General features: G+C 37.1%; 6 protein-coding genes and 1 long non-coding RNA gene across 69 annotated transcripts; 4 read left to right on the top strand and 3 right to left on the bottom strand.

Moving 5' to 3' along the window:
- Nucleotides 1-2,170: 2,170 nt before the first annotated feature.
- Nucleotides 2,171-38,840, bottom strand: USP33 (ubiquitin specific peptidase 33). 13 transcript variants are annotated; one of them, XM_040566044.1, is made up of 25 exons: nucleotides 38,306-38,587; nucleotides 37,844-38,063; nucleotides 33,341-33,478; nucleotides 32,270-32,323; nucleotides 30,111-30,173; nucleotides 26,836-26,988; nucleotides 25,463-25,562; nucleotides 24,105-24,174; nucleotides 22,902-23,015; nucleotides 22,078-22,156; nucleotides 19,766-20,186; nucleotides 19,203-19,343; nucleotides 17,440-17,552; nucleotides 15,771-15,943; nucleotides 15,566-15,669; nucleotides 14,951-14,984; nucleotides 14,063-14,108; nucleotides 13,128-13,308; nucleotides 11,712-11,838; nucleotides 9,584-9,753; nucleotides 8,131-8,212; nucleotides 6,994-7,102; nucleotides 6,083-6,185; nucleotides 5,225-5,293; nucleotides 2,171-3,352 (listed from the first exon to the last, which is right to left on the bottom strand). In XM_040566044.1, exons 2-25 carry the CDS (start codon nucleotides 37,871-37,873, stop codon nucleotides 3,195-3,197), a joined length of 2,832 nt encoding a protein of 943 aa, XP_040421978.1. In that variant the 5' UTR covers nucleotides 37,874-38,063; nucleotides 38,306-38,587; the 3' UTR covers nucleotides 2,171-3,194. The 13 variants fall into 13 exon arrangements, with proteins under 13 accessions (XP_040421978.1, XP_040421980.1, XP_040421984.1 ...); XM_040566046.1 differs by having other exon boundaries at nucleotides 15,566-15,660; XM_040566050.1 differs by having other exon boundaries at nucleotides 15,566-15,636.
- Nucleotides 38,758-80,153, top strand: MIGA1 (mitoguardin 1). 3 transcript variants are annotated; one of them, XM_040566096.1, is made up of 17 exons: nucleotides 38,758-38,887; nucleotides 39,418-39,591; nucleotides 41,891-42,068; nucleotides 42,620-42,756; nucleotides 44,153-44,279; nucleotides 44,743-44,879; nucleotides 45,556-45,679; nucleotides 65,065-65,165; nucleotides 73,219-73,337; nucleotides 73,519-73,591; nucleotides 73,934-74,020; nucleotides 74,144-74,242; nucleotides 74,601-74,735; nucleotides 75,567-75,620; nucleotides 76,372-76,488; nucleotides 76,863-77,024; nucleotides 77,156-80,153. In XM_040566096.1, the coding sequence occupies exons 2-17, from the start codon at nucleotides 39,493-39,495 to the stop codon at nucleotides 77,207-77,209; spliced, it is 1,803 nt and encodes a 600-aa protein (XP_040422030.1). In that variant the 5' UTR covers nucleotides 38,758-38,887; nucleotides 39,418-39,492; the 3' UTR covers nucleotides 77,210-80,153. The 3 variants fall into 3 exon arrangements, with proteins under 3 accessions (XP_040422030.1, XP_040422028.1, XP_040422029.1); XM_040566094.1 differs by having other exon boundaries at nucleotides 76,863-80,153; XM_040566095.1 differs by lacking the exon at nucleotides 38,758-38,887 and adding an exon at nucleotides 39,145-39,323 and having other exon boundaries at nucleotides 76,863-80,153.
- LOC121074256 lies at nucleotides 53,668-61,624 on the bottom strand. Its single transcript, XR_005822232.1, has 3 exons — nucleotides 60,057-61,624; nucleotides 56,665-56,785; nucleotides 53,668-53,865 (listed from the first exon to the last, which is right to left on the bottom strand). It is a non-coding gene; the product is annotated as an uncharacterized LOC121074256 (long non-coding RNA).
- A 1,181-nt stretch (nucleotides 80,154-81,334) lies between the features above and the next one.
- Nucleotides 81,335-108,220, top strand: NEXN (nexilin F-actin binding protein). Of its 21 annotated transcripts, XM_040566092.1 has the most exons (14): nucleotides 81,384-81,472; nucleotides 82,667-82,844; nucleotides 91,409-91,486; nucleotides 92,701-92,892; nucleotides 93,032-93,113; nucleotides 93,200-93,348; nucleotides 94,671-94,712; nucleotides 95,824-96,018; nucleotides 96,097-96,270; nucleotides 98,048-98,233; nucleotides 102,324-102,521; nucleotides 103,613-103,834; nucleotides 105,943-106,128; nucleotides 106,602-108,220. In XM_040566092.1, exons 3-14 carry the CDS (start codon nucleotides 91,460-91,462, stop codon nucleotides 106,971-106,973), a joined length of 2,025 nt encoding a protein of 674 aa, XP_040422026.1. In that variant the 5' UTR covers nucleotides 81,384-81,472; nucleotides 82,667-82,844; nucleotides 91,409-91,459; the 3' UTR covers nucleotides 106,974-108,220. The 21 variants fall into 21 exon arrangements, with proteins under 21 accessions (XP_040422024.1, XP_040422023.1, XP_040422008.1 ...); XM_040566073.1 differs by lacking the exon at nucleotides 92,701-92,892 and having other exon boundaries at nucleotides 81,387-81,472; nucleotides 102,321-102,521; XM_040566079.1 differs by lacking the exon at nucleotides 92,701-92,892 and having other exon boundaries at nucleotides 81,390-81,472.
- Nucleotides 96,745-133,703, bottom strand: FUBP1 (far upstream element binding protein 1). 22 transcript variants are annotated; one of them, XR_005822223.1, is made up of 24 exons: nucleotides 133,451-133,703; nucleotides 132,473-132,563; nucleotides 131,435-131,497; nucleotides 130,577-130,615; nucleotides 130,197-130,236; nucleotides 129,204-129,253; nucleotides 129,041-129,112; nucleotides 128,704-128,761; nucleotides 126,461-126,623; nucleotides 126,282-126,380; nucleotides 126,097-126,198; nucleotides 125,319-125,421; nucleotides 125,135-125,235; nucleotides 124,342-124,483; nucleotides 123,066-123,226; nucleotides 122,074-122,228; nucleotides 121,909-121,988; nucleotides 118,716-118,844; nucleotides 117,986-118,060; nucleotides 113,495-113,640; nucleotides 111,846-111,943; nucleotides 110,939-110,986; nucleotides 109,911-110,050; nucleotides 108,416-108,626 (listed from the first exon to the last, which is right to left on the bottom strand). XR_005822223.1 is itself a non-coding variant. In XM_040566059.1 (22 exons), exons 1-22 carry the CDS (start codon nucleotides 133,562-133,564, stop codon nucleotides 97,500-97,502), a joined length of 2,049 nt encoding a protein of 682 aa, XP_040421993.1. In that variant the 5' UTR covers nucleotides 133,565-133,703; the 3' UTR covers nucleotides 96,745-97,499. The 22 variants fall into 22 exon arrangements, 10 of the variants coding, with proteins under 10 accessions (XP_040421993.1, XP_040421996.1, XP_040421995.1 ...); XR_005822226.1 differs by having other exon boundaries at nucleotides 111,846-111,938; XR_005822225.1 differs by lacking the exons at nucleotides 108,416-108,626; nucleotides 109,911-110,050 and adding an exon at nucleotides 96,745-97,517.
- Nucleotides 133,704-133,902: 199 nt separating this feature from the next.
- On the top strand, nucleotides 133,903-160,277 carry DNAJB4 (DnaJ heat shock protein family (Hsp40) member B4). 6 transcript variants are annotated; one of them, XM_040566109.1, is made up of 4 exons: nucleotides 133,903-134,001; nucleotides 151,325-151,610; nucleotides 154,248-154,822; nucleotides 156,443-160,277. In XM_040566109.1, exons 2-4 carry the CDS (start codon nucleotides 151,400-151,402, stop codon nucleotides 156,674-156,676), a joined length of 1,020 nt encoding a protein of 339 aa, XP_040422043.1. In that variant the 5' UTR covers nucleotides 133,903-134,001; nucleotides 151,325-151,399; the 3' UTR covers nucleotides 156,677-160,277. The 6 variants fall into 6 exon arrangements, with proteins under 6 accessions (XP_040422043.1, XP_040422041.1, XP_040422045.1 ...); XM_040566107.1 differs by having other exon boundaries at nucleotides 133,951-134,415; XM_040566111.1 differs by lacking the exon at nucleotides 133,903-134,001 and adding an exon at nucleotides 143,510-143,642.
- GIPC2 (GIPC PDZ domain containing family member 2) lies at nucleotides 133,926-191,908 on the top strand. 3 transcript variants are annotated; one of them, XM_040566116.1, is made up of 6 exons: nucleotides 133,926-134,001; nucleotides 173,805-173,990; nucleotides 177,426-177,606; nucleotides 180,722-180,828; nucleotides 181,569-181,650; nucleotides 189,396-191,908. In XM_040566116.1, exons 2-6 carry the CDS (start codon nucleotides 173,808-173,810, stop codon nucleotides 189,548-189,550), a joined length of 708 nt encoding a protein of 235 aa, XP_040422050.1. In that variant the 5' UTR covers nucleotides 133,926-134,001; nucleotides 173,805-173,807; the 3' UTR covers nucleotides 189,551-191,908. The 3 variants fall into 3 exon arrangements, with proteins under 3 accessions (XP_040422050.1, XP_040422049.1, XP_040422048.1); XM_040566115.1 differs by lacking the exon at nucleotides 133,926-134,001 and adding an exon at nucleotides 166,759-167,063; XM_040566114.1 differs by lacking the exon at nucleotides 133,926-134,001 and adding an exon at nucleotides 166,759-167,063 and having other exon boundaries at nucleotides 180,719-180,828.
- Nucleotides 191,909-210,834: the final 18,926 nt, after the last annotated feature.

Raw genomic sequence — 210,834 nt, 5'->3', positions numbered from 1 at the left:
TGGACTAACAAAAAAATGAATTTGCAACACAATCATCTCCAGAACTTCCTCTGTTTCCTAAAATTCTATTGACATGAAAGGAAAAGATTGGCTTTTAAGTCAATAAGACATCCCAATGACAGGGGATAATTTTACAGCTAACTTGTTTCATTAAAAAGGCAGACTACTTAGCTTTGACCTCTGAAGTATACTGTAAAAGTGCCTTATTTTGCTACTAAGTCAATAGCTTTTTGGTTAACCTTTCTCTGTCCAATTACGCTGTTTACTTATATTACACAATATCTAAAGCATTCTTCTGGATGCTGGGGGTACAAACGAACAATTAGCTGTACTACTTGCAAAAAAAACTTGAAAAAAATTAGAAAAATTAAACTTAGAGCTGGTAAGCTGTACCCTACCTCCCATGCTGTTTTCTCCAGAAGAGAGGGTTAAAGTTCCCAGACTGAACAGCAGGCTTTTAACAGATCAAATATAGATTCCCAGGCTTCAAACAAGGCCTCCACTGAATTTTCCCCTTCTTGAAATGACAGCTTCCCTGGCACCCAAACACATTGCCATGTTTTCTCAACTGGAAACAAATGGACAAAGAATCTAAAAAGTCTGGTGAAAGGCTTATGGAAAAAAATCATTTCCATAGCCCCTTCCCGAGATGCATTCTTTCTCTGCTGTGAATTGGACCTCTCTTCACAGTAAAGGTTTCTCCTTTAAACACTGCAGTGCTGCCTGCCTGCCAGTATACACAAGCGATCCATCTGGAGTTCTCCCACACTGTCTTATTTTAAAAGGCTACTTCCATTTCGGTGACATAAAATCCCTTCTAAAGTTCTGAAAGAGCTAAAAACAAACAAGTCATCTCTTTGGAACTGTCTCAAACACAAACATTTCATCTAGCAAACTGGGGGATTTCCTTTTTTTTTTTTTTTTTTGCTAGCATGACAGTTGTAGTGTGAAGATGCCTGTCACAGAGGTGACAGAGGCATTTCACAGCTCTGCTAGTTTGAAGTACTCGTTATTGGTTTACGCACATCACAATTTAAGATTATGTTTGACCACAGATTCCCAGGCATCCAGTGGAAAAAACTTCTATCGAACTGCTAGAAGAATGATTTCTAGGTTCCAATGGGCTACCTAAACCCAGCACAAGTCACCATTGCTGAAGCTGAAGCAAATATTCCTATACGTCTAGGAAAAAACGTTCACTACCATCTAGCAATATTTTCACACTGAAAGTCTTGCATCTTCCATCAGCATTCTTTTAAGTGAAAGCACTTTTCGGTATTCTGAGTCTTGTTGCTCTTCTCTGAAATAATCTCTCCTCAACTTTCATTTAGTACCCAATAACATCCAAAATTGGGATATACAGACAATCTCACCATCAAACACAGGACCAAGTAGAGCAGAATAATTACCTCCTGTGCCTCACATTTGATGCTTTTGTTACTATTACCCAGAATATACTTTAGTTTGGTATCACTGGATTTTAACTCTTTGCCTGATCTGCTGTAATAGCCAGAATACGTTGCACAGAACTGCTTCGCTCCTCTGACAAGCCCATGTCCCCAACATTCAATCCTTTATTCTCTTGCAAGTTCTACTAAAGCAGTCTGTTCCACTATCCTGATTACTAAAGAAAAAATTGGCTGGCCAATTGATACCTGTGATACAGTTCAAGTTTGAAAAATGTTTTCCTCATGTACTAGCCATGCTAGGCTTTGCATTGCTGTTCATTTACCCTCCCCAAACAGAACACGCCCCTCAGCTGGGATCTGTTTTTAGTTCTAGCTCTTCTCAGGTAGGCTGAGGAAACTACTGGGATTTACAGCTGTTCAGACAGAACTGTTAACTCCTACACAGCATATTAGTAACATGGTCAAGTACTTTAGGTTATAGGACATTGTCTAGGACTCTTATAGGTGGCTTTTTCACTACAATGGCTTTAAGTACAAGTTTGATTTTATACTAGATATGACATTATCCAGAAGAATGTTACATCAGTATTTCTCACTTTGGAGCTACAAGCATCAACATCATTGCCTAAACAGAAAGTAGTCAGGAAATATATGGGTGTAGGAGCAGTATCACAGCATTACTCAAAAAGTTTCTGTATTGATAGAATAAATGAAAAACATGACAAAAGCTTCCCCCACACACTCCTTCCAGAGTTTCAGGTTTCATTTTTTTCTTCCTTTTTTTTTTTTATTGATCCAGCCTTGAATAATGCTGCTTATTTGGTAACAATATCAGGCAAAAAAGAGCAAGTGCCATTCTGCATTCCAATCTGACTCATTTAGTAAAGTTTTGCAATATATACATTTTATCCAGCTTCTGACATTATAGGTCATCATGCCAATGAAAAATTACCAATACAATAAAATCCTTCAAAAGCAACTGTGAATGTAATTCAAGAGACTAGACAATTTAATTTCTGAAATTTATATCACTCATGTCCATAATCATTTTACATTTCACACTTCATGCTCTCAAACATTACCCTGGAGAAGACTAAATCTTTTTGTCACAGACACTATTAATTCTAGCCAGGTTTATAGAGTTACAGAAGCCTAACGATGCAAAATTAAGCAGGTAATAAGTTATGACATTTGCTGACTAAAACAATATTTGATCTATGCTAATGTTTGATCCATTCAAATACGGTAAGTATTTGGATGTTATATACTACTCATTTGATATACTTACAGTGCAAAATAAGTGAGAATTTTTTTCCTGAGCATTTAGGAAATTAAAATCCTTTATCACTGATTGCAATCCATTTAAAATATACTCCCTTTATACTTAGGCTTGTCAAGACTGTACAATTAAGACAGGCAGAAGTTTGTAGGTATCAGAAGCCCAATCAGGAATCAGTAGGGTTATGTAACATCTCTAAAATTTTGTTCCCATTTTTCAAGTCTAAAGACATAACATGATTTTGACTTCAACTTAAGAGTCCAGAAATAACAGTGTTTTCCATTTACCAAACAGTCCAATATGTACAAACTACATGCCTTCCAAAACAGAGAAACAGTCTTCATTTAAACAAATTGTAATACATTTCAACTTACTATTCTGTAGTTAATGTAATGCCCAGTGAGCTGTGCCTCCAACAGACATAAGAGAATAAAACTTTTAGGAATGTATATGGGGCATTTTGTAAGGAAGTTGGATTCCTTATGAATTCATCTTTTCCTCAGTAGCTACAGACCATGAGTTTCTAATTCAATCTTCTCCTCTGTCTGCAAGATATCAGGTTCTACCGGAGGAACAGGTGGTCTGAGAATAATTTCTGGACCTCCACCATAGATTGACTGAAGAAAATTCCATGTTTCTTCAGATATCTGTCCAGAATCTGCACCTGGAAACATTTTTAAAAAAATTAATTACTACTTATAACAGTTTTTTTCACAATGCTTTGAAGCCCATAACAGATACAAGAAGAAAGAAGAATACAATTCAAATTTAACACCCTAATCTAATTTGCATTTTTTCCTTGCGCCAGCTACCAAACCCAATGACATGTTCTGTGTTAACTTTATACCTCTTCATTACTAAAACTACCTGCTCTCAAAACTATCCAGTACTTAACACATCAAGTATGAAATACAAAGTTTCTCTAATAAATATCTTATATTTATCCACCAAGCTAACAACTGGTAGGTCTTGGGAGTTGTGAGGCTGCTTCCTGGTATGGAAGGATTCATGTTAATAGCAGGACATGCACTTTCATCAATTACAGTGTAAAGTTCAAAGACTCAAGATTCTTGTGTGAAATAAATTAGTATTGATAGTAAAGAATGAAAGTTTGCAAGCCACAGTGAAATTCTCAGAGCCACAGACAGAAACCACTGTTAGGGCACTCACAGCCCTGCTAATGCTCCATGTATGTGGCAGCATGATGAGTCAGCCTGATTTCTTTTTTGTTTATTGTCTGAAGTCTTTGCTTTTTTTCCCCATTCCTCTGTCTAGAGGTCTCTCTTCTGTCTCAGCTCAGCATCCAATCATTTCTCATTCTCCATAACCTTTTAGAGCAGCAAGGGGCAAGGGAACATAAACATATCGCCCATCCAGGTTTTAACAGAGGGATCCTGTCCAATACAGTTGAAGTGCATTCTTTGCACTAACCTAGCCGCAACTAACTCTTAATTTCTACCCAAGTTCTGATTTGAATCAATACAGCTGAAGTTAGAAGGTATCAACTGCCTATTTTACTATCAGTTATTGACTCTAAACTGATTTTTTTGTAGTTGTTGCTAAATGTCACTCAGATGATTAAAGCCTTGCATTTTATTTCTGTGTTAAGAGCTTAAATCATTAAAATGTACTGCAAAACTCACGGGAGCAAGATTTCATTGCTTTTTAAATATGCTCTTGACATTTTACAATTGGTGAGATTCATGCTGGGTCTAGAGGCCTCCAGTGAAATGCCATTGGTAGGTCCACTGTATGCTGAGGCATTAAGTTAAACTGACTTTTTTTTAGCTTGATTTTTTGCTCAATCTTGACTCTGCAATTTTTAGATTTTCTTTTTTAAGCTGAGCTAAAATGCATATCAATATTCATATTATGCTTTCATAGGAAGTCTAAAGTCTTCATATTAGATTTTTTTTGTCTCTGTACCTACAAGTTTCAAATAGATGGCATTAACCATCTGACTTAAAAACAATAAAAAAACTGTCTTCATATACTAGAGAAATTTTTGCAATACTCAGTGGTAAATAACTCTCAGAAAAATGAGCAACAGCATTTATTTACTGTGATTTATTCCTTCTATCAGAAGTGGCTCTCAATTCAAATTAGATTTCAGGATTCAAGTAACTGCATACAGATATGTGACAGTCTAAAAGCCAAGCACCAAGCACCTCCAATTCACATTGAGAAGAGAACCCAAACAAAACCAAGTGATACAAAACCAAAGCACACTTTAGCCATTTTAAAGTTACTCTGTATCTCCTTCTACACTTAGATCTCCTGCACTTAGATTAGCCTATTATAGGTATTATTTAAGAACAAACTGGTCTCCCAAAAAAATGGGCCTTTGAATAACTGTCACTTCCTCAACTGCAACCCAAATTTACTTTAAGATTTTTATAAAATAGAGCAGAACACAGATTCATTAGGTATTGCCATTTTACCGTAACAGTTAGAAATAAGAATTCATAATACATTTACTGAACTTCAACAAATACATCATAAGGATCCCAAAACTGCAGCAGTATCAGACACCTACCTTGTTTTAGCACAGCATTTCCACATTTTGTTATTGCAATCTTAGCATTATCAATAGGACCAGGGGGATCTAGTGTGATAGAAAGAATGATTAAAATTGGGAGAGCTGAAACAAAAGGAAGGTTGGAGTTTCCATTTTCAAATGGAAGGAGAAACAGCTAGTTTGTCTACTGCTTGTTCTTTCTTCTCTGCTTAACGGTGTAAGTTGTTAAAAGTTAATCAGAATTGTAATTAAGAGGAAATTTTTCAAAGCATTTCTGATTACAGTAAGTCTTCAAGCAACATAAAACATAAGTTAACTCTAATTTTTACCCCCCACCAAAACTATCCTAAAGCAGACTCCGATAAGGTTGTAGAATATTTTATCAGTGTTTCCACTTCTAATCTTTAGAGGCACTTACAGAATGTTAAAGTCATATTATTACAGTTTTTACTCAGTTGTCTATGAGTTTATGCTGTGACAGCGAGATCAGCTTTCTGCAGAGGCTGCAGCATTATCTTTCAGTTTGTACTGCAAAAATCTAGGTATCCTCCCTTGTACCTACGTATAATTTCCCCTCTGCTGCCAACAGCAAGCACCCCTGCCACCCCTCGCAGAAAACATAGTGCTTTTTCCACACCCATCCCATTACCCGTTCCTGCAAATTACTAAGAAGGTTTGACTATGTATTTTGTAATTTGATTCCTAGATATATTTACAAGCTATCAAACATATTTATAGGCTTTTGTTGCATTCTTTAGCTGTTCTTCCTGCATGCTTCTACTGAAGTAGAAACAGTTTACTTAAATATTACCACTATGTGGCAAAAAAAAAAAAGAAGAAAAGAAAACCCGTATTTTGAAATAAAGCACAACTTACCACTGTCTTTCCCTTTTACAAATCCTTCCCATTCTCTGAACCATTGCATACTGATGCAGTAAAAAGTTGATGGAGATTCTTCTTCTTGGAATGCTCTATAAAGCTAGAAAGAAGAAGAATCCTTGTTTTTCTGGCCTTTTTTTTTTTTCTTTTCTTTAAACTACTACATTCTTTTAGCCACTCTATTAATAACATAGTATTACGCTACTACAGAACATTTAGAACTACTGGCCATCGTAACAGTAAATCCTTGGTGAATTCCTGAGGTGAGGTTTTGAGGTAGTGGTAGCATTCATATTAAAAGATTATTTATTCTTTACTCGAGAATGTTTTTTCTCCTGGAAACAGCAATAAGACTTAGAATAGACTGGTTTTTCTTAAGTACAAATGCTTACCCATCAAATCTCACTGGATAATTACTCTAATGGCTGAACTTTCAAGTGGTAGAAGAAACATGAAAACTTATTTGTATTGAACTAGACCTATTTATATCATTGGGAAAAAAAAGTATTTTTTATAAATAAAAATTCTCTCTTCAGATACCTAATTCAAATTTTAGGAAATATAGTATTTTGTTCTTTTTCAGAGACTAAGGATCTTCTGCTTGCACAGAACAGATCACTGGAAGCGTATTAAGAACAGCTGCTTCTGTGGCTGCATTCAGTTTCCATGCAATTAAGAAATACATGAAATATCTTCTCAAAGTACATTTCTATACAAAGAATTACATGGGATATCACAAGAACATAGTTGTTGTCAGCAAAAAAGGGATTCTGTATAGATATACACTTGCTTAATATAGTCACTTTGTTACAGAAATCACCTATGCAATTTTGCTAACCCCTTGTGTTGAGTCATGAACACCAGGGTATGTTGAAAAGCAGAATGAATAAGAATTGTTTACTTTTTACCCGTATAAACATCTCCAATTCATTTTTCCTTCTTTTTTCAAGTCTTTCAGACTCTATCTGGCAGGTATGACATACATATAGATGGTTAACAGCTGGTCCTCCTCCATACCTGTGGTGACAGCAAAAATAAACAAACAAATCAAATAAACACAACATTAACCTTGTGGAAAAGGCTATTTAAAAAGGATCACACACCTGTAGACATTAGAAGTGTCAGCTTCTTATAATATCTATTTGAAGTCTGATACATGCCAGTCACACTGATCTATAAATGCCATCATTCATTTTCCTAGTACTATTTTGTACTTTATCTTAAGATAAAGAAGTTCTGACTAACTAAAGTGGAAATATGCTGGAAATAGTATTGTTCCTATTTCTCCTACTTGTGGCTGTTGAAACTTAAACAAACCTTTACGTTTAGCGCTTAGATGGCCAGAAATTAACACCTAAAAATGCTTAATGCAGGTGTGATACACAGTCCTTAAGCAAAGCTTTTCTGCAGCTTTTTGTTACACATGTTTTAAGAATTCCTTGTTTGTAAGCAAGCACTTACATGTGACCTACATGGAAAACGTGGAGTAGTAATACGGAACATTTATATCTAAGTTATTTTGAAGCAATACTGGCAGCTGAGTCTATGGATTCAAAGCCAACATAAAAGAAAAGCTGTCTCCAGCCAACAGAGAACAGGAAGCTGATACAGAGAGCTCTTTCAAAGTAACTCTTGCAGAGTACTTTTTCTGACCTACTTTGTATTATTTTGCACATACCATACATGTTTATTAGTTTAATACTCAATCATTATCCCAGTGTCACACTACTCTATGTAGGCTTCTAGAATTACTTTGCACAAGCAAATTAAACAATTTGGCAGTTTGCCATCCCTTCACTTAGCTTTGAGCCTAGACTACATGTATTTTAATGAGCCACTAATTCTAGAAGCCTGATTTTGGTGCTTGGAACATATCTGCTCTCAAACTTATTTTGCAGCACTGAAGATGACACTTTGAATTTAAACTACAACAAGTACACAAGTTTTTATGAGCCACTAACTGAAGAACCCTTATCTTGCTGCTTGGCGTGTATTTGCCCTCAAACTGTATCACCGGATATTTTCAGTTACAACATAAAACGTACCTGCTATACAGATTATCCCATATATTTTGGGGTAGCATGACAACTAGGTCCTCTATGAAGTTAGCTTTGTGTGGAGGAACACCTGCAGAAGCAACAAAAGGAACAGACTTTTGTGTTTTGTTTTTTTTTTTAATTTTTTTTGAAACTCTGTTTTAAGAAATTTTGGGATAGACTGTGTTACAGGTTTCTAAATCAACCCCCCGTTCAAAGAATTCAAAGTCATGTGAAGCAAGCTTTATCATATTGAAATACATTATGGTATTCAAAGAGAACACTCTAAAATCAGTCTTTTATGAGGCTGAAAAGTTTATAAAAGAAGCAGAAGCAAACTATAAGAGATTAAATAGCTAGAATCCTTTTAAAATACTGATTGCAAAATGCTTCTTAAGATACACAATTAAAAATGGTAAAGAGTGGTGAGATAAACAAATGCTCATAAATTACAAAACTGTCTACTCAAAATCTGTTTTATTTGCTGTAGACCTTTTTTAATTACTTTGAACAGCATAAATGGTAGAAAGTAGTGAAAATTCAAGGGAAGAAGAAATAGAGGCGCTTGCTGAATTAGAAGTGTTGAGTTGAAGTGTATGGTAAGCAGCTATGTGTTACGCAGGGATTCTTTTCAATAGGGAAAGATTTAGTAGACTGCAACACTTGTACAACAAGAGTCATCTGCCGTAGCCATGCAGAAGGAAAAACACAACCAGAAGTGCTCCCATGTACACATTCTACAAATGGCTACAGGGGCACAGTATTCCTACATTCCATGTTTGGTTCAGCAGCAGGTGCAACACCTAAGTGCTAACCTAATACAGATGCATTTTATATTAGTAATCAGGTATAAGAATACCACAATGATTCGTTGGAATGTTGCCATACGGATATGAGCATTCTACAAAACAGATTTTACTTTAATATTCTTTTTAGCTTTATTAGCACTTAGCACAAAGGAAAAACTTTTATGCTTTTATGCAAAATATACAGAATGACTACTCTATTTATCACACTGATATGTTCTGGACACTCTCCAACAGACCAATTTCTTGTTCCACATCTTCCAAACCTTCTTGTTGCTCCTAGCACGTATCTGAGAAAAATATTGGCAAACCTAAGTATTAAGGATGATGATGATAAAACAAAAGGATTTTAAAAAATGGGAATATAACTGTTTAACAAACAAGCAGATAAAGCAAACTGTTCCTCTTTAAGGAATCAATAAAGCTTACACATAAAAGTGCACTGAAAAAAAATTAGGAGGACTTCATATGGTATAATTTCCAACTAGTTGGCCACTAAAATAATGGAAATAAAAGTTACCTAGACATTAAGGATAAGTAGCTATAATATTAAATTACTAAGCTACTTAATTTACTTAATTAAAACAAGTATAAAACCCTGTATAACTACAGGTTGACAAGCAAATTCTTTCTAAATGATGCTGTTGCAGTCTCACCTCCATGCATACAAAGGAAGTCATTATTTGAAATTGGTCCTGGCTCCGCAAAAGTCTTGAATTTATTTAACCACTGTCTTGAAACATAGAATTGGAGAAGACTTGGTTCCATCATATTCAGTAGGCCTGATATTCTCCGTCTCTCCCTCTGAGCTTCTTCACTACTCTTTCTATTAGAGAAATAATAAACAAAGATATATCCTTGTGTACAATGCAGATAACTCACTTTGCAAAAGAGAACTAGATTTTCAAGTAAAACGGGCCCACACTAGTTAACTTACCATGTGAAATGCCTCACACTTTTCATGAACAGCTAGAGCCACCATCTAAACACGTGGCAAAGAACCTGCTGTGTCACCTCACAGAATTATGTGCCACAACAGTCAGTAGTTAGTACAGAGCATGAAGGGCTCCAGACTTCCTGCCAAGTCTATTCTTGTCCTTTTTCTTTTCTGACAAAGCCACAGCACAGGTGTAATCACACTTCGAAGAAAACACTTGCCTGCTTAGTTCAACAACTAAAAGAGCCTAACAGTTCCCATTCAACTTGCCAGCCTGAGAAAACAAATAGTTGGACTACAACAGAGAAAGTACACTACAATACAGGGGAATATCCTAATATAGGAGAAGGAGATAAGGCTCTAGCCATCTGCCCATTTTCTCTATGCATTTTTTGAGCTAAAGCTTCCCAAGCTGTCCTCCTGTGACAGATGTTCCTTACGCAGCTTCAGAATTAAGGTTGAACAATAGATTCTGTAATTCCCCTATTTTTCTTGTTGAAACTGTTGCTGTTGTCGAAATGGAAGTCCCTCTGCTCTCTTTATTGATACTGGATAGAATCTCTCTTCTCCAAAGGCAGGTTTGAACCATTTGTCCATTCATTCCATCCTCCAAACCCCTGACATGAAACTTGACTCAGCATCGCACAACAGCTGGGCTACCTCAGTTAATATATGGAGTCAACATTGACTCAAATACCTGGTAGAAAACCTTTAGGTAAACCTAATGGCTATAGCAACAAAGACTACTTACAATATAGCAAAACAATAAAAGAGAAGGAAAACCAAATGCTATGAACCAGTTTAAAATAAGTTACATTTTAAAATTCAGATCAAAATTATTTAACAAAAAGGTAAAATTCTGAAAATGAAATTCACGCAGGTAAATTCATTTTCCAGCTGTAATTCAAAAATGCATATGTATCTCCACCGAGCTTTTTAGAAAAGTGTTGAAAGAACATTAGAGTGTTTGGTAGTATTTTGTGGGTTTATTCTTTTTAAAATCAAACTTAAGGAACGCTGTTCTTTCATTATGTATTTTGTTTTTAATACATTTGCCCACAATCAGGTACAGTGTTCTTACACTACAGCATGACTTCCATATTCCTTTTAAAAGATCTACCGAGTCAGACTCACAGGCTTAGCTCAGGTGGTGACAAGTATAAGTGGTCCTAATGAAAGCTAGAACATTATCAGAACACATCCTATTTCTTGTGCAACCCTGACACGAGCTATTTTGAAGTCAACTTTTAGTGGAAATTTGATGTTGATACCAGAAACTTAGAATTTGAAAATTGAGTGAAGTTGCTTTTATTAACTCAAGTACAAAAATTTCTTGGACTGAAGATGATAATAACATGACTTCTTGACTTTCATTTTGACTTTCAGGAAAATACCAGCCTATAAATTCCCTGAAATTAAATTACAACACAGTAAAACTCCTCTTGTTCCACATCCCATCTGCTAAAGAGTTTCCACAATTCCCTTCAGAGCTTTAACAATCAGAGTCTGTATCCATAATCTCCCCTTGTGCAGAATTCTTTTCCTCTAATTGAAAACTACACAACTGTTAGAACTGGCAATGCATTACCTCAAGTTCTGTTTTTAGTCATCTTACTGTTTTTTATTTATGCAGGTTTAGTTTTTATTTCAAGTTCTATATACGTTTTAGCAGTGACAAAGCAAGTGTTAAGAACATAACTGAAGAACTAAGTCTCTCTCTCTAAGATAGGCTTTTGTGGTTGGTCAAATTCTTCCCCCAGAGCAGCTAATTTCTGAAAGCTGAATGAAACTGCCCAATTGCTTAAAAGGTGACTAATATTCATATCATTATACTTGTAATTTCTTACCTGTAGAACAGAACGTAGGCTTCTGCATTTTGTACTGTGGATTCTGATACTTCTGTGACACTCTGGTCATCAAATTCATACCACAAATTATTTAAATTGTTTCGACAGTAAGCTATATAATGTCCACCTGGAGTGTTAGAACAAAGGGTTATTTAAAAGCATGCAAAAGCTGCTCGTTTTACTACTTTTTCATGTATGGCAGAGTAAATCCAAAAAGCAAATATTTTAAATGGGAGAAATGTTAATTTGTTAGCAAGACAGGACATGGATATTAACTTCTCTCAAATTCAGGATCAGCCTTTTTTTTTTCTGCATTTCTAACAGACAGTGGAAAGTCAGACACCATTTTCAGCATATTCAAGCAACTCTCAAACTCTTGAATTCTTCAAGCCACTTCTGTAACACATTCCTGAACCACAAAATTCAAATCAGAAATGGGCCATCTGAACAATTTGCACAAATCAGTTTCCTTGATGAACTCAAATTTCAATTTTTTTTTTTGGTAGAAATTAGCACAAATATTTAACAGCTACAAGATATCAAGACCATACTCTGTTTTGAATACTATTCATAATACATTTTAAATTACTACTATTTTTAAATACATATCCAACTGACAATAATTAAATAATCAAATAACAACTAAATTCATTAACAGAAGTATCATTCACCAAGCACAAAATGGAAAATGAAACAGCATCCAGGAAAAAATGGTGGCAAAGCAACTTTATCTAAACAATGGCTACCTCAAGTCTGGGGAACAGGAGCAGTTATGTAACCTAGAAAAGTTTGAAGCAAGAAGCCTGAAACTTCGTAGTTTATTTTTTTTTCCTCCTAGTTTCTAAATCTTATAAATGCTGAAAACATTGGGGCAGAAATGAACCCAACAGATAGCACTAAGAAGTTTATTCAGCTAGTCATCACTATCCATTCCCTATTGTGGGATTAACTGGCAGTGATCATTCCAGCAAATGCCTTCAGAAAAAGATTACTGACATCTTCATGGTGCTTTGTGAATTCTTTCCAAGAAAAACATATACAAAGCATCGAAACTCTAGACAAACAACAGTTATGCATAAGAGCTGACCAGCTAACTAGTCACATGTTGAGATGTAACATTATTTGTACATTTACACAGCTCATTTTCAGTAGTGCATATAGTACGTACTTACTATTCCAGAATCTTTTTTTCCCTCCACATTCAATTTTATTTAGGAGCACCATACAATTTCAAAGATGTGTAATTGCTAAGAGCAAGCCATCTTATTGTTTATAAAGTAAAAATCACAGAATTTAACTTCCACATTAAAATTAACCACTCATCTATTTACTCTTCAGTATATCAATATTATTTTTAAACAGAAGTGCTGATGTGAATATTAACTGCAAATGCAAAGCAATTTGCCTCATACTTACTGCTGGCAGTTCCATGATGGCAGATGACAGATAGGAGATCATAAGTCACTATTTGAGCTGGACTGTCCTTTGCAAGGAAAGGCTGAAGATCAAGGCCTTCCAATGGAAAGGACACATGGGTCCCAATTTTTGTGGAAAACATAAGTTCGTGTCTAAATCTTTTGAGATGAATGCACAGTATCTGTAAGAAGGATCAACATATTGACTCAAGAAGAAATATATATGCTATTATTTGATATTTAATAACTATACTGTACTATGCCATCTTCTATCACCTCAAAAGGATCACTTTTCTCTGAGGAAAACTGATCACAAGCTCTGTGTTGCACAATTATTTTTTTTTTTAAATCAATTGAGGCTCAAGGAGTTCCAAACGAACTTATGATTTTGTGATTATTATTATTTATTTTTTTTTTATGATCAAAGACTTACTTTACTGACAATATAAAAGGACAGTCCTGAACTGTTACTAACATTGATGCAGCAATGACAGACATACCTTTTCGCTTTCTTAATGTGCATAGTGCACTGTCTTGTCACAGGGGACATTAATTCTTCCTGGTTATTGCAGCCATCAACTCATGTTTTGAAGTATAAAATGGGATTATTTTTAAACTGTAAAGTTACAAGCATGACTTATTGAAAAGATTTCCAGTCTGGCTGTGTTATTTAGTTTTGATTTACAGCATAAGTACGTTCTGCAGGCTGACAATAACAAAAGGAAAAAAAAAATTCTTCTACCTTTGCGTTTTATGCACCAGGTTCACTTTCTACAAGGTGAATAATCAAATATTGCTTGCATTCTTAAAACAAATACCAATATAGGCTTTCAAAATGTAACATTATAAACACAACTTACTACATGCAACTCTTAAGCCTTACCACATTCCTAATCATGCAGAAAAAGTGCTTTTAAGTGCATGTAGTAACAGTACCTCAGGAAATTTTTGCACTTTGCAGAATTTCACTCCATTTCTTAACCTAAGCAAAGCAAAGAATAATCCACGATTAGTTCTGAAAAGGTTTCAATTTATTGTGCTATGAAAGTCTATGCTGAATAAAAGTCTAAGTTGAACTTAAGTAAACCCAAAATAAGTGAAGATACTAAGTGAACATTAGTAAACCCAAAATATAGACTAGACGTGGAACAGCCAAAATGATACACAATGATGTTTCAAAAGAAAACAAATCTGTACTGCGGAAAAATTCAGAGCAGCAATTACAGATAACCAAGTTCCAGCTAACTGTTTCTCTTCGCATAAAGGAAAGACCTTTAAACTGATTATTCAGCAAAAGGAAAAGAAACCAGTTACGTTTATTTTTAAGAAGTTATACACAGCAGATGCCAGTAATATATCAAAGAAAAATGCTCCTTTTCCATACAGGGCTTTGAGCAGTCAGTCTTCAGATGACTTTTGTTTCTTGGTTCTTTAGTATTTAACACATGTGCATGCATGTGTGTGTAAACCTATATAGATATATTTTTCCACACACTGAAGTCACCTACTACATCTCAATGCTAGGCTGCCAGTAATAGACAGATAAAAGCTTTTATTTTATCATTCAATCAAAAAAAAAAAGTCTAGAATTGTAAGGAACATGAAAAAGTATGTATCACATTTGTTTTGCAATATGGTACAGTGAATTGGTGCTTCCTGACTCCTGCATCTTTGTAATACTAAATTTCTGGCAGCAGCAGCACAAGTTGGTATAAAAAGATTAAAAGTACTGTGACGTATCCAAAGGAAATAAATGTCTCTTGACTAACAGAAACATTAAAGGACTCAAAACAAGATAAAACAAACAGATAAAGGCTAGCTTACTTTTTACACCTTCCACAGCTGTACATGTTATCACCTGCAAATATTGAGAGAAGAAAAACAGCCATTATTCTCTAAACCCAAATGATTATCCTTCAGGCTGAAACATTGGATACATAAAAGTTTCAAGAGAATTTGTCTTTGGGTTGCATTCAATGCTTATCTGCAGTAAGAGTATTGGCATAGCAATTAAATTGAGAAGTTCTTTATAATTAAAAGCATAAAACTAAGAAGCACAGAATAGTCTGAAGAGATGATGCGACAGAATTTAAAAGCAAAATAATTTACCGCATCAAAATTTAGGTTATGAGAATGGCTATTAATATAGTAGTTTTTGAAATTTTTATAAACCTTCAGGTGATACCATTTTGTTATACCAAATTCATATTCATTTGATATTTCTAAATCAGCTTTCATAGGCAATTCTGGGGAAAATATTCAGTTAAATGAGAAGCTTACCTTTTTGAAATGAATGATCCCATAAGAGCAAGGAATGACTGTATTATAGGCTAATAGGTGTCTTCCATTTAATTGCAAAGAATAAAAAGCAAAGAATATACTAATATTTTTATCATAATTGGAGAAAAAAGCAGCATGTTCATGTAATTAACCTCTTACCCTTGAGCTCATCTCTGGCGAAAAAGGCAGCAAGACAATCTTGTAAGGTTACAACTGGACCCCAAAACCAGCTAGGAACACATGAGACAACAAACCTGAAACATCATTGACAGAAAAGAAAGAAAACCAACAAATGTTCTGCCAGAAGAGCAGAAACTGGAATTTCAAAATAAATAAGTAATAAAACAAGGTAAGTATCATTTACCTTTTGAAATATTCCATAAAAAAAGCTATCCATCCCTGGGGGGCATATGCTTCTCCACATGACCCTGCCTTGACTAGAGATGTCTGATGACTTGCAGAATGGAGTTTTGCAAGATCTTCCTTACCTGGAATTGGTAAGGACAGATCCTGAAAAGTCTCCAGAGTTACAGACAACTAAAGGAGAAAACAAATGAAAGAAATAAATACAGTTAATCTAATTGCTATTTCTCTTTATTCTTATGTAAATGTTAACAGTAACTAAGTCATTGTACAGTCGCTGATCACACTAGGTAGCAAGTTAGCAGTAAATGAGAAATTCATTTAAAAAAGATGAAGAAAAATAACATTTCAGAGTGAAATTGCACATTGTTATCACTGGAACTTTTACCTTTTTTTTTTTTCCAGCAATTATTGTTCTTCCTAAAAATAAATTAAAAAAAGCCCTAAGATTTTGTCTCAGGCTCCTATTAGTCAAGCAACCTAGTTTCAGAAAGCTTCAGCTCCTTGTTTTGACTGTATTTTATTTTGACATTAACTTGACCTGGTGTAACTAAACCTGCTGCAGAAGAGACCCAGCTGTGCATTTTCTTTCCCCCATTTTGGATTTAGCGATCACACAGTCACAGAGTTAAAATATCAAGATAGCATTATATATATAAATATATATATATAGGTCTCATTGAATGTTCTCACCAGATCACCCCAGAGTCTTGGTATTATTAAAACTAAAACAAGGAAAGACGTAGGGACATTCAGCTACACCTGAGTGAGGTTTAAACCAAATGTTCATAGAATCATCAGATACCCCGAGTTAGAAGGGACCCACAATGGCAACTGAGTCTACATGAACCACCCCAAAAAAATGAAACCACATTTCTGAGAGCACTGTCCAAATGCTTCTTAAACTCCATCAGGCTTAGAGCTGTGACCACTGCCCAATGCACTGGGGAGCCTGTTCCAGTGCCCAGGAAACTTGTCCCAGTCCAAAGGTTTGAATAGCCAATATTTGGTACTGCTGCTTTGAAACTACAGTGGTCCACTATACATGTTTAGATAATTGTTGTTTTTTTTGTTTTTTTTTCTGCTCTTCCAAATAATTTTATAAGCCAATAGTACAGGAAGATCAACTGTTCTTATACATCTTGCAGTAGAAGACAACTTCAGAAAGCAGTGAGTGATTTATATCACTTGTAAATGTGTTTACTTGGATTTTGTCAGACATCAATTTTCTTAACCTCAGTCTACCAGATAAGACAGTTAAAGCAATATGATTGGACTACTGTCTTTTACTTTTCTACGTAACATTTTGTGCTTGTGAACTTATCACAATAGCAGGTATGCATTATGATATTGAGAATATTCCAGAAACTAATCATAACCTAAGTTAAGTTGCTGAAATTTCTTCCTCCATCCTTGTTGTAAACCAATTCTCCAAGTATTATTTTTAGCTCTGAGGAAGTTTCCAGCTCAGTGAAAGAATGCTAGTCTAAACACAAGGTGCTGGTAGTAGAAGCTAATAGGATTTAAGAAAACAAGTATGTAACAGCCTTACCTTGCCACAAGTCTGCCACAGTAGAATAAAATTATTAGAAAATGACTATGTCTATAAGGCTACAGCTATTTGTACTGGAAAAAAAAATTAACGTATAGAACTTCCTCTCCTTACTTACCCGATCACAAGTCAAGCACTGTACTGAGCTTATTATAGTCCCATCAAATATATCAGAGATAACACTCCTGTACTTCTTGCGCTTCCTCCTTTTTGGCGATGACACAGTTGAAACTGTAAGAGGACAGAAAGACAATGCTGAAATTAATGTAAGATACAGTGGATTCTTCTTTTCTTCAACTTTGAATAATACAATTAGAGATAATGTAGTTAGGATTAGATTATGGGCCAAGGCCTCATTTCTGTTTACTAAATATTTCTTATTAATCACACAGACAGATTACTGCTACTACCAGGCAATCCTTGTAAGTTACTTAAGCAGTAAGAATCATTGAATGGTTTGGGTTGTAAGGAACCTCAAAGACTATCTTGTTTCAACCCCCCTGCCGTGGTTGCTCAAAGCCCATTCCTACCCGGCCTTGAACACTTCCAGGAATGGGGCATCCACAACTTCTCTGGGCAACCTGCTCCGGTGCCTCACCACCTTCATAGTAAAATGGCCCCTCCATTACTCACATAGTCAGTTCTACTGCATGTGTGTCTGTTCCCTCAATACTCAATTTCCCTCAATACTCAATTCCTTTCTGCAACTTGCATCCATTTCCACTTGCTGCACAACCTCAAAAGCAGTCTGTCTCTACCTTCTCTACAACCACCCAATTAAATGTCTATGACAACAACAGCTCCAGTTTAGCCTTTCCTTCTCCGGGATGAACAAACCCAGTGCTCTTGGCCTTCTCCATCACAGACTTCAGCCACTTAGTATCACCCAGAACCTAGGGAAGCCAAAACTGGAGACAGTGCTATAGAGGCAGTCTTGTAACTGCTGAACAAATGCACCAGGGAGGTGAAGGGAATTGATTCAAGTCCACCAAATTATGATCATTCAACATTCAACATCAATGCTAAAACATTGAAAGGATAAAGAGAACACTTTCAGGATTTATCCTGGACAGTTGGTTGAATGAAAGAGGATCACACTATTAAAGTTGTTGTTTGCCAGCTTTTTAATGGTAACCTTAAAAACACGTTTCAAAACGTGAACTTTTGTTAAGATGCTCTACTGTTAGATGAATAAAGCCAAAAATTCATATATTGTGCCTTGTGTTCTAGAACTGCACTGTCTTGTATCTAAATGCGCCAAAATAAATATGCTACACTGCAGAAACAGTAGCAACTGGAAAGCAACATGTACAAGTATGTGTACACCTGGATCCTTAAGTCTTAAGAAAAATGCTGAACTAATGAAGCTTCTGAAGAACCAATGCATCATCTCTGAAAGGTATTAGGTTTTATTTCCTTCTGCGGGTATTGACGTCTCCTATATTTTGCTCTCTCCAAACCACTGCAATTGATAAACTTGTCTAGAAGCATTATTATTCCATCCTCCCAAAGCAGAGACAATTACCATTTGTGCTTCCAAATAAAGAAAAAAAAAATCAAAATTTTACAGAAGTAAAAGGAGTCTTATTACATGTCAAACTTATGTAATACTCCCTCTCTCCACTATGGAAAGGAGAAAAAAAAACACAAACCCACTACCTTTAAGAACAACAACAATGCATTGCTACGCTAGTATGAAATCAGAGTAAATCTTCCAAGTCTGAAAATCAGCTGTAAAGGTACAAGAGACAACAAAACGAAAACTGTAAAATGGACAAATGAAAACTGTAAAATGGACAAATGAAAACTGTAAAATGGACAAATGAAAACTGTAAAATGGACAAATTCAGTGCCAGAAGGAAGGAAAAAAAGAGAACAGACCTTTTTTGTGGACTGGTGTCAACGAAGCACATGATGAGCATAATTTTGGAGGACTGTTTGATAAGCGTGTGTTCATCCCTTCATTTGATGATGGGGTTTGGACTCCAGATACATCATTCATGTGGACATCATTGATGTACTCTGCAATGAAGATTTGCATTATTATTTCACAAATTCTAGCACAAAAAGTTACTGCAGAATGAACTGACACAATGGGTATGTAATTTATCAAACCATACTGTCAGGTCACGGAACGTTTAGGAATGAAACATGATTTGAATTCAAGTATTTTTAAGTTAAAAGCAAAACCAAAAAAAAATCCACTCTTTTGGGTTATCTAAAACCTTACCAAGTACGTATTTTTAGCTTTCCAGGGGGAATTCATACTGAATTCAGAGCACTTAAACTGAAAAAATAAATTAAGAAAGCGCAATGTTTACAAACAGATCTAGTCACCCTGCTTGACCTGTACCTCCCTACTATATTCTACAACTCCTTTCCACCCACACCGGTATTTCACCTAAGCATTTGAGTATGTCAATTGCACGTTAGCATTGTATTACCTGAGAATCTGCTGTGTATCTGTACTTTGACAGTTCCTTGATTGTTTAAAAATTCAGTTGTCTCTGAAGCAGTGTTTATGTCTTTTTCCAAGTCTTCCATAGAACTTGCTCGGTTAAGCTTGTTGCTTGGTATTTTTTCTTTCTGCCAGTCTTTGGATGTGATTGAGTTGTTCTCATCGTCCTGTATTAACATAGTTGTCTCTGCAGGATCCTCTAGGACAGGTTTGAAAATAGCCTCATTTTCTGTTTTATCACAGGTACCACAGGATTCACAAGACTGAAAGGCTACATCCGACTGGCTCTTGTCTACTTCCATATTCTCTTCAACGCTCATAGGCTGTGCATCTTCCAATTCTACAACTGGTTCTTTAAGTTCTTCATGAAGCAAATCCATGAGACAACGCAAAAATTCTTGTGCATCCTAGGATTTTAAACAAGTTTTACAATATTATTCCATTACATTTCGAAGATACTAAAATTGTATCAGGAAAGGATATGATAACTAGAACAAAACCGGAAGCTGGCCTAAAAAAAATTAGAGAAGAATAAAGTAAATTCCTCTGTCCCAGGTCTAATGTCCAAAAGAAATTTGATTTCCAGATCAGATATTTGTTTCCTGCATCCATTTCTTGCACATCACAAGGAATCTTATCATACAAGTTGCCTTCAAAACACTTCAATTCCCAGAAAGCTTATTTCGACAACTTTAACAAAAATATTGGATTGTGGATTGTATGTATGAATGATGAATGTAACTCAACTACCAGCAGTGTGGTCAGGCTCCAGCTTTACTGGCAATGCAACATTTTAGGACAGTTTTTAAAACCTTATGCAGCACCTTCAGTAAAACAATTAGAGCCTTCCTTTCACTGGGCACAGAAGTACTTTATTAAAATGTAAAATGTATTACGGTCTATTTAGCACCTCTTTCCAATTGCATCAAACTGTCAACAAGATTTTAATTTTAATTCTCAAGTCTGGAAAGTCAAAAACTATCAGTGTTTCCACAAGAAGCTGTCAAATATTACCAGAAGTCTAAACCACATTTGGAAATACTATTTTAAAAGCCAATCAATACAAAAATCCACACAGCGGCTTAGTGCATGGACCAGAAAACATTCTTTTCACAGATTTTTGGTATAAAGCATATTTTGTTACTTTCGTAAAAATTACAGCTATTAGATTTGATTTTGAGTAATGAAGAAAAATCTAATAGCTCTACTTCTGGTAATCCTTTTTTATTAAAAAAGGAGACTAAAGGCTTTAAACGATAGATTAAATGATATACGTTTTTCCTTCAGCAAAAGAATTCCTTTTTCCCTCCTGAAGATTGGATGTGGCTGTCCAACTTGTGAGGCTGTGAAACAGGAGAGTGCTGGTCATGTAAGACCTGCCTTGTTTTAATTGTTGCCATGAAACCTACTAAAAATAAAACTACAGCGTGATCTAGGCAGAACCTAAAAATGTCTCATTAAGTGTTACTATGCATGGAAAAAGATATTCTCCTCAGTGTTCAAAGCTGCAAGAACCAAGCTTCCACACAGATCCCTTTAAGTTATCAAGGCTGATGATTTTCTACTTTTCTGGAAATTCATGCAACTCTTAATAAATTTAAAAACATTTTAACTAAGAGATTACTCTTTAAACATTTACTTTAAAGCCACGTACAGCATTTGAACACCAGAATGCGTTCTAAACCTCTGTTCCACAAATATGAAACACACTAAAGCAAAATTCCTTTGAGTAAGAGCAGGCTCCTGAAATCTGGTGAATATTATTATCAGGCTTTTCTAATTACAGGGGTTAAATTTCTCCTCTATTAAGAACTTTTGGACTAAAGTACTGCAAATTGTATCGATGCAGCATGAAACTGCCCAGGCATCTGAAAAATGCTTTTACTATATAATAATCTGTGCCTATTTAAGACGTTACCAACATACAGTTCCCACAATGATGCTTATGAAATACACGTTTTTTAAAGCTACTAAAAGAAAATTGGTAATTTAAGTTCACCAAAACTGTGAACTTAAAAAAAAGAAAAGTAACTTGCACATTAATAATTTTTTGAACACTGAAAAAAAAAAGGATTTATTCTCAAAATTCAAAAGCCTTTCAATAATTCAATATAAACTTAAAAGCTGACTTAAATGTTGATGTTTCTGTTTCAGATTATAGATATCTGAAGCATATAAATGGAAGTTTGTTTTGAATTTGCTTTAAATAAATATAGGAAGTATGATACTTTAAGCTTTAAATTTAAAAAATATAACCTTATGGCTTTGGCAGATTTAAAACACATGAGGAAGATTTACCTGTTGAGAGTAGCCTCGAAAAGTTGGATTAACACTTTTAATTCCTTGAAATAAACCAGTTGGAACAACAGAACCTGGCCTAAAAAAAAGAAAATGTTTTAAATACATAAAACATATTAAAAAAAAGTATGCTTTTAAGTGAAATTTTCCATATTTACTGGGATCATGACTTTACCTGCAACTGAAGTACGACATGTCTAACCAATAATATTAATCTTAAGCAAACATAATACTGGTAATTCAATTACCTATCCAAAACAAAACATCATCTGACAGAAATAAAGACTATATCAGGCCTTGTACGCTATATTTCTAGTATACTATATATAATCAGATGATGAATCAGACATACTCCTGGCACTATGCACGATTACTATTTCTTTAACAGTCTATGTATGTCTTGAAGTATTTTCTTAGAGATAGAAATTCTATGGAAGGAAATAAAAGCAATTGAAAAATCACTGATGTAGATTCAAGACATAGGATAAAGTAGTGAAACATATTAGATGCATTTCTCACAGATACAAACTTACTTTTAAAAGCTCAATGCTACTTTCTACAGTGTTTATCAACTTTCTTGCCAGATCTTTGTTACTGTAAATAACATCAACTTTTTGTCTATCACTGGTAGATACTGAAAAGAACTGGCTGTAAGGAAAGTAAAAATCCTGCAAGTTAGGCTTTCTTGCTTTAGGAAAGCAATTCTGTGATCCCCCCCCTCCCCACAAAAAATAATTAGACACCAAGGACAGACTAATCCATCCTTTATGACTCCAGAACTCATTTATAGTCATATTCATTTTATCAACAAAATGATGCAATACCTGCTTTTGTGCCAGAGTTCCGTCATAAGCTTGAGGTAACTTTTACAAATTGCTGGTTTCTTATCTGTTCGGACTAAGCCCCCACAGTCAAGAAAAAAGTGTGTCAAAGGTGGACTGATTAAAAAGAAGGAAATAATATTTTTGTCATATTGTTAAAATACAAAAGTAAATCCACATTTCGTACAAGATTATTAAAAAAGTGTAATACTATTATGTAATTGAACAATTCCATTTCCTACATTCTTAAAACGTTTAGCCAAGCACTTCCTAACAGGACAACTTCAGCAGCACAGCAACATTGCTCTTCCAATGTATTCTGACATTTATTAAAAGCACCAGAATTGTCCATTGGAATTCAAATACAAAGCAACTGTTACTAGTCATAGCAGAAATACATGTATACCACTACAGCAACCATCACCATAAGCCTAGTCCACAAATAACATCTTAAATCTTTTCTTTAACATCCAGTATTGCCACGTGGTTTCTAGGTAAATATTGTAGAATCATAGAATGCTTTGGTTGAAAGGGACCTTAATTTGGTTTCAACCCCCTGCCATGAGCAGGGACCCCTCCTGCTAGACCCGTCTGCCCAAAACCCCATCTAACTTGATGTAAAACACCTCCAGGAATGGGGCATTTTAGTAGTATTGTTACCAGCCTAACCATTCCTAGTGCAAGAAACTTCAGAGTTGGATAGTGTTTTTCTCTTCAGCTTTTGCAGATTTCTTTCATCAACTGGTATCCCAATAGGATGAAAAGATTTTGTGTTCTAGCCATTCCTAGGGTGATTTAGCATTGAATGTCCCAGACATGTTGTTTGTAAGGACCAAATTGGACCTTTCGATCTTAACATAAGAATAAACCCTAATTGTAAAATGAGACGTGTGTTTCCTTTTATTTATTCTATAGAACAAAACAAATTAATAGCTTTTATTAGATTTTCTTCTAATTTCTAGAACTGCATATATTTTCATTTAGGACAGTGAGGAATTGAAATCAAATGGTAAAAACTGCCTAGCCTGTATACCATAACACTTTTTTCTATCAGTGACACAATTGCTTGTAGTGTGTAAGATTGAGAAATAACAAATACGTCGTCTTCCACAACAGTCCAGCCCATTAAAGTCTTTAGGTCAATCTTGAAAAAAAAAATACATGTACAAGCAAATATAAAATATTATTTACATCCATTTTCCTTACCAGTTGGAAAGAGCTTGTAAAGCTGCATTCATGTAACAAGTGTTACCAATATTTTTTAATCCCGTTAGACCTGAAAAATAGAATGGATATTCAGCAAGTCTGTTTTCCAGCCTGGAGTGTTGCAAATAAAGTTTTTGAAGAGACTTCTTTCCTCATCAAGATATATTCCAGTGATTGATTCAATAAAAACGTTTAAAAAGAATTTTAAATTTGAGAACAAAATTTAAATGGAGCTGAAAAGTTTTACATTTGAGAAACGTATGAACACAGTCACATCAATACTACTGGGAACTAAAACATAAATTCTACTTTTATACTACTTCCACACAATTTACTTCTCCAAAAATATTCATAGGACAATAAGAAACAAATATACATGTTAGTAGGAAAAACTACTGGGAATAAAACACATGATTTAATGGCAGATGGCAAATTAGTGTGGTGGTGATATATCCATAAAGACTGTGCCAGACAACAGAAGGGGCAAAGCAGGCTTTTTGGCCAGTGCCAGGAGACTTAGGGGTGAGAACACTAGTAGCAGATGAGTAAAGGAGAAATAAGATCCATAAATTAGAATAACTCTTACCATCACTGACAGAAAACAAAATGCCTTCACATACACATTGGCATCTCAAAAATAAAACTTTAACAGTCTGCTGGTCTAAAATTCTGAAAATGGCAGTTAGAAATAATTTTCCTCTCTCACAAATACATATATCCTTTCTGAAACAATTAATACCAGTTTGATGTTTCTAAGAGATAATCATGATGTTCTCTTAGGAAAATGAAAAACTAAAACTTCACTTTTTTGGGTTTCACCCACTCTGATTTTCATCTTTCCACTAGCTGTATATTAGGGGTGGCGTAACCTTTTATATCTGCAAGCTTGGCAGTGCATGAAATCTGTTACCGAGAAGGAGAAAAAGGAAAAACAAAAACTAACAACAAAAAAACAAACTTGTAAGCTACAGGCTCAGAAAAAGTTTAGCCAAATTGCAGAAAAGCATTCAAACCCGGTACCTTTCAGGTTAGACAGGAGAAAACATTACTACAGATTTTATAAAAAAACCTACTCTTCCCAGTGTGTCTAGAACACCAGCTACACTAAACATTATTCCAACATTCTTTCTTATTTTTGTTGCTACTTTCACAGGTATATTACATATATCACCACAGCCTCTGCTCTGAAGATAGGTAAAGAAAAATTGCTGCAATTAACATGGAACTGAAAATAAAGATCTTAGCTGGAGCAGAACAGGAAACAGTTCTAATTAGAACTAATATATAGCTGGAAAACAGACTTGGAGACAGACACATGCAATAAAGGGCAATAAAGTGCTGGATTTTGCTTTTATTACCTCTAGTCTTTAACTCATCTTCTTCCACTTCTATATCTAGATCATCAAATACAGCCGCTAATGGAGTCTTCAGTGTGGGAATACTGGGTATTTTAAAATCCTTGTAAGGAAAAAAAGAAAAAAAACAAACATGTATTTACTTTTATTTATCATTTTTCTTCTTAAGCTTAAGCATAATTTCACCAACTGGGAACTACAGATGATGCGAATGCATTTTGAAATCTCATTTAAAGTGAGAATAACCAGATTCCACAGCTACCCTGATAAAAGTTTACCCAGAAAGAACACACCCTTGTTTTCAGATTACCAGCGAAAACATTGCATGATTTTATGACAAGAGCTGAAGAATCAAAACAAAGCAAGCTATAGTATTTCCTTCCCTTGGATAATAATCAGTTAGCCAGCATTGAAATGCAAACACAGCAGTCATCACATAAAAGTTACTGTGTGTTTTTGATATGCCACCAGATGGCTCACTACATTTAACGAAGACAAATGAAACTACTGAAACGAATATACAAATAGAGAAAAAGAATATTAGGCAAACACTCTTCGACAAGCTCTTTTTGCGAGCACACAAACAAGAATTTCACACAAAACATGAAACAGGCTTTTTAAGTTCTTCTGATTTTTCTGTATGTTATACCCATTTCTTTGGAAGATTAAAACAGGTTAATTGTAATAGAATAGAAGTTCAGAAGTCTGGACCGAGCTTTACATCAAGTCAACAGAACTTCTGGTTAATAGATACTAGAAAAAATAATCCAATTGTACTATTCTAATTGAGATGCTGGTGTGTATTGAAAGACTGCCCATCTTCCTGTACAACTTCAATTTTCAAAAATAATTAAAAATTCACACAACCTGTGCATCATCTTTCCTACAGCTCTGTTCCCCAAAGAAGACATTATTAGAAATGCTGCACTGGTATTTGTATCCTTTTTAACTGAGTTACCTGTCAGTTTTATGTAAGTACATTAAACACATAAGAATTAATGCCTTTTTTTTACAGTTACATGCATTGTACTGAACATTTATGCTTTTAAAATTTTTTCAAGAGCTCACAGAATGGGTAGCACAGGTGAACCATCTCCCATTTTCTAGCCTTAAATTTAATCCTGTACATTTTCTGTACCTTACAGATTACTGCTGATTAACAATTAGACACTAGGATGAAAACAGCATTCTTAGAAAGCATGGGGTAAAGAGACTGAACATACAAGATGGACATTGTCTCTTTAGAGAAATTTTATAAAAACAGAAAAGTGAATAGAAACTATAGTCACAAGAAAAAGGAAAAGTCAGTGCCTCAATTATTAGAAGGCGAAGTTTATTACAAAGCTACAGCTGTGCTTCATTGGGTTAAAAAATACCTGTACGCTATTTTCTTGTGTTTGTTGAGACAGTCTTGCATTTGGTAGCGGAGAATGAGATCCTAATTTTCTATCCAGAAATACTTCCTTACTACAAGCATAACACCAAACACGAAGTGTAGTAAGGTTGACAGTTAGACAGTGTTTCGTCTCCTAAAGTAGGATAAAAAAACACGATTATGATTCAAAAACATAGAATAATTAAATACTGGCACATGCAAGGTAGAACAGGAGTATTAAAACGCTGGATCTTTCAACAATGAAATAAATATGTGCATTAAAATATTTAGAAATAACAATTCAGTTAGTGAAATTTTCGTGTAAACTGCACAACACATTTTTAGTATAAGTCACGCATCTAGCAACAACGTACAATCAGAATTTAAGCCGTTGTCATATCTGACATGCTTATGTGTCATAAAAATAAAAAGACATTGTCCTGGTTTCAGTTAGGATAGAGTTAATTTTCCTCCTAGTGGTATGGTGCTGTGTTCTGGATTTACGACAAGAATAACATTGATAACATGCTGGTGTTTTAATTGTTGCAGAGCTGTGCTTACACTAAGCCAAGGACTTTTCAGCTTCTCACACTGCCCTGCCAGTGAGGAGGCTGGGGGTGCGCCAGGAGCTGCGAGGGGATAGAACCAGGAGAGCTGACCCAAACTGGCCAAAGGGATGTCCCATACCATGTGATGTCATGCAGAGCAATTATATGGGGTCTTGGGGTGGCTGGCCAGGGCAGGGGGCAGACTGCTGCTCAGGGATGGGTAGGGCATCAGTCAGCAGGTATTGAGCGGTTGCGTCGTGCATCACTTGTTTTACACACACATTATTTCCCTTTTCTGTCCTATTAAACCATCTTTATCTCAACCCACAAGCTTTTACTCCCCCTGACCCGATTCTCTCCCCCTTCCAACTGGGAAGGTGGGGGATGAGCGAATGGTTGTGTTGTGCTGAGCTGCCTGCAGGGTTAAACCACAACTGACATTGTGGTGGAAAGTGTTAAAATTCACAGTAAAGCTACCTTCAATGTCTGCTGTTAGTCACAATGGCAGCCTCCTCCTATACAGGAAGGACAGTGTTTCATTCTACCAGTTTGCTGTATGAAATTCAGGTTGCTGGCCATTTAACAATCAAACAGAAGAGTAATACAAGATTCTTAGGTCTGTTATAAGAGCTGCTCATACCAAAACAAACATTCATTCTAGACTCAATTAGTTCTCTTGTTGACAGCTTCACATTATGCAGCAACATAAAAATTTGACAGATGGAGCATATTTTATGTTTCTAACCTTCACCTTTCTTTTGTTAACCTCTTTTCTTACTGTAAGATCGTGCAAACAGCTGCTATTAAACTCCAAAGATTTTCACCACCCTTTCCTGTATCTCTTCCTTATATGGTAGCACTGGACAGCTTTATAGATGAGAGATTTGCTAGAAATTAGGAAAATAATACAACAGCTGCAGGATGTCTGAGTTCCAAGTTCCCTCATTTAATAAGGTCTTGTACAAGAACAATGCTTTTAATACAAAATGTGGGCTATACTTTCATTAAGAAGCCCTCCCACCATCAAAACTTATCAGAAACATCAAAATAAGTAATTATCCTAGAATATTTTAATCATAAGACAATACTTGATTCTGCAGCTTCTGTTGCACGAACATTTAGAAGTCTCCAGGGCAACAGTTTAATAATTTTCACAAAGTGGAGACAATGAACATAATTATTTGCAGTACACGGAGCCTTGCTGATAGAAACTTGTGAGAATCGAAATGATTCCCATCAATCTTGTCTCTCTGTCATTCTAATCAGTTAAGGATTATCACATAAGAAAAAAAAGACACACAAAGATCAAATAAAGGTAACCACTAAATACTTGAGATAACGAATTAGGAAGACTGGTATCCTGAAGAGGGCTTACTATCCAAAAATTAAAATTAAATCAATGAGAAAAATCAAGACAAGGATGTCACTGACATCAAGTAAAGCCATCCATTCCCTTACTGTTTGTTACCTTGTAAGTAATTAACATTGCTAAAACAGCATGTGAAACAGGGATACGCTACAACAGAAAGCCAGAAGGTGTAAAATTATAGGCAAGAAATTCAGGGACCATCTGTTACCCAATTGCACTACAAGTGGTCCCTTTATATAACTATTGTAAAGGCTTTAGAACCATGAATAAGCTTAAATAGCTAGTTAAAAACATGCACATTTATATAGACTTATATTAGTCCAATATTGATTTACATAAATATGCACTAGGCCCTGCTTCAGGAGTGGTGGTAAAATGCAAAGTGAGTTTCTTGCAGAACCATAGTATATACTATTTGTTCATTAATGTTCACCAGCTGGGGGTGAGGATTGTTTGCTTTGGCTTTCTTTTTTTTTTTTTTTTATTTTTAAGGACCAAAAATTGCTCAGTGTGGAGTCTTTGCTGTATTTTCTATGAAATTTCTATTGGATTTTTTCTTATTCTAATTAATTATGAATTAGTGGCAAGAATTTAATTTAATCAGAAAGCCGGTGATTCTGAAAAGATTTGTTAAGAAAGAATGATGCAGCTTATTTGTGTCATTTTGGCAACTGTTCCAGTTGTACACGTGTATGCTCTGAAGAGATAGTAAGTTTAAGATCCAAACAGATGCACTCAAGCTGGCCACCCTTGCCAGAACTTGGTGTGCTGGTGAATACAGTGCATGCATGCCGTTGCTCCTACCGAGCTCGATCTAAAAATCAAGACTTGGCAGGAAAGGATACGCTTACCTTGGCTTACAGGGTTTTTATCTGCAGCCACCAGAACAGTGACCATAATGCAGAAACAAAGCACCTGTTTCTGGTAATTTATAATTTTCAATTCCTATCTTCTACTCTCTATCTTCGTTAATACAACTTTCCTCCTCTCATCCATTAGGTAGCCATAATCCCAAGTTAAACTTTTATGTTGTACTTCAGTCTAAGTACTCAAGAAGTCTTGTCTATGGATCTTGAAAATCATTTTTTATTATTATTATTTTTCTTTAATTTTCACCATGGTTCTTTAAGAAGCACTGGCGTCAGAATTACATAAATAATTATGCAACTGCACAAAGATTCTAAACTCACGTGCCCCTAAGCCAGTAAGACCTGCTTCTGTAAGAGAAAAACCAAAACAGAGAATCAAACTTCCAAATGGTTATGCTAACAGATTATTGGCTTCGCTAAACAGAATCAAAGAGTTCTGTAATTCTACTTCACTGCTTCAAACTATTGTATTACTAGCAAATATACATACCTGGGAATGGATGGTACTGTGATCCACGTGGGATTCACCGCAGCCAACATAAGTACATCTGTTCTGTTGAGCAAGATATGAAGAAACATATAGAATTAAAACGTAGTGTCAAACAGGTTTACAGAATAGGAACATACTGCCAGCCCCTTTTAAATTCACTAATATTTCAAACTTGCAGGTTCCTACACAAACCAAGAGACATGCACAGTAAGTGTTAAATATCACCTAAAGCGAAGTAAGAACGCTGCAAGATTTAACTCAACTCCTTTCACTGTTAGACAGTACACCCGGAATATAGGGGTGTTTGGGGTCTTTTTTTTGATAGTTTTGTTCAGATTCAAGTCTATATATATATATATTTTTTTTTTTTACAGCTCATGATTTGGTAGAGATTGTGTCAGAAACCATGAAGTTAGTTAAGTGTCTAAAATACCGAATTACAAAAGACCTGAAACATGACACATTTATTCAAAAATGCCTTTACGTCCCTATCTACTATGCCTCTTTATTATAGTATTACTTCACTATTCTTTTTTTTTTTTAACACCTTTAAATAAGGCTTTCCAGCACTATATGGTTAAGAACTCACTATATTTTAATTAAAAGATGCAAAGTAATTGCTGATTTTAATCGTGCTAATTACAAAACATATTTGGCTGAGTTGAGTATGCAATCTTGCAGCTGCCAATCTTCAAGCAATTTTCAGTAATTCCTCATTTGCATGAGCCAAGACAATCCTGTAAGAAGGTACAGCATGTTATCTGTGTAACACTAAGCATGTTAATTTATACAATTAAGTTGCAGCTGGACACATAGTCAATTTTCTATATTAAATAATCACAGATATTGGTTAAGTTACAGATAGTTAACATGCTGGGATCTCACCATGTGCTGGCTGTTTTTCTATGTACAAAAGGTGAAGGCAAGATGCCAATTCATCCAAGAGGAGATGTAGCACAGCATGACACTTTAAGTGTCCTACTGTAATTAGAAAACTCTCCTATGGAAATGTTGTATGAAATTAAGTTTTTCAAAAACAGTCCAAGAGTTCTAAGTGAGAAATAAAAAAAAAAAAAAAACAAGCTTTAAGCTCCACAGCACTTCCCCACCTGCCAGGTTCATGCATGCCTCAACACCTCTTCCTACTTGTCTTGTTATTCCCCAAAGAGTTTTTATATTTAATTAAACTTCAAGAAATCTCAGCAAAAGACATTAAACAACAGCTGTTTCCCCCTTATCTTTTATTGATAAAGGGATCAAAATAATCTGATCTCTTCACTGTTACAATAATGCACTTAAAAGGAAACCAACAATGTAGATTTTTGAAAGTACTCATACATACACCTACAAGTTTGCATCTCAGCCTAAAGATCCTCCTGATAGGACTTAAACAGGACTTTATTCTGCCAAGAAATGAAACCAAGCCTATAGAGCAGAATCTCAACCTCTGAAAAGAGCTCTATGTCTGAAAAACTTCAGACATTTTAAAAACTGTATCTGCTGCATACTTCCCTGTTGGTATCATAGATCAATCTGAAGTAATATTTTCAGTTTCTTTTTTTTAAATACACTTTTTCTTTGTCGACAGCAAGAAGACTAAGGCAATTTCATATTTAAGAATGAACCGTACACAGGGTAAAGACTACTAAACTCAGAAGTTTGAATAATGTTCCAAAGTTTTTTTTAGTTATTTTGCTTACAAATAAAAAAAGTCAGAGTATATACTATTATACTCTTAAAAAGTCATATTTACTGCTAGATGTTATTATTACAAATTTTAAGGCAGGTTTAGAAAGAGTAGCTTAATTAATTCAGGAATAATACATTATCTTAAAACCTACAGACCTAGGAAAAAGATTAAAAAATTCTTAGCAGCTGTAAAACAAGAACCCTTAACATGCCAGCTTATTATCCAAAAATCTCATTTTAAAATGAGATTTCTTAATATTCACAATATTCTTAAATTACAAGAGAGACGTACCCGATAGAAGGTAAAACATTTTAGAAATAAAAAAATGCATGAGAGGTTTTATCTCAAATTAATTGTAAGTTATTATTTAAAAAGAACTTCATTATAGTTGTTTCTTTCAACAACAACTAAATTACTACCAACTTTTATTTGCAGTTTAGTAGAACAGGACTTCAGCTGAGCAACTTACCTCTAAGCATGCCCAAAGGTTGGGTCCTCTAACTTTACAGTCCTGACAAGTGCCCTGTTAAATTAAATGAACAGGCAAAGGATTATTTCATTTACCTTCATCAGTAAACCACAACCTCAAGACAAAATGAGAAAACATATTGTAAAAAACAACTATCAACTGAAAAATTTAAGACAAAAATGAATCTGCTAATACTAACTCAATTTTTGTTTCATTTCACCTGATTTTAAGCTCTGTGTATTTTTTTCTAGTAAAATCTAAGATCTGAGATTCTTAAAAGAAAAAAAATCTTCTAAATAAAGCTATTTTATGTCACATTACCATCAAAAACCTCAGAACAAGTCTTGTCTATCAATCTAACAAAGAGAAATGAAAACGACAGAATTTGTAACAACTGCATGCTCCATACAATCATCACTACCTGCAAAGATTTACAAAAGATGCTACACTAGAGGAATGCTATTCCCCTCAGCAGCAAATCAACTGCTGCACTTTCAAATAAAGAAATTTAGCACCATGGACAGAAAAAGGTTGACTTCTCATCACATCCCAGCTACTAAAATGGGCTACAAAAATCTTTTGTATGATTTATTAATACTAGATGGAAACCAAGAGTTCAGATAAGGTCAGGTTCTCAACCTGTGACTCCTCCATCAGAAAGTGAATCCAACAAAAACTTAAGCATAAACTTCTTTTTTACAGCTTCCACTTGAAGTCCAGTCACAGTATATTACTTTCACGTTCTAATCAAATAACGGCCAAAATGACAGTGTCTGAAAATAAAGTTCTGCTTAGTGTTATGCTCTCTCTTTTAAGTGATATTAAAACATTTGTTTTGGAAAACACTGCTGGGAAAGGTACTCTTAAGCATTAAGTATGGCAAAAGAGTTTTTCAGCTTTAAAGCCCATAGTTCTTCCAATACTTTGTTTAAATATTTCTACTGCAGTGCAGAAAGTTTTATCCTACGTTCAACACTTCAGCACATCTTCTGCATAGCGATACATGACAAAGTATGCAGCTAAAGTAAGCGATCACAATTAGTTAGTTAGAAGGAAGGAGCTACAACTTACATGAGATTTCTGTATCAATTCCTCCTTTGTTATCTCACCCACTGATTCCAAGTGGGGGCAGTTGCTGCTGAGTGATGACATTTCAGAAGCTGTATTTTCCGAGATCCTGCAGCTGGAATTTCCAAGACCAGGAAGCTGCTTTTCAACAGAAGTAAGAATAAGTAAAATCCTATTCCTTGCAGTAGGCAGCAAAAGTACATATCCAATATGCAAAATATACATAGCCTTTACAAGGATGCGTCATTTTTAAGTAAGTTAAAATAAATACCTTATTAAGAGTAAGGGAATCCAATAGCTTAAATTAAATACAGCTGAGCTCTAAAATATATTCCTCTATTTTCTGACTTTTAGGGCATAAACCAACAGAATCCTGAATGGATCAAAGCCAGTTGGACTGAATTATTTACCTTCCTGGCCTCTGCCATGGCACCCAAAAGTAAAAAATAAAACAATTTAAAAAAAAATCGTTTTTAAACTCTACCCAGAACTGGTGGTGGCTTGGCCTGTACATTCTGGAAAGGGTCATTACGCAACACTGGTGAAACGTGCTGAAGCCACGTGATCTGCTTGCCACGGGAGAAGGAAACCTTATCTTGGTTTTATTTATTTACAAAAAATCATTCTAGATACCAGCACATTATATATCAAAAGCAAACAAACTTGTAACTCCCATGTAGTACTGACGATTCAGCAAGTTTCTCTCATTTGAGTTCTCTCTGTCCATCCAGGGTTTCTGATGTGGACACAGACTTATTAGAAACAAGGAATGCTAAATCCAATCTCTTTGTGATTATTATTTTGACAGCTGCACGGATAGAGTTGATGTTTTACAAAAGCAAAATAAGAAAACTGAACTTGGTAACGTTATTTTCACATAGCTACTCCAATTGACTCTCACTCCAGTTTTGTCGCTGAAGGATTACTACTGAGGCATCAATTTCTTAAACCCAAGAAGTCTTAAACTTTCTTTGCCCACTTACTTACCTAGCCAATCTAGCTTTCCTTTATCAAGACATGCAACTAAATTTCCAGCCTAACTCAATTATACACTTTCCCTGATCTGTTTGCAGCCTTTGGCACTGTTACCAACATCTCTTTCCACTTCTCTCATTTGCTCTAGCAGCTTTAGGCCCATTCCTTCAGCTACCCAATGGGTCACACAGCATCAGCAATCTGTGTTGAATATTAAGTAACTTGGGGCTTTGGCACAAAACCTTGCCTAGTAGGCATCTCCTACATGCTGCCTAGTAAACTTCCAGTTTTTTTTTTTTTTTTTTATCTTTGACCTGGTCTTTATTTCTATTGTCTTGCAATAAGAACCCTCTGTCAAGAGTCATTTCAGTTTCCTTTGACTATCAGAGATTTTTTTAAATGTGTGCACATGTATGCAAACGCACGTGTGTACACCTTTTTAATGTGTGCACGTGTATAAAATTGGTATTACATATTATTCCTATAAAAATAGGATATAACATTACTGTATAAAAATGTATTGTACACATGTATAAACATGCATATATGTACATATTAAATATATTTTATAGATATACAATTAATATATATGTAACATACTCAAGTATGCATGTATATCTTTCAGTCTTTTTATATGTCACGTTAAGAGCTTTACAATAAAATACTTGAGATCTCAGCTCACAGGGCTAGAAATACAACAGTAAAGTAATAACTTGGGATTTTTTCATGATGAGGTCTAAATCCTCTTTCCTGGAACAACAAAAGGACTTTTAAAAAGCATTAGTCTTGAATATAAGCTGCAGCTGGAGAAATATTTCCTCAGTTCAGTGTCTATTTGCAGTATTGCTGAAAGACTTCATATACAAAAATCAATAGTTTTTCAGGCAAAAACTCTTAAACTTTCTGTCATATTGGAAATTCTGGTTTGAACCGTAAAGTTCCTTTCCAGGCCAGAAACAAACGCGCATTTCGTCTCGCACATTTTGCGATATCTGTAAAATATTAAAACGGAAAAGTGAGTTTTGATTAAAGCCCTATCTTAAAAGATCTCAGTGTGATTAACGCTGATTTAACACTGATGCTTTAGAAAGACTGGTATAATGGCTTAGGAAAGCTTTAAGCTTAGTTACTTTATGGAAATAAATTTCTGAATGAATTATCCCAAGTAATATAAAACAATGAACGAAAGATAAACTTCACCACATACTACCAGATTTTTAAAAGCTATTTCTCACAACTGGAACTGCAAAACCAACACGAACAAACAAATTCATGAGTTCTGCTCACTCCAGATTGCTTCTTGGTGCAGTCTGCATCTGCACCCCTCTTCTAATAATAATCATCCGAAAGACCAAAGCACATTGACACACATGTCCCTATGGACACGTTTCCCATTGCTGTCCATGTGGAGAGCATCCCTAGCAGAACTCTAGTGCATGTTACAGCTTCTGTATGTGACATTATATGGGCACAGCAGAATGAATGGGCTTTCAGCTTCTGCTGTCAAACTTCTTCCACCCGCACCTGCCTTCCATGCTGTAGCAACTGCGTAAGGCACTGTAGAGAAAGAGCCTTGGTAGTTTAACATACCTAGGCTGCTGTAACCTATGTTGTAAAGTTTTCCACTGAAATCTTAAACTGTACAAGCGAATTCCAAACCACGATTCACCCTCCATCTCTCAAAGCACTAGCAATCCCTGGGCAGCCCCTCCCTCACTCGCTGCCCTCCCTCCATTTCACCACTTCTTAATTCATCCGAAGATTACCTATTTCCCTCTAACTAACGCATCTCATCACACCTGCTTTTCCACAAATTCTGCATTGCTTTGACCTCATTTGAAAGTTGCTTCTTCACATAAGAAGCAATAAACTTATCAAATACTTTCCATACATTTGGGAGGGAACTTTGACGTCTGTTCCTAGGTCTCCATCATTCCATTGAAAGGTTTGTTTCAGTCCACCTCTTCTCAGTCCATGATACAGTATCACACTGCATCATTCCATGAATTGAATCATTTAATGTTCAAAAGAATGAGGTTTTTGTTTACCACATGCAGCATGAGACATACAAAAAATATATCTTCCCCCCCTTCATACTTTGCATTCACTATGAAAAAATTGGGTCATGTGAGCCACAAGAGAAGTATGAACAATATATTAAAGCACCATGACCAGCGCACTGTTCATTATGCATCAGACTTCCACACCATCATAAGACGTGTGTGATGCCTATCACAAAAGGCCCATCATACACACAAAAATATCCCAATCGCTAAGAGTTTAAGTAACCTTGAAAGCTTTTCATAGGCTCATGCTGGGAGCTTAATATTTCCTCAAACACAGCAGATTTTAAATTCTCTCAAAAATTTTTGGCATTGAAGCTGAAGTTAATGTTTCCATCAACCTAATCATAGAAGTCAACATTTCAACAGATGTTGAAATAAACAAATATATATCTGTATTCCGCTGATGTCCCTAAATAAGGAGGCATTTTATCAGATCATTTTACAGGGTTGCTCCCACACACCTGAATACTTGCCCAATGAACAGGTCTAAATGAACTACTTAGAGATCAAAAAATAATTATAAAAAACTAAACTTATATAAAACTCCAGTTAAATACAATGCAAATTCTAACCTTTGTAAATACAAAACTAGAATTCAATTACGGACCATTGGTGGAAGATTTTAAGAATAAAGCAGCTATTCTGAAGACAACAGTTGCCTGAAGCAGTAATTGTATCTTCATTATAGGCTTTTATTATTTTGACTGTACAGCTCTGAATAACAGCATATGTAACCAGTGAGCACTAAGCTCAGCGTTCTCATTTGCATTCACAATTATTTTGCTAGTGGTGCACTGAAACAATCACATTTATTTTCTTTCTCAACAACAATAAAAAAGAATGACATAGAACTTTGTACTTGAATGTTTAATTACTTAAAATCGTAAAGAGCTTTGGAGCTTCCAGTAATTACCATAGTCATCATATAGATATCCTTCACACTTCAGAAAAAACAGCAGAGTTCACTGCAAACTACACACGTCCAGTGAAGCTATTGCTTTTGATGTATGCATTCAAATTATTACGGTACATGCTTTTCTATCTACTTTCTAAAGAAATCTTTGCCAATATCACTTCACAATAACTATGTCTGTGAATCAATTTCTTATTTACCATTACCAAACTTGAGAACAGTCCTTCTGTGCCAAGATATCCGATCAAAGGGAAGATTAACCTGAGCTTCACACACCAAGTTCCTTTATACTCTATTACCCAGTGAGTGTTTTCTACTTCGTCCTTGTATTTAGGCAACAAGAACTATCCACCCAAGCAAGAAGCAATGTTATTAAGTCACTTCCATTAGATTTTCCCCCTCTTATTAAGTACTGCTTCCTAAGCAGACCTTAGGAAAATGCTTGAGTCGAGAGCCTGTCCGCTTACAGGGTCAGACAGCTTTTATTTTACATTGCCTCTAGGGCACAGCGACTGCCTGTTCACTTCTTCCTTCCACAGCACTACGTCTGACCTTGTAACCCATCAGGTGTCCTTTACGCATCTAAGGAGACTTCCTTAGCCCAGGCCTGCAGTCAGGAAGGAGAAGCCCACGGCGACTTTCCCCTGGACGTCACACCAGGCTTCTTCTCCCTGATCCATCCCTTGGCCGCGACGATCGATCCGCGCAGACAACCTCACGGCAGTGCCAGCAATTCGCAGAGAAACCAGGGCCCCTGGGAACCTCCTCCTACCTACAGTGCCACGGCCGCCACTTCAGAAGACGTTCCCGGAGCTGGACTCGACCCTTCCCTTAGGGCCGGGCAGGTCACGGCCACAGCCCCCAACCCACACAGCCCCCAACCCACAGCCCACGGCCCCGCCCCGGCCGCACCGAGCCCCCCGGGACTTTGCGACCGGCCACCACCCTTCCGTCGTGTCCCCCTCCCCCCCCAGCCGCCTTTCTCCCCCTTCTCCTTCCCCTCCTCCTCCTCACCGGCAGGACGCGGCCGTGCTCGGAGCCCGCAGCTCAGCCGGGCCGCGCCGAGCCCTGCGGCTCACGCTGAGGGCAGAACGGAGCCCAGCCCAGGAGGACAGCACGGGGACCGCTCCCCTCCCGCCCGGGAGCCCCGGCGGAGAACGGGCGCAGCCAACCCGCGGCGCCACCCCTCCCTCTTTCTCCCCTCACCGGCCGGACGCCCACCGGCCGCGGCTGCGGCACCCCCGGCCGCGCCCCGCACAAAGATGGCCGCGCGGGGCCTCCGCGCCGCTCACGTGAGCGCCGCCCCACACCAAGATGGCGGTCGCAGAGTCTCGCCCCGCCTTGCCCGGCCGCCTGCCGCGGGGGGCTGCCCCGCGGGAAGATGGTGGCCGCGGGCTGCTGACGGAGCGGCGTGCCTCACCTCACCTCGTCTCGCCTCATCGGGCGGCAGCCGCCGCCTCCTGGCACCCCGCAGCGGCTCCTCGCTGGCCCGGAAGCGGATCCCCGCCTGTCTCCTAGCGGCAGCCGGGGCGGGGAGGGAGCCGCCCATGAGGGGCCGTGCCTGCTGCCCGCGGTGCCCGCCCCGGTGCCCGGCAGGTAACGGCGGGTGGCGGGGGCAGCTAACGGGGGGCGGCGGGGCGTGGGAGCCGGTCCCCGGGCGAGCCGAGCCGAGGCTGCCTCAGCCCCAGGGGTGCGGGAGCTCGGGCAGCCCTGGTCCTCGGTCCCCGACCCGGGGGAGAGCTCGGCACGGAGCTCCGGGAGGAGGCTGCGGCGGGGCGCGGTCCGCTGCCCTTGCGAGGCCGGGCCCCGGTTGAAGGTTTAATCTCAGAGTTGTTTTGTGTGTGATTTATCGGATATGAGAAGTGAGCTGTCAGCTAGCGAAAGCAGACCGAGTGCTCTGTAGATCCGTTAGACACACGCGGGTCTTCACACAGGGCAGTTGGGATGAGTGAGGCCTAAGCTGAGCCAGCACTTTTGCTGTCTTCTCATTAAGCGCAAATCTCATCTCTGGTCACAAACATCAATCAAACAGGTCATCTACCTGTTACGTAAGGGTTTCAAGCCTGTAGAAGAAAGCCATCTTTGCCTTGTATTACATAATTGAGTATGTATCCTTCATTTGACAGCCCATTCCAGAGGCCATATGGGACTCATGTTTTCAAGATAGTTCCACTGAATGAGGTTATGGGAGAGAAGGAGCCATGTCAGAAGAAGCTGTTACTGAGGCACGGTTTTCTCTGAAGACGGTAGCTTTTCGGGCATTTCATCTTCCCCTTTCCTGGTATTATTCTTTTATACAGGTAATATATATGTTATCTGAATATTGCAACTTGTGATATACTTTTAAAGTTTAATTGTAATGTTTTTTTGTTGTTGTTGTTGTTGTTGTTGTTGTTGTTTTTCCAGAGCTTAATATGAACTAAATTTGTAAGGAATGTCTTGATTTTTTTATTTAGAGCTGCAAGCTAAAAGTGTTTCTCTTTGTGTTGATAGTTCATTATCATATATCAACATCCTATGTTGATTTATTTTGTTGATATTATAGATTAGTTTTCACTATATAAATAGCAATGTGGATAGCAGTCAAATCTGGCTGAAGAGTATGTTATTACTTGTCAGGCTGGAAAGCTGTACGTATTGTGATGCTGACACTCCCTGTCTGCAGGGAATTGCAAGATTCTTCCCTAGAGCACTGCCATGACAAAGGCGGGGAAGAGTTGCTGTAATTGTGTTGTCTGTAACTACATGAGTGATAAGTGATTGAGCTAAATATGTCTGAATTACTTCAGAAAACACTAAGGCTGCAGTCATGTGTCTCAGATAATAAATTTCTTGAACAGTGAACCAGATTCTGTTTCAGTAATACACAGGACAGGGGGAGTTTCTACTTGGCTATACAAAACGTGGCTCAAAACTGCTTTTTTTTTTTTTTTTTCCCCCTCCCTATTCTGCATATGGCAAATTATTGACAAGGATAACAAGAAAAAAAATGTTTGCAGTTAGCAATGTTGATAAGGTTTTTTCAAAGTTATATATAAACAGTTATTAATAAAGCTTTGCTTTGAAAACTCATATCCTTTATACAACTGTATTTTATCTTTATTGAATTAGTTGTTTGTAAATGGAAGCAAATGTCTTCTTCTTCAAATTTGCATATAAAGACTTTTCAAAGTGTTAATGTGTTTGAAACCAGAATGAGATATTCTTAGGTGCATCAGTTTATTTTCACATTTTTTCTGTTTACAATACTTTAAAAGTCTCACTGCAAGATAAAGGATTTCTTTTTAATGTTGCAGCATGTTGATATGCTTGTTAAATAGTGTGTGCAACTATTAACTTTCTTCTTCTTAGAGGTTTTAATTTTTCTTTACTTATGATCATACTTGTAGGCATAGAAAAATTTCTAAAAAATCTTAGTTTTTTTTTTTGAACCTTACAGAATTTAATGCGAGAGCTAAATTTTCAATTTTAGTTATTTGATTGTTACTCTTTTCTGTTAAATCCAGTAGTCGCCTGCAAATACACGTTTGTGCTGTTTCAGGGATTTTCTTTAGCTTGCAGAATATACTGCTAGGTTCTTGGCCTCAGTCAAGATGCAGTACCTTTAAGTTCTTTATCTTAGAGTTCTCAAGTCAAAGGTATCTGACTAGTTGATAGCAAACTCAGTGAAGCTATCAAAGAAACTTTCAATGCTTCTTGAAATTGCACAACTCTACTGATAGCACTAACCAACTGCACAGCAACCATGGCCTACTCCTTTCTCGTATGAGGAGGCATTACAGAAACACTGTATTACTGTATTGGCCTCAGGGGCTGCAGATTTTTTTTTTTTCCCAGAAGTCATGCCTTCTCAAGTAGCATAGATTTCCTAAAGATTCTTTCGATGTGGGCAGTATTTTCTAGTTAAGTGGATCTTTTCTTTTATTCCTTTTAGAGTCTGGTCACTTTGAACTTTCAAAGCTTTGTTAGTGGGTTTAATTCCAGTTGCCTGAATATGTGGTTCTTATTTGCTAAATTTAAACATATAAATCTACAAATTATTTGTGTTCAAAATAATCATAAAAATAAACAAAAACCATTTTAGGCAAATTTGTTTAAGTACATGTTCTTCCCAGATTGAAACAGTGCATATGTTAGCTTTTGCATCCTCCATTCTTTCACAGTGCAAGAAAACAGTCTAGCTGTGAAGGCTGAGTTTCTTTTTTTTTCAGTCTGTTAAAGAACTAATTGAAGCCCTGCATTGTCCTGGCATTAAAAAGAAAGAAAAAAGAAGTGTGAAAGTTATTTTTTTAGAACCCCATAGTTCATGGATTTGCAATATGTCTTATAGTTCTTGGTGTTGGAGTATGACTCTCAGTGCAGCCACTGATGTTGTCCCACTAACCCCTTTGTAAGCTTTCTCACCTGGCCGTCACAAACTTTGAGAAGCTATTAGTCTAAGTCCTTAATTAGATTTGATTTATTTCTCAAGCTATGTGAGAGGTGAATCTCTTAGGTCCTTCCTTCAGACTGTGCTGAAGACGCCAAAAGGAGGATAAGTGGAAAGGTGAAAGTTAAGGAGCGTATATCTCCAATGAAGTCACGCTCTTGTATTTTCAGATTAAACTTTCCCCAGGGTTAAAGAAGTTGTTCACAGTCACAGCAGTGAGTGCAATATCTGTTATTTTTCTGGCCCACCATTTTAAAAGAAGACGTGGAAGAAAAAACAAGCAAGTGTCACAATGGGAACCAGGCCATCTACTATTAGAATGTACCAAAGCAGCTGCATCAGAAAAAGGTATGTGAAGGAACCCCAAAGTTTTTTTGGTTTGTCTGTCTTGAAGGGGAAGCAAGGGGATGTGAGGGTGTGTGTGTATTTAACAGTATACAATAGTAAAATAAATCATTTTCCTTTAATGCTGATCAGGTTTTAATTGTTAAAGTAGAAATTGTGCAAAGTAGGGAAAAGTTACAGTATTTTATAATTTAGCTGGTCTTCTTAAAGCTAATGTTTTAACTGTGCATTTGGACTAAAAATCTTTTTATCAGCAGTGTATTAACAATTGGGTTTGCAGTTCTTGTGGATGTATCACCACAAAACCGAGAAAAGCAAATTTAAACTTTATAGGATGGGAAAATAATAGTGCTTAATACGCATACTTATTGTATGGATATCGACTATTCTAATTCATAATTTCTGATGTGGAAGTGTAAATGAAAGAATAATTGTTGTTTGCTTCCAGTCTGGATTTTACTGAAAAGATTAGACACGGTTCTTGCTAGTTCTTGTTAACACAAGATATAATGTTTTCAGTTTTGTAGAATCTTTAAAATGAGTGTATCTGTTAGGTTCAAGTTGTTCCAGTAGCCGACAAAACTTGACTCTTTCTCTGAGCTCTGCCAAGGAAAAAGGATCACAGTCTTGTATCTATGCAAATGGAGGACTTTTCAGTAAATACTCTGGCTCAGTTCAGAGTCTGGTCTCGGTAAGTGATTTAAGGCTTTTCAGTGTATGTTAACTTGCCTTGGATGTGCACCTAATGGTTTCACTGACCTGAAACAACTTTCCTGAATAAGCTACACAGCCTCAGAAGGCTAGAGATACTGACTGCACAGAAGATGACCTGTATGTGGAGAAGGCTATTGTACTTTCTACATACTAAAAATATTTTTTGTTGTTCTTACCGATTCTGTGTCTACTGCCTCTGACTCTTCCTGTCTTATGTCTAACAACTTCATAAGGATGCAGATGTGTGCAGTGGAATGAGCCAAATCTATACAATTTAGTGCTGCTGAAAGCAGGATTCCCCTTGTATCCTGCACTCAGTTATGCGTTCCTGGCCTCTATATATACTGCTCTGGTGCATTTTTAGACCATTTAGTGAGTCACCTTACTGACTTGGCGGGAAAATCACTTAAAAATTGATGATTTCTTATCATCTTAGGTTAGTGAGTTGCATTCAATCTCTGAACACTAGAATTGACACAAGGGTAAAAGCAAAACCTCAGTGGAGAAGAGGTAGCAAGACCTTTCCTATCTGATCAGCTGCTCCTAGACTTGCAATCTGGAGCAACATGGCTTAATTCTGAGAGGATAGAAAGAAGAAAAGAGTTAAGCTCCACTGATCCTCTGGGCAGAGTACTGAAATAAATGAACATTCCTTCTGCTCCACTGATACATGCAGATGCTATAATGTGGGTCCTTTAGGCTGCATGTGATCTCTGTTTTGGTGATCAGCACCTCTACTTAGGAACTATTTACAGGATGAGAAGTTTAATGCAACATAATTTCTTTAATGTTTTGCCTAGGAAATGGGTTGTTTTTAAGGATTAACAATCATGTTTACACATGCTTCTCACCTAAAAGCTGAAGCCTCTTCTTTCAGTTATCCTCAACTAGGAGGAGGGAAGTGGCCATATATTGTTTTATATGTCTTGGCGGGCTTAAAACAGTCTGGACATCTTTGTATGTTTCTGTACATCTATGTCTGCTTCCCTTACTTTCAGAGAGGCACCTGCAGGTCATGTAACAGACCGTGTTTACGTCAGTCTACACAACAAGTTTCATTTTTAAAACTTTTATTATAATCTGCAGTCAAATGTTACTTGGAAAACAATATTGAAAATCACTAATTACTTTCTTATTTTAAGAAAGGAGCAATAACGACTTTCAAAATATTGGCAAACAACACCCTAGCATTAATAACAAAGGAAACAATACATTATGCTTAATCTGAAAATAATTGTGCTTTTTCTAAAGTCTTTTAAATGGTAATTTGTAGGTAAGACTAGATAGATAGCTTGGACCATAATGTACACTGGAGGAATGTAGTTTTAAGGATACTCTGTATAACAACACTTCAAAATGTATTTATTTTTTAGGTTCAGAGTGCCACCTCTTGTCACAGTTGTGCTTGTGCCAATTCTAACTCCTGGGATAAAGCAGACGAAGATGATATTAAACTTGTCAATATTCCAGTGACCACACCTGAAAATTTGTATTTGATGGGTAGGTTATGATAAGAACATTCAATATCTAATAGCAATGAAAGTAAATTTCTTGGTTTTATGGCAAAGTGACGCTTGTGCGATACTGTGGTATTTTTTCTACAGTGTCTTGTGAGCATGTGTCCAAGAACACTTCCATAAAATATTGAAAGCTTGCTTAATCTAGTGTTAGGTTTTGAAAAATATATAGTTGTGATCCCTGTATTTGTAGTAGTAAGCTATAGAATTGTTTTTAGAAATAAATAGGAAAAAATACTACTGTCCTTGTTGCTTTGTGGATTTCCTTATCTTAAAAAGGCAGATATCATCTGTTTTTGTTTTTCTTTTTAGACTGGGAATTGCTATTTTTAAAAATTACAATTCTGCTGTAATTATGCATGTTATCTACATAGTTTTCTGTGAGCCTAAAATACATATGGAAGCTGTGTGTTTGATTGAGTGAAGGTTTTTCTGATCTACCCTAGGTATGGAGCTTTTTGAAGAAGCACTACGTCGATGGGAGCAGGCGCTAACTTTCCGTAACAGACAAGTTGAAGATGAAGCAAGTTGTAGTTCCATCAAGCTGGGAGCAGGGGATGCAATTGCTGAAGAAAGTGTAGAAGTGAGTATATTTAACCTACTGATGCTGCCCTGAAAATTCACTACATTTTGTTAAAGTAATATTTTAAACTTCTACAGTGCATTTAAAGAACTTTGTTGTTGTTGTTAGTTAGTTTGGGTGTGACTTTCTGTCAATTGCAGCTGCATCAGTGTTTACATCTGGATGGTATTACTATTACAAAGCTACCAAGCATTTCTCTAACCAGTTCTCTGCACAAAATCCCTTGGGTCATGCCTTCCTTTTACAGCTGTGAGAGGATATCTGCTTAGATACAGGTCTTGGGAAAGATGATAAGTTTATGAGTATTCACAAATAATGTGCTTGAACTCTATTTGTATCCCTTTGTTCTCATGAACTAAATGATGAAATATTTTGAGATAAACATACACCTGCACAGCTTTCATTGTTTCTAGTGCAGTAAGCATCACACATAATTTTAAAGTATTTTTAAGTTTAGTTTAATAAGTTTTTATTATGTTAAATAAAATGTATATGTTTAGAAAGGTGCGTGTATTCTGGATGTTGAAGTGTTCATCTGACAGGGTCTTTGTGGTGTTTGTTGGAAATTAGTGTGGCACAATGAGCCCTTTGAAGGCTTAATAAGATTTGTTTGTAAAACTCTAAGAATATAGACTGTAAACAAATAGCAAATATTCTAATGTCATTCTTCTTGCAGGATATCATCAGTGCTGAATTCATTCATAAGCTTGAATCCCTGCTTCAGCGAGCTTATCGTCTTCAGGAGGAGTTCGAGGCCACCCTTGGGACCTCAGATCCTGCTTCTCTAGCTAATGATATTGGTGAGTACTACTATTTTACATTTTTATTACTTGTAATAGTGCCCCTTGTGGAGGGAGTTCATGGAAATGTCCACTGAGCAGTTTCATTTTTTTACATTGTTATGTGAAGTTTGATGTAGTATTTGTATTTTAACTAAGAAGGGACTGAGAGGAATTTTTTTTCTCATGTGGACTGTCAGTATGTATCAGAATTTTCAGAATTCTTCTCAACTTCCTAAAGTTTATCTTGACTCAAGTATTTAAATATTTATTTACTAAGAACATATGTCCATGCTATAAAAGGGAGTAATATTAGAGAATTTAAAAAGAAGGCTTCATATGTCTTTTCAAATTTTCAAATCTAATACTACTGCACCCTTTCATAATTCCATATTAAGCATCTGATCTCAAATAACTGTCAGACTTTAAAGGCAGAGCATGTTCTGCAATTAGTTTCTAGTCTTGTTTGTTAGGCTTCAGCTTGGCTGGCACAAGGTGGCAGTACTCTCATCTGTTAGCCCTCGTGTTGTCCTGCAACTTCTAAATACAGCTCTGAGTACGGTGGGAATTAAATTTAGGTCAAAACTAGCTTTCTGACATGTCTGTGTACACCTGCCAACTTAATTCTTAAAGTAGAAAAATGTTTGGTTGTTTTAATTTTAGTGTCTGAAACCATAAGCCCTAAATAAAGTTGCAGTGTATATCCATTATTTGTAGCTTATTTGTAGTTTCTGTCTTCAGGCAAAATTAATAAAATGGTATTCAAAGGTCTCTGTGTTTAGTTATTGATTTATTTTTATTTTTGTTTCCATGGAAGTATTTTAAATTGATATTTTATTTTTTTTAGATGTGATAATTTGATTCTTGTTTAGCAAGAATGTTCTGAAAATTGAGTTCTCTTTAAATATTACTTGTAGAAATCATTTGTGATCTGTTGAGTAGATGCTGACAGTTACTTTGTTATGAATTGTATTTGTGCTGTCCCAGGTGTGCGGGGAAAACAAATAAATAACTAGTTTAGCGAGCAGTGCTTCACTGATCAGGATTTGGGGCTTTTTCATCATCTTGAATTCATGTCTTGAACAGTAAGTAGTATATTAGGGAATGCATCACTTTTTTCAGAATATTTTGGAACATAAACAGACAACCATCATCTCAAACATGGTGGCACTGGATTTAATACAGAGGATGGTTTTGTTCAGTATTTGTTTGATACAGAAACATTTATTCACTCACAGTTTCTTAGGTAATTTATGTTCCTGTAGGATATAACTACTAGGTATAATGTGTGAATGTTTGAAGTAGGATATTTTTGAGATCACCACATTTTTCGTAACTTTTTAGAGAAGAAACAGAAAAGTATGTTTGGGAGAATCCTAGAGGCTCTATTATGGCTTTATTTTTCCTTTTCTTTGTATTTGGTAACCTAGCAAAAGAAAATGAAAGGTGCTCTCATCAGACTTTCCTGTATTACCATGAAATGTATACGTTAATATATATTAATACTCATTTTATTTCACTTATGTTTAAAGCTTTGTATTACTCTTTTAGGAAGTGTACTAATTGTTGATCGCTTTTTTCTGACTTCCTTTTTGAGTGTGTGTGTGTATGCACGTGCATGAATGTGCAAACAACAACAGGAACGGAAGGTTCAAGAGCCACCATAACAAGCAGGTCTAAGAAAATTATGAAATGCCAGTGGCCAAAAGAAAGAAAGATAGTACAGTGTTCTTTACAAAGAATATTATACTGCAGAGTGCAAATGGCAGTTCTCAACAGGAACAGAATTGAAGGTGTCTCTGCTCTGTATTTAAAATGAGGCAAGAATGCATATACATCTTTGACGCTGATAAGAATGTGTATCATTTCTGGTGTAAGAGGCAGCATGTGCTACATCAGGATTGGTAGTCCTGGACAATTCATATCTGAAAATTCTGAAAGAAGATGGGTAAAGGAGTCACCCTAATCTATCACTTAGTCTTCACTAATCTTAGAAAGTGAAAAATGTTTCAAATGATTGGGAAATTGCCAATTGAGTTACAAATTTTTTTAAAAAGAGCAAATCACGAATTAAGTGTCATGCCTGTAAAATAATGCTGTTGCTAATTCATAGTTCTGTTACCCCAGCTGATAAGCTAAAAGCCGTAATTAGTGTCAGTTGGTATGGTTTTTTTTTGGAACTAGTTTTTCTTGGACTGTCGGTTTTCTGAGAGATCTGCAATTTTGAGAATTGATATAGCATACATTAGATGATAAAACTAGCTCACTGACTTGAACGTTTATTGATGCTCTGCCCACTGTTAAGGGAAATGTTCCTAGAAAAGTGTTCTAGGGGTGATTTGCAGTCAAACACTAATTTTATCAGCTATGTAGCCAATAAAATTGTTCATAGGGCTTGAAGCTGATTAGTAATGATCATTTGGGGCATTAAAAGAATTGGATAGTGAAAAGTAAGGGTAGGTAATCTTGATTTGAATTATTTCTTTTAAATGATTGCAATTGCATTTGAATACAGGCAACTTTTTGTACATAGAGATGGGAGATTTAAATATAATAAAGAAGCATTCTTGGAATCCCTTAGGATAGTTATTCATCACAGTCAATATATGTTCTCAGTACAGTGCAGTAGAAAAAGAACCACATTGCTAATCTTTGGCTATGTGAAAAGGACAGTATCAGGATATTTCCAGAAGTATGATCTTGGTTTTTATGGTTTTAGAATACAGTGTCCAGTAATGTTGTCTCTGTTTCAGAAGATATGGAAATATTAGCTCAAAACAAGCCAGAAAAATGATCCATGCTTTGGAAGAACAAACTAATACGCAGCTTAAGTTGCATACGTCCAGCTCTTTATTGAAGAAGGTACTGAGAGGTGACTTACTTGTTCTGAATAGCTACTTACACATGGAAAAGTTATATCCTGCTGGGGAATTTTTAGACCTGGTTGTCCAAGTCATAACCAGATCCAGTTTCTGCTTGTTCAACTGAAACAAATTAAGTTCTGAAGTAAGTTTCTCCACAACACGTTTGAGAGTCTAAAACTAGAGTTTTAGATAAAGTTTTCTAGATAAAGTTTTCTATTTTTTTGTGCTGTTTTGAGGGATATTTGTATTTCCCATTGAGAAAAAGGGTTTGATGTAGGGCTAGATGGTCATTGTAGTCTTTCTGGCATTTAAGCATCTACTATTACCACTACTAATTTTCTTCTTTCACGGGCCTTTGGGTGAACAAGAAAAAGCCTTTGTTCTCCATAATAGGTAATGGTAATCAGAAAAATGCTTTGCTTTTTTTTGTTTTGTTCTCATCCTCGCCTTTCTTCCCTCCCCCCTTCCCCTGCCTAGATGTATTTTGTGGATTTTTCTTCCATTTTCTCCATCTGAAGCACTTGTGATTAACCACAGCGGGAGACAGGGCTCTGACAGTTGGATGGATGCTATCAAGCATTACCAAAAGATTTGCTACAAAATGTCTAACTAGCATTTCTCATTCTGAAACCCTCAATTCTAATGAGCTCTGAATTTGATCAGGAAGGAAACTTTCCAAGGTAAAAATTTCCATTGATTTCTCATCTTCACTTTTCTCTGTAAAATATTTTGCCAAACCTCTAAGGCTCTTGAAACCACTCCTGTCCCTTACTTGGCTGCTCATCCTACATGTTGCTCCTTCCCAACAGTTTTATATGGGATTCTTCCGAAGTCATAATTTTCTCTGTCTAATCAAAGTAAGTTCATAGTGGTGCCGTTGATTTGATATTCTTGTAAAAAATGTGATAAATGGGATTAAATTTTGTGGTCCTTGCTTTCCTAGCCGGATACTTTGGCAGTACGTGAGCTGTACCAATCTCCCAAGGCCCCGTTTCCTGTGTGGTTCTGCATAGCATCAACACATGACACTGTGGGAGATTGAGGGGGGGTGCTGCAGGCAGGGTCATACTGCTAACGCTTGGCCTACCACAAACTTGCTTTTCTCTTTGTGATCCCATTTACTAGTTGAAGTTGGTTGGCATGACGAATTTGACAACGTGCTTTGAGAAATAGTCTTCTGGAGGAAGTTATTGGTAATGTGTTACGTGGGAGAGTCAGGAATAAGTTACCTGGGATACTGTTAGAATACAATAGCTCATCACTGCAACTAGTCTCTTTCATGATGTGGCTGAAATGCTTCTTCTCTGGCTGCTGTGACAGGTAAAAGATGACTTGTCAGAGTAGGCAATCATCACTTGAAGTGGTTGCATGCTGTAGTCTAATTGCCTTTTGATTCTTTTCGTGTGAATTACTACCTCCAAATGATTCTCTTTCTAAATGTGTGTAAATTATGTATTTTTCTCTTCCCAATATTTCTAAATATTCAACTTCACACCTGTGGGTTCTGTACTGCTGCATAAATCTCTTCTTTCTGTGGGTAGAATTGTGCCTGGTGGTGGTTGTTTTTGTTGTTAATTGCAAATCATCTCTTTCAACTCTGTAATATACTCTTGAGTTATAAATGAATACATCCCTGGAAAAGGTTTACATTTAAAAAAGATAAAGTAATGGAACACAATTATGTTCACTGTGGTTGACTTCTCCACTGGACTTACAATTTCTATGAATTATCATAGGAGCCAGCACGCTAAAATACGATTTCTAAAGCAGAAGTATTTCTGGACATGAAATTAAAATGAATATATAGGGCTAAACTGCTGTTGGTTTTGTGCTGATCTTAGGGCTGTGAAACCTGGGCCTGGGAAGCCTAGAAAGAGGCTTTCCTGAGGCAGGCAGGCATAAGCTACACTGAATCAGGAAGAAGGCAATTGGCAGGAAACTGTGAAACAAAATATTCGGCTTGTTATTTCTGAGTGGTAAACGTGAAGGGGCAGACGGATAAAGGCTTCCAACACTCTCTTTAGTCTGTTCTTGAAGAAAGTCCTCACTTTTTAGATCTTTTCTAGGAGGCTGAAACGTTAGTTGAACTAACTTAGGAGGAATGCAGAGTTAGGAGAGAAACAATAGCTTTACTTACAAGCAGAACTGCAGGTCAGAGGTTAAAAATCTCATATCGTGCTGCTTGTCAGTACTGAATTCTTAATTCTTGAAATTCTTATTTAGATTTCTACTGTAAAAAGGAATGCTGACAATCAAGCTAATGGTGACTTGTATAATGTGGCCCCTAAACTTTTTGATAATATTAAAACCTATGCATTAATTACATTTTTTAAAGGAAAAAAATCTCTATACCATTTACAACAAATAAATTTCTTGAGTTACTGCAGTAAAGATCTCTCACGAAGGTCTGTGTTGTTGGATGGTAGGTACGTCTGTTTCTTTTTTTAATTTTCTCCTCACGCTCAGAGATATGCCTGGCATTTAGGAGAGAATGAGCACAGCCTTTAACCTAGTGACAAAACGCTTTGGAGAACTTATTTACATATTAGAAACCTTTTTTCCAGCTACCCTTAAAACAAACTAGCAAAAATCTTTCAATACCTTCATTGCTTATGCAAAGATCATTTTTTATAGAAGTCTGTGTTGATTAAATATATCGTATTTTGCTGCCCAGGGGTGGATATCTAGGGGCTGTATTTTTTTTTCCTTCCTATAAAGCCTTAATGGAAAAAAATGTATCGAGAGTATTATGTTTTAGTTTATGTGCAAGAAATATTTCTAATTCTCAGACAGGCACCAATTAGGAGGTGAGCAATTTGTAATAATTCATTTAGTTGTGCTGTCCAGTAGTACATACCATAAATAAAGTTCAAAGTAGTTAAACTTTTTAATCATGGTTTGAACACTTTTATTTGCTTTGTGTTCTCTGAAAATAAATTTACATTAAATGATTTCTTCATTTCTTGGAGAAAAAAACATTTTTTTGTGGTTGAAACAAAAATGGGACATGGGCATTTGAAACTGAAACAAAAGAAAACGTTAGGTTTTTCTTTGTATGGAGAAGTCTTCATCCCAAGAAATGTTCTTATAAGGGAAAGAAAACAATATTGCTAAGTCTAAGCAACAGCCCAGAAAAGTTATTCCATTTTTTTTTGTAAAGATTTTGAATATAATTTAGTAATTATAATTTGTGGAAGCTCAGTAACTGTTGAAGCTTGCTGCATTTTCCTGTGAGATCTCCTGTATTGCTGCAAGTCCTCATTTCTGTTGCACAATAGGTATTAAAATGGCAAATATTTGAATTGGATACGATGTCTTAATCTATCAATAATATTTCAGATTTACTCTGAAGACATATTTGTCTGATAGTAATAACACTTCCATTTTGAATAGCATTCAGCAAAATTCTTTGCCAGAAAGCACCTAAAGACAGGACGCTGAGATTGTAAAATGTAAGATTGGTAGTTGGAAGTTCAATTTAAAGCTGTAAACAAATATTTCTGCAAACATTACGTGTACCGAAGGATTGTAATGTTTGGCTCTCTCAGCAACACTCTGTTAATTTTAGCAATATCACGCTAAAAACACGAAATAGTTTTTCATGGACCCACAGTGAAGTTAACAGTACTAATAAAAGGTTAGAGGTTGATAATCTGTATCTTTATACTGGTATTTGACAACCTGGAGCGTATGCTTGTACTTATCTTAAAAGCTGAAGCTCAGCTGCCGTTTCATTGCATAGTAAAACAGATTAGCTGAAATCTTTTCAGCAGTGGCTCAAGATAATCTTTTTTACCATACACTGAGCCAGCACTGGAGGTCATTTCTTGTATGTTAGCCAGGGGTAACATGGCTGGAAATTTCTGAAAACGCTTCAGTAAAATCAGAAAGTGTCTGTTTCAGACCTGTGTTACCACTTGCCCCCCAGCTATGCTCTCCAGATCAGACCAGGCAGGCTAATTATACACCTTGTTGCTTTTCTGCAAATGGCATCTCTGAAGTCTGCTTTCTTTCTGTTCACACCAAAACTCCCATTGAAGCCCTCGTCTCTCTCACATCGTGACTCCTGCTGTGTTCTCGTGCCTTACCTTGTCCATTTAAAACTTGCTTCTCTCAAACAGTCTTAAAAGAGCAAAGATGATTCTTACTTAAAAAAATGAAAAAAGTAAAAAAAACATATTTTTTTTTTTGTGACCAGAGCATTCCGTTCCATTCAGGAGTTTCTCATTAAGCAAAATGCAAGCTTTTCCTCCTTTTAGCTCAAAAAGCTATTTATAACTGAGCCACAATTCACCTACCTGATTTAAATCCCCGAGCTCTGCTCTGTTAGCCAGTCCAGTGTTTCTCTTTTCAGTCCTCTGAATACAAAATCTGCCTACAATTTCTCAACTGTTTCTGCTCATTCCTTATGTGAGCAGCTGCACTCGTTTCTTTCCCAAGGTCTCGTCTTAACATGAGCTTTCTGCCTGCTTTCAGTTACTCAGGCAAACTCTAATTGCTTTTGCCCACTTTTTTTCCTTTTTGTTTCCTCTGCCCATCAACTTGAGATCCCTGATAAATGGGGTGAAATCTAATGAAGCTGTGCCAGTTCCGTACAGAAGTAAGGAACACTTGTACAATAGTTCATGCAGTTAGGGCCTTACAATACTATGCAGATAGGACTGGTTAACCCACACTGTATTATCTGTGTGTTTATCATTTACCCCGTAACAGCAAACACACGTGACTAACTCTACTTTAAAAGCCTATTTAGGGTTACAAACACTTTTTAAGTAAGTTAACTTTTGAAGGGTGTCTGAAATAATAAACTACTGGTTTACATTAAGATAATATTACACATTGAGGGATTTTTTTTGCACTTCTTGAGTATTAATTTTTAGAACTGTATCAAAAAAGGAGTGTGAACACCAAATTATTTTTTTAAGAATGTCACACAAGACAGTTTCATTTCAGTGCTTCATCATTTGTAACCTTAAATTTTCATTCAGAACTTAGTGTGAATCTGCTTGTAATAAATTACACTATGCTGCTTATTAAAGTAATCCTCAAAACAAATATTAGATTAGCTGTCCAAAATGTTTTTAAATATATTGAAACAAACTATTACTTTTAAAATTTTCTTAGATGTTATTTGGTGTTTCCCTTCATTTTGAAGGAAGAGCAGACCATACAAATCAATCATGACTGACTGGCCTTTATTCATATTAAGCAATGATCTAGTTTTCTTCACGTTAGACAGAAATGGGTTGATGTTATATACAGAAGAATATCAGAAATTAAAAGCTGGTTCAGGGCAAGGATCTTTATCCACTCATCAACGAAATTTGTATTAAAACCCCAAATCTGATGAAACAAATGAAAGAAATGTATAAATATTCCTTGATGTGAATAAATAGCATGGAACATTGTTTGTTTTTTACGACTATTTGCTGTTTGGCACTTACAAGTGCTGTTTGGCACTTGTAAGGAAAATGTTACGAAATTGTAAGGAGAAATTCAAACTAGAGCATCAAAACAGGTGAACAGGTCACATTATAGGTAGCCCAATGTTCTGTTTCCAATAGTGGTTGGCAATAGATCTGAAAGGAGTTTAAGAAGTCTCAATATATAAAAGAATCTTGTTTAGCACAACTCTTGGTGTCCAGACTACTGCTACGGACTTCCATAGCCAAATTTACATCTGACCATCTGTTTTTGAATCGGACCTCTGTATGTCCTTTTCAATCCTTTTTATGCTTTCAGCTTACATAATGTCTTGTAGGTATGACTTACCACATCTTAATCATTTAAAAATAATGAGGAAAAAAAATCCAGATAGTAAGAACCAGAGGCACTACTATGAGATGAGACATAATAAATCTTTCTTCTTGCTGTTTAAAATTTACTAAGTCTCTCAATATGCTCCTTTCCCTCTTCCCTTTTCAACCTTTTTTGCATACACAAAATCTTCCCGAGTGTCTGATTTTATTGCTTCTCGTTTTAGTTAAGCCAAAGTCCCTTACATCTCCTTGTGTGAAAACCATTGTGTACTTGTGTTTATACTGGCTAGCTCTCTGTATAGATTTCCGAGCTCACTGTATACTTTTTCTGAATACCCTGGCCAGAATTTATTATATAGAGTTCGTGTGATGCAGACAAAATAGGGGTTTGTAGTGACATAATACTTCTTATTTCCTGATAGTTTTCAGCATTCTGGTTGTATTTTCTACCAGATAACCAAAGGACAATCACTTACATGCTTCATTTTTATGATCTGTTCCTAATACAAATCCCATTGTTGCCTTCATGTAGCTAAGGTTGTTCTTGTACGTTCGTTTGCTGTTAATGAAATCACTTTTTCCCCATGTGCTAATTGATTACTTCAGAAAAGTCTTAAAAGATGCAGGGCATGATTTTCCTCCTCTCAAGTTACATTGACAATCCCCAGTATATCATAATTCGTTATATTCATCTGTTGTTTGGTACAGGAGTCATATTTGCCATCTATAGTTTGATCAACAATAGAGCTCTTATTAAAGGTTTATATTAAGCTGCATTCTTTTTTCATTAGTTTTTGTGAAAAGTTGCAAACAACAATTAGTTCATCAATTTCATACTTGATCTTGTTCAAGAACTCATTAACTGCAATGTGCTTATTTGTTGTGTGTTTCTTTTGCATTTTATTTGTTGACCATTTTAGTGTTTAGTTCTAATCAATAGTTTCTCTGTGCTTGTTTTAACCATTTTAACCATTTAACGCATATTTACCTCCTTTTTGTGTAAGGGGAAGTGATCGTTTTCCCCCATGTCAGGGTTTGATTTAGTAACTTTTAACACTTTTGAAAAGTGGTATATATTCCTTCCAAAGGCAGGAAGTTGCTTTTTCTTTAAAATAAAAAATAAAAAATCCACTGGCACATTCTTGTAGTATATCTTAACAAGTTAGAGTTTACAAATTCCTTTTCTTACTAAAAAGGATGTATATACACTTAATTTCTATGTGTTTATATACATTCTGAGTATAAATGTTCCAGAGGCATGAAGAAAACTCATACCAGACAGATGGCAAGTTGCGAGGGTGGGATAAGTGTTTGTTTTTCTGGCTGGGGTATCACAGTGTGAGGTTATATAAACTGATGATCAAGAACATGTTTTGGCCCATAGGCCTAATTCCTGTTTTAGAACTTCTACTAAAAACAATTTATTGTTACATTAAACTCTGTTTCAGACAAGCCTTTCTTAGAATATTCTTGGGCAAAATGAAAGAAGGAGAATGTAGTGGGAGAGAGAGAGACAGAATGATAGTTCAGAGTTAAAAAGATTTCATACGTTAGCTTAATCTTGAAAATGCAGGAACTAAATTTCATCTTCTTGTGATTGCTTTTGAGCACAATATCAAGATGAAATATTGACAGTCATATAAAATCAGTAAATTTAGTTTGCTGCACTATAGTTCCTTTATTAATTCAATAGCTCAACTGACAGTAAAGTAAATCAGCTTTTGTCTGCTATTTGTTTTCAAGGGGTTAGAATGAAAGCAGTGTCATGTTTGCACACATGAGAAAGCCAACTGTATTTCTTAAGTGATATGCCTACTGTGTTTAAATTGTGCTGCCATTTAAGTCAGAGGCCCCTACCCATCAGCCTGGCATAAATGGTTGTAGGGTATCCACGTAGCAGTCTTCAGTAATTGCTGTTTACTCAGTTTGATATTTGGTGCTTTCCATACACCATCGCTACAGCTATTTACTGGTGATATAGTTTGGCTTCATATAGGCTTTATCCAATTGTTTACTCTGGAAGGCACAAGTCGTTTGTGTAAGTCTTTCCTTTCCTAAAGGCCTTTTTATATCTTTCCATTTTTTTCAAGTTTTGTCTTAGCTTTCCAACTTCTCAAAGTTGAACCTATATGTGGGACTAAATGTATTTTTCTGGAAAGTTATAGCAAAAGGTGCTGTGAACAATAACAGAGTAAAATTTGTTGTTTGTGTATCGGTTTTCTCTCGTGCGTATATTTATGCAGTCAGTTACAAAAACTTATTAAAAATAAGTTGAAGTCGTTTTATTTTCTTTTTTGATGGTTCAATCTAAATTAAAAAAAAATATTGTCAGTTTTCTCATTCTTTGTGTGATATCTGGTCTGTATGCTTCGTCCCACCTTACCTAATAATCCTGTTTGTAGCAAAGTGCTGTAGAGTGTCTGGTTCAAGAGCACATGCCGATCACACGAGGCTTTATTCTCTACTGCTATTTAAAGCTGCCCTTGCTCTATGTGTAGAAATGCCTGCAAATATTTAAAGGCAAACATCTAAATATTTCCAGATAGCCCAAATTACATATATTCCTTGCTTTATCTTACTTTAACCATGGTTAACTAATAGCTTGACTTTACATTTGCTGGAGTAGCTGATAATCAGTGTCAAACTAAATTGCAAGGTCTGATTGCATTTATTGTTAATTATAATTCAGGTATTAATATGTTGTTACAAATGCATTTAGTAATCTTGGTGTTATTGGTTTGTTTTTCAAGTGAAGTTTGGTAAACAGTGTTATTTAGTAAACCAAAGGCTCAGAGAAAGAACTCCATTCAGAACTAACTTTTAAGGATCCTTGTCTCATTCTTTCCTACTGTCAAGGACAAGTGGAAGGCAAGCAGGCCCCCATCAGTAGGGCACTTAAGATATTCTTTATGTCTTATTGTTTAAAGTTATGCATGTTTCTTATGAATTTGGATTCCTAAAGTGTATGCTGTGTGCAGCTGGGTTTGCAGAAGCCAGTCACATTCCAGAGTGGCCTCTCTGGAGTCTGCAGAATACTGTAAGACTGTTCTGCCCTGAAATTCAAGTGACAACTAGGATTACTCTGCTGTCCCTGCAGAGTTTGCCTGTGTCAAATCTATTACCCACATTCTGTATTCAAAATGGAGATTGTATTTAGTCCAAATCAAAAATATATATATATATATTTACATCTTCTGATTAACACTTAGTTTGCTGAGTGTCAACGGTTGAATAGTTGGTTCTGTCTTTCTATCTTCCTATTAATTCGTGAGATAAAAAGGTACCTACCTATCTTTCTTATCACTGTCTTCATGCCTGCAGGCTGCATGACGTGCATATTAACATAACTGTTTTTCAGGAGTAGAGTGTTTCATTCTTTTAAAATAGGTTATTACCAACTGTTACGCAGTACGCTTTTTTTGCAATGGAAGAGCAAATGAATATGTAGGTTCCTTTTGTCAGTCTGTCTCTCTTACTTTGAAATGTGAACATCCCTGAAGCGTAAAACACTGGCTAAAGAAAAAACCTTTCCAGTAATCCTGTGTTTAAAACGTTTCTTCAAAGAGAACTGATATTCATGGATGTGGATGATGATCCTGTGCTCTTGTACTATGTTGAGCAAAGTAGTCCATATGCTAGCTTACTAAACTGTTTACTCTTTCCTTTTTTATATAACTACTTAAGGAACTTTATAAAGCAAAAAGTTTCAGGTGTTGAGCAACGGTTGCTGTCTATTTTTGTACTTTTTCACTGACTGTTCCTACTGTCTCCTCTTCTTATCAAGAGCAACATTGTGGGGAAGCCAAAATGGTGTTGGAAAGAAGCAGGGGGTACCAATAGTAATGAACTTGTCCAAATATCATGCTATTAGTGCTCACTGGTGTTTATTAGATTTACATAGGTGTGCTAGAACAGAGCACAAAGGGATAAGTTCATTTACCTTTGAGATTCCTCTCTCAAATCTTGTGAGAAGACTTTTCTACTTAACCTGCTTATGGAAGCCTCTGATGTAGGAAACATATTCAAGGAGCTAATTCCAGATGTGTAAGCCTCAAAATTAATCTTGTACTTCCTTTTCTTTTAAATATGATACTGCATTTTGAATTTGCTCTGCATCACAGAGAGTTAATGTGCTATCACGCTGTATGTGACTGAACAGACCATTCTATTGTCAGTAGAAAGTGCATGTGCAAAAATAGTGGCAGGTTGTGCTTGTTTTCAGGATGTGAAGAACTAAGAAAAGGCAGTGACGTTCAAATCTGATGACTAAGGCATCTGGCAGTCTTCACAGTGCTGTGCTATAAATCTCCAGTGGACAGCCTACGTTTTAAAATAAGCATCATGTGAATTCAAACTAGACTTTGCTATGGCCAAGATAGATGTTATGCTTTCCGAACTACAGGAGAAGAGAGTACTCTGATAAAAAGGATGAAGTGACGGCTGCGTGTTGCACATTCATCTAAACAGACTCTGAGACAGCTTAGACAGCTGAGCAAACTTGATTGCCAAATCTTTTCTTTTTAATCAAATATAAGTCCAGAGGCTGATTGTTATCCAAATTATTACTTCAAAACAGGAGGGTGGTCAGAAATCAAATTGTTATATAAAGGATAGGCATTTAATCCAGATGCATTGATTTTTAGCTTTATGGCAAAGAAAAGAATTTACAGAAAAGTGTAACCATTAAAAATGTTGAAACCTATAATATGCAGTTACAAATAATCAAAGTTTACATTTTCAAAGAAATAAGAACCTGTATGATGGGGAGAAACCTAACAGTGACATGTAGTTTATACATAATATACATCTCAAATCTGTGTCAGGTTCGTTTGTCTACATCATGCAGAGTCAGAGCAGGAAACCAAGAAAGTGAATATAGGCGTATATTTACTTTGTTTTTGCTAAGCTGATTTCGAAGCTGTCAGCACATATGATGTATTAGTTCACATTATCAATTATACATTAGATGCTGCTGTATTTTATTAAAATTCAGTTTTGAATAATCTAGCACCAAGAGTATTTATCTTGCCTCTTCTTTGAGGTTTGAATTGGAGAATTCCTAATGCTGAAGCCTTTCTATTTTGAAATTTGGGTCTTAAAGTAAAGCATGCCATAATGATTCAGAAGCAGTTTTCACAGGTCACATTCTTTGCAACAAAATCATATTTCTGGCAACCATCAGAACTATTCCAGTTCAGTTATCGAATGTGTGGAAGACTTGTTTAGCAGATTTAAATCTTGAAAGAATCTTTTATCAGCGTTCCAGAATATCAGAACTACATAATATTTCCTAATACTCTTGAGCTTGTTAATGTATCTGTGTCTGATGGACTACAGGAAATAAATTATACTAACATTCTTTTCCAAGGTACACTTGATGTTTACTTAGCTTGTGCATTAGTAATCGTTGTAGTCTATGTGTGCTGTTTCCCTTCACTGGATGAGAGCATTCAAGGTGCTTGATTTTACAGTTTGAAAATATGAGAGCAGCAGCCATGTTGTTCTGTTTCATACATCGTTAAGCATGTGGTGGTCAGCAGATAATATAACTTTATGGACAAAGTCAGTATCGTGAAGGTCCGAAAATAACCATATTATTTCAAACATCCCAGAAATTGCCATTAAAGTATGTGGAAAATCTCCTAAAGATGATAAGGTTATTTTAAGCAAGTTGCATCTTTTTCCAGGCAGTTGTTCTCTGCATGAAAACTACTGGAGTGTTTGTTAAGAAGGATATAATGGGAAGGCTCAGCAGTTAGCTTAGCCAAAGCTTACCTTAAAAGTCTGTGAAGATCTACAAGTGCTAGGAGAAAGGTAAAACTGACTACTCAGTGCTGTCCCATGCTCTGTGTTCCCCAGTTGTTCCGTTCCGTTAAACCACTGCTCTGGTAGCTGAGCTCCTAGTGAAATGCTGGGGAGCAGAAGCGGTGTGTTTGCAGCGGGGCCTGCTGGAGGTGGGGGCACGTACTGGCAGTCAGGCCCGACAGTCAGAAAGCACTGGAGCAGGATTTGTTTCCCTTTAAACAAATGCCTGAGTAGTTCTTGCTTAGTGCATTTTGGTTCACATCAGAGCAGTCCTGACAAAGAATGATGAGATGTTTTACTGGTGATGCATACTGGCAGACTGGGAGAGTATGAGATTTGGTTAGATATTTTTAAAAGACTCTAAGCTAAAATATGTTTTTGTGCTTGAGGCTATAACAGCTTTGTTTATATACAATAAATTGAGATGCCCCCAGCTATAAGCACTTTCTTAAATCTGGATATTTGTGTTATTGGGGAATTGTAAATGAGTAACTTAACAGTAAGTGTTAAATCAGGAGTGGTCGGTGTGGTCACCCTGCTCCATCCTTGGCCAGCCTTTTGTAACTGCTTGCTGAGTGACCCAGCCATTGGAAGGTGCCATCTGAAGGTTGAGGTTGGTTTCCTTTTATAAGCATGGCTTGAAGTAAAATTCAGTGCTTTCTAGGTGCATGGTGGAAGACTTCATGTAATACATTAGTAGCTACTTAGTAGGACTGGCAAATTTTTAAAGAATATTCAGTCAACACTGTCAGAGTTATGACTATTTATAAATGTAAATGAAGCTGCTTTTGGATGCTTCAGCAGCAGTGTTGACAAAACACAGTGCTGCTTGTGACCTAGCTATAAGACAGTGACACATTCTCTTGTAATTGAATTAGATAGTAATTCATGCTTCTGTGCTCTCTGAACTTGATTATTGTAATTCCGTTGTCTAGGCATGAAGCCACGCATCTGAGGGATGTAACTAGCACAAAACACGGCGGCTGTCTGTGCGGTAACCTGGCAGAATATGGGGAACGTGTTACTGTTGGTGTACCCTGACTTCTCATAAGTGGATTCCTCTGCAAGGCTAACTCCTCTCCAGAGTCTATCAAGGGGCTGGCTTACATTGTAGAAGTGCTTTTCCTTTCCCATCCTGCTTTCCTGCTTGTGATGTATTACTGCACTAATGCGCCACTGAAGTGGGTGGCTGGGGATAATAGGAAGCCATGGCTTTACCGGTGACACTCAGAACTAGATTCCTTAACTCTCCGTGAATTCTTTGCCAGGGGAAAAGTGCTTTCCTTTTTTAACTGCTGCACATAAGTGCAAAGCTCACTTGCAAACTCATGCTGTGTTTCATTCAGGGTCGTAGGGAAGATAACACACACACACACACATTCAGAATTTTAAAATGTTGTTTGTAGATGCATACTTCCCAAATGAATTCCAAAAAGTTGACTTCTATGCAATTCCATCTCTAAGGTCAAATGCTGCTTTGCAAGTTGAGAAGTTTATTTTTTGGTCTGTCATACCACAGGAATCTACCAGAGACAAAGACAAATAAATATCCTAGATTAGTACTCTGTAATAGATGTGATATTTTTTTTAGCCTGCTTAGTTTCGAATACATAGTTGTTTGCATAATCTTATAAAGCTGGGTTTACTTTCACAAGCTTTAGCCATACTTTGTATTCTTAGCATTTTTGAATACCCTTAATCTAACTTTAGAACCAGTTATGCATTTTAAAGCACCACAGCTTAGAGTCTTTATGGCAATTACTGTTGTCAGTATCACATCTGAAACCCCACTTCATTCTCTTTACAAATATAAACGAACTGTAAATAACTCCTGGGCTTCTCAAATAAGTACAGTATATTTGAAGCTCACATACTCGCTAGTATTTCTTTCTTTAAGGTATTAGACTACATAGGAACTTGGTCTGGCTGTATGAGCAGATGCAGCCGCGGGTGGGTGGGTTCCTCTTGCAGCTGTTCATTCCGGGATTCTCATTGTGCTGCTGTCTCTTTTTTCATGTTCTCATGTCTAAGAATGTTCTCCTGGTACTTGCATGGTATGTACTCTAACTGTAACTTAATTTTCACCCTACTGTTTTCATAATAATGTGTTCTCTGCACAGTACGGGTATCGATAAGCATCTGCTAGGCAAAAGGTATTATAGAGTATTAGGGCGGTGGTAGCCAGAAAGTCAGAAATAGCTGACAAGGCTGTGTTGTTTTATTTGGGTACACTCTCATTTGTATGGACATACCACTTGCCAAAGGTATTAATATTTCACCTAACATTAACAACCTTTTATGAATCAGTATTTTGTCATAACATGCATAAGTTGTGCATTTTGTAATAGTGAGAAGTGTTTTTTGTGTTTTTTGCAAACACAGGTATTCCATATTCAGCAAACACAAACATTTTATCTAAGTGAAAATTCTAGGCCCATATTAGGAATATTGGAACTATGACCTTAGCAAAAGTAAATTATTAATATTCTATTGATTTTTTTTTTTTAAGCAACTAATGCTACCACAGTCAGCTATTGCAGCCTTAGTTTAAATAAAAGTAAATTTAAAAAACCACAGCTCTTCACTTGGAGGAAAAAAAAAAAAAAAACTCATTTCACTTAAAAAAAAAAAAACTCAAATTTTTACTCTTTTCATTTCCTATCCTGCTGTGGAATAATGAAGTAAGTTTGTGGCATGATTTGTTGTCGTTTGGTTGGTTGGCTGTTTCTCCTTCTCCCCTATAATTGTATCCCTATAGCTAGGTATGTGTAATGAATCATCTTGGAGTTAGCTACATACTCGGTAATCTTTTTAGAATGACAAAAATAATATTTTATCAGAAATATAATCCCTCACTGACATATTAGTAGACTGTTAGTGAGGTTCAAAATGACTCTTGCAACGATTACTAAAAAAATAAGTTTTCATTTTTCTACCATGAGGTTTCTGGCCGTTGTACAATGTAAAGTTCCTATGATAAAGTTCCTATGAAATTACTGCCTTAACTGTGTTTGGGACATCCCTATGAGGGTGACAGAGACTTTCTGAGATTGCAAATAGGTTGATATATGAGACTACTTGACAGCTGCACTTGGTGTACATGAGAGCTGTGTCCTTATCTTAACATCTTGAGTAAAGCCGTCAGTAAGATCATTAACAGTATGGCCCACTTGTTACTCTTATGAGAGTTTCTAATTTATATTGCTACTTATGAATATAGCTGTTTACTTCTCATGAAGGAAATGTTGCTTATAGACTGGGAGTGTCAGAAAAACATTATTTCTTTGGATTGCACTTGAACCAGGTGCTAGAGAGCTTTTCTAACCTTGAGATGTAGATACTCTTGTTTTAATTGCAAATTTAGTATGGAAAAGAACTTAGCCAAAACAAGAGGTTCAGTGGAAAAATCCATGACCAGGCTGTACATCCCCGTGCAGCCCAGTGTTTAACAGTGTTATTGCAGTTCCAGCAACTGCTGATGTGAAAAAGTGATATTAGAAAATCATTTAATGTAATATTAGAGAGATACTAATGCAAATTATGAGCTAGAAATAAGGAGGAAACATCATGTTACCCGTCCGCTTTTACCAGATGTCAAGCAAATGCTTTACAGTTTGGTTTTGTGTTCCAGCTCTTCAGATTCCAGTCTATGATTATTTCACAACCAGCTTGGATGCTGCTGTACTTTTCTTCTTGGTTTTTAGAGGTTAGAAGCAAGGATAAACTATCAAGAAGGATCTGAAAAATCAGAGATTTTTCTTGTGAATGTTGGTGGAGCTGTGATTACATGTTGGAAGCTGCCTAACTCAGTGGCGTGTCGCAGCATCTAGTAAAATCTTACTCCAAACTTTTAATAATTTTTTCGCTCAGTGAATAGTCTCAAAGACAGATACTTATTATGTACAATTTTTGAGCTGTCATTCCAAGTCCGTAACAAATAAAACCATAACAACCACCGAAATAATAGTTAAGATATGTGGATTGTAGCGTTTCAATTGATGAGTAAACCATTCCAGTATATTGGCATTTGGCCACTTGCTATGTAATAGTGTTTTTTATAAAAGTATTGCCATAGCAACAGATCTGGATGACATTGGGTAGCTGGTTGCTGCTGACTGTTAGAAATAAAACAGACTTTTAGCAACACATGTGTAATGTCTGAAGGTAAAGTAACCCAAAATAAATGCCTGTGCTCTACTGAGAATGTAGTATGTGGCACATCAAGCCAAAGTCTGACTTACTGACTTATGAATTTAATCCTTCTGTGAAAGTGTTTCTATATAGAAAAAAAATAACATGTATGCGAGCAATACGTGCAGCAGTTGAAATCTGAGAATAAAATAAATGAAAACTGAGAGAAACTGTATTGTAGATGATTTTATGCATAAAATATCAGTTATTTTAAAGGCAGTAATAGTTGTAGTGCTATATAGGATGTGCTTCTGGATGTGTTGCTTCAGTGGAAAAAGGGATGTACTGAAGATCAAAAACTTCTCTTGCTCTGCTGGAAAACCAGCGAATGAAAAAAAGCATGAGAACTAAACTATGAAACAAAGTTCAAGTGAAGCTGAAACCTATTTTTTATTTATCAGTAGCTTTTATTTGCACAATATTTCCTGGCTACTAAAACATTGCACCTTTGTTATATTATGACACAGCCAAGTTAAAAACCTAAAAGGATTTAGATCAACATAGCAAAGTAAGATATTTAGTGAGAGAGATCTTTGTGAGAGATCTTTTTTTCTCTGTCCATTGTGGATGATGTTTGCAAGTCCACTGTAAAGACAGAAAAATATACTCACCTTTATATATGTCAGCAGATCACAGGAGTATCTACTCAGAGTAGTACAATGTAGTGACTTCCAAAAGTACATGAAAAGTGTACTTTACACATTAAAGTGTACATGAAAAGCACTTTAAAGACTTCAAGTTATTAGACTATCAGAAAACTTACTTCATCTTTTTATTTATTTTAAAGATAAAAATACAGATATTACTGTAAAGGATAATATGGATGATTTTGCCCTTCGAGATACACTAAGCATCGCATCAACAGACTCCTTCGTTTCCACAGCTGAGGTAAGACTTCTGAAGGTTGCTTCTTGAAAGATTCATTGATCTGTTTGAACAGTGAAATGAAGAATCTTAATTTCTTGCTAATCATTTTAAGCAAAGCATATTTCTCTTATGGGGAGAAAAAACAAAAACAACAACAAAAAAACCAACCTTTTTTCCTAATTGTTTGAAGAATGAAATTGGAATCATTTTTTTCTATTGTCTGAGGTAATATAAAGATGTATGAAACAGGCTTTGTCTTTTTTTGGAGTTGAGGTTTTTGAGAGTAAACTATTAGAAATTGGTAGCTACATATTTTAGTATATTGTATACGTCATCTAACTTTCCGTCATCTTCTTCGATAAGACCACAAAGAATACGTAAAGAAATGATCTTCAGGTAACGGGACATTGCCTGTTAGCTCTAATTTGCTACAGCTCCATTGGCGTATTTGAAAGAATCTTATATGCAGTGACACACTTACTCGAATGTGGAATATCTCACTTCATAGTCTCTCAGGAGCTGAAGTGATCTTGAATAGCACTCTTCTGCAAATTACTAGGAAAGCAATTGGTCTCAATATATATATTCTATGTTAGATATTACTATCATATATGCGCTACAACTAAGCTGCTAAACTCAGCTGTAAAAAGAGACAATTGCATAGGCATTGCTTGCAATTATCTTTTGACTGTCAACTGTATGGTTTGTTTTTCCATGACACAATTACCTTGACTTAGTAATTCCCATTAAGTTGTGGTAGTATGCCTAGCATTCGTTTCTAACAAAGATTGTGTCTATAGAGACTGGTTACTTCTTCCAGTAATTTGGATGAGACCACAGTTCTGGCTTGCTTCAACTATCAACTCTTGAGAGGAGCTGTAAACCATTACAGTTTGTATGCTCTCTTTGTATCTTTTTTTTTTTTTTTCTCTCCCATGAACTTTCCCAGTGTATTTGCAAGTGTGTGAAGATGGGGACAATCCGTTATGCTCATTTATGTTGCTTGGCTTAAAGAAACAGGATGTATCACCTTTGGGGAGTAATCATCCCATCCAGAAGCTGAATTGTCTCAGTATATGCTAAAGAAATGTTCAAGTCAAAATTTGCAACAATCTTAGACCTTTCTTTTGTGTTCATGTATCCTGAAAATAGTCTCCACATTTTGGTACATCGAAGCCTTTTCTGTCAACGTGTTATTTCCAGAAGAAAGTTAAAAAGATGTTCTCTTCCTTTCCAGCTGTTCTAGCATTTACCAACAGAATGTGCTCTCTGATCTCCTCCATCAGACTTTACTGAAGAATTTTAATAGATTAATCTTCTAGGAGGAGTCCTGAAGATTAGCAAAACCATAAGCAGCTTGAAGTTTGATGGTGTTGCCACTTGAACTTACCAATTGGTAATTTCACTTTCTGGGAATTCACACAGTAGTAGCGTTTTTTCTGGTCACATCGTGCCACAAACTATATTGACAGTTATTCATCTTCTTTCTGCATTGCATCCTGTGCCAGGGAGCAACACTAAGTATTTTTTCTGGCTTTGGTTTTAGAAACTGGAAGCTATTTCCATGTTCCTGTGCTCACACACAGTCATCTCAAATTTAGTTCGCTGCCCTCTGGAGCGATACAAGCAAAAATACAGGGAATCCTAAGACAAGAGACAGGTAGATTACATTGATGGAAATCAATAGGGACACTGCTTAGGAGGCAACAAGAATGTTGTGCTGCATCATATTAGGACAAAACATAGGAAAATAGTTTTCAAGAAAAGAAATATACAAAACTGGGACAACTGGCAGAGGTTGAATCACATGCCCTTTTGATGAGCTCTACAGGAGCAGTAGGGTATGCCAAGACTTCATCTTGGCTATGGCTGATAGTCAAGAGGGTACTGAGGATCATGCACTTGATGGCACAATTCCATGAGTCAGTCTGGACACCTACAATATACAGGTGTCCAAATCCTCATGAAGATGATTTAGACAGTCGCCATCCCCAAGCCCAGCCAGACTTCCATTCCTAAATGCATAGGCTTCTCAGATCCACTGCAGAAGGGATGGTAAGCATAACTATTTGCCTTGTTGTTGATACTGTTTACTGTGACAAATAACGGTGTTTTCTTCCCCATCTGAGCCTACCTGCCATCAACTTGCATTTATGAGAGTCGATATTCTTTTCATATTCTTGTTATCTCACCTACTGTGTGATTGAAATGGCTACCACCTTTGGCAAATATACAGGAGCGAGTGTGCGAGATAAAGGTCTCCACCCTCTCTTTCCTGACTTCTTTTCCACCTTTCCTCTTTTCTTTTCCTGCTCTCCCTGACAGTGAGTTACATTGCTGTCTCTCCATTGTCAGTGCACAGGCATTTATCATGTCTTACTTTCATCCGTTGATTGCAACTGAATCTATAGCTCTATTATCAAACAAACATTGGTTTCCTTGTGAAAATATTGCCTCAGTCCAAAGCTTAGAGGGAATCTTTAAGACCTGAGTAAAGCTTTAGCTGTGCTTTCTCTGCTCAACCCTATTCACCCCCTCTCTACCCTCCCAGTAATTTTTTAGGAAGGTTGTCTTTCACAGTTCAAATCTGTTGAAATAAAATAGTGCAGGAAGGAACAGGCTTTGATAACAGGGAAAGAACAGTGGTTTCCATATGCCTCAACTTATTTATAAATGGCACAAAAACCTTCAATTCTGAAATTGAATTTTACATTCAGAACGTGCTCCAAAAGTGCTTTGTCACTGAAAGGTAGGATTGCTTTTTTTCCTGGCTTCCAAATAGGTGTTTTATTCCTTCCCTGAAATATGGAATACCAAAGGGAATTATGTTAGCAAATAATAATGTGTATTCCTATAGCATTTATAAGTGAGGTTTTTTCCTGTTTCATTACAAAAATAAAAGACGTACCTTTCTGTGTTCTAACTGCTTTCAGAAATGTGACCATAATCGTTAATTTAATTTTTCTCAGGAGTCATTGTTCTCATCCTGGTCACTTTCCCCCATGTTCATGTAATCCATCCAGTTTGATGTGGATTATTGTTTTACCTCAAAAAAAAATGTAACACAGCAGTGCTGCAGACTGCCATGCCCTGGATAGCAAGTTGTGAGGAGCTACCCATTCTAACAAAACAGTGAGGTGTGGAAGTGCCTTAAATTATAGTCTTAAAATACATGGGGAAAGGGAGGAAAGAACTTATCCCCAAAGTCATTCCCACCACTAATGCTAATATTATTTCTTTGAAGAACCTGTACCTGAAGTGCTGCAAACCATTGCCTACTGGTTTGAGCAAGCTGAAACGATTTCATGGTATTCAGTGAAACACAATATCCAGGATTAAAACTTGCCCCTTCCTGTCATCACCAGAAACTTTGCAGCTCCTAATAAATGTTGGTGACGTCACAGGCAGTAAGAAAGCTCTGTCCCACTTTGAGAAATTCTTCCTGTTCTGTGTACTTTCTAACAAATTCCTCAAGCTTCATACTTCATCTGTGCTATTTTTTGTTGTTGTTCTGTTTTTATCCATTATTTGTCTTCTGCATCCTGCTATATGTAGTCCTAGTTAAAAAGATTCAGGGGGGAGGAGGGGCAGTTTGACTTAAAATCTTTAGTACAGCACTTTTCTGTGTGGCAGTGAAGAATGTTCAACGCAAACCAGATTCCTTTGATTCCCTCAAAGGACAACTATGATTGTCTGCTGCATAGGTATGAATAGGAAATTTAGGCCAACAACTTATTAAATGGTGCTCTAAAAGCTTTAAAAAGTAACAAAAAATCTGGGGTTGATCCTTGTCCTCACATTGAAGCCTTAGCTATGTCACTACTTGCATAGTATATTTAATGGTTTTAGTTCTAGGACAAGGAGGAGTTTCATTCAATAGCCAATGTGTTCCTGTACACTGACCGCCTATACCAAACTGTTTTTAATTCTTAGAAAATATATGTAACATTTGTAACAATCCCATGTATTAACACTGAACTCGTTATTGTGCCATAATACCTCCACGTATGTGAAAGCATATGTACCCAACACAGCATACAGCCTAGAATTATTCTGCCTGGCAAGGAATAATACTACCATTGATTCATGCAATATAGTGAATTAATTATTAAAGTTGCAGTGCACAGCAAACTAGTATTGTAAGACAGAAAACATTCTGTATAGCACCGTGCCCTAGCCTACTAGATCAGCCCTAGCACACAGTATAAACAAAGACAATAACTCAGAAAAAAAATATTCTGAATACATTCACCATAATTTCCAACTGAAATTATGAACTGATGCATTCTTCCTGGTGTCTGGAAGAAAATGGGAGAGAAATTCATATATCATCAGGGTTGCCTTGTATACTTAGCTGTATACGTTACAAGGACACTTAATGCATTTTCTGTGAGAAAAAAACTTATTCAGTACCATCTCAAATGTGTTAGTTAGTAACCACCGTCACATCCTCCAACTCTGAAAACATGTTTCACACTTATCCTGCAGCTACTTATCTGAAGAAAAAAATATATATTTTTAAAGATGCAAATATCAAGAGAAAGAGTTCATTGATCTTTTTAATACAGGATAAGCATAGTTTCTTAGAATGTAAGGAAAGCTGACTGCACCAGTAAAGTTACCTTTTTATTACAGGGAGCAAGCAAGAATTCCTAAAATGTCTAGCATTGCATATTTTTGTTAGATTCATGTAGGTGGCTATTTTGGTAGTCAACAAGATCTTCAAGCACAGCTGAGAATTTTTCTGTTTATTAAGAAACAACTCATGGTTGGCAAATAAAAGTACTGAGTCTGTTCATTAGACCAGAGCAGTTAAGAAATACCAAGTTTAAAAACTATTGCAAGCTCCAGAGGTTTGATGTTTTTCAATTGTTTAAGCATTTTGTTACTAGCAGATGCATCTGTAAAGCTCAACTGTCCATAGAAAATTAATTAGCATCTGAACACAAACAACCTACGTTGTAATCTTTGGCAGCTGTTGTGCAGCACAGTGTGCAGAGACACAAGCTATCACTGCAGCTTTTGGAGTTTGAAGATGTTCGTATTGTTTCAACATAATGAAGGTGGGTATCCACAGCAGGTCATCATAAATGTCTTGGGCAGTGGTTGCTGCTGCCTGCTAATTCTTGGCTGCAAGCAGCTGCTGTTTCTTTCTTGAGCCTTGAACTGAGAGAAATAAAGTGCTACAAGACCAGGCTGCTGCTTTAGAGTGATTAATCTTCTCCTCCCTTCTTTGACTTCATTCTCATAGTCTTCTTCGCGTAACGCCATGGGGCACTGAGGAAGTAGCAGACATTTGGACATCAGCTTCATCATCGCAAGCCTCTGTGTTACTCTCAGCTACCAGTACGCATTGGGCGCTTTTTCCATCCTTAGCAGTCTGTTAAGAGTTTCAAAATGGCACTGGCTGCTCAAAGGAGCCTTCTCTGCAGAATGGCAAGAAAGGAATCAAGGAACTTGCACAAGTCCAACTCACTTGTAATGGCAAGATGTGGGGAACTGTGGCTGTCTGCTAACTTCTGACAAATAGTGAACTCCTGATAGAAATAGTTACTCAGTGCACAGGGGTGCATGGTGGGGTAAAAAGCAGGCAGCTGATTGCAGCCTGTGTGCCAATTCATATAAAATAGTTAGAGTGAACCATCTCATTTCAAACTAATCCATCTCTACACCTTTTTTCTTAAAGGTGACAAGTTCTTCTCTGTAAATAAAGAGTTAATATTCCTTTTGACGCCAGCTTGAGAAGTTATTAATCTAGAAAATGGTGTATGCTCTGCATGTTGTTAAATATTCAGTATGACTTGCCCATTCTTCTAATATCTGGTCTCTGGTATGTTAGAAATGTGGATATATGCTGAGAGCATCTTCAAATAATTTTGGTTTGAATAAGGATGTTTATATAAGCAAGCTTTTTCTTATTATATACTTCATATATATATTATTTATACCTATATATATATTTATATATTTTGAAATGCTCAAAAACATCAAAAGAAAATCTGCAGTGATTGCAAAAGCATTACGAAGCATCTTCAGAACTCATCTGGAAATCACCTTTTCTAGTTAAAGTTAGAGGTGGTTTTTAGTCTTTGTTTTTTTTTGGCTTGTATTGTTCATTCTTTACTCCTCTTTTTATATCATTGACTCAAAGAAGTCAGTGAGAGAGGAATTTGTGCCCCTTGTCCAAATGTTCCTGGTTGGGACAAACTTCAATCTGTAGTCAAAACTGTCTCAGCAGAAGAATCTTTATACCCTTCTCTCTTGCTTGGTAGCCAGTTGATGTAACTGCTTTCAGAATTTGAGCTCAGTAATACACCTTACAACAGTAACACAGCTATTTTATTTCATCTGCTAGCATGAGAGGAAGCTATGGATAACCAAGGGCCTCACTGAACTCCCAGGTATGAGGTTCTGTGTTAATCTGTAACCGCAAAGGCCCTGATCAGACATCTTCCTGGCCTGAAGACATTCTCATCTCAGCCTTGCTGGCAACAGGTGGAGGTTACGTGCATCTAACTGTGGTGATCACTGGAGTCCTAATTCAGTCCAAGTTAGTCAATTTGCCTAAATATCTGAAGAAGCTTATTTACCTGAAGTTCACTGGGGAAAACTAACGTGATCCCTTTTACCACAGAAACGATAACCTCCAAGAGAGGGGCAGCTGTTTACAAAGTGCATATGTTTTCACAAACTATTTCTTCTCATGCTTTGCAAATGAAATAAGATAAATGGAATGTTTTATAGCTTCAGTTATAGCTGGATCAGGTAAGAAGTAAGTTAGTATGCTTGTGTTCTGTTTTGGTCTTTATTTTGGAAAATGCCTGTATTGTTCCATAGTTAACATTTCTTAAACATAGCGTAGAAAAACAAATTCTGGAGTAAAGATTTTTCACTTTTTCATGTTTATATACCCGTTCTAATTATTGCACTGTATATACATGCGTATAATATTTGTATATGTGTGCGCTTGTATATATATATATATATATATATATATAAGAAATTAATATATATCAGAAATCGATATATTCTTGTTCCTTCCAGTTGGTTAAATTATTCCTTCCTATATAGGAATACACATGTTTTCAAATGAAAGTTACAGGGCTTTCTTTGTTTAATAAGAACATAAATTTTCAGACTGGCTTTTTGAATTAGTAAATCTAAAACAAGTTATTGCTAGCATTAATATTGTTAAATCTGAATAAAATCTCTGGTCTCAGTAGCTGTAAATCATGAACTGTAATTCAGCTTATCCTCCTCTGTTCTTCCAAGCAAAACAACTAACAAATAAATGAATCCTTTTTAAATGGAGATACTTTCAAGCTAGATGAGTTTGAGAAGCATATGCCTTTTTTTTTAGGTTGTTTTTTGGGTTTTGGTTTGTTGATAATATGATGGAATGTTTGTAGTGGAAATTGTAGCTAGCCATTGTTTTGTTTACAACAGGATTTCTCTGTATTATTTGCATCCTTTAACTTCTTAATCTGTTTTTGTTTTTTGCTGCTCTAAAAGTGTCTATGAGTTCATGTTAATCTATACGATAACCACAGAATTAAAACTGCTAATAACGACAATCTTTGGGGATCCTGTAGTACAATGCTGGCAGCTTGTGCTTCATGCACTATGCTTTGTAACTAGCAGACAGATTTACCAGCAACACAAAAACAAGGGTGGGAGGATGTTACTATTTCCAGCTTCCTGAAGATTTGCATGATGCAGTCATTCTGTACTTTCGGTGTCTTGACGGTTTTTTGTTTGTTTTTTTTTTTTGAACTGCACCAAGACTGATTAGATTTAAGTAGTCAAATTAAAACGAAAACTGATGAAATTTCATTAAATAAACTTTTGAAAGTTGAAACCTGAAACTGTAGATTTCAGATTTTGAAAGGTACAAATTAACAGCCATTTTAAATAGTATGGTGTCTCGCTTCTGTTTAGTAGTTAAATGTCACCACCTTTTTTTAAGCAGATGCAGAAAAGGATAAAGTTTCTTATAAGATCAGGAAAACTTTGACTTAATTTTTTATATCTTTATTTCAGCAAGCTCTTTAATGAATGTTAATTTCTTTTTCAGCTCACAGAGCATAGAGAAATTCGTAATACCTATGGTCTAGATTCCCTTTGCCATTGTCCGTTGTATGAAGAAGCTATGCACTTAGCAGAAGAAGGCAAAATTTACTCAAGAGTGTTAAGGTATTAATTTGTCTACTTAATTTCCAAGAAAAGCAAAAGTTTAAGTCAAATATTCTCTATAGAACTTGTTTTAAAAAGGTTTCTCATACTAGGTATTTTTTCAAAGTAAGAACTAGGTTTGGCTAAATTTTCTTGTATTTCTTTTTTTGATGGTCTTTGAAAACTGTTCTATTTTATACAGGACTGAAATGTTTGAATGTCTAGGAGACAGTGACTTTCTTGCTAAGCTTCATTGCATTCGACAAGCTTTCCAGGTAAATAGAAAGCAGAGTGATCTGTGTGCATTCTTAAGCCTAAAACGTGATATTGAAATGCCACTATCAATGCAGTACTTGTGCGAGTGTTTTCATAATACATCGTGTAATTAAATATATTTTTGTTATGTTTACATTTCTATAATTGTAAAATGTGACATGTTTGCAAAGGAGTCCCAGTCTTGTGACTAGCAAAATTTGGAATCTTTGGACCAAAGATTATTGCCTTACCATGCTAATGGTCGTAATGAAGAAATACTTACTAAATTTGATTGAAGTAATAAAAGACGCTTACTATTATTTGTGAATTAATATGTTTATTTTTTCTGAAACCTTTTCCAGATAATTCTTTCAGAAACAGCAAACAGAATATTTCTTGCTGAAAGTGGAAGAAAAATTTTGTCTGCTTTAATTGTGAGAGCACGAAAGGTAAAAGCCTTTTTTAAATAATGTTTCACTGCTAATGTAACTTCTACCATAATTCACTTTTCAGTGTAAATAAACCATCTCTCTTGTTAGGTTTGCTTGACACTCCTTGCTTTTACTTCGCAGAATCCAAAGAAATTTGAAGATGTCTTTGATGAAATGATTTATTTTTTGGAACAAACAGATCACTGGGATAATACTGAAATGGAACTTGCTGCTAGAGGAGTGAGTGTGAATTTTTTGAAGTGTTTTTACCCCCTTAATTATGCCAACTGTAGCAGCCAAAAATAGTTTCTTGCATGTCAGAATTGTGGGAAAGTCATCTTTTTTATACTTAACATTCCTGAAATAAAGAAATGGCATCTACCAATATAGTTTAGTGCCAGAAAACATTTGATTTTTTTTTTCAACTTCTCCTTTGCTGACAGGAGAATGATACTTTAATGAATGTCTTCAATATCCATTAAAAATCAACAACAATGATAAATTTGCATGTTAATATAGAGCTATCATATGGTGCTTGTTGAATTCCACCGCCAAAAGAAAAACTAAGTTACTTAGATCATGTTCTAATTTAATACAGGTAAAGAACTTGAATTTTTATGATGTTGTTCTGGACTTCATATTGATGGATTCGTTTGAAGATTTAGAAAATCCACCAATATCTATACAGAATGTAGTAAACAACCGTTGGCTAAATTCCTCTTTTAAAGAAACAGTAAGTATTTGTTTAATTTTCATAATCATGATTCTGTAGTACGTTACAATAAGTAGACAGTATGACAAATATAACAATGGTGTGAGCATTCTGATATAAAATTTCTTTATATGCTGAAACTGTTCTTCTGTTGATCAGTGTTTTATATTTCAGAGTGCAATGTAAAAATGAGAATAAATCCAACACCTGCAGAATAAAGACTATGTATTTCATCTCGATAATAGCATTAATTTTAAAGCAAATAAACTACACCCTCCTTTAGTGTAAAGTCTAATTCAGCTTCCAGTACAACTGAATTACACACCTGAAGGGTGATATCAGGGGGTTTTGTAATCGTAATTTAAAAGCTGCCACTACGAAAAATACATAGGATGATTTTTTTGTGAGTAGTAAATTATCTTGCAGTACTGATGGAGAAACAGATGAGGATAGAATTCCCTTACAAGCTATGAGGGGGGAAAAAGCCTAATTCTGATATGGGTATATTGTTTTGCACAGGTCCATATTTGGACAAAACTGCTTAGCTGAATCTGAAGCTATTGCAAGAATGTTTTTGCTAAAATGAAAAAGGACATTTCAATGTGTTCACATGCTATTTAATATCTAAAATAGTTTCTGATGTCTGAGCATGCTCTCTGGTATATAATAAGTTAGTCCTCAGTTAAACTAAGTAGATGTTGCTGTTAAACTGTAAAAAGAAGTCAAGGGTTCCGAATCACTTTTGAACTAAACTAAAGAAAGTGTCGCAAAAAAGACTTCAAAATAACAAGTACAATTTTCTTACACAATTAGTTATTTTTATTCATGGTTTCGTGCTGTTTTTACATTTAGGCTGTGGCTTCAAGCTGTTGGTCAGTACTGAAGCAGAAAAGACAACAAATGAAGGTAAGTTGCTTTGCAGAGTTACTGATCAGCTCCAAAGAATATGAAGTTCTGCCTTGTAGCTTTTGAAAAATTAATTACAGATCAACCCTTAATCCTTAATCAACGTAGACATGTAAGTTTAGAGAACAGTCTGCCTCTCAGAGAGGTTTAGTTCATAGGGCCCTAATACCATTTTTTTAGCAAAAAAAAAATCTTAGCTGAAAGACTCTCAAACTAGGATAGGTCCAAAAAATCAATGGTGACATTGTCTGACTTCTGGGTCCACGCATATACTTTGGATTTTTGCAGGCCAAGGTCATTAATCTTGTATCTTACCTGCTTATGCTAAGATTCTCTATCCCACGTCCCTGACCATCTCCACAGCTAAAAAAAATTCTTCCTGTCCCTTTACTTAACTGAAGTAGCATCTTCCTCAACAGCTGCAGGAGCTCTATTGCAGCCTCCCTCTTACCTGATCCCTCATACAGAAGGGCAGAGTAGATTGGTCATGATTTGTTGGCCTTATGCCTATTAATTTTAAAATATTTAAAATACAAAATACCAGTAAAGTTAAGAAAACAAGCGAACAAACTCACTCTTAAAACAATCATGACGCTTGCTCTGTACAGTTGCCTATAATTTAAAGGAGTTCAGGTTACCACAGCCCTAAAGTGGTAGGTGTTTTAAGCTTTTCTGAAGACCTAATTTTATGTAATAGAGTTTTATACTAAGTTTACTGTGTAACTTTTGTCTCTGATTTTTACATCACTAGGTACCTGATGGATTTTTTGCACATTTCTATGCTATATGTGAACATATCAGCCCTGTTTTGGCATGGGGTTTTTTAGGCCCCAGGAACTCCCTTTATGACCTATGCTGCTTCTTCAAGGTTTGCAATGTTTTCTTAACTACCACTTACCTTATTTTAAAAAAGAATTAAAATCTTCCAGATTAAAAGAAATGAGGATCTTATAGGCACACATTTGCATTTTCATTAAGACTAATAGTAAAAATATTTGTATATATATAATAATAATGAAAATATTTTCATATTGACTAGGCTTTTAGGCTTAAAACTGTTTTGTAAAATACGTTTTAGTGAACTTGTATCTAAGCACTATAATAATACATAAACGGATGATTTTATGAAATGTCTAAAAGAAATAGGTAGCATTGCATGCTTTTCTCTTCTTGTAAGTAAATACAAGAATAATAAGTAAATACAAAAAAAAAAGTAATTTTTTTTCTTTTTTCCCCTACTAGGATCAAGTGCTTTTCTTCCTCAAAGACATTTTTGATTTTGAAAAGGTGCGATACTCAACTATGGAGAGTTTGGCAGAAGACCTTATGCAATTATTAATCCGACGCACTGAACTTTTAATGGCCTATCTTGGAGCAGATTCACTAAGACATGTCAGTGCCTGTGTAAGTGGTCATGGGCATGTCATGACCAGTGGGCTTGTAGAAGCAAAAGTACAGTAAGCTTAAAATACATGACAAATGAGATGGAGTGCACTTTGACATAATCCTTCCAACCTTTCTTTCTAACCCCAAAGCTGTCATTGCTGTTACTGAGCAAACATCTGAAAAAGTACCATGTGGCTAAGTAAGGAAAAGGACTCAGGGAGGTTAAGCATACATCTGTGAAAAGAACTGGTGAGCATATTATTGTATATACCTAAATTAAATTTGCAGCTCAGCTGTCACTGTATTTATATTTAATGTATCCCAAAGCTTTTTTCTGTAATATTTGGGTAAAATTTATTTATGAAATGCTGTACTGTTGCCACAGATAATTTGTAAGTGAAGCTGATGGAGTAGTTTACTTTAAAGGCTTATAGTGCAAAATGTTCACTACAGAGTCTCAGTCATTATGTGTCTAGATCTAGAAGGTGTTTCAACAGGGGTATATGCAGTCTCTGATTCATGTGACACGTGCAATAAAGTAATCACACTCACAAAATTGAACTTGTTGCCACTGCCCTGAAATTACATTTGTGTGGGTGTAAGCAGTCATTTTGTACTACAGTATAATAAAGAGTGATGCAGGAAATGCAGGCACCATTTGGGCAGTAATGACTTCCAGAATGCATTTTTTACTTTATTTTGTTTTAAAATGTGTAATAATCACAAAGATGTTTGTTTGAGAGCACTTGTTTATATCTAAAAAGCTATGCTAGTTTCACTAATTAATTTAAAACTTTTCCTTTTTCTAAAACTGTGAAGACTTCGTATGGTGGTGATGAGGATAATTCTTAGTTCATATGTAGCATTTCAAAATACATTTTTGAGTCAGGTTGTATCATGAGCTTTGTTAATCACGAAACAGAATCAAAGGCAGTGTTTTTGTAACTAAAAGCATTTCAGTCTTCCTCCCTTGCTTGTAGGAGGTCAGTTTCCTACTTAAAATTTTGGCAATTGTGGCCATCTATGTGCACGTGCAAAACTGGTGGCTGGGGATATGGAACCCTTAATTTTCGATAGAAGCACGGCAATGTGGCATGAGGGAACTTGCAGCAACATCTTTACTGTGCTAAAGATAATAAACAATAATGATCTCTAATCTTGAATTCCTGTGAACCGAAACAATGTTTCATAGTCAGCTTAGCCTTTTAAACTATGTTTATGTATGCTTTGCCGTACACAAAGCCAGCCCACACGAATCTAGCCTATGTTAAGTTCCAATTCTAAATGTTCAGATACTTCAGGAACTTGTTGTTATAATCTGGCATACTGAAACAAACTTTGATTAGAAACATTTCAACTTTTGTTGCGAACACAACCTGAACTGATGATACTTGAAGAGGAGGGCTTGTGTTAATTCCATAGGTTTTACTGAAGCCAACATTTTGCTCCTTGGTCGTACTCATTACATAAATATAAAAACTATGGAAGTGTCATATGACTTGTGTGAAATGCCAACTGGTCATAGTTTATAAAAAAACAAGTATACTTCTCTGTGTAATAAAACAGAAATTCCAAATGCTGCTGCTGCTGCTCTATTTCAGCCATTCAAGTTGCTAAACGTGGCACTATGCTATACTTTTGTCTCACTGGAGTGTGTCTTCAATACTAGAATGTGAAGGTTTTTTCACCCCTCTCATTTAGCTTAAACACACTTATCTCCCATGATCTAAAAAATATCTGCATTTTGGCAGCTTTTTGCAAGTCTGTGAATGAAATTATATTATGAATAAAATATATATTATATTATATTGAATAATAAGGTGTCAAATTGGGTTCAGAATCAATAGGAATAGCTGGAAGTAGAAGTAACAGAGTAAATAGCATATTCCACAGCAAATATACTACCTGGGGATGTAATGTGTCACAGGAAACTGTTTGCTGTGGTTTGGTCTCAGAAAATGGTACCTTAACATTCATCACAGAAAAGCAGAAACACGCATTCTTAAAGAGGTAAATGTCTATTTAAGTGAGTGATTTTCATATTTATAAAAAGTTCTTGAACAAAGTACAACCCAAACATTATTCAACAGTGTTGATGTGAGATTGTTTCCAAATAATTTAATAGCTTGATCTTCTGTCAAAAATGAAAGCTGCCTTTTTTTTTCTTTTAACAAAAGAATGAAAAGGGTCTAATGAAACACCAAAATGCTTAGAAAATGGATAAGTACCTGATATTATCTGTTTAAACAAATGGAAGTGTTCCTGACTTGAAGGGATACAAGACATCACAGAGCTCTCAGAAGACCATAGAAACAGGTCAGAAATCAGACTGATTTTTTTCCATCCAAAATAAGAATTACAGTATCTGGGTGCAGAGAGATATTAACAACAAATATTTCATTCAGACTTTTATTTATATGAACTTCCAAAAAAAAAAGGGGAGGGGGAAGGGGAATGAAGGAAGAAAAAATAGGGAGGGAGGGATGGGGGAAAAGAGAGAAGAAGAGAGAAATGTGCAGGTATCTCTTGAGTCCTTTCAGGCCTTTTCCCAAAAAGTACTTGCATATTCTGTCCTTCCTAACTCCAAAGACAGTTATAAATTTCAGTGGGAGATAGCTGTCTCCTTGCTGAGGTTTATACGCCTTAGCCTGAAGGCGTATAAAGGATATCTGTTGATAACCTGCCACCTAGCTTAAGAGTTTCAAGTCTACCATCTTTGAAGAACAAATGCCAGAGCTGCACCAAGGCAATGATAATATTTGTGCAGTTCTACTTTAGTGAAGTCATAATCACAATGAGAATTTAGTTTATAATCTCTAACTTTTTTGATAGTTTTGAATGCCACTTTCCACTAATAAGATCAAGCTAAATTTAAAAGCCATCTTCTTCTATAACTGTACTCCTAAGATCAGAAATGTTGAATGTGTAAAGATTATACGTGAATCAAATATTTATATTATTTGTAATTTAGTTGTAATATTCTCACTCTTTATGTGTTCTTAATGGTTATTATACTCCACTTCTGTACTCTTTGGTTTCTGTCAAACTAAATGTGTCAAATCATGTGCTGGGGTAAGCATATCTGTGAACTTTCTATTGCCTAAATGAACTGCAGTTGTGTATATTAAATAAAATAATGCAGTGAAATTACTTGTTTGTATAACTAAAACTTGAATTTGCATAACTCTTGACATCTAATGTGAAAAATTTGATATGGAAGCAGTTTTGATACCAGTCATCTCAAAATTGGAATTTGCTTCTTAAAATCCAACAAGAACAAAAAACTATTACATAAATTATATATGAGAAAAAGAAATGGAATGGAACAGCTGTCCACTTTAAACCAATTTTGTGGACCCGTTTCATTCTGCTTCTGTTAAATGGTACACAGCACTGATAAATTTTCAACACCAAAAGCCAGATAGTGATGTTTTGATGTCTTGGAAGTCAAAAAAAGTAATTCAGACAGAGACCATAATAAATGAAGAAAACTCTGACCTGATTGTTGTGGCTTGTAGGCATGATGCAGCTTTAATTGGTGGGACACAAGGAGCGACTGGTCAGCTGGCAAGACCCTTGTCTATCACGCTAATCAGAATGGTTTAATTGCATTCTATTTACAGCAAAGGGTTGTCTCTTTTCTTGGTTTTAGGAGCTGATTTTTTCCAGGTTTATTTTCCACGTGGTACCACTACAGTGAGCTCCAGTTGTGAGATAAAACTTCCTGTGGGGGTAATGAAACACAGAACATAACGAAGGTGTCTAATCCTTACTGCTGCAGAATAGCAATGCATGTAGGCTTTGATAGGACCAAATTTGTTCTTCAGTTAAACGTGTTCACCTGCTGAGAGCTGTTACGGGCCGAGAGCTGAATGCCCTGCGCTAACGGAAAGCCTGTGGCTTGCCTTCAGAACTGCGAGTACAGCTGCTCTGAGTCTGGCACTGGGGGAAAGTTCTTGTGCTGTCCTTTGAAAAACAAATACGTTTTGTGTTTTAACGTTAGTATCTGTTGCTCAGATTTGCAAAGGGTAAGGTCATGTGGTTATTGTCCTAATATTTATAAATCCAGCTGACAGTTAAGCTCCGGTTTGGCAGACAAAATACAAGCTAGATAGGAAAAAGAAAGTTCTGTGCTGAAGACCTTGCAATTGAAAATGTAGGAAACAAGTCATCGTTGAGGAGCAAAGGGAATGTACTCAGCTGTAATAAAATCATGTTTCTGCCTCTGCTTTGTAAAGTTTCCAGAGCAAGGCGCTGCTTTAAACCGACCATGCCCGGCGTCTCGGAGGCCTGGCGCTAGCGCGATTCCTCCCCGCTCCATCAGCGAGCTGTCACCTTACTATTATTAGTTAGCTGATTGCTCCCCGTGTGCCATAAGCGACCCGGGACTTGACCACCGCCGCTATAAAACCTCCGCGCTGCGGGGCCTCAGCCAGCTGCTGGCGGCGGGGACCGCGGCGCTGGCCGTAAGTGTGCGGCGCCGGGCTGCTGGGACACGGGGGGACCCCAGGGGAAGGAGCCTCTCCTGGAGCCCCTGCCGGGACTGTGCCGCTGCCCTGCGGCCGGGAGCGGGCTGGCAGGGGGCAGCCGCCCCCCGGGTGTCGATGGCTCCACAGTCAGTCAGGGCGCGGGGAGCCGGCGGCGGGGCCGGGCTGCGCCCCCCGCCGCTGTGAGGGGCCGGGGCGGGCCGGGAGGGGCCGGGACGGGCCGGGACAGCTGCCTTGGCGCGGGGCTCGCCTGGAATGCGGGCGCCGTCTGCGCGCCGCGACTTTTATGGCAAGTTGCAGCGGCGGAGCCGCAGCCGCGGCCGCAGCCAAGGGGCGCTCGGCAGCCGCCAGCGCTCCCCGCCCGCCCGCCGGGACCAGAGCGAGCCGCAGCCAAGGGGCAGCGCGCCCAGGTAAGAGCCGCTCTGCCGGCGCCGGGAGGGAGGAGAAGGGGCCGGGGCAGGCTCCTCCGGCCTCGGCGGGAGACCCCCGGCCAGGCGCCGCTTTCCCCCAGCCCCGCCGAGCAGGGAGAAGCGGCTGCCCCCTCACGCCGCCCTCAGCCCGGCGCCTGGCGAAGGACCCGGGGCGGGCAGGGGGGGAAATGCGGCACAGCGGCGAGGGTCGGGGCATTGGGGCGGCGGCGAGCCCCGTGGCAGCCCCGCGGGCTCCAGGCGCGGCTGGGGACAGCGGCGGGGCGCTGAGGGCCCTCGGCTCGTCCCGCGCCCTGAGGGGGCGCCGTGAGGCGGCCTGGCGGGCGGCGGCCCCCTGCTGCCCGCGGCGCTTGGCGAGAGATCCGTGCCCGGGTGTGCCTCAGGTAATCAGGGGCTTCTGGTAGAGGAGTCGTTTGTTACAGCGTTCCCCGGAGCGTTGTGCCGGGCTGGGAATTGGTCAGCAAGTGGCTGCGTGCTGCATGCTTAGCGCTGTCTGCCATAACTCCCGGACCTTAGCAGGTCGCTTGGAAAAATGCCCCGTGTAATGAAGTTGGGAAATAATAATTAGTCTTCGAGGAGGGCCAAATGCATTAAGGACTGCACAGAAATACACGAGGCTGTCTAGTTTCCTCAGAACGCAGGAGAAATACAAGAACCGGGTGGGCAGTCCAAGACACATGCCTAAGAAACACTTTCTCTAAGTGCATCTGGAACATTTCAATGACCGTTTTCCTCGGTGAGGCAGCGAGACAAGCTGTAACTGCAGCGATCGGATGTTCTGCTCTGAAACTCTTCACGAGGAGCGGTGCCACGGCCGAGCTGGAGACGAGACCTGGAAGCTGGACAGGGCCAAACCGCGCTGAGGGTTCGTGTCTGGAGGAGCAGCTCGACACCAGGAGGAGCAGCCACATTCCTCTGCGGAGGTACGGGTATGCAGCACGCTCAGCATGGCTGGGCTGCTCAGCTGGAGACCTGCACCGTGCAGGGGGAGCCGTGAGGATGACGGAGAAGTGGCGGATAGGCTGTCTGCTGTCTTCCAAGAAGGGAAGAAGCAAACTGCAATCAAACTTCACACCCGGGATTTTATCCCACATTTCAGCGTCCCGGCCTCTGCGGTCCCACCAGTGGCATTGGCACTGTTTCTCCTCAGCTGCTGGGATGCAATGGGAGTTGCAGGAGCTGTGGCATGGGGCAATGTACGCTGGTTTTTCTCTTGGGCATCTGTCTTCACAATTACTGCCCCCCACAACTAGGATCCCAAGCTATCTTATCTTGGGACGTGAAATCGGGGGTCGGAGGATCTCAACAGGGCTTCCCCCAGTCTCCCAGTCCACACTGCATTTGTTCTGGAGCATATGTGCCAATAATAGTACCCAAGGAGAGTAAAGAATTGAGGCAGACCTCTTCCTTCCACAGAGAGGGGCTACTTTTTTTTTTTTCTTTTTTAGCACAGCAGTTGGACTGCCTGGCAGTGTCATGTTAAGAGTATTTATAGTTCTATAAATAGACATAGACAAAATAGTTTCTAATAAATAGATTTTGATAAGTGGCATAATATCTGCAAAGACTGTTCTGCTTTAATGGGAGACCTTTAGTGAATGTTGAAGTGCACGAAATTCAAGGATGGAGGAAAAGATTGTAGATGAAGTTGAATTACTTGGGTCAACTGTTGGTAAGTATTTTAGTCTTTGATAATAAAGACTTCATTAGTTAAATACAGCTAGCGGAAGTAGTTTTATATTTTATATTCTTCAAAATGTAATGTTTAAGCAGCTGGTGTCAATTGTCATAACTTGTTGGCTTCAGTGGAGCTGACAGTTCATGCCAGTTCAGGATCTTCCTCTGTGCCTGATAATTTTAGTATCTGTAATTTAGTACAACAACTGGTAATGTCATACCAGACAAGTTGCAGTAAGGCCAGAAATGATGAGCGTTGCTCTCTTTTCTCTGCTCTTTCCAGTTCTATTTCACATTTCTTTAAATACTTTAGCGTTGTGGATTGTGTTTTCCTCTCCTGAAGTGCTTTGGCTGCAGGTAATAAGTTTCCAAGTCTCACAATATGGTTTTCTTATATAATGGAGTCTTCCCTGCAAGCAGATCACAAAGAGGAGACAGATGGTAACCGTAACTTAGACCATGCTGCAGTGGGCTTATTTATAACTCGCAGTAGCCAGGAGGACAGCAGGGGGGCCTCCCGAAAGGAGGAATTGCAGAGCAACAAGACTTTTGTACTCCTATCTGTAGAGAGTAGCATTCGGTTCAGGAAAACATTTGTATTTCTCTGCGTCTCATGTAACAATGTTAACTACTCCACTGAAGATCATGAGCTTCTAGTTTTTTATTATTTACTTTTGGGATTATTTTATTTGGTTAAAGCTGCACAACATTTTTTGATCAATTCTGGATGCCATTCTCTTTTAAGAAATATAAATTAATTACATTTAAGGAAGTAGATTTTTGGGACTTCTGAGCTGTCAAAACTTTTGTGTCCTCTTAATGTTTTTTCTTCATTCATGTAGATTATCTTGCCTAAAGTAAGGTTTTAGGGGGTCTCTGTGAAAATTTAAAGTGTGATGATCATAGCAAATCAAGACATATCACACTGGAGGTGTTAGCTTACCCATTAACAGCATACAAACAAGATGCTTGAAAACATTTTTTTCTCTTTAAAGTCTCTAAACCCAGTGTGTTTCTAATCTGTTGCCTAGTTTTCTAAGCATTATTGGCTTTGTATTTCACTTGAAACTTCTGAGAGATCACTCTCTGCATTACAGTCAGTCAAGCCACTCTAATAATGGCGTTTTCTCTTCCATGCAATTCCAGAAGTGGAACCATTGATCAAACATTGGAGGTTTAATTTCCCTTCTAGGAGAATCCTGAAGCAGACCTTTTCGAAAGATGGAACTGCAGCCTAGCATTTTAATACAAACATTAAAATATCTGACTTAACATTTCCTGAGATACTTCTTAATCATAGGGAAGGTAAAATGTGGAGGAAAAAAAAATAGAGTGGTGCCAGGTGATGAGTGGATATGCAAAGAAAATCCAGCAAGTAACAATCTCAATTCACTTTTTGATCAGAGTTATGTTCAATGTTACAATCTGGGAATTTTCTGAGTGTGAAGCTTCAGTGAAGAGCTTGTACAACATTTCCTGAGCCTTGCTGATCCCGGGAAGTAAAAGACTAGACTGAATCTTAAGATTTTTGACAGCTTCATAGTACGAGGACAAATCTCTTCTGAAGCACATATATACACAAGTAGACCCTTGTTGCCTCAAAAAATAAGCATGACTTGTATTAGATGAATTCTGTGGGAAATTACTTACTACATAACAAGGAGATATATATCATCTGCATACACAACGTAAAAATATAACTAGTTCCTTTCAACAGGGAATTAGTAGGAAGATACTGTCTTATTTAAAAGTTGCTGTTGTTAGAAAATAGCATGTCAAAGTTTCTTGGGTTGGAAAATTTATTACCACGTACTCTGTGCAAAGCGATCCGGAGATGATGAGGGAGACACTTTCATGGGTGTGTGTTAGGACTTCCCACGCAGGCCGCTCGAGGGGTCCCTGAGGCAAGGGACTGCTGCTTTTCGTCTTGGAGGTGTAGGTGACATGGAGAGGGATGAGGGCATGGGCATGGCCAGTCTCACGTTTAGCAAAGCCCTACTGCCTTACATCCATATCTTCTAGCATCAAAGGCGGAGGTAGGATGACTTGCAGTTGCAAAATGTACTGGAGCCAGCTGGCTAACCTTCAAGCACATTAACAGCTAGGTGAAGCCAACAAATTGGAGAGCACCCTGAAGTAACAGCCGAGATGGCAGTATTCCAAATGGCAGAGACCTATCTGCCATCTTGAAGGCCCACAACATGGTAGATTGGCACACTTTTGGAAGTTCAGGCAACAGGAGTTTGCAAGGAAAATTTCTTCCACTATTTGCACTTTTTAAGAAGATTTCAGATTTGTGTTTTGAGGGTAGGTCTCACTGCGTGCAGCAATCTTGGTGACACTGTCAAGGGCTTCAGGTAATTAGAGCTATCAAAAAGGTTCAAGGCAAAGTTGATCCAAAAGATCAAAAGCTAATTGTGGTCTCAGACTCATAATCTGCTTTGTACGATGAATTCCACACAAAAAATGAGTCAGGCTTTGGAATAGTTGCAGTTTTCAAGTGACTTTAAGATGAAGCCCTACAGATAGGGCATGCTGTTATGGGGGAGGTTAGCAATGCCTTCCCCGGAGCAGTGTAGGTGAAATGCAACCATCCCTTGTGAGAGATGAACTTTGGGACTTACTGTTCTGCTCCAGCTGTGCGTTAAGGCTAGGAGGTGTCCTATTTCCCTGGGTACTCCAGTGCATGAATTGTACCAATGCATAAGGTTTGTTTTCTGATGGATTCGTGCAGTAAACCTTGTATTTAGCTTCTGTATTTTTAGAAGTCAAAGAGTTTAAACTAGTTTTAAGGTCATACTGATGACAGGGAGGATTTTACTCACATGTGTGAAGTAAGCTGAAGGCTTACAATGACATCCAAACGCAGTAGCACAGTACACAAATGCACATTAAAGCGTATAGGGACCTTGAGACCACAAGGGTGCTTGTAAAGTTATCTGCCTTTAGAGACAAAACAGAACTTTAACATGCTGTTGCTGATCTGAAACAGTCTGAGTAGGACCTAACGTTCAGTACCTCTGTGTTCGTGGCTTCCCAAGTGACAGGCTGAAATGCCTTGGATTCCTGGCAGTCCTCAGATGAGATGTTTGTCAGCTCCGGCTGGGGGAGGAATGACTTCACATACTCAGTTGAAAAGGGACAGCTCTGTTGAAGCTGACTTTGAAGAGTTTGGGATTTGTAAATCAAGGCAGGGCTTGGTAGCTAAACACTTGTTTCATATATTGTGACTGCTCTGGCTTGGAAAAACATCCCAAGATATCTACGAATCTCATTCATTCTGTATAGCTACAGCAGCACCATTGATGGCTTTGGTGTTTTTTTTTTTTTGTTTGTTTGTTTCTTTGTTTGTTTTTTTGAAAAGCTAATACAAAGACAACTCCTAACGTTCATTATTTTTAACACCACGTAAAAATTCCCATGTTTATAATTTGTTCATAATTAAGAATGAGAGAACTTCAAGCATGTTTAATTAAAGGTGGAATGCCCTGCTATTCCCATCTTGACAAACGCCCCATGCAGTCATTTCACAGAATCATACTGGCTTTGAGCTAGGGCTGTGCCCAGCACTGGCTGGTGGGGGATGTCAGTTCAGCAATGTACGAGGCATAGGAAGGTTTCTGAACTCATCCTGAACTCATTGCAAATTTGGGGCTTCCTTAACGCACCGGGAAAGGAGAGTCAGGAATAAGTTATTAGACATTAAAGCGAAGGAGATTCTGTTCCATGTCACCTAAAAATACCGAAGGTATAATTGAGCCATTAGCATATTTTTTTGATAAAACTTGTGATAATAGTCATATAGTCCTATTCAAATAAGGTTTTTACACTTATCAGCTGTAATGTTCAACCTGATTCAGGAAACAAGTATTTTCTAGGAATTATTTCCTTATGGTTTTTCCAGTAATTTTTAAGTCTTAGCTACAAAGTTTCAGTCAATTTAGTGCCTGCTGAAAGACTTTTATTTTAAAACTTTTGCTGGAAGAACAATAAGTGAAATGTTTACATCACGCCATAGAGAATGTGGATTGTCATTTGTTTGTTTTTCCAACGAGCAGGAAGGTAGTGAGAACTAGTTGATACAATCAAAGCAGTTCTATGAAGCATCATTTTATAGGATCATACCGTGCAATTCGAATTAGGATTACAAAGTGCCCAATGTCTGTTGTTTAGGATACTTGCTATAGGATTGAATAAAACCAAAATAGAACCTGCCTGCTCCTATTATATCCCACTCAAATTCAGTTCATTTGTAAAATGGTGGTTTGGCCTCTAGAATAGGGAGTGCTACCCTTTTGGTCACATGCCTCTGTGACATCGCACTTACGCTATCTTTAGTACTAGATAATTTTTAGTAGCTCCTGAGATTTTTCTTTCTACTTAATACATGGTTTTTGTGTGGGATTCCTCTAGCTGAATGATCTGATCCCAGGTTTGATCCCTCCAAAACTTCATACATATGGTATTGAAAATAAAAAGCAAAGAAAAAATGCTTTATGGCTGACACAACAAGAACTTCTTAAAATTATTACATTTTTGGCTGTGATTTTTCTCATCTTAAAGTCTTGTTCAAGCTGATGTGAACAAAATTACCCATTACAATTATGCGTACATTATAAATGAATATTAAAGATTGGGAGATAACTAATGAAATAGAAAACCCTTCTCATAGATTTATTCAGAATGTATTGATAAATACATTTCTTTATTACTGAACAGATCTGTGATGGCGTAAATGCAATAAAGATAATATTTTCTGTCCCTTTTCTGGTGGAATACTTGTTAACATCACTGAAACCTTTATTACAGTTTACCACCTTTGTTGGCAATACTGAAGAAGAGATCAGAAATTGAGATTACACAGAGAAAAGCTGTCAAATTTTATACGTATGTAGTGTACATCCTGTATAAATTAGGGGCACATGTAGAATTGCTCTATTCCTTCCCATTTAGTCTTTTTCCTGAGCTGATGAAACCTCGTGGCCTCCTAGGAAGAACAAGCTGGATTGTCTTCAGCTTTGTCATTTCAGAATAGATAGTGTGGAAAAAATGGCTAGCATGAGCCATGGGGGTTATCTAGATAAGGGATTGTCCTGACCCCAAGGGCAGAAAATTGCAGCCTGCAAGGTTATGCGCTTGCAGGTTCTGTCCCTGTCCTCCTCATACTTCATTTTTGGGACTTTGCTGTATCCAGGTATAAAAATAATGAGTAATTGCATATAAAAGCAATGAGTAATTGACTTTTCAGAGGACATATGATTAGGATGCCTGCTAATGTAATTGTCTTTCATCATTCATTCCTTTGAGCTAATCTGAATGTAAAAATTAGTGAATAAATGAGACTTCACCGTGAAGGAAAGTGTCAAATTAACAGCAATTAGTCATCAAGGCATGTTTATTTTCCATGGCTTTATTTTAAGCTTACAAATCAAAACCAGGTACCTGGGTTGCACAACTTTTAAGGAACAAATGACCATTTTGTCATACTGGGTCTAAAAAGCTGCTTTTAGCAGAGTGAAAGCTCAAACACTGTCATAAATTCTTGCTCCATGAAACTGAACTACAGGGAAACCAGCAGTGAGGGCAGAGGATTGGGACAATCACCACAGTTCAAGCCTTTGCTTTTCTTGTATTCAGGCCACTAAGCATGTCAAAGAAAGCACCTTTACGTAGTTTTGACAGCACTGAGTTTACTAATGAATATAACTTCCTCCTGCATGTGTGAATGTGACTTGGGATTGACTGAACATCCTGTTGGTATTGTGGCACATGGCACTATTAGACCCGTACACAGTTTCTTATTACCTTTGTTCCCTTACCTATTTCTACCTCAAAAAATTAAGAGTTTTAGAAGGAAAGAAAATACCTCTGTTTTCTCTAAGTCAAAAGCTGTTTGTTAGCTGGAAGCTCGCCTCCCTTCTTGAAACAAGGAAGGCTCACCTACTCCTCTTTCTAAGTCTGAGCAAAGGCTTTGTGAAGCCCCAACACCCAGGATGGAGTATTGCTATTTCTTCAGTTACTGTTTCTCTGTTTGGTCACCCTGTAATGGAGCAGTTAGTGCTCACACAGAATTCTGCTGGGGAGGTTCACGTGGTGTGACTTAGGCAGGTAAGAAGAGTTGTAACGTTGGTAAAAGCCTGGCATAGAAAAGCTAAAATGGGATTTAGGAACAGACTATAAATAAGAACTTATTTTTAAGTGTCATGAAATGCCCTGTTCTCAGTTCCTCTAACCCACAGATTCCCTTCCAGCAGAAAGCTCCTGTTCTAGCCTTTTTACCTCTAGCCTTTGAGTCCGTTTGCTTGCACCCCACGTAGCACATCGAGTGTTCAGGGTTGCCTGGGACTCTGGGCATTGGTACAGCACAGACAGCTATGGCACTGGAGTCATGTATGAACTCAGAATCATTAAAACCGTAACATTTTGCCTTAAATTTTTAGGTTTTTGCCTTAAACCTTACAAAAATGCCTTAAAATTTGTGGAGGAAATCTGTGTCTTATGCAGTGGTTCTTCAGCCTTCACAGGGTATGCAGCTCTCCTGCAGTCTCCTTCCATCCCTGCTTTCTTCCCTTCAGAGCTCCCACTGTAACGTCATTCCTGTCCTTCCATGGGAAGGAATAGTGGCCTTCATGCTGTCATTCTTCACTAATTCACTTTTCTGGTCCTTCTCAACTTTATCCCCATCTCCACCCTCTATGTTTTCCCTGCATAATTTCAGCTTTTGTTGGGGCCATGTCTTGCCCAGAAGCTGTCCGTGCTCTGACAAAGAAAGAAGTTGCTCTCCCCTCACTGTGTACTACAGCTTTTCACATTAGCAGGTAGTTGCTGAAGGCTTCTTATGGCTTGCTGTTTGTCCTGGGTAGCCTCACAAGATAAGTTAGGTGTAAAACCTAGCTAAAGACTAGGTACGGCTTTGCTACCCAAGTGCAAACTAGTGGGGAGATTGCCTTCCTCTCCCCAGTTGTGATAGGCTTGATTAAAAACCAAACCAAAAAAACCCAACTGTCTCAAACTTGAAGACCCTTCCCATTAGGTTTGCAATAACTATAGTGTAATTTAAAATTTGAAACATTTTTCTCTTGAAAAATGCAGTGAGTGTTCCAGCCACAATTAAATACAAGAAATAGTTTTTCTAAGGTATGTATGTGGTCTACCTAATGCATTTCACAGCTTTTAGCACTTGTTATTCCTAGAATAGGAGAAAGGAAAGCATTATTCTGTATTCCTGTAATTGCTGAAAAGCTGAGAGTCACGCAAGAGATCTCACACAGGCAGCAGATCCAGCTGCAGCTCTGAAATCCAGGTACGTTCGCCACAGCCGCTGACCATCCATCCCCATCAGCCATGTAAGGCAAGGCAGCATCTCCAGGAGGCTGAGTTTTGGCTGGGGCGTTCAGCAGGCTTCTTGCAACCTGAGCTTGCTGGCTCGTACATCAGACTGAAGCAGAGCGGCAGAGGTGCAAAGCACATTCCTTTCTGCTAGCATGAGTATTGAGAAAAACAGTTTCATAACACACCAGCCAAGGCAGCCAGAACTTGGCTTAGAGTTCTTTTTTTCTTTTTTTTCCAAATGGAAATTAAAAACCAATATCTAGGATTATATAGAAGGGTTATGAGCATGAATAGTGAATCATAAGCTTGTTCTTTTAATTCTTGGTGCATGCTTAGAACCTATTCATGTCTTCAGGAGCCTCAAAGGACCAAATGAAATTGTGATATATCAGTTTCAGCCCTTGCAAACTTATTTACAGGAAAATGGTAAAAGTATCATTTAAAAGGAAAAGAATCTAACTATGACTTTTTCTTGCAGGTTTAAGGTAGAAACTTAAACATACCAGGTGCAGAGCAGAACACAGTAGCCATGAATGACATTGCACAGAAAACCGAGGTATGTACCAATTTTGAAGTAATCAAAGGAACATAGTAATTTACAACTGATGCTTGTAAAAAGAGTAATTATGAACAACTGCAAAAGACAATTATATTGTAAGTCTGGCTAGAATTGCTTTTATTTTAAGACACTAGAAGGGTACTTGAGAGTCGCTTAAGGAAGACCACCTGATTTGATAGAATGTGTGAAATACCTTCTTCTTGGTATTAAAATGAATGAAGAATGCAAAATAAACACAATAAAATATGAGGAAACTTTAAATTTTGGGGGAAATTCAGAGCATCATTTACATCTAATTATAAAATTAGAATTTAATTATTCTATTTAAGTAATTAATTAATATTAGGCAACATAAAATACTTCTTCTTATGCCTTGATTCACTGAGTAACAGGAACAAAAGCAAATACATCATTACACCACCCACTGTTGGTTTAGGTTGAAAATATGAACCGCAAAATATTTTCAGCCAGTTTTCTCAGCGCTACTGTATTGACAGTATTTCTGTAGTGACTGCAGTAAAAAGAGAAAAATCTTCCTACTATTTCTGAAAAGTAGGTACTTCTCTTACTGTTTGGACACAGGCAGATTAAGCATTGGCAAAGAAGTGTCCGTTGGCTTTATCAGTAGCAGATTCCTGAAAGTCCAGTGATCTCGACACTTTATATTATAATATCACTGGACTTCTGAGTTTCTCTGAATATTAAAAAAGTTAAGTATATAACATTGGAAGTTTTAAATGAACTAATAGTACCATATATATAACTACATATGGATGCTGAAGCGTTGCAGAAAAACGCATGCATATTTTATCACGTCTGTGTGTTTACTTTTTTTTTGTAAATGTGGTGTTAGAGGTCGAAAGACTTTTTGAACGATTATGATTTCAAAGCAACAATAAAAATCTGTATATAATTTTTAAATCCAGAGATTGGAAGTGTACATTTATGTAGTTCTTATCCTTAGTTGTGAAATCAGTATTCATTACAGTTACTCGTAGTCTAAGTTTAATACAATGCTAAATGTTTGGGATATTTTCGTGTTTATTATTGTTTAGTTACAAACAAATACTTAATAGATGATGGCTAGTGTCACAGAGTTCATAATCCCAAATGTACTTTTATGTTCTAACATTCTTTCTAATCCAATCTGTCTATTTCTGTTCATCTGTTTCAACTTTTTCTTATCTTCATTTCTTCTGTATCTTCACAAGATTCTGCTTTCTTCATCTAAACCCGTCCAAAAATCCTATGTGCCCAAGCTTCACAAGGGTGATGTAAAGGATAAATTTGAAGCTATGCAGAAAGCAAGGGAAGAAAGAAATCAAAGGAGATCTAGAGATGAAAAGCAAAGAAGAAAAGAACAATATGTTAGAGAGAGAGAATGGAACAGGAGAAAGCAGGAGGTTATTTTCTTTGCAAATATTTTGTGTTATTTTGATGTTGAATATTATATGTGAAAATCTTTTCACATTTTTTTAATATAACAATGTTGGAATTTTATTTAAGACATAAAGACAGTTTACTTTGTTTTTCATCGACTAGATGAAAGAACTGCTTGCATCTGATGATGATGATGACACGAAATCATCTAAGATGGACAAGGGTTATGTTCCAAAGCTAATAGGTAAGAGAGGCCCAAACTTAAAGGCCACATAATTCATTACATAAGCATTATATCTAGCTCCTGAATTGTGTATTTCATATTCACAGGAACTGTTAAAGGCAAGTTTGAAGAAATGGAGAAGCAAAGGCAAGAAGAAGAAAGAAAAAGAACGGAAGAAGAAAGAAAGCGCAGAATTGAACAAGATATGATTGAGAAAAGAAAAATTCAAAGAGAACTAGCAAAAAAAGCACAGGAGGTATGTTCGTCTGATCAAAATAGGATATAATTGTAAACAAAGACAAAGAAGTTTTGTATTCATCAGCAGAAATAGTTGGTCTTAAGATTTTTGATAGTAGTGCTTTATATGGGAGATGCTGGATGGGATGGAAGTGGGGAAGTAAGTGAAGATAAAGGTTCTCTGAACAATCCTTAAGCTAATGATTTTTTTTAAACTTGAGTCATAAATAAGACCAGGCAGGCATAAATGTGGTAGGAATATGAAAAAGGCACAAATTTTGGTGTCATAGGCATGTAAGAGTTTATAGAATTTACTGACTTGAAAATGTTTTTTTTCCACCAACTCTTATTTTAGACAATTTTTGCTTCTAAATTAGTGAATACAGTTCAGTGATAGATAAACTGAGGCAAGCAAGATGTATGAAAATTACATTGTGAGACCAAAATATGAAGATACTAATACTGTAAAAATCAAGATTATTCAGATCATGTTTTATTCCATTGTCACTTTGTGAATTGTTATTGCATCTATATGTGAACAGACTCCAACATTTTTGATGCTCATAAAGCAAATTTTGTCTTTTGTAAAATTTTGCACTGGGGCATTGTATTCAATTCCTTTTTTAAGTTTTATTCAGTGCTGCAAATACTGCAGTGAGAGTAAACATCTAAATGATAGACTAGATCTATAAGCAAATCTTTATTTAACAAAAAATCTAGGAATATTTAATTTAGGCTTTTTGGTTTTTAAATGTAAGAAAAGAAACAGTGCTCTAGGAGTCAGTTTTCAACCAGGACTTGGAGAGAATTTTCTGCTAGAACTTTTAGCATTGTTAAATTTCCTGTTAAAAGTATGGTTTAATCTGTCATGTATTTAATTGACTGTGAAAGGCACTATGTTAGTTTTATACAGTAACATTATACTAAGAACCGATATGAAGCAAATACAATAGACTTTTGCAGGGAGTTGAGAGGAAGACAGTATCACTTAGAAATAATCGATGAGCTTGCTTCTTGCTTTTTTTTTTTTTTAACACAATTACACAATTGTGGAATGCTCCCATGAAGAATGGACATCTAAAGCACTCTTCTTGGTTCATCACTGAAGCGTTAAGAATGCTTTAACATGCTTTCTGTATTTTCATGTTTTGATGTCATGTTTCTTCTTTCTCACCTCGCTATCTATCTGAAGTATTCCAACAAAGGTTCAGTCATTACTATCTCTGTGAATTTAAGTGCTACATACATATCACTGATACGAAAAGAATTTCCAGTTCTTTGTTTGCAAATCTAAGGCAAAGAGCCAAAGTAATGTAATCATATGAAATTCTCATTTAATAGATTGATGACTTAAACAATACGGGAAGTGAATCAGCAGCAGAGGTAATTGGATTTTTTTTAAAAGAAATGTTCACCTACATTTTTATTCACTTTGTTTTATTACTGTAATATGGGCTGGGAAAAGTTAGAAAAGGGCACATGTACTTAATTATAATTCACCAAGGAGCTAAGAAAATTTAAAGCATACAGTAGTGTATATGTGCACTTGAAGTTAATTTATTTAAGTTTGAAATAGAGTCTGAACTGTGAATAATTTGTGATTAGGAGAGTGAAGAGCACCTCAAATGTAAATACTGAAAGCCCCCAGAACGATTTGAGGCACGCTGGCAATGATATTCTAAGTCCTCTGGCTTTGGAAAGTATCATCATAAAGCTCTTTGCCTTAAGCTTGACATTAAAAGGGGATTCTGTCAGTATACAGATGTTTGAACACTGCAGTCAACTGCTTAGTCTTTTTTTTCTTTTTTGAATGGACTAACTTAATGTATGGGTTTGGATTTTAAGTCTTGCAAATAAGCATTTAATTTTCAAGAGGTCCTATCATCTGTCACTAGTAAAAGAAAGTCACATTCCTAGTACAGTTTAAAAAACAAACTAACATTACTTTTAAGTTATTTGACAGTATCCTTGTTAATCATGGTATTTTGTTAAAAAAACAACCTTGGGTAAAGCATATTTTGGCAAATAAGTTGTGAAAGTAATTTTGAAGCAGCAGCATCCTTCAAAAACAAAATAGTCTACTTAGCAAATTACCTATTTCTAGAACTACTAGCTTATTCCAACCACAGTATATCCTTTACATAGTAAATACAAGACTGGAAGTAGACTAACTACAATTTCTATGTATTCAACATTTAATCTGTTCTTATTCAAACCATGAATATTTATAACTAATAGTTAATGAAATTATGTAAATTCAATTAGAAGTAATTAAAGAGTTTGCCAGCAGTTATGGTGAAAATATAATTCAGTCATGATGTTCTTTAGATATTACAAGGAAATTAGCAACTGTCACAAGTAGTTTATTCTTGTTAATATAAGTAATTCTTTTGGAAGCTTTGGTTCACACAGGTAAAAACAACAGTTTGATTAAGAAATAAGTCTGCCCAGAAGTCAAGCTTTACAAAAATATAATAAATATCTTTTTGGACAGGAAGGGGATGATTCACTGCTGGTTACAGTAGTGCCTGTAAAACCCACCAAAACACCTGGGAAGAAGAAAATAAACTTTGAAAACACAGGAAAAGAAAGAGTAGAACAAAAAGACAGACAGGATGAAGAAATGAAGCTAAAATATGAGGAACAAAAACAATTCCTTAAGGAAACCAAGTGCCTTTCATTTGTCATGGTAAACTACTTATCTAAAAATACCTAAGAAAGAAGTATGTATTATTTAAAATGTAACTATTTAATTTTTCTTGCACAGGGTGAAAATCAAGACAATGAATCACAAGAGCCTCTGTCTCCTGGTAAGCTGAAAGTAACATTTGAAGAACTTGAAAGACAGAGACAGGAAAATCAAAGGCGGCAAGCAGAGGTAGAAGCAAAACAGCGTTTAGAAGAGGAAAAACGCACCTTTGAAGAAGCTAGACAGCGAATGGTAAATTTGTGTTTCATATATATCGTTACAGAATTTTCACAGATGATATGTCTTTACGTTCTCTCCTGCGTCTGATACTTATTTTCCTTACTGCTTAACTCTATTTCAAGCTGAAAATTGTATCACTGCAAATTTTTGAAATATATGTTTCTGATCCTAGTTCTAATTCAGTAACCATCCTGGCGTAATTCTCTAGACATTCTTTTAGTAAAAACAGGAAATTTCTGTGTTTTGAATTTGTCAGCAATCTTACCAGTTTTTATATCAGCTTTAGTACCTTAAGCTGTAAATCCTCAAGAAAATTAGTTGTCTGTTTTCATCTTTAATACTACTTCATACATCTCAGTAACCAATTTTTATGAAAATGTTCAGTAGTAACAGACTACTATTTCTTGTTCCCGTACTTTTTTGAGAAATATGATAGATAAGAAGGAAGTGTAAATGTAAATGACCATTCTTGGACAAACAAAATCACTATATTGACTATATTTCAGGAACATTCCAGAAATTAATATGCAAGGGAAAACAAACCGACCCCACAGAACATCCAGAAAGCTGAAACACTGAAATTCCCAACTGGTCCAAACAGAGGGCTCTAGGTTTCAGCAGATCCCAAAATCATAGTTTACACCCCTTCCTCCCACCCACCCCGAAAAATCACCTAACTTTCCACTAGTTCCTAGTGGATACTAGTGAAGATGAAGAAGAAAGAAAATGAAGGAGAGAGAACTTTGTGAAGTTACTGTAGCATTTCTAATTGAAGTTTTGTTCACATTTCCCACCCCTCAATATCTGCATTTATTAACCAAGTAATATAACTGTGACAACTGAATTTACAAATTCAATAGAAAAACAAGACACCGCCATGGTCTTTTTCTACCATGCAGTTTTATCAGTGGTTGTCCAAATTTGAAGTCAAAAGTTTTCTTAAAGGAACAGTTCAGAAGTTGAGTTCCTTCAATTCTTTCTTTTACCCTACGAATTCCAAATAAAAGATTCCTGTAATTCCCCCAACATACCAGTCCCTGGCCTGCTTTTAGTAAGCAGATAGCTGGATACTCTGAGAGTTCCCAGTCAATTTCCACCATTAACAAATTAAGTACTCCACGACATATTCTGAAGATAGTTCATTCTTTTGTTCTTGATTGCAGTTTGCAAACCATAGGCTTCTCTTTGTGGATAGTATTTACTGGAGACAAGCAATAGTGAAGAATCTCACTTCCCTTTCTTCAGTGATGATTAAATGCCTAAAAAGAAAAGAAACAAAAATGTCAGTCTGGATTAAAACAAAATGTTATTTAGTTTAGTTTTGCTGTAAGACTTCAACATTTTGTAAACTGATACGTGTATTGGTGGAAATAATTTATACGTAAATAACATGATGGCAAAAAGCTCCATGAAGATGACGTGAAGAAAGCGAATAGGGAGTGAGTGTTCACAGTAAATAATCCAACCCAGAAACCACAAAATAGATACTTAATTGTTTAGCCTTTTCCTGATAACACATTGTACTTCAAATTACACCTTCACGTGATTTAAAAAAAAATTACAGAAGTTAAATACGTGATTCTGAAATACATTTCCCTTCTCCCTCCCCTGGTTAAAACCAAGCTTAAAAGGTTTCTTATAGGAACCAAACCAATGATATATTTTTCTTCCTCCAGGAGAAGAAAGCATTTATAAAAGATCAGAATAGAATTAATGGAGCATTTACTACACAAAGTCTTTTTATGTTTGGATAAGGTATTTATTTTTTTCCTATTCCTGTTCTCTAAAGATAAATGAAGGTGATGATGATGAATCTGAAAATTCTGGTAAAGAATTCCGTCCTGGTAAACTTAGGCTCAGTTTTGAGGAGATGGAAAGACAGAGGAGAGAAGAGGAAAAGAGGAAAGCTGAACAAGATGCAAGACGACGCATAGAAGAAGAGAAACGGGCATTTGCTGAAGCAAGGAAGAACATGGTATGGCACGTTGTTTAGTATTTAGTTATTTTAATATTTTACCTAAGTCTCCACGCTGAACTAGAAAGCAGCTCCACGAAAAGCTTTAAATACAGAGTTAGGAATATGTTTTGACTCCTTCATTAATTAGCTCACCCCACTACCTTCTAATAGGTAGCTTACCAAAAATCACCACAGCGCTATCCCTCCTCACAGAAACCCTAGAAAGCATTTCAAATAATTTAATCAAAACCAGATATTGTTTCCAACTGCTAGTATTATGCTACATGGAAAGCAAAAAGAATTCAGAAGGAGGCTCTTGTTCTCAATAAGGTGGGGAGGAATTCCTGTTTCTTTAGCTCCACTTGCCCGAGTTAATCTCCCTGCATTTAAAGAGAGTCCACCGATCAGCTCTTCCTTAAGTATAATTAGTGCCAGGCTAGAAAAATGCTCAGTGCAAGTGCAAATTCTGTAGTTATCTGTGGCCTTTTAGGAAGAAAAAATGAAAAAGCTGAAGTCAGCTAACCGATGTTTTTATTGCATTTCATTACTTGTTCACAGAAAAAAAAGGCAACTTGTGGAATTTACTGTTAGAACAGTTTTTAATATGGAACTTCGATTTGGAACAAATCCTTGTGACACGTAATGACCAAGACTGTATCAAAGATAAATTTTCAGGGAGCAAGGATTGACATACTGACCCAACCTGAAAGCAGAGATGCCTAATTTCAGATGGTGTCAACCAAATTACTCAAAAAAAAAAAAAAAAAAACAACAATCAGCATGGGGCTTTTCACAGTATTCTTCACTTTTCTTCCAATAACTTGAAGTTTCAGCATGCTTTTTGATAAAAGCCAGTTACTTACTGGTGGATGTTAGGAAATACAGTGTTAAATTAGACCATTACCAACTAAAATTGCAAGTACTGTTTGTTTCAAAATGAAGGGCAAGACATACCATGCTAAACTGTGGAACAACTTGCTCATCTGGCAGTCTCTATCTACGTTCCCCTGTGTGGTTTTATTGGGAAAGAGTAACTGCATGCCTAATAAAATTATTTTCTTCATAATTCAAACCAATGCTTGTGAGGCAAATTAAAGCTTTGTATGACTATTAATACTGCTAGCAGTGCTCCCTCTGCCTGAGAAATGGGCCGAAGATGAGACCTCTACTCAAAAATTTTCCAGAGAAATCACAACATAAAGTTATACTTGATATTGTACTGGTAAGCGATTACATAAAATAATGTCTGTGGTCTGTCCATACCTCCAAAGAGGGAACACAGGACCTTAAACCTGAAAAAAAAAGGAAAAGGAGTGCTACTGGACTTCTGCCATTACAATCTTTATGAAAAGTCAGCAGACAATTCAAAGAAAGCAAAAAAAAAAACCCCACATGCTGCCCTTCTGTTTTTTATTGCTTTCTTGTAAACAGCCTTTTTCTGCCTGAATGTAACAAGAACTTAGCTTCAGTGTCCAGGCCAGAAAAATCTCACTGACTGAACAGAGTTTAATCCATTAGATGCAGTACAGGCTGAAAATGCACTGTAACAGCAGAGAGTAAAGAAGTTCAGTAGTCTAAAAAATTAACTGAAAACGTTTTCAGCATATATGTATTTGGAATTTTTCTGTTAATTAGCGTCCTGAATATGAGTACTGCATTTTTTTTTTTACCTTTAATAGAAAATGTAAGCCCATGCTTTCCTTGTTTTCCACACCTACACAATATAACAGCAATGCACAGGTGTGCTTTTAAGCATTTTAAGAAGTCATCTCTTTCAGAAGTACTAAAACCTCACGTTCATTTTTAAGCATTTAAATTTAGTTATTTAAGAACCTTTTTCACGTTTATTCATTTTAATTCCTCTTTGAAAAAAAATTCACAAACAGAAGTAGGAACACTGCTGCTAGAAAGCACAAAAGCTACCTTCTGTTGCAAGGATCTCCCTATTTTACATTTTCTTCTACTACATTTATATTTTGATGCTTTCCACCATCAACTCGATCCCTTTTGGACTGAAGCATTTGTTTTCTTCACTGTCATTCTCTTTCCATTAGTGACTGCATAGAGAACCTGTCTCAGTATGAACAAAAAGCCATTCTACTTTGTATCAATCAGCGTTGCCCATTGAAAATTGGCTGGCTGAACTGCAAACTATTGCTCATACAGGACTGTTTCCCACCCCTATCTGTTCCTAATTTGTAGAAAAAACCAAACCAAACCAAACCATGGTCTCACCTCACAAAACATGGCTAAAATATTTACTGAACAAGGGTTTTATGTAACACACAATTCAGCTTTTTACCTGTGTTTTTTTAACCAGGAATAAGCTCGCTTAGTCTTTTCATAACTTACTGATTCACATGCACATATGCATCTCATTGCTTATATGCACAGCCTTTTTTTTTAATTCATACATACACACATTAATAAATTTTGAATTAGTGCTTCTATTCACTTAGGTTCTGTATCATCTTGAAGTGATAAGCATATGAACTAATAATACAACATCAGAGAGATTGACATTTCTTTACTGACTTAGATGTAATTACCTTCTAAAAAATATGCAGCTAGCTATGCATCGCCTCACTAAAAGAAATAGTTTACAGCTTCATTTTTTGACTCTGCTTCTCCATGACAATTTCTACAAATGAGCTTGTATTATGCAAAACAAATGAGGAATGGAAGGAATGGTGGGGCAGAAGTCCAACTGCAAGCTTACTCTGAGGAAAAAATCTGAAAGAAACCTATAGTGACTGAGAGTTTTTGAGTGGGATTAGGCCAGAAAAAACTATTGAAAGAGCTGTGGCAAATAAAAACAGGTATGGGCAAAGTATGTCAAGAACTAAGGTATGAACTGAGATAGTACAAACGCCAGTAAAAGGTGCAAGTTACAACGGCAGCAAGGAGTAATAAAGGAAAAAGGGAGTGCTAAAACATCTTTTCAAAAACGTTTGTTTCTTTATAAAGCTAGCTAAAACACTTTCTCAAATTAAAGTTTGCCTTCCATAATCCTTTCTAGAATTTAGCTGATGGCTGTTAGGAATGCCTAGAATTTAAGGCACATAGGACTCTGCAACCTTTGCCACAAGACTTCAAACAAGCACTGACTACATAGTGCCAAAAGCCACATCTTCATGCAGATCTACATCAGTATTTGACCTCTCACACATTTGTCTTCAGACTGCTCTCGTTGAGACAATCTCTGTTAATGTGACCGAAGTTTACATAGTTACACATACAAATTTTTTTTTTTTTAAATAATCAAGAAGATATTTTAAAAATCTTCTTGTGTAACTGACTGTCATGCTACCTGGCCATTTTTGTAACATACCACTCAATGTCTTCGTACTGTTATGCTTTAACAAATTCAGTTTGATCAAATATTTGGTCTTATACTTCTTGCTTTTGGAAGTAATAAAAAAAATGCCTTTCTGGGGCCCTGATATCCTCTTAGGAATGGGTCCAAAAAATAAGCAATCTGCTCATACAGAATGACCATCAAAGCCCAGCCCTACGGTGTAGCCTGGGAAAAGGACAGGAAAAGAAGGAAACCCTTGCTGCAATGAATTGGCAACATGATTTAGTATCTTCAGTTTGTGCATAAGAGTTTCTTGGAGAAAATTCTGTTCAGTTATGCTTATTAGGAATATTAGTATTATTGGAGCTTAAGAACAGAAATATAATGCAGTTTGCCTAGAAGGAAGACTAAAAGTACTTCAGTTTTGAGGGCAATGGCATTTAAACACAAACACTTCATAGGACAGTCTTAAATAAACAGGAATGAATCATTTCAGGTCCCCAAGCTGCATTTAGAGGACATCCTCTCCCATTTAAAACACCTTTAGCTTCATTATAAAAGCTTAGCACTGTAATAAGAAAGGGCTAAAGTCAAACAACAACAAAAAAACCATGTTTTTCCCAAACCCCATTCTTCCCAGAACATTAGAGCAATACCTATGCCTAATGCCTATATATTAGGTCTTACTGCTCTGTGGCAGGCGTGGCAAAATACTTGGTTATCTTCAAGCATTAGAAGTGTCTGAGCAACACTGTGACTTCATCACAAGTACCTTCAGGATGTATCATTAATGGTCTGAATTTCCAGCAGGTGCTGGATGATGAATCACCAGAAATGTTTAAAACATTTTCTCAAGAATCTCTCATACCTGGTAAACTGGAAATTAATTTTGAGGAAATGCTGAGACAAAAAATGGAAGAAGAAAAGAGACGCACAGAGGAAGAGCGTAGGCAAAAGTTGGAAATGGAAAAGCAAGAATTTCAACAGTTAAGACAAGAAATGGGAGAGGTTTGTATACTAAAAGATACGTTAGGCATGTTCTGAATAAAAATATAATGGATCATTTCAGTTAACAGAATTTTGATGTTTAAGATTGTAACTGAAAACTGAAAAAGGGATTTTCAATCCATACTTCTTGTATTCTGTGAAAAGATGATTGAAAAAACCAGAAAAACATCCTTTTATAACATTATAGATAATAAGATACATATTTTTAATCACTAATCTACCAGGAAAACTTTAAAAGGGTTTGAAGACTGTCACAGTTGATTTTAAGAATCTCACACAAAATTTGCCATGCATACCAGATGACTAGAACATCACATTCATGAACTCTACACTTCAATTTGATTTGGTTGTGGGTAGTAATTTTAATTCCCTTTTGAATATTAGTTTTTTGTTGATTTGTTTGTTTTTTGTAAGCAAAGCAAGAGCAAGTAGTAAAGCCTCCAGCTCGTGAATTTTTCAAGTAAATTTTGGATTACATTTTGGGGAAGAAGGGAGACAGGGATATCCAACTGAAATGCATATACATTCTTATTGCCATCAGAGGTCATAAAGGGAGGATGTAAAATATAAACCATTACAGCATCAGACATGGTTCAGCTACAGGATCCAGAACTGTCACTTTTCCAGCCACGACATCCTGACATTTGCTTTTTCTGCATTAAAAAAATCTAGCTATAACTTTAACAGAGTAGCTGTATTTTAGAAAACTATTTTGTAAGACATTGCAAGTAAGTCAGGGAGGTGAATTACAGATCAAGGATAACTTTGAGATTATTATATTGTTAGGCATCTGATTTTCTTAGTCTCTAAAGGGTGGTTTATTGAGAGCAATTCTTTAACAAAAAGTGCATTCAAGCAAAGCCAGAGAAGATATTTTAAAATCTGTATCTAGTTTAAAGGTGCTACAAACTCAGTGATCTTGATCATACTGATAAAAAAATTAGAAGGAAAAGGTCACTGTGTTGATTTCAAGTAACTCCAACCTAAAAGAATTGTTCAAGTATATTACGTTACACAACCTGTGGGGAGAACAGGTAGTAAAAAACAACCAGAGTATTTTCCATCTTACATGTTCTGTTATTTCTGAACAGCTGGAAGAAGAGTCTGAAACTTTTGAGCTAAGCAAAGAATATGAAGAATTAATAAAGCTAAAAAGAAGTGGTTCTATTCAGGCAAAGAACTTGAAAAGCAAGTTTGAAAAAATAGGACAATTGTCTCAAGAAGAAATACAGAAGAAGATTGAAGAAGAACGAGCTAAGAGAAGAGCAATGGATGAAGAAATAAGAGAAAGGGAAGCTGAAAAATTTCAAGAGGTAAGTTAAACTCTGTATATGTTAATGATTTACTTAACTAGCACACTTATGATACTGGACAATACTGCTGCTTTCACCAAAGTTGTATTTCCAAAATGATTCTGTCCCTACTTTCCTATTGCTTCATTTGGATGTATGAGGAACTCTCACTCCAGCATCTCTAAAAGAAACAGCACCAGTTCACTATCAGTCATGTACTCCAGCAGAGATCTGATTTGCTGCTCAAAGTCTTTGAATTAGCACCTTAACAACCTGAAACCTGACAGTCTGAGGGGTTGGAACATTAATGTTTTAGAGTGTGTTCTATTAACGGTCAGATGAGTTGCTTCTCCTTCTGAACTCTTAATTCATTTGCCATCATAAAAATTAAAACCAAATAAAAACCCTAGTACCATTTGGAGATCAAGTACTTGCCCTTTTTGATCAGAGAGAGGATTTTCACTCATTAAAGCAGGGAAGGATGCCTACTTATATATATGCTTCCAGCTGGAATCACTGCATTTTATTTTCCAAAGGAGGAAAACAAGAAATGAAGCTTTCAGTCTGACCTATATATCAACACAACGCTGTAACCCAAAACACCAACAGGAGCAGCTTTCACCACAATCATGGGGCAGTACAGGAGACTCCTAACAGTAGTAAACCTGATCTGAGCCTCATTCAGATGTTCATACCCAGTGTAGTCAGCCACTTCAGTATCAGCTCAAAACCCTTTATTTTTAAGCTTTTCATTTAATGAGTTACACTGTAACATTCCTATGAGGTCAGCCTGCAGCGTTGAAGGCACAACACCATTGCATACAAGTGACTAAAGACTAACCATAGCAAGACAGTATTCAACTTCTAAAGATTTTAATGTATAAAACATTTTTTCTAACACTTTCGAAATTACTTCTGCAAGTATTTTGCCTTTCTAATCTCCCTTCCACCATCTACCCTCCGAAAGTTTACTAAGCTGGTTGTTTCCATAAAGGGAGCACAAACCCAGCTAACCACTAGGAGACAAAAACAATCCACAGAAGAGACATGAGATTTCATTGGAAAGCCTGCTGTTCAAGACCACAAAGCAAAAGGTGAAGTAGCTCAAATGGGAAAAGACCTTGTACAACCTAATCAACAGTGACTTCCAAGAAACCAGATTTCATACAGCAGTGTGAGAGAAGAGGCCATGTAATGTGACAGGAAAAGAAAGCAAATGGTCCAATGGTCATGTTTTTGTACTTCATGGATTCTTGCAGAAGGTAGAATTTTTCCTTAGACAGGAATATGGAGAATCATAGCATAGGTCCAATAGGACTTATTTTCCTTGTCCAGAAGGAAGAAAACTAAATGCTTTATGACTAGCAGTAGGGAAAAACCAAAATGACCAAACAAAAAAAAGCGCGCATACAAAAATGCATGAAAGTTGTGAAAAAGCCTGAGCATTCTTCTTGAAGAAAGAAGAAACATAATAAAGATCAGCGTCCTTTCTCAAAACAAGAAAGGACATGTACTTAGCAGGGCCCTCTGTAATACTTTTACATTGCTCCCCAGTATAAAAATGTAAACCCCAAGTGTGCAGTGGGTATAAGGGACAATTCACCAAGGGACAGTTCTTACAACTGTGAAGACATTTTTCAAAAACCCTGCATTTTTTTTCCTTATGTTATTTAGTTTACTAAGTTTTTACTTAATCATCTCTTCTGTATTTAACAAAGTTACAATTGCATCCAAAACAATTATTTCCAGTGTTATTACTACATACTTCTGACATAGAGCCATCGAGAGTGGGACATTATAGAAAACTTATCTGAATTCACCGTACAGAATTGTACATGTGCATCCCAATGTTCCTTGAATCCATACCTTACAGAATTAGTGTCATGAAACTGTTTTAAAAAACCTTCTCACTAAAATATTAAAGTTTTTTTTTTTTTTTTTTTTATTTTAATAGAAATTACTACCTCAGAACCTGGGATGTTATTAAAACTTCATTTTAAATCCAACATTAAACAAAACTGGGAGGGTAAAAAAAACAACAGGACACTCTGGCTTTGCTCAGTTAAAAAGAATTGCTATAACTGTTGAAAAGGTAATAAATGAGTAAGTCCTATTTTTTATTTTTCAAGGATGATGAAGTAGATGTAAGACCAGCCAAGAAATCTGAGGCTCCATTTACTCATAAAGTAAACATGAAGGCACGTTTTGAGCAAATGGCAAGAGCCAGGCAAGAAGAAGAACAGAGGAGGATTGAAGAACAAAAATTACTACGCATGCAGTTTGAACAAAAAGAAATTGATGCTGCATTACAGAAGGTAGAGATTACAAAGTACCTTTTCTTCAGTCCTACATGTCATTTAACTTAGCATCTGATTACCATTGATGGCAACACTGCCAGAAGTATAAAAGGAACATTATAGTTAACAGCTGCTGTGAATTGCTGCAATAACGTATAATTGCTTTTGGTGTTTTCTTATCCTTGAAGACTATGAGAGGTGTACTGCAAAAAAAGTGCAGTTTCCTTTGAATGTTCTGAAAATGGAATCTATATTCATGCCTGTATTTCCCTCCCTAGATTCCTAGATTCTAGCCTCATTAAAATCAAATTTCCACAGCATTTACTATCTGTTCCATATCCAGACTCAGTGCCCTTGCTATCTAGTAAGGATAGGTGTGGCATTTCCCCTTCTCAAAAACATGATAGCTTTTCTGTAGACAAATACATATGACTAGCAGTCATGCTGCCATTGCTACTTTAAATGCTCTAAATTGGATTATTTTCAAACAGAAAAGGGAAGAGGAAGAAGATGATGATGGAAGCATTATTAATGGTTCTGCTTGCGAAGATGAGGAAGATCAAGCTCGATCTGGAGCTCCTTGGTTCAAGAAGTCACTAAAAAACACATCAGTTGTTGATGGCGAGCCAGTGAGATTTACAGTTAAAATTACTGGAGAACCAAAACCTCAAGTCACATGGTGGTTTGAAGGGGAAATGTTGCAGGACTCTGAGGACTATCAATATATTGAAAGAGGAGAAACTTATTGCCTTTATTTGCCAGAAACCTTCCCAGAAGATGAAGGTGAATATATGTGTAAAGCAGTCAACAATAGAGGCACATCTGCTAGCACCTGTATTCTCACCATTGAAAGTAAGAGTTAGTTTTTAAATTCGCTTAATTCTCAAATACTCTTCTTGCATCTTTCCTATTATGAAGATCTATTAATCTCTTCCTCTTAACCCTTTTTATTTTCTAGCTGATGACTACTAATGCTCTACTTTAGCTGGAATCTTTCTTCCCCTCAAAACTTTCTTACTGCATCATCTCTTTCTCTGATGGGGCCAACTAAAGAAAGCAAGGATACGCATTGATTTGTCATTCCTGCATCACATAAGAATAACCTTCAAACTGTGTGAGCGTCCAGGTTCCTTGCTCAATATGAAATTTAGTACTGAAGGTTAAAAACAAGGAATCAATGTTAAGAACTAAAAGGAAAAACTGAATAATAGTGCTCCCACATTTGAAGACCAACTGTTGTGTAATAGTATAAAGCTAAATACACAATCTGGAAACCTGTGTAGTAGTGTAAATCTACTGGTATATTTTGCATGAACGCTAAATATTTAAGCTGTTTTACTTTATCCCAGAAGCATAGAACTGGCAAAAGGAAATACTTATCAGTGATTTTTCAAAAACCCCAGTGTAATATTTTTAAAACAATAAAAGATTACATAACTGCTAACTTCTGTGGGTTTATTTCAAAGATCATTAGTTCTTTTATTATTATTCTTTTTTAAAAACAGACTTGCATTTAAACTGTTAGGCTCATATCAACCTATGCAGTTGGTTATCCAAAAACTAAAAACAATCTCAGTAAGGCTTTTAGTAGTCTTTAGAATACCAACATTTGCTTGTAGACGATCTAATTTTTCATTGCTTAAAATATATAGGAACAGTTGGTAACAAAACATGAGCCGATCACAGTTAAGTTGATAGGAAGCAACTCTAAGAAAAATGTTTTCAGGAAGCACATGAAGCTCATTTTCTCCACACCTTCACTCTCTTGATGCAATGAATTTATTGCTGCATCTGTAAACATTGTCTGCTTAAGGCTAACATACTGTTTTTCTCTAAGATCTCTGATAGCAATGCTAATGCCATTGTGCTAACACCATGTGCATTTTTTCAGCTTAAGCTTGTCTAAGAGTTATTTTACAAACAAGTCACATTTTAAATTGAAGAGCATGTGTAGAGCCTTAACGTAAGACGCAATCTGCAGCAAATTAAATTTATGCCATCATTTCAAAATGACTGAACAAAATTCTATTATGCTCAAACGCGATGACTGCTCTTTGTACAGTTACCTATTGAAAGTCATTCTTTTGCCTCAATAAAAGTTGTAAATTCAGAGACATCTTGAAAAAAATGATAAACTACAGGTTTTTCAATGAGCATTTATCCTAATAGCCATATGACATGTATTTTCATGTGGGTGATGTTCAATTCACGTAAGTACTAGTTGCTGCATTATCTTTCCTCTGAAGCTGTAATTTAAAACTGATGAAGGCACGGTAGGAGCATAAAGAAGACAAAAACATTTCTATTATTATCCATCAGTTTACATTTATTGAGAAAAACCATACAAAAAACATTATACAGTTAACGTGTACCCATATTACATACAATGCCAAGCTCAAAACCACATTTTTGTAAAGCATTCAATTTACCTCAAGTCCAAGCTGCATCTCCCTAAGACACTGTTCCCATCACAGTTGCCTTTTAAAGCCAATCTTCTTTTTACACACGGGTAGTTTCTGCAGAGAACACTTTTCTCAGGACGAAAATGCATTTCACATGCACGCAAGAGAAATATTTGTGCACACATAAGAGTTTCATAAGCTATTACTAGGGAAGAGGGAATCCTGTCAACTGTATGCTTTCTGAAAGGCCCGGGGTCCTCCCTTCCTCCCACCATTTCCAGAAAAAAGCAAAATAAGAAGCTCTTAGCATGCAATGGAAAACTTAAAAATCACTTTGGAATAGAACAGGGGAGAAACAGTTTCTATCATCCAATAAAATACCACCAGAAAAAACAATGAAATATGTCAAGATAGGCTGTGCGAGTTGAATAATGATCCTGTCTGCCTGGTCAATTTAAATAGGTGACCTGTGATCATGTTAAGTTGAAGATTACCCACCCGACATTTTACTTCATGTCCTATTAACGTATATGCTGCAGAAAGCTATATGAAAAGATTTTTCCTACTTTGAACTTTATGCTTCCTTTCAGAACTTTTTATACTCTTCACATTCTACCTAATTTGTGAGATTCTAAGGGGGAAAAAGCAAGAAACATTTCAAGATAGCTTTTATTACATTCCTAAGAAAATTCCATCATCTTTTTGGATCAGGGTAACTCCAATAATGCATTTTCTGTTCTCCCAAGAACTAAGAATTTGGAGAGAGTTGAAAAATAAACTCTGTGATTAGTACAAAACAGCATGCCTGTAGCCCATCAGTGAGAAAGCTGAAAGTCAATACACCTCAAATGCTACACACTAAGGTAAGAAACTCATCTTCTGCACCCTAGCAACATTCCAAAAAACAGGCTTTCTTCTTTATTTCCTTCCACTGGCTAAACTTACCAATTGAAAGACTGTTAATACATTTTAGGAACAACAGTTGTAGAAAAAAAAGTACCATGTAAAAAGAAGTGAACAAATGACTCACCCCAACACTAAATTCATGGAATCAAAATCCAAATGGGACACACCTAACTTTTTCTTGTGTCAAAAACGAAGTCAAGTTACACATTAAACTACAGACCATCATACATTAAGTAGCTTGAGAAACTGAAGCACAACTATTAATTTAGTTCAAAAAGTCAATATATCTAAGCTTGGCTGTTTAGAAGAATATAAATTAAAATAGATTGCTTATTATTATTGTCACAGTTTAAAAAACTTAACAGATTATGGAACATTTATGGTCAAACAAATAATACTTTAAAGAATGAAAAGTGATCAAAACAAAAATTATACCCTACACCATTACGTATGGGATACATTTCAAATCTGTTATGTTTTTGCCAATTTTACCTTCTACATGGAGCCCTTCTATGGTCCATGCTCATCGGCTCACCAATGGCATACACTCAAAGGATTCCTCTTTACTGGTAGTAACTATCTCAGGACCTGATTCTATGAGCTATGATTTGGTGCTTGCAGCATCTTCAGCACTGTGTGTGAAAATGAAGGCAGTATTTTTGAATATTTTTCTTTAATGTACAGATAAGCAGGACTTTTGAAAGAGGAGCAGCACATTTTAGAAACAGAATAATCAACAAACAAATAGATGCTGCTTTACTTTAAGCTAAAAAAAAAAAAAGAAACAAAAACCTGTACCAGACCATCTATAAGACATACAAACATTTTAAACTATCAAAATATACAGCAATTCAGTTAAAGTATCAAGAAACAGGATACACTGACTGCTATGTAGATAAAATATTATTTGCTGTACTGTTAACATTTAACTGGTGCACATGCTTTTCCAAATAAAACATACTAATCTGTGAAACTCCAGAATCTATTTTCCTACCACGTCAAGTATGAATAAGCAAACTAATTTATCTAAAAATTCCACTAACACACTGTAACTGTAAGACAAGTTATCAAGTTCAGTGATAACAACAAGAAGTTATATTCTTTATATTTAAGTCTTACGTGTTTGAGCGAGAACAGTGCCCTACTATAAAAACATTTGTGAAGGCTGTTGAAGTTTCTAACCACAGTAATTCCTGCATATTTTAAAGGTTTTGATTCTTTAATTGCAACAAGTAACTATTTGAGGAAAAGTAACAAAAAATACTTATTTTGCTTAACTTCAATTAATGCAATCTACTCATCTTTTCTAAAAAAAAAAAAAAAAAAGATACATATTTACCTAGAAATAGAAACAGTTGTTTAAAAACTTAAAATACTTTCCACTGAAATGGAACCATGAGTAACAATGCATTTGGGAAAGCAGCAGATTGCTTTTCAATACACAACCACAAAGATCTCACAGGGACAACATTAATGTACTGAAATATTTAAATTTATATACTTCCTTAGGTTGTGCTTACCTGTTGCTTTTTTGCAGCAGAACCTAAGGTGGAAGGTCTGGGAAGGCACTGTGAAGTATAAATAATTGCACTGTTTGCAATTAATAAAGATTTTATACCTTAAATGAATCAAAATCAACAGCCTCCATTTTGTGAATGATAAAGAATCCAATGAATTCAATTTTGCTCAGTTTAGTACATAATAAATGCACCATTCTATAAGGTTATCTACAAAATACCATGCAAAATATCTGAACTATTAAACTTCATACCCTACACTAAAGATAGCAAATACTGTCCTATCCTTTTATAAGGTACCAGAATAATTCCTAATTGTAAAAGGGATAAAAATAATTCCTTCTATTTCTACAGCACAAAACATACATTGCTAATTACCTGAATAAACTACTTCATTTTTTTCAAGCCTTAACTTTTACTTCTCTGTGCAGCCACCCTAAAAAAATGTATTCTCAAAGCAACAATATGGTGTTCCAAAGGATAAAGCAAACAACAGATACAGAATTAAAACATACCTACATCACTACATATCTTCAAACTAACTGAAGACAAAGACAACTTCTGTCTATCAAGTGGTTCCAAAAACTTCAATGTTATGATATGCATACTTTAATACACTGAATGATACAGCTGTCTCAAAGAGTACTATTACTCAGATAAACAAAAACATGATTTTCTTTAGCTATGGCTAAACGTTTCAGTAATACTTACCCACAAAGCTCACGTTATGTGTATGTAATATGTATATTCACAAACCTATGTTTCTGAATTAAGAAGCAATTACGATTTTCTAAGATAACAGCACTGTATTCCAACATAATATTCACACAAGTATGGCATTTTCATTATGTGGAACATCGACAAAAAGATACTGTTGCAGTTCATCAATTTGTCATTCTGATGTACTTACAGTGCAATGCTCCTTGAAGGAACAATCAAGGATGATACACAGCACAGTCCTCCTCACCCCTATAGAGCTAGTTCTATACTGGCTGGATCAAACCTGCACTTCAACAGACAATGGCAAGACAGACTGTATTGCATGTAGTCTAATATATGCAAAGAGCCAATAAATATGCAAAGAGCAAACATAGGATTTCAAGAGAATCAGACTTTTAGTATGACCATTAGAGCAGTAAGTTTCAAGTATATTAAAAAAAAAAAAATCAATTGATTCAAATACTTGTCTTCAGTATTTACAAAAACAGAAGTTATCTGCTTTGCAGGAAGTTCTCAACCACTCCCCACCACTCAAACAAAACAGCGTTTCAAGGACAGATGCAATTTTTTTTTTAAACTACTATGCATACCACATTGACTTTTCTACACTAAATTTTGAAGTGGACTACTTCAAACTGAAGGCTTAAGCACATTACACTTAAAATAAATGTTATAACTAGTCTGAAAAATCCTTAAAATAGTTATACAGGAACAGTTTTGAAGTATTCAATTAAGAACAGAAGCTCTGTTATAAACAGCTGTACAGGTCTGAAACAGTGGTCACATATAAAAGGAAATTTCACTGTTAATGCAATGGAAGTATGCCAAAAGATCACTTTCTTAAACACATGCACTTTTAAACAAATAGAAAGAAAATTAAGGTATCAAGATTATTGGTGCTAGGCAGCAACATACAATGAATGAAAGAGATCCTCCATCTATAACTATTCTGCGAGAGGGGAAAAACATGCTAACGACAACTTCTTAAACTCAGCAAAGTTTCAGGGGGAAAAAATCTCATTTCTGTACAGGTACCTTGATTCAGCGTTGCAAATCAATCCTATAACTCTTTAAATACCCACATATCCAACTTACCGACACAGGAGGTTTCATATTATTTATTGTAAAGCACAAAACAGGCATTTTAAAAGTGATAAAGAATACATTGAAAAAGTACATTTATATCACAAAGCATCGACCACATAATTGCAAATACATTTGCTGGAATGTGTACATCTACACTAATACTAAAAACAAACCATTTTTCATTTCTACACAGAAATATTACCTCCTATCAGTAGTGATAGATATTTTGTACATTTTCAAAAACACTATTTTTTTTTTAACCAAACAAAATTAAGATCTTCATCAAGGCGTCTGCATCCATACATTTAACAAAGGTTTTTTCCCCCACACAATGAAGCAAATACTGTATTGTCCACTTCTTATTATTGGCCCTGTGCAGAAGAGATACATAAGAGATACACAAAAAGTTAAAGAAAATCCTTGAAATCGAGCTAACTCAGGAGTGAAGCCTTTAAGAAAGAAAAATTGGTTAATGTAAATGGTGGTGGCTTCTTGCATGGTTTTCAAAACCCTGGGAGGAGAAAGTTTTTCTTTTTCTTTTTTTTTTAAAAATCAAAATCACCAAACATATGGATAGATACAGAACTCAAGTTATCCAGTAAAGAAAAGTCATCTATTAATTATTCTGATAGTTATTTTGCTAGAAAAAAAAAAGATGCATACTCCAAAGGTAACGAAGCAGGAGACATGCAAAAAAAATCTATAACCGCTGAAACAGAAGCCAGCCAAAGAAGCACATTTAATAAACTGTACCTGTGGTGCTGGAGGATGTTGTGGCATTCCCTGTGGACTTGTCTGGGCGTAATATGCTGCTTGTTGTCTGTAGTACTCAGCCCATGCTGCACTGTAATCTGGCTGACCACCTGGCGGAGCTCCAGCAGGCGCGGGAACTGCTTGACCTACAAGTATTTACATTTATATAGCCTTGCTGATGCAATAGAAGCGAGAGAATTTCAAAATCTCACTGCCTAACACACGTCATTCTGCTTATCGCAATATTCCTCCAAGTCTTTTGAATATCCTTGTGGCTGCTCCTTTTGACCTAACTGCTCTTCCCATGATGCCCATGTAAAACAAAACCGAGGAACCATTAGGACAGAAAATTCTCACTCTTGAATCATGGTTCCAGAGCACCAAGTCTTCAAAGCATTTGATCGAAACTGTCCTAGACAACCAGTAGCATTTATATTGAAATACAGGTCAACAAGGGATATCAGGTCATCTGCCTAGACTGACTGGATTTGTCATATTATACAGGCTGCATTACTTAATTCAGACACTAATTCACTCATTCCCTCAATTTTGGCACCCTTAATGTGATTTTGGGGTTAGTACAGGTTACTTTTTTCAAAATAGCATTAATGTTTGTAAACACTTATTCCAAAACAGAGTATAGACCTGAAACATCTCTCAACCCTAACTCAAGTTCCAAGGCTCTAGAAGTAAGTGTAAACACATACACACAGCTGAGAATTACCAATCCTTCCAACAAAATCAAGCTGCACCTTAAAAACTTTGTAAGGGTGATAAACTAATATACAAAAACTCCTTAATGTATCAAAATATTACAGCTCCAACAACAGGGAGCTTCCCAAGGACAAGGGCTGAAAGGTTTCAACCCCGTCCACAATCCCTCACTTTTTATTCAGATACAAGCTCACTGAGCAACCTTCTGCAGAAAATGAGTACAAAGGATTCTAAAACTGCTTTCTTAGGTATCAGGTATTGTTTGTTTTTAATACTTTTACACAGAATATTCACATGAAGAGGACTAGTCACCCACACTTCTCTTACATGAATGTTTCTCCCAGTCCTCTCAGGTATATTAAGTGTGAGCAGGGAAGCCAAACATTTGGCAAAGCACTATGCTGAACATCTTCAAAATACAATCTTCTTTTTCTAACCATCTATACAACTTACGTAGTTTTTCCACTTACTCTGTAGATATCATATTAAAAGAAACAACATCATCTCCACCAGTTTTTGAGTAAAGCAGTAAAGCAAATGTTTTCCCAGAAAAACATTAAAAATTAAGAGCTGAACCCATGTTACAATTTACACTTCTGATCTATAATTTTCACTTAAACTATCTTTAATGGGGTTACTAATTATCTCAGGATGCACTTTTTGCAAGTTCACTATTAATTTATGACATCAGAATTCTACTTTCAAATTATTTAGTTAGGTCTGAATCCAGTTATGTCAAATCTAAGGCATTTTTTGCACATTATGACCCAAGAATCTTTCAACATTTAACCAGCTATGCTAAGGCAGTGCTTAAGTTCAAATAATAAATCAAATACAGGAAGTTTGACATCTACTCTTACTGCCCTAGAATGGGTTAGTAAAAGCTTGCAGTATTTTAGCTGCATTGTTCCCCCACTAAGTATTGCAAGCCTTTCTGAAACTACACATGGAATTCAGCAGCTTAGTCAAAACCTCCACTGAGTGCACAGAACTGCACTGGAACATGCTCATTAACATCCAGATTCACCTGGAGCACTAATAAGTGAAACTGATTAACTATATTTAAAGGCAACATAATAAACACAGAATACCTCCCCATTAAGGGAGGCTAAGAAAGAAAACTCAAGATGATTCTACATTTCTTCCACTTCTCAAACACGGAGGGTGATTCTAGTAAGGGAAAGCTTTTCTTTTCCCTCGTTCATACTACAATGCTAAGGAATCATTAAACAGTTCTACCATTTTATTATGAAATCTCTTAATTTCAAATCAAGACCACAGTATATTATAATAACTTTAAACAATAAATTTACAAACTCCTATAGTGACATAAAGATCATTTACTAAAACGTCACTTCATGTTTAGTGGGAACTGCCATCCTTGGGAGATTTTTAGGGCCCAGCTATACAAATCTTTATTTCAACTCCTGTAGGCAGAAAGAAAAATAGTATGCCTTTAACTCAAGACAACAGCACCAATATGTCTTAAAGAGTTAAACTGCTGTCTTGTTAACTTGTAATACACTAAGGAACTTTAAAACAAATTGTCTGCATTCATGACTTAGGGTACCACGAAAACAGAGGATCCGAGTCACCTACAAGATCCACGCAGAGTAACTTACCAGTGTGGGTAAGTAATGTCATCAGTTCTTCAGTCTTACTTTTAACTGTATTTGTTACTCAAAGCAATAGTTCCTGAGCAAAATAAAGGTCTGAAACACAGGATGGATTTTGCCACTATATTTCCAAGTTGGAAACAGGTTATTTTCAAGTCACTCTTGTTATACACTTAAAGTCATGGGCAAAACACATGTTCTCTGTGAGTAGCTGTATCCTGTTACACAAGTAGGAAGTCACTTTGGAATACTGTATTAGAATTTTCATTGGGTAGTCCCAAGTTTCAGTTCAGTTTTCTGAAACTGGACACGTAAAAGTTTATTTAACTGTTGTTTCTGTAATTATCTGTGCTGTGGAAAAAAAATTAAACGGAGTCCAAGAACAACCTGTAATTCCTACTTTTCAGCTTTTGCATGAGTTATCAGAAACAGTACCATTAGACAACTACAGGAAGCACAAACAGCAGTAGCTGTATTTGAGAGACTGGAGCCCACAAGAACTTACTGATGGAGAGCCTTCCAATTTGTCAGAATTTTTACTATTACTAAACACTGTTAAACTTTAGGCAGTGTTTTTCCCTGCCTCCATATTTAGCGCTAGATGGGGAATCTCTGCTCTTCAGCCCCACTTGTTCAGTTCATCCTCTTTTCTAAGTGGATCTTAAGTGAAATTACATCTTCCATCTCAAGTTTTTTAACATACTGAAGAAGCAGGAAGTTCTCATGATTTACAAAAACTCTTCGTAAGAGTGCAGATATCAAGAGCTCCCCTTCAGGCAAAGATCAGAAAAAGAAGTGAAGATCAGAACTACTTGTTTTTCCTCTTACATGACTTTTGTGTTGGAATTTAGCAACTTTGAATTTTAAGAGCAATTACTTACATTTCCTGATGTCTCCTCTTGAATTAATACTCCTCTTGGACATGCTCCCAAAAACCTTATCAAAACTCTTTTCACTAGCTAGTATTTAGTTAGAGCACATGCAAGACTAGTGCAACCCAAACTTTGCTTTCCAGAGATAACAAGTAAGAGCCAACAAGTTAATTCACTCTTACAAAGGTAACGAAAAAGCCCTTGTACTTTGCATTGAAGAACATGAGCTGAACTAAGAGACAGTAAATTTAGGAAAAAAACACCAAACACAAAACAACAAAAAATAAATTAAATGGGAAGAAAAAGAATGTCCATTACATCTTAAAATTAAGAGTTTGAAACTTTTATGGCAATCTTCATGACATTTTTCATGATATACTATTCTTGAAATATCCCTTTATCTTTTCTGTTTCATTTTAACACACTGTGCCAAAATAAATAAGAATGCTAGGCCAAAACCAGATGCTACTGTATGTCTGGTCGAAGTGAGATCCCAGAGCACTGGTATTTGTAAGGCTATTAGTCCTCTGTGTACAAATTTACATGATGTATAATATCCAGGAGCGGTCAGTATGGCCAAAACATTGACATGCAAGACCTTACCATGACTTAGAAGACCGTGCCTTCTGCCAATGCATCAACACCACATATTCTTTCCTTATTCAGTAAATGAGGAGCCTTAAACTTAATGTAAACGTATTTCAATTCTTAAAAGTCAGGCCAAGCGAAGTATTTTTAAGAAGCTAGCAATTATATATATACTGCAGTTTAAAACACAGGTCTTAAATGCTGCAAAGCAAACACAACTGAAGGAAGTGGATGATATAAATGAAGGTTAGTTATGACATTTAATACCTTCAACGCAGAAAGTAAATGTTGAAAGAAAAAAAGGTACATAATCTTAACAGGATAGGCAACAAAGCTATTGAACAAGAAAATCAACAGCTTCATAAAAAGCAGACCTCCAAAAGACACTTTCATACACTTAAAAAATACTCAAATTAAAGCATCTAAAAGGTGTTGTTTCCCAGTGATCAAGTACAGACATTTAAGTAGAAAATATTTTGCTAAAGCTGATTACTAGCATCAATACAAGTAAATGCCTTCAATACTGTTTTCTGATTTTCTTCAGTGTTCAGGGCTTTTAGGTGCTATACCTCAGAAGATAAAAGGACAATGCATTTTCTTTAAGGAAAAACAAAAACAACAATGACAGCAACAACCTCATCTAATGAGTTATGCAGATCTACAGCATCCTACTATACAACAAGGAAAACATGCACACATACCCATTTTTTTGTAGTACTCCTCCCATGCCTTTGTATAGTCAACCTGTCCTGCTGGTGCTGGATTTGGTTGATCTCCTGAATTAAACAATAACAACAAAAAATGTCTAAATAAAACTATTTCTGTTTATATACAATGACTTAAAAATCATCACCTGAATTTTTCAGTAACAATCTCTATGATTCAAATCTGACCCTAAAAACCTAAGTGGCACAAGCTACTACAAATACAAATAATTATTAGAAGAAACCACAAAGAATTACTTGAAGTATTCAGCATGTGTTCAAAATTCAGTTGTAAATTGTATGTCACTCACAGGACAAAATACTAATTAAAATGCATTAAGCGTCATGCAGATTGTAATACACAACTAAATACTGCCAGTAGTTTTCCTAAAACCACTGGAAGTGATGCAACTGTTTAAGTAAATGACAATTAACTGTTTTGCTCATTCATTTTTCACTTGTGACTGACCACACTATGAAGATGCAATTAAATCAGCCCAAGCTGCTGGGAAAGTATGTCTTTGGAATTATATTACAAGACATACTCAAGATTACCCTCAGTACTGCTGAAATGAAGGAAATCAACACTGAAGGCTGTAAGCAAGTTTCCCAAGACAACAACCCACCTTAGAATAAGTTTACCCAATATATGAAGACAGCAATAAAAAATAATAGGTCATCTACACACCCAGAAAGGAGAAACTAATTGATTTTATTGAACTGCTACCTTGTCCGTTAGTTTGGGTTGTAGCTGGTCCACCAGGAGGGGCTGCAGGTGGTGGCTGTGCTTGCTGCTGATAGTAGTGAGCATAATAAGCTGCCCATGCTGCTGAATTGGGATCTGTTCCTGGCTTGCCTATGAAACAAAAGGTAACCATTTATAAGAGTAATATGAACATAATGCCGCTCTCAACTTACCCTGTCTTATGCACTTGTATTTTCCTCCAAGAAAAAAAAATCATCTAAACCAAGTAATCACGTTAACCTGTTTTTTCTTTCTGGCACAAACTTTCTGTCAGGTTTCAGACAGGCATATGGTACAAGCTAGACTTTCATAGGACTGCTGAGATAATACCATTCTAGAACCCACACTACAACACCATTTATTAATTTTAAAGGCGATATAAGCAGAAACATTCTCACATTTATCTAAGTAGTCATGTTACTAAATGGCAGCAAAAATTAATCATTCTAGCACCAAACAATTTCAATGGTTTCACTTTCATTATAGCCTCACACTAACAATACCAGCACATGCATGCCAAATATGTATTTCTGAAAATAGAAGTATACAAGTCTTACTAGGCATTTGCAGTGTTTGATAGTTAAATCTTAAGGTAAAAGCGAAATACAGAAACACAGCATTTTAAGAACCTGAATTCTCATACATGGCTATAAAGCATCACTGTTTACTTACAGCTTTTTAGTAAAAAAATGATTGTAACACTTGCATCTTCTGCAGCTATCTCCATGCTTCCCTTATTTTTAACTACATCTACGTGGGCCAATGATGGTGCTTCCTAGAGTCTTATTTCTCTAATGTTTTTCACATATAGCCTTTAGGAACGGTTATTCTTCTTGCTGAATCACACAGAGATTGATTACATTAACAGACTGGCAATCCACAGAAATTGTAAATCTACTATTAGAGACCATGATGTTTCATAACACAACCAGCATCTTTCAACATAATTTGCATCCATAAAGAACAAAAGTATCTGCAAATAAATGGGGCCAAACGATGGAAAAACTTCACAAAGGACACAGACACAACAAAATGTTTTAGGAGAACTAAAGAATATTCCCCCAAACCAAAAACAGGTAAGTGAGTGACTAACTAAAGAGAAATAAAAAATCCCTTGAACAAAGCAGAGACATGAAACACAATAAATTTCATGCAGTATTTCATTTGGCAGTAAAGTCAATCGTAACCAGTTAAAATGCATATTATAGTATCAGCATATAGAAAGCAAAGTTAACAGGCTGTTTCCCTTTTAGAAATACACTGCTTGCATTGACAACAGTGGATGTAAGCAATATGCCCTGGGACTGTGCTCAACTTTTCTGGGGAAAGAGGAAGACTGTCAAGGGATAACCTATTATGCATTACAGGAACGTTTCCACACAACAGTTACATACCCAGCTTAACATGTTTAGTTACTGAACATAGTGTACAGCAGGAGGAACCACATCTATTGAACAGCTTGGATAAAGAAACAACACTATTTGCTCATGACAGATGCAACTGATATTGACAGTGTCATTTAACATAAAACTAACATGTACTACTCTAAAGTTACCTGCAAATATCAAATAAGCCACTGATTGCTTGGTCCTACCCCACACCCCTTAGTAGCTATTGTTCTAGAATAGAAGAACACCATGTGGGATTCACTAAATCTCCAAAGAAATCTAGTAATTAGCTCCACTGTCATGTGACAAGACACAAGCATGATTTTGGAGAAAGCATATCTGAAAAAATGACTACAATAATCCATTTATTTCACTGACATAAGTGAGTGTATGGACACCTGTACAAAATTCATTCAAGTAAATGCTAGTCAAAAGAAACAATGACTTCAGCTGCACCTAGGAAAAACTTTATTAGATTTGCAAGACAAGTATTTATCTGAAAAACAACGATAAAATCATCAAGATGAGCGTTTGTCATTTTTCTTACGTATCTTTATACAGATAAATAACTTCATAAAACAAGGAAAAAGTGAGAGTGAAGAAGACTGCAACGTTTCGGCAGTGGTATTGCATTAAATGACCGTTGGTAGGCTGAGAATTCAAGTCAAGTCACTTTGAATCATTTTACTATTAAATACTGACAACAGACATTTTTTAATACTAAATGGAATACATGCAGAGCTACCATAGAAGTCTGAGAACTGAAAACGGAGATGATTCTTTGCCAAGAACAGATATATAGAAGACTTGAATATGAACAGAACTCTGTAGATTTCAACATTCTCCAAAGCCCTATCCTTTTTCACTTTTTTCCGGACCAGTGGCTATCAGAAAATATTTACTCCATTTAAAACGAAAATCAAATTGAGATCTTTCAGTTGAAGTTCTGAAGAAGGTCTACCTCAAACAAATGAGGTACAAGTGACTCAAGTGTCTAGCCTTACCATGCCTTCTGGGACTGCAGTTCAGTTTCCCCACTTGCTCTAGTCCAACCAAAGGAAGTAACTTAAAGAAAGGCAGGAGACTAAAACTTCGCGAAGTTGTAATTAAGAAAAAAATCCTGATTTTGACAAAGATAAACAGAAATAGAAGAAACAGATTCTACAAAGATGGCTTTCAGAAGGAAATATAAAACCATTACAAGCAAAGCCTCAAAATACATAATCCTATCTACTTTACTTGCAGCAGTTCAACACAAGTTTTAATCCTCAAGAAGGACTGAACAAAATATACTTGTACCATATTCTGAGGAGCAATTTCATATAGGTGAACAAAAGCTAGAAATACACAATACAGCATACTGTGCAAAGTCAGGATCAGGGACATTGTTCAAAATAAAATAAAAAACTCATTGAGTAAAGAAAATACATCCTAATTAAAGAACTTTATGTAAAAACAAAAGCTAATCACATTCCATTTCAAGAAAAATTAACTGATTTGCACAAAATCAGTTAAGCAAGCACCTTGTAAGAAGCAGCATAAATTGGGATGCAAGATCAAAAATGTTCACTAAAGAAGCATATTCCAGCTGTGACAACTGAATTTCAACAAATCAAGCAACACGGAAGCATAAAACATAAATTGAGCATCTATAAAGAAAAATCCGAAGAACAGCAACTTTTTCTGATTTACCAGCATAACACAAATGCATTAGGAACACACATTTGTAAGGACAAAGTGGATTTTACTGGAAGTATCACAGTACAGTAAACTGTGACATTTCTTACCTGGATCTGGCGGATTTGGTGGCTGCCAATGTGGATAAGCATTTCCCCATCCTTGTGGAGCATATGGGGCTGGAGGACCACTATGAAACACCAAGTAAGGAATGCACAGTGAAAGCCAGTCCCAGATCACCATAATAAAAGGAAGCTAACTGAAGCAATACTTACTGAGGTGCAGGGCCAGGAGGCCCTGGATTATAAGGAGCTGGGTTATATGGTCCCATGGGAGCACCAGGACCTGGTGGCCCAGGAGGTCCATGTGGGCCAGGAACAACACCATGGGGTCCATGAGGAACAGGTGGACCCAATGGATTTACTGGACCCTGTACAATAGAAGTAGAGCACAGATGAAAATAAACCCCAAAGTCCTTGTTCTTCTGCAGTTTAGAAGTATAAATCTGAACAATTTAAGAATGCAATCTAAAAGGTTTGATGGCTCTTAAATAAAGGCATTCCCTGGAGAAAAGTCTTTTTTGATAATTGATAAATTAGGTTTATAACTAGTTAACAAATACACTTAAAAGCAGCTATGGCAGTAATAACTAAGTTGCATTTATTTCAGTTTTCTTGATGAAATAATTTTACAAACAAACATCGATTTTTCCACAAGTTGTTTAAACAACAAAAAGACATAATTGTTTAAAAATAAACTGTCATGTCTAAATCTGGCTAATCTTAATAATTGCATGTTTGTAAGATCAGGTACAAAATATAGGCTGTCAACTTGTTTACATGCATACACATGCAAACGAAGTACAGTGTGTTTTAAGAACATAAACTGTACCTAAAGAATTAAAACTGCACCTAAACATACTGAGCATGAAATACAAAACCTGTAGTTTAGTGGTTTTAAGACTACTACGGGTACCTTTGAAGTTGTCAAATATTTTGTTATGCACAAAGTGGGCACCTTAAGAACACATCATTAGAAAACAAAAAACTATACTACACTGAATAAAGCACCTGTTTGAAGTTCTTGTTTATTTGCATCAAGGTAATCTTAAATTAGCAGTTTTACCACTTTAAACAACACAATTACCACTGTTTATTATCAATTATCTGATAATTCAGAAGTGAAATAAAGAAAATCTCCAAAATGGAGACTAGCTTTCTGTTCTATTTAGTTGCAATAGTAAAAGAAAAAATAGTTATACACTTACTCCAATCTTTTCTTCTATAAGTTGCCGTGCATAATCTATTTGCTGGGGTGTTCCACGGATAGTAAACATCTTCATGTTTGGATCTGCATTAGGTGGAGGATTTCTTTGAAGTTCTATTCTAGCACCAGACTGCTGGCTTATGCTTTTGATAGTTTCACCCCCTACAACGCAATATAAAGCATTTACGATATGTATTAAAACAAAAACACTACGATTCGGTTAAATTAGAGAAAATCAACTATATGGAAGTTTAAGAACTGATAAGTAACCTAATAACACAAAGAGCCTCTTTGTTGTAGGTAGAGCCTTAATTGCAATAAATGAGTAAAAATATATATATTTTTTTTAAGACCACAATGTTGTTACTCAGAAAAAAACAAGAAATTCCTACAATACTGTTTTTTTCCTGTTCACGTGAAAATATAAGATTAATCATGAATAGCAACTGATACCCGCAGTTACCAGTAAGTACAAAATTAAAGCCTAACCTTCCTATAAAACAGTAGTTAAGCACAGATGACAAAACCCCCTGAACATGAACAGATGCTAACGTCCGTATTTTCTGCAGTGCACTAAAACCAGAAAGATAAATTCCCCTAAACTAGTTCCTCCTCTAATAGAAACCCAAGAAGTTACTTGTATCATTAGGAGGTGCAACATTTGCGGAACAGAGGTCGCTTGGCATTTTAAAAAATTAAAAATAACAATAAAAAAAAAAATCAACCTGTCAGGTCAAGAACTGAACTATGTCAGCCTACTTGTTGTGTCTGGAAAACACATTACAAAAGATTAACATTTTCATTTAGAAACATACATTAAATTATTTTAAAAATCAAATTCTATGAAAAATGATCATTTTAATAAACGCCTGTAACAATTTCTTATGTGTGATTCCACTGTAAAGATCGTCACCTTAATATACGAAAATTAGTTTTAAAAGTGATTTACAGATGCAGTAACTCTAGGCTGATGAAGCAATTTCAAATACAAGTTAAAGTATCTAAGAATCTACCAAACACTACCAATGTAGCTTAGTTTTTATTACTATTAAAAACACGGGTCAGAAAAATTGATTGCTTCTTGATATTGAGATATGTGTTTTGATGAGGAAAAGAATACTGAAAAGAATAGTAGGAGTGCTGTACACAAAGCTACTTGCAAAGGTTCCTCTTGAAATACCTCTCTAACATGGCTATTTGTAGAAACAGCAAAGATTAATTTTTTTTTTTTAAAACTACACATAAACACACACGCGCATATATGTAAGATACATTGCCTTTGCCAATGATTAATCCAGTTTTGCCAGTGGGAACAATAAAATTGAATTCCTGTAATCCACCAGGAGGCCCCATGTTCCAGTTGCCTTGACCTCTACCCCTTCCTCGACCACCAGGTCCTGGTCCACCAGGGTTGCCAGCCTAAAAAGAAAAAGCCACAAATTAACACGTTCTATGAAAATTACCCTAAACCAATCACTAAAGCCAACGTGTTACTTTTGCTTGGAATAATCACACCGTTTGTTAAGAAAAATCTGATGTTATTACTCAGTTTTGATAAAATAAATACGTAATTCAGGTGTTCTGTAAGATCTGAACAACTCTGCATACAAAAGACAAGTAAGGAAATGACGTTCAAAAAAGCAGGAAGTTTCACACGTACGAAGGTATCATTTCTGCCTGCTTTCTGTAAATGCAGTGGCGGGGTTTATCTTGTAACAAGCACTTAAAACCATCTTTTAAACACTGATTTCAACCTAAAAGCAACAGCATATTGCCTATTAATACAAGACAACAGAAGAAGCAGCTCTAAAAAAGCCAGATCAAGTACCATGTCTATGGATCTGTATTACCATTGCCATCCTGATACTCCCAAAACTGTAGTTATAAAAACAAACTTTCATATTCCAGACTTAACTTTGAAGGAGATTTAGATGATACCATTACATTACTTTATTGTTATACATTCATTTTAAAAACATTATGTCCTTCCAAAAGCCAAGCAGGAAATTTTAAATGTTAACATGTTAAACGTTAAAATGTTAATACAAACAACGTTAAGTATTATCCAACCTGAACACTTCGAAGGAGATCTGTAATAATTTCTGCAGCATGTTGACATCTGTCAGGAGGCCCTGTGATTTGGGCTATTCTATCTGGAGTTGTTCCATCATCTGGAATAAAAATGAACTATTCCAGCATATGCGATCCATTCAACTTGTACTCATTCACAGTAAATTATGCATGTATTACCAACCTGGCTTAAATTGGATCCTAACACCAGCATCATTCTGTATCTTTTTTATCATCTCGCCGTTTCTTCCAATTACAATACCTACAGCAAATCGTGGTATTGGTACCTTAAAAGAGAACAGATTTTTACAAGATGTTGGTGATGCAAACATTCCTACCAAATACACAAGATTTAAGCGGTCACATTTAAAATATTAAAATAGGGCCAGCTCTATGCCACTTCAGGCTTTTTGAGGAGTGCATTTTTTAATATAAACTATTAAGACACAAACTCAGCAAATTCTGAAGGAAAACATCAAAAAGAAACATCCTGTGTACCGCAAGTTCTTATAGTGGCAGCAATTGAAATTATGCTTCCCACAAGCAAAGAACGAAAGTTCTAATGGGCATTAACCACAGATTCTAGCGGATGAAACTTTCAGCTTCATCTCTCACGAACAGTTATTAGCTCATGACTTGCATAATAGGTGGAATTAAATATTCTTCTGTAATGGCCGAACTCCAAATTTCTATGACATACATCGTTATGTACTTAGTTATAAAACTTAAGACTTAAATTGTTAAGACTTAAATTCTCCAGCTAACTGAAGCTCTTCAGAACTGCTGGTAATATAAAGTGAATACTGCACACCATTTAAAGGCAAATCTTCACCATCAAGTAATACTTACATGCCACAAACATTTTTGGAATTGGGTTAATAACTTTCAATGGTATAAACCACGTTAACATTTTAACATCAACATCTCAAAATACAGTGAACAAGTTTTTCAACCATGCTTACGTCTATCCCTTCATTTCCTCCTATTCTTGACCCATATTCGTTGCGCACCTCTCTAAAGCCACCTTGATCACGAATTAACTCCAGCACCATTTCCTTGGCTTGCTATAAAGAGAGTGAAATTTTGTTTAGGTATTGCAACATCGGAATGGATTTTAAAATACTATGAACTCTGAAGGACTCCTTACTTGAACTTTATAAGGATCTCCAGTTATCCTAAGGGGCTTGTCTGCACCAGTGTTCTGTGGACCATCTTGAATCATGACCATTTTGACACCTGCTCGCTCCTATTCAACAAAAGGGAGGTCAATACCCACTCAAATCCAGATCTGCTATTACCACGTTTAAAAACAAGATTCATATGTACCTGTAATTGTTTAATCGTCTCTCCACCTTTACCAATAACTAATCCTGCTTTACTTGCTGGAATCATAATTTCTTGGACTGCATTTCCAGGTCCATCACCATGATGAAAGCCAGGTGCAGGTCTTCCCTTTTCAACTATCTGATCAAGTAATCTTTTTGCTGATCTGTAAAGGATTACAAGTGTTTATAAATACACTTACTCCTACAATTATCACTTGCCCAAACCTGTTCTGCTTGGAAGAAATCCTATTAAAAAGAAAAGAAGGATCAACACCTTTATTCACTTGGTTCTTAGTTTCAGAAATGCATGAAGGGCACCCATTGCTGCATATACACATATTTAACAAATCCTCAGAGCACAACCCAGTGTAGTTTCCTTCAGAATCTTGAAAGGAAAAGTAATCTGGTATGAAACATGATGCAACTCTCTTTAGAGAAGTGTTTTTATCCTTTTGCCAGGTCTCTTTCCAATGTGTACTCCTCTAGCACCAAAATGCAGAACACATCCAGCAGCTACTTTAACAGTTAAAGGTATTACCTCATCTGACCAATGAGTTTTGCCAAGTTTGTGGAAATTAACTATCTTTAAGATCGCTATCTTCTAACCACCAGGGTTTGTGCAATCCCAAACACAAAATACAGGCTAGGCAGGAAATGGATCGACAACAGCCCTGAGAAGACAGACTTGAGGGTGTTGGCTGATGGAAAAACATGAGCCAGCAATGTGCGCTTGCAGCCCAGGAAGCCAACCATATCCTGCGCTGCATCAAAAAGCTTAAGGGTCTGTAAGTTATCCCAGTCCAAGTTATCAAATTCACAGGTCATCTTCCAAGGTACTTAAAAAAAAAAAAAGCTTGAAAGGCTTATTAGTTTAATTATAACATACATGGCTCTGCTAAAAATTAATAAATAAAAAAACCTACAATTCACAATTTGCAGCTACCCTGAGAAACACCAAGAATGTCAAAAGGCCCTCTGCAAAATTACTATCTGCTGAAAAATTTCTGCAGAAGAAATGCAGTCACTTTCATTCTAAGATGTCAGGAAAAACTCGGTAAATCTGCATCAGTAACTTAGGAAACTAATAGCAAAATAACGTGGTAGACCTAAAATCACCCCAAAATCAGAACATAAAAGGTAATTCTTTACCAAACACAAATAAAAGTTAGGTCCTCAAATATGTCTATCATCCCTGAATATAATTACATAGAACAAACACTTAATACCCAGCACAGTCACAGCTGCTGCTTGATTCAGCTTGCAAAGGGTATTTGTACTTATAACTATTACAAGAACAGTGGACGAAAGCGTACATTTACCTTACATGTAAGTCAGCTGCCATCAAAATAAAATCATGATTACAGTACTAATATTGGTTAAAAACTCTTCCTTCTAACATGTAAACAGAATAAACTATAATTAGAAAGGAAACTCCCATAAGGGAATGAGTTCATGAAGAGCAGCATACATGGCTGCAAGGTAAGAGGTGAATGCCATGCTACTTTCACGAAGGAAAAATATTTAGCTGCAGGCCTTACCTGAAAACAAAGGGGGAGCAGCTAATGAAGCACTACCAAACATACTACTATGTTTAAAATAATTCCCAGCCAAGCCAGGAAATGAAGGTCTCTTAAGTAATTATAAATTTCTGTTCCAGTAAACAAAAAACATTTTTGTTGCTATTGCCCTCTTCCTTCAACACAGAAGGGATAAAGTTCATTTTGCTGGTTGGTAGTACATAGGCATTACTTTCATAACTGCGTATACATTGGTTTATACCAGACACATATTTAACAACTCTGACAGAACAGACTTTGAGTAACATCTTACATTTCAGTGATTTTCCTTATTTTCCCTGTCATTTTTCAAATTCTGGTTAATAATTTCATTTCTGCATATGTTAGCATGTTTCCCCCCCCCCCCAAAGTATATGTTCACGTATTTCATTCTCAAGCTGAAATCAGTACATTGCTAGATAAATGTAATCTACAACAAAATTTGGACTTTGAAATGTCAGTTCAGTAATTATACCCATACTTTTGTCTTAAAATCACAAGTATGCTGAGGAATCTGACTAAAGCACAGGGCCTTTTTTCTTTATAGACGTTTATTTGTCACTAGATTACCTCTGTAACGGAAGCAAAACATACTATTATAAACAGAGCAGCTAAACGTGGTATTTACATCTAAAGGAGAAGCGTATTGTGCATTTAAATACGAATACAAGGAATTTGTGTTACTTACTGAACAGATTCTGGTGTTCCAGTTAGCATACAGGATCTTTCAGGCAGGCCCCCACTATCTAAGGTCACAAAATAAAGCCAATTTAGCAGTAGTCTTAAGCAGAAAGAGTCAATGAAACTAAACACAATACACGAACTACTGGAACTTCAATGAAGTAGAAAAATCAGTCTACTGCAACATTTCGTACTTCTTTAGCCTGTGATAACCATGACTAGAACAACAACAAAAAAAACACACCTTAAATGAAGGTATAGATGAAAGCACTCAGAAGCAATGATCAGTCTTCTGAACTTTCTACCACAAAAACCAACAGAACAAAAAAAACAGGAATAGTTACCAGGTGCAATCTGTATTTTACATCCAGATTCTTGCTGTATGCGTGAGATCTGCTCTCCACCTCTGCCAATTACTTGGAGAAAAAAATAGAAAAAGGTATTTGTAAAAAAAAGCATCTGGTAAAACCCCTCACAATACTGCAACACTATGTTCAGACTACTTACTGAATCCAACCATCCCGTCTGGAACTTTGTATTCCTCTGTCATCACAGACCTGCAAAAAAGGTTAAATCAAACAAAGGAGAGTTACCATTCAGAGACCAAATAGACATTAAATTTAGACATACCATCCTATTAAATTGAGGAAGAAAGTTAGTGCCCCAACCATTAACCTGGCATTCTTGCCTCCCGCTAACTTAAAAAGTCACACACAAGAACTAATATTATACAAAAGCGACCACAAAGTTTAACATGAATCAATCTGTTTTCTTTCACCCTCTTTCCTACTAACAAGGTGTGTATAAGAAAAGGCCAGTGTAGCATCAAAAAAGTTTTATCCCTACATTCAAAGTATGCTGAAAATACACAAATTTCAGAATTTTATCAATCCTTTCTGTACAGTAAAGGAATAAAAGGCATAATTAACCTGTATCTGAAAAAACTTCCCTTCCACCCCAAAATAAAGGGGGTATAAAGCACCATAACCTACGTGCAACAAAATTATCAGGTAAAGGATAAAAAGAATAGTTGTAAGTGGTTGTTTAAGGAAGAAAAGAGTAGTGGAAACTAGTAAGTTGTATCAAATGTAGGTAACTGAACAATAAGCTGTGTTAAGCCCACCTCTTTTCTACTTATTTTTTAAATCCATTACTTTTCCATTTTGTTTACAAGACAGTGTCAATCCCTTTCCCCTCAGATCTGCTTCCAATTTTTGGTTATTCTACCTATGCTCAAATACTAAGCAACAGCAATTCATTTTCCTTATACTATTTTTGATACACAGCATTGGCTGCCAAGAGAAAGACATAGCCAGCAGAATTTTACCAGATGCATTTTAAGGGTTTGGCTTGGGACTGTTGAAGCTAAATTTCAACATATCACAAATCTTGATTTGTGCAATTGTTTTATACATTGGTATCGCTTTTATAAAATAATTTGTTGAAATTTTTTTCTTTTAGTACAATGGAAAACTTTATATAAGATGTAACATAACTTACCGTTGTTGTTGATGCATTGGTGGTAGTTGATTTCCAAAAGCTATAAATAAATATTTTTAAAATTAAATCCAAACAGCTTGATTTACAGTTGTCTCTAATCTGATAACACTTATTTGTATACTTCTGTCCAAACTACTTTATAAGAATTGTTATCAAGAAGTCTAAAAACATAGCCAAAAGATTCTCAATTGTTGCTAATAGGATCTTGTCAGTTTTAACAAGCAGATTTGCACTGCTTCAAATAACGAAGACAAGCCCCCAGTCATTCTTTCTACCTCACTGATTAAAATATCACCTACCGAACACAGTTTCAAAGTCTTGTTTTGAAAATGTTACGCTTGTTTAGTTTTTCTTTTGACAACAAAATAAAAATTACTTACAGTCATTCTGAGGAGCAACTTTCTTAGCATCTGGTTGATCTGTAAAATTAAGATTTTTTAAATTTTTTTTGCCAAGAAATTCAAGAACTGCTTACACCTTTTAGTGTAAATTGCAACTTTCCAGTGTATTTTAGTCCCCCTTTCCTTTTTTTTTTTTGTCCAATTTCAGGGAGTTGGTCTTCTGAATAAAAGAAAGAATCTCACGAACACTCAGCACTTGGTTAGTACAGCTGAAAAGATGTTAGGTTTTTCCATGTATCTATTCAGTAGGTTAACAAAAGGCAGTTTTCAGAACACACTGTAGATTGCTCATAGATACCCAGTCACTGAAACTTAACTAAGACAAGAACAAAGTTTAGCTCTGTTGGTTGCTCAAGCTAATGATGCTTCTATAGTTAAAAAAAAAAAAAATCAAATTCATACAAAAATTAACAACAATTTAAAGAAAAAAAAATCTGACAATGACCACAAATCTAGATCAAACATTTGGAAATACAACAGCATCACACAGCAATGCAATCTCAATCTGAATGTTGGCACGAAATTCCTATCCAAATATCAAGCATTTCATAGCATAAAACTTCAAAAAAAAAGCAGATTCAAAGCAACTACATCACTACCATCCAAATCCTTTTTTGTACAGTAAAGGAATAAAAGGCATAATTAACCTGTATCTGAGAAGATAGACTTCAGATGCTTCGTTCCCACCCCAAAATAAAGGTTATATGAACCACCATAATTTATGTGCAGCAAAAATTCAGACACGTATTCCAAGAAATATTTGTGTCAATCCAGAAAGATCCACTAGTTTATGTCATGTTTACATACTAAACACAGGTAATAAATAAAAATTCCTGCCTTTAAAAGGAGAGGGCATTCCCTCCCAGTGTGTTGTACTGCTCGGACTTGTCCAAGAGCCATCTACACATAAAATAAAAAGAATACATTACATATATCATCTGAAGCATCATTAGCTCATTTTTGTATATTAAAAACCTCACCATTAATAGAAAAAAACTGTATTACAGGACACAAGAACTCCTGATATAAAGCCTTAGTTACATTCTGTAGACTGAGTTTCAATCCTCTCTCAACGGAAAAAAAGGCATTGCTCTTTTATAAGACCTATGTGAACATTTCAACAAGCTCAGAGATTTCCTTCCACAATTTAGCCAGGATTTTGTGTGTATATTAAACATACCAAACCCTGTTAAGTTAAAACTGGCTGCTTAGTAAGAGACAGAAGAGGAAACGCACACATTTCAGAAGAAAACTTTACTGCAGTGTAAGGCAAATCCAAAAAGCTGCAACAAGCTAGGAAATTTAAGTATAATCTTATCAGGGTTCACATACGCTATATGCTTTAACATCCAACTAAGTGAAAATGTCTACAACGTAGAATATGTACTTTCCTGTCTTTTTTTAAAGTCCTATGCTTTTACAATGAAATGCATAAATAAGTTTATTTAAACCTGTGCAATAATAAAGTATATGAAACAATCTAAAGAGTGACCACTTCCCATTCTAATTATAATATAGGAACTGCAATCTGTCTCATATAACAAACAAAAGACTTCAATGACATACCTGTATAAGTGTTTCTCAGCCGTGAATTTATCTGCCCCCCTCCCTGGCATATGTTATCCTCTTTAAAGTTTTTAAGCCACACTTAAAATATTTTAAAACAGGCTTATATTCACTTCAAGTTAGAGTACAATGGTTTCAAAGAAGTTTCCCCATTAAACAGAAAATGAAAAAGCACGTCATGGTCTATAAAGGGAACAAAATGGTTTTTTACTGCGTTACGGAAAAAAAACAACAAAAAAGCCACCTGCAATTTTCCTGGCATCATGGCTATACTGAACAACAATAAATGCAGCAGTAACGAGTGCATACCTCCATCCTCAAGAGGTCTTTTTTGTCCTCCATAACCGTAGTCATTTGAATTCATTGATGTACCAGCATCTCCTCCAATTTTTGCTGCAATCTAAACAAAAACCAGATATGAATTAAAAAAAAAAAAGTACGTCTTCTGAACGGCGTTATTAGGTGCTTTAGACGATGCATATTAAAGCGATCCAAAATAACTAGAAAACTACTGCTAGAATCTCTGTAAATGGACATTAATTTTTAAATGTCTTTAACAGATTTGCGCTCATTTTTTAACACCAAAGGTTCCTGTATTTTCCTTTCCATCAGTTGAAGTACACTCTACCCTTCAAATAGAAACAGCTTTTTTTTTTTTTTCTAGAAGGGACTTTTCCTTTTTTACCCATTCCTCAAGAAATACTGCAGTATCACGAAGAAACTGACTACTAAAACTGTTTTAAACCTCAGTAACGCCAGCTACACGAGATATTCAAACACTGCCAAAACCGCGATCGGTCATTACCAGCCGAGGCGAAAAATTCGCCTGCGAAATCATCGCCCGTGGTGAAAAATCCCTAAATGAAACTTCGGCATAAAGAACTTCCGAAGGCCGGGCCGCCTTCACTGCGCAGGCCGCAGCCCTCCCAACCGGTCTGAGCAGGTTAGCGGGCACCGAGGAGGGCGCCCGGGGGCACACAATACGGGGCGCACAACGCGGGCCGCGCTGCTAGGCCGCCTCCATTCCCTGCCTCGCTCCGCGGCCCTGCAGCGCCGGGCGGCGATAAGGCGCCGCTCCGGCAGTCTCCGGCCGAGATTTGCCTTCCCGAGGCTGGAAACCCGCCCGCCGCCCCGCCAAGGCTGCATGAGGAGGGAGCTGCGGGGACGGGACGGGGCTGCCCCCCTCACACACAGCCCGGCGGCCAGGCCCCTCCTCACGTCCCCTCAGCGCCGCGGCCCGGCGAGGGGCTGCCGGAGGCCCGAGGCGCCTTCCCCACACGCACACACCTGCCTAGCCCTCTGCAGCGCGTCTTTAAAGGCATCGTTCACTCCTCCACCTCCGCCGCCGCCTCCCCCGGGCGCGCCCGCAGCAGGAGGGGGCACGGTGGAGTAGTCCGCCATGCTCGCTCGGCCGCCGCCTCCTGCCCCGCTCGCTGCCTGCCAAGAAAGAAAGAAAATGGCGGCGGGCGGGAGCCTTTCACATTCCTGCGCGGCATCGTGCTCGGGGGGGGGGGGGGGGGGAGGGGGAGCGCCCGGCGAAACCTCGCGAGAGCTGCGAGGGGAGGGGCGAGATTTCATCGCGACGCCGGAGGCAACCCCGTTGCGTTGACGGGGAGGGCTGCGGGGGGGGGAGGAGAGAGAGCTCGCGATGTTTCCAGAACGTCACGAGCGTGAGGAGGCAGCGGGGGATTGGGCTGCGAGCGTCACGTGGTGAGGGAGGTGGCGGGGGGGGGGGAGAGGGGATGGCGAGGGGTACTTCTCGCGAGATTTGTGGGTGAGTGCGAGAGCAGTGCCTGAGAAGCGGGCCGGGCAGGGAGCGGCTGAGGCGGCGGCGGGCGGTGAGTGCCTCGGGGAGGGAGCGTTTAGCGCCCGGGTGCCTGCCTCTCTCCCTTACCCGGCCACTCCCCCGGCCGTTAGAGGAGCGGTGCTGCCCTCAGCCCGGAGCCGGGCGCTGCCCGTGTGCCCGCCGCGTGACGCACGAAAGCTGTGAAAAAATAAGTTTTTTTCTCTTCGTGTCTGTCCGTGGGGCCCTTCCCCACGCCTCGCTCCCTGTCCTTCAGCGCCTGCGGGTGTTTGTGGCTTGGTTTGAAGCGCTCGCCGCTATCGCGCGGCTCTGACAGCTGTTTGTCTTTTCGTGGCTGAGCAAGCATAAGCTTTAATGATAAGCTGGAGCTGGTAGTGCTCTGATCTGGGCCCTGCCTGGGAGAGAGGGGGAATAACTGTCACGGAGTGGGGTGGGGAGCGCTGTAAAGGTATGGTCACAGCCTGGGCAGAGAGCGAGGGTGGCCGAGCTGTATGGCTGTTTGCTGCCCTGTTCTGTACCGAGGGGAAGGCTTGCACTCTTTTAGATCTATATGCATAACCTTCATCAGGGGTTATGTTAACTTAATATGTATTTTTTTAGAATTTAAGTAAATATATGTATTTTTAAATTGAAGTGTGAAGGGTCTCTTCCAGCCTTAAATGATTCTGTGTTTTTGTTAGCCCTATTATTTAAGGAACAGTTGATTTGGACTTTACCTAGTTTTTGTCTATCTGCAAGGAGGGAACAACTTTGTTTAAAGTTGTATAAGCGTGTGCTATGCTGTCTTTTCTTGTGACTAGCCTTGTAGTTCCAGGCTGTCTTAAGAAGTTCCTCGTTTCTTGCTGGCCCCTTCAGTTGTGGCTGTTTATAACCAGGATTGTTCTAGCAGGTGACTAGGTAATAGAAAAGGCAGCAGAAACACCTTAAGACGTGGTGCTGCTGCTGAGGTCAGATTATCCTGCATTTCCAGTCTAGGTAACTCTACCAAAGGAGACTGAAAACATGCTAGATTTTTTCCTTCTGTACAGTTCATGAAGTGGTATAGCTCAATAGAATTTTAAGACTAATATATTTAATTTCCACAAAACTAAAATCTGTATGTGTGTGTAGGCAAATTACATTGTATAACTAGAGCTAAGTGAAACTTGCTGCTCAGATACCTTTGATAAAAAAGACCTGTTCAGAAGAATTGGCATATGCTTTCTGTTAATTTAGCCGTGCTAATGTGGGGGAAGAAGATGAGGGGTAAAAATAGCTTTGGGAAAGTGGAAACTTTATTTTCATGCTTGACTCTTTGTTCTTTCAAAACAATACTTTGAGCTGGAACTATTTTTTTTTCATTTCCTTTGTTATTGTGAAGTTGGCTATGTATACCAGCCACGCTATGCAGATAAATAAGTTCAGTGATGGTAGTTGACTGTTGAGTTGAAGGTAATACTGGCTGCTGGCTATGTCTTTCATGGTTTGTCACTTCTTTGAAGATGTGGAGCTTCTGTGTCCTTTGTTTTTGTTGTTATGAAATGTGGTAATGACTGTTAAGTTCTGTGAGATGAGCCAGCAGCTGTGTAATGCTAATGACATTTCAAAGTGGACGTGTCTTGGGCTAATGAAAGCACTTGTGGTACTGTAAGTGTTCTAGTTAGATTCACTAGCAGCTAAAGATAAGTGTTAACTTTGGAATTTTTACCAGCTCTTTGCTAGTGTTCAAGGTGACGCTTCACTTGAAAGTGGCAAGAGATGTTTAGTGTATGTATGATTCTTTAATCTTCCAGATTCTTGAAGGCAGTATATTTCCTTGTCTTTGGCCTTCCAGGTAGTTAGAACACGAAGCTTAGCAAATTACAGAGGAACAACATCTTAAATGTTATCCTATACAAATATTAGGTCCTTGTTTTCATCATTGTTAAGTTGATCTCATGGCCTTTGTCAACAGCTAGAGTTACTTCTATGTATATCTCCCATGATGGCACTTAGCGCTTGTGTGCTAGAAACCCATGCCTCTTAAAAACTGTCTACATTTCCCGTTATTAAATGTTACTTCCCTTGAGAAAATTACCACTATGCGATTAATTTTTTCTTTTTTTTCACTCAGTGGAGTGGGGATCTAATCCCTGAACGCTGCTGACCGCAACATTCTTTCAAGTGCTTTTCTGACTTCAAATAGCAATGCACACCAGGCTGTGATGCTTTCTCACTTGCAAAATTACTCATCGCTATTTTTTCAAAATCTGCCTTCGAAGAAATTAAATGAAGTAGATTGGTAAACAAGTATTTGCACTGTTCTTCTAGAGCCAGAGGACTTTGATTTTGCTGTGTAAAATAAGCTTTGGTTCTATAGTAACATCTTGCTGAAAGATGTACAGTTGAGAAATCTACCACTTTAAAAATTTTAATAATTAGTGGACAACATAAGAGAAAACGGATGCTGCATAGCTTTAACATGTCTTTCAGTATTTCTTTTGGAGATTGGAGAGGGGTGTCTTCCCTTAAGCTTCTTAATGACATCTCTCATGTTATTGAGGCCAAGCTTTTTTTCAGTAATCATCAGAGTAGAACATTCTGATAAATGTAGTTACTAAGAAACAGCTGACTTGGGGAAAAAAAAAAAGAGAAACAAAACCTTGACAAGTCAGAAAACTTTGTATGTACAATGTGGATAGTCACAAACTTAAGTAATGGAGAGTTCTATTTTATTAATCAAATATTCTGTGTGTTAAGGAGTCCTTACTTCTACAAAAAGATACTCGTGGCAGTTCTAAATCTAACAGTTCAGTTGTTGTAGAGGTATAAATGTGTAAATGTGGAACTAATCCAAATTCTCTGTACAAGCTGAGCTTTTCAGTGCATGCTTCTTTGAGGTCTGTTCCTTATTTTAAAACAATGTGTTTTAATTTTGGTGGTCCATGGTGACCAGATCTAAAGGTATGGCAGTCCTGAAAGAAGCTACTACATGTAGGTCATCTCTCAATGGGTCATAAGCTAAAGAATTAGATTTCTTACTAAGTTGTTTCTGTACATCTCTGGATGTGGTTGTTTAACTTTGCCTCAGTATGCTGAACAGCACTAAAAGTGATGACAGTCTCTAAACCATTGTGGTAGTTTTACCCACTCTGCTTTCTGCAAATCATTGTTGGTCTGGGGAAATTTGCAATTGGCTTCTGCTGATTTCATCACTTTAGGAAATTCAAATCAACAGATTCAGATCCTGTCAACTGGTGTTCCTGCACGGGCAAAGGGTGTCCAGAATCGGCAGTACTGCCAGTAGAAAACTCCTCTTATGTAGCTCCTGAGAGGAGATTGAGCACATGTTCAATATCCAAACAAGAGCTGATCTGTCGTCATAAGCTTTTGTGTTTACCATATGTACATTGTAGTAGTAATTCTGAATTTCAGTCACAAATTGGGCCTGAAAGAGAATGTATTTGTGAAAAGGTAACACTAAAGCGTAACTTAAATTGCCTACAAAATCTTTGCAATGATTATAATTAGATCATCTTTTGAGAGAGATGAAGTTCAAGGGGAATGGTTTTTAGGATTGAAATAGGAAGGTTGCCACACAGGAAATATACCTATCGTGCGATATTCCAGGCAGAGGCATGGGTTGCTGCTGAGGATTTGGAGGGGATAGGAAAAATCATTTGTGGAAGGGGAAGAGTGAATTTGCTCCCTAAGCCCATTTCTGGTCCCCTGTGTACCAACTTTTATATAGTAAGCTTAAAAAAAAAAAAAAAAAAAACAATAACGGTTGTTCAGGGTTTTTTTCCTTACATTTAGTTGTGATGCTTTTCTTAGCAAGAATGTCATGCTACATTAAGCATTTGAAACAAAGCTGTGTAGGCATTTTAGATTCCTTAGAGTGTGTTTTGCACGTTTTACTCTGTGGTTCTTATTCCATATGTCTTTGGTTAAAGGTATAAGTGGGATGAAGCTGATGAAAGGGAATTTAATAGTAAAGCTTAAAAGGGAAGAAGGGGTCTTTGCCCCAACGTTTCTGTTGAGCTCTACTCACCAATTTTATTCTGAGGACAGTTGAGCAATAAAAGAATAATATGATCTAACCTCTGAAACTTTTATTAGCTGACAGAAGGCAACCAAATGTGTTATGCCACCATCACAACTACAGAAAGATTAATGAGAGAACATGCAGTTCTGCCTTGAATACAACTGCAACATACAATGAGAGAGTGGATCACTGTCTAGTGATCTCTGCACAATGTAGTGCGGAGGCAGCTGAAGAATACTGGTTGGCACGGTAGTGTGCTCATCGGCCTCCAGTGTCCTACCTGCTCACGGGAGCTGGATGTTTTTCTGTGGAAGTCATGGGAAGGAAAGCTTTGAGAGCCCAGAGCATTTGTTTGCTGTTAACATCTGCAAAACTCCTCCCAGATGGCAGAGGTGTGAAAGGTCTTGCTTGTAATAGATTGGTTGGTAGAGCTAGGCATGGAATTTGCATATGAGTAGGGATTAAGAAGGGCAGAAATGGGGACCTGTGGGTCCTGGTGGGCACCAAGTTGACCATGAGCCAGCACTGGGCCCTTGTGGCCAAGAAAGCTGATGGTGTCCTGGGCTGCATTAGGGAGAGTGCTGGCAGCAGGTCGAGGATGGTGATCCTCCCCCTCTGCTCAGCCTCACCTTGAGTGCTGTGTCCACCTCTGGGCTCCCCGGTACAACACAGACATGGAGCTCCTGGAGTGAGTCCAGTGAAGGGCTACTGAGATGATTACGGGACTGGAGCATCTCTTGTGTGAGGAAACTCTGAGGGAGCTGGGCCTGTTCAGCCTGGAGATGCAAAAGCTCGGGGGGATCTGAGCCATGTGCATAAGTTTCTGAAGGAAGGGTGATGAGGGTGGGGCCAGACTTTTCTCGGTGGTGCCCAGCGATAGGCAGCGGGCACAAACCAAAACACAGGAAGCTCTGTCTGAACAGGAGGAGAAGCTTCTTTACTGCGAGGGTGACTGAGTTCTGAAACAGGCTGCCCACAGGAGTCTCCTTCTCTGGAGATATTCAAAAGCTGTCTGGATACAGTCCTGGGTAATGTGCTCCAGGGGACCCTGCTTGAGGACAGGAGTTGGACTAGGTGATCTCCAGAGGTCCCTTCCAACCTCAGCTATTCTGTAGTTCTTTGAAAATCTTAATTGCTTTGGAGGGATTGGCGTGCTTGCCTATTTTATAGGCCTGATCCTTAGTAGTATGCTTTCTGATACTGTTTAATTATAGCTAACAGCTTTGTTAATTTGTGAGCCAGACCAACTTATTTTTAACCAGATTGTGCTTAACCAGTCAATAAAAAAAAAAAAAAAAAAAAAAAAAAAAAAAAAAAAAAAAAAAAAACAGAAAGGTAAATCTTTTTTGAGAGCGAGGAAGGGAAAATGGAATACATGCTTTGGAAGCTCTTAAATGAGTAATCTCTTCAGTCCCTAAAATGACAATTAAAGCAGGTTTGTCTAAACTGAAAATCCTCTTTATTGCAAGAATTACATGTGTGTTTTAGGGGGGAAATATTTTCAGTGAAGCTTACGAATGAGAATAGCTATAATTTCTTTAATAAATCAATATCATAAGGCTTCTTAGGGGAAACTGTAGTCTAACTGCCACTTCAGTGTGGTGTTTGAAAGTATCTTGTTGTAATCATCAAAACCCCAGACCTCCATAACAATGTTGCATAGAATTGGAAGGGGATAAATATTGCTGTGTTAATCTCAGATCTCACTCAAAAAAATAAAATCAGTGATGTATCATCACAGCAAGAAAGCAGGAGGTTCCATAAGTTTAGCTTCTGTGCGTGTAGATATATATGTAAATCTTTTGACTGAGTTGGTATGTTTTGTGGAGAATCTAAACAGATCTTTTTTTGTACTGGCTGTTGTCTGTTAGGATTATGTCCTATGAGTAAGCTGATTCTGAGTAATATTTTCATTAAACAGTCACAGAAATGATAGTTTAATTTGCAGATGTCACTGTTCTTTCTGCTGTCTTTTTTTCTAGGAGGAGCAGGGAAAAGGTGAAAAAGGAAATGTCTTCCCATAGTAGCGAGTCCTTGAAAGATGGTTAAAACGTTCATTATTAGTTCGGGGAAGAATTTTCATGAGACTATATAACTTCTATAGTCTGTTAGTAGACAGAAAATGAGGTTTGCTATTTATTCAGAACATGCTCCATCTAGACATTTTTTTTTGCTTAATTGTTCACCTTCCTATGTTGTACCTTCTTTTCCTCTTAGCCCAACATGCATTAGTTCTTCTGGAGGAATAAAGCCATTTAAGATATTACTGAAAGTAAGTCTGTCAGACTTCCCCCTTCCATCTTTTCCCAAAACTCTTCTAGATTTGACCTGGGGGAGGTAGGAAAACACAACTAAGAAACCTGGTTTGAGCTATGGTTTGTCAGAAACGTTTGAAAGAGTCACAAACAACTGTTCTGGCTTCTCTTGAAGTAAATTCTAATAAATGTTACTAGGGCTGCCTGTATTTGCCTACTGTAGGTGAACAGAAGGACATTCTTACTGTTTCAATTCAAATCAAGTGTCTAGAGATGCTGATATACTCCTTTCAGGTGAAACAAAGTTGTTCTGACATCTCCTTATCAAATTCTTGTCTTTATACAGCTGTTTCAGACTTGCATGTAGAACTAGCTGCATGAATCAGAGCAGCTGGGTGGGATTGTGATGAGCACACTGGAAAAAGTGCCTAGTGTGACCATCTCCTTTTGCTTATGTAAGAACAGCTGGGTCGCATGTCCACAGCAAAAATGTGTGCTATTCTGTAGTCAGTGATGTGTTAATAACCATCATCTTGTTTGACTATAACAGCAGCTGAAAACTATACAGTGTAGCTGAGTTGCTTTTTCAAGTAGAATGATTTGTCTTGCAGTTTCTCTATTAATCATTCTCCAGGTGCCCTGAACTCTCTGCTGCTGCCTTGAGACAATAGGTCATTAATGATACTGTTTGGTGGAAGAAATCCCTTAGGAATCCTTTTGTGTAAATGAAGTAATCGTTACCATAGTTAACGTATACACCAAAACATTGTTATAGGTGGCACTTGCCCTCCCTTTTCTGCAGGTGAAAGACTAAAAGAGGAGCTGTTGTATGCTACTTCCGCTGAAATAGAGAGCCTTTATTTGTAACAGCCTACTCATCCTAATGTCTCCTGGGTGATAAGGTAGTTGTGATAACTGTATGTAGGTTATCGAAATGCATTTTAAATGCCATCTCTCTGAGTCTTTTCTCCCTTCCAATTTCTTGAAGGCAAATTAGCAAAGGTTATTGTGGGAATTAGCACTATTTTTCCATTGTCCTTTTCCTGTTAATCTGTACATACCACTACCATTAGGTCAGTTCTCCTGCACTGGGACTCATTCGGTGGAAGAACTGGTAGGGAGCCAGTCATGGTTCCCAGGGTCTCTGAGCTGGTTGGCCTCTTGTCCAGTCCCAGCCTGGCCCAGAGCAAGTGCTGCTCTGGTTTGTGCCAGCTGGCCCTGGTCCATGGGGTGGAGAATGCTGGCCTGCAGAAGTAGTATATGAGCTGGTGGTTTGGTCTGTGCTTGTAGGGAAACTTTTGTTTCAGCCCCACTCTTGCAGCACAGAAGAATACATCCAGTGTGCAATCTTAAGCCATACTTGTTTTGAAAGTGGTAATTAGTTACACTTGTAAAGATGTTTCCAAATAACTTTTTTTTCAAACACTTTTTTTTAAAACAATACCCTTCGTCATTTCACTTAGGTGGAAAGCAATTTAAATATACTTAATATTGATTTTTTTTCCCAGGTTTGTATAATAAACGTTGTCATGTAGGAAAATGAGAGTAGGAGTCTGTTTACATATCTCTTAAAGGTTTTGTGCATGAGCTGTTGGAAAACCTGTAGGCAGTTGTTGCTTTGTTTTCTAAGGACAGATGGAGAGGTGGCAGGAGAGAAAGAGGAGGTAGCATGGTCACCAGTGGTATTCTGGTTTGTAATTTCCAGGTGGTTTTAAGCAATGTGTTTCTAGTGTATGTACACTTATATATATATCTCCTTGACACTACTAATAAATGAGCTTAATGCTCATACAAAAACATACTCTAGTTATTCTAGCATGCTTTCTTGTAATATAGAGAGTATCCAAATACATTTTTTTCTTCCTAATATGTTAGGTGAAGCGGACCTTTACTGCCTGGCTGAGCCCATATGTTTCAACAGCATTTTTGTGCCCCTGAGGTTGATTGTATAGTGCTAGTGCTTGCAGCTTAAGCTTCTGTGCTGAAAAATCTTAATTCTTTGAAACATGGAAGTGGCTGAGTCGCATTACATTGAGATTTTTCATGAGTCTAATGAGGGTGCTCGTCACCAAGAGAATGATGGACTGGTTGTCCATTAACTGGCATGTTCAGCCCAGTAGCTTGCATTCAAAAGTGCCTGTAAGTAGGTGCTTCAGGGGAAGTGGAAATAAAGCAATCTCATGGTTTTCATTTCCACCTTCTAGGTTCTGTATATTTGTTGCTCTGAGAATTCCTGCTCTGGCTTCTCTGTCGGGTAAATTCTAGTGCATCTCTTCATTTTTTTTCTTGTGTTTTTTTTAAGTGTCCCCTCAAACTATTTTTGAGTGTGCATTGTCCTTTGGCAGGGAATTTTACCACTTAAAGAATTTCTTAATTTTATTTTTTGAAACTGGCTTCTACTGGTTTCACTTAGTAGCTCTGGTGTAGGTTGGAGTAGATCATGAAACAGTTCAGTCATACATCCTCCTTTGCTCTCCATCATTTTGTAGATCCTGTGGACATGGGAGAAACCTGATGGGTGCATTGCAGTGTGTGATCAAGGCCACCTCTCCATGTGCATGTGTGCTGTTTCAGGACAGTGTTCCTTGAGTCTCAGTGATAGTAGTCAATGAAAATACAGGCTTGTATGTAAAATTAAAGATATTTTACTACTACATTTTCTGCTTTCTTTGCTTTTAACTGGTAAACTTAGTAGTAAATTGTGTGGATCTTGTCAAAATGTTTTCGTGGGTGAAACAGAACTTCGGATTCCATAAATTTTTCCTTTGGTGACAACAGTAAGAAGTCTAAGAAGATGTCTTTCCCTACCAACACAAAGCATTTGTGTGTATGGATGTTTACGAAAGTCTGTACGGAGATGATGTACATAATCCCTTGAAGCTGGTGGTAGTGAGTGTGGTAAATAAGCCTAGCCAGCGGTGTGAGGGAAGCTCTTACAGGTTTTGCATATTGGCTTTTTTACCTGGTGGTGAATCAAGTTGCTTTTGAAGAAGAGGCCTTGTGCAGAAACTTCTATGTGGGTGGGAATTGAAATGAATGCTGAAAAGAACTTATGGAATCTGTGTTGTTTCAAAATGGAGAAGCCTTAATCTGTAAGTGAAAATACCTAGTGTTTGGTGTTCTGTGTGACCATCCTCTATTTCCTTTTGTTTTTCGAAGCACATCATGGTACTTGACTGAAGCAGCTAATGGTGCCATTGTGAAGTAGGGGCAAGTTAGTTGTGTTTCATCAACACGCTGCATCATAACAGAGTTCTAAGAACTTTGCCTGCTTGTAAGATGGTGAACATTCCCACTTCATGGGAAGTGAAACTTGAAAAGTTCTTTCAAGTGTATTCTTGCTCTTCAGCTCTGATAGAGATTGTGACTTAGAAGACAAGGATCAGGCATGAGAAGGCAATTTCTTGTTGATGACCTGTAAGTTTGGTATGTCGTGATGAAGGATCAGTTTGTGTATGACTAGTGTCCTACTCATGTTTTCGGTGATAGTTGTAACCATGTTTAGAATAAAATCTGTCTGACTTAGAGCAGTTTTTCTTTTTCTTCTAGTGTTGTATGTACTTTCATGTAGGTCATGATATAAATAGTGGGAACAATCACTTTCTGAAGAGGAGAACCTAATTCTAGAACTTAATGTTGAATAAATAATTTTAAGTCTTAAGGTGAAAGTGATGGACACTTTCAGTTGTGAGTAGCATTTCTAGTTTTTGATCTATTGTTACAAAATAACAAGAAAATAAATGAAGGGAGTTACTTTAAATTACTTGCTAAGAGTACCTGTTTTCTGGTGTAGGGTTTTCAAATAAAATTGAAGCCTCTATGAATCATGAGCTTAAGAATTCACTTTGAAAGTTCAGAAGTGGTAGCAGCATATCTCTAGGTGATAGCAATATGCTTTTTGAGTTTTAACATTTGAACTTGACCTGCAAATTCACGCTGACTCTGAAATGTAAGTTTAAAGTAGGACTTCCCACAAAAGACCTTAGAAAAGCATCCTTTGTCCTGTTGGTGGGAGCATAACTTCACATATATTCCAGTAATATTAAAAAGTATTTTTGAAGCAGATACTATGAATATATAAATTATTTGTTGGAGCTGGGGCTGGCATAACTTAAATATAATAAATTTAATTGTCTTAGAGAACTTCTTGTATCCTACAATTTCATTTAACACGTAGTCGTGAGACAAAAATAATCAAGCCAGATCTTCAGACAATAGTATCAACTTTGAAATATAGAAAGTACGGTGGGGGGGATGTTTCCTATAAAGAAGTGTTCAACAGTGACTTAGATACATCCCTAATGTGAATTTGGGGGATAATGTATAGTCATGATATATAGAAATAGGTCTATTCTTTTTTAATCTGTGAGGAAATAAAAAGTCTTGTTACTGTAAGCTTCAACGGTGAATTGCATTGAATTGTATTGTTGCATGTGCCTCAGGAAAAATATGTCTCTGATATGTTTATATACATAAAATATATTTAGTACATAAAAGAAACTATCATAAATATTTATGGTGCATTTTGATGTGTTTTTGAGTAGAATATTTCAAAGACAGAATGTATGACATGAAAATACAAAAAGTATGCCCTTAAATATGCTGTTTAACAAAGTTAATGCCACAGTCTGTTGTTATTTTGTCATTCTATTAATTGTTTAAAGTTTTTATGTGGTCTTTCACTTGTTTAACTACCAGTATCCTTATGTACAATGAACTTTCTACTTACATCACAGTAGCAGCATATGCCTACAGAGAAGAGAAGTGAAATTTAAATTTTTATGTAGTTACTTGGATATGAAGTGAATGACTAATATGAAGTGAAGCTTTTCTCTTAGGGCTGTTGACTGATTAGAAAGAGCTATTTACTCTCTGCGGGCTTGCCTTGGCAAGTTTTGTTAGATATATAAATATCAACTGTTTCTTCTGTTGTAGGCTCTGAAATGTATTTCTGTAAATGAGGCCAAGTTCTGAGCGCTTCTGTGGTAAAACACTAAATGCGTTCATGAATGTGGTTTGTATGTACGAGGTCTTATGCATAGTCCCAAAGTCTTAACATAGCTTATAACAACTACATACAGTTGAAGACAAAGGGGGGAAAAGTCATCATCAGTGTTTTTCTCCTCTGGGAAGATAATGGATGCTCTTTCAGAAAGTTTACTGTTGCATATGGATGTGCTTCGTTCAAACCCTTTTAGACAAATATTAACTTATCCATTAATTCACGTGGGTTTGCAAATACTACTTAATTGTTAAAGAGCTTTTTTGGGTAGGGATTTGGCTCCTCTGCCGTGACATTTATGTGCACATGTATATTTATAGTTGTGATCTGTTTGGAATTTGCCTTTGTGGTTTTGTTTGCTCTTTAACTTGTTCTGTGATCTAGTCGTGTGTTTCAGTTTTGTCTGAGGTTCAGTAGGTGAGGAATGCAAAAGCAGTGGCTTAACTTAATAGAAATAGGAGTGTTTTTATTGAGCTTCAGGGAACGACACAGGTCTGCTTAGGAGCTTTTCCTTAAAATAACCATGTACTGATACTAACTTATTGTTAACCTAGAATTTGAGTTCACAGTGTCTATTAGTGTGAATGTTTCCTTGTCTGTATGTTAATTGATTTCAGTTGTTCTTATTTAGGCTTCTTTGAGTTAATTGCTTTATTTAAAGTTAACATTATCAATGCAACTGTTCTAAGATATGGAAGTGGTATGACCTTGCTCCTGCTGTTCTACTGAAGTTACTGTGCATAGTCTAACTTGTATGGACAAATGCTATGGTTGTTCAGAGAGAATAATGGGAAAGATAGTCCTGCAGTAAAATAATTGTTGCTTTAAAATAACTGAGGTAGAATACTGAATGAGTAGTTAGATTCATTCTCAGAGTGAAGGTGAGCTGTTGAAAGAACAATTTTCAGCTTGTGAATTTCAGAAACATTTTTAGTTAAAAAAAAAAAATCTATTACAAAAACAAATGTTGCTTCTTAACTGAAGAGCAAACAAAATCCTCTGTCAATAGAAAGGGGCTCATTAGGCAAGTTCTGTATGGATTCAAAATTAGTCTTCCAGAGTTCAGGAATGAGACATGAGACTCTCATGCGTTTTGGTGATCAGGGCATTTAGATCAATATTCTAGTAGAATTTAGAAAAAGCAGAAAAGTGTCTGTGGACTTGAATTAGAAATTAAACAATGTTTTCAGTGATACATTGTAGAGAAGATATGATCTTTGTTAGGCATGTCTTGTAGATAAACAGCTGGGTAACATCTTCGCTTGATGTTTTAATGCTTCAGCATGACACGCAGACTTACATGGATTGCAGGTCTGGTTATGTGTCTTAAAACATCTCCACTACATTGATATATTTTTTTTCACTTTATCCTACAAGAATCAGATGGTCAAACATTACTGATACTTGGTCTGTACGCATGCTTCAGAATAAAGGCTGAGACTATTGGTATAGAGGACGTTTGCAGAAGTATGCTTTTCATTTGTGTCTACCAAGTAACATACCCCCTGAAAGTGTATGGATGTGAAGTGGGCTGAGTAATATTTTCAGAAAGCTGGGGTTCTTTCATCATGTAAGTTGTTTCATGTGCTTCTGTAACGTGAGATTTCATACAGCACAGGCATCTGGAATATTCTGTTATTTCTGTTCCTTCCCCCACCATGGGATGAGGTGTTTGGGAAGTTGTTCTACCAATGTTTAAACTTTTCAATTTCAGTTGATTTGTCTCATACTATTGTGAACAGCGAGCACAATCAATTCTGTAAACCTGTTTTCTGCCAAAGTAAAAGCAACAGCTTCATAGACTACTCGATAGTACGGTACTGGAATGCAGCTGTTGTATCTGACTGTAAACAAAGACCTGATACAGGTGGAGAATTGATTCTTACTGGGGTATATCAATCAGAAGAGTGGATATGGTAGGATGAGGAAGAATGTTAGCTAACCAGTGAATTTAATTTATTACATATTTGCACTCTGCCGTGACACCATGTCATTACTGGAGTTTTGTGTTTGAGCATTTGCTTAGCACTCATTCAGGAGCACTCCGAATCCAAGTCTTCGATGATGGCTTTACTAATTTATAGATACACAGATTAGCAGCTTGCTTCTGGTAGGCTTTGGTAAGTTGCAGGATGCAGTACTGCTGGCTTGTCACGTACAGGAAGCTGGGACCAGGCTTGGCTACATGGGATCTATCAGGTTGTGTACTGTTAATGCTCCTTAAACAAACTGGATTACAGCAACCATCCCTCCTTTAAGTAAAAATTCAAGTAAAAGTCCAAGTAGAGGCTGAGCATGCATACCAGCATGCCACAACTAGAATTGAGTGTGAGAGCAGGTATGCTTGTAGTGCACTTACCTTCTGGTACTTGGCCACAAAGTGTCGACATCTGAAGTAAGGGGTGACTGAAATGCCCTTACTGACAAAATACCCTATGATGGTTATAACTACTACTGCAAAAGAAGTGGAAATGCAGGAATTTGTTAAAAAAAAAAAATATATATATATATATATATATATACAAAAAAATGATTCCATAAATGAATTCATCTGTCCCACCCTAGGTGATGACCTTATCTCTTTTTATAGAGAATACTCATTCAGGCATTAAAAAACAAAACAAAACAAAAAAAAAAAACACAACTTACTCAAACATATGGGAAGCAGGATCTTTCCAGAGTCAGGTTTTTTTTCTTTTTTTTTTTTAAATGCTTCTGATTCTATGTATATGGTAGCAGGCAGGGTAAGACTATAGCAATAACATGAAATATGTAGTTCTTCTTGATAGGTGTCTTGTTTTCTGGTCATGTGCCTTTATTTGAAAGGACTGCAGGGTCAGGAGTTCTTGTGGAGAGTGCATGAAGGATTTTCTTTTCACGTTAATAACTATTGAAGGGGAATGTGGGTTAAATAACAAAATGAACAATGAAGATTCAGAGTTCTAAAAACCTACCAGTTATGATTTTATCTGTCCTTGAAACTGCTGTAATACTCGAAGACTGGAAGATGTAAAAACTTAGCACGTTTACCAGATGGATTTCATTATCTGAAGAAGTGCCAGTCTGATTAGTGTGATCGCTAGATATTCAACTTGTGCACGCTGGAGTTGAAACAATTTTAGTTGTTCCACTGATTATGAAAGACTTGTATGTCACAATCTATATGACAATTTGTTTAAAGAACTTGATAAACATGTGAGAGGTACTGCAGCCTATTTATAATATCTGATTGTATGATAAAAGGAAGGTCTTGCTATGGAGAGAAAGCAGGAACATACTTTCTGGAAACACGTGTTCTAGTTAACCCATCAACTTTTAGAAAATATGAGGTTCTAAGCTGTAAATTAATTCTGTGAAGATCTCCTGTAGGGCAGAAAGTAGAAATAGTGTAGTTGTTATTGTGTACCTTACTCAGAATCTTAAGGCTTTTCATTTTTAGGGAATAACTTACCTAATTAGTGTATAACTTGGCACCAGCGCCAGAATAGCACGTTCCCCTCTGAAAGGAGAGAAAGGATGCCTGAGCTTTTACTCACTGATTGTCAGCAAAAAGTCCCAGTGTAACTTTTTAAAGTTTTGACACTTGGGTGGAAGAAAGTTTTGTTTTAAGGAGAAGTCCTTACTATTATGTTCTTCAGTGAAACCTAGGAAGTTAATTATTATGTCTTTAAAAGTCCCCTCCACACCCTTTTTATTGCAACTCCTTGGGTATTCTTTTGATAGCTATTTAATATTTTCAATGGGGAAAATATTCTTTTCAAACTAGCATATATACCTTCTTCCACTTCCATTGACCGGAGGTTTTGAAAAACCTAATGAAAAATAGTCCTGAGACTAGTATGAGGTGTTGCTGTTCTGACAGCTCTATGATGCATCAACACTGTGACACAAATAGCACAGGGTCCTTCTCGGACTCTAGGTGGGAGTACTTCAAGTGATATAAGACATGACCTCGCTAGAGGTTGCTGTGTGATGGAAGCACAGCTGAGCATTGTAACTCCTTGCACTACTAGTATTGCAAGAGAATTTAAGGCTGCTCTACATTTTGTATTAATAGTGATGAAGTTTGTTTGCTGTTGTAGTTCAGAGTTAGTGACTGCTGGATTTGGATGGTGGTTTGTCATACTTGCAAGTAAAGTAGCTTCTTACAGAGTAGTAGTGTACTTTAAATCAGTTAAAGTCCTGTTTTAATTCAAGCTATTGCACCTACTGCTTTAAGATTTTGTTAGTGGAAAAATGCTGAATTTAGGATGTGAGTCTACGAGAAGTTATTGGAATAGTGAATTACCCAAACCAGTACATTTTAAAGAAAGATAGGAAGAAATGGGTAGCTGGTAGAAGACTAGCTCCTTGTGGAGCTTCATGACAACCTCCTCCTTCAGCTGTAAAAAGAATGGATTCTGTAATCTTGTGGCTCCCAGAGTTCCAAAAATGTAAATCAGTCCTTAGAGATTTGGTGACAAAGGGTTCCAATTCTTCTCAATACCCTTTGACCTCTGTTGGATTTGAAATAATTATAGGCATGCAAAATTCAAGCTTTTTCAAATAGCAATGAAACCTCATCTTTGTACTGTTCTGTCTTCATCCTCACTTGTATTCCAAGGGGATTAAGAAAAAAAGGCAAATCCCAGATACTGGGAATCTGGTCAATTCTAGCACAGCAAGTGGAAAAGAGTAAATATGATGTGGGGAATAGGGTGATGGCACATAGTGGGGAGAGGGAATCTCTTTGTCGCACTCTGGTTTAGACAAAATTTGTAATCTTTTCTGGTTAGCCCCCTAGTAGAGCAGCTTCTGGAAACAAACTTCAAATATAATGCTTCCTAAATCAAAAGTTGTGTTCTCTTCTAGAGTTTGATGGTCCTTTAGCTGCTATATGCTCCCTTTCTTAAGCTTTGTAGCATTATAAGGAAGATGACTGAGTCTAAGAGATGTTGTCTTACAGGTAATTTCTAAGTAATGACTAAAATTGGCTTCTTTTAATATTTTGTTCCAGGAAGGAGCATTTTTCAAGCTATGCTAATCAATCTTGAAGTTTATTGCAGTACTGAAAAGCAAAGATAATTTCTTAAATAAAAACCAAAAGAAGTCTTAGAGGCTGAAGCTTGTTGCCATTCCCTCTGCAGAGCATCAGAAACACTTAAATACTTAAATTTGAACTTAAATACTTAAATTTCACTTAAATTTGAACTCCATATTGTAAATCAAATGTATAGGAATCAGGTCGTCTTCTGTTAGCGTTCACCTGATGAGATGTTAGTATTTCCTTGGTATGTTGTTATACTTGTATAACAGTCTTAATACTGCCTCTGTGTAGAGTGAGGGATGAAACCAACAAAATAACCATATTTGGTCTGCTTTGAGTGGCTTGAGTTGTGGTAAATTGTCATTTGGTTGTCTTCTTCCCCTCAGGTTTGATTTCTTACTGTTTAATAGTACTTGGCTGCAGTCAACTGCAGCTGAGAGTAGCTTAATTTTATTTTTTAAAGAAATGTAGTTAGCCTTTCTAAAGCTTTGTAGTTAACTTGGGTGTAAAATACTTTACAGTCCTTGCTGGAAAGGGTACAAATCCATGTTGATGATACATTCAGAAAACAGTTGTATGTACAGCTGTCTCTACAGAAACTGAAGTAAAACGCTATAATTATTTTGTATGGGCTACTGAATTACTTTTAGGATAGTTATGTCTTTTAGACCAGGGTGGATTCAGCTCTGTTGGCGAAAGGCACTGTATAACACTTGAACATTTAAACTTCCTAGTTGCTTGAGGAGGGAGGAAATAGTTGAACAATTTGCACGCGTGTGTGCGTGCGCTTGAGAGCAAGCGAGTTGTGCTGACTGTTCAGCGGGGGCAGTCTGGGAAGTGACGTCCTGCACTATTTGTCGTTCTAGAAAGAGCCAAGACACGTAGTGGAGATGGGAGGACTCTAAAGAGGGCTGTGCCTTATCCTGTGTGTATAATTATTTATAAATGAGCAACAGGGGAAGGAATGAAATACGGCTAAGCTGTCTAGCGTTTCTTTAATGCATCAGAGTTTGTTGATTTTTGTTCTCTTTGTTTCATTTCCAAATTTTGTCTTTATTTTTCCTTCTCTAGCATCTCTACATTGCTGAGACACTGGATACTGGTTTCTTTATAGCAAGGAAAATCTAAATTCCTTCAACTCTCAGGATGGGGAAGGATTATTATTCTATTCTGGGAATTGAAAAAGGGGCTTCTGACGAGGATATCAAAAAGGCTTACAGAAAACAAGCCCTTAAATGGCATCCAGACAAGAACAAATCTCCCCACGCAGAGGAAAAATTCAAAGAGATTGCAGAAGCTTATGAAGTGCTGAGTGATCCCAAAAAGAGAGACATTTATGATCAGTTTGGAGAAGAAGGTTTGTATGTCTTTGTTATTGTCTGTGAATGGTCGCTTTTGCTATACTGAAAGAAGCAAAATAAATGTAGATGATGCATGGAAATGTGATGTATTGAGTTTTCGGCAATGTAGCTGTACTACTTTGATATTTGACTCATTTCTATTAGATTTTTAATGTAAAATGTATTTCACAGCTTAATTAGTTTTAATTTCTTATGTTAATGTGTTTTTGTGTTTTTTAAAAGTCCCAAATACTTGACAGGCAAGAAGTCACTGGACTGAAAAAGTTTGACCCATGAAGAGTTTTCTGGGATCTTGTTGTACTGCTGTCTTCCCTTGCTCTAGCACTTCTTGATGTGCAATTGGAGAGCTTGACAGATTCTTTTTTAAGATTTTTGGTAAAGGGCAGTCTGCTTGATCTCGGCAGGGCAGCCCTGAGCAGAAGCCCAGGTGTCCAGTCTGTAGTTGTTCTTGGCTTCTTGCCTGGAGAGGAAAGAATTTGGCTGATGTCATGAAATACCAGAACAATTTTTTAGCTTTAATTGTAAACAGTGATAACATGCCAAGAGAATGAGGCCTCAGAAATGTCATTTTTATCCTAAAATGGTTATCTGGAGAGGATGACTTTTTTTTTTATTTTTGACCGACATGACTTTGCCTCAGTCGTAAGAGGATTGAGCAACAGGGGAGGATGTTAATAACCCTCCTCTTAAATGTACTGGTATCAGAAGTTCCAGACGAAATAGTTCCTTCTGTGTTAACAAGGAGGCCCACTCATTCATTTGCATTCGCTCAGGGCCACGTGTTTGTTTTTTTTTAATTAACAGAAGACACTTAGCAGTATTTTTATGCTGGAAATTGTGGGTTCTTATAGTGAGATTTGGCACTTTGTCATCTGTAGGACTTGATACAATTATTAATACCCATCAATTCATGTAGAAGGCCTTCAGCTCTTACAGGTGATGCAGTTTTTCAGCTTTTCGTTATGCTGCAGGTGACCAAAGGCTCTAGTGCTGTTTTTGAAACATTCTAGGAAAAGGTGCTCGTTTAGATACTAGAGGCTTTTGTTGTCACTTGGGTCTTTTACCTTCTTGTACTTCTTCATTCTCTGGTTTCCTTTCTGTATATTATTATAGAACTACTTACGTTGTGGATTCATTTACACTTTAGATTCTTGTGCAGTAGCTCATCCTAACTACTTTCCCAAAATGCTATTTTTGTCATTTTCTTCAGACAGCTTGAAGTAAAACATAAAGCAATGCAGCCTTTCGCATCATAGTATTGCATACTTGAATCTAGATGTTCAAAACATGGATTTCTATTTATTTTGGGCATAATATTAATCGTAACAACTTCTGGAAATATGTCCTGATGACTCATTTGTTCTCTAAGTTTTTCCATTGCTTCTGAGAGTATAATTAGCAGTTCGGAGGGAAAGGTAGAGGGGTAGGAAAGAGGAAGGAGGAAACCTCAGCATTTCTTACAACTAGGAACTTGATGTACCTTCAATAAACACTTATGGCTAGCTATTCTTGGAGGTGTTATTCCATTACCACAGATTGGATCCACTGATCTGGTTGTTTGACATGAACAGTACTGTGACAAGTACTGTGACACAAGGATATACTACTACACATTGCTAAGTACTTTTTAAATGGTCTGGTACTGAGATGGGGAAGACACCTGGATTTTAACATCTGTCTTGGTTACTGTTGATAACTAGTATTAAGGTTGTGCATAAAAATTCTAAAATGCAGATAAAAAGATTTATTTCAAATTTAGGGAATGAATGCTTCCATAAAATTAAACCCTCAAATGTTATTGTAGGTGTAGTGCTGAACTCCTGTGAAATGAAAAATAAGTTAAAAAATAAATAAATAAATTGTCAAACATGATTTTAGAAATACGTCTCTTATGAAAACCTTCATGTTCTTTAATCTTAGAGGTTTGAGACAGTGTTCTGGTGTTCTGAAGTGCTGGAAAGTACTATCTAGAAGGAGGAAATAAGTAGAGATAACCTATCAGGAGGGGTATTTAAAACTGACTTTAGCCAGGTTTAGAATGAGGGAGGAGGAAGTATGAAAGACCAGCCAATGAGAATCATAAGGGAAGTCTTATCAAGAAGTAGTTAAATGTAAATCTCTTCTTGGGGAAGATAGAGATAGAAGAGAGCTATTTGAGAACATCGTGATTTATTTGCACAGACGCGGTGACAGCGTATATACACGATTTTTGTAGGTCTTAAGAACTTCTAAGCTATTTTTATTTGTGGCTGGATAGAAAGGTGTTCCTGAGTTTCTTCCATATTTTATATCATAGCACCACGAGCTGCAATAAGTTTGGGATTCTGAGTTGAAAATTAAAGAAGCATTACAGCTGCTGGCCCATTATGTTACTTTATTCTCAAACTGAATTGCAGGAAAACAGAGGTAAAGCTGTTTAACACTGGATTTGAGTAGAACTGTGGAGCATATGAGAAACATTATTTTATGAATTACTGCTTGACACTGAATGGTCTGAGTTCTCATTGAAGAGGAGTCTTTTCACTCTACTGTAAAGACATTGTCTTGTCAGTTCTGGTATCTACTGTTGCACTTTACAATAAGTGGAATATTAATATAAGCTTTCTTTTTTAAATTTTACTTGTTTAATTTAGGTCTGAAGGGAGGAGCTGGAGGACCTGATGGACAGGGTGGTACCTTCCGATACTCCTTCCATGGTGACCCACATGCTACATTTGCGGCTTTCTTTGGTGGCACAAATCCTTTTGAGATCTTCTTTGGAAGGAGGATGCCTGGTGGCAGAGATACTGAAGACATGGAGGTGGATGGTGATCCATTTGGATCCTTCACCAGCTTCAGTATGAATGGTTTTCCAAGGGAAAGGAATACAGTTGGTAGCCAATTACGTCGTAAACAAGATCCACCTGTAATTCATGAACTTAAGGTGTCATTGGAAGAGATCTATCATGGCTGCACAAAAAGGATGAGGATTTCACGTAAAAGGCTGAACCCAGATGGTAGAAGTGTCCGAACAGAGGACAAAATTCTCACTATTGAAATAAAAAGAGGATGGAAAGAGGGCACTAAAATCACTTTTCCAAAAGAAGGTGATGAAACACCAAACACAATTCCAGCTGACATTGTTTTCATCATTAAAGATAAACCTCACTCGCATTTCAAGAGAGATGGATCGAATATTATCTATCCTGTTAAGATCAGCTTAAGGGAGGTAAGTGTCTCTTTTGGTGGAACTCAGTGTTCAAACCTATTACGTGGTACAGTAGCTACACAGCAAAAGCTAAATGACAGCAATAAAGTGTTTTGTTCATTTTCTTAGAGAGCATTTCTCTTTTCTGAAGTCAAAATGTGGCTACAGATTATAGTTATTTATAGTGGAAACACTAGCTGTTTCTATATAAATGGAGTACTATTTCAAGCTGTTTATAGAGGTGGAGGAGAATGAGGGTGGAAGGGTAAAAGTGAAAGTTGGTAATGGCTTAAATCTTTGTAATTTACCTTTCTAGAACAATATACGTTAGGTTGGATTAATAAATATATCTGCTATAGCATGCTCCTTGCTTGTGTGATCTGACTGCGATAGAACAAAGCAGAAATGTCTTAAAATTCGTTGGCAATGAAAATATTTAAGCCTGTCTTTTTATGTCATAAGTTATCTCAGTGTGATTTCAAAGTAGGTAGAGATTGATTTCATGAGGATAAATTATTGTGAACAGGTGTCACGGGAGCTATATATAACAACAAAATGCTATAGCCTTTTTAAATTCTGTTCCAAGAACAAAACACACTGGCTTTGAGAAGGAAAAATCAGACAACTGGGGAGAGTTCTTCAGAGTCTGAAGGCTTGAAATAGTAATAATTGAAAAATGAATGTAGCAAAATATGTCTTGTGTTTTTTTCTTAATTAGCATTAGGTGGAGAAGCAAGCTTTTTACTTGCCTTAGGAATTATTTGTGCGTATTATGAGCTCCCTTCTTAAAGGATTCCTAGCTAAAAATACATCTGAAGTGAGATGAAGCCCTTAAAATAGGGTCAGTGAGAGAGAAAAGACAGTATTTAATTATGACATGAATAGTACAGTTCCTTCATAGATAAAAGCCTATTTAGACTTACTGCACTATTACATAATAGTGAACATTATCAGTATAGACCAACCATGCAGGATCAGATGAACTTGGAGGAATCAATGTCTATCAGAGATCCTAGTAATTAATGTAAACAAACCATTGAGCATAGCAGGAGACAGCCTGGTTTTCCTGGTGATGTTTTAATTTTGGTACACCAAAATAGTCTTTGCTTTGCTTTTAGCATTGCAAATGCTTGTCTAAGACAACTGTCAAATTTGATATGTCTCTGCTTATAGACATTTAAATGTCATTCTGCCACTTGTAATACAGGTTGATGAAGTATTACAGTAAACCCCCATGCAATGTAAACAAACAAAAAATGGACCAAGATTCTAAATTTACAGTGGAAATTGAGAAGTCTCTGTGGAGACTTGCTACTAAAGACTTGCAAGCAGTGTTTTCACCCTGTATTCTATTACCGTTGTATTTCATAAAGTTGTGGAAGAATATATAAGCTCAATTACTCTATAGTGACCATAAGGCTGTAAATTCTATAATATTAATTCTGTAATATTCAGTGATAAATTGAAACCCTCCCTCCTTAGGAAAGGAGCACTATTTGAGTTTTGATATCTCTGTAGTTCATAGTTGAAGTGCTGTTTGCAATGCTAGTCGTTTCTAATTAATCCAGATTCAGTTGTAGGTACAAACGAAGTTATAACCAATTCCTTTTTCTTATGATACCATCTTTTTTTTTTTTTTAGGCCTTGTGTGGCAGCTCTATCAACGTGCCAACGATAGAAGGAAGAACCATACCCATGACAGTAAATGAAGTTGTAAAGCCTGGGATGAGACGAAGAATTATAGGATACGGTTTGCCATTTCCCAAAAATCCTGACCAACGTGGAGACTTAATTATAGAGTTTGAAGTAGTTTTCCCAGATAACATTTCTCCAGCATCAAAAGAAGTACTTAGGCGAAATCTTCCAGTTTCATAAAATGAAGACTATGTCAACTGTTTAAACAGGACACTGGAAATGCAGAAGACTGGCAAGTCTGTGCTTTAAAAGTGCAATCTGTAACAACTAGTGGAATATTTGTTTTTTGTTTATGGGATGGGTGGGGGGAAATACTGTAATGCTGCATGAGAAGAAAAGAGTTAAGTACAAGTCACAGATGACTTCTGCAGTATAATTTACAGGGAAAACCACTCATTTTATTTTAGATCTTCCTAATCGGAAAAGTTTATTCAGTATTTTGCTTAATGTAAAGTGTAGTCAGTTTTTACAAAGTCAATGCATACTTCTGATGAAGTACTTGAGCGTTCGAGTACTTTATTTAGTAATATCCCTACTGTATCTATAGCATTACCTGTTTATATGGAAATTGGACATAGTAGTAGAAATACACACATGCACAAATATTTTAAATTGCAAAATAGATAATATTTTGTTATGTTGCCTTCCACTGCACAAAGCATAGACTGGGAAAATCAGCTTGGACTCCTGAACTGCCCCCCAGTGAAGTGAAAAAATTCTTTATTGCCCAAAAACGTGAGAGGACTACATTGTAAGTTGAGCTAAGAGCATGTAGCTTGAGGAGAAAGGAGACGTTTGCAATGGGATAGTTCCTCAGGCTACAGGCAGAACAGCAAGAAAGGATTCTACAAGTACATAAACAGCAAATGTGGGCCTGCTGTCAAATGCAGTAGGGAAACTGGGTAATAAATGACATGGCTAAGGCTGAGGTACTCAGTGCCTTCTTTGCCTTAGCCTTTACCAGTAAAATCAGGCTTCAAGAATCCCAGGTCCCTGAGACTCAGATGGGAAGCCTGGAACAAGGAAGAGCTACCCTCAGTGGTGAACTGGGCTAGGGTGCTCTTAAACTGGATGTACAGAAGTTCATGATGCCTGACAGGTTGCACCTAGAAGTGCTGAGGGAGCTGGCTAATACCATTGCAAGGCCTCTCTTAATTATATTTGGTTGTAGTATTTGGGAAAGGTTCCTGTAGACTGGGAGAGAGCAAACATCACTCCTATTTTCAAGAAGAACAAGAAAGAAAATGAGTGATCTACAGGCCAGTCAGCTTCACCTCGGTTCCTGGAAAGGTGATAGAGAAAATCCACTTGGAAAGCATTTCAAAATGCATGAAGGACAAGGAGGTCCATAGTCAACATAGATTTACAAAGGGGAAATCACGCTTGACCAACTTTACAGCTTTCTACAGGGAGTTGACCAGCTTGGTGGTTAACGGGAAAACAGTCCATGTTGTTTACCTTGACTTTAGGCAAAATGGCAAAGTACAGGTTAGATAAGTGGACACTAGAGTTGGATTAAAAACTGGCTGAAGGAATGGGTGCAGTGGGGTTGCAATCAGTAGCACAGAGTCTACTTGGAGGTTAGTCACTAGTGGTATACTCCAGGGCTCAATATTGGGGCCAATACTATTCAGCATTTTCATTAAATGCCTGGATGAGGGGATGGAATGCACCCTCAGCAAATTTGCAGATCACACAGAACCGGGAGGAGTGGCTGATATCACCATATGATTGTGCTGCTATTCAGAGGGGCCTTGACAGACCAGAGAGCTGGACACAGAAGAAAGTTCAGTGAGGAAGAAAAAGTCCTGCTCCCTGAGGGTTAAGTCCAGGCACCAGTATACCCTGGGAGCTGAAGGGCTGGAAAACAGACTTGCTGCGAGAAGACTGAGGTCCTGACAGACAACAAACTGACCATGAGCCAGCAGTGTGTCTTTGCATCAAACAAGCTCAATGGTATCTTGAGCTGCACTAGAGAGCTTTGTCTGCAGGTCAAGGGAGGTGATTCTTCCTCTCCACTACTCAGTGATGAGGCTGCATCTGGAGTACTGTGTCTGATTGTGGGCTCCCCAGCAGAAGAAAGATACTGACTTGCTGGGGTGAGTCTGTGAGAGGCTGAGAGAGCTGGAACTCAGCCTGGAGAAGAGAAGGTTCCAGGGGATCTTATAAGTACCTTAAAGGAGGGAATGAAGACAGGGAGCCAGACTTCACAGTAGCACCCAGTAACAGGGCAAGAGACAGTGGACACAAATTAAAGCACAGGAAATTCTATCTGAGCACAAGGAAGCACTTGGTTTTTACTGTGAGGGTGGTCAAACACCAGAACAGGTTGCCCAGAGAGGTTGTGGAGTCTCCATCCCTGGACATACTCAGAACCCAACTGGACGTGGTGCTGGTCAACGTGCTTTAGCTGATCATGCTTGAGTAGGGGTATTGGGCTAGACGATCCCCAAGAGGTTGCTTCTAAACTAAAGGATCCTGTGAACTTTGACGTAGCAGTTTTCACAAGACAGTGTTAAGGACCATGTTCTGCAAATGAGGCTTAACCCAAAGATGGGCGGTGCTGATGTGATGGCTTGAATCCATAGGAAGTAGGTCTTCAATGGAGTGGAAAGATGCACAAAGAACACTGTAGAAGTGCACTGTAGTACAGGTATTTAAAAGATCACGCTGATCTCAAGTATGCATTATTTTCCAAAGACTGAACTTTATTCCAACAATGAAGAAAAAGCCCAGGTACTACCTAAAGAAAAGTCTGCCTAAGAAAAAATGGGATAGGGGTTGCCCATAAACTTTTTATGTGCTTGCATTGATTCTTTTTTTGAATACAAATATTATTTACTTGTCTTCAGAGTTGAAAGGTGCATAGGGAAAGAGAGCCCGCTGTAATAGTCTAGTTTTATAATATAGTACTAGGGCTGGTTCCCTTGATTGTGGCTTGATTTTGCTGGAAGAAATGCCTTGCAGATGTTCTCATTACTTGAGTTTAAAACCTTAACACAGTACTTTAGCAACAATTTCAAAGATTTTTCTTCATAAGAAGAAAGAATATAGAATTTGCTGTTAGCCTTTGCCTGTGGAAATTCAGTAGTTACCTGCTCTGTTAGGTAGCTTAAGAAATAGCAGTGTTATCTTCATATAAGTGATTTTCTGCAGAAAAGTAAATCATATAGAAGTTGGGAATTAATTTACAATAGCTTTTTAACAAGCACAAAGAATCCCGTTTTTTGTTACTCAAAGGACTAGAACTTATGAGAGATGCTGTTTGAGTCAACTTTTCAATTGCTGATCTCTTCGTATATTGTCTGTAGTCCTTAGATCTACAAGGAGCTGAACAAATGCTGGAGCAGTATCACAAAGGGAAAAACTTGCTGCTTAGTGCTTATGCGTAATGTAAATGCTCTATATTGTTTGTTTAAAAAAAAAACACACTATGTTCTGTATTGCATTTCTTATGTGGTTTTTAAGTAAAAAGTGTAAAGTTGTTTTTTAATTTCCTTTTCATCTTTTGTTATGATGGCAGATGCTAAAAGCAACTTAAAAAAAAAAATCATCCTAAAATGTGTATGTCTGTTTAAAAGCTAATATAATTGAGATTTTGTAATCCAGGAACTTGTAACCTTAGTCCAACTTTTAAAAACACAGCAACTAGAACTATCTTTTGTAACCATCTCCAGGTAAGAGGATTTGCAGTATCTTGTGCATTTAGAGGCATATGTACAGCAAACTAAACTTTTCCAACTGTTTTCATGCTCAAAATACAGAAGAACTATAGGAATGGTATGAAATCCTTGTATTTCTTTTTTTTTGGTGAGATGTAACAAAGTACACGTTTCAAAAATAGCACATGGAATTACTTCAAAATGAGAGGGAGCAATGATAGCTGTCTAATCCAAGATTCCCAAGAAATAAGCACACTTTCAATAGAGAAATATCAAAAGCTATGTTTTAAAAACCAGTGAGTATTTATTTAGTCAAGACTATGTGGGAGACAGGTGAATTCTCAGCGGCCTACTATATCTTTAACTACAAAATACATGGAAATAAAACTGACAAAGTTGGGAGGAGAGTATTTTTAATACTATTTTAATTTTAATATAATCATACTCTAATTTTTAAGGGTTGCTTAAGTGCCATAGAAAGCAAAATTAGTTGGTTACTTCAGAGTTTATTCAACAAGTCTATGAAAACCCATACTTCTAAAGTATCTCTTTAATCCCCCCAATACCAAACTTTAGAATAATCTCAAGCTGTTGCAAGAGTTGGGCAAGGTACGTTTAACTTTTTCCTTTGTCATGCAGAGGTATTCTGAGACTGCAGTACAGGCTTTCGTATGTGGTGAGGATATTAGCATTCCATTCTTCCATTCCAGCATTCCTTGTATTATCTATGTTGACAACTTTTTAAAGCCTATTGGGTGCATTGAACAGGTGGTGTGGTTTTGGGTTGGTTTTGGTTCATGCCGTGTTTGCTTTGGGAAGTAACATAACTCTGTCGGTGGGGTTGGATTTCTGCTCTTGTTCTTACCACCTTCATCTTTTAACTTTGTGCTTGCTCACTTCCATTTATTATTTAAGGAGTAGAAGTGTTTTATTAATTTGTATGTCCTCTTCTAGTATTCACACCCCTCCCTATTTTCAATATGACCTTCAGTCCAAACCTTACAAGCAGTGCTCAAGATGAACAACATGTTATAATGCTCGATGAAATGAGATTAGTGGAGTTCTGATTCTCAGGTGTGACAGTTCTAGTATTTTAGTTAGTGCTCAAAACAGTTCCATGCCTGATTTTTCAAAAATCTAGGCATAGGGAGGCTTCCCTAAGATTGATGTATAGCGCAGTGAATAAGTCAAGATCTTAAAATGATTACAACTTCAGTGGCAAAGAGCCAAAGCACAGGTGAGGAAGTAGTCTATAGCTGGCTTGGTTGTAAAGATGCTGGTTGCATTGTGTACAGGTACAAGTGTACCATGAAGTTCTTAACCTCACATAGTTTTGCTTCAATATTGGAGGAGGCAATATCACAAACTTGTCTCTATTGGATAATCTGTTATTAGTTGTGGATTAATTTTTTGGAGGACCTGTATGAAAATGAAATCAGCACCTCAGAAGGCGTTGGTGTGTTTGGCAAAGAATGATTTCTACTTCTTAGTATGTGCCATTAGTGCAATGTTTGCGTAAATGACATTTCCCCTACTAGTGAGTCATGCTTTGTGTTAATAATCTTTTAAAGACATACTAGGTGCAACTGGCTGATGTACAGTTTTAGCTGAGAGAGGAAAACAATAGTGGTTTCCAAAGGTTGTTTTCCTTGGCCTTTACTGAGACTGACCCAATACTTATCTACATCCTTTTTTATTCTTAGCCTATAACTGTTGAGTGTTTCAAAATGTTTTAGTCCTAGAAGTGCCCCCAAACCTGTAAGTCTTAAGATGTTTTGTGTATTTCCCAGTGGCTTGGTCTCACTAATGTGATGATGCCATTTTAAAATGTGATTCTAAGAACTCTGTATCTGTGCTGTCTGGGACGTTGCTGAGCTGAGTGAAGTCCATAGCTTTTTTTAAGGGCTTTACTCTGTTCATGACAACTGACTGATGTTAAAAACGTGCTAGGTTGGTTTATCATAGTCTCTCTTCTGATTGTGAAAGACTGTTTCACTGGTTTGGGACACTTCTCTACTTAATGACTACCTGTGTCTGTCTGACATCAAGTAGCAAGTACCTTGTAAATAAGGATTGGAGAGAATGACGTGTGACTGAATGGTATCTATAGTATCAGACAGCAGAGCGGAATGCACAATAAAAGGGAAAGACACCGATTGTGGAGAAGAACTGAAGTATGTTTGTGAGGGTCTGGTTCGACTTGCATTTGACAAGCTCTCCCTGCTAGGTCCAGAATCACTTCCCCTGACTTCAGCAGTATCAATGCCATAGTGATCCACTTACAAGCTCCCAAGCTCTTGTGCTGACTGATTCTCCTGGCCCCCTTTCTATCAGTTTATATAGATGACAAAGCTTCTAACAAGACTCAAAGGTAACCAGACATTTGACTCTTGAATAGAATACCAAAACATGTGTCCTTTCCAGCATGCATATCCAGTATGCCAGTCTGACTTGCTGGTAACATGCTTTGGGGATAGAGTAGGTTCTACCCCACCAGTGAAACTGCTATGATGAGTCAGGATGAAAATCTGTGCACTTGATTTCTTAAGCTAGATCTTAAAAAAAAAAAAAAAAAAAAAAAAAAAAAAGTGACTGAACAACATAAAAGACAATTTTTCCTTTTCCAGTCGGTAAACGCTAGTCTTCCTCTGCAGGTGACATTAATATTTCTTACTGTATTGTTTTCTGATCAGGTCATGTAGAACCTTGGTATTCATGTATTCACTAGTTTTTTTCTACTAATTTTTTGAAATCTCAGCTTTTTGTCAAATTGTTCAGCAGTGGACTCTTTCCAAGTGGCATGATTTGTACACTTCATGGTCCTCCAGTTAATTGTTTTCTTATGTAAAGAGTGAAAGTAGAGGGCTACTGTTGCTCCCATGGAGCTTAGAAGGTGCAACTCCGTGCTTGTTTTGTTCTACTGGAAGTGCTGGCCTACCCAAGGGAGGAGCTGCAGCAGCAATGTTGTTTGTCATGCCTGATTGCTTTATCAAGGACAAATTTATCTTAACTCTTGCTGTCTTACATCATTAAAAAACAAAAATCGACCCAGCCAGCTCCTGAAATTCCATATAGCATTTTCCTGTACAAGTACTATACGGCATGTTCCAAAATAGTGTCTAAACTGCTCATTTATATCCAAAGGAGGGATGATAAACTGCATTAATTGAGAAGCAGCCCTTGCCTGCCAGAACAGCTGTGGTTAAGTGTAATAAAGACCAAGAACAACTTTGAGCTCAATTCAGGAAAACCACATACATTTTTATTTTTCCTCATACACCAACAAACTGATTTTAAGTGATAGGTAGCAGGAATCAAATCCCTGGGAACCCCTTATGCTCCCTGTTAAGTCACAGTCCCAAACTTGAAGTCAGTGCACAAAATGAGTTTTTTTGCTTCCAGAGGATGGTTTGACTAGCTGCTGCTTTTCATGTGTCAAAGCTAAACTATTAATATTTAATGTGGTACGGCAATACTGTCAGAAGATCAATTTGGTAATGGAGTTTAGGCCCCTCCTGTCACAGGCAATCCTTTTTGAACTCCTGTCTTAAGATTATATTTCATCCTCTATTTTTTCAAGAACCTCTCTTTTTTTTTTCCAGCATCCTCTGGTGGTCTAAAAATAGCTTTTAACATTATGACTTGGAAACTTCAGTTCTATTTTTTTATAGTTTATTTCAATTTGATACTACCACAGATACTTAAAAGGACCAGCTATGTTTCTTCTTGACCTTATTTTCATTAGAGTAAGCATGATGAGGTCCTGCAATATCTTATAAAACAGATTCTTCATTCTCTCGTCAGAGTTCTTTTGAGCAGCTGCTTCATTTGGAGTGTGGGTAACCAGAAAGATACGAAGTGTTTCAGGTAAGAACTCCTGAAGTCACAGATATATGTTCCATATATTGTGAAAAAGTTTTGCATGTGCTACTGCTGCTTTGCAATAGAGCACTGTGGCATTTCATATTTACTAGTAGGATTCTGTTCTGTTCCACAGACATGCTTGTTGCATACCATGGTACTTGCACCTGAAGTACCATGGCTCAGAAACCGAGGAATTTGATAACCTGCATTGTGCAACATACCTGTGGGACAAAAGGACTGAAACACATTCTTTTTTTTAGTGTGTAATTTATTTTTCCTCTTCCAAAACTATGGCAAATACCGAATGATTAAAATTTTTATTTAAATTATTAACATTTTGCAATGTCACTTACTAAAGGTGCAACTTAAGTACTTTCCAGATCCCAACTATCCTTTGCCATTGGAGGTGTATTTGGATTCATGATCTAGCTATGTGTATTAATGTTGGCAGATGTTTCCCTAGTGGGTACACAACTTAAGGAAGCCTGAGAGCAGGACTGGTTGTAGTTGGAGAAAATGTCTTGTGCCTTATATAGGCTTTTTTTTTTTCTTTGAGGTTCTCAGCAGTCTGACTCATTTCTAGTTCTACAGATCACTCAGTTCACACTGCTATGCTGGTTGGAACACCTAATTTATGATCAGAGTAATACTAGTAGGTAGCATTTGCATCTTATCAAAAAATAAGTATATGTAGTAGTAGTGGACGTGTTGAACACTTAACGATTTCTTGACAAAGCTGGAGGCTGCTAATGACAACTTAATGTAAATTCTGTTAGAGGCATGGCTTTCAAGAATATCTTAGCATATATCTAGTTCTCTCTACCTCTCATTTTTAAAAAGTTTATTTTTATCTGTTATGTTAATGATAACATGTATACATGGTCCATACTGTTTGTTTTAAACAGTACAATGTGATCTTCAGTTTACTTGGTCAGCTGTGCTGGTTTCCCATCACTTTTTCTTTCTGCGCCTAAAAACTGATGCTATTCCTCCAGGCTCTAAGTGGGATCAGCACAGTTCTGATACAACTTCAGCTACTTCCATCCATCTCCATACGAAGCATGGAAGCATTAACATTTTAATTAAAGGAAATTTTGCAACGTACCTAAATTACAGCTATGTCAATGTCCATAAATTTGTGAAATAAATCTACTCACCCTCTGTTATGTACAGGAACTTGAATGTCTTTGTTTCCATTTAACATCAGTAATGAAGTAAACAGCAGTTGATGGGTTTTTAACATCAATTCAATTCTCTTTTCAGAAGATAAATGAGTTGGTAGGCATCAAGATTGGTGGAGATAAGACATAATACAAAAGAATTGGTGACATTGACCTTTTGGTAGGTGGAAAAAGGCATGTTTTAAAATAAACTGCTCACTTAAAAACTGTAAAACAGTGAAAAAACTAATTAGAATGTTTGGACGTGAATACTTTGGTACTGTCATTTAATGGTATCTCACTGGCATAAATTGAATGAGACTGCAATATGTTCCCTTAATTTTATTCTAGTATTTCAGGGGAATACATTTCTCCAAGTTCATAGAAATCTTCCACTTGAGTTTTCAGTATTTTGTTTTCAAACTGGGCTGGTAAGTCAACTATTAACTCCAGGCTGCCTTCTAATCGTCTTTTCTGTGCCTATCTGGTCTGATTCCATATGTGAGAATCCTACTTGCTTATTTCCTATGCTTTCTTTTCCTCTTCTGAGACTCAGAAGATGGAAAGCTATATTGCTTCTCTCTGCAGCTTTGCAGCAGACTCCTCTAGAAGTGCTGGATGTTCTGTGAAACTTCTACTTATAACATGCTTTTTCATGATTGAGTACACCAGTGAAAATGGAGTAATTCCACCCAGGTGTATGTAGTTTCATTGGAGGACGACAGAAGAGGTGGTCTGTAGTATATGAGCATCCAAGTCATTATAGGAAATATTTCTGTTCCACAATGGAGATGGAAACATTTTAAGTCCAATAAATGTTAGAAAAATATACTTTTCTAATATACGTGTTAATTAAATCTCAGTACTTCAAAGCTGTTGTACAGCACAATAGCCTTTTAAACTTTGCTTACATGGCTATTGCTTTATTGATCCTTTGATGTTTGGTAGGTACACTAAGTACAATTGTGGTAAAATACCAAGAGTTGGCAGAAGTCCTTGTATACTTTTTTGTCCTCATTATAAACCTCTTCTGATCAATATTTAACACTTTTATTCTCAGTAGAAATCCCTGAACGTGGTCAGTGTAAAGATGGTGAACTTCATACAACCTGGCTTTATGTACTTGAAAAGTGCATATACTATAACTTTTTATTTACTTTGTGGATATTATAAAGGTACCCCCCCCCCCCCAAAACCAGAACTAGAAGTGATGTCTTTGCACAGGCCAGAAGGCAAAACATACCCGACTCTGGCAACTCCCCAGTACCGCTGTGGGCTACTCGACAGTGCCCTTGCCTTCCATTAAAGAACCCTTCACGATCACTACCGGGACCAGGAAGCGTTGTTTACTCACAGGAATAGGGGCCGCAGCAGGCTGGGGGCTGCTACTCTCCTCTATGGCCTTCCGCTCGGCTCTTATTCCTTACGTGGCGGGGGGGGGTCCCTCTGCTCGCCCGCCCCCTGCCCCGGACGGGCCCCCCTCAGCGCCCTGGGGCTCTCGGAGAGGCCGGGGCGGGGCGGCCGCGGGCCCGAGGCCTCACCTGGCGGCGGCATGGCCGGGCCGGGCCGGGGCGGCGCCGGGGTCAGAGTCCGTTGCGGGGAGCCGGCGACGGGAGCGTGCGGCAGGCGGGGAAGATGCCCCTGGGGCTGGGGAACAAGAAGAAGAGCAAGGCCAAGGACACCTCCAGGCTGGTGGACAGCGAGGCGGCGGCCCCCCCACCGGCGGCAGCGGCAGCCCCGGCCGGGGCGGGGAGCGCGTCGCGGCTGCAGTTCCACGCGCAGCTGGCGCACGGCAGCCCCACGGGCCGCGTGGAGGGCTTCGGCAGCGCCCGCGAGCTCTACACCAAGGTGGCCGAGGCCTTCGGCATCGCCCCCGCAGAGGTACGGCCCGGGGGGGCCGGGGCGGGGCCGTGCCCTCACCGCCTTCGGCCCCCTGGTGCTCAGCCCGGCGCTGGGACTGGCGGTCGGCTCTCGGGTTGGTTCTGGCCGCGGGGGTGCTCGCCGGCTTCGGAGCAAAGCGATGGAGCCAGGAGGGAGAATGGGTGCCCGGGCGTTAAAGCTGGCCCCTTCATCAGGTCCCCTCTGAGCGGGGTGATGGAGAAGGCTGTGCCAGACAGTTATATTTAAAAGGCATCCGTTTAATCGAGGTTATTTAAACCCAGAGAAGGATTATTTTATTAATAGTTTCTTTTTTTTTTTACTCTTCTGTCTTTTTGATCTTTTATTTTTTGTTTGTCTGAGCTGAGCTTTAAGCATTTGTTTGGATTGTGATTCATTTGTAAATGCATTGTTTTACCTTAGTTGAAAGGCAGTGGCCTATCAAGTTCTTCCTACATGGTTCTGTGAACCATAACCTCTGAGTGGCAAAATGAAAGAAAGTGCTAACGTTTCATTAGGTCTGCAAGCGGCACTTTGACTTGTTTTCTTATTTGTAGCTGGCTCTTCTGAAGTGCCATAGGGTACTACGACAAACTTTATTCTGTAAAAACCGCTGCTGCCGCCTGACCTAGCGGCGTTTCTAATGGTGAATTATAAAAGTGTCGGTAACAGTGAATACAGTTAAACCAGTCACTGGCGCATTAAGTAATTAAGCAGTATCTTCCCAGCTGCTTTCCGACTGCTTTTCTGTTTTCTCTTTGTGAGCTACTGTTCTCCTTTTGTTCTCTGTTCAACCTCCAGTTATACCTTTAGCTCTCGAGTTCTCGTAATTCCCAGATTATGTTTTAATTTTCTTCCTTTCACCAATGAATTTTTGTTACTGATTTGTGGCTCCACTTACTTGAAAGAGTAACGTTCTTCTGGAAATTCAGTTTGGGATGGATGGTGCACTTCCAATTTCTCCTGCTAGATGGAGAATCGGACAGTAAAGCGGTTTGTTTTTTTCTTTTTCTTCTTTTTCGTTTTAGAGGAAGCACCATGTATTTCATGGGCATCAAGGCACTGCCAGTCTTGTGCCTAAACTAGAAAAACTTTCTTCTTCTCTTTCTCTCTCTACTGTCCCATTCCTGTTTGGGTTTTATTTTTTTAAATATGGTTTGTAGCTAGAAACAGATGGGGAACTAGTGCTGGAAGCACTGAGCTTTTTTTTTTTTTTTTTTTTCTCAAGAAATTCAGTAGGCTTTAAGAAACTATACTGTACAAAATGAAAATAGTGATCAAAATTACTTTCTGATGTAAAGGTGGTTAAGCTGAGGAATCTGGATCTGAGTCTTGTGACAAAACTCTGACAGAAGAAAATAGATGCAAGGGATGCCATGAAACATGAATTTGCTGACAACAGTTGAGCTTGCTGGAAATAAGAGGAGACTAGAGAATGTGAATGGTATTGTCTATTAATTAAAGCTGCTTTTGTACAGTTAGGTGTAAAGAATAATGCCTGAACCTCTGCAAACTGAAAGAAATACACTGAGGTACTCAAATGCTACCTGTAGGTGTTATCTGTCTAGGAAAGTTTCTGTGACCTAGCTCTCCTGAAGCCTGTGGGTAGTGATACCTGAACGCCTCTGGAAACAGGTACTATCACAGAGATCTCTGCCCTGCAGTGACTGAGGTGGAAAATAGCTGGGGGAAGGGGTGTGAGGGGAGGAGCTCCATGGAGAGAGCAGTTGGCAAACCGATGCAGAAATAAATACATTTAATGTGACGTGTGAGTTTACTGCGATGTAGGCAAGGGTATGGATTCTTGGATAAGTTCCTGCTTAAGTGTTTCAGTACAGTACAGGATGAGCTATACTTGTAATCTGTCACTTCTTTTGACTCAGCATGGTTACAGCACCTCATTTGCTCTTTGTATCACGTCCCGCAGGACCAGCTGAGCTTAGCTTCTACTGGAGAATCCTTTCCAGACTGTGATTGACTGCCAACAGTGACACAGAGAAGCTTGTGTAAAACATGGTATTTGTTGGACAGATACTGCAGAATCAGTGCAGAATGACAAAAACTTCTGTGCAGACCTTTATCATAAGTAGGGTAGGATGGGGTTGGAATAAAAGAGGCGTACCTTCAGAAGGGGACACTTCTTCACAGACACCTAGCAAACATCAGAGGAGCGAATCCACAACAGTGGCTTTCTGAGGCTTTCCCTGTACTCATCTCTTCTCATCTAGATATTTTATTCTTCATCTGTCTTCTGAGGTGAATAGCATCTCAGCCCTTTTGAACCTTTCAGCATGCATTTCGGCCCACCTCTCTGAGTTTTACCATGCCCCCCCCTCCCCCCCCTTTATTTTTTTGTTTCCTGGTCCAAACTCAGTGTTCTTCCCACAGGGAGAAGTCCAGCCCATATGATAAATAAATGAGCACTGACCAAAGGACAATGTGGATCTGTTAAAGCATTTGATGGTGGTGTGCTCCTGTTTATTATTATTATATTATTCTAAGTAGCTAGTCAGGCATTAGAAATGTGAATATTAAAATCTAAATGTAGCAGGGCTATTTCTTGGTCAGTTGGGAAGGGAATGGCAAATAACAAGGCATATGAGCTTCCAGTTTGTGTACTCATAACTTGAACTTTTGATTATTCTGTTTGTTTTGTAAGGTGAAGTATGGTGAGGTGAATTGAGTGCTTAGCGGGTGTGTCTATCAAGAGCCCATGAAGGCTAGGATTTCTTTCAGGGTGGAGGGCCTTCTGCTTCATAAGGGGAATAGAGGAACAGGGAAGCCTTTCTAGTAGCACCAGGAGCAGAAATGCTGCTCCCTGTTTCTTCCAGTGAGAAGTGTTCAGCTGCTGAGCTTGTGCCCCGGCTGTTGTTCAGTGGGGCTTGCTTCCTGATGCTAAACAGTTAAGTGTACTGTGAGGCTGTGCCACATTAAACTTTCATAGAAGTGTTTGATTTAAACACGTTCAATTTCAACTTTTATAAAAATACTGGAAAATAAGTCACCATGTTGAAGCTTAGGTTTATCAATAAGTAACCTTTTTACAAGAAAATAAAAAATCCAAAGCATGTTTTAAAAGGTTAGAGAAAAGGGTCAGCTTGTGAAATCCTCATCAGTAAAATATCTGGAGTACCTGCTTATCTGTTGAAACAAATTGCTCACAATCTGTCCTGCAGATTGAAGACTTTAAATGAACAAACCACCTCCTCCCAACCCTATGGCAACAATTGTTTGCTTGCTGTTCCCTGAAGTGAAGTGCTTCCTGAAGTGGTGCTTAAATTTGATACTGCATTACGTGTGATGCTTGCTGTGTTAATGATCTGCATTTCAGATACCTTTTAGCTGTATGGAAGAACTTACGCTAATTCTTGTGCGCTCTGGAATAAAAAAAAAAAAAAAAAAAGGCAACAAAACACTGAATGCTTACTTTACAATACTTTGAATGTGTCTGGGAAGGTAAAGTTGCCTATTAGAGTAGCACACTGGATCTAAGAGGACTTGGTTACTCTTCCTATCACTGCAACTAGCCAAGGTTCCCACATTTTTCCCAGGGAGGATGAAGTGAGCAAGGTAGCTAGAAAACGTGTTGGTGGTTTCTTGATATAGATGACACCTACATATAGAGGGAAATGTGTCAGTGGGTGTTATATTTTGCTCAAAAGTAGAAATCCCATTTCTGAGCTTCTTAAAGTGATTATGATGCCCTTTATAAAGTTATGAGATCTACTGATTTGAAAAGTGCTTTTAATAGCTTCTGAGCATGTTATCAGTCAGTCAACTTATTTTTGAGCTCTTAAGGTTTAGGCTTAGTGGAAGCTGAGAATGTCATTAATATATAGGAAATGCAGTATGGTACTGCCTATATACTTCATATAACACATATCATAACCCTCTTAGTTAATACAGTTTCTTACTTTATGTAAGGCAGTGTAACCATGTTTTTCTTGACCAATGTCTCTTACTATTGCAAATTGGGATGCAAGGAATAATTTGTTAGGAATCTTACCTGATGGATCTATTTTTTAAGGTTATACACAAGCCCTCAGTCTTTGCCAGGCAAATCGAATTTCCTTGTTCTGTCTGCTGTGCAAGATAACTCTGTGCAGGAGGTATCCTAGATACTTCATGACTGATGTAGCAGTTATGATTTATAATACCTTGCTAAAGCTGGCACGAAATGTCACAGCACTGGTATGCTGAGTTGAAGATCAAATGCATGGGAAGGGTGAGGGTGAGAAGAGAGAGAGAAGACTTTACAATGAAAATTACACACTGAATTTTTCTTGTTTCTTTTTTGGGTAAGAAAATTACTATTTAAAATTATACAAAGATTTGAGTGAATGGCAAGGTGTACTATAGTAGCTGTTGTTTAATTATTTAAGTATATAAGCTGTTATAAGGTACCTATATTAAGCTTACCTAACACGAAAAAATTTAATTTTTTCCATTGGCAGTCCTTAGTCATGTACAAATAAACCTGTGCTGTAACTGATGGTGTAACTGTATATTATCGCGGGTGGATACATCTTTAGTACATTACTCTTTGAAGTTATCTGTTCTGAGAAAAAGCAGTTGTTCACTGAAGAGGATAAAGAATGATTTAAGTTTTATTTTTGACTGGTTGATGCTCTCTCAGCCTTGTGGTTAGTATAGAACTGACTCACAGAGAATTCTGGAGACTTATAGGCTGTAGGGGGAATGCCATCCAGATGAATGTCTAAAAAGAGAAACTCTGGATCGAGTTTCTAAATATCACATTTCTGCTCTGTTGCCAGTTGATCTATTCAAAGGTGTGACAGTAGTTACTAGATGATTGTGTATTTGACAAGGTCAGATGAAGGGTATTAATACCTAAAATGTAAAGCCATAGTGCTTGCTGTTTATTGTAAGAACAAGAACTGAGCTGCAGTTGTAAACTGGCCAAGTTATGTAGCTGGAGAGAAAGCTGAACGTATATATGAATTTTATATAATCTGTTTGAATTGAACCTTCTTGGTTTAAAAAAAAAAAGTTGATGATTAAATATGATTATTATTTATAAAATAAAATTTTATTTTATTCTTAAAACCAGATGAATTTCTCTAGGTGATACTATTGTTTGAGTATTGGTTAACTGAAAAACTTTAGCATTACCTGAGAATAAAACTGATGTCTGTTAAGTGCGTGCTGTTGTGGCTGTCATTATTAAAGCATTAGGCTGGAGTGGTTCAATGGATTATCAGATAAGCAATTAGACTTTTAAGTAGTTTTATTTAAAAACAAAAACAACTAAAGACCCCACCAATCCAAAACCACCATCTCACTACTCAACTTTTTTTTTTTTAACCAAAAGCGAACAAACAACCAAGTATTTCTATAGAGTCCAAGTTTTATAAAACTTATGAAAGTGAAAGCTCTCTGTGGAATACATTAGGAAAAGTATTTCCCCCTCATCTGGACTGGAATAGAACTGAACAGTTTAGTGACTTTCATTTCAGTTTTCATGCTGTCATCCACTGATACCAGAGAGAAGGAAAAGGCATTTGAAGCATTCTGGGGATGAAATCCCCATAACTTTCATAGGTGTGGTGAGGGACAGCAGAAGGAAAGCCTACATTTCCAGCAAAGTGCTGGGGGGTCACAGGTCAGCCACTAGAGCAGCAGCTGATATCCCATTGCTGTTTTTCTCGGATGCTAGGCTGGCTTCCCCATGCGTACTTCTTTTCACGTGTGGCCCTGGCACCTCTTTTTCTGCTTCCGAATTTGGACCTGACAGGCAGCAAGGGAGTCCAAGGTGTGCTCTGATGGAAAATTGTGTCCAGCAGATACTTCTCTAACCTCTGCCTGTATCTGCTCTCTCTTGTCCTGCCGGAGCCCTGTGCATCCTGCAGGCAGCAGTGCCGACGTAACAAGATGGTGGCCTTTGGCTAGTGGCTTACAGCTGCAGCTCCTCTACCTGTGACAGAGGGCCACATGGGGGTGATAAGCCTCTTCCTCCTCCATTGCTTTCCATTGCACTTGAAAGATGGTCTTGAGGGAACAGCTTGCATCAGAGAAATAGATTTTAGGCATTCTCCAAATTTCTCCTGGGGCACAACTTTCTCATGGCTGCAGCCCCATGCTCTGGTGCTGCCCAGGAGGAGGCTGTGTGGGCCTCCCTCAGCCATTGCTCCTGTCGAGCCTCAGCTTGGAGAGGAGCTGGCAGGTAAAGTTACCCTAACTGTGAGGAGGAACTGTGGATTTGTTTCTTCTTTTTTGGCTAGGCTATTTGCCCTTTGAGTACAGGCTGTATTAGAAAGCCCAGAGCCTGCCTGGGCTGGCCTCATTCCTGTGGTGGGCAGAAGTGCTGCCTGACCTCGAGCAGTGCCCCTTGTTTGAGGTGGGTGAATGACAATAAACAACATGGCGGTGGTTCTTGGGGTTGCTCACTCAGGCCTCTGGAACAAGCTGTTCTGCTTAAGCTCAAGCTGCTTGTGTCAAGGTTGGTGCTGTGTGACAGGTCATGAGATATGCCCCATTCCTTTGCTCCCTGCCAGCTCTTATCTGCTGTCTGAACTATTGATGCCTCTTGTCATGTGCGTGGGATGGAGACTATCACCTCTCCTGGGGCAGCTGGAGAAGGAGAGTTGTTATAATGTCAGTTATGGATCTGTCAAAGAGGCCAGAATTATGCTCTATTTTTATCTTTCTATCAGCCTGTCAAGCTCACCAAGCCTAATAAACTGTTAAACTTTAAGGTAATGTGTTTGTTTCCTTCCTGCGCAGATCATGTTTTGCACTTTGAACACTCATAAAGTTGATATGGACAAGCTGTTAGGTGCTCAGATTGGCCTTGAAGATTTCATATTTGCCCACATAAAAGGAAAACGAAAAGAAGTCGAAGTTCTTAAATCTGATGATATGCTTGGACTTACCGTTACAGACAATGGAGCCGGCTGTGCATTTATAAAGGTAAATTTATTTGCAATTGAAATGCTTCTTTTTATAGATGTTTCTGTTACTCTAATGGCTTAATAATTGCTTTCAAACTATCAAATCTTTTAGCATATGGCAAGTACAAAAAAAATTGCTTTTATTTAGATTCATCTTTTTAAATTAACTCAGCTATTTCTGTACTGCATGTCATTTCAAAATTAGGTCATTTGTTTGTTGCTTCTATAATGTATATCAGCTTTATAATGTGACTATTATATTTTCTGACCTATCCTGAGATGCTAGGTGTTAAATACTGCTTGTATCTGCCCCCTCCTTTTTTTTATTGATTTTTCTGATGTCAGTGAATAGTTGCTTGTAGAACAACCGTCACTCATGATAATGAGAACATGTTCTTTCAGTCTTTATGACTGTTAACAAGGCAGAAGCCTTCATGCTCTATAAGAATAGGTGCAAGTATAGCACATTTTCAACTTTCCAGTAGTGGCATTTCCAATATTGATAGGTAGGATGAATTAAAAGGTTGTAAGGATTTGGACTGACACAATTCACCCCCAATTAACTTGCATAGAAAGTATAGGCAGTAACACATTCAACATACTCAATTGCTCTCCTCATCGTCTTCTGTATGATCTCCAGACAGTCATATTCAATTTCTCCCCTTTTTAGATGCTTTGCTTTAATCTACTCCAACTAACTGTTATTAGTGAGGCATTGGAAATTACCTTTGATTACTGTTGTCCCAATTACTATTATTATTACTGTTACAAACAGAGCTTCTTGTATGTAGAAGTTGTATACTTTGTTCATTCCTTAGCTACTATGGATATAAAACGGCATGGTCTAGAGATAGGTTTGCTTGTCGTTGTTGTTGAAAAATGCAATAGAGATCACACTTGACAAAATTGAGATGCAGTGGATGTTTCAGCAAGTAGTCAGGCAAAATTGTAGCCTAATTTTTATGCTCATAGATACAGAACTCTGAATTTCTAGTGGTAGCATCAGTGCAGCCCATAATGTTCAGTCACGCTGCTGCTTATGTGGCATTTTAAAAGAAGGCGTTGAAAACAGCGCTTCAGTGATTAAAGTTCACGTGTGCAGCACTGTACAGAGCATGACTCTCTCTGTGCTTGTTTGGTAATAGGGGGCGAGAGAAACAGCCATCACATAGACTACTGCATAATTTGAGCAGACTGGAAAACACTCACCAAACCAGCAAGCTGAAATTTCCAGTATTAAAAAATTGTGTGAATAAATATGTCATTGTCATTGTACTGGTCCAGTAATAGGTATAATGAACATGGTGCACTCTTCATGGGAATGCACTTCTGCATCAGTTTAAAAGATTTTCTAGGAGCTTACTTTGTTAGTGTGGTGTATTTAGCTAATGGCTCATTTTAAACAGAGTGGAAAAAAGTATGCAAAAGTAGAGGCTACGTATTTTTTATGTTTGGTTGTCCAGCTAAATCACTAAGCAGAAACTGTCTCCACTTAAAAACAGTTTGATGGAATTACTTGCTTACATATTTCCTTTCCTTGAAAATTTGTTAGCGTGTTCCATTATTAATTAATGATTAATACTAAATTTACCTAATTGTGGGTTGATGCTAGTAGGGGCTGCAGTAACTGTTGTGCTTTGTATAACACAGCAGTTTCCAGGCTTGGTATATAACCCAGCTGCATTTTAAACCTGATGCTCTGAACTGCAGGTTCTTTTGCTCTGAAATCTGACGTTGTTGTCCCTTATTAATAACAAAACCTGGTGTTGTGCTACTTTCACAAATTTGTTTTCTGGGTACATAGCTGGATGAAAAGATGTATAATGGAATCAAATTAGCCACTCAAAGAATAACAGTAGAACTTGGAGCATTTTGTAGGTGCTTAAGACCGTGCTGTTACACCATGGTGTGTAAAATGGGTTTGCACAAATAATTTCAAGAATTTCAAGCAGTGCATAGGATATATAGATCCTAGCTTCTAAATGGACTGTAGAGCACTTGATACGGGCATATCAATAGCATTGCAATTACTGCGACGATGTAGCTTGACTGTCTCTGGTCAGTTAACTTGGAATGCTAAGTCATATAAAAAAATTGTTTGAATGCTACTTGTATAACATAGGCAATATTACTTAAACAGTGTTGGTATTAGGATTGAAGTGAAGAAGAAAAGGTAATGGGAATTAAACCAACACTTAGACTAAGCAGAAACTGAAGTGTGATGGGCACGATTTTGAATCCTGGCACCTGGTAACAAAAATGCATTTGAGACCTGGTTTCTTGTTTGTATGTGATACCCCCCACTTCATTCACCATAACGCTGCTTTTTGTTTTTTAATCTAGGTTAAACAACATTAACAAAAAGCACTGGAAAGAGTTAAACTCTGTCTGAAGCTAAAAATTTTTGCAGTATGTTATAGGACAGTGCACACTATCACACTTCCCACTGACTCTCTCATATGTGGGCTCAGACATGCGCACATAAGCTAGAAGCAGGTTTTTAAGATTGTTATGCAGCTAGGCTAGGTGTTATAGTAGTAGGTGGTAATATGTTTATCTTCCTTATTTCACTGTAAACTCAAAGTTAGCCTGAAAAAAGCATCAGCCTTTATTAAAAAGTACATTATTCAGGAAGATTTTGGAATGAAATTTGTATCTCTACAAAATATATCCTACATTCTACTATGTCATATCTATCCTGTTAAATAGGATAATGGCTTGCATGACTTAAGTATGATAAATATGACTACATTTAAAAGCAGTAAGCAGAATCACTGAAATCTGAAGTGTCCTTCAATTGACTTGATAAATCATAAAGATTTTTAATGATTGTTTTGTTCTTCTATTTAAATACCACTTCACAAAAACTATAAATGCTCGCTTCTCTTAAATTTTATGACCTTTAGGCTATTTATATTCCCTGAGATGGCATTTGGAAGCATTTCTTATCCTTTATTGTTATTTCAGAGGAAATACATTAATATGCAACTGTATAGCTCAGTGAGGAAAATGGTAGACATTTTTTCACTATAGATAAGCCTTATTGAGACTATCCTTTATAATCATTTAGATCATTAACATCATGGTTTTAGTACACTACACTTTTTTTTTTTCTTTCTATGTCCCTGGACTATACTTGAAAAGAGAAAACTGCTGCACCCATGCTTGTCAGGCTTTTAAATCAAAGTAAAAAATCAAATAAACAATCACATTACCAGCACATTTGGGTTCAGTTTTAAAACACAAAAATATTAGCTTATTTAGAAGCCTTAAATTCTGAAGTTTGGTTGTTTTTTTTTTCCTGTTGCTGATGTTATACGGACAAAACACGCTGCTAGCATAACAAGCTCAATGCTATTAATGTTGTTAACTGACGTTCTTGAAACTCAGTGTCATCTCTTTACTATTTAAAGAAATGTTACTAATTTTTATTTATTTATTTTTTTAATGATAGCGAATCAAAGAAGGTAGCCTTATGGACCAAATCAAAATGATCTGCGTGGGTGATCACATAGAGTCTATAAATGGAAAAGATGTGTCAGATTGTCGGCATTATGAAGTTGCCAAAATGCTAAAAGATCTGGAGAAAGGTCAGGTGTTTAAGCTGCAGTTGATAGAGCCCAGGAAAGCATTTGGTGAGTGTGGGTTCACCTTGTTCATTTAATCCAGCATCGTGTTGCATTATAAGTTTGTTTTCAGGTTGCAGCCAGGTGTCAACTACATGTAAGTGCTACAAACCTTCCCCCCCTTCTTTTTTTTTTTCCTTTGAAATGGGAAATATAGGAATGGATTTTCTTCCATCTTGCTTTCTCCAGCAGTCATCCTGGTGTGGTCTGACTCAGCCCTGACTCTCAGTTGTTTGATTCCTTTGCCACCACATGGTGGTGCAAAACAAGTACAGGAATTGTTTCACACACAGTTTTAAAGCATGGATCACTTTGCTGATCCTCAAACCACCTCTTCTTTTTCCTCTACATCTCTTACATACAATTCCTGTTCATCTGTGTATTAGATTTATACATTTATAGGTATGTATTTTATATAAATATACATATATTTTATACAGGAGGTATACTTAGAACTGAAGGAAAGCACTATGACAAGCTCTATCTCTACCTACCACCTGCAAGCTTTGTCAAAATGATATTACATAGGAGAGATGTATACCTACTGCTAGTCCTTAAGTACATTAATTTTATCAGTGTAATATAAATAAATAAAACTCTTTGTGTTTAGCTTAGGGAGTCAAAATAGAGACTGAGTTTTAATTTTTATTCTCTCAATTTTTAATGTTTTTCTCCATGATCCACACAGTACTTTCCTACAATAAGAAAGTTAAAAATACTGCTACATTTTAAGTATGTATGACTTAATGTGCACTAGCAGGGAGTTCAAAATCATCACCTCCATCACAGTGGCAAAAGTTGTGGGTTTTTAATTTTTTTTTTCCTGTTAGCAGTTTACAACTGCTGTCATACACCAGTCTTGACACTTGGTGTCAGAATAACAGCAGAAATTGAAAATGAGAGAAATTTGAAGACTTTTTACTTTTGGTGCTTCTGCACAAAACAAGAGTTGTGTGTTAATCTCTAATACCTTTGGATATAAGTTGATACTCCTGTTACGTAAATATATGTTGTAATACTACTTTAGCATAATGTACATACATATAGTGTTGCAATTAGCAATATAATGTTATCTTTTTTATACTGGTATTCAGGGCTAAACCTGTTGCATAGTCTATTTGTAAAGACCAGGGTAAATAATGGTTAATAACTTCGACTATTATTTAATAGTGAGTACTTTATTAAGGTGATTAAGATACCTTTTAGTCTGCTGATGACGTAGAAAAGGAAACCTGCTAATTCCATGGCAATACCTTTTACAAGACATTGAATTAAGAGGCAATCTGAGCTTTTTGAACAGATTTTTGAAAGCTGCATGTTATTTTTCACTCTACAGAAACGAGCTTAGAAGTCACAGTATCCAATGTGAGACAGGTTAAGAATATTCTGGCTCTTGCTTTAGGTGCAGCTGAGCTTTAGGCACAAATTTATATGTAGGGTTTATGCTGTAGCATGCCGAGAATAGCCCCCGTGGAGATGACAAACAAGATTCAGATCCTTCTGGACACGTAGGTGTAGGATTCCTGCTAGTTGCCACACAATCTGGTTTCTTAAAGTTTGTATGGGTATAGGAATGAGAGACAAGTCTCTGTGTCAAATTACTAGCTTTTATTTTTCTTTCCATCAGTGGAATGTGGAATAAGTATAATTTACTGGTTGGGTATCTTCCTACCATGTGCATGCATGCTGTTGCAGCTGCTCTAGGCAAGATTTAAAGTACAGAATTAGACTTCTCTGAATAAGATTTGTCCTTACCAGTCATAAGCTAGCCCTCTATGAATTAGTGAAAAATCAACAGAAACAAAGCAAAGGCAGGATAACAAAGTATAAATTTAAATTGTATGATTATGAAAAATAGTTTCTGTCTTGGCTTTGGTGTAAGGTATTACAAATAAAGCTCATGTCATATCATGAGTTTTAAGGTGCTATTGGTGACAGAGCTAGAAAAAGATGTATGTTGCATCAGAAATGGCTTTTTGAAATAAATCTAACAGAAATGATGAAAATTTTAAAGATATTTTAAACTGTCCTTGAAGCCATGAAAGTGTTAAGAAAAGGTGTTGATCTTAAGTCTTGTATTTAATAGACTGTGCAGTATATATGTTAAAAATAATCAAAATTCATGGTGCAAGACTTGTTTAGCAGAATAATCTGTATTTTGCCCACCAATGCAAGAACAATGAGATAAAACCTACCTGGGCAAAGTGAATACAGCTTAAGGCCTCCCTTTAAGAAAAGGAATAGCCTGGTGGAGAAACTAGCACATTAAAAAGTTCCACAAGTCTTTTTAGTACTTTCCAGATTAGCTATGTAACTCCTGTGTCAATAAGTAAAATAAATCCTTGCCAATCCTGAATGTAAAATTATTTCTTATAACAGGAAGGCTGAGATGAGCCAAATCTTAAATGATTTCATACTCCATTTTCTGAATGGTGTGCTCTTGCCCAAGAATAAACAAGGAAAGCTGAATTCAGATAAAGAAAGCTATCGGTAAATCCAGATATTATCTTTAGAGATTTATTAGCTATGAAATCCTGACCTTGTTGAAACCAGTGGAAAAACTCCTACAGACCTACTTATGGACATGTTTCACCTATGTGACTGATAGTAATCAAACAGTTTAGCATAAAGCAAACAGACATGCCTCAGTGTGGCTCATCATGACACATTTTGCAATCCTGTTTGTATCCTATCTTCAGTGAAGGATGGAAATGTTGCAATGACAATGCTGCAATATAGTCTGCCTGTAAGGAGCAGGGTAAGTCTGTATTTGGCTGATGACTTCAGACATTATCTAATATTAAGTATTTGTATTTTATTATAGAACGAGGTAAAATTATATGAAGTGCAGATATGATGTGCAATAGGCTTCAATGGATATATTGGTCTGTAGAAGTCCTAGCTTCAGTGCAGTCAAGTGGATATCAAAATTTGAAGACAAAAAATTGTCAGCAAAGCTAGAATGCCGTTAATTTATAATTAAAATGCTAAATACATCTTAGATATTGATTAGAATAAAAACTGAAGTTAATGTAACAGCTGAAGCAGATGCATTATATTCTGACATACCGCATACTTAATTTTGTTCGGCATTCTTTTTTCTTTTTACCTTCCTTTCTAAAAGAGATAGAACCGAGGTCCACAGGTAGAGCTTTGACAGAGGCTAAAATCTCCAGAGGGAGAGAAACACTTCGGCTGAGAACTAAAGGCCCTGCCACTGTGGAGGAAATGGTATGGTTATTTTGAGACCTTTCAATAGTTTAATCTTCTAGCACCTGATTTATTCGTCATCGAGGTTTATAAGGTAAAGCAGGAAGGAAAACTCTGGGTGTTACAAAGCTTGTGGGACTTATGACAAAGGCTGCTTTCTCCAAGGAGAAATGTTTACACAAATTTGAAGACTAGGAAAGATAGAATGGGGCTGAAGAATCTGGAAATGGAGAGCCTATACTCCATCTAGGTGATCCCATACATGGATGAAGTTAAGATGGATTAGACCAAGGAGTGTTGAAAAGAGGGAAGGGGAAAATAAGAGCAACAGTTGAAGAGGTGGTTCTGTATCTGACACTGCGAAGTGTACTGGGCTAATGTAAGCATGGTTGTTAGGAGAGGCTAATAACTTATATTGACTTGAATGTGTGTAAAGCCATGATTAGGATCTGGAAGAAGAAATGTTATTTATTTTGGATTCCTCTAAAGGCGATGAGGATTTGGTAAAGATCTGTACTGTCAGGAGTTGGAAGGCCTGTGTTTAGTTTGGTGAATGTGAGAACTATGTGGTTTGAAGTTTGTAAGAATACTTGAGTTTGTGAGAAGAGGGGAAGAGAGAAGAACAACGTGTCTTACTTCTAGGTTTTGTAAGTCTAGACACTTATAAGAGTGAAGATAATCAGTATCCAGTTGTTAGTTATTTTAAAGTCTGCATAGATAATAATCATACACTTGCTTTCTCTCCCTTTATTTCAACAAAGCCATCTGAAGTTGAAGAAAAAGCAATAAAAAAAGTGGATGAGCTTCTTGAAACATACATGGGGATAAGAGATATTGAATTAGGTGAGTTTTAACAGATACATTACTACACGATCCAATCATTTCTCATTTTATATAGTATAAAATTTATAGGTTGTTTTAGTCTCTAAATGTAAGCAAAGCAAAACCTGTCCAGGATGTAGTCCCTCAAACTTGCCTGTATTTCTCCAAATGTATCTCCCTGACAAAAAGGAAGAATCTCTTGCTAAAAGCCTTATGATGTAATTAATAAATCTTCTAGTCTTCCTACACATTAGCTATACTCCATTGCATAATTTATTTAGTTATTTGCCATTATCTGCAATCGCTATTCTTTCTGGTGGAGCTTGTGTGTGGCATTTGAGGACTAGCAAGGACAAGCATGTCTATTTGCCTTTTTTCCCCCTCTCTCTGTTGCCTCTTGTCTTAGACACATTAAAGAGATCACTACATTTAGAATCTGAGACCTTTTTTCAGCGAAAGGGTAATTATTTAGCAATGAACTGCATGAGCAATGAACTGATACAGTAACTGCATAATGCATCAAATTATTTAAAGCCTGTATTCTGAAGAAACACAGGAAATTATCCATTATATTTACTAACTTTAAAGTAATTTGTAGTAAGAGAAACTATTCAAACTAAAAGAAACTATTTCAACTATTTAGTATCATAAGTTCCTTAAAACTGCACCGAACTTGTCTCTGCAGCTGTTGCCTCTCTGTTAATCTCACAATAACTAAATATTAACTTCTGGTTGTAAGGGAAGAAGTTGCTCATGTTTTTCAGTTGAGCTGAATAAAAAATGCCACAGTGGGAGCTGTGGCTGGGTGTAGTCCTCATACAGTATCATGGAACTGTTAATGCTGAGACAAAGGGTGAAGTTATTTATTGTTATAGAAATACTTAAAAATCAGACAAGAATTAGGAAAGGATGAACTAAGTGGAAAGTGATACTGAAAAGAGAGCCTTGAGAGAGAAGTGGCAGAGGCAAAGCAGAAGAGATAATAGGTCTGGCATGTAGCTAAGGGCAAAGTGAGGGGGGTTGGACAGGCAGCAGTTAGCAGAGAGGAATGAGAACAATAGAAAATTATCTGAATAGCCCAAAGACCTTTGCTGGCTGCTCCTACTGGCAAGCATCTGATTGGCAGCTTCTATTATTTTCCTCACAGGAAAAATTGTAGGTAAGTATTATTTGTCTCCCAACCTAAAGGTAAAGGCGGGCTTCCTGGCATGGAAGACAGAGTGGAGCTGCCCCAAATTTCATAATGCTGCTTTGCAGATGATAATCTCCTCATTCTCAGAAAATTAAGTTCTCAAAATTCTGTTCCCAACAACTCTAGTATGTGATGCCTCTGGCATATAATATGTTGTCAGGAGCCCTGGGTGGTGCTGACCCGCTGCTTCGGTTTAGGTTTATTGCCATCAGTCTCTGGCTCAGGCTTCAGAACTCCCAAGTCTGGTGCCAGCCACCCCTCCAGGAGCTGTTTTTGTCCTGCAACTGTTGCAAGGCCCAGCTTGAGCCAGTCTTCTGAAGGTCCTTGCTGGTTACTTCCAAGATCCCTAGACTCCTGGCCCTATAGGAGCAAGCAGCTCCAGAGATCCTGGTTTTGGTTTCTGTTGCCCAGGATCCTGAGATCCTAGGTTGGTTTCTTGTCATTTCAAGGTGTGCTGGGCTCTGCTGTGGGACAGGGAAATGAGTTCCTGTGGGTTCTATTGTTTACATTTTTTTTTTGGCTGACAGTACCATAACAGGATGGCTCTTGTACAGTACTGAGGAGCTCAGCTCTAGAAAAAGCTTGGCTCAGCTGGTTGCCAAGTACCTGGTAGAGATTTTCTATGAATTCCATGACATTTTTATATATATATATATATTTTAAAAGATCTGATATCCTTGCATCTTTCAGTGAGTAGCTTGGAAAATTTAAAAAAATGCCTTTAAAGAATGCTCAAAGAACGAAGAAGTCTTTGTCCTCTAAGCCACTCTCTGCTTCCCAACTGGGTTGTTGGTTTGCCTTTCACCTCCTCCTTCTCTTCCTTCCAAGAAGGCAGTTAAAAAAAAAGAAATTGTCACGAATCAAAGACTACAGGGCTCACGTAAATCTAGTTTACACCTTTCATGCTATTTCCTAAAGTTCAAATCTTAATCAAGGGCCGATGGTGATGGGAAAAAAAAAAAAGGAAAAAAGTTTTATCACTTTTAAATAATTAAACAGGTCTAGGACTCTTTAGGAAAGGAGAGCTAATCACCTGTCACAAATCTGTTCAATTAACATATGTCAGTTTTTTATATACTGGATGTGATCAGTCACCCATGAAAATGAAATATGAGGAAAGGATTCATTCAGAGAATGCCAATCACCACTCAGCTAGAAATTTTGCTCATTACTCAAGCCAGATTAGTTGAAAATGCAAGTCATCACAATGCGACAGCCGACAAGTGATTAAGATCTCAATCATTGCTCACTCCCATGCAGTTCTGTTTGTCAGAAGCTCTGGTTGTCAGTTAATATTGCTCTTTCATCTCCATTAAAATGACACTTCCATAGTGTGATTGAATTCTGAAACAGTGCCCCGATTTTGAGCCAGAAGTTAGAAAGAAAGGAAAGAAAAATAATGTAAAATTACAGACAGAATTAAAGATGAGATAAAGCCCTTAATTTTTGCATTGTTAAGCATCTTGACAGTTTCAAGAATGGCTGACTAAATCCACACACAAATCCCCGAGTTGGAGGAAAATGTTCAGAAATCATCTAATGGAAATGCATATACTTTCTTTTTATAGGGCACATTTTTTTATTTTCAGGGATCTAAATGCTGTTGAGATGTATGTATCTGCCTTTTGAATGCATTTCTACCTTTTTAACTCTTTATTTTACTGAAAAAGGAACTTAATCTGTGGAAGAGACACTTGGATCTGGAAATGACACTGGGTTTCCAGCCACTTACTTTATGGACACATTAGAAATTGGGCCAAGACTTCAGCTTTCTTTAAAAAAGAAATGCACCATTGAGGGCTGCTGTAGATTATTTTACATCTTGTCAGTGTTTTCTGGTAAAGGAAAGTGAACAGTTGATTAATTGGAGGGATTCAGGAAACAATGTTAGTGAAGAATGCTGGTGGCATTTCTTTTTTAAATCGATGATGTTTGAATTGATAGGCTGTATTTGATATCAAAGATCATGGGGTGGGAGTAAACTTGGATCAGTGGCTTTCAACCCCAGCATGCTACCAATGGATAAACTATGGCAAAAGGGCTTCCTGTCCAACTTTGAATTTTTGATTATGATTATTTCCTTTTTGCTCTTTTGTTTAATGTTGTCAGGTATTACACACCTTTGTATATTCTTCATCTATGTTTAGAAGAATTCAAATCTTTTCCACTCTTGATTTTATTTTTCCAACTTTTCATCTAGTCAAAACGTCCTGACAGGTTTAGATTTTCCTCACCCAAGTTTCTTTTCTTGGATCCCAGCAATATTGGATAGATATTTTTATTTTGAAATGATTTGACTAAAGTGATATTCTCCCTGAATCCATTGTTTTCTGCTCTTCCTGTTGCCAAACTTCCTTCTCCAAAGGATTACATTTGTTTGTAGTTTCTCCAGTTCTCATTTCATAATTTTCAGGTTGATTAATTTGAAACACTGAACATATATATATATTTTATATAGGAACAATCAAAAACAATATAAATACACTATAGGGTATATTGTTTCTGACTCTTCATTTACTTTGAGAATTGTGAGTTCCATGAAAAAGGAAAAGGTAGCAATGCTGGTTAAACAAGAAACTTGTTTTGTTTTGTTTTTCCACTCCAAGAAGAATTAGCACTTAGTACAAAGAAACAAGAAGAAGAAAGGATGTTTTTAATGTTTCCTTGAATGCCAAATCCGACAATGTTCAACATGAAGCTAAAACCAAGGAAAGTTGAACACTGAAAACTTTAATGGCATGCTTCATTTTCTGCGATGTTGTTAAGGAAGGTGGATGAGACTTCTAGCTCTTTTAAAGTGTCAGGCCAGAATAATTTTGATGAAGGCAAAGCTTCTGATAGCATTACAGTTAAATAAATATTAAATTTCTGCTAAGGCTTCTGAAAGTTTTTTGAAAGTTACAGGATAGGATATAGGTAGCAAAACCCCTATGTAAGGTGGTTATCAGTGTCCTGGTTTTGGCTGGGATAGAGTTAATTTTCTTCCCAGTAGCTGGAGTGGTGCTGTTTTGGATTTAAGATGAGAGTAATGCTGATAACGCACTGATGTTTTAGTTGTTGCAGAGCAGTGCTCACACAGAGCCAAGGACTTTTCTGCTGCTTGTGCTGCCCTGCCAGTGAGGACAGCTGGCCCAGGCTGACCAGAGGGATGTCCCAGAAAACAGGGCATCATGCAGAACAACACAACGGGGCTGGCCAGGGGGCAGCTGCTGCCCAGGGACAGGCTGGGCATTGGTTGGTGGGTGGTGAGCAATTGCTTTGTGCATCACTTGTTTGTATATTCCTTTATCATCTTCATTATTTTCCTTTCCTTTTCTGTCCTGTTAAACCGTCTTTATCTCAGCCCATGCGTTTTACCTTTTTGCCAGTTCTCTCCCCCGTCCCACTACGGGGGAGCGAGCCAACAGTTGTGCGGTGCTGAGCTGCCGGCCTGGTCAAACCACAGCAAGCAGCACCAGTGGCAGGCAGATCACAGCTCTCAGGGCTCGTGCCCATGCATCTGTCAAAAGTCGACAATGAGGATTTTGTGAACAATGATCTTTGAAGTTATTTTCAAGGGATTAGGTCTAAAATGCCAACATATTTCTTTGTTCATATTCTGGGAAGCCTGATATTGAGTTTCTTGGTTAAAGTTGAGAAGACTTTTAATTCCTTTTGTCACTTTTGAGTTTACTGAAATTCAAGTTCTATGCAAAAGTTTCTCAGGTATGAGCATTGCTGGTAGTGGGATTTTAAAACAAATACCTGAAAACAATGGGGCTATCTGGATTGTGTGGAAAAATATTCTCTGTATTAGAATAAAATTCCTGTAATCACTTATTGTGCAGCTGTTATAAGAAGCAGTGGGGGGAAAGGGAGGGCAGTGGAGGCGATTTGGCATGGAGCTATCACCCTCTGAGAACCAGTAAAGTTTTCTTCAGGCTGAAAAGTATCTGCTAAATGCTTTGGCAATCAGTACTTATTGATTTGCCTTGGGAATTACGTGTTGAAAATGTCACTGTGTAAACATGCGTATTCTGCACAGTAATTTCCAGCTGTGCCTCCGAGGGGATGCTACCCCATGCCTGTATGTGTCTGTGCTAACTGCCTGTGGAAATAAGAATATGTACACTGTGTGACTGAGAAGGCTAGTCTGCTTTAGTGTTTCTGTATGTATGAAACTAGTGAGACAGGGTTCAGCTTTGCACCTTGGTATACGTCAGTGGTAAAACTTGTGTGCCAATATCAGGAAGGATTGATTGCAACTTGCATTACCGTTTGCTGAACGGTAATATAACTCTGCTGACACTAGAGGTCAGCACCAAGCTATTGAAAAGGTTCACACGAGCAGTGAAGATCCTGCACTCCTGCAGAAGCAGATTTCATCATATCAGGTGAATCTGGGAAGGGCGATGTGCATTAATAAATATTAATAAAAATTAATAAACATGGAGCATGCTCTGGAAGTGCTGATTACAGTTGTTCAATTTTATTTGAGGCTGCTGCTTTCAAATGGCAGTGGAATTCTGATTCCTTGTTAGGATTGAAATTTGTCTTGTCTAAGTTTGGTAGATTTTGTTTTCAGGTTTGTTAAATCTCTAAAACTATTTTTAAGGCTCCATTTCATAATTTGGGAAGCTCAACGTTTGAAGACAATCGTGTTTGAAGCAACATTCTGGGTTAAGGATTTCTGTGCAATTCTGAAGTTCCAACCGTAATGATTCTATGATTTAACTAGAGCAGTTGGACTGTAATATAATGATGCGTTGTTGTGTTTTATCACTGCTCTTAAACTGTCATATGGCTCTTTCATGTATCTTCATCAATTTGTCTCAAAACTGGCTGAATCCCTTGCTACCACTGGTTCTACTGTAACAGTGGTCTAGATCCTCACTCCTTTCTCTTTTTAAGATCTTGAGGAACTGTATCTCGACATGTTTTCTCTTGTGCCTACATTGTCTTTCACGTGCCTACATTGTCTTTCACCTTGCACAGCTATTCTCCCTCCAACCTTCTTCCAGTGTCTGTATGGAGTAACTTTGTATCCTGGTTCATATCAGGCAGTCTGTGAGGTTTAAATCAAGTGTTTCACCTCATTTCTTTCAGGGTTGCCTCCTCTGTAAGTACCTTCTTATGCCATTGGATCGAGAGACAGAGAGTGGCATTGATAGGACAAATATTTGTCTTTCACTTACCAGGTTGAGTCCTATGATTAATGCCCGTTTCCCATCTAGACTGCTGTGAGTCATTGTAACAGGAACTTCACGGGGGATGCAGAAAGAATTGGCACTACAGGGATAGGTTACTTCTGGCAGGAAAACAGGTCCTGAGAGTCCTTGAGAACCTCTAGTGGTGCCCAGGAGGCTGGGTTACACTTCAGTTGCACACCAGTTTGTTTGTCAAAATTTATGTGAATTTTCTCTGGTCTGCTTTGTGTAGTTTGGCATGCAGGTTCTGTTTGTAGTCTCACGTCTGAATGTAGCTAAGGCTGAAACGTCAAATTTCTTCAGAATTGCTGTTGCTGACATCTGCAGTGTGGAATATGGCTCAGGTTTGCTCACAGCTTTTTACAAGTTTGCAGAATAGTGAACACTATTTGCCAGAGGTTTGTAACTGTCAATAAACTTGAGCTGAGTTTCAGGTTAACAAAATAATGTTAAATACACTTAATAATACTTCAGAGCAGGGAAAGTTTCTTTTGTATTTATTAGTTAGATTTTGCCATTTCAATACCACACAGTGTATGCAGTACATAGTACACTAGACTGTCCTAATGAAGATGGCCTTCTGTGGCTTCAGGATTTTCCTTTCTCAGGCACTGTAATACATGTTTTTCACTCAGATATTCCTCTAAGAAAAGGCTAGAAGCTCTCAAATCTTTCATGTGTGGCATTAGTATTTGATATGCTCATGAAGAAAGTGGTGGTTACTTGATGTATAACAAAAGATGGAGAACATCTTGCAGTTTAAGGCAGGTGTATAAGGTAACAAAATGAAGCAGACTTTGAGGGTTTCATCTATTGTACAATACTATCTTTTCTTGTGAATATGAACAGAGGCTGTAGAGCAGAGACAGCGCAGCAAGGCTTTTCCCATGCTTTTGTAGAATTTGAACCATGGAAAAACAATAACAAACAAAAACAAAACAAAACAACAAACATTTGAACCAGGAAAAGAAAAAAAAAAACACACAACATTCAGGTATGCCTTTTGATCAGTAAGCTCATATCAGACTCACAGAAGTTGGTAATGCACTGTTGTAGACTCATGCTTCATGTGCATTCTGTAAAGAAGGATGAAATTAATTTAGCAAGATACGAATGAAGGTTGGTTGAACTAAAAATTAAACACCCCCCAAGCAAATGGAAGAATATATAATGTATACTCCAAGGAAGCTCTCCCATTTACCAGGACAGAATGTAGCTGCTGCAGGGGTATTTAGGTACATAAATCCTATGGAATCCTAAATTTGGAAGATAAGCTTTAAATCCCCTTATCTTTACTGGGTTTTGAAAATATACATTTGAAAATTATCTTGGCTGAATGTTAGTAGTCACTTCCATGATAATTTTAATGTTTGTTTGTTTGTTTTTAGCTGCAACAATGGTGGAAGCTGGAAGAGACAAGAAAAACCCAGATGAATTTGCAGTGGCATTGGATGAAACTCTCGGAGACTTTGCATTTCCAGATGAGTTTGTCTTTGATGTATGGGGAGCAATAGGAGATGCTAAGCAAGGACGACTGGAATGAGAATTGTGTGTCAATCCCTATTCAAAAGTACAAAATGACTTTCAAATACATCAGAATACTAATACTTCTATTGTTATAAATCTAGGGTGCTCTGTATAAGTATTCTTATCAGAAAATTTCTATTGCAAAGGAAAGTTTTTAACAAAAATGAAGATAAAACCAAAGATTTGACAACTGTACACTTAAAACAAACAATTTACATGTAGAAATCAATGAGAGGATTGCGTCAAGGAGATGTATATATACACGCATTTTATGAAAATTCATGTGCTTAGATATCAATATTCTGAAGTGTTTGACATGCAACAAAAAATTAGGACTATTTTATCTCATTTTTTAGAAAGGTTTATATACTTGATGGAAAACTACTCAGCAAGACACTGTAGTTCCCTGGTCTTTTCGTGTTCTTATGTGTTCAACCACACTGAGAGCTGTGGAAAACGTAAAGCTTTAGGCTTTTATACTGTTTGGCCTGGATTTATTTTTTTTCTGTAGACAAAGCTGGGAAGAAGCCACCCTGCTTCCAGAAAATCTGCATTCAAGAAAAAATATTCCTCTGGGACATGAGAACTATGACCTTAAAATGAAAAAGACTTTAATTTTTGGTCACAATACACACTGCCTAGGTATTTCTCAAATGATTAATTATAGTAGAAATGCCTAAAACAGGAATCTGCTGCTTTATTCAGATGCCATGTTATCACAATAGCAGCTGCATAAGAAGAAACAAATGTTAATTTTGGTTAGTATTCAGATATTTGAGTAATATATGTAATCTTACACTGGAGACTGTAGTATGTGACTAAGTGCTTAATTAATCTTTGCATATGCTAAATGCCTTGCTGAGATCCTGTGAAGTTCCCCCTTTGTCTTGTCTGTTTTTTTCAACATGTCAACATAGAGCTATTTAAGGTGTTCAAAATCAGCAGATACTATTGTAAAGTCACAGTCACAGTTTGGATGAAAATGTGTGCCTAAAACCTAAACAATAAACTAAATTCATTTTAGATGTTAGGATTTCAAATTATACTGTACATAAACATTTATTTTAACTGATGGTGTTTTACTAATAAATCTCAGATTATTAAAAATGAACTGTCTCTTTTAACATATCTGCTATGTCTGCATTTATCTTCCTGTTCACTCTGTGTTTAATCAAGAGCAACATTTTGTTTTTACTCAGAACTGTATTCTTTTTCAGTTTTTGCTGTGCTGGATTCTAATCAAGACTGATATTTGCTTGTTTATTTAGAAAACACTATTTTCAAGAAATTATTGCAGTTAGTGATCCTGATTAAATATATATATATATATATATACACACAATATATATATATATATATATATATGCAATTTATATTTTAGCCAAAGAACATATAATGAGTATCCTTGAAAATGAAATTGAACAAAAATATGGGGCCTGACTATGAAGTCTTATAAACACAGTTCTCTGGTCTTTTAAGGGGGATAATCTTCAATTTCGTAAATGCTATTTTTGTTTTGAATTGTTTTGCTCCTCTATCTGTAATTTAAGGAAATGCTTTTGTATAATTGAGATATTCCTTTTTATGAAATAGGTAGTACAGAGATGTATGGAGGTCGTACATTATATTCTATTTAAGAAAGTTCATAGGTTTCAAAATTTCTCTTCTATGTACTAGTGCCTCATATCGCCAGTATCAGCAGGGATGAAATATGCATTTATCTTCAAATAGATGTAGTAGTTATTTCTGTATGAAGAAATACATACAGATACAAACATTTAGGCTATTTTCAAGCTATGAGTAGCAAAAATGTATAGTTTTACAAGAAAATTTGAGTTAGTAAAAATAAATCATAATTAAGCTTTGTAAGCAGGTGGTTAAATTTTATAAATCCCACTGATCAAATGGGGCCATGAGAATATTATTTTGAGAAGCATAATTTTAGGGAGGAGAGTACAGGTTGGATAACTTTTCTCTGTATCTAGTAATTGTGAATCTGAGCTCACAATCTTCGGCTGCAGTTGAGCCCATCCTCTCCCTTGCACTCTAACTAAGGTACTCTTGGTAATGAAGGGCTAAAGTATTGTGGACCATATAATTTATTCTTTAAACTCCTTTTCATTGAAAAGAAAAAGTGAAATGTCAGCAATGAAGTGCTGAGAGTTGGTGGTGTTTCCATGTCCACTTTGGTTATATAGAAATCCCAAATGTCAAATTTTGTGAAAGTGTTGGAAAATGTTTATATATGCTAATGTTATTAATCAACATGCCATTGATTATAAAAATAAATAATTCCTTCTAAAAAAAAAAGCAATAAACTGTACATTGAAGGAGTTAAATTATAAAACAATAATAAAATGTTATCTATAGCAGATAACTCCTCATGCATTTTGGCTGTTCATTTTATTTTGAGAAATTAATGCAGCTCAAGCAATTTATTCAAAGGTTAATTTGTCTCATTATGTTGATAAAATAGCCAGATAAGTCCCTGAAGCTCTCATTCTGCACTCATCTCTTGTTTGCATGTTACAGCTATGCACGAATAAGTTGTCACATGAAAATAACATTACCTCATAAAGTATCATAAATACTTTTGCTCTTTGTAACAATTTATGTGGAAAATGTTGTTTTTACTAATTATATACAGCCTGCAGATCCCTCTAAAACCTAGTCAAAAGCAACAATAAAGTGCTTGTATGCTTTGAAGGGTGAAAATGTCACTATAAATATCTCTCAAATTAATTTGAAGTTCTAGTTCTTAGTATATAGAATCATAGAATCATCTATGTTGGAAAAGACCTTCAAGATCATCAAGTCCAACCATACACGTTGCAGGTGGAACTGGATGTTGCTAAATAGTCCTTTCTGTCTTCATCTCTTCCTCTCCAAATCTGAGGTGGAGTGAGGCAAGGTAGTAACTCACCCTGAATGCTATTTGAAAATTAACTGTATTCTTATAATTTGGTGCACAGTTTGCAGGGAGATGGCAGATACATGCAGTTGTTTGTGCCTTTAATTCCAGACTCACTGCTGTATCCAGGAAGATGGAAAGTACACCTCTATTGTTCTCCATAAGCAATAGTTCTTAGATGCAGCAAGGTGATTTAATGAAATCTGGTGTTCATAAGGTTCGGAGCTCATAAACTTAAAACTACGGTCAGCGATGAGTATTTCACTCTTCTAAAGAAGCTAATTTTGAAAATTATTGATACATGTTCTGTGACACCTTTAGTATGCCAGACATTACTTCAGCTACAGAATTGATTTTATGTAACCCTATTCACAGTGCAGTTGCTATTCAAATAGCTATTAGTATAATCCACGTATTTGGGAAAATCTTGTCTTCAAATTTGCGTTTTGATTTGAATAATGTATTTTTTTTTCCATATGTAACTCTACATAACTTCTAGATTTTTTTTTTGAAATGTCATGAAACTGAACATTTTGTACTTAATGTTTGATAATGAAATATTGATCTTCAACTCAAGCTAACTTGTAAAGCTTTATTAAGAAAAAGCTATCAGGCAAGATGTAATACAGGGTGAATAGTTTTTAAAGTGCTATATGTTGTAGACAAAAAAGCAAACTAGATTTTTTTCCTCTTTTTATGTGAACTTCTGCTACTTTTCATAGTGTATGGTTGTTGTTTTTTTTTTTTATGAAAATGGCTGAGAATTTTTATTTGGTATCAGGGTGTCAACTGTTTGCCTCTTTGAACTGAACTGAATGTTTACTGTGAACTTCAAAACCTAACTTTAGCAATAAGAGCCTAATCTGAATTTAATCTGTTATTTATTTTCAGTATTGTTTCCTTTTACTGGTTTGACTGCCTATGTTTCGAAGACATTTGGCATTTAAATTTCATTATCCCCTGAAAGATCTGTGATTTAGTTTGTGAAAATATGAACAAATTTAAAAACTTGAAAGTCAAAAGTAGGGGAAATCATCACCTGTTGGTTTCTTGAAGGTATTTGTAAATAATAACAGCCTTTCATTAAAAAAGCTACAGACTGCAGTAGAGACATACTCCTCAGAAAAGATATATTCAGCTGTATGAGTTTCAAGGGATGACAATTAAAAAGAAGGAAAAGATTGAGGCAGCATAAATGTGTAAAAAAAAAAAAAAAAGTCTTTTTTGATTGAAACACAAACTAGCTTTAAATTGAACAGCACGAGGTCTGTACAGTGAAAAGAAGCAATCTCCTGGTGTGTTTAGGCTCATCCATCTCTTGTTGCTTATAATAAGAGAGAGATTGTGAACAGCTTTTCCAGTTTTCTTTAAATAATGGCGGTCTAAATCTCTATTGTTGTCAGATCTCTTTCAGGAAAATGTACCTGTTGTTTTTGTATCTGTTGGCTTTGTAGCTGAATCTTGGGTGCATATTTTCCAGTTGTCATAAAATTAATTTTACTATATAGTATTTGAAAGAGGAAAAATTATGGAGAAATAATGTTTATTGTTCTTTGAAATTAGAGGGTATCGACCAGTACCACTTTTTAGTCATTTCTGCTCTAGTGACCTGTATGTAGGAGACTGAAGATTAATGGACATGATTATATCTGGCAATGTCTTTGTCTAAAAACCATGCCAAAAGAATCAGAAAGATTACCCTGTAAAGTATTTGGAAATTGTCAGCGTGGAAAAAGAAAAAGAGTAACTGCTATTCAAATGCTCAACAGGTAGTTCTAGTTTATGGATCAAGTTAGGTGTTTTCTGAGAGCTCAAATAAAGAACAAGACTGATCACAGGAACAAGTCCCAGCCTTTCTTCACAAATCTTTGTCTCACTTCCTTTAATCTTGATGTCCTCATCTGGTGTCCCAAATGTGGTCTCTGGAAATTGATACATAAACTACATTCTAAGCACAGGAGCTTTCAGCAGTGCAGGCAGGGTAGTAGATCAAGAAAGGAAAGTGAGCTTCACCACATAGGACAACATGCTGTGCCATTGCACTTACAAGGATATTCATTTGCTGGTACTGGTCCTATCTTTCTCCCCAGTTACCAGATATTCTGGGTAATAAGACTGGGTATAAATGACTAATGATGGGAGAGCACTGGCTGGATACTTTTAACTTCTAACCTTTCCAACTGCTAAGGAGGGGCTGAGTCTATGGGTCAGACTAGAGCTAGATCAAAGTACGTGCTTGATGCATGATTGGTGTGGATGTTGGATCCTCAGCAGCGGTGGTTTTGCTTAGCAGATGAGCTTCTATGGTTCCTTGAGTAATTGCCAAGATGCACCCACTATCCTGCCCTGTTAATGTTTACTAGGCATGTGGGCTCATGAATCTAGCATATAAATTAATGCCTAATTAATTGTTGTAAGCCGGTGTTTAATCTAGGAAGTTAACTGTAATTTTGTTTCTTGTTAGACAGGCATAGGTTTGCCTGAACCTGAAGGTTGTAAACAAAATATCTTTAGGGACTGTTGTTTCTCAAGCCATTGTGTGTCTGAGTGAACTTTTCATTGAGGCAGAGAGAATGAAAGCAAGATTCATTATAATATTCTAATTTTTGATTACTAAATATGCTATCAACTTGTTTTTTGCTCTCTTCCTTTGGGATTAAGTGGTTAAATATTAATACTATTTCTTTCTGGAGCATGAACTGCATTAATTACTTAAAAGAAAGAAGGTATTTGAATTCCAGATTAACTCTAATTGGAGAAACATATTACACCTCAATACTTGGGCAGTATCTAAGAATACAAGTTCGTGTTTAATAAAAACGTTGTTTTAATAAGTATTCCAAAATTTTTTGTTTGTTTTAATAGGGAAATAAGCTTGCAGAATGGTGAATAGCCAGGGAATAAAACTTTTAGTGGAAAAAGCTTTTATTGATAAACTTGCGATTACATGTTTTGCTTGGAACACAGATAATCTAGCAGTGATTTGTTTAATCCTTTCACTTGACAGCATTTTTCCCCCAGTAAAGGCAGAGATTTATATTTCATAGATACGAACTCTGGCTTGAAACAGAAAAGAAAGTGTGGTAAAATCCATTGGAAGGCATATTCTTCAGGCCTTCAATTCATGGTATTGAAATCTCTATCAAAATCCTTCACACAATCTTTTCAAACATCCTTATTTTCAAAATGAGGATTTTGTTTACAGTAGGTATTTTTACAGATAATTTTAATTATGAGGTTAAGCTTTGAAACCAGTAAATCTTTTCTGAATTAACTCTAGGTAAGCTAAACTTCTGACTACCAGATACAGAAACTGATCAAAAGAATGACACAATTTTCAGCTCCTTTGGTAAGAATACCTGAAATGCCCAATGCATGTTTGCCATTAGCATGACCAAACTTGTTAGTGAACATTTTCTATTTATAAAGCTACAAAAAAGTGGACCTTGTTTTTTCTATGTTAACAAAATCAAGAGCAAGTTGTTTTATAGGTAACAAAAACATACCAACTTTAAAGTGAAACAAGAAAGAAAGGGTATATCTATAATAAAAACAAATGTTAAAAAGGTATAAGTATGACGTCTTTCCAGGAGTAGAAGCACAAAGAACCACGGTGAAGCTCTACGTAAACACGGTTCTAGTAAACATGCTTTCTTTTTTTTTTTTTTGGTAAAGAACACAGTAATAGTCACCTTTCAATATCACATAAATGAATATAACTTTCATTGAACTTACCTGTTCAAATACAGTGTATTGTGTATTATCTACAGTGCATGCAACTTTTTGGACAACGTTCTTGTCTGCAGTGAATTGCCTTTGAGGAAAGATTCATGAAACATAGTTCAAACTGATAGTTTGGTCCATAAAGTCCAAGGCAGCTGAAGTATTGTCTGAAAGGAAACAACACATGAGTTGTGCTAATGGTAAAAGTATTGAGCTAAAAAAATTATCAAAAGACTGGAGTGAAGGAACGGACCTTTTTGTCTGAAATAGGATGCCAAATTCCACTTCAAGCTTTCTCAGCAGCATAGGTGATTTGGAATTTTACTGCTCCAAAGGAGCATGGCTAAGCCAAGGACTAGGGAAGGAGATATCTCTGGAGAGTTGAACTTGTTACTTCTACTGGGGCTTGGGATGAATCACTTTTACCAACTCCTCATCCTATTGACCTGTCCTTCTGTGTTAGCAGCAGGATCCTGATTTTTATATATGTTTGGTGCACCACAGTAACTTTGCTATCCTCGGTCTATGCTTAAAGCCAGTGCTGCAGCTTTGTAATGCAGAGGAGTCTGCCAGGGTGGCATGCTATCCCCAGGAACAGTTGGTCTTTAGTACTGGTCTTCAGCAATATCCAGGTGTAGACATTGAATTGCTCAGGCTATGTGAGAGGAGGAGCTAAATTCTGCTTCGTGTTTAGCTGTGGTTGAATAAAGAAAGGGTGCAGACCACGTAGTGGCCATTGGTTGTGCTGCAGCCTGTTGCTTGGGCCTCCATTTTCTCTGTTTTTTAGATTGCTAGTCTGTAGAAAATACAAAATGGCTGACACATATCTTGCTAAACTCGCCACAGTATTATTTTCCCCTGTATTTCTGGCCTTTCAAATTTGTGCTTAGAGTCCTGAATGATCAGGGGGAAAAGGAATTAGTAAATAGCTTTGGCTGCAATCTGTATTCAACTCTGTGTTCAACAACCGTTATTTTTATGACCATAATAAAATGAATACCAATGTAACAGCAGCCTTGGGTTTTCAATTAAATGCATTAATGCATATGCAAGAAAATAGCCTGTCTCAGTAGTATTTATAGGGAAGAGAATATTTTTCAAGATTTGTTGCGAATCATTATGTCTTATTTATATGACAATTGGAAATGTGAGAGTGGATTTGCAAGTATGCTGCTTTATTGCTTGCAGGTGGAATGTGTGATAATCAGCCTGATCACTTTGCCATATTTCTAGATGACAAAAATTTTCATTACATAACAATATGGCTTTATAAGCTTGATGAACAAGCCTGGAGACAGTGTTGGTTTCAGTAAGAAGGTCATTAACCTTCACAGAAGGGAGAGAATGCATCTTCACAGCTTTGATGCTTTATTTTTAAGAGAAATATTGATAATGTTAGGATTTTAAATTCCTGGTTTACTTTGATGGCTTGAGGGTGGGAGGTAGTTTTTTTTTTATTTCCAAACTGCTTTCTCCAACGTGCTTTATTTTCTTCATCTTTGCTCCGTGTTAGAACCATGCCTTAGTTTCTTTTGCTTACATCTTTCTTTCTTTTCCTTTGTGCCTCTAAGCTTGCCAAGCAACGCTGAACAATAAGGGAGTCACTCTGTCCACCCAGCTTAGATTTTTTCAGGCTTTGCGCTGCAGCTCACTTGCCTTTTCTCACTCTGTCTTTTAACTGGGTCTTCACTCTTCCTGCCAGTGAGGCTGAAAGAACAGCCTTGTCACACTATTTTTACGAGTCTGGTGTTCCTTGTAGGTGAATGCTGGACTGCATAGCATCTATTAATATTTCCACCATAACAAACTCGACTGCAAAAGTCATCTCTATATCAGAGCATGGAAGCTGGCTGATTTAAAAATTAAAATAAAATAATAAAAAAAATACCATTGCATTACCATTGCTTCAGCTCTAAGACAAGTAGGAGTGGGTTTTATTAAATTTTCACTCCCATATTCAGAGTAAATAATGAGGCGCAATAGCAAAAAAGCCAGCTAGGATTAGTATGAGACCGACAGTGCTATGCCTATAATTCAACCATTTTACTCTTTGCAATAATCCCCTTTGATGAATTGTTTTACTGCAGAAAGAATTGAATCTTCTGTTACTGAGAATACTTGAATAAAAGAATGAATAAAATAATACATAAACTTATACCTTTTGGATTGTGAACCTGATAGCAAGATCGCAATCTTTTCTTTTTTTTTTTTTTTTTTCAGTGCTACTCCCTGAAATTTTTTATAACTGCTGTGGTCACTGTGCAGATAGAAAGCAGATTCTGTGATACATCTAAGTAGACAGTGAATCAAGATTTTATGAATTTTAGAAGTTTATTTTTTATAGCCCATCACCCTGAATTATTTATAAGGGGAATTACTGATAGGCAATTACTGATAGGATTAAGTAAGCAGAAAAAAGTACTTTTATTTGAATGTTTTAGTTTATGGAACAGGAATGCATTTAGTTTATCTGGCAAAAGATGTTTCCTTTATTTTTTGTAGTATAGGAAACCTGGATTTTCTTATCAGGATTCCACTGAAGACGTGTATAAATCTCTGCCCAAGAATCTGTCCTGAAAAGTGTATAAGCTAAGCCAAGACAAGCTATATGTGGACAAAAGCATAATGCAAATTGATTGGGGAAACTGAAAACTAGGGATTAAGAGATTTTTTTTTTCTTTCGAAATGCTCCAGGGAATGAGGATTTTCAACATTTAGCCTATCTCACAACACACGTTAGACAGCGAGCTGCTCTGATCTGCATTTGCTCCTGGTGGTTTTTCTCCTAGCAATGGTGATTTACTCTAAGCAATGTATGATCAACTGTCATTAGTCAGTATGATTTACAAGGAAAAAAATGCTGTATTTGCTCGCAAACATATGGGAACAAAGAAAAGAGCTCTGCTTCGTCAGAGTTCATAGGGATGCAAGTAAGGTAATTTCTCCTTGAAAATCCGGAATGCCACTTCTCTCCTGGTCAAGAATAAAATGACCTTTTCAGCAGTTTCTGCTTCGTGCCTCTTGCCTCAGATGACTTCCAGCCAGCTTCTTGTAATTACCTCCTTATTATGTTTGTGTGGGATGGGAGTTTGAAAGATGATATCACTCAGCCACATATTGTGATATGTATGACTAATCAGCAGTTAACAATGCAACAATTAATTCCTGTGTGACACTTTATTTGTCACTTAAAAATATTCTTTTGACTCATGGAGTAACTCATACCATGCAGAAAAAAAAATCTCAGTTCATTAGAGTTGATCTGCAGTTATCACTTGCCAAATATCTCCACATATATCTTTGTCCTTGTTTATTTATTTATTTTTTAATGTGGGCTTTTTACCCCAGTGGACTGGACTTGCTTCCATGCAGAGCAAAGGAGTCAAGCAGCATTATTAAAAGCAAATCAAAAGTAAAAAAGTAGGCCCTTCTTTTTTTGACAATTGTGTAGGACAAAGTATAAAAATGGCTAAAATAAGGTACAACACTGTATGAACATTTCCTCTTAGCTTTAGTCTCAGTTCAAGAGTCATCGGTGTCATCCACACTGTCCTATTTGGAATTTTATTGCCTTTCCTAGAGATCAGACCTGCTGTTAGTTTCTCTGTGGGTTGATTTTTTTTTTTCTTGTAAGAATTCATGCTTGCAAAAGTACAATTTTTTTCACCTCTTTGCCTGAATCTATTTTAAATATGCTAATATTTAAACTAAGTATTTTTTCAAAAGGAGAAAAAAGCACAAGCAATTGTGGATCTTCTATACCAGGTTTATCTGCACAATGGAGATCTTCTGGAGTACTTTTTTCTTTCACATGGAAACCCCAGAATGAAGTGGTTCCAGCTCTTGCATGGTCTGAAGAGCGTGAGGTAACATTATAACACCCTGTGCAGACTGGACAGGAAAATAGACAGCTGCACAAAGGAGTGTGCAGCCAAGGCCCTGTTCATGCAGTGAGGCCATTGTATCTGGGAACCGAAAGCCAGCTGGGCAGGAACTCAGGGCCGGGTGCTCAGTACAGGCGAGGCTCTTGTTGGGTTATGATCTGGCAGCAGCGGGGAGCTGTGCATGGGGCGTGCAAGCAGGGACTAGGCAGCCTATGCAGTATTTGATGTGAAAAGACCCACCACTGGGTGAGTGCAATATCAGTGAAATATTTTACATGCTGTATATAAATGCATGGTTTAACACTAGGTTATGTAAATTCATATCGCATACAATTTGACATCAGAAAGGTTTTTCTCTGTTATATCTCAAAGTCCTTTGCTATAGTAAATCTTACTGCTATCACCATTCTACACATTGTGCAGCTGAGAGAGTGATGGAGTAAATTATCCTGCTAACAATCTCACTGAGGTGATCAGTGGCAAAGCCGCTTGTACTCTCTGCAGGTAAAACACAAATTTCTACTGCCAAATGATTGATATATTGCTAAAAATGGGAAAATGGGTTATGTATGTATTGTAAGTGTTCATGTGAATGCAGCAGGCTATCTAAAATGCATGTGGATAGCTAGTGTGTAGTTTGTGTGAAATTCCCACTTTCATAAGTGGCAGTACCTGTTTAGAAAGGTATCTGAAACGTGCTTCCCCATCTGAAATTATAAGGCTATGGCTAAGCTAGATTAATTCCTTTTAATCAGTCTGGTCTGACAGACTTTTCTTTAAGCAGAACAATCTGATTTGTCAAAACCAAAACTTTTCCTGGAACTTTTGCTTTGTTTCCTAGCTGAAGATATGCTGGTTGTAAAGGGAGTCATGCACTCCTTCAGCCAGATGACAGCTCCTCACTTCATTGCAAGGAGCACAGTCAAGCTGCAGAAATAAGTATTCCATTACTTCTGAAAAGCAGAATAGCTCAATCTACCTAGGTGGCCTAATGACCTTAGATGTGCGCTCAATGAGCTTCAGTTCCCTAATCATAATCACGGAAAAAAGTGTCTTGAGGCAGGATGGTCACACTGCTGGCAAATAGCCCCCTGTAAGTTTATTTTGGTGGAGAATGTGTGATTCTCTCCCTAACAAGATCTTGGGCTTGTTTCGATTTAGAGTAGAACTGCTATTAAAATTTGGATTTTCTTTCTCTTTTTTGAACATAGTTTCATACCCAGCTCTTGTTATAAAGCCATGTGAACAGACTATGTGGGCAAAAGCCCAGAAGTATATCAGGATGTCTTCCGAGAAACAGTTTTGGGAACATTCTGCAGCCAGAGGCTGGGACTGAAACCATTGACAATGGGAAAGGGAAAAAAGAGAAAGATTAGAAAGATAAGAAGCATCAAAAACACAAAGGATGATCAGAAAAATGTGCTCTGGAAAATGGATAATCTGCCAAATGTGTGAAGGTGAACCAGATCTAATAACAGGTCTGGATAAGCTGAATAACTGTCCAGCAGAGTAATGTTATTAGCCTATAAGAGAGAGAATTTCTTTTTCTTTTTCTTTTTTTTTTTTCCTAAGTATGTTTTTTATTATAGCAGGAGAGTTAAAATTTAAAGAAAAAGAAATTTAAAGAAAAAAGCTTCATTTTTCTGAGTTGGTTTGCTAAATGTGCCAACCTCACAGAAATACTATTGAGGGTCCAGTCAGAACAATAAAATGACTTTTGACCACTTTTAAAGGTTGGGCAATTTTTGCATAACACCTTAGTACTGATGTGGTAATTCCCCAAGCAATTGAATAATTTGAATAGGTATAATAATACTATGAATAATTAGAAATGTATGAATAGTGATTTAAAGGGCTTCAAGAGATGAAGGATCTGCTATGTTGCTAGGTAAGGCAGTCCAAAGGGTTAATTCTCTTCATCATTAAAAAAAGAAAAGTGTAATTTCTTGACTGTTTAAAATGCAGCTTCTAGCCATAAGCTTCTTTAGTCTTTTTCTGTTACAAGAAATGCCATCCCCAATTGGATCTTTCTGTGTGTGCATGCTGATATGAGTCTTATTTAAAGGTAATAGTGATTCAATCTGAGTTACACTTATCTATATCAGTTCCTGTATACCAGAAGTATAACAACAGCTGCTTTCACCAGAAGTAAACTGAATATTTCTAACTATATCTGTGATGCCTTTGTTCTTGGTCTTAGTTAAATAAGGCAAGATGTACTACTCAAAATAAATAGATGAAAACTTAAAATCCAAACCTAAATTAAAAAATCAGAAGGAAAATGCAAAGTGATTCTAAAAGTAAGCTTTTGATTTAGCTGTGGCTGCTAAGCAGCTGTTGATCTTGAATATGGCTGGATTCTCTTTGTTTACAGTAATTAGTCAACACATTTGGTTGGAAAGATGGTTTTTATATCTCTGAAGAGTTGAAGTGAATGGATCTTCTCTCTTGTGCAGGCTGGAAGGTTGTATTTGGGAACAAAATAAGCCTCTTCCCTTGGCACAGAGGCAAACAGGAGGCCAAATTGATGCCCTGCATGCAGGGTATGAATACTGGGAGAGTCAGGGTTGCTTTGCTGCTGCATGGCCTCCTTGCTGTCTGCAGACCGTTTTGCTGGAGGATGTCCTGATGCACGTTTTTGTGTGATCATTTCAAGGCCAAAGCTCTTCTGTTTACTTCGGACATGGGTAGTCAAGACCCATCCCACCCCATCCTCACAAGAAATATTCAAACGTACGCATAACCTTGTTATTTTTTCCCAAGACTATGCATGTAAATTATTTGAAAGACTGAAGATTTTCTCAGTTAAATATTTCTCTCAAAATGAATAGTTTAATAATTTAAATAACATTTAAGATATTACTACAGCTGCATTTCTGTTCCACTGAATGATTTCCATTACCTATGAATTATTTTAGGTATTACAATTTGTCAGGCCTTAAAATATGTTGTGGATATCTCTAACATAACGAATATATGTAAAACCTATTTTAAAAGGTGGTGGTGGGAAAGAAATAGAGATTCTTCAGGTTCCAGGCATTTTAATCTACTATAAAACCTCTTAATCTATTTAAATCTCCATTTCATTCTTAAGATCAATTTATATATCCTTTCCTTATGTTTAAAGAGAATAAATCTTGTATTTTCTATTTTCAAACTTTTTTTTTGCCTTTTTAGAAGATGTGTTAATAAGGAAAACTTCCCATAAATACATTAATGTGCAGTGCAGATTGACATTTAATAGTAAATTATACTGTCCATTAATTAAATGGAAATAATAGGTATTGAGCTATTTCATGAATACATCGAGATTTGGTCTTTGTGCTAATTTATAAATTGGAATACATTTCAAAGTGAAGTAAGTAAATTAAGTTGAGAATTAGTAGATAATTTTTAAAAAGACAGACTGTGTGTACCACAGATACTTCAGTTTCCTTCCAAATTCTTCCTTTTGCCCTCCCATGGAAATTTTCCCATATTTGCAGAAATGTTTTTTCAGTTGACTACAATTTTAAAGATTGTAATTGTGAAGACAACAGTTGGTGAGCTCATATTTTAGTTAATTATTTGTTTTGGCTTTATCTATAATAAATGCTTGCAGATGTTTCTAAATCATCTTGTATCATTATAACATTGTCAGGACAATAACTTCTGCTTAGGAAGCATTGTGTAAGATACAAGGAAGCGCTTTTCTTGTTTCCAGTAATGAGCTATACTCATCTTACTTGTTATACTCACCAGAGAGGTTTCCAAACCTCTGAACTTTCCCTTCTGCCAGGGGTTACATGAAGGTGCTTGGGAAAGGACTAGGACTAGTGTGTTTTCCACAGCTGTGTGACTATTTTCCCTGCCCCCTGCCCTGCTCATCAGGAGCATCCCCTCTTTTCCTGCTGCTGACGTGCTCCTGGATGCAGAGTTATGAAATTATAGGTCTGACCTGGAGTGGAACTGGCAAATGGTCAGAAGACATGCTTTTCAATTCATTTTTGGTGTTTTCCTTGCTCCACAGATTTATATCTCTAAATCTGATCAAGGGTAAACTAAGTGATGTAATGCAGCCAGCCTTCTGCAGGAGCAAAACAGGAAATCATCACAGCACAAATTAAGACTTAAAAAGCAGGCTGGTTGCTCTCAGTATATGCCTGTTTGTCACAGTATCCATGTGGTCCCAAAGAAGTTGCTTCACAGTCCTCAGTTCTAATTCTTTCAGTAGCATTTAGGAAGAAATCATTACAAATAATGAATAGAAGTTACACAAAGACTGGAACTACAGTGAGGGCTGAAGAGGGAGATATTTCGGTGATGTGGACTGTTTGGTGACAAAGCCATGTACTCTTGCATGGCTTTGCTGAGATGTTTCCCCATAGCACGATCTGCTGTGTGCTTGCAGATACAGGGAAATGCGTGCGTGCCTGACTATACAGCCAGGACTATTTTTACCCACAGCCACATAATGATCGCATCTTGCCCTGGGTATAGCCAAACAGTATGCATTTTAATATGGTTAAGCCTAAAATTGTGCTTCTGGAAACAAACCAGGGAAGTATTTCTTTATGAGGGAAGACTGTCTTGGGAATCAATGACTCAGGAAAGGACTTTGGGGAGAGGGAGCTCCCAGTGCAACATTATAAAGGTGATTTTTTTATTTTTATTTTTTTCTGTCTGAACAGAGGAATAGGAAATTGTTCAACCTGTAGTTACCTACAATACAGCAGTTACTGGAATATCACATGCAGGTCTGGAAGTTTATTAATCAGGGAGGTCTAGGAGAGGAGCTCTGAGATTTGGAAACCTTGCTTTGTACTGGGATCCAACAAAGTTTGTTAAGGAGAAGATAAAGGAGCAGCTTGACCATATGTGAAGCAGAGATTTGATAACAGCAGCTCTCCTGTCTGGCTGGCAGAGGTATAATGAGAACCATGCAATGAAATTCAAGCTAGGCAATTTAGATTCCAAGCAAGCAGGTCTTAAACAGTGTAGGTGATTTTCTGGCAGAATGATTTAATAAAGATTGTAATAAATTTCCCCTTATTGGACATTTTAAAATCTGAACTGAATGGTTTTCTGAAGGAAATGCTTCAATTCAAACAAGATGAATACATAAAATCTTATGGCCTAATTTATTCAGGAGGTCAGACCGTAAGATTGTAACAATCCATTCCATCCCTCTAGTGTGCAAAAAACTGCTAGGTGGTTGGTCTGTGGACTTTTGCCATGTACAAGGATTATTTCTTTATCAGATCCCAAATATATCAATTTAATAGAGAGCTCTCAAGTCCTCTTTTGTGATTCTGGCTTTTGTACTAGAAAGGAATGGTGGCCCTAACTCTTTTGGTTTTATTTCATTGAATCAGTTAATACAACTAAGAGCTGATAATGTATTTAATGTTGCTCATACATCTTAAGCCAGTATGAGGCAATAATGAAAAGACAATTACTAGATTAATTTTGCAATTTTAAGAATCCACGTCACCGGGATTATTGTGTTTTTGACTGGAGGCAGTATGAATATGGCTTCAGACAGTTGATCTGTGAGTAATGGTCACCACCGTTCCGTGTGCTCTTCTTGTGGCAAGTGACCTTCAGGCACTGCTAAGTAATAGGGAAAGCATGGGTTGCTGTGCTGGTTTATCTAGCAGAACACAAATAACAGGAGTTCACCCTTCATTAATGCATTGCTGCTTCTCTCTTATTAGTTTCTCTGCTCTGTTGGAATATAAAACGAAGATCACTGTTCGAAAAAAGCCATGCAGTCACAGAGTGCAAATGAAGATGATGACAAATGTATTTAGAGAAACTTGCTGAAAACTGAAAGTCGTGGCAAATTTGGAAGAGACACAGCTATGCGGAACATGTTGAAAGCAATTTAATTGAAGAAATGACATTTGGGACAGGTTAATTTATGGTTAAAAGTATACATAATATAGTAGCTTGAAATATCTTCCATTTGATATCCAAGCATTGCATAGTGTCTTAAGAACTGGTATTTAATGACTCATTCACTTGCATATTCCTAGACTTTCTGAATTAGACGTTTCAGCATGCAGAAGATGCTGCTCCCAGACATTTCACAACTAGAGGGAATTCTCCTCATTACTCCCCCAAGAAACTGTTTCCTTCCTACCCACAGTTTTGCAGTTGTAGTAATAGAAGACAGTGGCCTGCTCTGCCCCCTTGAATTCCTTCAGGTAAAGATTAATTATTTTTATTTATTTATGTATTTTTTTCAGCTGCTGGAAGCATTGCTGCTTTTTGGTTTATTGCAACTAGATACCCAATTTTCTTTATTCCCAACTGCAATCTTTGTCTTGGCTAGGTACATCCCTTACCTGCAACATTTCTTTTGTAACATCTATTTAGACCTAAACATAAACATCTTGTAAAGACTATAAGAATAATCTCAGATGTGAATTGATAACAGTCTAGCTATTCTGTGCCTGTTTCTTTACACATCTGATGTTGGTATCAAAGCTCAGAGCCTGTACTACTTAAATGAAAATGCAGGCTTCTAACCCTGGATGCTGACATACCTAGAATAAGACTTGGTAAATGTAGGGTTTCATTAAATTTTCATCCTATGTCTCTGTTTTATTTTCTTGAACTGCATTCATAGATAAGTCCTGTGATGTTTGTTGAAGTCAGGTCCAGTCTAATATTGAAATTTCGTAATTCCTCTGAATATCCTCTATTAAGGATGGAGTAGCCACCTGCCACTTATTTTTGTCTGTCCTGATTAAGCACCATAAGCAATTGCTGTATATACTGGAATCACACAAAACATGATATCGATCCAGTTTTCTCCATTTTATCTCATATGAAAAGTACACAGATTTCTTAGATCATTGTTCTACTTGTTGCCTATAAACCTCTGACTAATGAAGTGCTTGAAGAGTTGTTTTTTTTTGCCTTTTTTTTTTTTTTCTTTTCAGGAATTTAATCTAGTATTGCCTATTTTGATCTAATGGTTCATGTTACCAGAAATTCACAGGTGTGAGAACAAATGCATGCACATGCTGTAGGATTGCAATATTTGCAAGTGCTGGCAAAGAAAAACTTAAAAGAAATATTAAATTACTCATGGACTACATGTTTACTTTTCTGAAGAAGTTAGACTGAAAAGTATCTGAGAAGAGTGTGTCTTTCATTACACTGTTTAAAAGGCTCAAGAGTTCCTATTGAGCATATCAAATAGGAAGTGAAGACCTCTTAATTTAATCACACAGAAATCAGAGATTTGCTAAACTCTTTTTGATAAAACATACAAAGAAGTTTTGATGATGGAAGGATGAAGTTTTTCCAGTAAATTCAGATCCAAAGAAAAATATATCTTGGCAATTTTGAGGTTAATTAACCATTTATAACATTAAAAGAACAACAACAACAAAAAAAGCCACCAAACATTTAGAAACATCTTTTCCCTTTATAATCCACAGAGTTTACTTTGCAGCTGAGTTCTAGCAATTCTTACAAAGCAGTTTACTCAGCAGGCATATTAATTTTAATATATTGCTATCATAGAATCATTTAGGTTTGAAAAGTCCAACCATCCACCTAACACTACAAGCCCACTGCTAAATCATGTCCCTAAGTGCCACATCCACACGTCTCAAATACCTCCAGGGATGACAACTCCACCATCACTCTGGGCAGCATGTTCTAGTGCCTAACCAACCTTTCTGTGAAGAAATTCTTCCTGATATCCAATCTAAACCTCCCCTGGCACAAATATGCATCCTTTGACCCTTCTTCAACCTGTGACTCCAGTTTTCATACTAAAAAGCACCAGGAATCCTAACTTTAGATTTCTAGAAATATATCCAATTTATTTTTATTGTGGTTCATGTGAATTAGTTGATAAATCCAATAGATAATAATGCTTTTTAATGTTGCACATACATCTTAAGGCAGTTATGTGTCAATACATACTAAAAAGTAATTCCTGACTTATTTTAGCAAGTTTTGTACCCAATAAAATTGGTTGTATACCTACTGAGTGAGTTGAGGTAATCTGAAACATGGATTGAACATCATTAATTTTAGATGGCAAAATGTTCTGAAAATACACTGAGTCTGTACACTGAGTCATTGCTTAATGGCAACAATGTAGAAACTGCAATTTGGACCTTTGCTTAGCAAAAATTATTATCATATATATGGTTTGGTTAGAAAATACTTAATATTTGCTGATTTCATTTAAGCTAGCTTCAAATGAAAACAATTGCCATCATGAAAATCACAGCACTTAATGAGGTGAATTAAATAAAAGCTATTAGACATTAAAAACAAAAGAAAATATGGGAAGATAAAAGTTTAGTAAAATTGTTCCCAGTGATTTGCTCATACATTGTCAAGGAATGTTGGATTTCATTTGTTTATTATGGATTATAACATTTTCTTAATTGGAGTGGAGATTTAATTCGAGCAACTTGAGGCTTGCCTGTTTTTCTAGATGGAAGAGGCTAGAAAGTGGCAATATTTAAGTGTACTGGCATACTGATCCTTTTTAGACTTTGTGTGACTTTTTTTTTTTTTTGGGTGGTGGTGCAGGGAGTGGAACAGCAGTCTACATATGCTTGAAATTCTTTAATGGTATTCCCTAGAGTTTTTTTTTTTTTTTTTTTTTGGTTTGTTTGTTTTTTTTTCCTCCCATCTCCATTTTTTTCTCCCATCTCCATTACATTTTCTATCAGCTAGATATAATCAATGGGTTTAATCAGTATTTCTGTAGATTGTTTCTGGGTAGACCCAGCATGTAGAGACATACTGTGTTTCATTTGTCTTCGTGTTGTCTCAGTATTCAGCTGTGCTTAGATTTAACAGAAATCATTTTTGCCTATTCTTTTATTTTGGTGTGGTAAACATTTTGAGTAGATTTCCCTTCTGGCATCAGACACATGATTTCTTACTGTTCTCAGTTTAAAAAAAAAAAAAAGGCATTTTCAATCACATGAAGGCACTGAAAATGAATTTTCAAGTGGATGTAATAGGAACTTTTTTCATGCCTTTGTAAGTGGAATCATGAAAATGGAGTTGAGCCATGTTTATCCTGTGGGAAAAAAAAAAAAAAAAGGAACACCTTGTCCTGCCTCAAGGAGATGCAGAAGTTAGTCTCCAAAAATGAAGTAGAGTCTTTCAAAGTTACTCTTAATGTAAGTTGAGTGGATTCTTTTTCCTGAATATATATATTTTTTTCTCTTAGAAGGTGAATGTGGTTTTATGAAGAACAAATCATTGAATTAATTATTGTCTCAACTTTTAAAGAAGCAAGTGGAGAGTCTAGCTTACTGGTGACAGGGATGTTGACAAGAGAAAAATAAGGATTAAATAAATTTATCTCCTAGGACTATTTATAAATTTAGAATTAGATATCCCGTAGATAAAATAATAATAATAAAATCAAGCAGAGTCAGAGGAAAGGTATGATGAACCAGCTACTGCTGCTGTTTGACAACAGGCCAAGCAACATTTTATGCAAGGGCTCTGCTGAGCAAAAGCAGAAGAAAGTCTCAGAGTGAGCTCCACAATTCTTACAACATCTACAGTAGTCTTGTCTTAAAATAGTCCTCTACCAGCTGTTAGTCCATCTCTTCTAAGTAACACATAGAATAGCCTTCTCCCTCTCTCTGGATGACAGGTTGACCATGAGCCGGCAGTGTGCCCTCGTGGCCAAGAGGGCCAATGGGATCCTGGCGTGCATTAAAAGGAGCGTGGCCAGCAGGTCAAGAGAGGTGATCCTCCCCCTCTACTCCGCCCTGGTCAGGCCTCACCTGGAGTACTGTGTCCGGTTCTGGGCTCCCCGGTACAAAAAAGACAGGGAACTCCTGGAAAGAGTCCAGCAGAGGGCCACAAAGATGATACGAGGCCTGGAGCATCTTCCCTATGAGGAGAGGCAGCGAGACCTGGGTCTGTTCAGCCTGGAGAAGAGAAGACTGAGAGGGGATCTTATCAATGTGTATAAATACCTGAGGTGTGGGAGACAGAGGGATTTGGCCAACCTCTTCTCAGTGGTTTGTGGGGATAGGACAAGGGGCAATGGCCACAAGATAGAGCACAGGAAGTTCTGCACCAGCATGCGAAAGAACTTCTTCACGGTGAGGGTGACAGAGCACTGGAACAGGCTGCCTAGGGAGGTTGTGGAGTCTCCCTCTCTGGAGATATTCAAGGCACATCTGGATGCCTACCTGGGCAGCCTGCTCTAAGGAGCCTGCTTTGGCAGGGGGGTTGGACCCGGTGCTCTTTCGAGGTCCCTTCCAACCCCTTTGATTCTGTGATTCTTTGAAAACAGTCCATTCTCTCACAGAGCTAAACAATTTTCTTACAGTTCCTCATTGTCCCACTGTACTGGGGATGCTGAGGTCTTGCGTTAAGCCCATTTGAACTTTGGTTACCCTAGGTGGCATTCAGTTCTGTGCTTTATCATGTCTTTGGCAATGCATTGCATGTTAAGGAAAAATACTGGAAAACCACATTCCCTTATTTGTTTAGATTTTTTGGTATTCTTTCCATTTCAAGGTAAGTAGGAATTGTTTTGAAATGGGTGATTCACACATCTTTTCAGTTTGGCAGTTATATTGAATCATAGTGTCATATACTTTAAGTACAGCACAAAATTTGCTACTATAAAGAAAATAGCCTTGCCTATATCTCTGAAACTTCTTTGGTCTTATTACATCTCTTTTTTTCTTGTTCTTAACTTTCTTAGTTTCCTCTTCCAATGGTACTACATATTCGTGTAGCAACAAAGTAAATAAATCAGATCTTCCTTTGTAGTCAGGTGTACAA

This window comes from Cygnus olor, chromosome 8 (assembly GCF_009769625.2).
Source record: "Cygnus olor isolate bCygOlo1 chromosome 8, bCygOlo1.pri.v2, whole genome shotgun sequence".
Taxonomy (NCBI): Eukaryota; Metazoa; Chordata; class Aves; order Anseriformes; family Anatidae; genus Cygnus; species Cygnus olor.
The sequence above is the reverse complement of the archived record's forward strand: the minus strand, read 5'-3'. Positions and strand labels throughout refer to the sequence as shown.

Bases quoted from the DNA above. Each gene is read 5' to 3' on its own strand.
- GIPC2 (XM_040566114.1), top strand. From the start codon at position 166,818: ATGCCCCTGGGGCTGGGGAACAAGAAGAAGAGCAAGGCCAAGGACACC. The intron at 177,607-180,718 runs GTGAGTGTGGGT...CTTCCTTTCTAA, and splicing joins AGAGCCCAGGAAAGCATTTG to AAGAGATAGAACCGAGGTCC. The intron at 181,651-189,395 runs GTGAGTTTTAAC...GTTTGTTTTTAG, and splicing joins GATAAGAGATATTGAATTAG to CTGCAACAATGGTGGAAGCT.
- MIGA1 (XM_040566094.1), top strand. From the start codon at position 39,493: ATGTCAGAAGAAGCTGTTACTGAGGCACGGTTTTCTCTGAAGACGGTA. The intron at 42,069-42,619 runs GTATGTGAAGGA...TGTATCTGTTAG, and splicing joins AGCAGCTGCATCAGAAAAAG to GTTCAAGTTGTTCCAGTAGC. The intron at 44,280-44,742 runs GTAGGTTATGAT...GATCTACCCTAG, and splicing joins TGAAAATTTGTATTTGATGG to GTATGGAGCTTTTTGAAGAA.
- DNAJB4 (XM_040566109.1), top strand. From the start codon at position 151,400: ATGGGGAAGGATTATTATTCTATTCTGGGAATTGAAAAAGGGGCTTCT. The intron at 151,611-154,247 runs GTTTGTATGTCT...TGTTTAATTTAG, and splicing joins TGATCAGTTTGGAGAAGAAG to GTCTGAAGGGAGGAGCTGGA. The intron at 154,823-156,442 runs GTAAGTGTCTCT...TTTTTTTTTTAG, and splicing joins TTAAGATCAGCTTAAGGGAG to GCCTTGTGTGGCAGCTCTAT.
- FUBP1 (XM_040566059.1), bottom strand. From the start codon at position 133,564: ATGGCGGACTACTCCACCGTGCCCCCTCCTGCTGCGGGCGCGCCCGGG. The intron at 126,624-128,703 runs GTAAGTAACACA...AATCCTTTACAG, and splicing joins GGAACACCAGAATCTGTTCA to ATCAGCAAAAAGATTACTTG. The intron at 113,641-117,985 runs GTATGTGTGCAT...AAATACTTGTAG, and splicing joins GGAGTACTACAAAAAAATGG to GTCAAGCAGTTCCCGCGCCT.
- USP33 (XM_040566044.1), bottom strand. From the start codon at position 37,873: ATGCGTAAAGGACACCTGATGGGTTACAAG. The intron at 33,479-37,843 runs GTCAGACGTAGT...TCTGTTGAAAAG, and splicing joins GACACCTGATGGGTTACAAG to CAGCTTCCTGGTCTTGGAAA. The intron at 30,174-32,269 runs GTAAGTTGCTCA...CTTGCTCAACAG, and splicing joins ACCTTTGGGCATGCTTAGAG to AACAGATGTACTTATGTTGG.
- NEXN (XM_040566092.1), top strand. From the start codon at position 91,460: ATGAATGACATTGCACAGAAAACCGAG. The intron at 94,713-95,823 runs GTAATTGGATTT...CTTTTTGGACAG, and splicing joins GAAGTGAATCAGCAGCAGAG to GAAGGGGATGATTCACTGCT. The intron at 106,129-106,601 runs GTAGAGATTACA...ATTTTCAAACAG, and splicing joins TTGATGCTGCATTACAGAAG to AAAAGGGAAGAGGAAGAAGA.